The following is a 227,356-nucleotide window of genomic DNA, read 5'->3' on the forward strand; positions in this document are numbered from 1 at the left end:
TGATCGCTCAGATCGTTCAGGTGCAGCTGGCACAATTTCGATGGCATTCCAGGACCCTTGACCGTGCGCTTGATTCGCGCGGACCAGACATTGCAGGAGCTGGCATCAGTATGGAGTTACGAAGGAGGCGCAGCAGGCGACGCTTCTGGCAGAGAAACAAGAAACACGCGTGAAGGGGGGATGAGGCGGCTCGGGGGGCGCGGGCGCCGTCGAGGTCGAAGGAGTCAGCTGCGGAGCGTAGGCAGCAGCAATCGCACGCTGCTGGGACCGGGCAGAAGGGTCCGATGTTCGCGGGCAAGGCTGAGGATGTCTCGCGGCATTGGAGCAGCCGATAGCCGCGTGCCGCAGCAACAGGGGCGCGTCCGCACGCCTTCTGGCTCGGAGCCCGTTGCCAGATCCGAGCGCGCAAGTTGCCACGGACTTAGACGGGGGGTCGGCGCTGGAAGACGGGGCGGTCGGGATCCGAGGACGACAGGACGGCGTTTGCCAGGCCGGGCGAAGGGTGAGGTGTTCCTTGTGAATGCGGGGAAGAGGCAGAGCAGTGCGAAGAAGTGGACTGTTGCGGATCGCGCCCGCTCGCCTGGGCCACCGCTCAAACAACAGGGTCCTGCGCTGCCCCGGCCGTACTCGTACGCGATACATCTGGTCGTTGTGTATCAGCCTGCCTGCCTGACCGCTGCCTTCCAGAACAGTTCGCGGCGGGCGCATTCGTGTTCGGATCACGGCTAATGCGATCCCGAGCCCCAGCAGCCAGTCAGCTCGACATGGATGCGAGAACCTCACCCGCCAACGGTGGTGCCGAAAAGCTTGGATGGGGTGCGTGTGTCGACTGCTGTTGTTACGCGGTGGCTGCTGGACGAGACGGCGGCCCATGCGTCAAAGACACTAAGGTTCTTCACAAGTTGGATGGCCGAAAACGGAAACACGGTCTCGCCATGCCCATCGCAAATGCCAATACCCTCCTGCGAGGGCTGACGATGCGCTGGCTGCAGGGTCCACGCCCCTCCGATGCTGTGTTGCCGGGCGGCTGGCACTTGTGATTCACACTGTCAGCACGGTAAGCCCTAGCTAGATCTGGATCTAGCCAAGTCGCAGCACCTATAGAAGTCGCCCGCAGCCGCTCCTGGAGGCGCTGCCGTTGCTGCATCATCAGTCCACACAACACAACACCTGCCGTCCACGGGGCAGCCAGCATGCCACGGCGCCGCCAAGTGGGCGGAGGGCTATCGGCGACGGCCAAGAGGCACCAGCCACGGCGGCCGCGAGGACGCCCAGAGCCAAGGGCGCGTCAAGAGAGGCAGTTTGATGAGGAGCACCGCAGCGCGATCAGATTAGGCACGGAGGGCTGCAGCGGTGTTTGCGGACGAAGCTCGCGCGGGCTCTGGACAGGCTCTGGACTGGGCAGGCTGATTAAGCGCGGACGCGAAGTCAGGCGGTGCGCGCACGAATCGCGAGGTTTTATATCAACAGGGTGGCACTTGCCGTCCATCGGCCGACGGGGGCGGGCGTGGGCTAATCCATGTGCCCGCTGCGTCAGCCGGGGCGGGCCTTCGCTAAGCAGTTCCGTGGGCGGTGGTACGGAGTTAAGCCATCGCGGTGCTGACAGCCCCCTCTCTGGCGGGAGATCGGCCGCCCGCAATGCCCTCAATCCGGCGCGCTCGATACGGCTGACGGGCTGGCCTGTGGTTGCGGCCCCGAGCTGCTAGGCCGCCTCGGGCAGCGCTTGCGCGACTGCCTCAGGTTACGTCAGACGCAGCGCGAGGTGAGCCATTTTCACCAAGACCTTCGCTGCCCGCGGCCGAGGGTCGGCGTTCAGAGCTGCACGGCGACGTTGTTGTCGCTGCGCTGCCGCTGTCACTGCCACTGCCACTGCGCGCGACTGGGCGCCGAGATTTGACGCAGCCCGGCCGCGCTCCGCTGGCCGCGGGCTCCTGCCACGACTCGCCGACCGGCGTGCGTTCAGGTCGTGCGACGACGGGCACGAGTACTGCGGAGGTGGCAGCCTCAGTTTCGTCCGAACAGCGCCAGACTCGGACTCGTCTGAATCCGACCCGCGCAGGGGATCTGCCGCGCCCGTGCTTGCCGCCGTCCGAGTTATGCACAGCCGACGCTTCTCGAAGGCAGCGTGTGCATGACCGCAAACACGCCGGGATCTGCCACTTAGGCTTTTCCCCGTGCGCGCGCGCTGGGACGCCGTTTTCTGGCGACCGGGATCAGGCCTGCTGCAGCTGCCCCCCGGTCCCCAAGCAACAACCTTACCGCACCCCCCCTGTCGCTGCTCGACCGGCCGAATGTAATCCAAACGGTGTCGGACGCGATGATGCGGATGTACAGATTTACTGGCGGTACGTGCGTGCTGAGCACAATCCATAATCACGCTGCGCGAATGGCCAGCTGGGCGCGCTCTGGTCTTAAACTTTCCGGCCCAATACAAGCTCCTGCCCGCTGAATATATCTGCCTACCGTCCCACCTCCCACACAGGCCTGTTTCTCTCACGTCCACATCACACTGACCGCTCGAGTGCTAGCCCCATACTACTGGCTGCCACTCTGCATCATCATTGCTCACCCTCTGCTTATACCTGCCCTCGCCCAGCCACCACCCTGCTGCCTCGCTCTCGCGCCAGGCACACTTACAAATACACCCCGCCGTCTTACATGTCCTCCCATCTGGAGCGTTCGCCCTCAATGGAGTCCCCAACAGACAACAATATTCGCAAGCGCGTCTGCAAGGCCTGCGACCGCTGTCGCCTGAAGAAGTCCAAGGTCAGTTCTGCTCTGCTCCCCTGCCCCGCGCCCAAGCTGACCCAAACAGTGTGATGGCTCCAGCCCGTGCGGCCGCTGCAAGGCCGACAACGCCATTTGCGTTTTCGGCGAGCGCAAGAAGTCTCACGACAAGGTCTATCCCAAGGGGTCAGTAACACTGCTCGCTACCACCCAATGCTCCCGCTAACCCAATCCGTAGTTACGTCGAGATGCTCGAGCAACAGCAGTCGCAACTGGTCGCCGGTCTCCGCGAGCTGTACAGGAGACTGAATGCAGGAGAGGGGTGGCCCGGTGCACCATTGGCCGAGCAGCAAGGCGGCCACCCGCTTACCCACGACATCCTCGAGAGACTTGACCTGCTGCAATCGAAAGAGGGATCCTCTCAGTTCGAGCCATTCGAAGAAGACTTCACGCGCATGGAGAAGAGGCTGCGGGACGAGGAGGAGGCACAAGCAGGACCGGCTCTCAAGCGGAGAGGATCTATTGGCTCCGAGTCCGACCACGCCCACGCTTCTTCGCCTTCCTCTCACGGCAGCCCGCCCACACCACCCAAGATGCATTGGGAACCCAGCTTCCCGAGAGCACCTAGCACGCTTGGTACCTCGGCCTCGCCCGTTTCGATGAGCCAACCGCTCCAGCACGGCCTTCCCCTCAACGACCCCAGCATGAAGCCTCAACCCCAGTTCTGGGACGCAAGACACACCGCACCGCAGACCACCGCCGAACTCCTGCGCTCGCCATTCGCCATGGAAGACCCGATTTTGGAGACGATGATGGCCGGCAACCTCGCAACCTCATTCGACTTTGGAACATACGACGCACCGATGGACCCCTACTCGGGCCAGCCCATTATGAGCGACCCGTGGATCACATCGATAAACCCCAGCGCATTGCAGAACGATTTCTCAACACAGTTCGCATGAATGGTGAGATAGGGATTGGTACACTGTATTATTTGGGTTTGGCTTTCTGGCTTCACATGTGGGCATAGATCTCGTGCGTTCAAGCGGTGGGCTTCGAGGATTGGGTGTTTTTGGCGTTACCAGGGGGCTTGCGAGCGGCTACGCGTCACTACGTCGAGACGGACACTATCTGGACATTTCTTTTGTTGTACATGCATGGACTGTACTGGGCCACGGCAACGGACCCCAAAAGCACTCGCTAGAGCAGAGCTGCGTTGGATGAGATTACTGTCGAAAGCAAGGCAAGGTTTCCGAATCTTTGATTCATCATGACGCGAGACATATGACGAGTGACGCCGCCAGCCCCGATCCACAGCGCTCGCCAACCCCGCGAAGACTGGGGATGCAATTTCACCACACGAACAGGCTCACGCAAGAGCAGCCGTCTAGACCACCGATGGCCGTCTGACTCGGTGGTGCTTTGACTGTGCTTGGCATGGCAGGGGCGAGGCTAGGAAGAGAGTATATTGACTAAGCACGGGCTTTAACTTTGGGCCCAAAAATACAGCTAAACTCAGCCCAACGACGACCAGTGTCGCAGCGTCTGCAGCCTCGCCGGCAGTCGCCCCTGCTGCTGTCTCGGCATCTATTTTTGCGGCTCTTGACGCGGAGGGTACTCCCGCCGCTGCAGGGCGGGGACGGGGCGCTGCGAATAGCCAGAATAGGCTGAAGACACACCCACGCCCCGCCCTCGCGCCCACCGGAGGGGCCCCACGACGGACGTCACGGCACCTCACCCGACCAGCTGCGCGTTGAGGGCTATAAGGAGCCGCGCAAGCCAGCGCGAGCCTGCGCATGCACGCCCAGGCACCGCGCATAGAACAATAGAGTTGTCGCGACGCGAAGTTACGCTGGGATCGGCGGCGCATCACCACCACACCCAGCCTTTGGAGCCCCGCACACAGACCACCGACCCCGCCATCCCGCCCAGCTGCTACAGCGGTCGCCCTCGCTCCGCACCACCGCACGCCCGCACACGCACCACTCCACACGCTGCCGGACTCGAGGCTAGTTAGACGCATTGGAGCCGCCTTAGCCACCCCAGCCGTTGCGCCCGCGCTAATCCAGCTCGCGCCATCTCCGCCATCTCCGCCCGCCCGCCATGCCGCAGCCCGAGTCGAACGTCGCGTTCCTGCCGCTGGGCGCCATCATCCAGGAGTTTGCGGTCAACGGCAAGAACATCGTGCAGAACTTCGAGACGGCGGAGCAGTACCAGAAGTACAACTCGCCCTTCTTTGGCGAGACCATCGGCCGCGTCGCCAACCGCATCTCGGGCGCCAAGATCAACAGCCTCAACGGCAAGTCGTACGCATTGGCCGCCAACAACGGGCCCAACTCGCTGCACGGCGGCGACGGTGGCTGGGGCAAGCGGCAGTTCGAGGGCCCGACGCCGCTGAGCAAGAACGGCAAGGAGGCCGTGCTGTTCAAGTACCTGAGCCCGGACGGGGAGGGCGGCTACCCGGGTGCCGTCGAGCTTAAAGTGTGGTACACGGCGTACGAGGAGAATGTCGGCGGAGCGAAGCATACGGTGCTGGAGACGGAGTACGAGGCCGAGCTTGTCGGCAGCGACGACGTCCAGGAGACCATCGTTGGGCTGACGAACCACACGTAAGTCAAAATGAAGCAATTTCCCATCGAACCACATCGCTGGGAAATGGTGAGACTTTGTGGTTGGCGATGGGCTGACGGCTGTAGTTACTTCAATCTGGCCGGCGCACCCACGGCGACCACTATTGCGGGCACCGAGGTCACTCTGTCGACGGACCAGCACCTGCCGGTCGACGACACGGCCATCCCGACGGGCTCCATCGAGCCGTACCCCGGCGTGACGGCGAACAAGCCGTTCACGCTGGGCGAGAAGGAGCCGGCCATCGACCACTGCTTCATCCTGAACAAGGACGCGGGCAGCGTGCCCGTCGACACTCGCAGCCTGCCGCTGCAGAAGCTGGCGGCGTTCCACCAGCCCAGCTCGAAGATGCATCTCGAGGTGCACAGCACGGAGCCGGCGTTCCAGTTCTACTGCGGCGGCTTCATCAACGTGCCCGCGGTTGACGGGCTGCCGGCGCGCGGAGTGCGGTCGGGCTTCTGCGTGGAGCCGAGCCGGTACGTCAACGCGGCCAACGTCGAGCAGTGGAGGGGCCAGGTGCTGCTCAAGCGAGGCGCCAAGTACGGCAGCAAGATTGTCTACCGTGCGTGGGAGGCGTGATGATTTGCTAGGTTTATGTCTTGACAGCCTTGTATGTAGTTCTTGGATCTGATGCGTGCCTTTGATTGGACGCTTGTTCGGCACTTAGAATAGGCTCAAAAGCATGCAGCCTCAGCCGCCGGCTGGCCCGAGCCCTGTACCTGAGCGAGTGAGTGAGAGTGCATGGCACGAGGCACGCTGAGCAGAGCTAAGCACGAGGGAAGCGGGAAACCGCGAGGACGGGGGCGCCGGCTTGGCGCGAGTTTCACAACGGTTTTCTGGCACCTGCTTCAGGATACGGGCGGTTGCGCCATACTGCGGAGGAACTCGCAGCCGAGACGCCGGCAAGTGCATTGCGTGAGTCGGACACGGCGACAAGAAGCGGGAGGCGCAGGAGAGAGGTCCTTCCTCGTTCCAGCTGGTGAAGCTCCGCGCGACGGACGGACAGCGAGCTTTTTCCTCCGCCCCGGCCGTTGTTGAGGCTTTTTCCCCCCTCGCCGTCCCCAAATCTCCAGAATCCTTCACGATGCCCCGTTCGTTCGGACAAAGCTCTCGGCCGACGTTACCGAGAGAAAGCCATTTTCGTCCCCCGCCCTTTCTCCAGCCCTGCAGCGGCCTGAGCTTGTCATAAGCCTTGTCTGACTCGACCAGAGCAAAAGCCCGCAAAGCCGCCCTGGCCCTGGCCTTCCCCCGTCTTCGACGCGCGCACGCACATGCACACGCACACGCACACGCACACGCACCCTGGCGGCCACGCTGCTCGATCCCGTATCCCTTCTCTTCGAATCCTTCCCGCAGCAGGGCTCCCTGTCGTTGGCGCCTCGTTGTGGTGCAGGTGCTAGTTGATCGGCCGACATGCCCGATCCAAGCTCGGTGCAGCGCGATGATTCTCAAACCTCGCGGGGGGTCCTTTCGCTGGCTCTTCCAGAACGCCGACCTTTGTCAGGTTTTTCTTCCCTTGGTTGACCGCCAAAGGCAAGGCAAGGCAAGGTTGTTTTGTCTCAGATGCCCGTGGGAGACAGGAAGGACGTGGCCGGCCCACATGTCCCCTACCTACAACACACAGTACACACACCGATCAGATGGCAGGCAAAGGCGCTGTGCCGCACGTCCATTGTATCAAGCACGCATCATGCACACGCAATGGCCCATGTTCATGTTGGGAATCAGTAATCGGGAGACGGCGCCTTAGTCATCGCAACCTCGGGCGGGTTGCCGAGGGCCGCGTCCTCGGCATCGGCATCGGTATCGAAGCAAGAAGGTGGTTGGCGACAAATCACCCGTCCCAGCGATCATGTTCGTTCTGGTCCATGCATGCATGCATGCGTGCCCTCGCAGAATTTGGAAGACGATGGCTCATCAAGAATGGGCAGGGCAACGAAGGCCACGGCACGGCGCAGATAGGCGGAGATAGCAGCGGACGATGACGGCATCGATATCTGGCGCTGGTTGTGGCGCACGGCGGACGGCAACAGCTCGGTGCTAAGTGCTGCAGAGGAGCCTCACTTTGTGACTTCACCATCAGTCATTCTGACAAAGGTGGTGACTACGCCTCTCTTGGGTACGTGCCTCAAACTCTGTCCCACTAAAGGAGCGAAACAGGCCTTTCTGGACTCAGCGTCGTTCCCTCGCCGACGGGCTAGCAGACACCATTGTGCGCCGGCCGGGGAAGGAGGGAAAAAAGGAGGACGTCGACGAAACAATAGCAGGCCCTCGCTCTCGCAAAAGCCCGGCTATCGCCGTTTGAGCGAGAGCGCGGTCGCCGGCATGCTGGCTTCCCCACATGGTCTTTTTTCTTCCATGTTGTTTTCGGTGCCCTTTTCTTTCGCTTCTTGTTCCCTTGGTTGTGCTGTGCTTGTTTTGTGGGGCCATCTCTCGGGGTTGCCGTCGCTGGTGATTTGATTTCCATGGCGTCGTGCCTTTGCCAGATCGATCCATCGACGGGTGCTATGGCTGGTACTGCAACAAAAGGCCAACTCGAACGGTCGAGAACGCACAATGAATGCTAAGCAACGGTTTGGATTGATGTCACTGCGCGGTGTCCCCCATCTGGCAGGGTGGTGTGATGCCATCTACATACCTATGGTACACCGGGCTTCCTAATCCGGCTAGTAGCCCGCTCTGGCGATCGTTGCGGACAGCTGATCGAACAGAAAAAAAAAAAAAGAGGAGAGGAGAGGAGCAAGTAATGCCGGAGCTTTCTCCTCGCCAGCTTCCGGTCCGTCTCCTTCACGACTGCTGTTGTCCGCATCCACGCTACGTTCGGCAAGACGGGCCGAGGCCTCGTTGCTACTTACTTGACCGGTGGTGCGCTTCAGTCAGAGCTAACAGCGGGGGATGCGGGATCCCCTGACGGAGTGATTTTTAAGGCGCCCCGGCTCGATCACTTGTCGCCAAAGAGTCTTGGTGTCATCTGCTGGCACATGCGCCGATCGGGGGGGTCGGCTTGCGAGTCAGTCGGTCGTCGCGCTCGATTCATTGATAATAGCACAGCCCGGCATATTGAGGTCAAGGTGCCGCCACGATGAAGCAATCAAGCCTCGCCGATCGTTGCTCTCCCTCGTTTCACATGCCCGCTGTTTCATTGGCGTTGGGGAGATATTGCCACGACGACGATACGACGATGAATGATGACGATGGTGGTGTGGAGGAGCAACCTTGACCGCGGTAGCGAATCATGTCCACGCTTTTCTTTCGTCTTTCGCTTCTGCGATCGTCGCGTCTTCTTTAGCGCAGGAACGATGGCTTTCCACCGAGAGATAAATAGCAAGGAATGAAGAGCGAGAAATGAGCACCAGTCCAGGCGCAGCATGATCCGCGCGAAGCTTCGGCGAGAAACGACTCAGCATCATCGCGGACATGTTCGAAATAGACTGGCCTTCTCCCCTTTCCACTGCAGTCGAGCATACCTAGGTTTCTCGCCGTGTGGATGCTTTAGCGGGCTTTGCTGGCTACTCGAACCAGAGCATCGCAAACGCTCCTGATTGGTCAAAGAATGCAAGGCGATCATAGGATTGTATCTAACTACGTTTCTTGGTATATCACGAATCATTATTAAGGCCTCTCACCCATGACACAAAGCTATAAGCAGTAGTAGTCTAATCGGCAGGCCCATCCCAGACCTCAACCGGCATCGACACGTGCAAAACGGTCGAGCTCGTGGTCTTGTACATTGCCTCGACCTCGATCTTGTCTCCCACGGTCGGCAGGTTCGTGCTCAACCATAGCTTCCACTGTTCGATGAGAGCCGGGTTCGGCAACCCTTCTCCCCCGAGGTGTGCCTGAACCAGGACTCTGAAGCTGCTCTCTCGGAGCTCTTGGACGCCAGTTCCATCAGCCTCCACCGAAGCGGCAGGAGTCTTCTTCTCAAGAACGACGCTCCGCTTGCGCTTCTTGTTGCGCCTGAAATCCAAACCGTGTGCCGACAGCTGGGATCGCATCACGTCCCGGCAGATTTCCGAGTAAATCTGGCCCACGGTGCGAGTGCTTCCCGGGAGGTTTCCAACAGCGTCCTCGAATGTAGTTTTAAAGCCGCGCTTTGAAGACGGCGGTGTCGCGCTGCCATATACCGCCCAATGGCGTGTAAAACGTGAGTTGTCCGATCCCGATCCCGAAGCCGTGTTGAGTTGGAGTCCCTCGGGGTGATGATGGGGTCCTGCTGGATCCACATAGCACGAGTCAAATGCCAGCAAGGCTCGACCACGGGCGACGCTCGCAGTGGGAAGAACATGGCTCCACCTGGCCCTAGGAGACTGCGGAGTGGCTGTACCAAATAAATTCAGACCGTTAGCGTCTCTCTCGGAGCGGCCGCAATAAGTGAAAATTAGTATTGAGTCCTTGGAATGGTGCTTCTTTCTGAAATCCAGGAATGCATTCCGAACGCCTTGCTCGGGGGATCTGGCCTTGGCATCGATTGTATGGCTCTCGGTGTAGAAGTTGTAGTGCCTTTGGAGCATTTCGAACAGTTCGGCTTCGGCTCGTTTGCAGTTAAGATCGTCGTTTGACCACGTGCATCCTATAACGGCGACGTTGCTATGCTTAGTCCCGGCAGAGTCATGAATATCTTCGGCGAAGTCTTTCACGCTCTTAGCCCTACACGCGTAGGGTAGCTTCGTAGAGGCGTTGGCGTTGTCCATAATTAACATCTGGGAGGGTGAGTTGTAGAGACAGAGTCTTATGAAAACGAAGGAGAGTGGTTTAAATAACGTTGCTACTTGGTGGAGTTCTGGTTGAGGTTTCACGTCACTACGTCATACGACCACAGTGGTCGCAGAGGATACGTGGGCAGTAGAAGCAAATGTGCAGACGTAGATGAGCCCTCGTACGCAGGCAGTTGGAATAGATGTCTGGATGCAGATGTGAGTAGTGGATCTGTACATATGCTTGTATCTACTGTCGCACTCGACGAAGCAGCCAAGGAGCAGCACGTGGCAAGCGTTGATGCTAGTTACTGTGGCTACTAGCCAAAAGCCAGCAAGACTTGGCTTCCACAGCAAAGTAGTCGGCGAGGTGGCAAGTGCGGGAAGTTAAGCCGGCGAACGCTCCTTTGCCTGAACGCCGACCATGCCTTTTTTTAGTATCCATCTCTTCCTTGGGCTTTTTCTGACCCCTTTTCTCCACCTCGCGTTGGCTTCAAGCTCGGGTGCAAATATTGCCAATTGCTCTTGAATACAACGGCTAGACTTGGATGCACGGGGAGCGTGGCAAGCCCAACCGCGGCGCTACCAGGACCCTTGAGTTTCGACACGACTCTTTCGCTCGCCCTACTTCTTTTTCCAAGCCCACGCCCGTGCCCGCAACTCGTCCGGTTTTCGTCCGCCTACTCTAATTCCCACCGCGGCGATGAAACAAACTCGCGAGGCAAGAAGAGACAGCACTCGCATTGCAAGATAGGGCCTCGGATCGGATACGCAGCTCTTGGGCTGAGGTGATATGATTACCTATCCAGGGTCCAGGGCGCTTTGTCAGAAACGCCGAAAAGGCTTGAGGCTTCTGGAAGGAATGTGGGCGAGGATGGGCGAAGCAGGGCTCTCCCTGGCGCGCGGACCCGACGAAGCGGCACCGGGCTGGTCAGCACTTTCTTCTCGCTAGACAGGGCAGGGGCGCTGTTTTATGCACATGCACAACTCAACTCCTTGGGCAGCATTCGCGCAGCAGTATTAAGTGGCAGTGGTGCGACGAGCGACAAAAGCCACGGCCGCTGTTCAGTGATGCGTCTAGCGCGGCGTGCCTGACTTTGGTGCTTGGTAAGACGGCTCGTCTGCTGCGTCATCTGCGCAACCGTATCGTTGTTTCGCCCGTTTGAGCCGTGCGTGCACCAGAGGGGCAACGGAAACGCTGACACGGCCGATGACTACTTTCCTCATCTGCAATGCCCGGCAATTACTCACGCGTGCGCCACGTGCAGACGGCCGTTCGAAGCAGTGGGCCGCGCAGTGTGGCTATGCTGCAAAGCAAAGGGGGAAGCGACGCCAACCTCGCGCCAGCCTTCGCATTGGCATCGCATTGGCATCGCGGAACTCCGCTCCTCTTGCCCAGCGTCTTGGCCACCTGCTCGCCAAGAGCACGTGGCGGGACCGGAGATGGAGTCTGTCGCAGGAGCGGGCTGCAGCTCCACGAACGGAGGGCGGAGAGATAGCGAGGCCGATGATGCGCGGGCACCGAAACTCGCTCGGTGCTGATGAACCCCGAGCGCGTCTGGTTCGTAAGGATGCAGCTGACCACGATGATGACAATTCCTGTGCCTTGCTCTTTGGTAGCAAATTGCAGCCGGGCCACTCGCTTCTTCCCGTCAGCTAAGGCAGTCGTCGCGGTTCCGCGGACCACGACTGACGATACGACGCTACGAATACGCACGTCGGATCTGTGTATTTTGGAGCCCTTGCTTCCCTCTCCACTAGCTCTGACATGCACCACCAACCCGACCCCACCATCCATTGTCCAATCGCCCGCGCCCCTACCCGGCGAAGGGCCAATACGAAAAAAGACGATAGATTCGCCATCAACCTCCAAGCGAACCCCGCTTTCGCATAGATTACAGCAGCACGCGAAATATTGGCAGGCGAAAAAGAGAAATCCGTATCTCGCTTTTTGCAACATGCCACCCACAGCATCGGGATGTGTATGCATGATTGATTGTCGCAAGCCAGACTCTTTTCCCCCCCGCCCGCGTCGCTCATCCCGCCCTCCTTTGTCATGACTGGAGGCTCATCAGCTCAGACATGGCAACGTGACCACCGCAAAGCTTGATCATCGCTTGCTACTCTTATCTAAGAAAGGGAACCGCATGCACGTGGCTGTGGCTGTCGTCAAGCGGGGGTTGCTCGAGTCAGCCTTGCTTCACCGAATCCCACCATGACTCTTGTCATCACCTCCACCGCCTGTCTCTAGGGTGTATCATCGGGGATCGGTGCATGTGTAGCCTCGCGAAGGAGGAAACTCATCATACCAGTGACACATTAACCAACGGAGCAGTGAGAACAAGAATCTGAACCGTGTCAGACTTATCCTCTGTCTCTACACTCATTCCATGCAGAGCAAGAAGGGAGCGATGGCCAACCACTTGATGGAAGGACAAAAAAATGACACTACAGTGAAGAGAGGAAGCAATGGACTACAAGAGCAATGCCATCATCGACTCCGTTCAGAAAGCCATGCCCACGAGACTCAATACCTGGAAGTGAGAGAACAATACTCTTCCTACACGATACGGACAACACTTCTTCGGCCCCTACGCTCCTTCCTCCAAGGGCATCTACTCGCCACACTCTCTCCGCCTTTGACAACCTGTTACTTGGCCCTGGTACTTCCAAGTGAACACCAAAAGGTGCCTATCGACCCTCCCCGCCTCATTTCCTTTTCGAACCTCGTATGCCCCTGTCGAGCGGGCGCGACAAAAGGCCAAAACACGCAACGGCCTCTCCAACTCTTGACCAAGCCTCACATGCCCACACACGGGTAACGGTGGGGTTTCCATCTTGCTTCGCCACGACGGCGAGTCAAAACAACAACGAAAACACTGAGAGAAAGAGAAGACGGTGTAAAAACAGCATCATTTATGTGGAGACCAAAAAGACGCACGAGATCCCCAAAGACATGCCCGAAAGGAGACAGATTCGTGGGTCTCCCTCTCATCATGTGTTTCTTTTCTTGCACAGCCCAGGAGGCCGACCAGCTGTCCAGGCACCAGCCACCGGGGACAGAGAAAGGGCATGCAAAGCGGAGAAAAACGACGAAGGGCAGCATGCGAGAACGACGACCGCTCCAGCGGGACAGGGACATCCGACGATTGTGCTACTATGATGGGACGATCGGCTTCGCCTGCCTCGTCGTATTTCCCTCTCTTTCTCCTCCTCACCCCTACATACGCGTACCACACCACACCGCCTTGACTGCGCCTCCCCACGCCAGCCTCACTCCACGTCCTTCCATAAAAGGCCAAGCACGCGTACGAGACACAGCCCCCATTCTTTTCAGGTACGGCCGGGCACGGAGACGGAGCGACCAACAACAACAGCGACAACAACAACAACGCATGTGAAAATGACGCCACGTTTGGAGAGAAAGAAGTGGGGAGAGTGATGGTGGTAGCAGTGCACACAGCCATCATGAGCTCCGATGCCAGCCAGCAACAACACCACATTACCACCAGCCATGGAGGAAGTCCAAAAGGACTTCGTTGACCGGCAGAAAGAGAAATGGGGAAAGAAGAGATCGGAAGTGATCGAAAAAGCCAACAAACAACAAGATGCCCAGCCAACGCCAAGGCCCAGCGGAGCAGCCCCCGGCGATCAGTGGAGAGACCCCAGCAGGACTCTTGGCAGGTGGCGGTCATCAGGCATTGCGTATGCGCCGAGAAAACACAAGAAAATGTGAAAAGAAAAGATGTGGAAGGCAAGGGGAAAAAAGGTGGAGAGAGTGGTGGGGCGATGACCACGAAAATCATCGCGGAGGGTGCTGAGCGCTGAGCTCCTCTCCCCCTGGTCCTTCTTCCCCCAGTCGATGCAGAAGAGACTGGGAAGAAAATCCCGACGATGGTGGTGATGAGACAGGGGCGTGGAAGGGAAGGTCCGCAAGCCGGCGCAACCGACGTACTCGCCCGCGCTAACGAGATGGCCGGGCTCGCTCACATCCCATCGGCATATGTATGGAAAAGCCAAAAGGCAGATGATAATGTGCGGGGATGTCGAGAAAAGAAGGGTACACGCGGGCGTGCATTGCATTTCCAAGCGGGCAAGTATGCATTACCGTGGTGTGTGTTTTTTTGCGAGGTGCACCGCCGTTTCAAGAGATTGCCCCCGACGGGATGAACGGGGGTCCTACATGCAGAAATAGGCTTTCGCGCCTTGCCGCCTCCGGGCGGCCGCTGTACCACTTCCTGTCTCTCGACGACGACGAAGGAAGGAGGACGAGCATGTTCCCGATCGGATCGGGTCACAGGCTCAAACACATGGCCCCCCCAGCCATCGTTTGCCATCTCCCTCTTGCGCCTGCTGATGACCCTGCCGGCATCTGGACAAAAGAGCAATTCCGGGCCACGCAGCATGGCCAATCGTTCGAGCGGGAGGGGTAGAATGGGGCACTGAACTACCTGCTCGATGAAACGGAGTTGGCGCCCGAGCAGGGATGGCAAAGCGCCTCTCTCTCTCGCTTTCTCCTCCCAACATCATACCATATGGTCTCAGAAATCATGATTTCTCCGACCCGTTGGATAAGTGACGCGCACGCTATATGCGCACGTTCTTTGTTGTATTGTACCCTGACAGGGGTCTCTGTCTCTTCAGCTCGGAAGCTCATGCCTCCCCCGCATTAGTGTACGATCTTCATGATGGGGGCTGTGAATGGGGAAGCGGAAGATTCCATGGCAGTCAGTCGACCGCCCTTCTTTCCTCACGGGAACTGCAAGACAAAGCGTAGACGGAACCGATCGACCGTCGCTCTCGAATTATGGGTTCAAAGGAAAAGGAACCAACGAAGTATACCTGCCACCCACCTGCCCTCCCCAACAACGAGAAGAAGTCGAGACAGCCTACTGCAAGGTAGGTAGAGCTGGCGGGGGTCGAACGGGCCGACCAAGGAAGCCTACCTAGCTCCATCTCGATGGCGCGTCCCTTCTGATGACAATTCATCATCATTCCTGCTGCGGTTGAATCATGAACGTGCAGCGCAAGCTTGTTGCTGGTCCCGGCGCCGTGGTTGGCGGGGGCGGATCTTCCCCAGAACGAGGCAGGATAGTCTTCAACGTTGCGATTCGTCCGGCGAGAGCGAGAGCTATATCATGGCGCCGATGTGCATAAGAACAAAAGAAAGAAAAGACCTGCAGCTTCTGAGACGGCGAGGGCCGATTGAGTCGGGCTGCAACGGAGGTAGCGTTATTTGACACGACTGGGCCCATCAAAGGAGTGTCGTCTGAAGAGATGCTTTTTTCCATTTCTGCGGTAATGGTGCTAGCATGGTATCGAGGCCAGTAAAGTCAATCGGCCGGACGGCCGGCACTTGGGCTCTGCACAGCCCTTCAAACAGACTTTGAGACGCCAGGGAACCGACAGCGGTTGACAAGCCATCGGGTGCCGCCCTCGTTCTAGACCCTCGCGCTTTTGCTACCCGTCGATATTCATGATGCTTGAAAACCTCCTCCGCCTAATCTCCGTTTGAGGACTTACCTGTGGACTCGGCTCCCTGCCTCTGAAGGCGCCCGCCAGCCCATGTCCATTGCCCCAGGCGATATCCTCGTCAATTTCATCCTGCTGAACAATGTCATCCAGTATGCTCTTCGGTACATCCGTCTCAAAGCACGCCTGGATGTCTCCGTGCACGCTGAAGCGCGACCAGTTCCAGATGGTGAACTTCCGCCTCTTGTTCATTGCCCCGAGCATGCGCCGCTTGGACCTCCACAGGTTCCGGCGCTCGTAGAGCGTGATGGCGAGCAGTATGGGCGCATTGAGGATACGAACCGCTGCGACGTTGATCTTGTGGAACCACCTCGCCGACACGACGAATTTGAGCGGCACCAGGATAAGGAGCGCAAGCACGTTGAACGGCGGCCGGTAGGCGAATAGGGCGTCGCTCTTGACCCCCTCAAAAGTCAGCACTGCGCGCCTGAATTGGATCTCCGCGTTCGCGTCGTTGGCGACTTTGGAGAAAGTGTCGCTAAGAATGGCGACGAGGATGGTCAGGAAGAGCGTGTTTCCAAGGAAGGCGAAGGTGACCATCAGAGCGGGGCCCAGAATCAGGTGGAACGTTGGAGCTTCTTGGACTCCGGTGGCGTCGAGTCCGAACCAGATGTACAGCATCCACTTTGCTATGGTAATTGGGTCGGGCAAGTCAGCCGGGTCGCCGTCAGGGCCGACCTGTCCGAAGCTGAGCCACCTCAATGCCAAGAGGAAGCCAGCAAAGAGCCAGACTGCGATCAGTGTGAGCAACACAAAGTGGCCCATCATGGCTCGGAGCGAGATCATGAGCATGTTCTCCGGCATCATGTTGAAGGCCAGCCGTGGCAAGAGGATGGGTGCCGCCACCGAAAGTATGTCCAAAGCCTGCCGTCCGAGCTCTAGGTCATCGTTCCTCCAGCCATGCAGGCGGAGAGAGATGTAGGCCACGTAGATGATGACAAACGTGATGTCCAGGAAAGACCACAAGTTCTGCGAGTACACCTTCCAGCCGTGCTCTAGAATGGTTGCCGACTCATCGAGGCACCAGCCGGCTGCATAGACGGCGAATACCAGTTCGTACAAGGTCCATTGCGTGTGGTCCCGATTAGTCATGGTTACTGCGTAGAGGGCTATGAGGAGGAGAAACTGGCAGATGTCGATGACGTTTCTGGTGCGTGGGACTATCAAGCGGTAGTGGTTGAGAATCGGTGCCCGGCGCGGATTGTACAGCCTGACGGGCTTGTGCTTGTAATGGTCGGGAATAATGTCGATGAAGGCAATGGGCGTGTAAACAACGCGTCCTCGGTACACAGCGTCGACGACCTTGCTGCAGGCAGCGCCGCTCAAGAAATGCTTGCTCTCGGAGAGGATGGCGATTTCCAAGGCGGTGAACTTGCCCTCGTAGCCTCCACGCTCTTGCAGAAGCCAGTCAAAGACATTGCCACTCTCCTCCATGACCTCGTCGGGGGCATTTTGGAAAGGATCGAATCCAGCGACGAGGATGTTAGATAGCAACAAGAGGCCGGGGCGGCCAGGGTGCTCTTCATCAAAACGACGTAGGATCTTGCTGGCTACGATCTCGCAGAGAATAGCACGTGTTCCGTTGACGGTTTGATGAAGGTGTTTGTGATAGTTTTGTTCGTGAAGGAACTGCACCCGGTTGACGAGCAGACAATAAACTGCGAATCGGCATTAGTAGCGAGGAATGGAACGAAAGAAGAGATGAAATGCAGACGTACCAACAGAGCAGTCCTTGGGGTCGTAGAGGCGGTCAACGAGAGGTCGCACAATCAGGGCGTTCATGCGCGGGTCACGCAAGGCGGCGGAAGTGTAGGGATCATCTTATCGGGTATCAAAGTCAGCGGGGCGGTCGACCACGACCTCGACGCAACGGGAACGCACCTATGCTCGCGAGGATCAACCGGCGGATGCTGGACGGCAGCGGTCAGCCAGACGGCGTGCGGACACACGGTGATTGCCTGCATACCGGTGGATGGTGCGGTAGACGGGCAGGTCCTTGTGCGGGTCGGCGGCGAAAATCTCCTCGCTGCCCTCGGCGTCGGCGCGTTCCTGGGGCCCGTAGCGCTCCTCCTCGTCCTCGCCGCCCAGCAGGCTCTCCTGCTCCTCCTGCTGGCGCAGCGCGGCGAGGGCGGTGCTCAGGCGACTGGCGGTGCGCGGCTGCGGCTGCGGGCGCGAGACCGGCATGGTGAAGTGGCGGGTCAGAGGCATGGTTGCTTGCTGGCGACCCCGGCTCGTCAAGGTGAGATGGCGGACGCTAGCCCAAGGCGGCAGCACGACGTTGTACGGGCAAGAGTGCTGCTGGACAGGAGCGGGGTGCAGCAGCGCAGCGCAGCGGTGCAGATGCAGATGCAGACGCAGCGACGCAGCCGGCGGTGAAAGGGGCGATGCGGGAATCTGGAGAAACGGCGGCCGTTTCGCTGCCGTCTCTGCGCCTGCGCCCTTGATACCGCGCTGCCGTCCGCACCGCCGGCCAGATCGCCCTAGCACAGAATAATTGGCGTGTCCTCGACTCCAATCCGGCAAGATGGGCACGATCCGCCGCATGGGACCGCTCGCCTCATCGACCTTATCGCACCAGCCCGTCCACTGCTTCAAGCCCGTGTTTCACCATGCCAACAACGCACACTGTGGAGACGGTGGGTTGCGCGTACAACAGGACAACACCACACTCCCGATTCGGCCGCTGCAAGGCCGCTGCAGTCTTCTAGAGGGTTTTTCATTTTGTTTATTCATCTCTCTGCTGCTGCACAACGCGGAGACCGCCGTACTCCTTGGTATCCATTTTCTACCCATTGCCCCCCTGCCATTGTCCTTCCTGCAACCTGTCCTCCACACCATTGTCGTGCGAGGCATTTGAGAAGGGACATGGAGATGAAGAATCGCCTTCTTGCCCTTCCCAAGAAAGTTGCCCGACCATACGGTAAAGCCCAGAATCCAATCGTCTTTATACGCAATCTGAACCGACTCGCACCACATCGAAAGGAGACAACTTGTCGTAGCCGAAGAATGCAAACGGAGAGAAAGAAGTAATAGTAGGAATCGGCCCAGAGAACCGATGCCACTTCGCCAACCTCGCACAAGAATCAAAAGTTTTTGGAAGAGAGAGATGAGAAATGAAGGGGCAGTCTTGCTACCGGGGGAAAAAGACATCGCAGAGACTATTGGGCTTCCACCGTCTCTGTTCAGCCCGACATGGTCGCCGCGAATGCCTGAGGGAGAGCGGGTCTTCGCAGCCAGCCATATCGTTGAAGAGAAGAAATCGAGGGGCATTTTTCGGGGTGTACGCACTTTCTCTTGCAGCAAATGAAACGGGTCGTTGGAAATAAAAGCTGGGGCATGCATTGCACGCCGTCCCAGACTTGATAGAAGAGCATGGGGACAGAAAGGAACTAGTATTATCGAGGGAAAGAAGAAGAAAAGGAGAAGCCGGCCACGCTTGAGGAGAGGAAAACGCCGGGTATCAATAAAGCAGCAGAGAGGTGTAGCTAAGCATTGACGAGAACGTGAAAGAAGCCATCCAAGATACCGCCGAAGCCGATTGCCACCTTTTTCTGAACCACGATCAAGCAGCCTCGGGGGCAGAGATGGAAGAATGAAAGATCCCCGAATCCTTCTATGAAACCTTTCCTCTCCAAGCCTTGGCTCGTAACATCTCTCGCATCATAAGAAAAAGCATACCGACAAAGAGTCATAGAAACGTTAAGACCTTTCCTCCTTCAATCCAGCATGATGACTTCCGGATCGGGCTTGATGGCCGCCTGCTGATTCGACAGCTTTGCTTGACCCTGCGGCTGCGGCTTACCCTGCTGGGTAGGTCCGGGTGCTTGTTGCGCCGAGGCGACGCCGCCGACTGGCCTTTCCAGAACCGGCTTCTGGTGTTTCTTGACTACTTCATCCAATTTCTTCAGTGCATCTTCCACGCCGTCGATCTTTGCAACGATACCAGTCCTCACTCCTATCCACTTGTCGCCGCTTTGCTTGAGGAGGTCCTTCACCGCCGCAGCAAAGTCCGGAGAGCGCGGGTGAACTTGTTGGTTCGTCGAATCGTGAATGTGCCATTCCATTGTGTCATGTCGTGTTCGTAACCGGATATCAAAAGTTGTAAGGGGGTTCTCATAGCAGATTCGATACCAGTCCAAGCTGCGGGGGTTGATGTACGGTTGAGGCAGAGAGGCAGGAGCAGGCGCACTGCTCTCCATCGACTCAAATCCTCTAAGCAGCGGCAAGGTTTGTGAAAGGATCTTCATGAAGAAAGGGAATGACTTGCTGCTATCCCGGTCGTTTAGCACGTTCTTGAGAAACGCTGCAACTCGGCGATGGGGGTTGTCTGGGGAGATGCAAAGCTGAACGGGCGAGCCCTCGGGGAAGCGAATGTCGGCCTTGTAGTTGCCACAGTAGCGGAACACAACGCGCGACAAGCTGATTTGGGAGCAGTGCAGCTTCTGGTCTTTGGCAACATCGACGATCCTGCCAAGGCGCTCGATGCGTTTCAGACGGTTGATGATTTTTTCCAGGAAAGGCTCGCCAAAAGGCGTCCGTAACCTGACCTCAAAAGTACCGTCGCTGTTGAAGGAAACGTCTCCTGCCTGCGAAGACACCAAGTTGAAGTCCACGTGCCCTTGTGACATCTGCCCCCTGACCGCATGAACAATGCAACCGCTCTTTGTGTCCAGTCCCTTGTGATGGAGTCTGAGTATTTCGCCAGCCCAACTGTTGTGGCCCTCCTTCTCGCCAAGAAGAGGGCCGCTCTTGATGAAAAGCACTGGCGTAATCTGTGAGATAGGGCGATCTGTAGGACTTTTTTTCCTCTTATGATTCCGGAGGATGCGGAGTACATGCGGCACATGCATCCGTCTGAGCTCTTTGATGGCAATCGCAAATGTGAACTGAGCACTGGCAAACTCCTCGATGGCGCGGAGAAATTTGTGGGACAACGGCTGTTTCCTTTCAGAAGGTGAGGTTCCCATGAGCGGAATCACTTCCACGATACTGTTTCCGATGCTTTCGTTGGATCTGCGTCCTGAGTTAGTCATTGGGTTTTTCATCACGAGGGCTATACTCACAACTCTACCAGCCACCAGTTCTCTCCATCGAGATTCACGGTTAGTCCCAGCACCCATCTTGACTGCCAGTTTTGACAGCGGTAGAAGCTCTGAGCAACCACTTTCTGCTGCACCGACGCGCTTGTAACTTCGGGTCGAATGTTGATGTGAAGCGGTTTTATCCAGCCCACATTGTTAGCCTCCTTGTCAACGCGATTCCGGAGATCGTTGCAGATCAACGTCTCAATCTTTGAAGCGGCATCTGTAGCAATGTCTCTCACGTCCCTCTCCAAGTGCAACGACAATGGGGTTGCTGGCCGTAGAGATAGCCCACCTGAAACTGGGTCTATCCTCACTTCCGTCGCCTTGGACATGCGACCTGGTTGCAAGTGCAAGAAGCAGTCAGCCGGTTCGGCAGTAGAGGTGACGTTTTCCATCAGGAGGCCAGATCGCTTCTCCGACAAGGTGGATAATTGGTTGCGAATCGACTCCAAGATGAAGCTGATATGCAAGGCGACGATGGCTTTCAAGATGTTCTCCAAAGACAGCTCGGTCCAGTCGATCGTGATAGGGATATTTTCGACCGGAACACCTTTACGCGTCCACCGAAGAGAGAGCTGCGGCGGACTGGGCCCACGCCAGGATACTTTGCCGTCCTTGGATTTGCCGCTGGAGATGCCAATCTCGATCCAACTCTTTGCCCCAGAGGTACCGGTCCAGTATTGCACCGTCAACGAGCGATGAACTTGTTGCACATGGATGGAGTTGGCCCATGATGTCTGTGCAAGCTCATAGGCTTGCATCTTGAGCGTTGTGAGCTTGTGCGTTAGTACAAAGCCATGCAGCCAGTCATAGATCCCGCTCAGGCCCGAATTGGCTAGAACGATGTTCGCTTGAGGTTCCACCCACTCCCGAAACCACGCATCCGGAACTTCTGGCTTCGGTGTGAAGAGAAATCGCACGTCAACAATGAAGAACGAGGAGGTGGGGTCCTCATCCGCTATCGAGACGTCAAGCTCGAATTCAGATGGGACTCGGAAAGTGGCGCGGCCGCTCGCGATGGACCAGTCTTTCATATGCCGCGGAAGTTCCTCATGCAGATTGATGCGGATGGCCAGGATCGCATTCAAGTTGGTGACGGTTTTGAGCATTTGCTGTGGAGTCAGTGGTTCGGCGGGAATGTAGCCCAGCTGATCCCGTCAGTTTACGCATCACTTTTGCAGGAGAGCAAACATACATCTGGCATCCAAGGGGCCTTTCCGGTGCTGAGCACCTCGAGCGCAGTCTTGAGATCCGGGTTAGGAGCCTTTGCGGGGTCCATGTTGAGCTTCAATTGGCCGATCCATTTGGGCGCCTCTTCATAATGGTTCATTTGCTCCGTCAACCACGCGTTCAGGTCTATCATCTTGCTCACATCTTCACAGCTGCGACTCCACTTGGACAACACCAGAAGCTTGATGAACTTCTCCCTCTCTCCCCACGCCCAGTTCAGCATCAACGTCTTCTTCTCCTCGTTATCCCGGGACTGAGGCGTGGCGCCATTGGTAGCGTGTCCATTGATGCCATTCATCGTAGGAGCGGATGATATCTGCAGGTTGCTCATTTTATCCAGGAGCTCGCTGAGCGTCACGTTTGTCTCTTGTGCAACCCTCTCCACGAGCTTGCCAAAGGGCATGTAGAATTCGGTGAAGTGGGTCAGCTCCGGTGGCAGTTGCGAGAGGTCGGCAGCCGGAGATTGCGACAGCGAGGCTGCGCCGTTCGTGGCGGCTTTGCCATTCATGTCCGAAGGACGATCGACGTGCGGTAGAGGAACATCTCCATTGAGCTTGGAATGCGCTGCCGCGGACGCGGCCAGCGCTCTGTCGTCCAGCTTGCCCAAGCTGGCGCCCTGCGCGCCATTTCGATCCATCGAGACGATGCCGGGCATACTCCTCCCCTTCACTCCGTCGGCGCCGTCGCCGTAGCTCCCCTGCACCCCCTCAAGCCCGCCCTCCGCCTTGCGCTCGGCCAACGGTATTTTGGAAAATGGTGGGAGGTGCTGCGTGGAGGCTGCGATGGTCTGGGTGCGGGGACGCGGGGCCGGGGTGCTCGAGTGCGGCAGCCAGGCGGCGGAGGAAACGCGCAACGGCGCAGGCAGGTGCAATCCGTGGGGCGGCTTTGTTCCTCGGTCAGCGGGGTGGAGCGAGGCAGCAGGGGCGCGCTGTGCGTTGCCAGACGGTGGAGAGCGCGTCTGGGCGGTGGGTGACGAGGGGGTGGTGTGGTCGGCGTGCGCGCCTTGGGGTGGTGTTGAGGAAAAGAAGGCGAGCGATGATGCAGCAGGTGGTGAGCGCTCGCCGGAGGGCGCGCCAATCCGCCCAGCCTTCTCGCTCCCAGTCTTGGCCGCCGACGACCGTTCTTCACCACCGCGCGTTGTCCTGACAATCAAATTGCGCCCTGCGTGCCGCCGAGGGAGCACGCGAAATTGCTACTTCCACGTCGCGCGCCTGCACTTGCGCAACACGCGCCCTCGCAGCTGGCGGCGCGAACACATGGCCTGGCGGCCTTTGCTGCGGTCGAAATAGACGAGGCGCGGCCGTCACGCCCGCCGCGCGTGCCAGCGCTGCCCGTGTTCCGTGCAACAGCGCAAACCCGGCACAAGCATCGCTCTCCTGAGCACGCCTGCAGCCGCTCCTGAGCCCGCTGGCCACGGGACCGGGCTCGCACGCTCGCACCCATGCCGAACATTTGTGAAACACGGCCGAACAGCCCGACCAGAGCACCTCTGCGGAAGTTTCACCAGAGCCGCTGCGGAGCTGATGGCGGAGCGCTACTCCGGCTCCCGCTCCGCGTGAACGCCATGCACGATACTAGCCGAGATGTGTGGCAGCCAGGCAGATCGTCAGAGGGCAAGCAATCGAGGCGTCGGCGGGAGTCCCTGCCCGCGCAAGCAAGCGCCTTTTCCGCAGCCTGCGTCTATCCACCAATAATGCCCCGCCGCTGCTCCCGCCTGTGCCATTGTTTCTTAAAACATGGTGTGTCGCACAACGTGACTTTGGCACGCTGCTTTGTTCGCCGCCGAGGTACGAAGTAGTCAATGGCCCCCATTGCTTTCCAGAACGGCTCTTTCAAGGTACAGAGGCGCGTTTGGATAGTGAGGTTATTACTCGCAGAGCCGCATAACGCGCACAGAGAAGGTATTTCATTTAAATCAGCTAATATAATAACCAGACACCAATCGCCGAAGACCTGCAGAGCAAAAACAAACAGTCGGGCACTACTCAGGCCGGCTGTGAGGTCGTCTGCCGACAGCCAGTCTAGGTGCAGCCAGGGAGGTGCAGGCGGAGTGCAGCCCGTCCAGCGGGCTATTTCCGGCGGAAGGTGGGGTTGCAGCCTTGCAGGGTCGGTGCGACTTCGCTCGCCGAGGAACAGACTCGTTCACGTCCCTCATGTCGTCGTCGCGCAGTGGTGGTGCGCCTGTCGGCGATGGAACGAGTGCTCGCCCTCCGCTTATCTGCTCGGTAAACTGCACACCGCATCGGGGGCGGCGCGAGTAATGCGTGGGCGCGCCAGGCAGTCGAGGCTTCGGGCGGCGGGCTTGACGATGGGCAGGAGAAAGGGCGACCTATGTACTCTGCCGGCGTGATGTCCGTATAGCGGTCGCGTTCTCTGGTTGAGCCCGGCCGGCATGCGTTTCGCCATGTCTGCGGCGGCATGCACGTCTGGCACATCTGCTATCGCCGGCTGGGCTTTGGCGCTGGCTGGCTCGATCACGCGGGAAGATCGCATCACGGTCACGGAGATCCACAGCCTGTATCAGACAGTGTCCTCCTGGCTCTCCCCTCTCCCGCCGTCGCGACGACCCATGATGGACGCAGAGGGCCTTCAGCGAGCGTAATGCTCTGCAGCGCAGGCCGGTAGCACTGCTCGAATCACAGCGACGCCCCTCGCTCAGCTCCCACCAACCCTGTGCTCGCACGTACCCCAGGCGGTCCGACTCCCGAGTCGTAATGGTTCCGCGCCAACAGCACAACCCGCCTCCGCAAGTACCTCCACAACACTCGCCGCCCTTCCGCCCGGACCTCTTTCGCCAGTCGTCCGCCAACTCCAAGCGTTCCTTCCAGACCTCCTACAGCGCCGACGATGAACGCTCAATAGCCGCCGACACCATGGGCCCTGACCGCGAGCGCGACATCCCTGCCCGCCCTCCGCAGTATGACGGCGAAGACACCTCTCTGACCTCGCGCAGGGAGTTGTGGGGCTTTTACATTTACGGCTGGGCTGCCGAGGTAAACAGGATCGCCCGAGACACGGTGGAGAGCATGCGCGCTGACCAGTTCGCAGGTATTTGTTGTTTGCGGCGTTGGTAAGCTCCCTGTCTTTATACCCTGCCGCACCCTGCGTCGCAGCTGCCAGCCGCTCCCGCTTTGCCTGGTGGAGAGATCTGCGAGCCTCCGTGCTCTTTCCCGAGCCGCTCCCTACATCGTGTCCGCCCTCGTCCCAAGGGCTCTGGAACACCAGCATCGTGCCGGTTCAACTTACGCTGACCATGGCTCTCAAGGATCCTTCATACCAATTACCCTCGAACAGCTTGCACGAGAACGTGGCGTTCTGCAATCGGACGGCAAGACTCCGTGCACCACTGCCTTCGATAATCCACTGCCGCCAAACGCAACATCTAGCCATGTCCCAATATCGGATGCCGCGCAATGCGTGGTCTATATCCTGGGCGCTGAGGTCAACACCGCCAGCTTTGCGATGTACACCTTTTCTATCAGCGTTCTGGTTCAGGCTCTATTGATCATATCCATGTCTGGAGCGGCCGACCATGGCATGCATCGCAAGACGTTCCTTCTCAACTTCGCCTTTGCTGGGTCTCTTGCAACCATGTTCTTCCTTCCCATCACGCCTCAAGTGTTCGTACTTGGAGCTCTCCTCGCAATCATTGCAAACACCTGCTTTGGTGCCTCATTTGTCTTGCTCAACTCATTCCTTCCGTTGCTCGTCAGGAATCATCCACAGGTTGTAGAACACCATCTTGAACCTGACGACCCTTATGGCGAGGACGACGACGGCTACCATGAGCATGAAAGATCTGGAACTGAGGATGAGGAAGAACTGGAATACGATGAAGTGCCAAATCCAAGGTCTGCACTGTTGCGGAATTCCTCGTATGTGGACCATACGACACCATACCCTAAATCACCCGTTGTGAGTAACCTGCGTTCTGCAAATATTTCAAGGCGGGTTGTCTTTGCAAGTACTTCCAATTCAGACTAGGAGGGGCATTTCGATGTCTGGGGGTTCTTGCCGTTCCATGATCCTGCGTCGTTGCCCAGTCAAATGGTAGTGTACTCAATGCTGACTTTTACTCAGACTTCGTCACATGAGCTGGCTCTTTCCACACGAATCAGCTCGTATGGAATCGGCATTGGCTACTCAGCAGCCCTGCTCGTTCAGGCAATTGCCATCGGCATTGTCATGCAAGTTGCTACGGAGTCCACCAACTTCTCGCTCCGAATCGTGCTATTCTTCGTGGGAGCTTGGTGGTTCGTCTTCACCATACCCGCCGGCTTCTGGCTGAAGTCTCGACCTGGGCCTCAACTACACATCGGCGGAGGGGAAGGCAAAATGCAGACTGGCGTGGAATACTTTAAGTACTCCTGGAAGTCTCTTGGAAAGACTGTCATGCACGCGCGGAAATTGAAGGACGTCCTCCTCTTCCTCGGCGCATGGTTCCTCCTCAGCGACGCCATCGCGACAGTGAGCGGAACCGCGGTCCTTTTCGCAAAGACTTCGTTGGCAATGAAACCCGGAGATGTTGCCTTCATCAACGTGGTGGTTACAGTGACGGGCATCATCGGGGCGTTTTCGTGGAGTCGACTGTCCATGATGATGGGCCTCAAGCCCACTCAGACGATACTGTCTTGTATCTGTCTGTTTGAGCTGATTCCCATCTACGGGCTTCTTGGGTACATCCCAGCCATCCGCAAGTTAGGGGTGTTCGGGCTCCAACAGCCCTGGGAGATGTATCCCTTGGGGGCAGTCTACGGCTTTGTCATGGGCGGCCTATCTTCGTACTGCCGTAGTCTGTTTGGAGAGCTCATCCCCCCGGGGTTCGAGGCGGCTTTCTACGCGCTGTACGCCATCACGGACAAAGGTTCGAGCATTTTCGGGCCAGCAGTGGTTGGCGCGATCACGGATGCCACCGGGGAAATTCGCCCAGTAAGTTCACTAGGACACTACTTAACCACGCCATGACTCCTACTAACGTCTCCAGGCATTCTGGTTCCTTGCGGTCCTAGTCGGTCTGCCATTCCCGCTGATGGCAATGGTGAATGTGGACAGAGGAAGAGCGGACGGGGCTGCACTGGCCATGGCGCTGAGTGAAAGCAGAGGCAAGAGTCCTGAGCGGGGCAGTCCTCGTCTCGGCAGCCCGCTGTCGTTTCATGACGGAGAGGAGGAAACAGAAGGTCTGATGCGAGAGTCAGAGCGGTGACATAGCCTCGCCCGTAAGGCGACAGTGCTAAATTAGAATACGATAAGAACACGTGCATGGAGTGATAGCTTGGTGAGCGTGGCTGGTTGGTTGTTGGTTGGTGCGCGGGTTGGTGGAGCTTATTCAGGCTAAGCGGATGCAATACCGTGTCCTCTTCTGCCAGAAGCAGCTGGCCGGTTGTGCTACCACGGGGCGGCGATGCTGGGCTGAGCGGCCGGTAAGGGCAGGCGGAAGGCGAATTCGCCCCCGGGATGCGCGGCAGTGATAGTATTGATGTGCGCCAGCCAACCATGGCCGCTTGTCGGCAGCCGTGGAATTGTAGAGCTGAGGCGGAAAGCCAGGGCAAAGTGGACCCTTGGACCCGGCCCAAGCTCCCAGCGCCAAGGCAGCCGTGCAGGGCTCTCCGCGCGGGCGAAACTAAAGGCCAGCTTGCACGTCTTCCGCCCGGCACTTGCCTTATAAATCACAGCTGGCAAGCGGGCCCTTACAAGAGCTTCGAGCAGCCTCTCCAGCACCCTCCTTCACACACCCTCCGCCCGAGTCAATTGCACACCACTCCACCATGAGAACCTTCAGGAACGCTGTCTTCGGCCTTATGGGCGCCGCCGCCCTTGCCTCTGCCTCTGATGTCGAGGAGCTCACCAAGGACTCGTTCAACGACTTCGTGGGCGGCAACGACCTCGTCCTCGCCGAGTGTGCGTCCCACCTCCCAGTCGCCCTTCGCAGCTGAACCGAGACTGACCTATGCTACAGTCTTCGCTCCGTGGTGCGGCCACTGCAAGGCCCTCGCCCCCGAGTACGAGGAGGCCGCCACCCAGCTCAAGGAGAAGAACATCAAGCTCGCCAAGGTCGACTGCACTGCGCACCAGGAGCTGTGCCAGGAGTATGGCGTCGAGGGCTACCCCACCCTCAAGGTCTTCCGTGGCCTCGACTCCATTGCCCCCTACGCCGGCCAGAGGAAGGCGGATGCGTACGTTGCTGAACACAAAACCGCCCCGAGAAGCTAGCCACTTGTACTAACGGCGGCCGTAGTATCGTGTCGTACATGACCAAGCAGTCGCTTCCCGCCGTCTCTACCCTCGCCAAGGACAGCCTCGAGGAGTTCAAGACCGCCGACAAGGTTGTTCTGGTCGCCTACTTCGACAAGGACGACAAGACTACCAATGAGACTTTCACCGCTGTCGCTAAGGATCTCCGTGATGAGTACCTCTTCGGTGCTACCAACGACGCCACCGTCGCCGAGGCTGAGGGCGTCAAGCAGCCCGCCATCGTTCTGTACAAGTCGTTCGATGATGGCAAGGACATTTACACTGAGGCTGTCGAGAAGGAGGCCCTTGAGAAGTTCATCAAGACCGCTGCCACTCCTCTTGTTGGTGAGGTCGGCCCTGAGACCTACTCTGGCTACATGAGCGTAAGTTTCAGTGCAAAATGAAGCCGAAATTCCGAATCTGACATTTGCAGGCCGGCATTCCCCTTGCCTACATCTTCGCCGAGACCCCCGAGGAGCGCGAGCAGCTCGCCAAGGAGCTCAAGCCCATTGCTGAGAAGCAGAAGGGCAAGATCAACTTCGCCACCATTGATGCTAAGACTTTCGGTCAGCACGGTGCCAACCTGAACCTTGAGGTCGGCAAGTGGCCCGCCTTCGCCATCCAGGACACGGCCAAGAACCAGAAGTTCCCCTTCGACCAGGAGCAGAAGATCACCGAGAAGGCCATCGGCAAATACGTCGACGAGTACCTTGCCGGCAAGGTCGACCCCAGCATCAAGTCGGAGCCCGTTCCCGAGAAGCAGGAGGGCCCTGTCGTCACCGTCGTCGCCAACAACTACCAGCAGGAGGTCATTGACAGCGACAAGGACGTTCTCCTCGAGTTCTACGCTCCCTGGTGCGGTCACTGCAAGGCGTAGGTTTTTCCATGCTCCGCGATTTCAGTGCAAACATGCTAACAGCCCTTCAGTCTTGCCCCCAAGTACGACGAGCTCGCCACCCTCTACGCCAAGAACCCCGACTTCGCCTCCAAGGTTTCCATCGCCAAGGTCGACGCTACTGCCAACGACGTTCCCGATGAGATCCAGGGTTTCCCCACCATCAAGCTCTTCCGCGCTGGCAAGAAGGACGAGCCGCTTGAGTACAGCGGGTCCCGCTCGGTCGAGGACCTCGCCAAGTTCATCGCCGAGAACGGCAGCCACAACATTGACGCCTACAACGCGAAGCCCGCGGAGAAGGGCGACGAGGACAAGCCCAGCCAGGCTCCGGCCGCGACCGAGAAGGCCGAGGAGGCCAAGGAGGGCATCAAGGACAAGGTCAAGGACGCCGCCGAGGCCGTCAAGTCCGCCGTCGTCGACGAGGAGGACATTGAGGGTCACGATGAGTTGTAAATTACGATCGCAACTTGACTTTGCACTCGGTTTGGGTAGTTGCTTCACGCAACGCGAGAAAAGAGTTTTTGCGGGTTTTTGTTTTGCCACCTCGAATACCAACCAAAAGGAGGGGCTTCTGTAGCATGGTTTTCAGGACTTAGTCGGTTTTTTAAGGGTCACGGTTATGCCGCTCGATAGGAGCATGCACTTGGGGTTTTCATGGGTTATTCTTGCAACGAAATCAACATGTACAACTATCTTCAGTTCCGTGTGAGATGGGTTCGATGTGACCAGATGTCCTTTCATAAATTGCGTCGGGAAGGTAAAGCCAAAAGCCAAGGTCGGAACAGGGGCTCCGCAACACTGTCCTTTTCCAGATGACGCTGGTAAAGGGAAGGAAGGTGGTTCCAGGGATTAGTAGACATGACGACCAAGGGCCGAAGCGATCTGGTGAGGGTCGCGTGTCCTCCCCTCTTCAACTGCCGAACCACGGATGACGGGCCAATAGCATACATGGTTCTAACCTCTTTTTGCGTGTTTCCGTTTGTTTCCGGTTCGCCGGGCCGTGAATCGCGGGGGGATATGGAGAAAGGCAATTAATGGTTATCTTTTTCTTTCCCGGTTCGCCTGGCCTTTCTTTGTCGGTTCTTGAGGACACGTTGTCGGAAACAAAAAGTCTTGCTGAGCGATTCGGCGTGCGTGTTGGCTGAGATGGTTACGGTCATCATCATGCTTAGGGAGGCCTGGTGACCGCGTGTGTCTGCCTTTTTTTTTTTTTTTTTTACTTTCCACGTGTCGGCACGTGGGGTCATATGGTGTGTTTTTGAGCACTATGCAGGGCCTGGATTATTGCATGGATATAACAGCGGAGGGCTCATGGTTGAGCTGGTTGGTTCGACCGGCCTTGCTCTCTCTCTGCATGAGGCTGCTTCAAGCCACACTGACCAACAAAAGAGCAGCGACTGCGGAGTGCCAGTCTCTTAATTTGTCAATACTCTGGAAAGAATTATGAATTGCATCGGTAAGATATAATGCTGGAGACCGACGAGAAGTCTTGATGGAGAATCTCAGTGGACTGTGTTAGCGGGCATACGACTCGATCATGGTTTCTTTGCGAACCCAGACACAGTGAAGTTTTTCAGTTTGGCTGAGAATGTGGCAGTTGGTCAATTGTGAGATTGTCAACTGCGGGGACGATGCCTGGTAGCGAACGCGATCTATAAGTGGAACGCGGACTGTCGACCTTGGATGAGCACTACCTGTGCGGCAGCGAAGGATGGTTCATGCCCTAAACTGAACTTTGTATCTGACGCGGAGACATAGACACATCCAACGTCTGGAATCCCGTGTGTGTGACGTATGGTTAGTTTCGGTGTTGCTCAACACCATGGATCAAGACCAGGACTGAGGCCCATGGAACTATATCTTGAGACGGGAGAGCACGGTCGGAGCATCTATCGGTATAGATCAATTGGGGACTAATAGTCCAATGAATGTCAATGAAGATTTTGCGCGCTTTCCATTTCAAGCCAACCGTCGCTGCTGCTGTCGTGCATGCGTAATAGTTCTGGGCTCGGGGAATGCATTCTCTCCCAGGGGCATGCACCTCTACTTGCTCTTGTGAGCTCTATGCCCTCATTCTGGGTAGTCTCGCTTAGTTTAGTGCGGAGCCTTGTTGAGTGACTTCATCAACAGGTAATGCTGGAAGCAACGAACAAGCATCAGTGTTTCTGCTCTAAACCACCATACTGATCCAGGTGAGTAAGTGGATTGTGACTAAAAAATGGAGATGGCAACACGATGTTCTCAGTCGCACAGCTTCTCCGATGTCCGGGTTCAGGTCTTCTGACGAATCACATACTTGGAGGCTGAAGTGGTATCTGGCATGGAAAGCTAAAGCAACTCCAGCTTCCTCTCCAGTACATAATTATGCCGGTCGGCAATTTGAGATCATAAGAGTCATCATATTTGAGAATTGGAAGGCACAGGACTAATGCAAAATGATGATGGGTCAAAGCTGAGTATCTGTTATATCGGGTTTTCCAACCCCCCAAAGAAAAGTAAATAAGAAGCCGGGAAGAAAGCGCACGAGTAGGCAGTTCGCTTGCTTTTGGATCTAACAGGATACTCTCTTTGGCTTCTACGTAGAACTGCAAGAGTTGGAATCAAGATAGCTTCAAATACCACATGAAGAACTCAAGAAACGAACCTCATGACCTAAGATCTCTCCACTAATATCTCAGCATGCAGGTCACGCGAGATGAGAGCCAAGGTAATTACTTACTCGGCGTAATTTCGTCATGTGCGTCCAGCGTCATCGACATCTGTACAGGCCTTTCCGTTTTCGTTCGGAAGCCGTCATGATCCGTTTATTTACGATCATCACCCGGCAGCCTGTGTTACGATGTGACCCACAGTGACGCAACGGCGCTTGGGATTCTTAAAGATGTGGCTGGAATAAATCAGGAATGACATCTCTGCAAGAGAGCTCGGTCAAGTCGAGACTGAAGCTATGCCTTTGTGTACTGACCTGTACCATAGAGCACAGCGCTTGAACTTGGATTTGAAAACGTCAAGAGACCTTTTTGGAGCGCTGTATCATGCAAGGACAAGATCAGATGGGTTGAGCCTTTCCACTTTTCTGGATTAAGCGGATCCCACACTTGAATGATCCACTACTCATCATCGTCACTTAATCATGGTGATCCTTTGGATTTTGAGAAATTGATGACAATCGCAGAACAAGGGCCGGAGTTTCTCGGAATGGCAAAGTATTACCAATACAAGGCCGCAGCACGAGTCTTGCAGTAATTAAAGACTTCTTCCTCCATTTCTCCTCTAACTGACTTGTGTAAAGGAGACGGACCCAACGAAGAATTAAAGCGAAGATGAGGCACTTCCACTTTACTTATCCTCTCCGTAGCCTTCACCAGCAACCGCATGAAGTCAACTGAGCTCAGGCGGCTCCCCAACTCCTGTCGTCACGCGAGCTTCCACTGGGGAACACACATTGACTCTGCGAAACAAAAGAACAGCAAATCTTCACTGCTTCGATGATATGAAGTGTTCTCAACGAGAAAGACACTTTCGCACAAGTATCAAGTCGAACTTGCGTGGTGGCGGCGTCCGCCACCCACCGCTATAGCCACCTTCCGAACAGTTTCGGCGATATTCCCAAGGGGAGGTTGAGTTGCTTCGATAGCGGCAGACTAATGGACTTCTGCATGAACAATTTTTGATGCTTGTCAGTAACTTTTCATGGTTGATGATGATCACCAATTTGGTCCTGTGTTGAAATCCGGAAGTTGCACAACGGAAGTGATTCGACTTCATCTTCCACTTCGCTCACACAACTCACACAAGACCAAAGTGTATCTTCCCCCTCTGCCATGCTTCTGCATTGCAGCTTTTAGATATTGTAGAGAAGGAAAGGTTCGCGCCGCGGTCATAATCCTGTTGAGCAGCCCCGTCCTTATTCCAGACCCTGAGTCCACGCGCTTCAGCATCAACCCAATCACTCACACGACCATGTTGCACTCTAGACTCCAACAAAGGCAGAAAAACATAAAGCCATTACCACATCTACACATGCCTACATTAAGACAAAAAAAGCCCATCGACCACTCCCCCGTCATTCATCTTTTGTACAGCCGCCTCCCCCCGTCATCATGTCGCCCACCACATCCTCCCTTCCTTCTTCCTCGCGCTTCCATTAGCATTCCTACCATAGCTCTTCGCATACCCATTGACCCCACCATCCCCTCCCTTCCCCGCCTTCTTGCCATCCCTCTCCTCCTTCGGCGGCGTCGTCAGCCGCGCCCACAGCTCCAGGATCCCCGCGCGCCGTGCCGGCAGCATGCTGTACTGCAGCGAATACAGGTTCTTGCGGTGGATGGGCGGCACGAAGCGGCCCGTGACCAAGCACAGGAAGACGCCGGGCGAGATGTAGTGCTTGCGGATGCGGTTGCCGAGCTGGCAGTACTGGTTGAACATGTCCCAGAAGCCGAGGGGGACGGACTGTGCAGCGAAGGGCGATCAGCGCGAGAAGGTAATGGATCGCGGTTTGAGCTTGGCTTACCTTGAGGATGATGTAGGATGTCGGCGCAGAGAGCGGTAGTTGTTCCGGTAGGCGTGCGGAACGGGTATCTTGAAGATCGAAACGGATGCCACCTACGCAGCAGTCAGTGGCCGTCGGTATCGGTGTGGATTGGATGGAGCCATACCAGGCAAACGCCGGGAATCCTTGATTCGGAGCATTAGTGCAAAAATGGGGAAATGGTTCAACAACATTAGCAGGGTATCCAGAACGGCTTTGAGGACGATGATGGCCATCCTCGCCGATGCAAAAGTGAGGTAGAAAACGAAGACGGTGGGGAGCAGGAAGAAGAGCAGGGTGAATAGAATCGTCCCCAGCAACAGCTGATCTAGATCGTAGTCGCATGAATCTATCCGGTTGCGCAGCACGTTGCGCTTCTTGCCGCGGAAGAGGTGAAAGAGCGAGAGAATGATGCTGAGCTGCCAGTTGAAGATGCGCGCCGACGCGACGTAGAAGGAATAGATGTGCAGCGTCAACACGGAAACGAGATCGGAGAAGAGCGAGATGGGCATCGTGGCGCCCGCAAAGCTAGAGAAGCCGATGAACTGGATGACTTCTGGGAGGAGGGGTCTAAGAGTTTCAATGCATCCTACATCAATCAGCACATGCGATGTGAGAGATTCAGGCGTGCTGCTTACCGGCCCAATAGTCGATGACCCATAGGAAAAGGTCTCCAAGGAATTGCGCCAACTCATTGTTGAGCTTCAACCCGGCGGGCCAGTCCATGAGCCAAGATATCATGCCGCGCAATCCATCTATTGACCACTCGGTAAGGATCTTGTTCACCTGGACAGCCACGAAATCCGCATTCTCAATTATATATGAGCCAAGGGCAATGCCAATGATTACGTCGTTTGCAACAAGCCATAGGCTGTTGTAGAAACGGATATACTCCGGATGGCTGTTCGTGATGCTCTGCCAGTTGACCTTCCGCTCCTGCAGCGTAAGGAATTGAATTGGCCAATAGCAGAATTGTTGCAGTCGTATATCGACTTGCTGGAAGGTAGCCGAGACGTCCTTCAGGGCGGCCGAATGCGGTAAAAGGCGCCAATCCAGGACACGGAGTATCACCTCGCCAGCAATGCGATGTGCTATCAGTCCCAAGATGAAGAGCCTTGCGATGACAGGGTACACGTAACAGCTCAAGATGTGCCAGAGCAACACAAGGATCTGGTGCCAAGCTGTCGTGGCCGATTCAACGACCCTTTCGCCCATGGACAACGCCCGTCTCGAACGAGTGCCGACCAGACCGACATTTTTTTGACAGAGGGCGGCGATCTCGTACGAGCAGTTGACCTGGTTGATAATGTCTGATAGCGACTGTTCTTTCTGGCTGGGAGTGTGCCGAATAACGGTATGCAGCCTCAGCTTCTGGGCCAGCTTCTGTTTTCGCTCCTTCTCTTGCTCCTCTTCTGCATCTATCCCGTCCAATGGTGGTATTCCCTTGCCTGCCTGAACCTGTTTGTCTGATAATGCCAGGGAGATGGGCATGAGCGAAAGATATTGCATGCGTCCCGGGTCCGGTCGGTCGAAGAGGATGACTTGGACGTTGAACTCGTCGGGTGAGTAGATGCGTGGGTACTTGGAGGAGGGGTTCGTGTAGGCGACAAGGGACTTCGGGTCGAACGATGTCGGAGAGTCACGGGGATTCAGGGCACCGAGGACCTGCAGCGACGTGTGGCCGCATCGTTCGAGGATGTCGTTGATGGGGTAGGGCGCGTTGCGGAACAGGGTGCCGACGCGCAGGGCGTTATCGACAGCCCGGAGCTGCAAAAGAGTGAGCATGAGGCATCTCGCCGCCGGCGTGCTCCGCTCTTACCTCGACATCGCGCAGCACTGTCACGACGAAGATGTCCAGCTCGGAGTTCCTCCATCCCACAAGCACGCCAGCGCTGGGCTTGGTGGGCGTGTCTGACGGCCAGAAAATGCGCATCAACCCATTGTTCGTGACCATGACAACATGCCGCACTCGGGTCAAAAGGAACCTCTGCGCCTTAGTTGTTCGCGTGCGGAGATGCCGCCTCCACTGGTGCGCGGGTGCTGGTGGTCATGTCAGCCTGGGCAGGTGGTTGCCGGGCGGCGGGGGACTGACCTCGGCAGCCTCGTGCGCGGCGATGCGCTCAATGGGTACGATGATGAGGAAGAAGGCAATTGACAGAACGAGGAAGCCCTTGGCGGCGCGCGTCTGCAGAGAGAAGGTCAGGTGGGAAGGATAGCAGGCGTGCGGGCGGACTCACCACAACCCCGTGGTCCCAGGCGAAGATGGCAAGTTCATACAGACGTGTGACGAGGTCCCAGCGCGCGGTGATGTAACCAGCTACGAAAATGCCCGCAGTTAGGACCGAGAAAGGGTGCATGGAGCGGAGCAGGCTTCGTCGACGTCGCAGGGAGAGGGCCGCAAGCGCTAGCGGAGGCGCAGGGAGCTGGAGGCTCAGGAGGCGGAGTGCGGTGCAGCGAGGGCTGGGGAGGGCTTGGTGGTGGGCGCGCGAGTCGCCGGCAGCATGGCGAGCGCGATGCGACTTGAGAGCGTGGTCAGTGATCCGGAGGTCCTCGTGGCTGCGTGGGTCAAGCAACGCCCTCGTCCGCCAGTGCTCGCCTTGGCGCGCCGGGCCCTGGCCAGCGCGTCGCTGTCCGCGCGCATCCCGCACAGCTCCAGCTCCAGCTCCAGCTCCACCGATGCACCCGGCCTGATGCGCCCGCCGCCTCCACGCTGACGCCTCGCTCCTGCGGTGTGCTCGCCATGTTTTCCAGGTACGCTCCGGTCCCGCGCAGCACAGTGTCACGCAAACCCGATCCTGCATGCAGCGCGCGTCGTCAAAGTCGCGTCGCTCAGCCGCCGCCGCATTCTCCGTCTCGGGCCGCCAATCGTCTCGGCTCGCTGACAATGGACCTAACCCTTCACCTGCACGCCCCCAGCCAGCAACCCGACTCCCCGTGACCACCCGCTATTCTTATCGCTGCATGAAATACTGACCCCCGACACGAAGTCTCCGGTGACCGCTAGACTCCACGACGCTCCTCCGCGGCATGCCATGGCTGTGTGCAAGTTCTTTCTCCAGGGCAACTGCAAGTTCGGCGGTACTTCTACTCTGCCTGCCTGTTTCTCTGCACCCGCCCCAACACTGACCCAGTCCAGACAGGTGCAAATTCGACCATCCCGGCGCCCAGAACCAGCTCCGTGGCAATCAGCAGAATCAGAACCGCTACGCTCCCCTGAACAATGCCAACACCGGCGGTCAAGCTGCCAGAGGCCCCCAGCGAGGTGAGTTACGAATTTTCCTTTTGCACGCTTCTTTACTGTCAGCCTTTGTTCCACATGACACCCCACCTAGCGCTCCCGTCAGTAATTCTTTTCCTACCCTTTTTATTACTTTTCTTCTTTTCCTACGTCATGTTCTAGAATCTCGCTTCCTTCTAGATTTAGATGGTGATACTGATTCTCCAAATAGGTCCCAGACACGACTTCAAGTGAGTGTCGTCAGGAGAAACTACCTGCATTGTTTCATATCTGATGCGTACGCCCAGGTATAATCTGGACCCCGACATCGTTCATGTCGACCTGACGTCTGATCGCCCAATATGGCCATTCTCGGTTTATGCGCCCGGCAGAACTGCTCCTCGGCACCTGATTGAAGGGCCGGTCATGGAGCAGAGTCCAGAGGAAATGCGTCTGCGTTACTATGCTGCCATGCGAACAGGAACTCCCCAAGAAGCTGTGAGTTGAGCGTGATTGGTGCTGTGCGAACTTTCTGATTGTCAAAACAGGCCCATGAGGAGACTCAACTGCTGGGTGAAATGAACCAGCAAATCCAAAATATCTTAGGCGATCTGAATGGCGCCTGTAGATACGTTCAGGATGGCGAGAATGTTCATCCTAATCGACTGGACAATACCGGTGGGGCACCGGGTCAACAACAGCAACAGACCGGCACTTTCGCTCGTGGTAACACAGGTATGGGGCAACCATCGGCATTTGGCACAGCGCCAAAACCCGCCTTCGGACAGCCAAGTGCATTCGGTGGTGCTTCTGGTCAGCAGCAAAGCGCGTTCGGCGCCCCTTCTCAGCCGCAAGGCGCATTTGGGCGGCCATCGACGTTCGGCGCGTCAGCAAATCAACCGTCGGCATTCGGGGCCCCATCTGCTCTCGGTGGCGCTGCCGCAAACCCAGCTTTTGGCAAACCGGCGTTTGGCGCTCCCTCAGCATTTGGACAAGCTGCAAATGCGGGATCTACAGCAGGTGCAGCGCCGGCGTTCGGCCAACCATCGCAGCCTAGTGCGTTTGGACAACCTGGAGGTGGAGCGTTCGGGGCGAAACCAGGATTCGGCCAACCGGCAGGCGGTAGTGCTTTTGGCCAACCCTCACAGCCAGGCGGAACAGGTGCATTTGGAAAGCCAACAGGGGCACCAGGATTTGGACAATCAGGATTTGGTCAAGCAGCTCAGCAGACCGGAAATAGCGGTTTCGCTCAATTAGGTCAACAGCAACAGCAGCAGCCAGGAGGGTTTGGACAAGCGTCGAATCAGCAAGCCGGAGCCGGAGCATTCGGACAACAACAGCCTTCAGCTAATGCTTTCGGCCAACCAGCCGCGAAGCCTGCTGCCTTCGGCGCGCCAGCCCAAGCAGCACCTAGTGCGTTCGGAGCTCCCACACAGCAAGCAGCACCCTCCGCGTTTGGAGCACCAGCACAGCAAGCAGCGCCCTCCGCTTTTGGAGCACCAGCACAGCAAGCAGCACCCTCCGCGTTTGGTGCCCCCACACAGCAAGCAGCACCAAGTGCATTCGGCCAACCCGCCATGAACGGCCCTTCCGCACCGCAATCGAATGGCTTCGGTCAACAACAGCGGCAGCCCCAATCCAACCCCACGCCTGGTGTCGCTGCTGGAGCTGATGTGTCGACTTACACTACGCGCGGTAATAATAACCAGCTCACCAGTTGGAAGGGCCAGCCCGTCCAGTACATGAACGGCAATCCTTGCTATCGTCGACCGGACAATGGTGCATGGGAGCGCATCTGGCTGCCAGATGGCGCCCCGCCGGAGAACCCATACTGCTACGCAAAGCCGGAGGTATATGGGGAAGTGCTGAAGGAGGCATATGAGTATCTGAACAGGACAGGAACCTTTAAGGATGGGATCATGCCGGAGGAACCACCGATGCACACAGCTATTAGGTGGGACGTTTGAGTAAGAAACGGTTCAATTGGTTATGAGGCGCTCGAAGGAAGCCACTCGACGAGTTAGAAGCACACACGGTGCGGAAAAAGGTGGTGTTTTTCTTTTCAACTCGCTACGCCGCACTGGCGTTCTTGCGCAAACAGACGTTCGCGAAGAGCACATGGCTTACATCCAGGAAATTCTATTTTTTTTAAAAAAAAAATTATCTTATTCACCTGTTTCACTGTAGGAGTAGGTGAATAGCCCTAAGCAGCTGTCATCTGTCACTTCCCTTTTCACCAGGCAAAATGGAATTCGCTATCAGTTTCACTGAGCCCTCGTCCAAATCCTCATGCCTCCTGCAACTTGGTTAACCAATAGAACACACCTGTTTTTATTGGAAGATCCGCGAGTAGGGCATCCCATTCCTTACTCAGTCTTCTATATCAACTAAATCCCTCAAAAAACAAGAACACCGCCCTTTAATTCACAAACCGCCTCAACCGCCGCTTCTTCCCCATGGCGCCCGTCACCTCGCCATCCCCGCCGCCTCCACCTTCCATCTTCTGCACCCACGGCCTCTCCGCCACATCGACGTCGACATCAACGTCCACGTCCACATCCGCCGCCGCCACCATCTCATCATCCTCCTCCTCCCCTTCATCTCCACCACCACCACCACCACCACCACCACCATCGTTCGCCACCGCCGCAGCAGCAGCAGAAGCAGCAACAGAAGAAGAAGAACCCCCCCTCGCCCCCGCCCCCTTCCGGATCCGCCTCCTCGCCTCGGCCGCGTGCAGCTCCTCCAGATACGCCCACCCGGGCGTGTCCATGCCCGTCCCCAGCACCAGCAGCGTGCGCTCGGGCGCCAGCTGCTCCTCTTCTGCAACCAGGTGCGCGCACGCGGGCGGCACCAGCACGTGCAGCGCGCGCCGCGCGGCGTCGACGCCGCGCACGAGCGCGAGGCAGACGAGGTGGGACGTCTGCGGGGAGGGGGGCTCGAGGTGGGCGGCGGCGTGTCTCCCGGCGGCCCCCACCGCCGGGGCCGGGGCTAGGAAGGGGATGTTTTCGGCTGGGGTGCGGAGGATGGTGGTGGTGTTGAGATGGGTCGTGGATGATGTTGTTGTTGTTGTTGTTGTTGTTGTTGGGGAGAGCGCGACGATGCCGACGACGGCGCCGTTGAGGACGGCGGCGAGGGTGTCGGGGCCCAGGGCTTCGCCGAGCGGCATCACAGCGAGGAAGTCGCGGGAGGATGCCGTCTCCTCCTCCGCTCCGCCGTCGTCCTCCTTTCCTTTCGCTGCTGCCGTCGCCGCCGCCGCGTACGAGAGGACGTAGGGTTTGTGCGTGGTGAGCGGGCTGGCGTCCCAGGATTGCGTCGCCGAGCCCTGAGTCGGGGCGGCAAGGTGGAAGTACGACAGCGTTTGCATGTCGCGGAAGTCGGCGGCGGTGCGGGTGGGAACGGTGCCAGAGGGTTGCGGGGGGATGGCTTGGAAGCGCGGGGTGGGGGAGACGGCGGCGGCGGCGGCGCGGAGCGCGTCGTGACTGCGGCTAGGTTCGTCGGTGGTGTAGGTCACGTCGGTGAGCGAGAGGCGGTCGATGAGGGTGGTGAGGATTTGGAGGCCGGTTCCGATGATCCAGCCGGGAGAGTTGATGATGATGGGGCCGTGGGTGTTGCCGAAAGTAAGGTGTTTTTGGTAGTGGGTCATCAGGTCGGTGACACATTCGATGAAGTGCTCCGGGTTGTCCCTTGGGCTTTTGGCGCCGATGAAGTGTGAGCGGACGGTTCGTTGGTGAGATCCGGTGCTGGCGCTCGGGTGGGTGTAGGGGGGCCCGAATATGGGTTGGCGGAGCTCAATGAGGGATATCTGACCCGGAGGCGAGTACTCGGGTTGGCCGGGGTCGATGTCCAACAGGAATATCGAGTGTTCATCTCTCTTCATGGCTTCCCGGTCGATGGTGAACATTCTGTTTAGGAGCAGCCTGGCGAATGTGGATTTGCCGGTGTTCTTTGGACCGCAGACCAGTATTTTCTCATAGACGCCAGGTCCACTCTTTGACGCTGCTGAGCAGATCTTGTCAATTGCTTGATGCCATTTCTGGGGGATCTCCAAATGGTAGAGTGGCCTGCACAGAGCATCGTCAGATAATCTATGGATCTGGTGGAGTGTCAGTAACCGCGAATATGTCGTTAAAGGAAGTATTGTTTTTACGTTTTCAAAAGACCACCGCTTCTTGTGATTCTTGAGGAACGATGAATCTGCGGAGTTCTCGCTTTTCCATAGTCGAGCGTACAATGGCGACAGCCTCTCCAGTGGGCTTATCCCACAGTCCACAGACTTGAGCTCCACTTCTGCACCGTCCGGGGATAAGCAGTGAATGACCGGAAGGGCGTGGCTGGCTGGAGCGAAGACTCTGTAAGGCTGTGCGTTGGGTCCGGCTCTCAGAATGGCTCCGTAGATTGTCACAACACCCCTTTTCACAAAGACGTCATAGACACCAATATTCGCTAGCGTCTCTCCAGATTCCAATCGAGCTACCATGCCGCTTGCATTGTTTTTGACCACCGTACCACGCCGCGGAGTCCACGACGATAGTTCCACTATGGGAGGTGGATATAACGCATTCTGGACCGCACCGCTTGACTGCGCATCGGTGCTTGCTGGGAAATTGGAATCATCTACATCATCCGGCCTTGGAAGATAGTCGGGCTCAAAGTCGTCTAAGCTTTCATCGCTGACCTCAGTTGTTGGGTCAGAGATGGGTTGAGCTGTTGCTTCAAGAGCTCTCCTGCGAGCTTCTACAGCAGAGACGGGTTTTGCGCCCGCAGCAGAGGGTACGGAACCGTGCTGCTCAGGAGCCTTTCGTCGTGCTTCCACTGCAGAGTTCGAAGACGACTTGTCCGGTTCCGTTGATGGTTTTGCTCTGCTTCTTCTCTTTGGTCTGCTGGGAACCTCTAGATTGTTGTCTGCGCCAGGGGTGTTTCCTATAGAAGCTTCGCTCGCAGAGTTTGAATCATCTTTGCTCTGTTGCTGGCGTCTTGCTCTCAACGCTGCGGCCGCACTTTGCGGAGCTGTGTCGACACTTCTGTCAGGCGTATTAGGTCAAAAGAACTGGACCTTGCATGAGAACATACGCGCTGGTGGGGTGTCAGAGCCCGATTGGTGGTCGATTTTCCGCCTCTTCACCATCTTTGAGTCAGTTTGCAGGGTGTTGGAATGGTCGGGTGCGGCGACGGCGGAAGAATTGGTTTGCGGAGTGCGATAAGATTAGATCCAGTGGTCCTCACCGCCTTCGGCAACCCGAGCGCAAAAACGCCGGCCCTGTCGAAAAAGTTTCCCGGCGCATGGTGCATGCGACTCCAATGTAACGAGCTCCACCATGTCCGCTGTCAAGAGAACGCCAATCCCCTTGCCCGGAAGGGCCACCGTGGCCGCCGCGGCCGCCGATACCCCCTCGAAGGCTCCCAAGCCGACCAAGAAACCGGCTCCCAAGTCGACCAAGAAACCGGCTCCCAAGTCGACCAAGAAGCCGGCTCCCAAGGACGATTCATCCGACGAGGAGAGCTCCAGCAGTGACGAGAGCTCGAGCAGCGAAAGCGTTGCCGCCAAAGCCAATGACTCCAAGAAGGAGCCCGTGAAAAAGGCGCAGGAAGCAGAACCCAACAGCTCGTCCGAAGCAAGCGAGAGCAGCGAGGAGAGCGAAGAAGAAGAAGAAGAGGAGGAGGAGAGTAGTGAGGAGGGCGACAAGAACGCAGAAGCCGAGCAACCTAAGAAGGCAGAGGCGAGCAAGGCAGCAACTTCGAGCGGCAGCGCAAGCGCAAGCGGCAGCGAGGAGTCCGGGAGTGAGAGCGAGAGCGAGGAGGAGAGCGAGGAAGAAGCCACTCCTGCGCAGACGTAAGGGCTCCACTGCAACGGTTAATGCCACTGAAACTAACCGATCACCAGCTCAAGCTCTTCAAGGACACACACTACCCAGTTCCGCGCTGCCGCCGCATTCGAGCCCCCGCCAGGATTCAAGGCCGTGAAGTCCGGTCTCAACCCTTCCTCCAACCTCGCCAAGCTCCTACAATCCACGGATCTCTCGAAAAAGCAAATATGGTACATGACTGCGCCAGCCGACATCGATATCAAGCAAATCAAGCAGTTCGCGCGGGGTAAGGCAGCGCTCAAGGAGCCTGCGATTGAGCACAAGGGCGTCGGTTATGCGTTCCTTCCAGAAGAGAAGGGTACACAGACGGGGAAGAAGCTCCTTGTGCCGTCGGAGAAGGGTTTCGCAGCCGGTAAGATGATATGTGCCAATTCGTTGGAAACTTTCTTTGCTGACCCGCTATCCATATAGTCCCGGTCGAGATCACGGAGACACTGCATCTGCAACAGGCTGTGAATCTTCCGAAGCTGTCTGAGAAGGTGACTGGTCCCGCGCGGAACACCGGCACTGTTCAAAAGTTCGTTGAACGCCCAGAAAGGCCTGCAAAACCGCAGCCGGAGGGACTGCGCATGCGTTTCAAGCCCTATGGTCACAGCGGAGATGCATCAGGCAACGTTTCCGACGACGAAAGCAGTGCACCGGTGCCAAAGCGGAAGCACGGCGAAGCAGACGCGCCTGCAAGCTCCAAGAAGTCTAAGAAGGAGAAGAAGCCAAAGGAGAAGTCCCGCATACCGGAGGACGCGGCGGGAGAGGCTATGGAAGGCGTCGAGGCGACAGCGGACGCCGGCGAGGCGGAGAAGAAGAAGAAAAAGAAGGAGAAGAAGGATAAGAAGGACAAGAAAAGCAAGGCATAATACCCGGCGACGGCGTGCAGGATTGGCTAGGGGGACTGCCAGCAAAAAGCATGATTGCGAATTTCTTGCCAAAAAGGGATTATCAGGGTCCAGGAGTTTGTCAGGGATTGTGTGCTTTGTACAGAGCCAATGTTTCCGTAGACGCAGCGGCGCATCAGACGTCATGCGTACCTATGCAATGGACGTCTCCAGGCATAGCCGAGGCGAGCCACACTTGACTAGCGCGCCTCTATCTTAGGGCGGCCGTTGGACGCTGACGGGGCGACGTGATGATGATCAGCCTTGGCGTCTGGGGTGGGCGGGCAGTGGCGACCAGTCCCCTGTTGTTTTTGATGCGGCGCTGGCGCAGAGACAAGCTGCCGGCCGAGCAACGCGCTCCATGACATGGAAAACACCACGCCCGCCGCATTCGTCGTTGCGCGCCCGCCTCTAGCCCGGCCTGTCTCCCGCCATAACACACCAGCGTCGCCCCAGAAATCACCAGACCGCCCGCCCACCGCCGTCAACGCGACGCACCACTGCACACCATCCGCGCCCCCTTTGCGCTCCACGATTCTGCCGCAGTCGGTCACCGCTGATCGCGCTGCGCCCAGACCCCAGAGCCGAAACAAATCTGAACGGGGCAGCGGGAGATTATAGCGCGCCCCGACCGGCGCCTCATCGTCCGATTTCAACTGTGCCCAAGCAGCAACACCGCCGCAGACACCTCCCCGCCCACGCCTGCTGCCCGCCCGAACCCCCGCTTTATGGGCCCCAGATGGCTCGGAAATCCACCGACGACGAGGATGTGCGCTCCTTCGACCACTCAGACCCAGAGCTGCCGCCGCTGCCCTCGGACGACGACGACAGCTTCCTGCGCCCGCCCAGCGACAGCGCCGACAACAGCCACCTGGGCAGCGATGGAGGGAGCGCCATAATGGAGCGTGAAATGCAGCGCAAGCTGCTGGACATTGAATCGAGCTTCCTGCCGGACCGGGACGCCGACAACTCGGAGGCTGCCCAGGCCTCGACAGGAGCGGATGATACCTACGTGTACGGAGCTTCGTCTCTACGGCCGCCGCCGAGGAACGGTGCAAGAGGCAACGGCCGTTCGAGGGACTCCAGCGGCCGAAGGTCGGTGCATGCGGAGAATGTCGCGCTGCCTGAATCGCCTGCGCATCCCGACGACGCTCACGGAGCCCCGGCATCAGGCCAAGGGCATTACGACGAGGGAGATCGTTTTGAGGAAGGTGACAGCTCGTTTGACGAGCACGCGCCCTCGTCTCCAACCGCTGCCGCAGCGGAACGCTCCCAATCAAGACCAGAAGAACAGACCAGTAAACAGACCGAGCCAATTATCGAAGTTAGCCATGCCGAAAACCAGGGGCAACAACATGAGGAGGATGCCCAGTCGCAAAGGTCATTCCGGCCGACCTCGAGTACCTCTACAGTAAAAGCCGAGAGAGCCGAGCACGACTGGAACGGGGACGACGAACGGCGGTCAAGATTTCGTGACACGTTTTCCTCCACAATCACAGCACGCAATCCCTCGAATGCCTCCAGTGTTCGCAAGAGGCCCAGCTTCCTACGGGACCGTAGCAGGGGCCCCAGCCAGCGCTCTACAACGTCGTCTTTCGCCGGCAGGTCAGAGAGCTCGTTCGGCGACACTAGAGACAGCTCAGATTTTGCTCTCCAAACCGGTGGTGCCTTGCCTGGCACAGGCATGCGAGGTTCCGACCGCGACCTGTCTCGACTACCAAGTTTAGGGAGCATCGCCTCGTCAATCTCTGGAAACAGCGAGGGCAGGCCATCTCTCGACCGCGCAAGGAGTACACTGTCTCAGGCAGACAACAACCTGGAACGTCTGGACGAAGAACCCCGGCCGACGTCCGCTTCGCCGCCCGCTACACCGACTGCACGACCATTCAGCTCCGGGACAAATAACATGACGGATACAGTCATCACCAAGCACGTACAAAACATTCGTGTCCCCGACACGGTTGCGAGGGAGTACCGGGAAAAACACGCAAAATCCCCAGAAAGACCGTCCACGGCTAGTCAATTCGCTTTCAGCAGCCGCACAAAGCATAACCTTACGCTCAAGGAGCAGAATAGCAAGATTGACAAGCTGAGCAAGGAGAACTTCGACCTCAAGCTGAAGATTCATTTCCTTGATCAGGCGTTGCAGAACCGGTCCGATGAGGGTGTCAAGGACATGATCTCGAAAAATGTCCAGCTGCAAACCGACCTTGCCACCGAAAAGAAAGAGAACCAAAGCCTGAGGAGGAAGGTGCGCGAGCTGGAGAGGAAGCTGAAGGCGCAAGAGGAAGGCATGGCGGCGGCGAAAGAGAAAACAACCGGCTCGGACGATGAACGGGGTGAAGGCTTTAACGGCCAAGGTGAAATGGAGGAAGAGATCACATACTTGCGTGAATGCTTAACCCAATCCGAGACCGAAATTGACCGGCTTAAAGAGGAGGGTCTGGCTAAGGAAGTGGAGAAGAGGCGCATGGCCGAGTACGTCAAGTCCATGGGAGACCGCAAGAATTCCGAGCCTTCCGCCGGTGTCGAGGAAGCCATGGAGATGTGGAAGGACCTGCTGGAAGCCGAGACTGCACGTCGCGAACAAGCCGATGACGATGCGGAACGCCTGCGTGACGAGATCCGCCGCCTGAAGTCTGAGCGCGAGCAGCCTTCGCAGCAAGCGCCCAACATCCGTCATGGCCACAACATGAGTCGGGGGAGCCGGTTGTCATTCGGTCGATCACAATCGGGCTCCGATGGCACCACGGACAATCGCGCAGGCACGAGTGCCAGTAGCGTCACCCTCGTTGACCAGCTCAAGCATGAGAACGCCGAGCTGCGAAGAGACCTAGGCGCTCAAACCTCCATGCTCGTCTCTCGAAACCGCGAGAGGGAACGTTTGCAACAAGAGATCGAGGATCTCAAGCTATCGGTCCGCCGCGGTGCTGGCGGTTCAATAGTCGGCGACAGCATCTTCGAGCGGTCGATATCTCGTGCAAACAATCATAGGCCATCGTCCCGGAGTAGTGCAGTGACAAGAACCAACGACATGGACGATGCTGAGCGGGATGAATATGAGCAGAGGCAAGCGGAGCTCAGGGACCAAATCGCCGAACTGAAGATGACAAACCAGGAGTTGGAGAAACAGCTGAACAACACACTGGACGAGCTAGAGCGTACAGAAGAGAATATGCGTCAGCTGGATCGCGAGAACGCCAACCTGATTGAGGATGTGAGGAGCATCCAAAACGAGCGGGATGATATTCTCCGGTCATTGGAGCAGAAGGAAGGAGAGTTCGATTCGCTGCGGGAGGAGGCCGAGGACGAAATCGATGGGTACGAACAAGAACTTCATCAGAAGGAGCAGGACCTGGAGCGCTTGATCAACGACCTCGAAAACCGCAACGAGGACTTCGAGGCCCTGCAACAGGAGATGAGGAACGTCAGCGAGAGTTTGGTGATGCTTGAGGATGACAGGAACGCCAGTCAGCGCAGGATCCAGCAGCTGGAACAGGAACTCGAGGACGCCAATCAGGAGTTGGAGTCGCTCGACCAGAAGCTGCACGAAGCTCAGCAGAAGATCGAACGCTTCGAGGTCCAACAGGAGTCGAACCAGAGTGAAATCACTTTCTTGCGCGAGGAGCAGGAAGGCGACAAGATCCGGATCGGTGATCTTGAGGCTGCCCTGAATGCGGCACAGATGAACATTCAAGAGGAGAGGGAACGCTACAAGGACCTGGAGGATCGTGGCTCGGAAGAAATCAAGCAGCGCGAGGCGCTCGGCAGCCAAGAGAAGGAGCAGTGGCAGAAGGCTTTCGACGATCAGAACGCGCAGAACACCAAGGCTCGAGAGGAAATCCGTCGTCTTCGCAAGGAACTCGCTTTCAAGGAAGCCGAGGCTACCAACTGGAAGCAGAGGCTCGATGATCTTGAGACCAGTCTTCGCGACGCTCTTGGCAGCTTGGACGGCACCAAATCCAGCTTGCTCAAGGTAAGCTATACCCATCCACCACTGAGTTACTCTGTACTGACACTGGGACAGGACGTCGGCAAGCTTCAGAGAGACCTCGACGAAACCATGATGGATCTCGACCACGCGCGGTCCGAATTGGCGGACAAGGAGCGTACCCTGCGTAACCGGGACACGCTCCTTGAAAGTACCAGCTTGGAAAGCCGCAAGTTGGCTGACATGCTTGACAAGGAGCGGCAGCTTCGGATGCAGGAGAAGCGTCAATTCGAGCAGTCGCAGAGGAAGGACCAGAGCAATACGCGCACCATCCAGTCATACGAGACGCGCATCTCTGAGCTGGAAACTTCGCGCAGTCAAGACCGCCGGCGGATCAACCAGCTTGAGGCGCAGTATAAGGAACAGCTGCTCGAGCGCAACAACCTCTTGCTCGCGCTCTGGAACCGTCTTTCTACCCTTTGCGGAACTGATTGGGCTCAGCGCAACAGCATGGTGAACGGAGAGCTGCCAACGCTCGAGGTCATCGGCCGCAGCCTTCCCGGCTTCAGCAAGAACGTCCTCGCCGCCATCAAAATGGTCGAGGGCATCATCGGCGGGTTCAAGGTGCGAATTCGCGGCATCGAGAAGGATCTGTGGAAAGAATACCAGACAATAGAGCACAAGCTCGACGTGAAAGTCAAGCACCTCGACGGGCTCGAGAAGACGATCCGCTCGGGCAGCATGGGCATGATCCGCAACGAGACGCTCAACAACGAGATCTCGCGGCTGAAGAGCGAGAACAAGCACCTCAAGGCGGACCTCAACCTCTCGCGGCAGGGCACGCGCTCGTCGGGCGACTCGGGCGACCGCCATCACCACCACCCGCCACCGCAATCGTCCCGCGGGCCCCAGCACCGCAGCGTGTCGGGCCCGCAAGGCATCAGCAACGTCAACCGCCACTCGATAGCATCGACGCTGCTCCGCCACAACTCCAGCGCCGACCTGCTGCAGCACAACCACTCGTCGTCGTCCTCGTCGCCCTACGAGAACAACCCGCCCACGTCCAACCCGGCCCCCGCCACCCCCGCCGTCCAGCCCACGGAGCAGCGCTGGATCGGCCGGCTCAAGGAGCTCGAGCGCCGGCTGAAGGCGGAGCGCGAGGCGCGGCTGCTGGACCGCAAGGGCGCCCGGCAGCGGCTGCAGGAGGGGAAGGCGGAGAACGAAGAGCTGAAGAACATGTTGGAGCGCGAGAAGGATCGCGCCGAGAGTAATGGCGGGGGGAGCGGGCGGAGCAGTCCCAGCCACGCCGCATTTCCGACCATAGGGACGCGGTGATCAGGAAGGATGAGAGAGGAGTTAATTATCAGTCAGGATGGATAGAGAGCTTTTGGCTACGTTTTTTTCGTCTTCGCCGTTGTTGTTGTTGTTTCTTTTTCTTCCCCTTCCTTCGTCTCTCTCCTCCTTTCGATTCATGATTTGTTACGCTTCCTTCTGTTTCTGTCTCGTTTGTTTTTTGATTCGGGGAGCGATTGGAAAGCGTCGCTGTTTTTGGATGGTTTGGGTCATGGGTGTAAACACGCCTAATCCTTACTCATTCTTCGGTTTTTCTTGCGTGTATTATGCCTTTTGCGGCTACTTAAGGCTGGGCTTGTTCTTCTTGCTATAGGGAGATTTGCGGCGGGGGGCTGGCGCTTTGATGGAGTTGGTGTCTAAATTTTTATTTTTTTTGGTGGAAATCCCTGTACGATGTGGATAAAGGAGAAAAAGGGGCGATTTTTCTTTTTCGTTATTCTTTCTTCTGTCTCTTCTTCGCATGGTCTTATCGCTGTGCTGGTCGTTCCTATGTAAAAGGTTAGGAGAGGTAGAGAGAGGTATCTATGTCGTTTGATCTGGTGGCCTTCTGAAGCGGTCAGTGAGAATATAATCCTCGGGAGATGGACATGCTGCGGCTCCGAAAGCTGTCATTGCTGAGGCCGCGGTTGAACTTGAGTGATGCAGTTGATCCGCGCCGCACGGCTTGCTCGGAAACTTGCTTGGGGCTTTGAACTTCTCGGGATGGAATATATATCTTTTGAATACACTGAGGCTTTGTTCAAAGTGCACACAGTGTCGAGTAATGGGCTTCCTACTCATGGGTGCCTCGAGGAGTACGTGTCCATGTGTCCATGTTGCCTGCTTGACCCTCCTGGATATGTGCAATCTTCCGGACACCACGTCACCAAAGACTGCTGTCGGCATTTGCAGATCGATATCAGCCTGAAGCAACCTACCTAATACTATTGCGCAGTGCATCAACATCCAGTGAACTTTCCAACAGATGATGGCGAGTAGGAGGACCAAGGCACTGCCAGGCTATATAGCCATCTTCAAATGACAAGATCCGAGTCGAAAGCATTGTTTCCTGCATCGCCCAATCCCTTTCTTGCGGTTGGCTCCAGACTGGTACGATTGCCAGGTACTTTCCCGATGAACGCTGTCTCCTTTGCAACCCCGCCAGTTGTAGCTGTAATTTTGCAAAGACAAGAGTACCGATTTGGAACGGAAGATTGTAGGAATCCTTTGTGACAGTTGCACGATTTGCTGGCAGCAATGGTGACATATACGCACTTGAAGATCCTTCCCATCTGTGCGATCTGATATTGTATGTCGGAGTAATCATCTTGCGCAATACAGAAGCTGTCGATCTATAGGTATTCCGGTGCCATTTCGCGTGCGACTCGAATGGCATCCTGGATGGTCTGAGGAAGAGTGACTACAACTATGCCGAACGAGGCCCGAGAAAGCTTTTCCCTGGTTGTTTTGTGCGGTTGGTCTCCTCCCAAACAGTAGCTGAGGGTAGCGTAGCGGATAGGCGTTTTTGGAGGCTCCAAGAAGACGACATGGCAATCCTGATCGATGTAGATGAGCCGCTTTGGAATGAACTGTTCCTAATATTCACGACGGCATTGCTCATGATGCTCGTTGCAAGTCATCAACCATGAGCAGACTAACCGGAATACCTCATCTGAATCATTTTTGAGTGGTGGTTTGGAAAGGAACATTGTTTTGCATCTGCGGAGGTTACGCCCAAAGTGGCCATATACTGCTGGCCTTCCCCTTCATCCCATGCTTCAATCGCCGACTTTGACCGTGCGAGCCAAATATCAACGGACACTCTCTCACAGTGAGAGCAGCAAGTGTGTATTCCATGTTCATCAAAACCCTCAGGCCAATCACCGTTTGGATGGCGTAGAGGCAGTCTACACGAGAAAGGCAATGTTGCTTTGCATCTTCTTGAGACTTGAGTCGCCTCGTAGATGCATTGCCCATTTGACTTGTATGCTCCCATTTTGCATCGACCCCAGCTAGGTAATCAGAGCCTTGGCCGAGAGATGTGGTGGCCGCTCCGCCCGCTGCATCTCCCCAAGCTCTTTCGAGCCGAGAGAGATACGCGAGACTCCACTTCCCTGCAGATCCCTCGGTCTTGGGCCGTGCCGAACAGGAAGCACTTGGGGCCGGCACACTCAATATTTGTGCATCAATAACGATCCTGGCGGGGGAACGAGGCGTTCCGCATCTAGAACGCTTCACCGGCAACAAGCATTGGCCGCCACATCATCGCTTGCGGCCATCCATCAGTGTGAAACCTAGAAGCTTCTCCAATATTACGTCCACTTTCCACTTGACGATAGGTGTCATCTCCCTATCCCATCTCTCTCTACAGTAGTTGGTCCCTCATCAACATTGCGCCCCCCCCCCCTTCTCCCTATCCACCCCCCCAAACCACCCCCCGTAAGAACCCCAAAAAGACCCCGCCCCTAACCCCTTTCCTCCCCTCCCTACCAAACGCATGCGCAATCCCTATCTCCACCCGTGTCTCCGTCATTTCCAGAACCGCGGCCCGTGCCGTATAAACAAACCGGAACAATATAGAAAAAAAAAAAAAAAGAAAGCAAAGGCAAAAGAGGACTAGCACCTGGTATGTGTGTGTGCTCATCCGGCATTCAACCACAACGCAAAGCACCAAGAACGTGTCAAAAAGCTCAGCGGCACGACTCAAAGAAACGCACCAGGTGAGGCCGGCAGATAGTAGGTATAAAAAGAAAAACGAAAGGAAAAAAGGGGGGACGCAAAGGAGACGCACGTCTGTACTCGCTCGCTCAGCGGAGAAAGGCAAGAAAAGGAATTGAGGAAAGCGCGCACGAGAAGAAGAAGGGGAAAAAAAGGACAAAGAAAAAAAACTGGGACCGAAGAGTCGATATTTGCTATAGACAAATAAACATAGAGAAGAAAAGGACAAAGCACGCTTTCCTTGCCTTTGACGCCGCGCTGCTTCTGGGTATTTTTTGTTGGAAAAAACGAGCTTGCTTGCAACAAAATCCATGGAGAAGAAGTAGAAGAAGAAAAAGAAGAAAAAAGGATCGAAGCATGCCGCAAACAAACTCGGCCTAACGCAACAACAACAACAGCTCTCTCTCTCTTTCTCTCTCTCTAAAAACCTGTATAATATATGACCATCCACAAATCCGAGCATGAATATCCTGTTTTTTCTTTTCCAAAATAACGAGCATTCCTACCCTTTGCCCCTACTCCCAAAGTTCGCAACATCCTGTCCTCCCAATCCAACCGTAGATGGAAAATATTACTAAAAGAAACTATCCCGTAAAGACTGACTCGGCAGCGAAGAAGAATGGAAGGAGAAGAACATGTCAAGAAATCGACACGGGACCAGATGGCAGGCAAAAAGCAACCTTAACGATGGTCGAAAGCCCCTCTGATCTTCCCGTACAGCTCCGTGTCCAGGAAGTTGTAGTTGTGATCGAAGAAGCAGAAAGGCGCGCGCAGCAGCGTATCGGCCGTGGGGCGGTCCGACGGGTCGATGGTGAAGCAGTCGTACATGAAGGAGACGGCGGCGGGGCTGATGTTCTGCGACACGTCGTCGGGGATCGGCGGCGCCTGGTTGAGCGAGCCGAGCTTGTAGATGGCGCCGATGGCCTCCTCCTTGGACCACGGACGCCGGCCCGCGAACATCTCCAGCACCACGCAGCCCAGCGACCAGATGTCGACCTTGGCGCTGTAGCCCTGGCCCTGGCTGCGGATGACCTCGGGGGCCATCCAGAAGACGGATCCCTGCATGCTGTTGGTGATGTCGTTGCCGTAGATGTTGTCCGACTTCTTGGAGATGCCGAAGTCGGAGATCTTGCAGGTGCCGTCGAGGTCGAGCAGGATGTTGTCGGCCTTGAGATCGCGGTGGAGAATGCCCTCGCGGTGAAGATAAGCAAGACCGCTGAGCGTTTGGCGTGTGAGCGAAGAGACGACGGCCTCCTCGAACTTGCCGTGCTTGCGCAGACAGCTGCCAATACTGCCACCGGGAATATATTCCAGGAAGATGGAAATGGAGGAATCTTGGCGCTCGCAACCCAGGTACTGCACAATGTTCGGGTGATCCAGATGCTGCATCGTGTCGATCTCAACATCGAGAGCCTTCACCAGCTCCTTCATCCGCTCCTTGTCCTCATTGGGCTTCACCTCGACTTGTTTGACAGCAATCAGCTCTCCAGTCGTCATGTTCATACCGAGGTACACCTTGCCAAACGTTCCTTTGCCAATCAGTTGACCCTTCATCCATTTGAAGGTTGGCTGGCGCTGTGGATGGTTCGTGGGCTGGCTATCTTGAATGGTATCCAGTGTGATCATGCGGCTTCCACGAGGCGGCCGGACCTGCTCAATTCTGGCACCAAACATCTTGGTACTCTTTCTGCGGACGATGTCGCCAGACTTCAGCGTATTGACCCGCGAGGGTGCGGCTCTCTTCTCCATGGACTGGTATTGCGACTTGACCGTTTCACGGATAGACTTGGTGCGGCTGAGACCTCCAGCCTTCCTCATGTTCCTGTGTGCCATTGACATGACCGTGTCGCCGCGCTGCAAGCTTGAGACGTTCTCAGGGCGCAACGTGCCCTCGTCTTCGGGGGCAGCCATAGGGGTGGGCACACGACTCGGCTCTTGGGACGCCACAAGCCCCCTCTTCTCCTCTGTCGAGGGCGACGCTGGTGAACCAGGCGTCTCCTCATCCATAATCGGCTGATCCAGGTTGACGTTCGGGAAGAATTCGTCGAGGTGCTCCACGAGGGCCTCGGGGGGAGGACGGTTGGCCCAGATATCGCTGGCGAAGGATTCCCGCCTGTTGAAAGCTTTGCCCTCCTCGGGCGAGTCAAGAGACCACGGCCCTGAGCCCCCGGCGTGGGGGATGAATCGTTCAATACTCCGGCTTCTGTCCTTCATCTCCTCGTGATCGCTGTGCGTTCGTTCTGGCGATTGGATGCGTACTTTGGACGGCGTCCTGATGGCCATGGGAGGGCGCTCGATTGGTTCGTCGTTCAGGGTGGGTGAGCTACTTGCGGTGCGCGGCGGGGTCTTGTGGGTCAGCGGGATCGCGAAAAGGCCATCGTCCGAATCGTCATCTGAATCGTCAGCGGCAGCAGCAGGTGATTGAGAAAACTCGACAGGATCCTCCTTGAAATCCAAGTTCGGACCGTACGACCGCGTCGACATCATTCGGTGGAGGTCGGTTTCGTTCGGGCCGGCCGTGCTCGGGCTAACGTCTGGTGAGTTGTTCGACGCGTCTTCAAGCTGCTTGAGTTTCGAGATGGCGGCGTTCTGGGGCATTTCTAACGATAACGACGGCTTCTCCGGGGACGTGCGATCTTGAGCGGCTTGTACATAGTCAGGAATCACGAACGGAACTTTGCCTTTGCTCATTGTTATGTCGCCTGGACTGCGAGGGGACCCACCTGGACTTCCACTACGAGGCGCAGTATGACTGAAATCGACCATTGCCATAGATCTCGGAGGTTTACCATCTTTATCCGTGGGCGTGAGGAATGAAGGCGACGCGCCGAGGGTGGGGCTAGGCTTGGGGTGGCGGCGCGACGGGGCGCCAACCATACCGCCAATCTTGCCCACTCCCAGAAGCGCAGCACCAATGCCCATCGAAACAAGCGGCGTCTCCGGGATAGCTAAGCGGCGAGAGTGTTTTTCGGTGTCAGAGCCGGGGTGCTCGCCAGAGCCCCTCTTGCTTGATGATTCGTCTTCTGGCCACGAGTCTCGTCCCTTGCCCTCTCGCTTGCTGAGCGAGTTCGCCTTGATGAGCGTCTCCGTCTCAACCTTGGGTGCAGGAGGGGGCTCGCGGAGCGGCACAAGCTGCTTGGGTCTGCCGCGCTCGAAGCCGTCCGGTCTCCGGCCATCTTCGTATGGGGAATCGCGGCGCTCGTCAAAGTCGATCACTTCCTTCCGAATGTAACCCAACGCACTCGGCGGGTCGATGGGCGAGGCTTCCTTCGCAATCTGTCTTCTCCTCTTGTCGAGATACTCCTTCTGCTTCTTGGCCGTCTCGCGCCGATGAGCCTCGGCCGCGGCTTCGAGAATATCCCGTCGCTCTTGTTCTGAAAGATTGTTGTTTCCGGAATCCCACTGGGGATCCGATTTCGGCACCACTGCCGGAACCTCTTCGCTCTTCGAGATATGGGGAAGGTGCTTGTTGTCCCGCCATTGCGCAGGAACCAATGTTGAATCGCTGGACCTCGGAGACTCGACGTGGTGGTTTCCTGCCATACTGAGCCGTGCCAGGGTATCGGGATGAAGCGCGTTTCCAGTGATTGACATGCGGCCGTAAGGCGAGGTGCCACTCACTCCAAGCCCAATGGCCGAGGGACCAGCCGGCGGGAGTGGCACGTTGACGTAGACCTTGAGCGTTCCTGAACTGTCGGCAATCCGGCGGGCTTGCATGAGAAGAGCGTCGGAAAGCGCTTCGTCGTGCTCCGTCTGGCCAGGCGATGTTAGGTGAAGGGTGGCGTCCTTGCTATTTTGTATTGAGAGGTTCCAGCAGATGTGCTCCCGCAGTTTGGCGGCAGAGTCGATGCCAGTGACATCGACAAGCCTGTAGTTCCAGCCATCGGGTGTTACGAAAAAGAATCTTCTGGGCTCCACCATCCTAGGCTCCGACTCTCTCGTAGGAGCTCGAGGGCGCATGCCGTGGGTTGTGTCCGAGTCATTCTGTGCAGACCGTCTGGATGGCGGACGCTCGTTCAACGAGGTGTCGCTGGAATTTAAACTCGTTCCCCTGTAGGGCGCGTTCGGCGGTAGGTGACGCATGCCTGTGTTGGGGCTGGTAGGCGACTCAAGACTGAACTCGTCCGGCGATGGGTGGCTGTCGTCCTTCCTCTTCTTCCCAGGCAAGCGCAAGTTGGAGAGGAAGCTTTTATGCTCCTTAGCACTCCTTTCGGGATCCTGGCTGTAATGACGACCTGTGGCATCCACGGGACGGGCGCCTTCAATGCCGTTGCGCCTCCCTTCTAGTTTCCCCGAAAGTGGATTGGACACTGGATATGGACCATAGGCGGCAAGGCTCGAGACAGTTGACTCAGACGAGTTGGCGCGGTCATGGCCGCCGTAATATCTACTTTTCTGCTGCGCGGACTGACCCACAGCGAGACTTGCGGCGCCCAGCCCTGGACTGTGCTGTGGGCTCGCGGACCTTGGGCCGCCGTAATCACCAGATGCGTTCGGGCTGTGTCTTTTAGATGACGTGCCATCTCCCAGCTGTCTCAAGATCTTCTCCGTGTACACACTCCTATTCGACGTTTCTGACACGTGATCGGGCTGACTCAGTGACGGGACCGTGAAATTGCGCTGGGTCGAGATGCGTCTCGGATTGTTTGTCGCAGGAGAATGAAACCCACCTAACTGCCCGTGCTTTCCGGGACTCTCCACGTCGGCGCTGGCTGTCGGAGGGTTGGAACGGTCGAATTCAGCCGACTGGTTGAGGTTCGGAGAGTTCTCCATGGTGCCGTCTGTCCCAGCGGACACGGTGGTTGGCCCAAACGTCCTGGAGGCACGCCTGTTTGGAAGCCTTGCGCTCGATGGGTGCCCTCCGTTGTCCACGATGGTCTTGACCAGCCGGCGTAACCGTTTGCCTTCGTCACGGTCCCGAGACAGCTCCCAATTGGTTCCACTCGCCTTGCTAATTTCAGCCAGCTTCGGAAAAATTGTTTGATGCATCATAGCCACGTTTCCCTTGGGACCGTGCCCTCTGCCCAAGTCCAGAAATGCGGATCCGTGCAGATCCAGCTGCTTGAAAGTCTCCTGCCAGTCATTGGAGAAACCGTTTGTGGCAAGCCAGATGAGCACGCGGTCCAAAGGCCATTGCCACGCAGGGTCGGACGGAGAAAGAGGGACGTCGACCGGATTTCCTTCACCGTGCAGCGACTGGCGGTGGACGGGCGGTTGGTGGTACTGGCCATTTTGATAATTTGTAGTGCTGAGCTCTTCCGGTGGCGTAGGCAGCGCGGCGCTTGGGGTTCCTCTCGAGCCATTGTCCGTCGGTTGGCCCAGATCTTGCGCGTATGGATAGTAGTAATTGTTGGAGTAGTCGGACTGCGTGTGGAGCGGCGGGATCCCAACACCCGGACCAAAGGATTCACCAAAGGGAATGTACGTTGCCGACGTCAACGGCTGGCCTTCTGGAGGAAGCTGATTGCTTAAATAATTTTGCTGCTGCTGCTGTTGTTGTTGCTGCTGCTGCTGGTACGCATTGTAGGCATTCGGGTTGTATGTAGGATGTGGCGCCGCGTTATTTGGTGGCGGCGGATAATTCGACCTGTTCCAGTATGTGGTTGGCGGCCCTCCCGGCGGCGGGCCCGGCAGAGCGTATCCGCCGTGGGCACCGCTTGTCGCAGGGCGCGGCGGCGGCGGCGGTAATGTCATGCCATGGGAGGTGGAGGGCTGGCCAGGCGGTGGGGGAGGCGGTATGTATTGCTGCCGTGAGCTGTGCATGGCTGGAGGATTGGAGCGGGGGGGCCGCTTGAGCCGTCCGGAGCACTTGCGGCGAGGGTCAGAGTACAAACAGCTGTGCGCGCGCTGCAAGCGATGGGCGCTGCCAGCGTCTTCTCTTTGTGCGCGCGTCTCCGACAGGGCTGCGGCGGGGTCGGGGCTCGCGCAAGCTCTTTGGACCGGGAGCGCGTGCAATTGAAATCGTCTTTTATGTATCTGGTTGCGTCTAGCTCATGAACCGGTCATGAGAAAATCGTAAAGGCTCCTATAGGGGGGAGGAGCGCTTTTGCGGACAACGGCCACAGCATCGAGGTGCGTCGATCCAAGCGCCGTATTTCCGAGTCGCGGGCGACAGGGCAGCGCGCGTTGGTTGGGCGCGGAGAGGCGCAGGTGTTGACCTGGCGGCAGTGCGCGTAGGCAGCTCAGCGGGCGCGCATGTGACGTCGAGGGCGAGCGGCGCAATTGTGCGATGCGGTCGAGAGAGGCGCGGGGGGCTGCGGTCGTGGGCCTGGGGGTCTCGGGCGCGGTCGCGGGCTGGCGGGCTCACAGGCTCGGTGTCTGGGAGCTGTGGGCGCAGTCGGGGGTTTCGCTGATACGAGCCTCAGGCGGCGGGCGTGAGGGGCGGAGATGAGGGTCGCTTTAGCACAACAGCCGGCTCGAGGGGGCGGTCGCCGGCGAGAGGCGCGCGAGGAGAGGCTTGGAGCGGCGGCGAAGGTGCGCGAATTGTCGGGCTGGGGTGGTCAGACGTGGCAGCGCGCAGCTCGAGTGCACAATCGCTGCCCCCAGCTGAGGCAGAGACCAGCCCAGTCGCGCGCTGCCGAAGGTTGCCTTAGCGCATCGACTTTCCCGACGGGCCCCAGCCCAGCCTTACTCGCGCCCCGGCGTCGCTCACTGCCGACTCCTCTCCACGACCCCGACCGCGCACCGCAACGAGTCCTCGGCGCCTGCGCCCATGCCCGACCGACTGCCGCGCGCCGCTCGACGTCTCCAACCCGTCCATGGCTGAGCCGCAGCCCGCGGAGCCGCAGCCCGCGCCCGCAGAGCCCGACAGCGACAGCCCGCGTCCAAGCTCGAGCCACGGCGGAGACGGCGAGCCCGAGGCCACCACCGCCGCCAAAGACTTCGACCCCCGTGCTCCCGACGACCCTGTGCAGGACCAGGACGACGCACCGCAGGCCCCGTCGCGCGAGAGCACCCCGCCGCCGCTGCCCCCGCGCCCGCGCAACCTGGCCGCGAAGGCGTCGACCGACTCGTTCCGCTTCAGCGCCAGCGCCAACGGCTCGCCCCGCCCGCAGCTGCAGTCCAAGGCCACCACCGCCCTGTCCATCCATGATGTGCAGTCCTACAGCGACACGTTGCGTGATGTCATCGCCTCGCCCGCCTCGCGCCGCTTCAGCTTCAACAGCCCCCGCGTCGGCCCCAGCGCCAGCGCCAGCGAGGCCGGCGATGCCACGAGCGTGAAGAGCTATGTGCCGACGCTGGAGACGGGCGTCGATGTAGAGAGCATGCTCGGAGAGGTCATTCCCGAGCACGAAAGCTCGGTGTGGAGGTCGCTGGGGGGTGCTTTTCCCAATGTAGACAATGAGGCGGCCCTGTTTCCGGACGATGCGTCGTTCCGGATGGCCTTCGAACGCGAGTTTGACGAGCTGGAGGAGTTCAGGGCAGACGGTTCAAACGAAGGTCAGGCGGTCCTCCCGCTCCAGAAGAAGCTCGCTGATGGTCCTGCTGCGTGCAGAGGTTTTGACGTATCAATGGAGATCCAAATTGAAGCACTACCTAATTCTGTCGTCCGCCGGCAAGCCCATATACAGCCGACACGGTGACGACCAGCTCATCGCGAACACAATCGGCGTTGTCCAGACCATCATTTCCTTCTACCAAGATGCCGATAACGTGCTCAAGGGATTCACTGCGGGCGGCGTGCGTTTCGTCGTGCTGTCCAAGGGCCCGCTGAATCTGGTTGCCATCAGCAAGCTTGGTGAAAGTGACGGACAGCTGCGGACGCAGCTGGAGTCGTTGTACATGCAGATCCTCTCAACCCTCACGCTGCCAAGTATGGAACGCATGTTCCGTGCCAGGGCATCCACAGACCTGCGGAGACCGTTGCAAGGCACCGAGACGCTCCTGTCAGCCCTCGCCGACGGCTTCACGCGAGGCTCGCCATCCACCCTTCTCTCTGCGCTTGAATGCTTGCGGTTGAGAAAATCGCACCGCAAAGTAATTGACAGTACGCTCCTGCAAATGCGCTCCCCCAACCTCCTGTACGGGCTGCTCGTCGCAGCCGGGCGCCTCGTTAGCGTGGTGCGGCCGAAGAAGCATTCCCTTCATCCCGGTGATCTCCAGCTCATCTTCAACATGCTCTTCGAAGCCGGCAGCGTGAAGGCTGCGGGGGGAGAGAACTGGATCCCCCTTTGTCTGCCCGGCTTTAACAACACTGGCTACCTTTACATGTACGTCAGCTTTATAAACGTCAACGAGAACAACCTGGACCCCGCCGCCGAGCGGCCGTCGACCTCATCCGCACAGGAGAGCGAGGTCGCAATACTCCTAATTAGTGCGAACAAGGAGAGCTTCTTCGAAATGCGAGAGATGAGAGACCAGCTGGTCAACGTGCGTTCCTTGCCACCAGTCTAAGCATTCAGTCCAACTGACCTTGCATGCAGCAACTCGAGAAGAACGGCAGCCTCCAGGCCATCCGGACAGCCGTCAATCGAGGCCGTCTCTCGTGCACAGACATCGTGCCGGGCACTGTTCTCCGACACTTCATCTACAAGTCTCGTGGCAACGTGCAATTCACCATGCCGTCGTACGATCCACACTTTAAGACGGAGCTGGACCGTCGCCTGTAAGTGAGTGCGCTCGTATTTGACGACAGAGCCTGACGGACGACATCTAGACTCATAAGCCTCTATGCACAACTGCACTCGCACCTGCATACCCGGCCTACCCACCTCAAGATCCACCACAGCACAAGTACACATCACATCAGTCTCGCGTGGACGACACCACTCTTCGAACTGTACGCCATCGCACCGGGCACCACATCTCGCACGGCATTAGCACAGGCCGCCAATAAGGTCATCCAATGGGTGCGAAGAGAAGAAGAACGAGTCTTCATCATCGGAGGCGCCGTGTTTTGAAACCCAGACTAAGAACGTGTAATATACCAAGCAACAACGAGTGATTATTGATCCAGGTAACGGAAAGACTTCTTGTTTTTTGATGCTTTGCTGCTCGGTTACTTTTGAATGCAATCCACAACTTTTTCCACCGTCTGGCCCTACTACTACTACGGCATCCTCGCCTCGTTGAACGGCCCGTAGTCCGCCCATCTGTCGTCGACAAGCTCGGTCTGGATATCCTTGACGTAGTCGTTGTCCTGCGGGATCGGCGTGCCGGAAGACGTCGGCGGCGTCAAGGGCGAGGCGGGCGAGGTATCCGGCGCCGAGTACACCGACGAGCCCTGCGACGGGATCGTGCGGTCGTGCACCTTCCTCTTCCCCGGCTCCACGAGCGTCGCCCGGCCTCTGACCGCCAGCTCGTGGGCAGCGGCGATCTGCGCGGGGTTCGGTCGCGGAGTCAAGCTCCTCGCCGAAGGGGAGCGCAGGCTCGCGCCGAGCAGGCCGGCCGACAGCCTGTCTCCTCCGCTGCTACCACCACCACCATCTACATCCTTTGCACACGCCCCAGGCTCCACGTCCTTGGCCTCTTCTTCTCCTTCTCCTCCTCCTCCTCCTCCTCTCGCCGCCCCCCGATCCTTCTTCAGCTCCTCGACCCAAATCTCCGTCCTCTTCGCCTGATCACGCCCTGCACCATCATCCACCGACCGCTCCGGCCGCCGTGGCTGTGGCCGCTCCTCGCCCTCCTCCTCCTCCTTTCTATCCGCAACGCGATCACTCGCCACGACCAACAACCTCTTCCCCATCCGCCACTCCGACACCTCCCTCCTCGCCTCGTCCTCCTCGTCCTCGTCCTCGTCCTCGTCCTCCCTCTCCATCCCCTCCTCCTCGTCGCCGCGCGTCATCAGCACCCGCCCCGTCCCCCTGTCCACCCACTCCACCCGGCCGTCGGCGCCCTCGACCCGCTCGAAGTCGGGCATGGCGAAGTCGCCCAGCAGCTGGTAGTCGTCGCTCGGCGGCGGCAGCTCGGGCAGCATCGGGGGCGACGAGTCCCTCTTGTTGCTTCTGTCCCCGCCGCCGCCAACGACAGCAGCGGGAGACGGCGAGGGAGGAATAGGGGTATGCGCGGGCGTCGGCGCCGCCGCCTCGGCGCGTCGCTGCTGCTGCTGCCACCTCTCGTCGCTGTCGCTGCCGCCGCTGTTCGTCCTGTTGTTGACGTATGGCAGCGGCGGCAGCAGCAGTAGGTTCGGGCTGGACAGGCTCGTCAGGCCGGCCGGATACGACGAAGAGCCTTCATACGTCTCATGTCCATCCGGGTTGCGGGCGGCGCAGACGGGCGGCAGGCTGGCGCCCGACTCGGACGACGGCGTGCGCGAGGGCCCGCAGAGGGCGGTCGTCGAGGCGTTGGGGTTTTGGGTGGCGAACTTGTTGTTTCTTTTGTCTTTGCTGTTGTTGCTTTCGCCGCTGCCGCTGCTCGTCGTGGTTAGGAAGGACCGGTATCGCATGAGTTTGGCGGGCGTGGCGAGCAGGGTGCTGGCGCTGTCGGATTTCCTGCGGCCGAGGGTGGTGGTGGTGTTTCCCTTGGTGTTGGTGGTGGTGGTGGTGTCGAGGTGCATTGCGGCGTCGAGGGAGGAGCTGCGCTTGGGACCAGCACTGCTGCGGTGGATCTTCATCCGGCGAGCCAGGGCGTCGGCGGCGTTGGAGACGCTTCCTCTCCCGTTCTTCTTGCTGGCGGTAGCGGTGGTCGCGGCAGGGGCGGCGGCTGGAGCTTTTCCTTGGTCACTGTCGTTCTTCTTCGGCGCGGCCTGGGCCTGAAGGTTGTCAGCCGTGAGGCTGTTGGCGAAGACGCCGTCGAGCGTGTTTGGCTTCGTCTCGCCATCATCGTCGTCGTCGTCGTCGTTGCCCTCTGCCGCTGCTGCGCTGGGCGTCATGGCGAGCCCCGAGCCGCCCAGCCCGAGTCCCAGCCCCTTTCCGCCCACGAGCCCGGACAGCGACGACGACGTCTTGCGCCGCCGGCTCCCCCTGCCCGCCTCATCGACATTCGCAACCGCCCCGTCCGTCAGGTTCGTGCTGCTGGAGAACGAAATGTGGCCGCCGTTGCCGTTATTCGCACCGCCGCCGCCGGTCTTGCTCGCGCCGGCATCCGTCGACGGCGCAGCGGCAGTGATGCTCCCCCAACTGGTGGCCCTCCCCTTCCCATTGTTCTTCACCGCATTGCTCCTACCCAGCAGCAGCCCGCTCGCCGCGCTGCCCGGCCTGCTCGGCTGCTGCCCCCCAGCGTCCCCCTCTCCCCTCTCCTCCTCCTGCTGCCCGCCGGCCGTGGCGTCCACGGACGTGTTGGCAGTCGTAGCAGCACTAGCAGCACTGCCCGCGCTGAACCTCTTCCGCGCCTTCTGCCACGCCGCGCCCACCGTCGACGACGCCGACGACGACGCCGACCCCGACGGCTGATGACGGGCCGCGCCGCCGGTGGTGGCGTCGGCGACGGCGGCGGCGGCGTTGTCGTCACCACCACCGCTTCTCCCCTTCCCCTTGCTCGTCCCCGACGTCACGCTCAGCAGCCGGTCGCCCAGCAGCTTCCCCAGACTCCCCGCCGACGCCGTCCGCTTGATCGTTCGCGCGAAGCCGCCGCCACCACTGCTGCTGCTGCTCTCGGCACCGGCGGACACGTCCTCGGTCATCAACGGCAGATTCGTCGTCGACGCGTTGGTCGACGGCGAAGCGGTAGTGGTGGTAGTGGCGTTGCTGCCGACGGCAACGCTGCTGTCCTTCCTCGCCCAGGGTAGCTTGCTGCCGAGGCTGTTTCGGTCCCGCTTCTTGAGCGTCGCGGGTGCGTTGTTGTTGTTGTTGTTGTTGTTGATGTTGTTGCCGCCGCTCATCCTGAAGCCCGGATGGTCCGGGCTGGTGGCGTCGGGCATTTTGGTGCTGCTCTTGCGGCGGGAGTTGCCGTCGGTGGTGGCGGTGGCCGAGGAGGCGAAGGGGTTTGTGAGGCGGAAGCGGGAGAAGAGGTTGTGGTGGCTGTGATGGTGGTGGTGGTGATGGTTTTGGTGGTGCGATGATGATGATGATGATTGAGGAGGATGTGATGCGGGAGAATGGTCGGGGGAGGATCTGGTGGTGGGGCTGATGTCTGCCATTTTTGCTTCCTTTTTGCTTTCCACCCCTCCGTCTTTATGTGGTACAAGGTTCCCGTCGGTGGTGGGCTGCGTATGTATGTGCGATGGTATCCTTGCTCTCGTGTATCGCTGATCCCCGATGTCCGGACGGAGAATGCGCCTTTGTTTTTTTCCCTTTCCCTACCGGAGCTCGACCCGCGGCTGGCGCTGTCGATCCTGCAGAGGAGTAGAAGGAAGTAGACGATCCGATACGCAGGATCCGAGCGCGTGGCGTGGGATCAAGGTGAAGATGGCGTTCAGCCCTCCTTCAAGCTTCAATGCACGTCGCCCTTCTCTGCTGGCAACGCCTCCGAGCGGGGTACCGATGATTATACGCGTCTGCAGCCTGGCACGTCTTTCCAAATCCAGGGCGGCTCTTCCTCTTTTCCCCTCGCTAGCAGGCCGCTCCTTCCTGGCTCCGCCACGCCCACTCCACTCGACCACTCCACTCGTGTTGCGCGTTATGCGGGCAGCGTCGCGTCGACCCCTGTCAAACTCCTTCCCTCACGTCAGATCGTCAGACTTTGCGAACGGAGGGGGACCACGCCCGCCGCATCATCAATCATCGGTAATCGTCATCGCACGGGCGAATCCAAAGAGAATTGCAGTCACTCACCTCACGACCCCTGCAATCCCGAATGCGTCTGTCCAAGCCGAAACCTCCTGTCTCTCCGACAGGGCCCTCGCACAGCCAACCACGTGGTGGTCTGGTTCCCCGCTCTTTGCTTTGGTGCTTCTGCGACTGTCCTATCCTTTTCAACCGACGTTCATGGCAAAGAAGTGTAGACCGTGGCTCGACGACGTAATCAGTTACCACCAGCCAGTGGCAGTAGTCCGTGCTCTTTCCCACCGATGGGCGGAAACTCGGATGCCCCAGTGTGCGATCGAATGGGAATTGTCGAGAAAGTCGGTATTGCGCAAGGTAGGGCGTTCCTCGATGCCGTGTTTTCGTCGTCGTCGTCGTCGCGCAGCAATGAATGGGTGGTGATGATGATGAACAACAAGCACCTAAATGTCAAAATCTGTGGGGCAAATCCAATGTATAACCTTTTTTTTCCTTATCCTTTTCCTTTTGCCAGAGAAACAGTCGAAATGAAGCCGCGGGAAAAAAATGAGAAAATAATCCCAGAATGATGTGAAACAGGCCGGATCCGTACGTTGCGTTTGTATTTGATATATCTTTTAAGCTTTTTCTCCTGCACCGATCCGGTGGATTGGGATGCGATCTCACAGAGACCAACGAAAAAAGTCCAAGCTCCTCGCGGCAAAAAGTTAAGAAGAGACGGTAAAAAAAAAATGACAAGAAAGTTGTGGAACAGAAAGATCAGGCGACGGCGCTGATCAGAATGTAAAGATATAGAATGGACGGAAAGGCGTTGTTCGGCACGCGCAGCACATACATACATGCTCAAGAGCGAGACGAGTCCGAGAGCCCTTTAAGAGCGGCCGGCCTTGCGGTTGGCTCCATCACATGTCCTTATCGAGGGACCAAGAGCCTAGCGAAGCCGGTTGAAGCCGAGGGAGGAGGCGCAGCAGCAGGTAGGAAAAGCAGACGGCAAGCATTCAGCATACTGGGAGGAAGGCTACCATATCTTGACACGAAACGTTTTCATCAGGCCCTTCGAGCCTGGCAGTAGTACGAGATTCGGCGTGAGGAAAAGACCCGGAGCTAGAGAATGGGAAAAATGGAGCCCTGTGTAGGACGAAAAAGTGTGGTTGTCGCCAATCATGCCGTTGCGCGGAACCCGTCGCCGGAAACGGCTACGGCGCGAGCGACGGGACTGGTAAAAAGGTGAAACGGACGCGTTCCCGCAAGGTGCAGAAACCCAAGTCGGTGGAACGCAGGAAAGCAGTAGTCGAGAGTCATCCGCTCCAGGATCATGCGTCACGAACAACAAGCACAATCGGAGAACGATGTAAACAATCTTTCGATAATCTGCTGCTGCCATGATGCTAATATACACACCTATAAGGCCTGCTAAGCTCAAACATACTATACTACTGCATAAGCGGCGGGGACTTGCCCCTGATTGTCCCGCCCGCGCACTAGAGCTTCCTTGATCCTTCCCGCTGCTCGCAACCAAACATTCCTGCTGCATCCCCCGCACGCAGGAAAAAGAAAAGAAGAAAAAAGGGCCGCTACTACTGCTGTAAAACGTCTAGACCATGCGCCACATGCCAATAACTGCCCGTCCCTCCCGACGATTTCCCCGGAAAGGAAGACAGTGGTAGAATTAGCACACAACCAGCATGATCCATAAATAAAACCGTGTCGCATAGCCGGAAAGGGAAACCAGTCCCAGCCCAAAAACGTCTGGAATCAAGGCAAGGGGCGCTTGCGCTTGCGGAAGACGCCGGTCTTGTTTTGCCATGTGAAAATCCCTGATCTCTTCTTCCGGAAATGCTCGGATAGGCGGTAGTGGTGCTTAGCGAAATGGACGGCCGCAGGAAAACAAAAAGAGGGTGTGGCGAACAACCAGCAAGGTGCAGACCTTTCGCTGCCCGAGGACAGAAGCCGTTGTTGGGTGAGTCTCGTTGAACAGCTCAACCGACCAAACTTGACGGGAACACAGTCGGTGCAAGCCAATTATTGCAAGAGGTACGTCTAGGGAAGTGCTGGCTGGGTCATATTGACGTCCGAGTCTTGCAGCCACTCTCGGGCTTCATGTCTCTCCATCTTCTTCTTCGTCCCGAAGCTCTTGATGAACTCGCCACTGCGGAACCACATGCTCTTGATCCTATCGAAGAACCGCTTGGTCCGGAATTCAGACTTGGGCATGCCCGTTGCACCGTCGTAGGTCTGGAGGCTTCCGCCCGTAACCGTCGGCGAGTTCGCCGTGATGCCCGTTGTGCTTTCGGCCTCGGACGAGTTGCCTGCGGCGCGCTCAATGGTGCGAGGCTCCACGGCAGATTGTGCCCGAGACAAAGTCCCTGGAGGTCCGATCTTCGACCTCAGCCGAGTGAGACGCTTGCGGAAGGTGCCTCCGCGCCGCGTCTGCGAGCTGTCGTCCGAGAAGAAGCTCCGGACATCATCAAGGTTGAAGCGCGACGGTGGTGTTAGCCCACTCGTAGGGTAGCGGTCGCCCGGGTCGTGAGCAAATTCGTCCAAGGAGACGCTTGAGCGGATCGCCCCATCAAGCCCCATGGTGAGCCCCAGTTTCCGCGTGACGGAACCCATGACACTCCCACAGGGGCGGCTGCCTTTGCGGCTGTGCTTGAAAGTGTCATGAGTCTCGGTGCTATCCGGTGTGGTATTCTCCCTTTCGCCAGATGTCTTTTTGCGTTGGCCGTCCGTCGCTATCGAATACTCAGAAGAGGCTGGAGAGTGCTCCCTCAACCTCGAAGGCCGAGATCCAGTTGAGCGGCTCCGCACGTGTGCCTTCACTGGGAAGGTGATGTCGATCCCCGTGGTGCTCTCGTTCCAAGGGAACTTCATGTTCAAGTCCCACGGCTTCACTTCTTCGGGTGCTTTCGGAGCGTTCTGCTCATCCGCAGCGCCAGTCGTCGACTTTTCCCGGACATGAGCGGGTACCGGAGCCTCCAGCTCCGCCAAGGAAGGTTGGCTAACGCTGACATCAAGAGTCGTTGAGCTAGAGTCCTTTCTTTCCCTGGCACTCTTGAACGATTTGTTGCTGCTTTCTGTGTCCTTGATCTCTTCCACCCGTGGGCCTCGAATGTCCTTGTCGCTATGATTGCCATTGCACTGGTTCGTGAGTTCCTCGTAGACGTCATCATCGACAATCACCATAGTTGTCCTACCCGGCATTGCTCTCAAACGGCAAGAGGACCTCATGTTGTTCAAAAGACCAGGCCGATCTCCCAGATGGCGGATTTCCTGGACATCCGACTTGAGCTCCGGATCTTCGATTATCTTTTCCAGATCTTGTCCTTCTTTCACCTTTTCGTCCACTGCCTCAGAACTACTGTACCTCTTGAGTGACGGAAGAAGTTCAGAAAGACGCTGAGTCAAACCAGCTACCGATGGAATGGTTAGCCTGTCCACTTCGGTTATGAGTTCCTCGGGTGAGTAAGGTCTAGTCCTAGACAAAGTGGATGGCTTCGACATTATTGACATCGCATCGGATCGTGCTGGTTCCACAATGATGGGCGGATTGTCCTCAGTCCTCACAGTTCCCTTGAAACTTCCCTTCACACTTTCCTTTTCGGCCTTCATGTCGACAGCCTGCAATTCAACAGCAGCGGTTTCCGGCGTCTTCGGACGAAAGTCAGGACGATGACTGGTCTCGTCAAGACTGGCGAAGAAACTGCGGTACTTCTCCCTGATGGGACCGAGAGATACGTCTGGGTCAGGGTACTCAGGCTTCCATTCGACAGGTGCTCCATCCAGAGATAACGTGGAACGATCAACAAACACGTCGCCCAGATTGTCAACCAAGTCCATCTGACTAAAATGCATGGAAGGGATCAAACGAGTATCTGAAAGCGTTCCACGCTTTGGCGATTTGAAGACAGAGTTGTTCGAGGCTTTAAAAGATGACGCTCGTGCCAAGAAGAATGAATCGAGGGAAGTGCCTTGCGCAGACGCAGCAGAGCCTCGTGCCAGCGGGACCTTGAAGCTGGCCGATGCCCTCCTGTCAAGATCCGATGAGCTCGTGTCTTCGTCCAGAACACGCGAGAGCGGAACCCTGAAATTTGTCGAGAATCTGTTTGAAGACACCCGCGTAGAAGGCCGTTTGCTGAGATCCGAGCAGCTTTCCTCGCAGGATTCTTCCTTGACGTCGGACAACTGGCTTGGATATCTCGGAGTGCTGGACAGCCTCAAGTCCTGCACAATCGGGTTGCTGACGGCAGCACTCGGATGCTGAGGTGGATATTCCTCGTTCGGCTCGAATGACTGCGGCGCGGTCTTTTTAACGGGCCAGACCAGATGCGTGGTGGTGTTCGCGCTTTCGCGTGAACTATAGGATCGAGCTGGAACGGAGTGTGTACTTGTGGACTGCACTGTTGCGCTTCCCGGGGTAGAATCGTCCGTCGTGAAGGTGATAGGAGTAGCCGCCGGCGTTTGAAACACCGGTGCTAGTTCTTCTTGCTGAGCCTTGAGCTGCACCGGGGTTGTCACCATGGGTGGCTCTTTCGGAACTGAAAGGCGCGAGCTGGCTGCCAACGGCAGCAGAGTTGAATCAAAAGCTGCTTTGGGAAATCCGAGAAGGTCTGACCCAGGTGAACTTGTAGTGAGGATGGGAGCGGAGATTCTCGCCTTGATATCCACAGATGATTGCTTTGGTGTCAAAAACATAGACTTGGCCCTTGCTGACACAGATGCAGGGCTGAGGCTCTTTAACAGCGAACCGGGACTTCCAATGGACTTGTCTGATGATTGCGCCGTCTCGTGCGTAGGATCGCTTGGAATCTCCAACTTCACCTGCGGCTCCGTATCTGTCGCATCCTCGATAGAAAGAGTATCCGGGGATCCAGCCGAGCCTTGAGCAATCGAGACTGAGAACCGAGTTGGTATGCTGACCTTTGACCCCATGCCCGACTCTTCGTCACCCGTATCCGGGCCAACACTCTGGCGCGTATCATCTTGCGTATCGTCCTCCACCGATGCATCTGTTTCCGGTGCCTCTTGAGCTGAGGACATAGAGCCAGTAGATGAAGACGACTTGCTCCGCATTGGACTTGGTGTAGGACTTGGAGATCTGCTCATCTTTCTTTCAACCTTGGCGTCCATTTCCATCGGGACCTTTCTCTCCAAGGTCAGATCGGTAGACTCGTTTGCCGTAGACGAAGGTTCGATGACAGAAAGAATCATCTCTCGGGTAATCCTCCTAGGAATTGGAGACGGCATTGCAGATGCCGGCAGCTCCACAGGTTCTGGCTCAGGAAACGCAACAGGGGAACCTTCGAGCTCGGCTACATCTGGGAGATGATCGGGGCTAGGGGTATGTGGATCGTAAGACATCTGCGGAGGCTGACCAGCATCCCCATTTTCTCCAAGAATAGACCTCATGTGGTTCACGAAACCACCAGGAGAATCTTTGGCCCTTGGAGCGACCGGTGGCTCTTTCTGAATGCTTTCAAAATGCTCACTATAGTCGTAGTACTCCAAAGCCTGCTCAGTCTCAACTTCACCGGTGCTGTTGAGAACGTCTGCCTCAGTGAGAGGCGAAGCAGCCTGATGGAACATGACTTCGGTAGAGTGGCTAACTCTTGGGGTTTGGGGCCCCAAGGAGGGCGGCCCTGACGATGGAGCATCGGAGTCGGTGCCATTCGTCAGCGAAGTCATGGACCTTCTGGGCACCGGCCTCAGCATCGGGGTGGATCCATTCAGGCCCGTCGGGCGACGCATTGCCATTTCGGACGTCATGTAGGGGTTCTGTGAGAAATTCGACGTCGATCTGTTGAGCTGGCTGTAGTAGAGAAGTTGCTCCATCTCGTGCGGAGGCAAAGACGAGACGGTATATGCTGAGCTCTGGGCAGATCTGTGGAAGCCTGGCGGGAACGGTGGAGCAGCCATCTCGTGAGGCAGCATGGGCGACACGGGCGATGTTCTGATTCTTGTCATGGACGATTGGCCATGATATCTCCTCGGCGGACCGCTAGTGACATCGCTCATCGCAGGAGAGGGAGAGCGATAGCCCGGACGCTTGAGGCGAGTGGGATATCGATATGGGGAACGAGGTCTCTGAACAGGCTCCGGGTGCCTGAGGCTGGCAAACGACCGCGGCGCGGACAGCTTCTGGGGTGGGACATAGTGGTTTGTCAGGGAGTATGAACGCACTTCCTTGGAGAGGCGGGCCGGAGGGACAAGAGGCGAGGTGCCCGGCAGGTTCATCATCGTGGGCGATACTGTATCTGGCACGAACTGAGGAACGTTAAGGCTGCTGGTAATGGACCTGCGAGGGACCGAAGAGGTCGAGGGGCGAGATCGATGCTTGCTGGAAATGCCGTTCGTAGTCTGCGTCTGGTTGGAGCCGATGGACATGTGCGAGCTGTGGTGGTAGTTGCTGCGTCGGCGATGGGCGGGCCGCGAGACCTGGGACGCCCTCGCAGCCTTCTTGAACGACGAGCCGCTCGGAACCCCGCTAGACAGGCTGCCGATGTCCCCGAGCTCAGTCGAGGTTCGTAGCATGTTCATGACGCCGGAGGAGAGCATGTCGGACTGTGGCTGGGTCGACCTCCGCGTGCCTCTCGAGCCAGACGACATGTTGGAGGCACGGCTCAGCCGGCCGCTGACATTGGGGTCCAGCTCCGTGAGCGGCATTGTGGCCAAGGAAGCCGAGGTATCCAAACCGATGCCAAAGAAGCCTCGACGACGCGAGGCGGGAACGCGATGCAACGAGAGAGAGAGAGATGAGGGGTGGAGTGACAGGAAGACGAAGGAAACCAAGCAGGACGCAACAGCGCGCTGAAGCAGACGCTGGGTGCAAAGAGCAAGTGCCATGCGTGGCCTCTTCACGTTGCGGGCCGGCAGGGACGATTAAACGGGAAGGCTCAGCACGGAGCGAACAAGGCAAGAGGGAACGGCAACAACCTCTCCTCGCGCGCGGGAAGCACATGGAATTACAGAAACCCAATTTCGACGCATTCGAACTTATGATGCGTTCCAGTCCCTTTTCAGACCCAAGCTGATGCAATGCAATGCTCTCGCGGACGGTGTGCCCTCCCAATGCTATGCATGCTCCCGAACAAAGACCCGAGATGGAGGCTACCAGAAGCACTCAGACACCCTTTTTCTGGAAATGTACTATCCAATCGACAATTAAAACCATTTCAAAAATGATCGTCCGCGAAAAAATATGTTCATAGACATTCGTTACCAATACGGCTTCGAAACGCTGACAATGGGGACAATGGACACCGGTGTGGAAGCCCCGGTATGAGAATGGGTATCGAAATAAACACAGCGAAGGTAAAAAAAAACAATAAACGCCTCCAAGTATGGATGGAGTGCATCCCCCTCGTGACCGCATTATTCTGCTTCAGACTCCATGGTCGGCCCGAGTTTGTTTGTCGAGTGCTTTCGACGGAAGATGTTGCGGAGCCCTCTCAGACTCGACCTTCGCTTCATGCCTGAAGCGGTGCTGGTGCTGTAATTAGAGGCAGACGTGCTGGGCCGGGTGACAGCAGTGCTCGGCCGTGAGTCGTTTGTGTTGAGGGTAGTCGTTTTGGAAAGAGTGCTTCCCGTAACGCCGGATCTAATGGACAAAGCAGGCGTGGTGGGCGAAGAGGGCGGGAAGAGCCCAAACTTGTGTCCGGACGGGTTGCGGCTTTGGCTCGTGCCCGGCCTGGACGATGGATTTTTGTTAGGGGTTGGGGAAAGCGTCGTGGCTTTCCTCTCGTTGTCAGAGGACCTTGAGGATGGTGAGCCAGAAGAGTACGCTGAATCTACCATAGGTGAACTTGGCTTCTCTCGGCTACCGCGGATCGACAGTCGCTTACGAAGATTGCTGGGAGTCTTCACATGTGACGACGTGTTGGGAGGTCGCGCAGAAGCAGGCGCGGGTGATGGGGGTACAGCGCTTTGGTAATGATGTTCAGGCTGTGCTGGTGAACGCGTGGGTGATCGCGCAGGTGACCGCGCAGGCGAGCGCGCAGGAGATCGCGCAGGCGATCTGGAATTGGGCGTGGTCGCCCGAGAACCGTCGGGCGTGGTGCCCCGGCTTGCCCATTCCGGTGGGATTGGTGTCTCCAGGCGTGGCTCCGGAGTCCTCTGTCTCCTCCTCTCCCTTTGCTGGATAGTGGGGCTCAGCATGGAATTACTCGAACCCGCCGGGCTTCGGGGTGGCGGCCTAGGGTGCTCGAATCTCTGCTCCAAAGGAACGGTGTGGTGTTTCTGCGGAGGCCGGGACTGTGACCTGTGGAGAGCGCCGGTCACTGCAGGACTCAGCGAGTCGGGCGCGCGGGGAAGAGGCTTGTCGCCCGGCAAGGGCGTGCCTCGGGGCGACGCCCAAGCAGAATCCGGCGGGCTGACAAGTCGCGGCCTTGAGCTCTGTCTAGAGACAGTCCGCGGCGTCGACCTCGACGTTGATCGCGAGCCAGGCCGTGAATCAGCATCTGGCGTCCGATGGGCAATCTGAAGATCTCAATTAGTCAACTGGTGCACAACCGCCCTTCCTTCACCGCGACTTACGATGCTTCTCCTGCTTGCAACACCCGCCCTCTTCGTCATCTCATTAAGAATGCTGCCCAGCTGCGCTAGTGCAAGCCCCAACTCACTTCCCTTTGTCTGAAGATTCCTCAGACACTCGAGCCAGCCCTCCGAGTTTCCGCACATGGCCATGTATATGTCCATCAGTTCGTCGTCGCCCTCCGCCCAGTGGGCTCCAATGCGGACCAAGTAGCGCGAGAGCTCGTCGGTCGCCTCCGCTCCCTTCTCCACGTCGACCAGAGAATCGTTCATGGCCCGGGCGGTGCGCTCCACGATCTTCTCGATCTTCTCGTTGCCCTCGATGATGGAGGTGCGGAACTGCCTGTCGTCCAGCATCATGTCGAAGATGTTGACGTGCTCCAGCGGCAGCTTGAGGTGGTTGATGCGCTCCTGGATATCGGCAAGCGCCAGTTCGAAGTCCTCGGTCGTCTTCTCCAGGAACTGGTCGACCTCTTGCACATGCGTCTTGAGGATGCGCGACACCTCCTCGTCGCTCTTGGCCAGCTGCTGGTTGAGCAGATGCACGCCGAAGGAGATCTGGGCGACCAGCTTCCACAGCGGGTGGTACTTGGCGGTCGGGTTCTTGGTCCTCCACTGCGCGTTGTACGACTCGTTGTAGTCGTCCTGCTCCAGCATGCGCTGGCGGCGGGCCTGCGCGCCACCGGCCCGCTTGGACTTCACTTTTTCCTGCTCCGAATCCTCGGCCTCTATGATCGACTCCTCGAAGGCGCCCTGCATGCAGGCAATGGGATGGACCGGGGCGCTGTCGAAGGCGGGCGCCTCGTCGAACTCGTCGTCGCCCTCATGGCCCAGGGTGGAGGCGTCTTCGTCTTCCCACGGCCGGCGCGGCGCTGGCGCTGGGGAGGGAGCCATGGCGAAACAGGCCGCGGCTCAGGTGTGCTCGGGGTGTGGGATGGGGGAGAGCGGGACTCAATGCTGCGGGCGCGCGAGGTGCACTCGAAGCACGGCTTATGTCACGGTGGAGCTGCAGGCGTGCGGATTGGTGAAACAGCGTAGCGTAATGGGCCAGCGATCCAGGGTGTGCTACCACGCGGTTGCAACCTCGCGGGCTCGGAGACGTCGGGCGCGGATCAGGCACAGGTGGGGAGCGCGCGGTGGACGGCGCCCGTGGGCATGCTGACGGCTGGTCGTGCTCGTGCGGTCGCGGGACTGAGGGCGGCGGGCAGTGGGCAGCGGCGGGCTGGGATTCTGACTGCAGCTCTCGTGAGTCGCGCGCAGTGGTCGACGACGGAGGGAGCGCGGCAGCGGCAACACCTGGCTTAGCGTCGGACGCGAGCTGCGCAGTGACCAGGGGCTAGCTCTACCTATCTTGAACCGCGCCCACCGCCGCAGCAGGCTCGTCTCAGCTTCGTCGCCGGCCGCGAAGCGTCACGTCAGGCGCGGGCGGTCTGTAGATCCAGGCCCCCAGCGGCCAACCGTAGCCGTCTCCGCAAACCACCCATGGAGTACAGTAGTGTGCGGCTTTGGCCGCCGTCCACTGCCGGCCCGCGCCTCCCTGGCCATCCGCTGGCCAGCCCGCGAGACACGTAGCGAGCGTAAGCCCACGCCGTGTGAAACGCGAAACAAATCTATCTGCCGTCCGCGCATCCACACCGTGCAAATAGAGTTAAGAGCTGCCCCGCACGTGCATGGCAAAACCGGTGCTTCATTTCTTCCAGTCTCAAGTCGCGCAATCCGTGTAGCAGAAACCCCCCATCGCCGTCGGCCAGTGCCCGCCAGCCCGCAGTCCCCCCGCCCCAATCCGTGTGTACGTTTCAAATATGCCTGCCCCCCGCTGAAGATATCATTCCCTTTTCCCAGCCGCCTAAACAGACTTCCTGCCGCTGCAAACAACGCCTCGCCAAATGAAAACAAACCACCCCGCCCTGTTAGCAAAGTATGTATAACGAAGTATGGTGCAGCGTCGTTGCATGTCCCTTCTAAAACATGGGTATCGAGGAGACCGTGCAAAGGCCTCATTAGACACAAGATCGTAAACCTGACAGACCGAAATGAAAGGCGGCGCAATTATGTCGCAGAAGGGCACATCGAGTCCTGCGCGATGGTCGTAAATCATGGAGGGAAACAAAGGAAATATCAGCCCCCGAGCGAGAGACCGGAGCCATGCTCAGAGGGCGCTTCACGTGGTCGCCATGGACCTTCTCGAAGTAGCGAAAAGACTCAATCGGGCTCGTCGGCTGCCTCGTCGATCTTCGGGGGTATGTTGGCACCCGCACCCGCAGGACCAAGGCCCTGCGAAGCCGCCGATTCCGTTTTGGCCACCTTGTTGGGGTTTCCGTTCGACATGCCCGAAGTGTGTTCGGTGATGCCGCCGTCGGTGTTGTTGACCGTCTGCGAATGGGCAAGCGGCGATGCGCTGGTCTTACTGGCCTTGTCACTGCCCGCCGAATGCACCGAGTGCTGCGAGGTTGTTCGTGGTGAAACACGGCCGTTCTGCGCTGCGTTAGTTGCTATGCAGCATAGGATGGACGACTCGACTCACCTGCTTAGCCCAGCGAAGCCCACAGCTGTTGCACAGATCCCTGTTGCCGCTAGGTCCTCTCCGCCATTCTGGTGTCACTCTTGTGTGGCAGTTGGCGCAGTCCTTCTGCATCTGGCCCGCCCCCTTTCTTCTCTTCCTCTTCTTTTTGGCAGCCAGTAGGCTTTGGACCTCTTCCGCCAAAAGTCGATTCCGCTTTTCCATTTGTCGCAGCTCATATTGCCAACTGGTACTCCTGGTCGTCTTGAGCTCCTCAAAAACATTGTCTTCGGACGCCAGGCTTGCGTCCTGATGACCAAGTTTCAGACCGTGCTGGCCAGCTGTGGTGATTGCAGAGCCATCCGTGTTGATGAACTGGCTGGGAGGCAAACCATGGGCCAGACTGCCAGGTGTCTGCATCGATCCGGTGTTTTGTGTGCCTTGTGTGGGAGTGGAACCGATCGAGCTTCCAGAATCATGCTTGGGGTAGATGCTCGGTCGAGTATTTGCGCTAGCTGAGCCGCGAGCAAATTTCAACAATCTCGTCTGCGCTATTACAAACGTTGGCTTTTGGCCTTCCACGGCATCTCCGGGGTAGATTGTGGTGAACGCTTGGAGAACCTGTCCTCGCTTGTTCATCATCTCGTGCTTGACTGAAGCTTTCTTGCCAGTTCGCGCTATCTCCAGGATCCGGTGGAAGTCTTGCCTGGACTCCTGGCGCATGAGAGCTTGGATGCTCGTACCGACCAGATCGTCAGGTTGACGATCGAGGAGCGACCTGACATGGGACGAAACAAACAAAAACATTCCGGATGTCGACATCTTGGTCCACAGTTCGTTGTCTCCGATTCCACCATTGGATTCGATGTCATGCTTACTCAGTGCATACACTGGCCTCTCACGGCCCACGAGTATGATGCACTTACGTCCCTTCCCTTGTTCTGTATGGAGTGATCCGTGGCCTTCGAACCACATGTAACCGTTATGCTTGCGTCTGATGCGGAAGACCACGTTTACCGAAGATCCGGATGACGTATCCTTGAGTTCTCTGGTGACCGGTACGATATCGGACGGATGGCACACGGACGACAGTGCTGTGCCAACAAGTTCGGAGGCCTCGTATTCCAAGACTCGTGCAGCAGATGGGGAGAGGTAAAGGAAAAGTCCCTTGAGCGAAAGAACATGAATGACGTCGTCGGTGTTTTCCAGGAGAGCCTTGTCCCATAGACGCTTTGAGGCCTCGTTTTCTCCGTTGACGAGAGTATCAAGAAGAGCGGAAACGTCATCGCGCGGAATTGTTTGACCCAGCTCCGTTGATGATCCTGTTTCAGGGGTATTGAGTACGTACCTCGGCATGCCGACCGAGCGCTGGTAATTGATGCTGTAAGTGCCATCTGGAGAATGTCAGCAGGACACTTAGAAATGTCGCACGTCAAGTGCGGAAACGTACCAGGATTTTTGTTCGTCACCGAATTAGGCTGCTCGACCAAGTCGACCTGAAACCCGACAAAGAACTTCACAACTTCACTATCGTCCCACGTGATTGGAATCATGGTAAGCAGGTTCATGAACGGCTGGCCTCCGCGTCGATAATTGATCAAGCTGATCTGAGCTTCTCTGCGAGTGTTGATCATGTTCTTGAGGTAGAGCACGGAATCGTCGTCGACATATTTTCTTTTCGTTCCAGCCTCAACCTGGCCGTCCGGGGATTGTAAGAATCGACAATTTCTCCCGAGGATCATGTGCCGCGTATATCCAGTCAAGCGTTCGAAATTTTCAGAGCAGTAGACAATAGGGCTGTCATCTTTTTCCGCGTCGCAAACGACGAACGCGCAAGAGAGGTCGACAGATCCAATGTTGATCTCGGGTTTCGGTCTGGTTGCGACTCGCATGAGAACGCCGAGCATATCGAATCCACTTGAAGAATAGGCGTTGTGGAACTGAGTTTCAATGTGAGGCCTGTTTGCCATGGTAGACGGGAATCCCCCTGTTGGAACGGTCAGTCACGATTAGCACCTTATGAGTTGACTTTCTGTATTACCTGGCGGAGTTGACCAGGGTAATGGCCGTCCTACGGAACCCCCAGAGTGTGTCATAGGCTGCTGCTGCCGCTCATGTCCGTAGGACGTAGTGCCCGGGCTGTGGGCAGGGACCGACTGTGGCTGTGGCATATTGCCATTCGGGGGCCGGCTCGAATGAGCGCTCGGAGTAGCGCTATTATCTTGGCTGTTGCGACGAACTGGGGTAGGATTTTCAGAGGTGACATTGAGGTCCATACTCCCCGGGCCTCCGCTTCCGCCGGGATCGGGCATAGATTGCATGGAATCGGTGAAATCTTGACCAATGGGTGACCCCATCATCGGCGATGCGAATTGTGCCTGCGAGAACATGCTCATTGGTGTGCCGTCTCCTGTGTTCATCATGCTGAGTGACGGGTCTGTCATGTTCATGCTCATAGGCAGTCCAGAAGACACGTAAGGGCTGGTCATGCCCATGTCCAGGCCAGACGTCGGGGCAAGCGGCGATGCGTAGGAACCAGGCGGCGCCATGTTGCCGTAGCCGGATTGGGAGTTGTGGAGTCGCGTGTCCATGCCGATATCGCCGGAGGATGGTCGCCGGCGCTGGTAGCCGTGGTCGCGGCGTGCGAAGGCATCCCCGACCATGCTGTCCATGTTCGGGGCAGCGGTGGCGGGATCGAACTGGAATTGGTCCAACTGGCCTGGCGAAGCACCGCTGAACTCCATCATGGACACGCGCCGCATGTCGCCTTCCAGGCCCGAGGGTTGAGCGGAGTTGTAGTGCATGGGGACGCTTTGACGCCGCATGGTCTTGGAGTTCTGGTTGACTATGTCGTCCAGTGACTGGCCACCGACCATGTCGGCGCCCATGCCATCCTGGGTCATCACGCCCATCATGCTGTCCCCGGAGCCGGACTGTTCGATCGGGTAGTAGCCATTCATCGTGGCGGAGGATGTTCAGATCGAAGAGCTGGGATGCGAACGACCGAGGATCGATGGAGATCACCCGCTACTCGTAAGGTTGGCGCGGGCTGCCCGGCGGCATGAAGGATCGGTGCGGCCCAAGAGGGCTCTGAGGATAGCTGTTGTGGCGGGTAGGCGGTCGCCGGGGCGCCTGCGTCGGTGCGAGGGAGGGTTTCTGCGTCGGCGGGGCGGAGGGTTGCAGAGTTATCTCATCAGCGTGCAGCGCGGAGGTCGGGCGCAGCACGGAGACAGGATCGGTTGGGTATGGCACGTGCGGCCATCACGTGGGCCGAGAGCAGCTGTATTTCGAGCCTCACGACTCGACCGATGCACAACATCATCTCCGTCTCCCGGATGAGCCTCCACCGGGCGGGACGCTCCAGCCTTGGCATCACCGCAGCGCACACAAGCTTGTCCATTGCGCCCACGCGAGAACCACTCTTCCGGGCGTGAGTTTTGCCAGCACGAGCTATGACGACATGGCCGGGCGCCTGCCGCAGTCCACGGTGTCCACAGCCTGCCAAGCCTTTTGATGGACATGCCGTTCTATGAGAGTTCGAGAAGGATGCAATGCCAATATCCCCCACGTTGCGCAAAAGTGGATTCTCGGCCAGGCTGTTGAACGCTTATTCGCCGCTAGGCATACTTATTCGAGAAGGCGTGCTTGTTCGTCACGAATAGGACGCGTTTGTTGTCCGAGGAGGTCTAGTCGAGCTTTATTGCCTGCTGAATGTTTTGTGAGTGGTAAGGACTACCGGCTACAGCTTTGATTTCGCCTCATCCACACGTCTTTAAATTCCTCGACCCGCTTAACTATTTTCAAAGACGGATCCACCCGTTTGCTTAGACCAATATCGTGGGTCGTCAATCTACCGATATCCCGGCAATCCATCCATTGCATGGTTTTACGAGGGAAATCCCACCACTAACCACAGCTATTCACGCGCAATGGATGGCTTCAGTGACATGAGATCGCTCGTCAGTATACGTCATAGGGACCGTGAAGGAGTTGGATTCCAATTCCTCGGAGATGGTTCCGGTCTGCAAGATGTCACAGATTTCCGGGCTGCCCCCGGCCACAAATTCCAAGCGAGAGCACTGATAGCAAGTTGATGCTCCACATACAAAATGCGTGTTATCCAGCACCAAACCGAAGCAAAGGTTGTTATGCTCTCACCTGGACAAGCATAAGTCGAGTAAGGCCACCTTCCATAAACTGCCAAGCTTAAGCATGAGCAAATCTAGAATCGGCTGTTATAAAAAGGCAAATTTTTTTTAGGAGTGACTTCCAATCGTGGAAAGCTCAATTCAATGCGGTAATCGAAAGGAACAGCTCTGGTGCTGCTTAGGTGGTTGCCCAGGTCAGTAATAGACAACCGCACGTGAACGGGGAATCGCTTCTTGCCATTGCTCATCCATGGCCTGACATCTTGTGAGCAGTGACATATAAACCAGACCGAGTCTACTACTTAATTTGCGTTGGATTTGTCTCCCTATTTTTGCGGCGGATTTCCAGAGTTTTGTACAGCCCTTCTCCCGGTCGTGTCAAATCGTGATGGCCGTTCTGAGTAAAGCGTGCACGGGCCCTTCCGTTGCGAAGAGCAGTGAATCCGCCTGCGCGAGACACCGCAGAACCCACCATCACCGCAATGATTGTCCGGCGACTAGCTGCGCGCACAGGTAAGCCGCCCTCCGCATCCAGCGTGCGCCCTCTGCACAATTGTCGCATACTGACCGCTCACGTCACCCCAGGCCGCAGTGCTTTTGCACAAGCCAACGCAGCAGCGGCGCCTGCACGGCAATGGCGCCGCTCGTTCGCGTCCGACGTTGATTTGCTCGAGCACAGCGCCGACAACTCGCTGAAGGAGACGCGCTCCATCGAGACGGCGCTTAACAGCTCCATGCCGCAGCCCGTGCCTTCGTACAACCCGAACGCCGCTCGCCAGGCTGCTCTCACGGATCCCACTGTCGCCGTGAATTGGTACAACAAGAAGGAACTGGGTACGTCGAGCCTACTTCCCACCCCCCGAGAAGTCACAATTGACAGCGGACCTGTGCAGAACGTATCCTGAAACCCGTTGGCACCGCGCCCGAACCACACTACCAGCCGCATACGCTGATCACGAACCCGCCCCGGCCGGAGGATGTCACGCTTGAGCTGCTTCTCGCCTCGCAGGCCCATCTCGGCCACGCCACATCTGTCTGGAACCCCTCGAACGCCCGCTACATATTTGGCATCAGAGATGGGATCCACATCATCTCGCTGGATCAGACGGCGGCGTACTTGAGACGGGCGGCGAAGGTCGTGACAGAAGTCTGCAGAAGAGGCGGCCTCGTCCTGTTTGTGGGAACGAGAAACGGGCAGGATAGGAGCGTTGTCAAGGCGGCTAAGTTGGCCAGAGGCTGCCATCTCTTCGATCGGTGGATCCCGGGCAGCGTCACCAACGGGCAGCAGATTCTGGGCAACTGCAAGTTGAAGGTGGTGGATGAGTTGGACCGAGATATGCCGGATTTTGAGGACCAGTTGACGGATCAGCCGGTGCTGAAGCCCGACCTGGTCGTGTGCCTGAACCCGCTCGAGAACTATGTGCTTCTGCACGAGTGCGGGCTCAACCACATTCCCACCATCGGCATCATCGACACGGATGCTGATTCCACCTGGGTCACGTACCCGATCCCCGCGAACGATGACAGGTAAGCTCTACTAGCGACGGGACGGTTCATGTTTTCAATACTGACTTGGGTTTTCACAGTCTGCGGTGCACCAACGTTATTGCCGGAGTGCTGGGCAGAGCAGGCGAGGAGGGCCAGAAACTTCGGTTGGAGGCGGCCCGCCAGGGCATTGTCACGTACAAGGGCCGGGCGAAGCTCGAGGAGCCTGATACGTTTGCCTCCAAGCAGAAGCAGCAGGAAGGAGGGCAGGCTGGTGAGAAGCCCACAGTAAGGCCGGGAGATGGGTCGTCTCTGCAGGGTCTTGAAGGGCGGGAGGCCATCTAAAATAAAGTTCTGTGTATATGTGTACGATAACGAGCTTGGCACATGCGGGCAAGACGGCAGGCCTCAAGGAAAGCACGCCGACAGCTAAGAAGCAATGCCGCGTGACGATTGACGTGCATGCAGGTGTGAAGGCGCTGGTGGGGCACGCGTCGGATGGATGAGTAAGCCCCGTCGCCGGCAACATCAGCCACCTCCGAAGGGTCGGCGGTATTGGCGGGCTCCAGCAGCCCCGACAGCTCCGTAGCGCGGGGCCAAGCGAGTCAAGCACGCCATCCCAAAACATCAAACCGCCGATCACGGAAGTGCTTGCACACCGTGCTCCAGGAACCCACTCAAACCTTGATCTTACCACCCGCATAAATCAGCAGCCCTCCACTGGACCATCAATCGCGGTCCCTGAGCGCCGCATTTCCCATCCCCCTCGCTTCCAGCTTTTGGGTACTGTTGCTGCTGCTGCTGCATCGTTTCTGACTCACCCGCGCGCAAAATGGGTGTCGAGGCAGAGCTTGAGGAGACGGGTGGCCTTGCCAGGACCGTGAAGGACCTGTTCGCTGGTGCCGCCGGTGGCATTGCTCAGGTGCTACTTGGTGAGTATAGTGGGATGCATTTCTGCCTCTTCAATCTTTTCGTTGCCCTGCAATGTGCCACGCCTCCTGCGCGATTCTTTTTATCTTCCGCCGCACCATCTTCCTCTCCTTACTCTCTATGTAACATGCATGCGGACGATGAACCAATGCTAATTCTGCCTCTTGACAGGTCAACCATTCGGTATGTGGAAAAGCAGGATTTCTTGTATCCCCCCTGGATTCAAACTAACTCAGCCCGCAAGATATTGTCAAGGTCCGTCTGCAGACGTCCGAGCAGTATTCCGGCGCTGTGGACGCCGGTACCAAGATCTGGAAGAATGAGGGTCCTCTTGCCTTCTACAAGGGCACCCTGACGCCTCTCATTGGAATCGGCGCATGTGTAAGTCAACTTTTACTGCATCCTTCTCTCCCCGTCAAACACCACATCTCCAGGACCCAAATCCTCCCAAGCCGCCCAAAGCCCCCGCTCACACCCGTCCAGGTCTCCGTCCAATTCGGCGCCTTCCACTACGCGCGCCGCCAATTCGAAGCGCGCAACATCGCACGCGGCGGGCCGCTCGGCTCGCACGACCTCTCGTACGGCCAGTACTACGCGGCGGGCGCCTTCGCGGGCATCGCCAACGCGGGCATCTCGGGGCCGATCGAGCACGTGCGCATCCGGCTGCAGACGCAGCCGCACGGCGCGGGCCGGCTGTACTCGGGCCCGCTCGACTGCGTGCGCAAGCTGGCGGCGCACGAGGGCGTGCTGCGCGGCCTGTACCGCGGCGAGGCGGTCACGATCCTGCGCGAGGCGCAGGCGTACGGCGTGTGGTTCCTGTCGTTCGAGTACCTGATGAACGCGGACGCGAAAAGGAACAAGATCGACCGCCGCGAGATTTCCACCCCGAAGGTGGCCCTGTACGGCGGCCTGGCCGGCGAGGCGCTGTGGTTGGGTAGTTATCCGTTCGACGTCGTCAAGAGCAAGATGCAGAGCGATGGCTTCGGCAAGGAGCAGCGCTACAAGAGCATGACGGACTGCTTCAAGAAGACGTGGGCGCACGAGGGCTTGGGCGGTTTCTGGAAGGGCATCCTCCCGACGCTTTTCAGGGCGATGCCGGTTAGCGCGGGCACTTTTGCTGTGTAAGTCTCTCTCTCTTCTACTCTGCGGCGCTTTGTGCCAGCGTAGGTCGCCATGTGGGCGTTTGCTAACATACGCGTGTAGGGTCGAGTTGACCATGCGCATGCTCACCTAGGTGGCACAGCGTGCGACGGAAGATTTGAGCCCTCTAAGCCCTTGCCGGAGACGCTACTCTTCCTACGTTGTCAGTTGCACTCCCCGGACGAATCTGTCTGCGTTAAAGACTCGCATCTACGTCCGGGCATTGGATCCAACTGCCCACGTAAGTATGCTGCAGTGATTCTGCGAAGCAGATCCGGATGGGCTCGGTTGTTTTGTGACCTGCCGTGGTGGTTTGGATTGTATTGAACCACGTCTGCTATGATAGAGTAATACCCAAGTTCTGTGCATCGGTTTCAGGTGCTCTCTCTCTCTCTCTCTTTCACCCGCGTGATGGAATAGCCCAATGAGACCTTATTTCTCATATGTACACCAGACAGTCCGCCCGAAGACCTATGTGGAAGGAACTGTCGCACAAACTAGTGTTGTTAGGGCCTTATCACGCAATAAGGAGACGGCTATCAACGAACTTCGGCGATGGAAGCTAAGGACCGGCCAGATTGAGAAGAAAGAAGACGCACCACACCTTGCGTTTTGCTTGAAGCTGCCGAATAGCTCTATTTTAGCGCCGGAGCAAATCGCCGTCTTACAGGAATTATTGAACTTCACCTACGCAGGCGGGTGAATCAAATATCTGGACGCGATTATCTGCATTCGAAACTCATATTAACATCCGGAACATTGGTTTCAACTACCTTACTCACCCACATGGGAAGAGTATAGCATCCTCAGTTGGCCTTGAAAGAGCTCAAATCTTCTGCAACCCTGTTGTGTTCGTGGGAGAGAAGACGTGGATGATAGGGTAGAGGGGTTATGTGTTGCGTTCACGGAGACTTCACGCATGCGTTCAGGCGTGAAAGTGGAAGCGGGGGCATACGATAGCCACATGCACTTGCGGTCACTTGCACTCTGCAGGAAGGAGGGGGGGAGAGGCATCGGAACCTCAGGGATGGTAAAGAGAAGACAAAAGATCTATCAAATTTGAGCTCTCCTAACTAAACAGGACAGAACTCCAGATACACGTGAAAGAGCGGGATACGTGAAGACGAAAGGCCCGTCGTAGATCACATTCTTGCCATCGTCCCGTTCGTCCTGATGTCTGAAAGGTGCCTCCTTTCCTGTCAAGCATTCGGGAGTCTCGAAATGCGTTCGTATGAGCATGTTCCGATACCAAAATAAGCACAAGGAACAACATCAGCGCTTTGATTCCGTGGTCGCCGCCGCAGCTGTTTTGGCGCTGGAAGGCCATAGCGATGGCGACAATTACATTGCCACGAAAGGAAGAGCGCATCAAATACCGGGGCCACAGGGAGTACGAAGGTATGTTGGCGAGCGACGAAAGCTGCAAGTGCCGTGTGCGATTACACGGATACCGGAATCTGTTCGGTCCTGGAGATCTGACTTGATCGTGCTTCGGACTACACAACAACGGACGCTTTGAGCTTCAACGAAACAAAAGGGTTTCCGTTCGCGCACACTTCAAGTGCAAAGACATATTTTATCTGTGCAGACCTCCGAAGGGGTTTACACCTAGAGGATTTCCGGTGGCTCTCAAGGTTTCGCTCTCACAAGCGATCATCAGCCTTTGACCAGCCACGCCGGAGGACAACCGCAGCAATCTAGACCGTGAAGTCAACGCTCGACGCCGCTCTCCGCCTAAATTCTGGTCCACACCGGAAAGAGGAGATAAGAAATTTGGAGCACTGTGCGAGTCACTTTCGCGGACAGGAGGAAGAGGCAAGCCCGCCTCGGTGACGAGCTGAGGAGTTCCTCCCCAACGCTTTGCTTCACGAGATACGGGAGGGGCATGCCAGTACGAAATATTGACGAGTGGCCACGTACAACCTCGACTATGACCGCCGATTAGAAGTGTCCGACAGTGACAGATGACCCTCTCGGCGTTGGCTGGGTTGTCTGGATTTTGGTTCAGCGGGTAATCATAGGCAGTGAGTGAGACCACTAACGCTGGAGGATACGGAATGGGGTTTGATGCGTCTGTCCCCCCACCCTTTATTTCTGACGCTAAAAAGGCGGTCTATTCCACGTGGAGGCTGTAGTTGCTTATACTACCACAGTTTCGAGCAAGCCAAAGTTAAATGCATGGGGGCATCGCAGTTTCCTCTTTGCAACGCATGTACTGTGGAGAAAGGGAGCAAAAGAAGAAGGTCAAAACATAGCATGTAATCATGGAGAGCTCGAGGGAGGAAGGAAAAACCAAGGAAGACGCAACGGTGTCACAAGATCTTGAGGCCACGGAATGCGCCAACTTTCTTGCTCCAGCCTGGGAGAGTTTCCTGTCACACGACGCATCCCCGGAGAAAAAAAAACTCAGCTCGCACAGCTCCAGGTCAACTTCTTGGGCAGAAGGTCCATGAAGTTGTCGGAAAAGGCTCCGTAGTGTGCACATCGGCGCGTGCCGTGACAGCTTCCAGGTTTGTTGGGCTGGCCAAGAATCCCCAAGGCTGTCCGGAAAAGACTCCGCTATACGCGTCCGTTCGTGCCGCAACAGCACAGCACAGCCCAGCCCAGATCGTTTGCCCTGCGTATACTTTTCCCTGAAGAAGTAAGGCGGCATCTTCGTCCCAACGTTTCTCCCCGCAAAATATAGGCACATCACCATGCATGCGCCACACATACTCGCACAGGGCAAGGGGCGAGATGGACATGGAAATCCAAAAAGTGAAGATAGCAAAAAGTGAAAAAAAAGAAATCTCGCGTGCAGAAAGCGGGGAAGAGGTGGAAAAGTGGTTTCCTTACCACTAGTTGCGGAGTGACTCCCGACCAATGATTGAAGCTGTATTTAGGACGGCAGTAGTGAATAGTTGACGTACAAAAACCCGTCGTTCTCTCTTCAGCACGCTGATCTTTTCGAATTGTGCAGACGCAGATAGATGGCCGGTTGGCTTCCCCTCCGTCACGTGGCCATGTATTCATGGCCGAGTCTCTTTCGACCGCCTGCTGTGGTTGGCAGAGATTCCACTATCTTCGCTACTGCATGATGAACATTAGCCAGATCTCGGTAGCGGTCCCAAGGATTGGGTGTGGCTCAACAGCGCACCTGCAGCAGCGGTTGACGACTCTGCCCGCCAAGCCGGCGATCGAGTGGCTTGAACTAACAGGGAGGGAGCGTAGGAGAGGATAGGGGACGGGAAGAGATAAGAGGAACGCATAGTAACAGGGGCGTTCGGGAGAGCGGCTCACATTTGCCGCGCGATTTGTAATATTTGGGAAAGGTCGTTTCCAAGCGGTGCAGAAGCGAAATGCTCGTGGATGCGAGCGGTGTTGGAGGCCAATCACTGTAGCTTCCATGTCAACGTGCTTTGACGCAGAGAGAAGTAGGAATAGTGCTGTAAGTTGCAACGCTCTCACCGTTGGGCTGAGCTAGTAGACTTGGCATCGACACCTTTTTGCCACCTCCACCCATCCACAACCAGGTCCGCAGCAACGAGGAATGCGTCGGTAGTCTTTAACGGCAGGGCTGGCTCGGAGTCGGAGATGGGGAAGCGAAGTCATTTAGAGATCTGGCTCATCTGTGCAGCCACAAAGTCAAATCTTGGGGCGGGGCAGGGCCATCCCGCATTTCCCGCTTCACGCTGCAAGCTTTTACATGCAGGGAGTGGTTCGAGGTTCGACGGAGTGGACGAAAAGCGTGGGAATTCCATCCAGGGTTTCGGAACGCAAGGAAAGAAAAAAGCAAAAATAGACACAGATTTGTGTCCGTACAGTTGTCGCGCCCATTGGCCCGGGACAGGTGGGGATGCGCCAACGGCGACCTGTAGAAGTCAAAGACCAAATTTAACCATGCGGGAGCACGAAACTCGCGTATCTCGAGTTCATGCGCCTTCAGGGTCTCGGGTCCTGTCGCGGCTTCTCCGCGGGTTGCCACTCCGCACGTAAAACAATCGACGATTGCTCCGTTTCTAGCTTCGTCGCATGGAATTTTCGACAAGCGCATGTGAGGTGCGATCGGAATGTGGATGGAATTGGCGGACCCAAGGGGCTGGTCGCAAAAGAAACGTCCCATCTTGCATGCACAATGCGCGGCAGTTGACTGACAGCGGCGGGCCGTTCGTATTGCGACCAGTCTCAGGCGCGGCAGAATGTGCAACCTTTGGCGAAACACGACTCACGTTGATTGGCGTCGGACGGCTTCGTGCAGATTCTCGCAGTGCTTACTTGTTCCGGAAAATGGAGAGTTGCAGGCAGGCAGGAACGGCTTTCCAGGGATCGCAGAAGCCCAGGCAAGGAGGAGGCCCAAAGAGCGAGCAATCCCTGGCTGCCGCGTGTGAGCGCGCGCTCACGCCTCCCTTGCTGTGGAGCCTGCGAGGTTGCTGGGTCTGGAGGATCAGCGCCGGCCGCCGCCGTTCTTCACCTCGGTAGCAGGAGTCCTATGCGAAGCCAGGCAAGGGTGGCGAAGGCGTTGGCGCAGAGCACCGGCGCATGCGTCTGCGGATACACGCCTGACAAGCAGGATCTGTTTCAGCCGGGATTCTGGGAGAAATGTGAGTCTGGCAGGCCAATGATGGAACCAAGCCGAGGGCGGAGCAGCGATAGCGCCGCGTAGCCGGACGAGCGGGCAGCAAGCGTGGGCCCGGCGCCTGCTAGCAACGGCGTTGCCCGCCCTGCTGGTTCGCAGCGCGGTCGAGTGACGGAGGAGGTTGTGACAGCGCTGGAGCATGCTGCTGGAGCGCTGGCGAGGGCGAAGGCGAAGGCGGGAATTACGTCTTGTCGCAGGGCAGCCTGGGGCTGACCCAGCTGGCGGGTCCGGCACGCGCGGGTGCATCGGCGAGGCGTGCACGGGTGCCCTCGGCGTATTGGGGATGCGAACTGTGGTATTTCGACGATCGGGCAGAGGGCTCAGATCTGAGAGCGCGGCGATGGCTGTGCAGCCGCGGGCAAGACGGTGCGCTCTTCGCTCCTGCCCGGCTGGTTCTAGCGGCCGCAGGTGGCCTCAGCGGCTTTAGCAGCGGGATTAGTGACGAGGGCGCTCCCGTCAACAGCAGGTACGCAGCAGGTACGTCACTGCGACGCAAAGCCACGTGAGACGCCGCAGCGGCAGAGGAGAACAATTCAAATAGTCGTCGCGCCACGGGCGTGCTGATGCTCCGTTCCGCGCTGGTTAAATACGGACGCAGCAGCGCACCCAATGGCCCCGGCGCACGGCATGCGGGGAATTGGCCCAGTCTGACGGGTGACGTCTCGCCGTCCCCTCCAGCTCTAGGTTTTAGCCTTCTCACAGGGCGGCGCGAGCTTAATCAGACCTGTTGTCGCGCTGCCGGTGCTGACACAGGTCGCTTCCCCGCTCACAGCCCCGCTCCCAGCGGTCCAGACTGCACGCAGAGCCTCAGCAGCAAGCCAGGGCTCGAAATGCCTCGGGCGGCGCCAGAGTGGTAGGCTGCCGGCAGGGCTAAAGAAAGGGGCCCCCGGCTTGACAGAATAGGCGTACCAGCACCCATGCGGCCGACTCGGCGATGCGCAGGGCAAATCGGACGGTGGGTGTGCTTGCTTAGGGGGCCCAGATCGAGATCGCAGCGCAGATAGAGTTCTCGCGTATCTGGTGTCCACCGCGTGCTCGCCGATCGAGGCATGGGGCTGCCAATTTACGCGCTACAAACCAATGGCCGCGCACTTTCTACGCTACGGCGCTGTCCGTGTCTCGCCGTACGGAGCCTGTGCGCGGAGCCAGGCGGCCGGGCAGCCAGTGCCTGGCGCCGACATCCACGCTGCTGGGACGAAAGGGCGTCGCGAGCGCTGCCACGTCCGCACCTGGCTCCGACAGGAGCTGCGCACAAGGAACCGTCAGGGTCTGCCTCAGGCGCAGCACCGTCTGGGAACCGAGGACTGGCGCGCCGAGCAGCGCCAGCAACCCGGGCGGCGGGCTGCGGGCTGCGGGCTGCGGGCTGCGGCATGCGCTACTCGTGCAGTCCGCCTGCGCGCGCGGTGGGCTGCTGCGGCGCCGGCGAGACGCCAGTTGGCCGGGCGCGCTCGCAGATCTGGCGGGCGCTGGCAGCGCAGCATGACGCAGCGGAGGAGAAGCAGCAGTCGCGGGCAGGCTCGCGAATCGAGCATCCCAGCGGCGCACGGAGCACAAGATCTTAGCGCGGGAGGGCGGCCTCGATCGCGCGGCGTGCGGCTGGCGCAAGGGCAGCCGAGGGGGAGCGCGCCGGCGCCCAGTCCGGCACAGTCCATCAGCCTGGCACCCTCACGCACGCCGCCGCCGCCTGCTTCCCGTCCGACGTTGGCAGCTAGCGGGCTCGCTCTCGACGCGTTCCGACACGCTGTGCGCCGGCACTCAGCTCCCGCCTGGTTGACCAGCCGCCCCGCGCTGCCATGCCCTGCTCGCCAGCTCTCGTTGCCCTGTGCAGCAGCTCCGCACGCACTTAGCTCGTCCCGCCGGACAGCGCCACTCACTTAACTCCGCCCGCCCCGATTGCCAGCGCCTCCGCGTCCATCGTACAAGAGAGTGTGCTGCGCTCGATCGCTGCCCCCCAGGCGCCGACTATTGCCTGCCCCCATCGAATTTCCAAAATCACCCGCGCTCCGTCCTCGTCCAATTAGTGCGAGGCCTGCGTCGACCAGCTCCGCTACGTAGCTCAGGCCACTCAGTTCCGCTTTTTGCTTTTGGCCCGTTTGATTTGGCTCGGCCCAACTGCAGCCAGCCCTCACCTTTCAAAACTTAACTGGGGTGTCGCCCCGCTCCCGCCTTGCCACACCACCTTTTCTCCGCGTGGGAGCACCTGGGTTCGATATCAGTCGTTCCTGGACGCTCAATTCTTCCATTTCTTCCCCTCCGTCCGCCGATTCTTCCTTGCACCACCCGCCTACTTCCGGCCTCGTGGTCTCTTGTCACACCTGAGCTCGTTGGAACACACAAGCTCCCCTACATTGCCGCCGCCATGCCGCCCGTCCGCACCATTTCCACGGCGAAGCCCGTAAAGACGGAGCGCACGCACGAAGAGAACCAAGAGAGGTCAGTTGCTCTCACCCGCGGTCCCTATCTGAATACTGACGTGTCGCAGAGCGTATATTGCTGCTTCAAGACGCAGCGACCGCAGCCTGGAGGCTCGCATCGAGTCTGCCCGAAGGGCTTCAGAGATCCACAAGAAGCGGACAGGCCGCGCACTACGTGTCACCGAGCAAGATGTGGTCAACGAGGAGATGTACGAGGAGGAGGACGATGACCTGCCGGCGCAGTACCGCAGACTCACTGCGCACCTGCAGACCAACTCAGCAGATTTCAACCGCAAGCTGCACGCATACCTTGCAACGCATCAGGCAGGGCGCCAGGCCCTGTTCGACCAGTCGTTCATGGGCGGCTTCGGCCATACGTACCCGAACGCTCCTCATTTCGCGCCCCAGATGATGATGCACCAGCCGCCCTACCAGCAGCAGATGCTGCCTCCACAGATGATTCACCGATCGCCCCAGTCGTTCCGCCAGGCTCCGTATCCATCTCCGCAGCAGCAATCCAAGTCTATTCCACACCAGAGATCGCAGTCGTTCGCCGCACCGCAGGACTTCCATTACCCACAGTCTAGCGGCCCTGCCGCTCCGAGTCGAGCTGACTCGCTCACGTCCGAGCAGCAGCAGCAGCAGCAGCAGCAGCGACGGATGTCCATGCCAGCACAGCCTGTCCGCGATCCCTCCTTGTCGCCGACAGCTACCAGGCCATCGAATTCTCACGGAAGCATGACACCCACGGACGGATCGAAAGAGCAATCGGGGTCGCCACCGGCGGGCTATGACAACACTCAATCGCCATACACTGCGGCGTCGACACCTCAGTCTGCACACATGCCGTTCACATTCAACCCCAGTTTCACGTTCAACCATCTCGACTCCAGCGCGGCCCACATGAGCTACAGCCCCTTCTCCATGGCTCTTCCTACAGAGACGCAGCAGATGCTCGGATCCACCTTGGATCCGAACGACCCGTACACTTCCTTGTACATGCAAAACAGCGAGACTGTCCCGCAGCCCTTCTACAGCTACAACCCCAACTTGCCCGCAAAGGCTCGTGTCCAGCAAAACAGCCAAGGCATGAACCAGACACTCGCACCGTCGAGCGGCCCGTTAACGGACATCAACCCTCAAAACTTGAGTTACAACACTGCGGTGTCGTACCCGACAGCTTCTGATGGAATGTTCAATCCATCCTTTGGATCTGACGCGAATTTCCAGGACTTCAAACCAAGCAGCATGTCCCGGCAGACTAGCCAGCAGGGCAGCTCCGGGCTCATTACTCCTGGCGCCGAATGGTCCAAGTTCATTGATGGCACGCTTTTTGAAGAGATGCCAGCATCTCAATAACAAAAGCCATCTCATTTTCTGTCACCTTTACATAATACTCTATTTCGCGATTGATTCAGTTTGTTCAACTTTCCGAGGCTTCGATCCGGCATCCTTCTGGCCGCGTTGCCCTCCCCGGAGTTCTGGCGATAGAAGCAGCGTTGTATCCTGACCAATGAGAGACGGCTTACGGACGATGTGTTTCTCGGTCTTTCGACGTTATCCTTCTGCTTTGGTCTTCTTCCTGGGCCTGCAGTTGAAAGCCCGCCGGGGCCTTTGGAGCCCCGTTACCGGCGTAGCTGTGGAAATTTGCTTGCAGGAGTTTGAGATGATCTCACCTCTTGATTCACTTTGTTATATACGATGGGATATTGGTATTGTGGTCGAGGGAACAGGCAGCATAAGGCTGCGGAGTTGGTTGGGTCCGGAAGATGCAGCAATGGCAAATGAGAAGCCAGCAAATACCCGGGCTTTCCATACACAGGGAATAAACGAAAACCATACTTTCTTACTTGGTGGCAGAGTGAAGGAATCGCATGTGAAGCCGGAGGGCGGTGGGGCGCGCAGGAGGCGGGTTGCGCAAAAAGCCTATCTGTTCGCGCTGGCGTTGCAGTCCGCTTTCGTTGCACCCACTCTGGACGATGCAACGGCACCGCAAGCCTAGCGCTCTCTTCCCCTTTCCCACTCTCCCCGAGAAGCGCCGTGCTCAGGGGCAGCAGCTTCGCAACACGGGAGAGCTCGAGCAGCTGTCTCTCGCCTGCGGACGTGCCATGCCCAAGCCGGACGGATCCGCGATTCCTGCAGCAGGAGCAGCAGTAGCGGACGGCCGCCGGGCGAATCAGGAGCGGGCCGGAAGTCGGCGCCAGCATCCGGGGCGGAAGGGGCAGACCGGGACCATGACAATCATCACCCGCAACCGCAACCGCGACACCGCCCAACGCTACCCCTTGACGCTAACAACCACCAGTCCCAAGTGCCTGAAACCTGAGATCGATATACACCTCAGCAGCGGCTACACAGCAAAGGCCCTGCCGCTCGCCCGCCGCTTCCGGTCTGCGCGCTCGTCCCGCGCCTCCATCCATCTTGCGCTACGGCTTCCGGCACCTGCATGCTCCTGCTCCTGCTCCTGCGGACGGGCGCGTGCGCGTTTCGCATTTTGTTTTTGCGCCGCGCCGTCGAGCCCGCTTTCTTTTTTTTTTCCCCAGCGTGTCTTTGTGATGGGTAGCACGGCGACGAGCGTGAGACGGGCCGCGCCTGTGTCACCTACCGCTTCGGCTTTGGCCAACGCTCCTCGCCACGGCCAGCCTGTCCAACCACCCCGTGTCACGGCCTTGTGTCGCCGCCCGCAGTCAGCTGCTCACGCCGCCCGCTTCATCGCCGTCTCCGCCAGCTTCGCCAAGAGGGCAGATAATGCCGTGTTGCGGCTGGCTCGTCGCAGCTGGCCATCGACCTGCACCAGGCCTCAGCCGGGGGCGTCGAGTCACTCGACTTCCAGCCGGCGGTGGCGATCGTCACGCCGGGTCCATGTCGTGCTCGGCCGCTATCCGAGCAATGTGGGGAGCATTGCAACGTCCTCCCACGTTGCAGCCGCGGTACCTCAACGTCCTGCATGTCTTAGCGAATTGGCGTGAGATTCTGCTCACCACCGACCCAGCCACAGTGGTATCTTCCTCGCAATCTTCATGCCAACAGCATTCGTGAACACCGCTATACCCTCGTCCTCCATGTCGCCCTCGTGAGTCCTTGTATTCCGAGCTGGAGACTTCTCGCTCCGACGCGCGTGTCCTGGTGTCTTGTGCTTGACACGTTCAAACGCGTGGCCTCCATCCTCTGTCATTTCACGTCATCCTGTGGCCTATCGAGTCTCTACCTCCCCAGGCGTGGGTACACGGTCACGAGTCCAGGAAGTGGACATGACGCAAGATCGTTCGGTGTGTCCCGATGCCCGTCCCCAGCGATTGTCTCTTGATTTTCTGCAGTCATCGTACGAGCTTTACCCAGCCGGGTGGACCAGTCGCGGCCGAAAATTGGGTCTTGCTGCGGGGAAATCGGAAATCTGCATGGCGGGAACACGCATATGCATTTCATATACATGAGGTGGGTCCCTCGCCTTGCGGCTTTCCACGGTCGGCAAAATTCCGATGCACGTCCGAGGTCTGCAGCTTGTCCTGGCGAGAGACATGGCGGACCGCACGGCTTTGGCCCGTGGCTGTCTCTGATACAGCGAGGCTGCTGTCAATCTGTCAGGCGTTGATCGTAATGAGTGTTCCTGCATAACTTGCCCCATTCGTCGTTGCACCACAGACGGGTACCTGGACCTGTGTCTTCCGGACTCCAACAACCTTCTTCGCATCAATTACAGCTTGTCCTCCTTGAAAAAGGTCGTTTGGGAATTAACAAATGGCAAATTGCTCCACTCGATGGTCACTGACCACCTCGGCGATGGAATTCCGGCCTTTGTGCTGGTTGCCGCTCCCCTGCCGCAACAATCCGGACCTTACCAGTGCAACAATGAGACGGCTGTGTGCAACCGTCGACGGCCCCACCGTCCACCTGTTGCGCCTTCGTGGACTTGTTTTACGCCTTCGAGATATATCGAATAGTTGTTAAGCAATCTTGAAAACAGGTTCGCGCGTACTAGCCCCGCACCGGCCATCTTGAACGATGAAACATTCTGAAGCAAAACATACATGTACATCATATGTTGCCCTCATAAGACCACATACTGAGATCACCCAGGTGAAGATTGGGACAGCTTGGTACGATGGTTTTCCTCACAGCAACGACGATACACGAGGCGAACGGGAGCCAGCAGACGGTATGTGAGGCCGAAAGCACGCAACGGGTTCTGGGTACGTGGTCGACCGCATTACCCGTCCGATGTGGCGACAGATCCACGGAAGCTGCACTACATAACCTCTATCGAATATGGAATTTCATTCTTCAGCGTGAATCAGACCTGTCCGCAAGGGGAGAATAAAAGGGCATTGTCCTGCTGCTTCCCTTTGCATCGGCTTCTTGTGCTCGTCTCCTTCCTATTCCACACTTCGGGCTGTTCTGCTCACCCCGGTGCTGGCAACTGTGTCTGGACAAACTGATTGATCAGGTTCCGGCAACATGTGGTTTCTCGGGCTTATGGTTTTGGCTGCGGGGTTCGGAATTGGGGCTGCAAAGTCTGACTGTAAGTCGATACCGCTGCGTGTTTGGCTTTTTCTGCTATTTCCAGAGTCCACATCCTGTTCGTTTGGAATTCAGAGCTCTGCTGCTTCTCTTCACCTCCTGGCTTCTATTGAGCCCTAACCTTCAAAAATCCTTGGTGGGAAAACCATCCGCTAACACTGCTCAGTCAAGATTCCTGGTCAGAAATACCCACGTGGGCCCGCCGACACCACTTTCCCGGCCATCTACCCTCCTTTCAATCCTTCCACTTGCATTGCTACATCCACCTCGATCACTGTCTCGACCATTCTGGTCACACAAACTGTCACTTCCGCCCCTGAAACGGAGACCACATCCTTGCCACTTGTCAGCGGTACACCCGTGACTCCACCAACAGTCTACACGACAGACTACACCGTCTTTCCCATCAGCACAGGCTCACGTTGTTTCTCTCTTCAAAATGGAGATTCGTCCTGCTTCACGTGGACAGATCATTCCTCCATCTACACCGGAACTGCGTCCACGGTCACTCCGAGCACGCTCTCCGCAATCACTACCTCGGAATCTACCATCACTCCCTCTGTGCCAGTGTCTCCGACTTACGAAACGCCTCCGTCTTATTCACCTTCGACTCCGTATTCTTCCTACACTTACACTCTCTCGCAACCTGAAAGCAGCAGCGAGTCTAACTACGGACCGACTCCGCCTTACTCGACGTACGTTTACCATTTGATCCTTCTATCCTCGTTTAAGAAGATAGCAAAGTGTGACTTTCACTTGCCACGTGGGCTAACAGTTTCGTCAGCTCATCCACGTACACCCTCCTGCCACCCTCGCCAACTTCTCCATACACGATACTTACAACGTTGACCCCATCTCCGCCCGAAGTATCCTCCATTTCCGCAAGCACAACACAGCTCTCCTTGGTATCAATCATCACGACTGTTTACACCACCTCTGGAACCGTCCGGACTGCTACCGTTCCGGAGACGCTCTACAGCACACTCACCTACCCCACACTTACCCACCCATATCCTTCCGAATCGTTGACTCCCATCGTAAAGACAACAACATACGGCTCGTCAGCCATCACCTACACCGAGAGCGTGCCGCCGTACACACCTTCGACATGGGAATCAACGTACAACCCCTACGAGACTACCTCCGTGTATACGATCTCGAACTCGGAAGTGACGTACACGGGGACTGTGACGTATCCCTACCCGGAGACCACCGAGTCTTCCTACACCCCGTCAACGTACACGTGGACACCGATTGAGTCTTACACCCCGTCAACGTATACGTACACACCTACGTACTCTTACACGCCGAGCTACACCTATACCCCGACCTACACTTACACTCCGACCTACACTTACACACCGACCTACACCCCTACCTACACCTACACCGAGTCATACACTCCTACATACACCTACTCCGAGACAACATACACTCCAACGACTTACCCCACGTCATACCACTTCACCTACACTCCTTCGACTTACATCGGAACGACCACGTTCGTTCCTACATACACGGAGACTGAGGTATCTGGCACATCAACTTACGAGACGACCTACTCCGGCTTTCCGACTATCTCGACGTACACCTCAGTCATCTCCATTGCAACATTGGAAACGACTAGTCTCCCGACCCCAGTCACATGGACGCCCAGCACAGTCACAATATCCTTGACGGACACGACGCTCACGACCGTCGTTCCAGTGCCGGCCACTGACACCAACTTCCTACCAACGACCACTGAGACCACGTCGTCGTTGCCGGAAACGGTTTCCCCTGTATTGACGGGATACACGCCGTCAATAGTGTCTGGTCCGTCAGCCACCTACACCACAGGACACCCCATCACAACATACTACACGACATACACGGTATACCCCACTACCTCCACCGACACCTGGTATTCCATCTCCGCGGCCACCATATCTCGTCCAGACACCACGTACACGACATACTATCCAGTCCCAGTCACAGACACGTACACACACTCGACGCCTTCTATACCTTCATACGGCCCGACAACCATCTATCCAACATCCCTGACCCCCTTAGCAACCATTACCCTCACACCACACCCATCCCCTTCAACCACTCTTGGAGGCACCATTCCATCCGGCTATACGTGGAGCTATTCCATCTTCACCAACACCATCTCGTCCTCCATCTCCCACACCTACACTGAATCCTTCCTCGTCCCCTCCGTTGTGACTACCACGGTGTACTACACGCCGCCGGGATACACGCCGTCCCATCCGACATCCTACCCCACTTCGTCCTACACTCCATCATACACTCCATCATACTCTCCCTCCTGGACCCCGTCCTGGAGCCCATCGTACTCCCCATCGTACACGTATTCCACGTACACCCCATCCTGGAGTCCGTCATACAGCCCGTCCTATTCTCCGTCCTACACGTACTCCACATACACTCCCTCCACCTACACATACACTCCTTCCACCTACACATACACCCCCTCCACCTCCCCCTACACCCCCATCACATACACATACACCCCTTCCACCTACACATACACCCCATCCTCCTACACCCCATCCTTCTACACCCCCTCCACCACCTACCCATACACCCCATCCTTCCCAACCACAAAAACCGTCGGCGCAACAACAACCGTCTACGCCGGCGGCACCGCGACTACTACTCCTTCTACCTTCCTCACCCTCATCACCACGACGCTGCTGACGACGACCGAGTGCTCGACGCTCACGGACGCCACCGGCGGCGTTATTATTGTTTCTGGCACACCCGTCTACACGATCAAGACGGTGGCGGCGGTCGCGACGGCGGGGGTGTATGGTAGTGTGCGGGAGGAGGAGGATGAGGAGGGAGAGAGGGGGTTAGGGCGAGGGGGAGGGGGTTGAGGAGGGGGTTGAGGGAGAAGAGGGAGAAGAGGGGGGTGGGGTGTGGGGTGGTGTGACGTGATTTGATGTGATGATGGTGGTCGGGACGGGGGATGGGGACTGGGAGGGTTCCCGCCTGCAGAGAGGTACGGGCGGGCGGGCGATGGAGTGGAGATTGAGCTTTTCTCCTTCCATTTGTTGCGCCTCTTGCTCGTTTCGGTTCGTTTGTTGTTTGCTTTCTTTTCTCTTTTCTTCTCCTCTTCTTGTACCCACCTACCCACCTACCCATATACCCACTCCGGCTCGACTTCTCCTCTCCTTCGGAGTGTAGTGCTGGATGGTGGTGGTGGTGGTGGTGGAAGGTGTCTCTCTCGGTGGAGCACGATTTTCTTGGTGTGTGTGTGTTTTGACTCTCTTCCTCCTCGTTGGTGGAAGGGCGGTTTGTGGAGATGATGACGCTGTATTTACTCTTCTTGACGTTCTTTGATGGCGGGCCGGGGCCTTTTTCCCGTCCATGACCATCCCCCTTTTGTAGTCACTTTTCAGTCGGGCTTGTTTCTCTTCTTCTTCCCACCTACAAGGCGGTGGGTGGCTCTTGGTTCGCTCTCTCGTAGTAAGTCGCTAATGGATGTCACTGGCTGATGCTGCTTGTGTCGATTTCGTAAAGATGTGGTGGTGACTTGTACGCGGTGCAGGCTCTTGTCGGCGAACAGGATGCAAGATGGACGCCGTCTTCTGCTATGTACATCCCGTGGGAAGGCTGTGACTGCTCTCATCGGCGAAACACACCTCATGGTTGGAGGATTTGTCGCACTCGCCAGCGCGTGCTGTAGTTCTGTCACTGAAAGAGCAAGTAGGACACCGAGCGGCCGGGAGTTGAGACTTCTTCTTTCACCTATTGGAAAAAACGCTCGGCGGTCACGGAGGCTTGATGATGTATCATGTACATGTTATATTGTTCATCAAGTTTCATGCGAAGGAGAATTTAAGGTGTTGGCTGGAGTACGGCACACAATAAGGCTTGGACTGTAAGCTGATTGTCTGCGGTCGCCAGGCTGTAACTCCCACCACAACTTAGGCACTATATGAGAATTGCTGTTTTGACTATCCATGTCAGCGGTCACGGGGCGATAAAGGCAGACCTGCACCGATAAGAGATTCAGCCGCTGCACCTCAATTGAGCCTTGTGCGCCATGAAACCCTGTCGCCATTTCCCGCCCGGTCATATATAAGCTGCTTTTCCGTAATCCCCTCATGAAACGCACCTGCCTAGCCGAGTATTGTCCTTAGTCGACTTGCGCAACCACATCGCAATGGTCAGTGACTTAGTCAGCAACACACCTCAGCCTTACCCGCTTGACTCTAACATCCAGTCTTCTGGATGGTCTAAAGAGGCTCTTCTCGCTTTGTTTACTCTCATCGCCTCTATTATTCTTCCCTGCATCGGGTATATCCTTCGAAAACAGCTCCGCATCCGCAATTTCTTTCGACCACAGGGTCGCGGTCAGTATTTCCGTCTCTGATCTGCAAGGTAGAACTGACTGGGTGAAGAGCAGGACCCCGAAACAAACTTCATGACCACTGTAGCCCATCACGACAACGAGCGAACTGGTTTCAACCACTCTCACAACCATCACTCCACCCCCTGTCATCACTGTCGTGCCGACTCGGAGCTGGACCAACGATTCCTGGAAGTGACCGAACATCGCGTATATACAGCATCACTTCGTACTATGAGAACCTCGTCTTCTTCCACGTCATTGCGCACATCGCCATTCAATACCGCGACCGGCTGACCTCAACATCCGAAGGAGGAGGGACATCAGCACCTTCCTGCAAGTCACCCACCTGCTTTATCTCACAACATACAGCGCGTTATCCTGGCTGACACCGGTCGTCATCCCGTTATGTACCACCTAGAAATAGAATGATTTTCATTCCCTGCTGAGACTAAGACAATGATCACCACGCTATGCAGAAGAAACGGGGAAGGGAAACCCCAGACATCATCTCCAGCACACACACACACAACCTCAAACAACACCCCCACCGACCGCCCTCCCCCTCTCCCCCACAACCGCCCTCAACCCCTCCACCACCTCCCTACCCAGCCACCTACACGCAGCCGCCGACGACCCACCACCACCACCACCACCCTGCAGCACCTCCTCCTCATCCTGCGCCCTCTCCGCCCACCTGAACAGCAGCCTCAAATTCCTCAACCCATCCGCATCCCACCCCCTCAACGCCGCCGTCCGCAGCACCAACCGCTCATCCACCGGACTCGTCTTACCATCCGTCAGCAACTCGATACCGCCACCACCACCACCACCACCAGCACCAGCGCCATAACCGCCCACAGCATTCGACGACCCCGCCCCCGCAACCGCCGACCACCCAGGCACCCCCCCAGCATCCCCCGCCGCCGCCATCGGCATGACCAGCGCCGACACGTCCGCCTTGCTGACGACGGGCAGCGGGAACGTCGCCGACGTCGCCGTGAACGACGACGAGTTGGTCGAGTCACCGCCCGCTTGCTGCTGATTCTGCTGCTGCTGTTGTTGCCCCTGCTTGGGCTCGCCGCCGCGGAGAGCCGGCAGCGAGAAGATCCAGTCCCAGAGGATGCTGCTGCCGGCGCCGGTTACGCCGGCGCGGGCCGAGGACGCGGCGACGGCGGCGGAGGCGAGGTGGGCGTCGTTGAGGGCGGCGAGGGTGGCGTTGAAGGTGGGGGCGATGGCAACAGCGGCGGAGTGGTGCTGCAACGACGACGACGAGTGGTGCGACGACGACGAGTGCGCGTGCGCGTAGGGGCGGCGACGGGCGTGGATCGTCTGGGTGCGCTTGAAGGCGGCGAGGTGGGCGGGGTTGGCGACGAAGTCGAGGGTGACCTGCCAGTGCTCGGGGGACGCCGTCGCTATGGTGGCGACGGTGTCGAGCTCGGGCAGCAGGCAGGGCGCCGCGTACTCCCTCCTGCCGCCGTCCCTGAACGTCACGGCGAGCGGCATGGCGATGGCGCGCCCCGTCTCGACGTCGCGCGTGACGGCGCAGCGCGGCTCCGCCGCGAGCACCCAGAAGTGCCGGAACGCCTGCAGGTGCGCCTTGTTGTCGAGCACGTCGGTCGGGAAGAGCGGGTAGAAGGCGCACACGAGCGCGGCGACGGCCAGCTTGGACGTGCTGAACGTGTAGCTGCCGCCCGCGACGAAGAGCGCGCCCAGCGCCATGTGCGCCGCGAAGTGCGAGCCGTACGGCACGTCCGGGCTGACGCGGCCGTGGAGCAGGCGGAGGCGGCGGAAGACGACGATGTCGCCGGTGCCGGCCATGACGGTTGCGGCGGAGAGGGCCACCAAGTCCTGGCAGTTTCGTACCGTGTTGCGGGTGAGGCGGGCGTCGTAGCGAATGGCTGGCAGGTGGCATAGTCTGATGAATTGATCGAGGTAAGTGACCAGGAAGTCCCGAGCTTTGGTGTTGCCGGTTCCCGCGTGCTTGAGGCCAATGCTCCAAAGCAAACCGGCCATGATGTTGTAGAAGGGCATATGCTCGCTGCGAAGTGTCTTGATCTCGGTGAGTGTATGGTTGACTCCATATTCTGGTGGAAGATTCGCGACAATCCACGTGTAGTCGGCCTGGATATCGTCCCACATGATCAGATGCTTGGCAAGCGTGCGCAGCAGGAAGATGTCTGGACGGACGTAATCGAACTGCGGGAGAGTGTCGGGGATGTTGATTTTGCGTGCGACGGAGGCGTTTTGGGTTTTCATGAACACCAAAGCGATGGCGATGACAGCACCAGCAGTTGCTTGGTCCAGAACGTGAACGATGTCAACGGGCTTGGGTCCGACAGCAACCGCAAGAAGCCGCTCCACCAGCCGCATGTCGTGAAGGCCGCGGAGGTCATTCCCGTTGCCCAGGTTGATTAAACCGAGAGCAAATCCAGCAGCGAGTCTGTAACCTTCATCCCGGATGTTGTCTGACGGCGCAGATGGATCCTCAAGCTCGACATGCTCAATTTCCGAAAGCATGATCTCGCTCATTCGTCGGTGCTGGCTGTTCAGGTAGAGCAACCCGATACCCATCAGTCCAGTCGTCTGCGCCAGAGGAGGCAGATTAAGGTCGGCCGCACCGGGTGGCAGCATACGCGTGACGTGCACTGAGAGTAAGCGCGTGACCAAAGTATCCATGGTTCCCATATATGAGACAGACAGGCCAAGCAGAAGGCCAATCGAAGTCATGCTATGCTTTGGGGTAAGGTATTTGAAAGACAGCCATTTGGCAATGTTCTTGAGGTGGCCGTTCAAGCCAAGTCCGAACAGCAATCCCGCGTGCTTGTTGCTTAGCTCTGCGGGCTTGTTGTACGCTATCCACGATGTATCAATCCCCTTGGCGCGGCGTGAGATGCTGAGACCGGCTGAGACCCCGGCATGGAAGAAGGCCCATGCAAACTTCTCTTCGGTGTATGTGCTCCGGTCGGCACTGACGGTATTGTTGAGGGGCTTCATGGTGCATAGCGTCGTGAACCCGTGCAGTGGGTACTTCTCTGTGACAAGAGGCCTTTTGCTATCGAATTGAAGCATAGAATGTCCCGACGGCAATGCAAACGTTCGTAGCATAACCCATTGCATGATGCTCTTCTGCGCATCTAGGTGTTCGGCCTCGGTCCACGATGGATCAGGAATACATTCGGCAACGGCAGGGCGAAGTGGCTCGAGCAGACGAAGAGCCTCAATATAGCGCCGGTCTTCGCTGAAAATGAGCCGCGTGATCATGTGCCTGTCGGCTTCGGACGAGCTCTGGGAAGAGTCGTTGGCCTCTGCAGACTGGCAAATAGTGTGCACATCGCGACTTGCAACGCTAGGAGCAGCCTGTCTCTGTCAGCAATGAAAATGCGATTCGGGAAGGATGAATCACTTACGACCAAGGAAGTCGGGCTTGGAGACCATTCAGCATCTGGCCTGAGCAACGTGGTGAGATCCTCTCTACCGACAATCTCAAGGAGCCTTTCATTCCATGTGGTTGGTGGGCTTGATTGACATTCAACGATTGCTTCCCGGATCCCAGCAACGACAGATGAGGGAAACGTTTCCAGCATTTGAGTGTCAATGCCGCTGTCAACCATAGTCTCAACCTGCAGGCTAGCTGTTTGCTCGCCCCTGCGTATTTTCGCAAGATACTTGCAAAGTGCCACTGTACGTGGGGTCAAAGCAGTGACTGCTCCAGCAAGGGATTGCGAGTCGTGCGACGTTTGAGGCTTCTCTGGCTGCCCAATAAGCATGTCAAGAGTTGGGAAGCCTTGATACCTGCGCGGGTCAAGCATCCTTTCCAGCCAGTCGAAAATTGAAGGAGGTTTCTCCCAAGGAGGAGTGGGAAGTGAGACAGTAGCGATGGTAGCTAAAGGCAGTCAGCTCTTGTTGCTCGTTTTGCCCAGACTCTACAGTCGAGCCGCAGGAACTTACCATCTTCAAAAACCCACTGATCTAGACTTGCGCCATCCAGACCATAAGGGCTGGTGTTCTTCCAATCCCAGAATTCCCAGTCAAGCCAACGCCCAAGCTGCGCGAGGACAGGGGCAAGGTTACCGGTCTCAGAGGACCGAGTGTCTCTGTTGAGGATATTCAATTTTTCCTCCTCACGAAGTAGATGCAAGGCCACGAGTATGGATGGAAGGTAAGTGGCATGAGAGTCTTGGTGCTTAGCACGAGTCGACCTTCCAGCTGTCTCTGGGAGGATCTTCTTCGCCAAAGGCTCTTGGAGAAAGTCGCGAGCAGCCTTGGCACAGAACGGGATGAAATCGCTTTTCCTCTTGATGCCGTAGTTGGTCGAGGGAGAAAGCAGAGAGTGTCTGGTGGATGTACGAGGCTTGGCTTTCTCCGCCAGAGTCTGTTCCACCCAAGACCACGCGGCTCCGTCCCAGCTCTTGGCGGCAGGATCCTGACTCTGGTAGCGCCACAGCAGCTCGAAGGGATCGTCCGCAGTCGCTCGTCTAAGTGACCGCCTGCTCGGCGTGCTCTCAACGGAGCGCGTGAAATCAGTGAGTCGAACTGACTTCGAGTCTATTCCGCCAACGCCGAAAGCGAAGATTGAGGCGACTAAAGCTGCCCACTCCACATCAAAACGCATTTCGTTGCGCAGATTGCGGGAAATGCTCCACCAAATCGCCAGCAAATGGTCGCCCTGAGGCGGAGGTAGGACCAAGCGGCAGGCTGAAAGGACTCTGGATACGGCGGCATTCTGTGGCCAGAGTTTGACCTGCAAGCGGTGGTGTCGGCCGTTGCCTTCTTTTACGTCAATGCTACCGTTCCCTGCCGCGTGCGCCAAGGCAGTCGGATCTTGAGGGGTCGCGATTGTCCGATTGGGGTCATCAGTCACTTCTTGATTGGACCCGATAGAGTAAGGGTTGAACAGCTTGAATCTCCTTGGGAGTACGAGAGTGTACCGCGCCTGTGGGCACCAGCCTGCTGATAGCGAATCTCCCGCATCATCTCGAGCCAGGCACAGTACTCGTTGTATGCCGTTGTCGCAAATCTTTACTGCATCAATGAAATCGCGTTGGCGCCGAGTGTTAACCGCAGTCGGGATCAGAATGTTATGGGGCTCTTTCGGTTTTGAGCTACTCAAACAAGACGCAGGAGTTGGGGTAAGCCGCCTTCGTTGAACTGTGAACTCATGCTCAACAAGTTCCCCTTTCGATTTTTGCATCATGTAGAGGAAGAAGTGCCCGTCATTGAGCGAGGAGTCAGTGAATGACCTGGGAGCTTTGAGGGTGAAAATCTTAGGCGGTTCCTGCTAGGGCGTCAGTAGATGCACTCGCGATAACTGTATGGTGCGACTTACCATTGGGTTCCCATGCACGGAAGAATGGAAGATGCTTTCAGATGTACCGAACGGGAATTCGGAGAACTTGACCAACAAGAGTTCTCGGCGCAGCCCCTCGATTGGCTCTTGGAGACCAGATACATCCTCTCCGTCGCCAAGGAGCTCGTCGGGAATTTCTGAATCATCAATCGTATTATCCAGATCTAGATCATCGTCCAAAGTGTCTTCCAGAGAAACAGCGCTCAGACTGATTTGTGAAACATCACCTGGAGTAGATGCTCTCATTTTTCGAGATGCCGGCCGAGAACTGGGACCAAGACTGGTGCGCAGTCCATGACCGCCAATCGACGGACCTCTTCGGCTGTGGCCAAAGCTGCTTCCTAAGCTACTCCGATGTGTAGCTTGCTCAAAGGCTGATTTGTCGAAACTTCTCGAGAGATCCGCCCGAGAAAGTAGAGAGCTTACGCGCCGGGACTCTCTGGTAGGCTGTCTAGCAAGGTCCGTCTCGGGATCAAGCTGAGACGCGAATGCTTCTTCTGCTGTTTGATGTTCGCTGCTGGTCTCACGTGTCTGGCTCGCAGTGAATGAAGCGTTTCCGTAGCCCCGACCAGGACCACCGAAGCTGTCTCTTGTGCCTTCTCTTGTCCTGAGAGCGGGTGTTGTAGTCCCGGTCCCCGGGTGCAGAGAGCTTCGGCGACGAGAACGACCGACAGACAGGGTTGTGGAGCTGCGACGGCTTTTCTTTGCTGAAGCTGGCTTGGGCTCGATGTAAGACGCGTACCAGACAGAGTAGTACCGCTTCTCATAATTGACAGTTACAACCAAAATCAATGGCTTGTCTGCAGGGCTGGCGGAATCCGACATTTCATTCTGTTTGGTGACGTAAAGCACCTCTTCGGCTCTGTCTACAGGGTCAAGAGACTTTGACCCGGATTGTTTTACAGACCACGAGGTCTTAGCAGCCTGGGGCTGGGCCGCAACCACCAGACCCATCTCAGAAAACGGGTCGGTAAAGGAGAAGAGACGAGGTAGGCCGTCTGCCGACGGGCTGGTGCCAGCTTTGAGGAGGTCGGCAAGAGAGGCAGGATAGGCGGCGCCTTGGCCCGACCTAGCACGCCGGGGGGTCATGAAAGAAGTGTTGGTCATTGGCGTAAACAAGTTCGAGTTCTGAGAAAAAGACTGGGTTGGAAGCTGAGAGTAAAAGGAATTGGGCGGAACCCTGGGTACTGCTGGGCTGGCTGGGACGAAATCCGGCATTGACAGCTTTCTCTGGATGAGCAAACCTCGAGGTGCCGGGAAGACACGTTCGACCTCGAATGGCAGATTGACTACATGGCTGGACCCTGCAAGAAAAAAGACATGGGCCTGGGTCTTGAGGAAGACAACCAGAGCGCGGGAAAGCTTCTCGGGCGGTGCGTCTGTCCCAGAGCGCCTGCCAGGCCCGGCTTCCTCATGCGCAGGATAGCCTGGTTCGCGAACCCTGTCTTTGGCGAACAATGTTCCCGGCCCATGATCCTGCCTCAAGTCTTGGGTGGTGTTGCGCAAGGCGTTGGCCTCGCCGGAGGGAAACCAGGTGAGGACGGCCTGCAACACTCTCTCTCCCTCAACCTCGAAATTGAACGTCTTGCGAATAATGCCTCCGCGCGACCAGACCACGCAGTACTCGGTCGCGGTGACCTCCTCTTCTCCGTCATCATCGTTGTATGTGGACCAGGTGTAGGCATTGGGCGGGGCATCTGCGGGCAGGATTCCCTCGTGGATCAAGTATGGCAAGGCGGCGGGGGTGCGGACACCCAGGGATCGAATGGAGGCCATGGAGAGGCTGCCGGGCTCATGGAGGCCTTCGTGGGGGGCGGGGCATGGTCTGGCGCGGCGGCTTTGTTTTGTTGTCGGGCTGGCGTGGAGCGCGCGGCGGGGAGACGCGACGCGGGAAAGTTCAAAGCTTCAGGACGAAGCTGCCGCCTCCACACAACCACCGCCAGCACCACTCCATCCTTCCCTCTCCACCATGGCTACCGACATGAAGCCGCGCGTGTCGCGCAAGGGCAAGCAGCTGCAGCTCTGGTACGCTTCGCCTTCCCGCAACGCTGCTGGCGTGCCGCTAATGCGCATCGCAGCTATGACCTTCCGCACCGCGTCAACGCCGCAAAAATCTATCCCAAGACCGCCCCCAACGGCTCCACCGTCGTCGTCTATGGCCACAGCAACGGACTGCGCGTGATATGGAGGGGTGGTCGCTCGCTGAAGCGCAAGACTGCCTCCAGCGGCGACGGCCAGCCCAAGGTCAATGGCACCTCAAATGACGCCGTCATGATCGACCTCACCGACGACGAGCCCTCGCAAGCCCCGCCCACCGTTGTTGACGATGACGTCGAGTTTGAGTCCGAAGAAGAGGAGGAGGACGAGTCGGAGCCATACCCGCCCGTCGTCCAGCAACTCGACCTCCCGCTGGGTACCGAGGTGCTGTACATGTCGTTTCCCCAGGTCCCGACTATATCGCCTTATCGGCCAGCCGACCTCATTCCGCCGATATTCAATGAGAGAATAGTGCTCTCCGTCGTCTGCGCAGACTCCAGCGTGCGCGTCGTTACTCTGCCGCTGACGCCTCCGTCTCATGCCCGCAAGGCAGCTGATCGCAGCAAGAGCAAAGCACCCTATGGCGAACAAGTACTCCGTATCGAAGGCCAGCACGGACATCAGTCAATACCCCGTGGCATTACCATGACGTGGAGCTCACGCACCTCTGATACGTTCCCGGATGGCATGGAGATGGATGCGGATGCTTCCGATGACGACGACACCGATAGCTTTCGCTCACGGAGATTGATCCAGAGTGACGAGCCGCTGGAGTGGGATTTGATCGTGGCCTCTCACTCTGTTGAGGTCACCGGACTGCTCCACATTTTCCGCATCCCGCTAGTTCTGAAGGACAATCAGTTCTCTTTCACGGCCGAGCCCGTTTTCCCGTACCAGACACAATACCTTTCTTCTCCTGCTACTCGCGTCTACTTCAGTTCTTCTCAATTCCCCAGCCCTCGCCATCTGCAACTACTTGTTGCCGACTCCAAGGGTTCGGTCAAGGTGTATGACCCATTGGCACCCCCGCGAGCACGACCGCGGTCTGCTGGCAGAGACGTCATCATTGAGCCCAAGCCTGGAGCATGGATCGCGTCGTTTTCCACCAGCTTCGAGATTCCGAAGCACATCAAAGCCTCGAATCCTTCCCTGGCTCGGAGAAAAGGTATTCTCGATGCCAAGTGGGCCTCCGACGGCAAGAGCATCGTCGCACTGTTGTCCGACGGAGAATGGGGTGTCTGGGCAATGGATGGCGCCAGCACCGCTCGCAACGCATCCACTAAGCCCGTGTCGACCTTCGCGCTTCGCGGCTACGTGAGTGGCGCTGAACACAAGGCCTCCACGTCTGCGGGTCCCGCCCAGGTCAAGCCCAGCAGCAAGTCCCTAACTCTCGCGCCCATGACCCCTAACACGCGCCGCACGCGCGAAGAGTCACTATTCCACGGCCCCGTCACTACCCCAACGACCGACTCGTCCCACGGCGGCGTGTCGATCTCCAGTTCGTTTACCGCTGTGGGCGGCGGCCAGGTCGAGGACTCGATCGTCATCTTCTACGGCGACGACCTGTACCGCATTCCTAACCTGCAGCAGTTCTGGTCGCGCAGCACGCACAGCACCAGCAGCGGTTCGCTCTATGGGCCCGGCCTCACGCGCGTCGACGGCGCCTCGCTTTACGGCGAGCCTGTGACGGACGTCGAGCAGTTCGGCAAGCCCAAGGGCGCCGCCGCCCGCATGGGCGTGCCACGCGACCTGCTCGTCGTCGGCGAGCGCCGCATCGTCGTCCTCGCCACCGTCAGCCCCGAGGCCAAGGCCGGCGGCAACCTGTTCGCCCGCGAACTCGAGGCCACGGATCGCACCGACCGCGTCGATCAGGACTTGCTCAGGCGCGGGGAGCTCGACATCGGCGGCATGGATCGCATGCTCGACAACTTGGCATCGGGTGGTGCTGGTACCCCAGGCGCCGGCGGGCCTCAGGGAGCGCTGCGTCTCGGCAACGGTCCCGCTGCGCAGAACGTGAGGCGCGTCGGTTTCGCCGGTCTGAGCAGCCTTGGATCGTCGAGGTGAGATTGAGGTTATTCCGAGGTGTGCCCACTGCGGGGCACGGTAAGTGACAAGCGTATCTGATCATTCAGCTGGCCGAGGCTACGGAGTACGGAGCATGAGGGATGGATGGCCCTCCCCACCACCCCAGCGTGGGCGTCGAAAATTTTACTTGGGAATCCCCGGCTGAAAGGGAAACCCCATCAAAAAGGAGACAGACTAATATACCCCCGACTACACGTTCATCGTCCTCTGTTTCTCTCTCCGTTTTGTTCTCACTGCTTCCTCCTACTGTCATGTCGCCCTCGTCTCCCCTCTCACGATAGCTAAAGCTTAGGGCCACCCTCACGGTTCTGCTTCCCACAACAGCCAACCGGTCCGTCCACACCGCCCGCCCCCCTTTCCCCCGAATCCAATTCCTATCTCTCTTCTTCTTTTTCCTTCAAAAACCTTTCGCGATGTCAGGTGGAGCACTAGGCCTAGAAACGTCCTCGTCAGCTCAGTATTCTTCGCGATACATCAAACACCAGTCAGTGGTGCAGCATACAACCCACGGATCAACCCCGCACCCCTCATCAATCATGGGTGTTTGGAGGTCAAAAGATCCGACCGGAACAGTGTTTTTCCCACCTCCTCGCATATCCCTTCTACTCAGTAGGAGTCTTTATGGAGGAGCGCACGGGCGCTGGGCGCATGGAATCCCCACACGGTCTTTCTGTCTTCTGGACGGGTGGATCGTTCTGCAATGGATTCGGTGCGCTGGTCTGGGTGGCGCTGCTACATTCATTCTTTGTCCGTTGGTTTCGTCATTTTGTGCTCGAATAGTGGGTGATGTGAAGATGATGACGATGGTGAGGTAAAGCCGGTCGGTAATAGCACGAATGGATGGAAAAAAAAATTGCTCCTAATCAGGAGGCACACTTGTATCCTTGTGAAGGCTCGGTTTGATTTCTTTTGGGTTTTCTTTGTTTGTACTATTCTGTCTGCCCCATCTTCATCTCCCCATATCCCATCATCATCCATGGTGCTCAGGCCCAATCCAACCCGATCTTCTTTTTTTTATCCATTCATCCACGAGTGAGAGAGAGAAAAAGGAAGATATCGTTCCCTTTTCATTCATACAGTCTTTTTGTCATCTGCCCTCTTTTCTACCTTCCCCATATCCACTCATTTCGATCCGTATACCCCTAGGTACAGCAGTGTCGGGGAAATGGCGTATCTCTTACCCGGTCAAGCTCGTCCACAACGAAGTGAGAAATAGACCCTCGGAATCCAATAGTAGACTCAGAGTAGGGGTGAAGTCGAGGGAGGGGAAAAAAAAAGGAAAGAAAATGAAAAGCAAGGCGCCTGAACGCACTAGCAAGAGAAAAGCAAAACCGACTGAATGACCACTCGTAGAACGCTTCCGGAAAGAACTCCATCCACACCGAGTGTCCAAAAACCGAATAGGAAGCAAGTTCAAAGCCGAAGCAGAAGATGAAGAGACCGGAAGACTGCTTGCTCATGTTGTCTCAAATGACGGTGCTGTCTTACTCGTGGAAACCGAGTCCGTCCAACTCCTTCTTGATCGAGCCTTCAGTGTTGATCTTCTTGACCTGCGTATCCTCCAGCTTCTCGCCGTTCGCCTGGCGCATCTTCAGGTCGTCGATGGCGCGGAGCTTCTTCATCAGCGAGCGAATCTTCTTGTCCTGGGGAGAAGTGCCGACGGGCGAGGTGACGGTGAGCTCCGGAGCTTCGACCTGGGGAGCAACTGGCTGCGCAGGCTGCTGGGTCTGAATCTGAGCAACGTTGCGCTGGCCGTTCTGTCCGGGAGCCTGGCCGTTGCGATTCTGCTGGTTGTTACCGCGGCGACCCTGGGAAGCAGCGCGGCCATCGGGGCCGTTGCGGGAACGGTTGCGCGAGTGGCTGCGGCCCTTACGGTCAGGGCTAGTTCCGTTGGCCTGCTGCTGTCCAGCATTGAGGCCAGCTGCCTTCTCAGCAGCCTCCTTCGCCTTCTTGGCCTCACGCTTCTTCTTGTTCTTCAAGGCAGCCTTGGACAGACCATCATCGGCACCTTCGCCCGTACCCGCAAGGCTGACACCTCCACCAGGGGCAGCACCCGGCGGGACATGCTCCTCGGCGCCTGGAACGGCGCGGCGGGAACGACCAAAAGAGGGGCCGTTCATGTTGCCGCTAGTAGAGGAGATGCCGGTGTTGACGTACGCAGCACCGCCCTCGTCCTCACGCTTGAAGTGAAGAGGAGTGCTGGTGCCACGAGCACCCGGAGGCCTGTACGCACCGGCAGGCTTGGTAGGGGCCTTGACAGTAGCGAGGAACTTGGCAGCAGACTCGTGAGGGGTGGGAAGAGAGCCAAGCGGGTTGTCCAACGGGTGCTGGGCGATAGACTGGGGACGCCAAGTTACGTGGTACAGCTCGTTGAACTCGGTGAAATACTGAAGGCCACCAGTCACGTGGTAGACCCTGATACCGTTGTCCACACGGAGGCGCGGGCTGGTGGTGGCAGTCATGATATGCTTGCCATCCGGGCTCCACTCGCAGATCGAAGAGTTGGCGGCTTCGATGGTGCACACCTTGGCGTAATCCTTCTCAAGATCGTAGATGTCCATCTGACCGGCCAAGTTTCCAAAGCCGGCGACAAGGACGAAGCGACCGTGAGGAGAGAAGAGGATGGTGTTACGCGGTCCAAGAGGGAAGTTGTGTGTGGCAACCGCACGCTGGTTGAAGATGGTAGTCTTGGCCGGCATGTAACCATAGACAACGCCGAACTCTTTCGAGTTGGGCGACCAGGTCACGTCGTGAATGGGACCCTCCTTGTCTTCATTTAAGTTAGCCTCTTCAATTGGAAGCTTGTCATGATTGACTTACCGAGCGTGATACGCGCATCAAATCCACCGTTAGCGCTGAGAATGTACATGTTCGTCTCGCCATAGTAGCTCTTGTTGGTCTTATCAACATCGGTCTGAGCAAGCACAATGACACTGGTGCCGAGGTCGTTCCACTTCATCTGGACCTTGTCGCCCTTGAAGAAAGTCTTCTGTGAAACAGGCGACTGGAACTGCGGCACGAGGAAGACCTTGACGCTGGCGGGTTGACCCTACATTTAAGTTAGGAAGAAACGAGAGCGGGAGTGCGGCAAATGGGCATACCTTGCGCTCGGGGACAAAAACAGCAAGCGAATGGTTCTTGCCCGGAGAGAGGGCGAAGTCGGTGACGCCCTCGATCCTAAGCTTGTTCCAGACAGTGCCCAAGTCGCCGCTCTGGTAGAATTGCACCTCATTGGTGACGCAGCGCGCGCAGAACTCCTCGTCACTAGTGTATTGCAAGTTCCAGCCGGTTTGGTTCTTCTGGACAAACTGGCCAACAACGCTCCTCTGTCCCTCAGCTCCGGCGCCATCGTCGATGGTCCTCCAGACCTTCAAGTTCTTGACAGCATTGCCGGTCTCGTCCTTCGTGGCACGCTGCCAGGTGATGATGTAGGTGCCCAAAGGCGAAAATCCAAGCTCGAAGACGTTCTCGGCGGGCAGCGTGGTGACGATATGGCCGGTCGCGGCGTCAATGACGGACACCCTGGCGCATTGTCAGCATGGCGTGGACGCTTTCCTGGAGCATGGGACTTACTGTTCCGGCGAGGCCCAGGCAAAGTACTTGCCGTCAGGAGAATAGCAGCAGCAACGAAGGTTGCCCTCGGGCCTATCAACAAGGGTCAGCGTGGTCGATTGGTTGGGTGCGGAGGCCAAAGACACTCACTTCTCGAGGCCCGGGAGGTCTTCGTAAGCCGGGGCGGCGTTCAGGACACCAATGCCCTTCAAAGTGCGGTCTGCGAGGGCGGGCTACGTCAGCGCGGTGGTCGCAGTGTTGGCAGGGGAGAGCGGCTCACAAGCCAGCTGCGTCGGTTCAGCCATGACTAGCGAAAGCCACAGGTCGCGGAGCAAGAGCGGGCGGGGGCAGGTTGTCGGAGCAGTGCGGTCGCAAAGCGTAGAGGAGATTCCTTTGTTCTGGAATCGGCGAGCGGCGCGCTGGGCAGGGCTTCGGAGAAGGGCCGGCACTGGGGGGTTGTGGCGCGCAGACGGTCGCTGAGAGGAGCGCGAGATAGTCAAATCCGCGCGGGCACTGCTCGATGGGCTTGAGGACGAGTCGTCGGGCTGACGGCGGACACGGAGGTTGATGTCTGGGGGCGGAGTGCAGCGTGGACGGTCAAAACAGAAATGTGAAGCCGCGCCAAGATTTCCAGCCGCAGCCAGGGCTTAGGCTTCCCCAGCTCGCCAAACAACCCTCGTCCGCCTCCGCCACCCGCGTGCCGCGCTCGCCAGCCCGCTGCGCCTGCTCTGACGCGTGAAGAAGCCGGCGCGCCCTCGTGGTCAAGCCTCGCGAGCCGGCACAATCGCTTTTTTCACGTGACCGCACTTCTAGTTCCGCACCGCCGCTGACGCCGAAGTCCGCCCCACGCTCTCCCGGAGCCGCCGCCGCGCCGTGGGAGATCGGCGCAAGTCCCTGGAGCTCAACACCACAGGGCTGGCCTGCGCGTTGCGTGTTCACGTGGTGTTTCTCGGCATTTCGCACGAACCCACCCTTATCACATTGTGCCACATCACCTCTACGAAAGCCCTTCGCAAAGTCCTCGGTCGACGACCACCGCTGGACCTCCCCTCTGATGAGGCCGACCAGCTCTGTCCTGCTGTAAGCTCTAGGACTGCAACGGCTCCAGAATTCCTGAAACTCCAGCGTCACAGCCCGGCTCTTGATCCACACAGCCGTCCTTGTTGGTCGCTGCTTTGCGCTCATTGGCCAATGCTGGATACAGATATGCGATATGCTTGTCACCTCTGCGCTTCTCCGGTCGCCCGTCGTCCATGTTGCCAGTCCCCTGGAAGATCGCGTGCATACCAACCACTCTCACAACTCTCCTAAGGATGGATCAGCGGTAACGATGTGAAGCACGTGCTCTTCACAACACTTGCTTCGGCGTCCAACACGTCACTCACCCGCCATCTCTCTCGTGCAGCGGGTCAGGGCGAACAGCATTAGAGTACTCGACCTTTCAGCCGAACATGGCATCTAATACAAGTTTCAGCGTAAGTCGCCAATGTTGGTTTTCCATGATGGAGGTGGTGGCGCAGCGCCGTCCAACAAGACAGCACCCTAGAGTGCGCTGTTCTTGGCAAAAAAGCACCCCTCCGCATCGCATCCGCGAAGGGGAAGTTCGAAGCCCGTTAAGGAGCCGTCAGTCCAGGAGCCGCGCTAGAGAGGCATGCCGCTAACCGCGTCGAGAAGCCGGCATAGATCTGCCGCTGTAACCAGCGCTGCCGGCCAGCACTCCGAAACAACCGCCCGCCAGTCGTCGTGGCTCAGCCCATATCGCACACCAAAACAAGGGCATCGGGCCCACTTCCTTTGCGCAAAGCCTGCCGTCAGCTGACTTAGCGCAGCCTCTGGCCTTACAACTTCGAACGTAGTAAGGAGACTGCTCCGAGTAGAGGTGCTCAAGGCGGCCCGCGCTCCTGTCCGTAGTGGCTAGGCTACGTATCCTATGGCCTGATGTGCGCAGCAGTGATTGGACGCGAGATACCAGCGGAGCCCAGTCCTAGGCGGAAACGACTCGAGGTTGTGCTGATGGTCGACCGTCAGTGGTCGATTTGCTTCTCTCGGGAGTCTTGGGTCGGCGGTGCTGGACTCAACTCCGTCGGAGCTGCGGCCGACGATGATTCCAGCTTAATGTCACACAGCAGCAGCCCAGCACATGCATGAAAGTCTGCTTCTGGCAGTTTACAGCCGCCAGTCCGCTGGGTTCGATGCTGACTGGCTGCTTCCCCGACAGATCTTCGTGCTTCGGAAGAGAAGTTAACACCAGATGTCGTGGCCGGCCTGGTGCATTACTCTGCAAACCCGATATATCCGGCCATGGTCCCATCTTATCCAATGACGTGCCACGACGGGCCACTAACGTGGACTACATGATCACTCATCATCTTCTCTGCTTGCATATCTTTCCAAGGAGAGCTGTAGTATTCGACGAAAGTCGGATTGCGCAATGCGACTTCCTCGAGCGGCATACCCTTCAGCTGGCTTTAGTCAGAACAAGCAGCTCCGAACTTTGTCCTATTTATTACGTCCCATCGTCGACTTACTTCCATACGCCAAGTCCTTATCGGCAATGATCTGTACAATCTGGCAAGTACTGTATGCCATTCACGTGCGCAAAGTCAAGATATGCTTACAATTGTCGTCAGCGACAGAATATCATGAAAAACCTGCACGAGATTCCGCTCCTTTAGCAACAAAGTTGCAAGCCTGGGCTTCCTCATGTCTTATTGTGTCGAATAATGCAGCAATCTTCGTTCATACGTGGATGACGCGTCGCACAGGGCACAGGTGAATGCGTAGGAGACTGTAGCCTTCGCTGTTACCGTACCGAGACTGGGCATTCAAGCCTTCTCTAAAGATATGTTAGCCTCTCAAAAGCGCTGCAGAGAGGCATTTCGGTTCTTGGAATAGGATGGTCCAGGGATGTGGATGGACTAAGCAGGTATCAAAGTTGCATCAAATCCCAAGACTAACCGGACGAACAACGGACGAACCACAACGCACTTAAAGGCTCAAACGACTCACAGACCACAACTAAACCAGCAGAACCCCACCCAGAGATCAAGATGGTTGCAATCTCAAGATGGTCTGAATCGTGGACATTCGATTTATCGCTCGGCTGAAATGAGGCGTCCGGACTAGGCATCCCACAACTCATGTCTCTCGAGATAGCTGTCTGCCTGAACCCGAACGCTAGGAACTAGCAAGATAGCTCACGGGCACCCCCATAGTGTCGACTCGCACCAAAGGATTGTCCGGGAGCTAGGGGACTCCCGTGTGAATCCAGACGCCTTTCGGGAGATCGCTGCGCTTCACTTCATCAAGCTTTCGAACCTAGACGCACCTTGACTCGTGGGTATCTTACATACCCCCCATATCAGGTTAGTCGCATCGTCGCCGACGGGCACGCAACCACGGACGGACGGACAACTCTCGTAGTTAGCCAACTCGTACGCGTCCGTACCGAAAACCGCGTGGACGGCGAGTGGTTGCCAATAAGCAAGTCATGAGTCGACTAAAGCTATTGGGTGCAAGTATTTCCACGCGCGAGGTCCTTGAACATGGCGGCCGCTGAACTCTATCAGGCAAGTCTGTTCTGCAGCAAAGGAACGTATACAACTCCGTCTTTCACTTTGTTTGACGTCGATCACCACATTTCATAACTTTGCAGAAGGCCTACAAGGCCGATAATCTGTCGATTCTCCTGAACTAAGAGGTATTCTATTTTGGACATCTCTCTTTTATGCATATTGACATCGCTAAAACAGAGCGCATGAGAGGGCGAAGAAAGGAAACAATTGCCTGCAATATTTACAACCAAAAGAACGGAGAAAAAGGAACTCCGGTGCTCGAGCGCGCCTGCATTCCATTCCGGAGCCGACAGAAATCCGGTCGTTCAGGGATCCGAAGCGCTTAGACGTCTGCCCATCGCATTCAAGGGCAGTACAGGTCGGAGGTGTTGTCGTCGAACCAGCACTTGCTGTCGTCGTGGTAGATGGCGAGGTTGACGTAGCCGCCATCGCCCTGGGTCCAGAAGTGGTTGTCTGGCGCACCATGTCCACATCAGCGACACACGCTTCGAACACGCGGAAAAAAAAGGAGAAGAAGAACAAGAAAAGAAAAACTTACCGGGGCCGTTCATGTAGAAGCAGTCGTAGTCGGTGTGCAGCAGCTGGAGCTCGAGCTTGACGGACGTCTTCTCGTACATCAGGTCGGTGTTGGAGACCTCGTAGCCCATGTTGTAGCACACGGCCGCGCCGTACTCGGACGACTTGTTGTCCCACATGGCCTTGACCGTCTGCTGGGTGAAGGCCTCGCGCGCCTCGTCCCACTTGCCCAGGTTGGCGATGGTGGGCGCCACCTGGTTGACGGCGGCGGTGATGACGGCGGAGGCGGCTCCGGTGAGGATGGTGATGGCGACGGCGGAGGCCATTTTTGTTTTTTGTTGCTGGTTGGTTGTTGTTGGGGAAAAAGGAGTGTTTGGTGAAGAGGTTGGAAACGAATGGGAGTGTTGTGTTTGAGGAGAGACCGGCTGCTTAGAGAGGGGAAACGGTGCTGATGTCCGCAGCCGGGCTTTATAGGAGGCAGAGGTTTGGGTGTTTGACGAACGACTCAGTGGCCGCGCACTCTCACGCGTGAGGACCGCTCGCTTCTGCCGTCTTGGCTCTCTACTCACTACTGCAGGCACTGGAATGCGAGTCAAGAAAACTACTACTACGCACACCGGTAGGGAAGTCTGGTGCGGCTGGAAGGTGCCGGGTGTCGGCAAGCATGGCAGCTAACAGGGATGCTGCGCCGCGGCCGCAGCCTTATGGGTATTTGGGGAGGGTCGCTTTGTGGCTGTGATGGCGGGCAAGGTGGAAGGGGAGCAGTCGCAAGGGTATGTAAGAGCTCGAGTCGCGGCGCGGCGCGGCACCAGTTCCCAGTTCTCCACCCTTTTGGCCCGATCAGCAATCCTCCACTCGCCAAGCGCCACCGTTCTCCGGCTCGGAGTCTAGCGCAACGGCAGCGCGAGGCCTGCGGTGGAGTCTCTCGTCCTTGAAGGGGAGACCATCTCGCCTGCCGTTTCAACTACGTACTCGCCCAAGCAAAGCAACCGAACTGATCGACTTGCAACATCCGGTCCAGTCCGTCAGCAGAACAGAGAGTTTGAGCCGCGCCGAAAATAAAAGCGAAGAGGGCTGGTTAGAGTGTAAGACACGACCGAGCTGCATAAACATTCAATCTCGTCCCGCATGCTTGCTCGCTACCGAACCCTGTTGCATTCGTCGCCCAGATCCACCTCTCACCCTTGCCCAGCCGGTTGCTATTCCAGGGACATCCGTCTCGGTGGGACCATTGCCTCGGACGCCCTATAGGAAGAACCGGCAGGTGGGTAAGGCGAGGGGAGAGAGACACACAGGTACAGTGGGACGACGAGGCTATTTCGAGACCGGGCTCTTCGGAAGAAGCACCCACATGAACGGAGAATCCGCAGGGTGGATCTGAAACGAATCGCCGGTTCCTGCAGACAGCTCTAATTTCTCTACGCATGCGTGCCGCGGGGTTTTGGGACCGTTGGGCCAAAGAGCGGCGGAGGTCCCAAGAGTTCAACACCATCACGAGAGTCGACAAAAGGAAGCCCATCACGGCTCACGACGGCAATTCCGAGTCAACGCAGACTCGGTTACTTTGTTGCCAAGACGATGGGATCGCGCTGGCTGGGCGCCTTTCCTGCGGGAGATGAGCGGATGAGCCGAACGTCACAACGTGGTGTGTTGGTGCATGCAGGCCCAAGAAGCCTATCATCTTCAGGCGCACCGCCCCCTTGCGAGAGGGAAAAAAACACGAGGTTGCATACTCTTTTCTCGCCTGCCCTCTCCCCTTCAGGGAGCAAGGAGATGCTCGCCTTCCCTTTACCACGACTCATGTATCGCCGAACAATGCCCGTTCGTCGTCGGATGGATGTGATGTGCATCCGTTCAACGGGGTCATTGGCGAACGCCGTCACCTCTTCGACTGGAGATGCAGGAAACCGGAATGCGGAGGCTGGCGGGAGAAGCTCATGGTGTTTTGCTGATGCTTCCTCAGCCCTTCAGCCCTTCAGCCCTGCACTGGCTTCGCAGCCTGCCCCGGGCAACGACCCCGTTGGACGGCTGTCATAGCGCCCGCCCTCCACGCTCGGCTTGGTCTGTGTGGCGCTGGTCTTGCGCACGTACGTCGACCCCGTTTGAGTGACAGGAACGGGTATAGCCCGTTTCAAGACGCGGGGAGTGGGTAATGCAAGCCATCATGATGACCGGCCGCTTGCGCTTCCGCATCCGCATCACGAGTCTTTCTGGCTCTTTCTTTGTTCTTTGTTCCCAGTCCGCAACACACACACACACTTCTTCGTTGTGCCTGTCGATCGTGTACCGGTCTCACTATGGCTCGTGGTACGTAAACCATTTTGCTTGATTTGGATAATTAAGAAGCGACGCGGTAGGTTTTCACTTCCTCCTTTTCTCGGGCCATCTCTGCCCGAAGTAGGACCACAGAGCCGGGGCCGATGGAGGGAGGAAGGGTGATGCCGGCTGCCGGGCCGGCCGAACGGCTTTCGTGCGAGCTCCGCAGTGGAGATGCAGGAAGTTCATCATCATCATCATCGGCCCTCCAGCGCAATGTCAATTGGGATCGAAGTATGGGTCCCCACTACGTCATCCAACAGAGAGCCCTTCGCAAGTCTCGCGCTCGCTCGCTCGCTCACCTATCGAATGAGAGCATGCGTGAGCAGCCAAACCCGACTGGCCCATTCGACTTTCGGAAGCTCGCACTACACGTCCTCGGAACTTTCCCTGCGCTGAAGGAACCAACATCGGACACTTGTCAGTCAAGCATCAGCGGACCTGAGTACCACATGAGATTTCCTAAAGGAGTAGTGGACCCTATTGATATCGTCGGTCGGGGAAACGGGATACTCCATTGAAGGTACCAGTCAAGACGACGTCAAACGGGCCGAACCTTTCAACGCCGTCTTGTGGGGCTGTTGAAGACAGAGAGGGCCGTCAATCAGGCAAACCAGAGAGGCTCCGCGTCGGCCTTGCTCGTGAATAGCTGCGGAAGGTTCCTTTGATGTACCGTGATGGCTGGCAAAATGGTCAAGGTGGCCCCCACAGAACGCTTGAGGTGTGGCGGTGATTCCCGTTCGATGGCCGCAGAGACGGATCCTACAGCCCAAGACTTCTGCATGTGCCGTAGCAGCATCCGGCGATCATTTCGGCCAATTCACCTTGGGTTACTCGGTGGTTCTTTCATCTCCTCTGGACAAGCGCTCGGCGGCCACGGAAGGAGGTCCTCTACTTACGCCATACGGAGGTCAATCAAAGCCCAATTCCCTCTTTCAGTGAAAAAGACTTGGGCGCACACCGCCGAGGTTGTCAACTCCTCCAACCATGACGTGTTTGCCCGGTTGTACAGAGCAGAGGACGGCGCCGGTCTCGCATCTCATCCAGTACTACACCGTAAAAGCCACCACCACATTCACGAAATCAACAGAAGCAAAATGCCCCACAAGGGCTTCTTTTTCCTTTCCTGGTACTGCATAGTGTGGTAAACGTTGTCTTGGTTTCATGGGGAACCAGAAAAATCACTCCATTTCTATGCTCTCGGGTCGCGGTGCTGCATAATAGGATGACGACCGATGCCGAGATAAACTGTCAAACCAACTTCGTAATGCACAAGGCGCTGTATTTGTGAGAACCCCCGGTCCCAAACCAGGTGAATGACTTGCAGGACGGTGTCGGTGTCTTTCGCTACCGAGGATGTTCGCAGTCAGCTGGCCGTGTTGGTGAATGAGGATGCGCGTGACGGCATTGAGGACGAGACTCTCATGGTCCGGAGCGACGTGGTATAGACGCGCTGTTCAGTCATCTCCAGGAATCGTTGGTCCAAGTCGGCACCACAGTGAGGAGAGGCGGCGGGGCGGTGGTCGTGGAAGTGGTTGCAACCATTACCGTCTCCAGAACGAGAGAATTGCGCACGCGGACAAGGTTCGCTGGGCTGGAGTCTTTCGATTGCGCCAGTGTTTGTTTCAAGATCCTGCTCTTTAAGATGTTAGTTCTGTTCCTGTAAGGATGAGAAGGAGAATGACCTCGACTGTGGGATCCGAAAAGAGCAAGCACGTTGCGGAAGCGTTTATGGAGGATACAACTAATGAGTGAAACACTGATGGAGATGACAAGAGTGAACAAGGCGAGAATAGCCTCTTTGGACCAACCAGAAGATTGGGTGTTGGTGTCGTGGGCACAAGGCTGAGGCGTGTTGCTAAATAAAGTACCGGCGTCCATCGCGGTGTGATTGCGTCAGTTGAAAGATGTACGGCAGTAAGAGTAAGTTATCGGAGTGAGGATAGTGGGTAATTATGGGCTAGCCCTCGGGCTGGTTCAGTGCGTTGCGGAGGGGATATATATTCATAACGAGGCAGAGCCAAGACCAGCCACAAGTTCCATGCTCTGGCGATCGCTACCCGCGACGGGTGCATGGAGTGAGACCGGAACAGCCCTTTAGCAGACGACCAAATTGAATGACTGGAGCTACGTCGTTGCTGACGGCTGGGAGGCCTGGTGCTCAGGTGGGCTCACGCGCAGAAATTCGCACGTACCCATGGCACAGCAGGGGTCGATTAAAGCGGCGGGGGCACTCCTCAGCCTCCGGGCGTATCCATACAGGCGGGTTAGTTTGGGTTAAAGCGGCGGGGACCTCCTCAGCTTCCGGGCGTATCGACACACGCGAGAAATGTTGACTTAAAGCGGCGGGAGCACTCCTCAGGCTCCAGGCACATCCACACATGCGGGAGAGGTTGGTTTAAATCGGCGGCAGTCTATGATTGGAGGTATCGGCATCAAGGATAACGCCCCGCACGTAGCCTGGCACAGCAAGGATAAAACAGTGCCGCTCTTCGGGCTTCGCTTAAGATACCACTTAGGAACGACAGGCGTCAAGCGAGGAGGGACAGGCGTTAAGCGAAAGGCGACAGGAGTCAAGAGAGGAGCAACAGGCATAAGGCGAGGAGGGATCGTCGATAGGCGAGGAGGGATCGGCGCAAGGCGAGGCAGGACAGGCGTAAGCTGGGCACCAAAGGCTGCCGCCGCTTTAAACAAAGCATAACCTGGTAAGTATCTTAAGTGAAGCCCTAAGATTGACGGGTGATAGGAGCCTGACACCAAAGCGTGCCACCACAATCACCATTCACCACCAGCAGCCCCAGGAGAAGACCCGTACGGAAGAAAACCATACCCAGAACGTGGTAGAGAGACTACTAAACCGGGGCATTCGGATGGAGCAAGGAATACCCTTCCGATGGTACCTGATGAAGTGGGAAGGCTGGGAGCCACCCCACAATGTCTGGATGCCCGAAACGATGATGGACGGCGCCCAAGAAATGATTCAAGAATACGACCAACTTCACCACTATAACCAACGCCCGTCACTTTCGTGCACTCTTCGGCTGGCACGTCAAGAAATCCGCTATCATAGGATTAGCAGTTTGCGACGATAGCTAGGTGCAGCTTAGGTTAAGGTTTACTGTGGTTTTACAACAAGCAATGAGTCGGGGGCTATTACATTGCTGCAAGCTGCTCTCCGTCACCGAGCACCGCGCCATGACATCAGTTGTCGCCAACAAATCTCGGAACAGCACCCTAACGCGAGTGACTATTCCTGAGTAAAATACTATTATGGTATGTTCTCCTATGGCCACGCTGTTGCTGTGCAAGAAATGATTTTAGATAATGGAGCTATAGAGCTATAGCTTACTGCAAGCCACTCAGCCGTGCGAGCACTTGAATGAATCCGCCGGCTAAGGGTGACAACGAAGTACTTTTCATAGTGGAAAAAGGTTATTCGACGACTTCAGTTACGCTCCATCGCGTCAGACATACAGCTGAAGGTATAACAGTGAAACAGTATTCCTTTATGAAACACTTGTATTTCTGGGATTGCTGAGCTCATGTACGGCGCCGCGGTTTCCCGACACACATCCCCGGCCAAGTCCAACATTTGAGGATCAGCCAGCCTGCAGTATATAAACAGTGGCAGCAACGCCCTTATTCAATACGGACGGTTAGTGCGGTGAGCAAGCTCCAGCTCTATACATCGCTCCCGGCACCTTGGGTATGAAACTCGCCGGTTGTGATCCGTTGAGTAACCCAATCGGGGAGGTAAATATTCGGTGACAGTTTACGGGCTCGATCCTGGCTCGGCGTCATACTACGGTTCCCACGCCATTCCGGAGGCTGACATTGTATAAAGGGCTGTGGATACTTGTGGGATCCGACTCCAGACGACGCCGGCCCACCCTTACCACCCCCGACGAATGTGCCTCCTCGGAGGCTGTACTTGCTGCAGCCCTTAATGATCTCCAATGGGGTGGCGCGTCGCCATCCCGAAGCTCTGGCACCTTACAGGCTTTCACCACAGCGAATGTCGCTCGGCCTGCTTTCAGCCTTGGTTCTACCACAGGTCAAACCGTCAGCGCCTCTACACATGGCCCACAATAATAGCTACCTATAGGACTGCCTCGGCCGCCACTCCTACTCTTGCTCTTGCTGCTTCTTGCACCGCCGCAGGGCGAGGCGGCATCGTTGTTGGCGTTGGAAGAAACGGAGCGGCGGTTACAAAGGACGAAGCAGCGTAACATCATAATACTCCCGCAGATTCTCGCCGGAAGACGATGCCGTTCAAGGCCAGACAAATTCGTCATCGTGGCCACCCGCATTTGCCCCGTCTCTAAGGTGTACAAGCTGTCCATTGCAAATCCAGCCACCCATCTTCCCTTCTTTAAATACCGTGTGAGATCAACAACTATGTTAACAGCTACATCACCCAATAACCATCGTCTTCTGGGCCCATTTCCTCCCGCAGTTCCGGCCTTAGTGGCAGAAGCACCCGTTGCTGCCCATCTTCCAGGATGATACAAGGCTCTCGCTGCTTCTCTTGCCACCGGTAGTTTCTGGTGTGGTTCCGTACCAGTTCTAGGTTAGTATAAAGTATCGCGTTGAATGGGACTGTAGGGTGATGTGGATATTACTCTCTGATCGGCAGGGCCTCCTCATGAGGTTACGGCGGGTTGTTTGCTTCATAGATCGATTAGGACTAGCGTAGTTTGCTACCAGGTGGTAGTATAAAGCACCACTAGCAGCCTTCACTAATCGATCATCCTGCTTTACCATCACTCACAAGCCCTCCACCTTAATCACCACCAGTCGCGCCCACGTCTACCAGTCCCACCCACGCCCACCAGTCCCGCCCACGCCCATCAGTCCCGCCCGCGCCGCGCCCTGTCGACACGCTGTTGGCAGGTGCGATCGACCAGGGGGGTATTACTGCCTCTTCGCCTCAGCGATACGACCTCCTCACCACCTCACCACCGATCGGACCCGCGCATCAACGCTGCCCACTATGGAGATACCAACGGAGATTGCGACGTCCCTGTGGTCGAAGATGGTGGGCGTGGGGACCGGTTTTTCTGTAACGTGGATAGGCATGGCGTGAAGTGTTCGAAATGAAGGTGCGACAAGATGTGGGACCCCTCCCACTATTGACCGGATCTTTTCTGATCTGATAACTGGTGGTCAACTGGGCGTTCCCGCCGAGGGAACGGGACTAGAACCTTCGCGAAGAGGGGGGGGGGGGGGGGGGGGGGGGGGGGGGGGACCGGAGTCGTCATCTTCGATGTCGTCGATGTCGAGGAAGATGCGGTGGCTGACTAAGGCGGGAGAGCCGTACGGCGTGCAGACGACGAGGCAGCAGTTCGTCGAGGAGCGTCTGGAAGAGGCCGCGGCGGGACGAGGGCATATTGCCGGGGTGGGAGGGGGCGGGGGCGGGGGCGAGGACGGTGAGGTTCTTGGACATGGGAAAGTGCCTGCACAGGAAGGCGAGCAGCGGGGCGAGGTCGGGCGTGAGCGTGTAGTCGGCGAGGTAGAAGGTCGAGAGGCGGGATAGGTGGTCGTCGTCCGCAGCGCTGAGGATCTTGCAGATCCAGCCCGCGAAGGGGTCCGTCCTTCTTATTGCAAAAAAAAGGTTGCGCTCCTGAGTCTAAGGTGTTTCGAAGCTATTCGTGCCTCGATAGAAGTGCTAGAATTAATGCTGCTTGTTGGAACGTTAGCAACCTTCCTGGTCCATTGTTCGACTAATGAGGTTAATGCGTGGGACAAATCCAAATCTTGCTCCACCAGGAACTCTCGTTCGTGTTCCGTGGCGGAGAACCAAGTTAGAAGACAAAGGAGTGTATGTTCTTGAAGGGAAGTCCAGAGTAGCGCTTAAACCTACCTCTTTCCCAGAGGCCCAACGGCCCGGCACATGCCACTCCTCTCACACGGAACCAATGGCATCGCCAGTACATACAACATGAATACTAGGAGAGTTTCAAAGGAAAAAAAAAATCAATATGCTAAAGTCTACAGTATCGCACAAAGCAAACGAGCGCTATAGGGGTCCAATATCATTTTGCGTACATGAACCCACCTCTCAGGACCCCCAGACAAACAGCCGCGAGTCCAACAGCGACGCCTACCTATCCCGCGTACGGGACTCAGTAAGGCCTCACAATCGGGGCACCCTGCACAACCGGCACCTCCTCCTCTTGCTCCTCCCCACCCTCACTGAACCGCCTCCTCCGCCGCGTCGGCCTCAGGTCGCCACCTCCCAGCCTGGACGCCTCATCCTCACTAAACCGCCTCTTCCCCGGCCGCGCCGCCACCGGCACCATAACCCCCAACAGCAACACCCTCCCAAACACCTCACACGCATGCTCCACAACCACCTTCGGCAGCACATCGTCGCGCCTTACCGCCGTCGCGACGCCAGCAGCGTTGCCGCCGTACGCAAACGTCTCCCGCAAACCGCAGCGCACCGCATACCGCAAACCCCCACGCACCTCGTGCACGAGGGCGCCGGGGGTGCCGACGTCGGGCTCGCGCGCCATGGCCATGGCATCGTGGCGGAAACGGCGGCGGTGCCACTTGCCGTCGGCGTCGAAGGCGCCGGCGCCGGCTTCGCGCTGGCGCATTTCGTGGACGCGGCGGCCGAGGACGGGGTGGGTGGATGCGGTGCCGGTGTACTGGTGGTGGGCAGTGCCGGCGAGGTTGAGGAGGCGGAGGCGGCGCTGGTAGAAGAAGAGCTTGTCGGCGAAGTCGGGGTGCAGCTCCCACAGCTGCTCGATGTGGACGGTGTGGAGGACCGAGGCGGGGGCGGTGTGTGTCTCCAGCATGCGGAAGACGGGGGTCCATGACTCGTCGGTGAGGAAGCAGCGGGTGAGGCCGAGGGAGGCGAGGGCGCGGCGGTGCGAGGAGAGGAAGCGGCAGAGCGCGGGGACGCTGGTGAGGGCGTTGTAGAGGTGCAGGTCGGAGAGGGTGGCGGGCAGGGCGTCGAGGACGCGGGCGGTGAGGGGCTCCGGGAAGACGTTGTCGCCCGAGGCGGCGAGGTGGAAGGACTCGAGCTGCGGGGCGGCGTTGATGAGCTGGACGAGCATCTGGAGGCTCGCGTGCTCGGTGTGGCTGGCCGGTGGCGTGTGGCCGGCCGGGAGGGCGCTGGGCGCCAGTTTGTACTTGTCCTGGCCCAGGGATATGGTCAGGTGGATGCTCTTGAGGGTTTGGAGGCACGGTCCCAGACTCACCTGCGTGAGGGCGTCGAAACCCCAGATGCCGGCCTCCTCGCGGTTCGGGCTAAGGGAGCCGCTGTGGATGACCAGCTTCTTGATGGGCTTCTGGGTCAGAGCAAGAGCTGTCAATACGCTCCTGATGGCGCTGGCCCTCAGCTCGCGGCCCGCGCCCCACAACTCGGCGTTGTAGGCCGGGTCGGGGCCGTAGTGGCCCTTCCAGCGTCTGGTCTGATCGCCCTCGTACCACTCAGGCTCGCCATCCAGGATACGCGGCGCCTTCCACTTACCGACGTAGATCGCCTCGAGGTTGGGCAGACGCGTCAGAGCATCGCACAGGAGCCGGAGGCCGTCGCCGACCGAGAAGAAGTCCCGGTAGTTCTTGACATCCTCGGCCCATGTAAGCGGCTCCATCGTCGGCCTGTTCGGGTCTAAGGTGGTGAAGCGGCCCACGTTGACGTGCAGCGACTTGATGGCATGGGCGACGATCCAGCTGGTGCTCGAGGCGTGGAAGTAGCGCATGTCAGCGGCGACCACCGACATCTCGGCATGGCCCGTCCTGTGCACGCGGCTCTTTGGGAATTCAAACTCGTACCATCTCTCCAGGGACCGGGCGACGCGCTTGCAGGTGAGCCGCAGGTTAAGGATGTCCCCGAGTGACATGGTTTCTTTGGTGTAGAGGGCGCCGTAGCAGTCCCTCACGGTGGTGCGGGTGCGAGTGGGACGACCTCTGCCAATCACCAAGACGTCGCTCCTGACGCAACTGTCGTTGCATACGTGATCTTCCGGATCCCGCTGTTCCTCTGCCTCCTTGGGTTCGCCATGGTCGTACACATCTTCGCGGCAGGCGATTTCGATGATGTGGCGGATGATCTCCCCAGGCAGGCGATCGAGGGACGGGCCAGCGGGGAGCAGCTGGGAGTGATCAGCCATCTTCGCTGTGAATTGGGAGCTTCAGTAATACCTGATTTGATGTCCGAGTTGCGGATGCTTTCCGTGAAGAAAGGTAGTGCGTTTGGACTCCAATTCAGAGGTCGAACTTGGGGGGAAGAGTTGCCGAAAGAACATAGTAAGTGTCTTAAGTATCTTCCCTAAGGTGTTGTTGTTTATATACTACGCAACAGCCGTGCCGCGGTTGCACACATTTTCGCCCTGAACAATGACTGTGAAGCATGAGGATTGAGCATTAACCTTAACAAAACAAAAGTATTTGAACAAAGGACAATGAGTGTTACGCAGTGCGTGGGGCAAGTTGGACGATCACACATACTTTACTTAGCCATAACTTGGTCAGCACCCCTCCGCGTACGGTGGCCACAAAACACCGCTGGACAGGAATCCTAAATGACTGTCTCAAAGTACCGCAGACCATGCTTCAGGGTGCTCATTCCACTGTCCCCGCTAGTGACATAATCCGCAAATGAGTGCCAAACTCGAGCCATTTGCCCATACTCACCACGATGACATTGTGTGAAGAATGCTCGCGTTGAGCGATGCAACCAAAAGCACACTGCCGTGCGAGGGGACTCAGTCCAATACGCCCAGTTCGGCAAAGCTGTCCGTCTGCTACGTATCTGCCCGTCAGCTAAAGCTCTGCCCTACCTGCTCGGCATTCAGCATGTGCAGCAAATCTTTCGAAAGGCATTCAGATATCGTTCAAAGCAAGCGTTGATCCGGATGCGCCATGCCCTTCCCGAAAAACAGTCTCGTCATCCAAATTGTTGAGAGAGAAGGAATAGGAGGACTACACTGGCGTTCGTGGAGCAGACGTGGAGGCCATGGAGTGCGAAAGTGGAGGGGAAGGAGGGGTGGGGTGGTCGAAGGCTTTGAGACGGGTTTTGCTTGGTGAATGTCTCGTGTAACGGTGGTTTCCTTTCTTCCATTCTTCCACGTGCCTCGAGAAACTACTCGAAATTGTCCCGTGCGCCGACCCTGCTCTTCCAAGTTCCGCTGTGTGCTTTGCTCGCCTGGCTAAGCTTCATGTGCTACCTGTGCGAGTTCTTGCGTGCGTGATATCCTTTTTCCCTCTTACCTTCGTTGTTGGTGCGATAGGAAGGGTTAAGACACCAACATCTCTTTCCTGCGCTCGAACAATTGACAGCTTGAAATACCTCCGGTTCCGTTCAAGGTCGAACTCTTCAGCTATCCGCATCGTCCGCTGAAAGACAGTGAAAATGATCAACACCGCCGATCTTGCACGGGACAAAAAGCGGGGTAAAATCCGCACATCTTGGTGGGATATCTCCTTTGTGACACCCGGAGGATGTGCGAGGCCGGGCACGGTTTAAAGGACGTCGGGATCCATCAGAGAGCTATAGGGAAAAGAAAAAACAGAGAAGTGACATGGAGCGAGCTGCAGAATTCCGCCACCATTGCTGACTGTCGTGGCATTCAGTGGTACATAGTTGTTCTTTGATGGTGGCCACCGTGATGATGGTAGTGGCGGCGGTGGTGGATGAACAGTAGCTCGTCTGTATTTTCGGATTCCATGTTGCGCCGTATCCTGCCCGATGAGCTCTATTGTTGTCATTGTGAAGACGGCAAAGAAGAGGCCTCGCTTAAACTGCTGAATAATCCGGTCTGTCCCTTAAATGCTTACATTCCATTGGCCTTCTCGACTGTAAGCGGCCTCGATCTCGCCTTAGGACTTTGGGCCATGGTGCTGCTTGATTCCTATGCGGACATCATATTCACGGACATCTTCCACGACCGGGATGACAGAGCAACCTACATATCGACAGCCGATCGAATGTCTTGCTCCGGAGAGCTTGTAACGAAAAGCAGCGCCGTCAGCACAAATGCCAACGTCACGTCATCTCCCCGTTGACCGGAAGTGCCCCATGGGGAGAAAACCTGACGACATATCGGCTGATCGTGAGCGGGCGGCCCCGTAAAGCGCAACACGAACAGCCTGCTCCCACACCTACCTACCCCACGGGCACCCCTCAGTCCACTGTCTCCAGACCGACGCGTTACTCCAGGTTTCGTCCCCCTCAATCAACCTACCTACATCCCTTCCCCTTCGGCCGACAAAAGCCGCAGTCCCCGTGCTTCTTACCTCATCACTCGCTCGCTCACTCACTCACATGGCCATGGCCTATGCGCGGTGCTGCGGCAGCAAACGTTCCGCCGCCACGCCAGAACGACCAGACCAGCAAGTGTAGTGTGTCGGCCCAACGCCAATACAATAGCCGAGATGAAGGCGATGGTGCCTGTGCTCGCGATGCGCGACAGTCATCAACCCCCCCTTCCCCCGATATTCCGCAAAATCCGGAGACTTTGCTCCATGGCTCAAGCGCAAAAGGTCGTGTGATCGATGACATCGTCCTTTTGCGTCGCTCGTAATTGTTGGGAGAGGGGAGGCGCGGTCCACGCTTTTGGATCTGCATAGCTAAGAACGAGAAAAAAAAAGAGAATAATTGTTTAGTTTAGCCTGGCGAAACGCGGTGTGTGTATAGAGCGTTGGCAAGAGGCAGGAGAGCACGAATGTGCGGAGTTCAGAAAAAGCCACAGGCAACGGCGGGAACAATAGTGGAGGCACAGCGGAAATAGAAACCATGCGTGGATGCCCACGGTTGTGGATCTGAATCGCTGCTTATGGGGCATAGCATCTGGAAGAAGTCGCCGCATTGCCGGGTCGGGCTGTTGCTGGGGGTTTCTGTTGATCGTGTGACCATTGTTTTGCCCCGTCGGCTTTGGGTTCGGCGGATCTTGCCATACGTGGTCCAGTGAGCTCTCATCCAGACGAATTCGTGGGACAATCCGAGTGCGAAAAAGAAAAGAAAAAATAAGCTTGCACACCAGCGGTGTGTCATAGAAAGCGCAGCAAGGCTGTACAGAGAGTTCGAATCGGTGAGTCGTGGTCGTTGGCAGGCTAGAGAGAGCTCTGAGCTTCCAATCTGTTTGTGGAAGTTTGTAGCGCTGACGGGTTGCCAGAGCCTTCTGTCAGCGACCGGGCGTACGACGGAATACCATTCGCGCATTGCGATAACGATATGGTGTTGAGTCGTCCGTTGACCCGGTACGCCGGGTCTGCATTGCGACGCGTCAGAGGCTGGCATGTGGTGGTTTCGACGAGAATGGAGTAGAGGTAGCCTGATCGCAGGCTCACGGCCCGGTCTGGGCCTCTGCTGGCACTGGCAGCGGCATGGCGAACGACGGGGCCGACGGAGAAAAGCGCGGAAATGAGTGGAACAGCGCCCAATGAGGCACCGGGCGCGGCAGGGAGCTAACTGCACGCAACAAGCGAGCTGGAAAGGGGCGGAAGCTGGTGTTGTCGAGTCTTCTCCTAATTCCGAGCGTTTCTCGCGGGCAAAATTGGCACGTAGAGGACGTTGGTGGTGAGAATCTGAGCTTCGGCGCAGCGATTGCCCCATGGAAGCTTCGAAATCTGGGGCAGATTAGGCGGCGGGCGGCAAGGCAGCCGGGTGGAGCTATGATCTCCTGCGACACGTTCTAGCCCGCCGGGCCGTCCCAAAACGGAAGCTCACGATAGCCGACTCCGGGGAGAACCAAATTATGTGGAGATGACACTGGCGCCCCGCGGGACATGCAAGCTCCCGAGAGCTGTGACCAGCGGCGCCCTATGGGAGGAGCTATGTCCACGTCCCGCTCTCTGGAACTTTCGACACATGCACATATTCTCTGCTCATCGTCGCATGATGGACACGTTGCCCGGGGTCAGATGACTGCAGCCGCGCGAGCGAGGCGGAGTAGCGGAGCGCGTAAGCTGGGGAGAAGTTGGGGAGGTGGCGAGACCGGCGACCTTGCTTTCGTATCGCACCCGCCGGCGACGGCAGGTCGCTCCGGCAAGGCAGGCAGCCTCGGACTCGCGTCGCCTGCCTCAGCAGGAGGTGCGGTGAAAGCAGCTCGCGCATGTTGCCGCCTGGCGCAGCCGACGTTGATTGGGATGTCTGGCGGCGTGTTTGACGCGGCTGTCGATCACGTCAACAGTGCCTGGATACGGCTACGATCAGGGTCTGGGATGAGCAGCAGCTGCAGGCAGCGCAGTGGAGCGACAACGGCGGTCAGAACGGGGGCAGGCGCTGCATAGGCGAACGCCACGCGCTGCAGCGCTGGAGGGCGTTGATTCGACCAGCCGCTCGCACGAGACAAGCCCGATCCCCGGCCGGCCATTTTTATTTCTGGGCCCCGCCTAGGCGGAAGGAATTCCTTCTGGAATCTTGGCGTGCAGATCCCTCCTGCATGCGAGATGCATGCCCTGCTGCACGCTGCATGGAGAGCTCTGTCGGCAGTGCTATTGGGATGTGCCGGTGTCGGCCGCTGCCTGGCACCTGGCCACTGCTGACGAATTGCGGCTCCGAGCTTCGGACGGCGCCGTGCCCGAGGCCAAGAGTCGCGCGCCTCCGCGAAAAACCGTCGGCGGCCGGCAGTGGCGAGTTGCGGGAGCGGGCGGCCGCAGCTGGAGAGTGCAGGTGGTGAAGCAGCGGCGGAGAGCGTTGGAGGCGCTCTGCTCGGGATGTGCGCGGCGATGGATCTCCGGCGGGCCAAAAGCGGAGAGAGTGGAGCCCGACTCCACCGCGGTGCATCTGCCTTGGAAGCTTCTCCTCGCGCGCCAGGATGCGACTCAGACGTGTCGGACCGCCTCTAGCAGGCAGGCAGGCAGGACGCGGCAGCACGCGAGCGTGGGATGGCGGCAGCTGGGCGGCGGATCATGTCGCGACGTGGGCTGGCGTGCGGCGCGGCGTGGGCGAGGCGACCGGGAGTTGCAGCTGCAGCTTGCGCACGCCAGCCCGGAACGGCGACCCGTCAGCAGGTCCCTGCGGCTGATCGCACGCCACGCTCCAAATTTCGCAGGGCCGGACAGCGACGGCGCAGCCGCTGATGACCACGCGCTTGGACCCTTGACAGGGGCTCCGCCAGCTCCATCCAGTTGCCAATCCATGCTCGGCCACTCTCCACAGAAAATCTCTGTCCGGCGGATTCTGGGCCAGCCGAGCTTCTGCCACACACCTTCACCAGCCTCCGCGCGAGCTGTTTTCTCCGGCGGATTCCTAATTAGCTGCAAGCTTTGGCCGCTCTTATCGCCGCCAGCTCCGTATATATTTGGAGCCCCGAGAGCCCTCTTCCTCCTCATCTCAACATCAATCACATCCAATCTCTCTTGCAATCAACCAATCTCCTCCACACTCTACACATCCACCACAATGTCTGCCAAGAGCTTCGACACCGCCGCCTTCGAGGCCGAGAAGGCCGCCATCACCTCCTACGAGGAGAACTGGGACTCCTGGGACGGTCCCGTCTGGGACTGGCGCTCCACCAACAAGCCCGAGGTCGTCGCCAACAAGGCCCTCGAGACCCTCAAGCGCCCTACCCTCATGCGCAACACCACCTCTTGCTCCTCCATCAAGACCATCTCGTCTGAGACCTCCGATGCCGACTGGCACGCCTCTGCCACTCCTGGCTGCTCCAAGTGCGGTCACGGCAACGCCACCATCCACGTCTAAATCCGTGGCTACGAATCTACTACAACAATGATACCCTGAGAGACTCGGGAATCACGGCTACCGGTCCTGGGTCACGGCTCTGAAGTTGAAAGACACCTAATCTTTCGGATCGGCAACAAGCACTTGAGTTTCATCTGCTTTGTACAGTTTTACGCATCCTAGACTATGATTGCGAGTTTTGGATCACACATGGCTACGGCCTAATGGGCTTTGGGGAGTTATTACTACTGGGACACTTTATCAAGCGAGACATTCTGGAAAACATCTGGAAAAAAATCAATTCATTCATCATCGGTCATTGGACCGGATCAACATCTTAATGTTTGCCATATGCATCTGTGAACTCACTTCCTTGACAACTACACCAGTGAATTGCTGTGTGCTTTCTGAAAAGCTGATGCTATGAAACTACTACCTACCACTTGGCCAGAGAACTTCGCATCTGGCAGCCCAAAAAAGGTCCGGTCTTTAGACTGGCGTAGAACAATGTCGCTAGAGCTAAGAGCTTCTATTTGAGGTGGCTTGCGTTGGTGGCTTGCCATGGAAAGAGCCGAGTGATGTGGCGTTCCGGTCAAGATAGGTTGCAGTGGGTTCAGATTACTAGTTTGCCACAGTTGAGATCCTACCGACACTAACCTGGTCTGTTGGCTTTTGAGATGCGCAGGGTCATGTGGCATCCAATAGGAAGTGATCTGGCGTTGTGTTTGTCATATCAAAATTATCTTGCACGCCAATCAGCCACGACTGCTGCGCCGATCATACCTCATCAAACCAGAAAGGGGCGGGTTTTTCGCTGACAAACTACATTAGCCGAGAGACTGTTAAGCCGTTCACAACACTGTAGCTCAATCCAGTGGACCACGATAATACGGGAGGTGCAACACCGGAACATCCCACATCTGTTCGCGATGGGGCGGTTTACAGGTTTATTTTAAGCCCAGGTCTGGACTTCGTCGGTGCAATCCTTGCTATCGACCCCAGAATCTGTCAGATTGGGTAGCGTGAGTCTGGAGTAGCTGTGAGATTTGCCCCCAATCGCTCCTCGACTGCGTGGTCGCACAATGCTCTGATTGGATTGAAGGGTGAGAATCGATTTCCTTTTCCGTCTCGCGCCTATTCCGAAAAGTTGAGATCTTTGTATCTACCAGATAGCCCAAGGTCGATCTTTCGCCTGAGTTCTTTCTACCATCGCGAATCCCGCCAATGACAGTTCATCAGAAAGCCAAGAGTGTTCCTCTCGTCCAACTCGATCCTTAAGACCAAGGAAAATCCCCTGCACCAAACGCCTCCGAAACTCCAACAAGGCCGTGGCCTCAAAGTCATGATGCCGAAAAATACACATTCCCGAAGATGGAAATGGAAAAACTCCCGTGCTATGCTCTCTCCGCCTCATCACTCGCTCGCCCACACTCGCAGCAAACAACAAAACCACTCAAAGATGGCTCGTCGCGCCACCGTGCCCGCACCTGTTGCACGTGTGGGCGGCGGTGTTTGTCCAGAGGCTGGCGGTGCTCGTGGAACTCGTGATGGAGTTCGTGCTCGAGCTGCGGCTCAGTTCAGGCCTCTGGGGAGCAGCCAGGTTTGAATTGACGTTGTGGTTCTTGTTCTGTTGAGACATGGGCTTGTTGGTTTCCCGCCAGGGCCAGATGGGGCCGTCCCAGCGGTCCTGCGCCCATGAATAGTTAGTAACTGCTTTGCATTGGAGGCGCGAGGTTGTTGCCAGCTTACCCATCCGTCCTCGTACGAGACAATGGCGGCCTTTTCGGCTTCCCAGGCAACGCGGGCGTTCAGGGCGTCCATTTCGAAGCGCTGGGCGCGGCAGTGGCCTTCGGCAGTGCAGCAGTGGGTGGTCATTGTTGCGGCGGTGGTGTGTGTTGTTGTGGTTTGGTTGGTGGTTGTCAAGGTGTCGGCAGCTCGCAGGCTGTGTTGATTGATGTTGGTTGGTTGATTGACGAGTTCTTGAATAGTGCTTGGTGGTGATGGATGGGAAGGGAGCTGGCTGTGCTCGACGGCTGCGACTTATATACGGCGATGGCCTCAGCTTCGAGCAGCGTAAAAAAAGCGTGCGATCATCTGCGCGTGGTTGAGCAGTCTGGCGTTGCGCCCGATTGCACCCGGCAGCAGTGAGCTGAGCATCATGGGTTGTCTGAGGATCACCCAACCCGTTGTCGAGTGCGCGGCCGACCCCTGCGACGGCGCCTGGCCTGCGCCACCATCCCGGCGCCCGGGAGCTCGCGATCGTCGACACAGTGGCGAGCGACACGAACAGACAATTCTCAACACCACGCCCAGCGCCGTCCAGCCATCCGATCCGCCCGAATCTGCGACGGCCGCACGCGTGCCGCCCGCCGCTACACGCTCCAAGCGGTTCCAGCGCAAAACACCCGCCTTTGGCTCTGCTTGCCGGCGCGCTGCACGCCGCCCTTGACCGGCCAGCGCCCGTAAGCATCAGGGCACTGTCGCGCGCTCGCTGCATACCTAGCCCAACGTCTCCATGCAAGCCCACTCGCTATCAGCAGCCCAGGCCGCCGACCCTGCCTGCTCCCCTGCAATCTCGTCCCCTTCGCCACTACGCATGTACGCCAGCACCAAAGGCAAGCTTTCCTTATCGCTGCCCACGCCGCCTGCAGCCCATCTGTCCCATGTGCAAGCGCAGCGCACTCCCGCATCCCCGCCATGCGCCCTGCAGACCGGCTGCATCCAGAACGTTAATTTGTGTGCAGCATGTAGCGATAAGTGACGGGAGGCGGCGATGCGCCTGGCCTGCAATGTTTCTATTCCCGGGCGCGCACGTATCTGCTGAGGGAAAAATCGAAGAGCCGCGACAGTGCCTGGCAGCGAAGCGGCGAGGCCGTGTGGCTCCTTCCAACCCCACCCAGCAGGGGCTATCGGCTGCCGAGCCGCACCGTAAATGCGCCCCTCGGTGCAGGGATCGGTCCGCCTGTCGCCATCGGCCTCAGGTCATCCGTTTTCGCACTCTTGGCTCCATCACTTGCGCCCAGAGTCGAGCGAAGCAGGTCGTCGGCACAGCGAAGCAAGCAGGCAGCCGGCAGCGGTGCGGCCTTGTCGAGCTTCGTTCGCGCTCGGCGGCCTGACATTGATGCAATCGCAGGCATTGCTGTCTCACCTCGCCGAAGCAGGACGTGGACACAGCAACAGCTCGTACCGCCGGCTCGCCATAGCTCCCAGATCCCGCTCCTTGATTTCTGCTGTTCACTCGGCGAGTCAGAGACATCCCCAGTTATTCCCTTCTCCCTTCCGCTCTGTGTAGCGGGCCGTCGGGTGCTACCGGAGAGGGACAGGTCAACGGCCAGACCGACAGAGACGCCAGACACTCCCCCTCATCAAGTCCGCCCCTTGGTCTGGCGCCTCTCGGTTCCCACAGCAGAAGTGGTTGTTGTAGCTAAGCCCTGCCTTAGCTCGCAGCTGCCCGTGACAGTGGCATGCTCGCGGCATGCAGGAGGCAAAAGGGAAGCAAGACGGAAGGCGCACAGAAGGGAACGCAGCCAGTGGACAGGCAGTCGATGCCCAGAAACGCAGGCCTACGTACGCAGTCGGGCAGGGCTGAAGAGCAGACCGCCTATGCGACCTCGTGGCTTCGCCTCATCCCGGGTGGATGGGCATTGGTGTTGCGGACGAAGCCTCGCGAGACGAAAAACAAGAACCAACAACAACAACCACCTTTCGCTACCACCTCTGATCACCTGCTCCGCGAGTCACGTAATGCGGCGTCTAATGGCTGTCGCACCGCGTCTTGTAGCTGCACAAGCTTTTTCGATTCGCTCCGCGTCCCCCGCGCAACATTCGATCCGCTTACCACGTCTGCCCTCCTCTTTCCCTCTCTCCACACGTAAGGCTACGTAGCGGATGGAAGCGCTGTAGACGCCTGATAGCCAGCCACTCCAGGAGAGACACAAACCACGGAACCCGCAACTGCGTCTGCCCGCCCACGCAACGACAGGACCCGTAACGGCTCGAACGAGACTCGAACCACCAAGCCTCCACGGCTCCGAAACACGCACACTGGAAACAACGCAGCGAGAAAAAAAAAATTCCGAAGGCCCGCAAAACGCCACCACCTGCTTGCCAGGCTCCATACGTTTTGCCTGAAACTTGATTGATCTGCGAAAAATTTCCTGGATTGTCGGCCCCATCCTCTCATCCTCCTTCTCTCACGCTTCTCTCCCTTCCAATCAATTGCCACCTTAACACGTCAGTTTGAGGCCGCGGCGACGCCGACACCGGAATGCCCAGCGCTACTACCGCTGCTCGTCTTTGCCGCGTCGGTGTCTGCTTCTGCGGCAGCTGAGGAAGAAGACGATTGCGCGTTACCGTAATGCTGCTTGAAATCGTACTGGATCGCATGGAGGCCCTGGTGTCACAGAGAGGGAAGGACCCGCTCTTTCCGTCAGCCATCTCATCCTCTCTTGCTTCCGATTTCTCCCGTAAAGAAGCAAGGAAAAGAGTGGGAAGGTGCGCAGTAAAGCGGGAGTCATCATCATCAAAGGAAATCATCATGATAGAAGGAGGAAAGGACCGAGCGCCGAGTGCAAGCACATCGGGTGGGTACCGTGTGGGTAGCGGCAGTTGAGCAGAGCCGCACCCGCCTCCCTCTTTCTTCCCGTCCTCTTCTCTTTGTCTCCTTCTCACCTATGCGTCATCGCCCACGTCGCGCGGCGCCTTTCTCCACCGCCACGCAAGCAAGACTCATCGGCCGAAACGCGAGAAGTGATCGAACCTAGGGAACAAAGAAAAGACATAAGATAGCACTTACCGCCCTCAGCTCATCCCTCACCCTCTCATCCTTTTCGGCGACGTTGATCAGCTTGATGAAGTCGTCAGTCTCGGCCGCGCGATCCGGGTCCTGGCCGAACAGGCGGCGGATGTTGTCGCTCGACACGGGGTCGACAATGTCGGTCCACATGCGCCGCCGCACGTCGCTGTAAATGTCGAGAATCGACTCATCCGCCAGCCCGTCGTGGATGCCGGCAAGACAGTCATACAGCCCGCCAACGTCGACAATGCCGCCGGTAAGACCGAGGCCGCCGCTGTTGGAACGTGGTCGTCAGCTTGTTGGTTCATGTCTTTCTATTGCACGATGCAGAACGCCGTTGTGGCATGCAAAGCCCAATCAGGTAAGGACTTCAGGGGCACCTGCGGGATGCGGGAAAACGAAGATGAGTGAGTGGATGGGGCTAGGAACGTACAACGGGTTGCACAGGTGCGCGGCGTCAGCGGCCAGCATGATCCTGCCGACGCGCATGCTGGGCGCCAGGCGCTGGTGCACGCGGTAGGGGCTGAAGCCGGCGAGCTCGTAGTCGCCCGGCTGCGGATTGCCCGGTAGCATGGCCGCGAACTTGGCCGGCAGCCGCTCGAGCAGCTCGTCGTGGCTGAGCCCGGACCGCTCGCCGTACGAGACGCGCCAGTATTCCTTCGGCGGGCCGGCCAGGCGCGCGACCATGTGCCAGTGTTCGGGGTGGATGAAGAACTGGATATCCGTGTAGCCCCAGCGCGTGAAGTCGTAGTAGACCTGTGAAGAGAAGAGAGAGTCGGTCAGCAACTACTACGTGCGCGTGGTGAGCTCTGCTCTGCATGGGGTTCTCTCCAACTCTCCTCCCTCCCTCCCTCCCTCATCACCCATAGAGGATATGGGCCCCCTCCCCTACAGAGCAATCCAAGAAACTCACATTCGCCGCAACAATCTGCTCGTCCCACGTCCGCCCCGGGAACTCCTTCTCCCCAAACAACTTCCTCCGCACCGCGCTGCTCGCCCCATCGCACCCAACCACATAATCCGCATACCTCCTCTCCACCCTCTTCTCCCCCTCGTCGCCAACCACCTCCACATCCACCCACGCCCTCCCCTTTTCCCCCTCTTCCTCCCCCACCCCCACAACCCTCGCCCCCCACACCACCGACACATTCCCGCCGCCGCAGCACCCCTCCAACGCCTCCACCAGCACCGCCCCCAGCTCATCCAACGCCAAACACGCCGTCCGATCGCCCTCGCCGCTATCCAGATCGATCCTCCCCAAGAGCGCGGCCCCGCCGTTGCCGTCGCTGCCGGTCGCTGTCGCTTCGGTCGGTGGGTAAGTCGAGTGTCGGGACGCGTCCCAGAGCTTCTTCCACGTCATCCACTTGGGCGAGAAGCCCCGGCTGCGTATGGTGGGTAGGATGCCGGCGTGCGCGAGGACGCGGATGGCGGCGGGGCCGTAGTATGCTGCGCGGCTGTTTTAATTTTTTTTGGGGTTAGGGGTTTTTTTGGTTGGTTGGTTGGGGGGTTGGTGGGGGAAGGGAGGGAGGAAGGTGGAGGGGAGCTTACGGACGCGGGTCGAGGCCGGAGGCGGCGTCGAAGAGGGTGATGGTGATGGGGTCCTTCTGCGGCGAGGTGGGGTGGCGGGCGAGGAGGAGGGCGAGCAGGAGGCCCGAGGGGCCGGCGCCGGAGATGATGATGTTTGTGGGTGGCATTGTTTTTTTTTTTCCCTTCTCGTTTCTCCTTTTCTCGACGGTCTGCGGTCTTTTGGCTGAGCGGTGGGCGGCCTTTTTGGGCTGGGGTTGCGTGGGTGGTGTTGGTGTAGAGCTGGCTCTGAAGAGGGTCGGTCCCCGTAGGCAGGAACTCGTGGTGGTGAGTAAAAAGGTTTCAATGAGGGGCGCAGAATGGGCGGCTCAACCGGCTTGTTTTATTTGCTGGGTATTGACGTCTCAATCGCTCGTGCGAAGGTACGGGGCTGCGGTGTCGGAGCCTGGAGGCGAAGATGAATTGTTTCAGTGTCCCTTGGCGGCTCGGGGCGATGTAGCAATGGGGCAATCTGGCAGTGGGGCATTGAACGTGAAGTCATGAGAATGTGGGGAAATAAGCTTCTTCAATGGCGCAAGAGTCGTAGCCAACCGCCGTCGGATCGGATATAGAGCCAGCATGCAGCAGTTGCCGATTCGACCACGAGAGCGCCATCCGGCTGTTGATTTAGCAGCCGGCAACGAATCGGCTGCCGCACCCCTCAGTCTTTTCGCTTGGCAGCAGTCTTTTGGTGATGACGATTGAGGTAGTCAACTCGAGGCGGGCGGGGTAGGTAGTGCGGGGCTCGGATGTGCTACAAAGGCAGGTGGCACGACCCTTTATGTTTTTGAAACACTTCCGAGATCGGTTTGGCTATTCTGGGCTGTGACGGGTGGGCTTGCGGCTATTTTTTTGTGGGGGCATGCGGACAGTGTTGTTTGATAAGCCACGATGTTGCTTTTATGGGGTGCTTTCTGTGGGCTCATTCTCTTCGTCGAGTCAGTCGATAGGCCCGATTGGGAATGTGAAGTCGAGAATGTATTGAGTAGACCGAAGTTTCATCTCGCTAGGTTGGATAATCCGGCTCTCGAGGATGTTCGTGCGGACAGAACCCCAAAGCCTAGCTCTAACCATCTTTCTACCTACCATATCTTCAGAGAAGCCAGCTTCCTACGCAACACCTATCCGTACCTCAATCGACATCATCAAAGTCCTTCTTCCAATCATCCCGCCCACCCAGATACCGATACACGACTCTGGAATCCAGATCCCAAAACCGCGGATCCTTCATCGTCGCCGTATACGTCTCCAGCCCGGCTTCGCCCAGCGCCAGCCTGACGCCCAACCTCCGCGCGGCATCGACGGCCAGCCCGAAATCCTTGCGCATCAGCTGGACCTTGAAGCCGCCGCGATAGCCGTCGCTGGACGGGACGCCGGGGACGACGCCGGGCACGGGGCACCACTTGTCGAGGATGGCGCTCTGGGCGGTGCTCGCGTGGAAGACGTCCCTGAGCACGCGCGGGTCCATGCCGGCCGCGATGCCGATGTTCATGGCCTCGGACGTCGCGATGGCGATCAGGCCGCTGCAGTAGTTGTTGCACAGCTTGGCCGTCAGCCCGAGCGAGGGGCCGCCGCACGCGAAGACGGCGGCGCCCATGGTGGCGAGTAGGGAGTGGATGCGCGCGCGGTTGGCGTCGTCGCCGCGCGCCGCGCAGCCGAGCATGAAGGTGAGCGTCGCCTTCTGCGCGCCCAGCTGCCCGCCCGACACGGGCGCGTCGTAGAAGTGCGCGGGCGGCGAGAGGGCCTGCGCCGCGGCGCGCACTTCGAGCGACGTCGCCGTGTCGATGGTCGAGCAGTCGATGAGCAGCTTGTTGCCGATGTTGGCCGAGAGCACGCCCGTGTCCGGGGTGAGGTATACGGCGCGGACGTGCGAGCCTTCGGGCACCATGGAGAGGATCACGCTCTGTTGAAGGCCCCGGTCAGTTTGATGGTGTGCATGCGAGGTTCGCGGATGAGGGACGCTACCGACTTGTCCGCGACTTCTCGGGAATTGGCGCATGCGTGGACTTTTTCCGGATACTGTGCGCACAGCGTGTCCATTGCAGATGTTGAGACGTCGTACACATAGTAATTGGTGCCATCTGGCAGTTTTTTGATGAGATTTTCGAGCATGGGCAGGCCCATGACGCCCAGGCCAATGAAGCCGATGGAGTCGAACGAGGATGCCATGCTGAGCCGCAAAAGAGTACAGAAAGTGGCTCGAGACGAAAGAAATCAGCTGGGATGGGACGAGGCTGAAAAGCAGCACATAAAGTGCCAGTGGGCAGTCATTTTGTCGGCGAGGAGGATGGCGTAGCGTGAGGGGTTGATGCAAGTTGGAGAACAAGCCGGCCACGACTTCACTGGGGTTCGATGCGGGGAAACAGCACGCGTCCTGTCACGTCGCGCTTCCCGTTTCCATCTCTTCCATCTCGCACATACCGATTTTCCGTCGCTCCGATGGTGCCCCTAGACTTAGGCAAGGACTTGCGGCGCAGAACCCTGCTTCAGCGGGCAAGAAGATGGGCAATGCTTGGTCTTACGATGTGTGACTCAGTCATCTCGTTGCGCGCTCTCCCGGCTTTCTCACCAGCGTTACGAGGCATCTAGCATTGATCCGCCGAGTCTAAAGATGCGCGGGAAACATTCTAGCTTTGTTCTGCTCGTACCAGCCATCGTCATGGGCCGCGATCAGCTCCACATGGTCATTTTCAGCCAGCTTCCTTAGCCGCTCGATGGACCGGCTCGCCGCATCTTTGTCCAGATGGATGCATAACGTCTCGCCGGATTCGTCAGCCCAGCAACCAATCTCCTTTTCGCCGGTAAGCAGGCGGCGATCATGGTACGCGTCGCCCGCCAGACACACCCAAGACTGCGGTCCGGTGCGGCACAGCAGGTTCACGTGCCCCGGCAGATGCCCCGGCGTATCGATCGCATAGATGCTTCCGTCGCCAAGCAAGTCCAGCGCCGCGGGAAATGGCCCAACCTCTGTCCATTGCCAGCCTGTACGACTCTTTGAGGCTTCTCCGCCTGTCGCAGGGAGCTCCTCCGCCCTGCCTTGTGGCAACAGGTTCGGATCGAAATGCTGGTGAGATCCTTTGCCGGAAAGCCCATGCTCGAGGATGTTCAACGCTCCATGGCCTACCAGGAAGACGGCGTTTGGGAAATCGTCCGGGTCGCCGTGATGATCGTAGTGCACATGGCTCAACATGACTGCATCAATGTCTTCCGGCGCAACACCGCCGGCTCTCAACTGCTCCGCCGCGCCTTGGAGTTGATATGGTTCGCGCCCGCGGAGATGCTTTTGCTGAACGTCAATGTACCGCTCCTTTTTCGAGCGTAGCCCGAGGTCAAACATCAGCCGGAGGGGCTTGTTACTGTTGCCAAAGACGTCGGACCCTGGGTGGGTGATGAGGAAAGCCAATGAGGGGACTGTCCGCTTGGCGTCGGAATCGGCTGGATGGACGAAGAACTTGTCGGGGAGAGTAATGAATCCTGCAGCAATAGGAGACACAGTAACGAAAGTCTGGCCAGGTTGACTCGAGAGTAACGCCATGGTCTGAGCAACGAGATAATTCTCCACTTGTCGGATATAGGGTCTCGGCAATAAACACTGCCGTATCGGGCAGCCAACGGCTCTGGTGGGTGATGCCACTAATCGGAACAAATTCTGGAAGACGTAGCTATTCAGCGACAACGGGGTTGAGAGAAGCGGTGCAATTGCCAGCGGCGACGATACGGAAGGCACGGATTGCTAAAGGGTTCGCTCGAAGGGGGAAGCTCCTCGTACCCCACATCCTGCAGTTCCCCGCTGCGGGTCCCCGTCGTCTGTAACACGAACAACCTCGACTTCCGACGTGCAACTGCCGATCAACAACAGCAAGCTTGGATAAAATGCAGGAGCTTGCACACGCCGTTCCAACCCGCATTTCCCTCCCCTCCTGCCCAGCCAGACACCATGTCGACCAAACTCAGCGACCCGAAAGAGTACCAGAACATCTTCCACTGGGCTGAGACCCAGAAGAACGGCGAGATACCATCTTTCGGCAGTAGGAAAAACGACCCGTACGAGTACCAGCCCGGGTTCGGCAACCATTTCGAATCCGAGGCAGTCCCAGGCACCATTCCCCAGGGCCAGAACAGCCCTCGCCATGTGCGCTTTGGGCTGTATGCAGAACAGATGACGGGCACGGCCTTTGTCGCCCCCAGACATGCGAACAAGCGCTCCTGGCTCTATCGAGCGCGCCCGGCTGTTGCCCATCAAGGCTTCGTAAGTAGTGTAAGCGGCGCCGCAGTCCAAAGTACTGATGATGCATGTCAGACCGATCTGCCAGACCTCAAAGATACCGAGACAAACTTCCTGACCATCAACCCGCGGGTGCACATCTCGCCGACGCAGCTAGCCTGGCTGCCCTTCGACATCCCCAAGGACGAGCCCACCGACTTCGTGACGGGCCTCAAAACGGTGGCGGGCAGCGGCGACCCCACTCTGCGCGAGGGGCTGGCGACGCACGTGTACCTGGCCAACAAGAGCATGGAGAAGAAGGCCTTCGTCAACAGCGACGGCGAGATGCTCATCGTGCCGCAGCAGGGCGCGCTCGACATCCAGACGGAATTCGGCCACCTCTTCGTGCAGCCGGGCGAGATCTGCGTCATCCAGCGCGGCCAGCGCTTCAAGGTCGCCATCCCCGACGGGCCCTCGCGCGGCTACATCCTCGAGGTCTGGGGCTCGTCCTGGGAGCTCCCGGCGCTGGGCCCGCTTGGCGCCAACGGGCTGGCCAACCCGCGCGACTTCCAGCACCCCGTCGCCGCGTACGAGGTCACGCGCGACGACCCGTGGGAGGTGGTGTACAAGCTGGGCGGGAGATACTTCCGCAGCACGCAGAACCACGGGCCCTTCGACGTCGTCGCGTGGCACGGCAACTACGTGCCGTTCAAGTACGACCTGACCAAGTTCGTCAACGTGGGCAGCATATCCGTCGACCACATCGACCCGTCCGTCTTTTGCGTGCTGACGGCGCCGTCGCGCGACCCGCACGCGCCGCTCGCCGACTTCCTCATCTTCTCGCCCCGCTGGGACGTCGCCAGCCACACGTACCGCCCGCCGTACTACCACCGCAACGTCGCGTCGGAGCTGATGGGCCTGATCTACGGCGACTACGGCGGCCGCTCGGACGCGTTTCAACCCGGTAGCATCTCGTTCGAGTGCGGCATGGTCCCGCACGGCGTCGCGTACGAGCAGTTCAAGGCCGCGTCCGAGAACGAGCAGCCCCAGGTCCAGATCTCGCTCGCCAGCATCGCGTTCATGTTCGAGAGCAGCCGCCCCTTTACCATTACTGACTATGCGTGGAACAGCGAGAAGAAGCACGAGCACGAGCCGAAGATGTGGGATGACCTGGTCGATAACTTCTCGAACCACAAGGCCGAGGTCGATGAGATCCTGGCGAAGGCGGCGAAGGGGCTGAAGATTCGTTGAGGAGGTGGGAGCGATCTGTTGATAATTTGTTCAGGCTTCACATTCCGCTAGGCTCTCGAACGAACATGAGTTCAATACAAATGAAGTAACATCCTCGAAGGTCAATGTCTTTCAGTGAGCACTTGCCTTCGATGTGAGAAGCGAAAAGAGGATGGGAAGGCGATGTAGAAGAAAAGGATAAGAGGTGCAAAACAGAGATTCCCTGGCCATGAGGCGGAATACGATTCAAGCCACCCCGTCCCTCCTCTCCAGAAGAACTCAGTGGTGTCCCCTTCGAAACGCAAGTTGCGGTGTCCACCATCCCCCGAATGCCAATGAAACAGTACGGTACGTCAAAAGCCCAGCGATCCGCTGTTGGAATATAAGGGAGGTTACCGAGTTCTGCATTAAGTGCAGTCGGCTGTGCTTTTTGCTCCAACATCCGCCAATCCAGATCAAAGGGGAGCTCATCCAAGCATCGCGCATAGTCCCCACACAACACTCACAAAGGCGGCGCCAGCGGGATCAACCGCCCCTGACCCTCATCCACATCCCTGCTCAACCGCTCTCCCAGCCAGATGGGCTGCGCCTCATGCGTCTTGTCCTCGACCTCGACAATCTCGTTGCCAGCAACATAAAACGACTTCCCATTGACCTCGGGCCTCACGACCGGCAGCAGCAAAGCGCGAGCGGGGCCCTCGGGCGTATTCCGCGGCAGCCCGGCCCAGACGTCGTAAAACTCGCGTAGCAGCATGGGCGTTTCTGCGCAAAAGGGGAAAAGAAAAGCCGAGTGATCAGCTCCCGCATATATATATCCCTCGAGTATATGGTTCGAAAAAGCTCAACGTACCAGTCATCCACGGCGCGACCATATTCACCGACACGCCCCTAGCTTCGACCTGCGAGCGCAAGCCGCGCAGCAGGCCCAACACGCCCGTCTTGCTCGCGCAGTACAGATGCAATGGCGGGCAGTCGACGAAGCTCGCGGCCGACCCCGTCATCACGATCTGCCGCCGCCGCCGCCGCCGCCTCTTCCCCTCCTCCTCCCCGTCGAGCTGCTGCTGCTGCTGCTGGCGCCCGAAATAGTGCAACGCGGCCTTGACGACGTAGATCTGGCCGACCAGGTTGACGTTCACGGTCGACAGGTCGGGCGGCAGCAGCGCGCCGGTGGAGGGGTCGGTGGCGTCGATGGTGGCGGCGAAGTCTTCGGTGTTGACGCCGGCGTTGGAGAGGACGGCGTCGAGGGAGCGGCCGGGGAAGTGGCCGGCGGTGGCGTCGAAGAGGGAGAGGACGGAGGGCCAGGAGGAGACGTCGGTGCGGTGGAAGAGGATGTGCTCGGGGCTTTTGTTTTTGCGTCAGTGATGGGTGATGGAGGAGGGGGTTGTGAACGGCGCAACTCGTTGAGTTCGGTTTGAAGCGCTTGGCCTGCTGCTTCGTTCCAGTCGGCGATGGCGACGTTGGCGCCGTGTTCTGCGGGCGTGGTTGGTTTAGTGTGGGCGGTTTTCTTTACTTAGGGGGGAGAGCGGTTCACTGTGTGCGATCTGGACGGCGGCGCGGCCGATGCCGGATGCTGCGCCGGTGATGATGATGGTCTTTCCCTTCAGCGCCTGGAACTCGGAATCGTCGAGGTGGTAAGTCGTCATTTCTGTATCAGTGGATGCAGGAGTCTACAGTCAACAGGACGTAAGGACGACCCTCTCAGTCCATTGTACCCCTCTTGGAACGTGAGAGGGTTCTGCTCGAGCCGCGAAGCCCTGGCAAAGGAACCCCATACCGTCTTGGCTCGGGACTGGTGATTGATCGGTGGAAGTAAATCCGATGAAGAAGTGGCGCGGGAGTGGGGCTCGTCACACAATGAGGGGATTGGTGCCCCGCGATGCCCCGCACTGTGGCCCCGAGCTACCCCTCATGGCCCGAGCTCCCAACACTTTGAACTCTCGGGTCAAGCACACAAGATCAAGGCCAAGCAGTCTCTGGCGTTTGGCGAGAGCAGTGGTGCGGGCGATGCCATTGAGGAATGCGCATTGCCGAACGCATGAGAGTAGCAAGCACTACTTCCCACCAGAACCGCATTCCTTCTGGCGCCAAACACCCTTTCGCCCTTGACAACGACCTCGGCTCTCCAGCTAGCAGGCAGGTAAGCTCAGATTCCTCAAGTACATCACCATCATCTCCACAACCCCCCTCCCCATCATCCAGAAAACACCCACAACCGACCACCACCACCACCATGTCCTCCTCCTCCGACGACCCGACCCCCTCCCAAATCGCCGCCGCCCACGCGACCCTCCACGCCGCCGGCACGGCGATGCGGCGGGCGGTCGCAGGCTCCGCGCACGTGGACCGGACGCTCTCCACAACGACATCGTTCGGGCAGCCGATGCAGAACCTGGCGACGGAGGCGGCGTGGGGATCCGTGTGGACGCGGCCGGGGCTGTCGCCGCGGCAGCGGTCGCTGCTCAACGTCGCCATGCTGTGCGCGCTGAACCGCGGCCCCGAGCTGGCCGTCCACGTCCGCGGCGCCTTCCGCAACGGCTGCTCCGAGGTCGAGGTGCGCGAGACCGTGCTGCATGCTAGTGTGTATGCGGGTATGCCCGCGGGTATGGAGGTGAGTTTTTCTTTTCTTTCGCCTTTGTGGAGGGATGGACGGGGGGCTGATGTGGAGGTCTTGTCGGGGGTAGGGTACGAGGATTGCGGAGAGGGTGTTGAATGAGGTGCGTGCGGAGGGGATGGTGGTGGAGAAGGGGGAGTGATGGGGATGGGGTTTGGTATACAGACAGAGCCGCTTCATGAGGTAAGACAGGCGCAGCAGAGCCGGAGAGATCGTATTTCTGTGCGCCTTGGTCGAAATACCATTGGGGAGGAAGGCATAAGAATCTCCTACGTATGGAGAGTCTTGTCTTTCGATAATCACAATCAATCCACGGCTGTCTACCTCATCCTCAGATATGCTTGATCTCAAGATGCTGAGCCATGGGTTTTTGACGTAGTACCGTACTGTTTCATTGGCATTCGGAAGATGGCGGACACCGCAACTTGCGCTTCGACGGAGACACCACGCGGTTTATACAGTGATAATGTCCTTGGGCTTCATTCAGCTGCTCTCGTTGAATCGAGACGTCCATATGGCCAAAAGAAGCTATCATCGCTTTGGTTGGCTTGATGACATCAAGTTTGATTTCGCTGCTTGTGTTCTGGTTACGCCACAAGATCAGAATCCGATCAAGCGTCCGCGGAGACAACCAATTGACATCGTGTGAGTACGCCCCGTCCTGGACCACTTCCGGAACTTCTTCTCTGCCGGGGGCTTTCGAACACAAGTCGAGGATGCTGGAGCGACGGCGGGAAATTAACCCGCGAGTAGCTCTATGCTTGATTTTCCACCCTACGAATCTCCCTTTGACGTGGCGCGAGCCGAGACGTCTGACTGGGAGGAGCTTTGCAGGCTGCAAGCTTAAGAAGGTTCAATATGAGAGGCTTTGGTAGTAACAGGGATAGGCTGTCTTTGGCTTACATGTATCTCGCAGGGCACGCAAGAAAACAAATCAAAAATTTCGACGTATCGATGCCCAACACTGCCCAGCAGGATTGTTTGCAAGCGCCAGCCTTACACGTATTTGTCTCTTGATACCCAGAAGGCGGTTTTACCGAAAATTCATTGCTGTACTGTGCACGCAAACGAGTGCAAATCAGTTTGCTTTTGACATGAGATATAAAAGAGACGAAGGAGCTGCTCTGAGCTTATGTCCGCCCTACAGCTGTAAATATGTGTTTCAACATTACATCTGAAGGGGACAAAGTCGGGAGAAGCACCTCGCCATGGGAACTCTACGCCGAAAGATGACCTCCGACCAGTTGGCAGGGTTCTGGTACCTTGCCTCCGCGCGGCCTTATGTCCTCAGAGCTATGCAATGGCGACGAAGAAGTAGAGAGTCCGGCGCTGCTTCGACTTTTGACCCACAAGATTGGGTGAACAGGATGGGCTTGGTGGGGCAAATGTGTTAACGGCCACTTGATGGATACGTCATTTCCGACACCCATTCACAATCGCTCCACCACCTTTTGCCCTCTTCTCTAAGACACTTGGGACCTTCTCCCCTCCACCTTCTTTTTTTCAGCGCAGAATTGCCTCGAGGTAGTCACCCCCACTGACATTCTGATCTTGATCTTCACTCGACCTCGTTCCGCACACTCTTTACATCTACGTTACTATACCGCAGGTCTGTATCCGCGTCTGGTCACCTATTATTTCATCCCTTCTGATCATTCTCACAGACTCTTCAATCGACCCAACTTATACGCCCCCAAGTGACCTACTTTCAACACTACCATCCCGCCATGGCTAGCCCCCTGGAAAGTCTTTGCGAGGATGTTCTCGACATCGTCAGGGAGAACTTTTGTCTTGAAGATGTATTGATTCTCAGAGGAACCAGCAAAGAGATGCTCGAGAAGCTATCTGAAGCTTTTCGCCGCATATTCGACGGCAGCAAGCTCGGGCGGATCGGCATCGCTCCACTTTCGACATCGTACCACGGCCTTCTAGAGTTACATGCGGTGACAACCAGCGAGGTGATCGCGCGAAGCATCATCTCTCTCCACATCAACCTCGGACGTATCACCATAACCGCAGTGAAGAGTGCCCTTGCCGACTGTCGGCTCGCTGATGTTGGTGATGTTGATGATCCCATGAGCTGGGACAGGACCGAATCCGGCCTCTCACCGGAAGAGCTCGTATATATGGAAACATTTGACAAGTTTCTGGAGCAGGAATGGGCGACAGTGATAGGAGAGGACCTCGTACTCCTCAAAGGAGTCCTTGCACGACTTAAGAGCCTCCGCAAGATATACATTGGAAAGTGCGAACTTCCAGCGGACATCTATGCTCATCGCTCTTTCTTTCCCCTGTACGGGCCAGGGGAGGGATGCCAGCTACATTCGGAGGCCTTGACCCTGCTGTTCAAGGCTCTGGCGGCGCATCCGGCGGCGCAATTGGAAGAACTCTCTATTCACCGCGAGGCAGGAGATTGGCCGACATCTGACGAAGCCGGCATCTGGGCACTGGACATTCCTCAGCCAATCTTCGCAAAGCTCAGCAGCTCCCTGAGCACAATCCGGCGCCTTCACCTGACGCTGTCCCTCGGCGAGTTCCTACACCACGGCCCCAACACGACCTTCAAGCGCAACGTCGCGCCGGCCACCTTCAAGAAAGAGCACGGCCCCAAGATCCTCCTCCGCTTCATCGCCGCCATGCCGCAGCTGTCCTCCCTCCACCTCGTCGCCGCCGCAGACAACGAGTTCTCGCTCAGCTTCGTCCGAAAGGTCCTCCGCGGCCTCCCTTGCACCCTCGAAGAAGTGCACCTCGCCAACATGCTGATCAGCGTGCCGATCTTGGCCCACTTCTTCAACGCACATCGCCACCAGCTGCGGGACGTCGGGCTCACCCGCCTCTACCTAGCTGACGAGGCCTGGACCCCGGTCTTCCGGATGTTGGACACCTTCCTCCCGCGCCTCTGCCGTGTCCATCTCGAGCAGCTCTGGGAACTCCACCCCGAGTTCTCCGACAGGGTCTTCTTTTACCGCCCCCCGCCGCATGATGGCGGTTGCATCGCGACCGAGGGCGAGTTCGGCCGGAGGGTCTACGCTGTGCCGCGCGGTTCTCCGCCTCCCGGCGCTTTCGTGGTTGGTGAGTGGCGGCCCGAGGAGGAGCGGTACGATGTCCTTGAGATGAATGATGATGATGCAGACGAGGACGAGGATGCTTGGTCGGTGAGGGAGGGCTTGGAGCGGGCGGTGGGGTTTGCCGTGAGGGAGACGGCGAGGTATGGGAGCACGACAATGGATGCGCCGCCGTTGTCGAGGAGGGTTATCGAGCTTGCGGCGGAGATGTTTGGGAAGGATGTGGAGGAGCTTAAGGGAGAGGGAGGGGTGGCGGGATGGTAATTGAGGGGATGATCGGGTGGTGGTGGCTGTTTCTTTGGTTGGGGAGCGGTGCGAGAGATGCACTTTTGATTCTCTGTGAGCTGGTTTGGTGTATGTTGGATGATCCACATGATAGTAATAAACTGTGATGCTTGAAGGAGAAGGACGTGTGCTTGTGACTCAAGGCGGCCAACGAACAAAGACGGACAAAGATGAATATGACCCTCAGTTGTGAGCTTTGCCAACTATCTACGTCGATTATCATCACTTTTGTATGCATAGCAAGTAGCCATATGAAACTTGGCTGCTTGTTGGGCCCTGTTGTGACTACTGATTTTGCAACACTTGAAATCCAGGGGGGCATTTGTTACGCGCGCTGCTCTAAAGATTGAGTTACTTTCGGGAAGAACTACTGACACGACCGTTGAGCAAAGCCCGCATTGAGAGCATGTTGCGGGCTTTGTTCACTTGTTACGTATGCAGGTGTTAGCAAACACACAACAACATTGTTTATATACAGCATAGACAAGTTGGCATGATGGTTCATGAGCATTTTTTGATCACTGTACGTTGTCAAAGTTAACAGTGTCACCCACGGACCGCTATATATATTCTCTCAACAAAGCCCACTGGCATTCCAAACTCGCACAACGCTTTGCTACTCGCAAAACGAACGCTGCTTTCCTCAAAACCAGAGATCGAAGACGAAGAGGCGCAGTCATGCAGTCCTCCTACCCGCCTACCCTGGAGGATATGCCCGCAGAAGTTCTCGACATCATCAGCGACAAAGGCCGTCTTTCACTGAAAGACAACCTGAACTTGCGCATGGTGTCAAAAGCGATGCACAATCGCACGTGGGAATGGTTCCGCCGTAAGACGGTCCAGATGCCGCGTGGCTCGGATGATAGCCCCAATACGCTGCACGTCCAGATGACGCCCTCCGGCCTCGACAGTTTTGCGTGGGGAACCATGCATCCGGGAAACACCACGCAGATCAAGAATGTCCACATCAATGTGGCGCAGTTCAACTTGAGTGGTCTTGCGAAGCTCTCCGAGGACTATGGCAATATCTTGGCGTATGACGAACTCGCTGCTCCTCTCGTCTCCTTGCCCCCGGCTCTCACGGGGAAGCTCCGCCGTAAGCCATCGAAGTTCTTCGAAAAGACGGCTGGAAGGGTTGCAAAGAATGCAGCACTTTCTTCTTATGACCGCGTTAGTGGAACCATCAAAGACATGCTACAGCTGCGGTACCTGAAATATCGCATGGAGCACGCCGAACAACAGCGAATGCGGGCTGCTGGTGAGGAGACCAAGGTATTCAATGAAGCATTTGACCGCCTTGACAAGCTCGAAGACTTGTTTCTCGGAAGCTGGTATATTCCACTACTCGAAGATGATAAGCAGATGACGGAGTGGGTACCAAGGGATCATTTTCTTGATTACATGTTCCGCTCAGACACGCCTACCCATAAGAGGCTGGTCGTATGCAACAAGAAGTCCCAGCTGCCACATAAGCAGGGACACGGCTGCAGGATGAGAACGGAGCTCCTGGAAAGGGTCTTCAAGTTGCTGGCAAAAAAGCCCAGACAATTGAAGACGCTGGTCGTGCAAAACAATGCGGCAGATTTGGATCCCACCAACGCATTCGAGCACCCCTCCAATGAGGAAGCTGGGCTCTGGGCCTTTTGCTTGCCGCAGGCAACCTTTGAAAGCCTGAAGCCATCGCTGGCGCACCTACGAAAGGTCCATCTCACCCTTTCCAGTGGTGAGTACACCGAGGAAGGCACCGATGACACGACGCACGTCGGACCAGCCGGATACACCGCAAAGCAAGGTACAGAAGCCTTGGTTCGATTCTTGTCCGCAATGCCAATGCTCGAGACATTCCAGCTTGCTGCTGCATCCGAGACGCTCTTCACTGACGATTTCATCTCTGCAGCGCTCGAAGCTTTGCCGCCGACCATCACGAAGGTCCATTTGTACGACTTCGTTGCCTCGGTCTCAACGTTGTGCATCTTCATGGCCAATCACAGCGATTCCGTCAGGGAAATCAACTTCTCACGCGCGTACTTGGTCGAGGAGTCCTGGGACCCGGTGTTCAAGATGATGGATGCGCTCCCAGCTCTCGAGCGTCTCTTTTTCGAGAAGCTGTGGGAGCTGCACCCCGAATTTGCTGACAAGCTCGTCTTCCAGCCTGGCGAGTGGCCGGCTCGCATTGACGTGTTTGGGGAACGCATCTACTACCGCCGACGCCACTGCAGTTGGCCCGTGTCAGACGGGAATTTCGACCAGATGGCGCGCTGGGTGTTCCACATCGAGATGTATGATTCCCTAATTTGTGAGAACACACACAGTTTGTTCGACGTGGACGCGCGACGCACTCTGGCGGCCGCCCTCAGAGCTGAGAGGGAGACGTGGCCGAACACGTTTTTGCCGAAGAAGATGATTGCCCATGTTTGCGAGGTGTTTGGCATAGAGGAGGCTGATTTCCAGGTGCCGCAACCATCCCCATGATCTTCTACACGCTTGGACGGGTTTGTTTGATTGCGCGGCTTGCCTTTTGTTTGCTTCCGGTAAATGTTTTCAGGGTACTGCCCTATTTAGCTCTCGTTCTGTCTCGTTCATGCAGATTTTGTGGTCTGTATTGACCCTCTTTCAATATTGCCAATATAGAAATCCTTTTTTTTTTTTTTTTGAACGACCTTATCCAATCGATACTTGACCAAAGAGTAACACAGTGATTTTATATATACAGAGCTTCCTCCAGATGTATATGCCCACCACAACTTCTTCCCACTATATAAGCCTAGGGCTGGATGCGAGTTACATTTGGCGGCCCTAACTCTCCTACTAAACGCTCTGGTAGAGCGTCCCCTAGGGTACCAAGGGATCCGGAAGAGCATCCGGCGGAATTGGAGGAACTCGCCATCCACAGAGGAGGGACCGTGGCTCAACCAAGCCTAGCCTCAAGGCCATTGAGCAGAGCAACAACGTCTTTGACAACAGCGAGGACCCATCCTCCACCAGCGAACAGCACCACGCTTTCCCTATCAATCACCATATAAACCACGACCAGATCAGCCTTTGGACCGACGCTCCAATGGGATTACGCGAAGATGGGAAGCCCCACCCATGGACAGTCTCACGCGAACGTCTTCCGGAATGACGTCAAGAAGGAGCCGTTCCGTGTGGACCTGCAAAAGTTCTCCAAGGACCAGACGGGCTATGACCCTAACGACCCCTACCTCCAGCTTGCTGTTCAGTCGAACAATGAAGGTTCACAGAATGACTAGTGAGGCGATTTCGAACGTCGGTCCAATGGGATTACGCGAAGATGGGCAACCCCACCCTCCCCGAGCATTTTGAGAAGTACGAAAGAGCGTCGGTCAAAAGTCTCCAGATCCATTACCGAAGACTAACAGGGTGATTTTATGTATACAGAGCTGCTCACGATCTCATGATGGTTTTCCAGCCATGTTCTGAGAATGACTACGCGGCTGAATGTTGCGACTACCTGTTTCCAGCCTTCTTGTTGGCCTCGATGAAAATGGACTCCGGGTAGGCTTCTCCGGTTTCCTCATCAACCCAGGAACGGTCCTCCAAGAACACGACGCTGTGAACATCGCAGTTATAATGGCCGTTGGTGTTGAAAATGTTGTCGGCGTTCTTGCAGGAGTGGTGCATAGCGGCCTTGAACGCAAGAGCCAGAGGGGCCTTGTCGCGGAGCTTCTCGTTGATGAACACGACACCGTAAGTGACGCCAACCGCTGGCCTGAACAAGGGCGCTGGACTTGCTCTTTCGCTTCGCGGCTGACAACGAGGCTGACGAAGAGCGCTACGAAGAGACGAACGAAAAGACCCACGAATCAGAGAACGACGAAGAGGGCCACTACGAGAACGGCGAAGAGAGCCACAAAGTAACACAGTAATTTTATATCTACAGAGCTTCTCACGCAAAGGTTGTGATGCTACGCTGCCCCCGTCCCCCAGGTGGCACTCAGCACTCCCCCTGAGCCGCCCCCACGCCTCCGACGAGACCTTCCCCGACATCTCAGGCATCTGCAGAGGTACCGTACGCCTACCCCAAGTTTTCGGCGCCGCCTTCCCCGCGTCCTGGCTGCACCGCGGCGCGTCCAACCCCTGCCCGATCTGTCTTGCCGGAGAACGAGCAATGCCATGACCGGGACCTGGAGTCGAACCGGCTATTGCACAAGCGGCGTCATGAGATCTTTGAATAATGGCAGGCGCCAAGCTAGAAAGCGATCTGGCGGAGCGCAACGAAGTCAGCCACTTTTGGCCACCGCCGCACAAGCGGGTGACTGGACTCCCGGTCACCCCAGATGGCCTTAACACCCGGGTTCGGCCTTGCGGCTCTTTGTGTTTACACTCTTGGCGGCGATGCCGCCGATGTCGCCGACATAAATACGCCCAACTTCTCGGAGGCCACCCTCCCCGCTACACTTTACCATTTTTCCGCGGGCAACCCAAACTTTGCACTTGACTTTGGTTTACTGAGCACTGGCAGCCTTTTGGTAAGTACTCGCAGCCATTGAATGTCCTCGTAATACTAATGAGCCATCGCCATATGATAGAGACCGCGCATTCTATCGCATATACCAATATGAACAACCCCCCGACCCAGAACGGAAACGGTCAGCAACCTAGGAGGGGGCCGCCGAACCTTAACACGCTTCCTTATGATGTGATATACGAGATCGTGAGAGCGCCCTTCGGGAAAGTCAAAGACATAAAGGGGAACATTGAGGAACCCCTGTACGACTGGGAGGCAGAAAAGGAAAGGCGCGCGTCAGGGGCCAAGTGCAACATTTGCGAGCGTCTTTCAGACACTCCATGTGACTGTCAGAGCCTGAACCGATGTGGCTTCTGCCGCAAACCATACCTGGAGTGCGTTCTCCGCGTAGAGAGAACCTTTCACCAAGTCGATTACCGATGGTATACGACTGTCTTCCGTTGCGCTGGCGTGGTCCAGTACGAAGAGCTCGACTATCGCGACATCCTCAACATGCGTCTCACCTGCAAGGGATTGTCACGGAACCTCAGGCAGTGGTTCAAGAAGGCGACCCCTCGATTGCACAACGGCACGCCCCAGCAGTTGCGGGCACGGCTGTCCTCCTTTCCCGAGATGGACAGCTTCAGCAAGTTCACCAAAACCAAGCTCATTACGAGACATATCAAGCAATTCCGCATCAACGTCGCGGAATTCAACTCGGGAGGCCTCGCGAACCTGATGCAGCACAGCGCCGCCGCGGGCCGCTACGGGAAAATGTTCCTTCAGGACATCAGGGACACCCGGATTCGCCTGCACGAGAATGGAGACTTCAGCGCCGACCTCCACGAAGACCGTCATCTCCGCTACCAGCAGGCCTATATCGAGGAGCAGTGGATGCAGACCGGCGGGGATCGCAAAAAGCTCTTCAGCGAGGGCTTCAGCCGGCTCTACAAGCTCAAGGAGCTGATCATCGGCGGCTGGAGCCTTCCGCACTGGGACAAGAGCGGCTCCCGCATCGGCGACTATATGCTACCGCACGACGAGACCTTCGGCTGCGCGACACGCTCCGCCGCCGTCGCCGCCGTCCTCCAGGACCTCGCATACTCCCACCCGCCCAAGGCGCTGGAAAAGCTCGTGATCCAGCAGAACGGCGACCCCAGCTTCGACCTCAGCAACGAGGAGGCCGGCATCTGGGCCTTCGACATGCCCTCGCCCGCCTTCGCCTCCCTGCCCGCGTCGACCCGCCACCTGACGACCGTCCACCTCACCCTCAGCGACGGCACGTTCGCCCGCGGCAACAACATCGCGCCAGGCGGCCATGATGCAGCAGCGGGAGCAGGCCTGCTCCGCTTCCTCGCCGCGGCGCCGGCCATCCAGTCCTTCAGCCTCGCCACCGCGCGGGACACGCTCTTCCCCACGTCTTTCATCGCCGCGCTCCTCGCCGCCCTGCCCCCGCGCCTCGCCGCCCTCCACCTGCACCACCTCCTGCTCGACACCGCCGCGGATCTGAGCGCCTTCTTCTTCGCCCGCCGCGCCTGGCTGCGCCGCGTCGGCCTGTCGCGCGTCTACCTCGTCGCCGGCCGGGAGCGCCGCGCACGCGAACCCTGGACGGCCGTCTTCAAGCTGATGAAGGACCACCTCCTGGCGCTGGAGGAAGTGCACCTGGAGCAGCTGTGGGAGCTGGGGGGAGGAGGAAAGGCGGCGTCGAACAAGAAGCTGCATTTCGCGCCCGCGGCGCCGGCGGGGATCAGCTTCGGGCATCCCGGTGCCGGTGGCTTGGTCGAGGGGAGCTTCGTGCCCAAGCAGAGGTACGATGCCGTCACGTCGAAGGGGTTTGGTGGGATGAGCGAGGATTGGATGGTCGAGGATGTGCAGAGGGCCTTGGCGATGGCGATTTGGGACGCCGGCAGGGAGGATGAGAGCGGTGTTTGGGATGTGCCGCTGCCGGAGAGGATCGTTGGGTACGTTCGGGAGATGTTTAGAGAGAAGGAGGAGGAGGGGTTGGAGGAGGATTGGGCATCTGATTGGGGCTATGAGGAGGGCAGCGTGGGCGTTGTGGGGTCGTGGGATACTTGATCGTGAGTATCAAAAGAGGTTCGTCAGTGGTGAATACTTTGGGGGATCACTGTTGCGTTTGTCCATTAGACGTATCTGTACTTGCGGGGCAAGCTCGTAGCGCTCCTCTAGGATATCAGAGACGCTGCTGTACCTCTCATAGAGCAAGTCAACTTCACCAACGACCTTTTTAAGGACCGCCACCTGCGATATATATATACCAACAGGCCTACATCGAAGAGGAATGGATAAAGGCGAACGAAGATCCCCCCCCGGCTCTTCACACAGGCATTCAGCAGGCTCCCCGCCCTGAAGGAGATCATCATCGGAGACTGGAGTCTGGGGCACCACGACACACACGGTTCCCGCCCATCGGGGTACATGCTTCCCCACGCGGAGACCTTCGGCTGCAGCGTACGGACCGCCGCACTGCGAAACCTGCTCGAGAACCTCGCACAGCACCCCAAGGCGGCATTGGGGAAGCTCGTGGTCCAGCAGGACTTCCCGGACCACCGGTCGGGCTTCGACCTCAGCGACGAGGAAGCCGGCATCTGGGCCCTCGACCTCCCTTCGCCCGTCCTCTCCGCCCTGGCCCTCTCAACGACGAACCTGACGACGCTGCACCTCGCCCTCAGCGACGGCACCTTCATCCACGGCTGCGGCGGCGCCGACTATTGCCGTACTACTACTACTACCAGCATTGCGCCCGCCGCCTCCGCACCGGACGCCGCGCAGCGCGCCCTCGCCGCCTTCATCTCCGCATGCCCTCACGTCCAAATTTTCAGCCTCGCAGCAGCCAAGAACACGTTCTTCCCGCCTCCCTTCCTCGGCGCCCTCCTCGCGGCCCTGCCGGCGGGGCTAACCGGGATCCATCTACACAACGTGCTAGCCGCATCCATGGACCTGAGTAAGTTCTTCTGGGAGCGCCGGGGCAGCCTCCGCGCCGTCGGCCTCTCCCGCGTCTACCTCGACGTCGTCGGCGAGGAGTCGCGATCGGACTCGTGGACGCCGCTCTTCAAGCTCATCAAGGACCACCTCCTCGGCCTTGAGGAGGTCTACTTAGAGCAACTTTGGGAGCTAGGTGCCGCCGAGTCGTCCTGCAAGAAGCTGTGTTTCGCCGCGGTGCCGGATGGTGTTGTTGGCCGCGCCGGAACGTTTGTGGAGGGCCGGTTCGTGCCGGGCGGAAGGTACGATTCGTTGACGTCGTACTCTGGGGAAGCTGAGCCCTTCGATGATGGACTGGGGCGGGATCAGGGCTGGGAGGCGGAGAGCGTGCAGGAGTGCCTCGCGAAGGCGATCTGGGGCGCGGAGAGTGAGGAGGGGGGCCGGGTTTGGGATGTGCCGCTGCCGGAACGGATTGTTGAGTATCTCCGCGACTTGGCTGGGGAGAAGGATGAGGGGGAGTGTGAGGAGGGCTGTGTCGTGGCTGACTGGTGCACGTCTGAGAGCGTTGGCGTTGTGGGGTCGTGGGATGATTGAAGTCGGAGCTGTCAAGCTGGGCTGATCGAATATACGAATTAGAAGAGGTTTCTTAGTGGTTGAAGTCTCGGGCTCTACGGGTTCTTTGGTCCACTAGAAGTATTTTTACTTTGTTTGGTTTGAACTCGTGGTCAGATCTGGATAGTTTCTTCAATTTTCTTGGGAAACAAAGTATCTGTAACTTGCTGTGACGTTGCAAAGTGAAAACGAGGTTTCAAAAGGCCATGTAGGTCACCGACGGATCGAACGGGTTTCCCGAGAACCGATGCCGCTTCCTCCCCAGCTTACGCCTGCGGGCTCAGTGATATCGCCGATCTGGAGATCTGGTGCAATGCTCGCAATGTTCTTCAACACTGATTGGCAGCCTGTTGCTCCCCCCACAAAGGCCACGATCTAGAACACATTCGTAACACACGGGCATCCGAGACACTGTGCCGCCGTTTGCGGTGGCGCTGCGATGTACCCTGCCGTCCTTCCGTGTCCGGTTAGACTGCTTCGGCCTTGAACATGATTGCCTGAAGCCACAAAAGCCTTGACTGACCCGACGGCTGCGAGGCGTCTTGTGCAATCCACCGCACGTCCGGGATCGCCTTCTCAGGTTACGCAATACGGTGCATGATTTTTAGGGCAAGTCAGCACCACTTACTCCGAATCGGGCTGAACGATCGAGCGGCGAAACAGGGGTAGGTGTCCAAAGAAACTGACACGGCTGCTCTTCCATTGCGATCTATTGGCTTACCGTCATCTGCTCTCAGCTTTTGGGCGTCGTATTGGCAGCACGACGGATTGTTGCTGAGTCATCCCTCGTGCTCAGCAGTTCGTTTGCCACTGGCAGGCATTTGGATCTGCTCACTAGTCTCTTCGCCCAACCGGCGCCGTCCCTTTAGCTTCAAGATACATCGTCACCATGGCATTCGGCCGTCCTCTGTTACCTGCGGGCCCAGCCCCATTGGATCCGCGCTCAGGCAGTGCGCGCGAGCCGCCTCCGCCTTCGAGGAAACTCCCCAAAGCAAACGGCCGCCGGTCATTGGTATGGGCCGCCTGCGCTGCCTGTCGAAGACGCAAGACAAAGGTGCGTCTGCCGCACACCTCAAGACTTCATCTGCCGACTCGCATTGCAGTGCGATGGCGAACGACCGGCATGCGCAGTTTGCAAGGCCGGCGGCAAAGACTGCGTGTACGACACGGAGCAGGGCGAGACCAGAACCGCCGCCCTGAAGAACATGAACACGGCCCTTGAGCGCAACCTCAGTTCCGCCATGCACGCGCTTCGCATGCTGCAGACATGGCCCGAAGACGAAGCCGAACACCTTTTCCAATGTCTTCGCTTCGCTGCCGACCTGCCCGCTTTCCTGTCTACTCTGCAGACTCCATTGCCGGCTGAGCCTCCGCCCCATTGTCGCTCCCAATGGGTCGATATTCCGGACGTGCTCCGCTATATTCGCGATAACCTCGACGACATAAAGCACGCATTCTCCATCTATATCGAGCGCACGACCATGTTGTTTCACGTCTACACCGAAGCCGACGTCTCCCGCATCCTGGCTCTTGTTGACGAGCCCTCTGTCCTCGACATCCCCGGCCCCGTGCTGTGCGAGGTGTGCAGCATCGTGGCCATAGCCTCGCACTTCGACCGCCAACGGGTGCCCCCAGACAAAAGCGACCTCATGTACAGTGTTGCGAAGCACTTCCTCGACGACCTGGTTCTGCAGAATCCTCTCCGCGCCATCAAGGTGTGCGCCCTCTTGGTGCTGTACAATGTCGTCGTCAAAGCCACAGTCGCTTTGACATATGTGGGCAAGTTTTTCTGCACGTCTTTCACCTGCACACCGGCTGACTTGAGCGCAGACATGGGGCTTGGAATAGCCGACAACATGGGATTGTACGGCCAGCAACGCCCCCGTACCGTCGACCAGCACAGCTGGCTCGACGCGAAGAAGGTCTGGCGCTCGCTGGTACTCTGCAAAGGCTGGCTGCAGGCCACCCTCGGATACCTCCCCTCCAAGCCCACCACGTTCGTCCCCGACCTCTGCCTGATCGGCACCGCCGACGTGCAAGACGCGGCCGAGTTCTTCCGCACAGAGTTCACCAAGATCTCGATCCTAAAGGCAAAGATCCTCAACACCGCCGCCACGCCCGACCTCTCGCAGCGCACCATCGACGACATCCGGCACGACCTGCAGCGCTGGTACGACTCGCTGCCGCCGCAGTGGGGGCTCGCCCGGAACCTGCAGACCGACACCGACCACTCCCCGACGCGCATCACGACGTCCTACCTGCATCTCCTCCACCTCGGCGCTATCATGCTGCTCCACCGCCGCATCGTGTCCAACCACCGCCGCCTCATGCGCACGCAGGAGGCCGACGACCCCGGCCGCGCCCCCCTCGAAGCCAATATCCAGGGCTCCGCCGCCGAGCTGTTGGCCGTCCGCGACGGCGTCACGGCCGCGCGGCTCTCGGCGCGCCTGCTGGCGCTGATCATGGCCGAGGGCGGCATCACGCGGCACTGCTGGATCTGCATCTTCCAGTCGTACATGTCGTGCTGCACGCTGCTGTACACCAGTCTGCACAAGCGCCTCATGCTCCGCCGCCGTCGCAGCCCGCCGCGGAAAGAAGAAGAAGAAGAAGAAGCAAACGGCGGAAGCGGCGACGAAGACGATGCGGTGCTTGCGGGCCGCGCGCTGGCCATCCTGAGCCACTGCGCGAAGCTGGACCCCGGCGCGCTCGCGCTCGAGAGGACGCTGCTGCCGTATTCGGCGATGCTGCTCGGGAAGGCTGATGGCGATGGGAGTGCTGACGTCGTGATGCGGGAGGAGGGGGAGGGGGAGGGGGAGGAAGATGATGCATCTGCCGCTCCTCCCCTATCGTCTGCTCCCACATATCTTCTCCCCCCACCCGGCACGACACCAGCGCACCGGGCCTGCACCGAGCTCTTCGAGCTGCTCAGCAAGCCCTTTGGCACTTTCGCACCGCCGGCGGAGGCGGACGGCGGCGACGAGAGGCTGCAAGCGGCGCCGTTGCTGCAGTATACTATGACTAATGTTGATGAGCTGGGGCTCGGTATGCATCTGGATTGGAGCGGAGGGATGGGGTCGGGGTGTTTTGCTGAGGGGGTGCGAGGGCAGCCGTTCGGGTGGACGGAGGTGAGGAGCAGTGTCGAGCATGCCGAGGGAGCGGAGACGCTGGAGATTAGTTGATCGGGTTGACGGCGGGGGAAATGGCAGCTTTGTGGTGGTGGTGGTGGTGGTGAAAATAACGTTTCTCTGGATCGTCCGACAAATCGAGGCTTTGCATCGCTTCAGTGGTAGATGCCAACGACGTACGGAAGTTTCTTCAGCAAGTACCGTCCGTATGTATCCCCAACGCCCAAACCACAGTTCAACACCCCCTTCACGCCCCTCCCCCTCCCCTCATAAACGCCTCCCAAGCCTCGACCACCACATCCACCCCCACGCCCTCCTCCGCCAACACTCCCGCCAACCGATCCCCCCTCACCTCCTCCCGCCACGCCACCTTCTCCAGCCCCTCGCTCCCAAACACGCCCACCTCCCGGGCGCCAGCCCGCCACCCGGGCCCCTTGCCCGCGACGAACCGCAGCACGCCCTCCGCCCATTCCTTGGCGGCGTCCCTGTACGCCGGCGACGGCAGCGCCTCGTCGAAGTTCTGGAACAGCAGCGCCACGTCCATGATGTGCGAGGGCGCGCCGTGCCAGCGGCCGGGCCAGGGGTTGGGCAGGGCGAAGCGGTAGAGCCACGACCTGCCGGAGGAGTCTTCCGCGCCACCAGCCTCGGACGACGACGCCGCCGCCCCCGCCGACCACTCGCGCACATACGCCCTCGCGCCCGCGCGGAACAGCTGATCCGTCGCCAACGCGACAATCGCCCTCACCTGCCTTTCATCCCCCTCCTCCCCCTCCCCATCACACGATATCCCATACACCTCGCACACCCTCCCCGCGACCTCCGGTGCCCTCTGCTCCAACACCTCCCTTAACCGCCTCGCCGCCTCCTTCCCCCCGCCCTCCCGCAACGCCGGCACCATCGTCGCTAAGATACTCGCATCCGCTTCGTCCGCATACCCCGCCAGCAACTCCCCGCACCACGTCCCGCATCCCGGGCCCATCGACGCACCCCCCGCCAACCCCTCGTGCGTGATCTCGTCCGCGAAAACGACATCGCCGTCCCGCACGAACGTCGCCGGCGGCGCTGCGATCGCGAGGAGCTGGGCGGCGGGCATGTCGCGCAGCGCCGCTACGCGGGCGTCCGGGTCGAGGTCGGCTAGGTTGGCGATGGTGGTGGTGGTGGTGGTGTACGTGCGCTCGGCGGCGGCGGGGGATACCGGGCGCATGAGGAGGGGCGTGCCGGACATGCTGATGACGCGGGTGAAGAGCGGGGTGGGGGAGTGGAGGTGGAGGAGGGCGGATGCTGTTGTGAGGGGTTTCTGTTAGCTTGGGGGGTCGGTTTTGGATATACGGGGAGGGGAGAATGGATGGGAGATGGGAAGGGAGATGGGGAGATGGGAAGGGAAGCAGGACTTACTACCGCCGGCGCTCTCGCCCATGGCCGTGACGTTGGCCGGGTCGCCGCCGAAGCCGGCGATGTGGGCGCGCACCCAGCGCAGGGCGGCGGCTTGGTCGCGCAGGCCGTTGTTGGCGAGGTATCCGTGCTGGCGCAGCTCGGCGGAGGTGAGGAAGCCGGGGATGCCGAGGCGGTAGCTGGCGGTGGTGTTGTTAGTCTTGTTGTTCTCTGGATCGTACGTCGTCGTGCCCTCCTGTCTCTTCCCCTTCTTCCACTCCCTAGACATTCGGAAACAAAGGAGGAAGGAGAAGGGGAAGGACGAGAAGATGAAGAAGTAGAGCACCACTCACCCAACATTCACCCCCACGAACGGCAGCCCCCTCTCCACGCCCAGCTTCACCAGCCTCTTGAAATCGTACTGCGGCCACCAGTTCGCGCCGATGAACAACCCGCCCCCGTGGATGAAGACCAGCACCGGAAAGCCTGCGGGCGTGGGCTTCGGCGTCCCCGCCGGCGGGACGGTGATGTTCAGGTTCAGGCCGTCGACGTCGGATGTCGGCGGCGGTGGAGGCGGTGGGGACGGCAGTTTTTGTTGGATGAAGCCGAGCTCCATGTCGAGGGCGTTGGGGAGGCTGATGACGCACGGGCTGTGTTTTGGAACGGGGGCGTTAGTGTGGGCGTGGCGAGAGGGACTGTTGTTGTGCGGTTGGAGGAGGCGGGTGGGCATGTAGTTGTAGCTGTACAAGCCACATGGGGAGCCTTTCGTCGCGGGCGATATGTCTCCTTGTGCTCCAAAGCAAATGTCCAAGCAGGAAAAGGCATTGACATTCGCAAATGAACGTGAAATCACCACCTCCTCCCCCCCATCAGAGAACGAAATCAAAGATACGACCGCCCAGAATTACTCGCAACACATAGGAAAACACACAAAACTCACCCGAACTCCCTAGCCTCCACCGTCCCCTCCGGATCCCCCTCCACCAGCTCCGGCGGCGCGAAGCGATCCTTCAGCGACGCATACTTGATGCCCAGGAACTGCGTGATGCCGCTGCCATCTTCGGCGGCCTTGCCTCGCACAGTTCCCAGTTTCGGATGCTGGATCGTCGCCGCGGCTGCGGTTGCGGTATCCATCATCCAGAAGTTGCGTTTTTTTTTTTTTCGATTATCGTCGATCTGGGCGGGGGCGCGGAAGGCGGAGCGTGTCGTTTATCAACGAGTCCGATGGATGATACGGAGGGGGCTTCGAAACGAGGGATAAGTTATTCTTTGACGTCGATCCAGAAAAGTAAAGGACCGAGACAGGTAGCACGAATCTTGTCCAGACGGGTGCGGAGCAGCTACACAAGTATATATATCCCACCTTCTTGTACCACCCTCCCGCGAACCATGACCCCACTCGGCGCAGATCCGGCAAGCCGTCTGACAGGATCGCTCGCCGATCGGAGCGTCCGGAAGTGAGCGACTGCTGTTTCCGGGGGGCGGAGACATCAACGATCGCGTTGTGACTGGCGGCAAAGCATTGGGGACAAGAATGTGTGCGGGGTAGTTACTTACTTACTCGTGGTGGGGCACAAACATTCCAACCGCAACCCACCAAGATTTCGTTCAGTTCCCCGCTCGTCGTTCGCGGGGTCTTGTTGGTGATGATGATTTCACCGACAAAAACAAAACAAGTAAGAACAGGCAGCAACTTTCCCCGCATAAAAAGGAGTTCCACTCCATCCCACTTCCCTCTTCATCTCGACTTGCTCAAACATTTCTCAACCACATCAAAAGTTGCACAGCATGATAGTCAACAAGAAAAGGCCGTGAGAGACAATCGACCGCCAGTACGGACCTCTAGACTGACCTATCTACCTTGACTGTACGGACTATAGGAACACACAAACCGTACGGCACCAACTCCAAAGCGCCCGTCTCTTTTCACATCTTATTCTTTCCTTCGTCTTTAGTTCCGCCACGGCCTACCCACCAGCTCGATGCTGGATCAGTCTTCTTCTTCTCTTCTTCTCTTTCATCTCATCCTCTTCCCTCCGTCCGATCGAGTGAAGAAACCCATCCCTCAGCTTCTCACCACCTCGAAATCCTTCTCGTACGCATCCGCCAATTTCATCAGCACCGATCCCATTCTCGGCGTCACTGTGCAACAGCCATCATTAGCCTCCAAGCCGCACAGACGATAAACCCAACCGGTGAGGGGGAGAGGAAGTAAAGAAAGAGAGAGAAAAAGAAAAAAAAGAAAAGGGGGGGGACATCAAAACTCACCACCCCAAACCCACGTATCCGACAAAAACCCCGCGCAAGCCCTCGCCACGGCCGCCGCCAAACTGCTCCTGCCCTCCTCCAAACCACCACCACCACCATCAAACTCCACCTCCATCTCCCCCAAACAAGCCTCCACCTCCTTCAAAATCGCCTTAACCTCCCCATCACCCGACGACGACGACGACGACTGCTGTTGTCGCTTCATCGTCGTCGTCGTCGTCGTCGTCGTCGTCGTCTGCTTCTGCTTCTGCATCTTCTGCACCCCATGCACCCACTTTGTCAGGAACAGGCCGGCATCCCACCACGCCACCGCGTGCTCGACGCTCCACCCAAACGCCGCCGTCTTGCGCACCAGCAGCGGCGGGCAGCCGACCTTGGACGGCAGCGTGAAGCCGTCGCACGCCTGTCTGGCGCCTTGCGTCGCGAACGATGGTGATGATGATGATGATGATGATGATGCGTTGTTACTGCTGCTGCTGCTGCTGCGGGTACCATGGCTACTGGCGGCTGTGCTGGTGGTGCTGCTGGTCGTCGTCGAGGTTGTGGCGAGTTCCAGCGGCGCACGCAGGTACGCCTCCACGGCCGCAGACACGACGGCGTCGCTGTCCGACGCCAGCACCGCGCGGTCGAACGCGGGCGCGGCGGCGCCGGCGGCCGAGAGGCGGGTGCCGGCGATGCGGAGGAGCGCGTTGGTGTTGGAGACGAGGGAGGAGGCGGGGGAAGAGCCGCTGGGTTGCTGCTGCGTGCTGCTGCTGTCGTGGTGGTGGTGGTGCGGGTGTCGGTAATCCTCACCGTCGTCGCTGTTGCTGCTGTTGCGGGCGCCGCCGCCATGTTTGAGGCCGTGCTGGTACTTTTGGATCGAGGATGCGGCGTCTGCGAGCAAGAGGGCGTGAGGGCTACCTGAGACCATGGGTGATGTGCCACCGCCGCCGCCGAGGCATTGGGAGATTTGCGAGAGGTGCCAGACGTGGATGTTTGCGGCGTGCGCGACGACGAGGCCTGCGAAGCCGCCTGAAGCTGCTGGGTGCTCTTCCTCTTCCGATGGGGTTTGGGAAAGCGCATTACACATTGCTTCCCGCACTGTATTGAGGGGCCCTTCTTGTATTTCCTTCTTGGTGTCCGCCCACTGGCCAGCTGCTTTCGCGTCCCAGAGATCGTCTCTCGCCGGAAGCTCCACCTGCAAGTCCTCGCCAACCGAGAACCAAGGGCTTGTACCGTAAGCCACGGAGATGAGGTTGCTCAGGATGAGAATGCCGCAGAGGACTCGTTTGCTGGACTCTTTGTTGACCCAATCCTCCCAAGTGGCGCTCCTCCTGTCAGGATCTGCTGCCGAATGTGTTCGCCTGATGCGATACTCTGCAACGAAGATGCCACTCCTTTCTATGCTGGAGTGGACGAGAGCGGTCCTTCCACTGAACACCGAATACATGGCGAGGAGCAAGTTTCCCTGCACTGCCCACAAAGGCGCTGGTGAAGAAGAGTTCACTTTGCGACACGTGGATATAGCAGAATGCAGCAACGGACCGGCAAGCTCATGTAGGATGGCTGCGCGTCGTCTGTCTAAGCGGTACAACGCCCCAATGCAGCAGATTGCCAAGAGTAAGGGGCTTGGTGTTGACTCCAACTTCATCGAGGGGAAGTGGATGATTGGGAAATGCCGATGAAAGCAGTTGATATAGCCCTCGATGAACTTTTGCATTTCTTTGGCGTTTGGAGGTTTGCTTCCATCCCAGTCCTCCTTTTTCGTTCGTGCCTGAAGGTCTGCGCAGATGCTCAAGTAAACGCTGTGATCTATCACCAGCTTTGGTGATTCAGGGATGCTCTCGTTGGATCCTCCAGGAAAAGCCTTCTTGTTGACGGCGCCACAACTCGGTGATGGATCTTTGAAAGAAAAGGTCGAGTCGAACAAAGACCCGCTCTGATCCTGACTGCTTGTCAGAAAGGGATCAATGGGAATCGAGAATTCCAGGCTGTCCGGAGTGATCAGAGAGTCCATGTTATTTTGTGCCATATCGGATGGCGGCTCCGGAGGTGACCAGAAGTCCCGAAATATGTCAATGGACGTTGAATCGAGTTCATGATGCCAGTCCCGCTGCGAAGCTCGATGAGTGTCGATGGTGTGGCCTCCGTGGATTGTTTTTCTCCGGCGCTTGTTTGGTGGACTCATCGTTTCATGCGTGGCATCCATCGAGTCGTTTCGGGACTCGATGCTTGGTACCGCAGCCTGGAAGCTCCGGCTACGCTTTGGGCTCATCATATCGAGCTGCGGATCACACAGCTGCGGATCGATTGGCATGAAAGGGGGTTGCATTTGTACGTCCTGAAGCGTCATGATTGGCTCGCTCCATGGCTGTAGGCTGCCTGGTGCTTGCTCGGGGCAGCTCTGCGGGCTCGGGTAGAGAGCTTCGACCGCGTTACCAAAGGCAAACGATGGCGACATGACGTCCGTGGGAACAAAGATTTGCGAGCTCCGCCGGGCGTCTGTGACGGCCAATTGATGCGGAGAGAGCTCTGCCGAGGTTGGAACAGGCGCGAAATTGTCGGGTAGGACAACCTGTTGCCGGGCCTCGTTCTCAGGCTCGAAATGCTGCGTGAGATCGGGTTGGGGGGACGGGTTGCTTGGAATTGATACATTGATGGTTTCAGTCGACTCCGAGGACCGCTGAGAAGCGGGAGAATCGGGAACGGCGGTTGCAATGGATTGTCTCCTCTTTTCGGAGTGCAGCGTCTTTTCGTGGCGGGTGACCAAGTCTTTGCGGGCGTACTTCTTGTGGCAGTACTGGCAGGCAAAGGGCCGCTCCCGGGTGTGGATGCGTTCGTGGCGCGAGCAGTGCTCGCTCCTCTTGAACACCCTGGCGCAGGTGGTACACTTGTAGACTCGCCGCTGCTTGCCGGACATGGTCGCTGTGCTCAATGGAATCCTGCATTGGGGTGTCAGCAGGTTTGACGGCCGGAAGTGACAATGCAGAGGCAGCGGAGTGACAGGCAGTCGGCAGCGACGTCGCGCGGGCGTCCGGAGCGGGCCCTGTCAACTCCGGCGCGGCAGGCGTGCACAAGGGACGGCATACCGTGTCTCAGAGGGCGCTAGCGACGGATCTTATTCGAGTCAGAGATTGCGGACGCGGTGAGGTTGGAGAAGAGAGCGAGGGCAAGGCTACGACGTAGTCCGTCGCCGCGCCATTAGTCCCAACCGGCGGCAAGCCAGCTGCCAAGTTGGTTGTGCGGGACCCCGGAAGCATCGCAAAAAGGCGGGGAAAGCTTCAGGCTTCTCCGCGAAGGAGAACGGGGATCGGCCGCGCACTGATGAGGCGGCACGCATGCAGCGCCTGTGGCCCTCTGCAGGGCCCGCCCAAGTCCAAGCTCGGCAGTGGAGCTGCCCCGAATTGCCGCGTTTGCGCAGTTCCTGGGCCGGACGGGCACATGACTGCGTCACCGATGAATTGCCCAAGCCCTCACTGGCCGCCAGCTCCGTTGCCGATGACTCGCGCCACAGCCTCTTTAGCCGCGAGCCGAGCCCTTTACTCAGCCGTTAGGAATCATCCCGCACTCGTGCTCATCATCGCCCAGATAAAATTGGGTCGCAGTCGTATCACTAGGGGCAGCGCGTGCAGGGTCATGAATTCAATTGTCTACCTCATTATCTCGTTACATGGACAACCCGCTTCCGTGCGCCGTTGCCCCAATGAGTGCTCGTCGGCATCCCCTGCTGTGGTCTAGCCTTCATAACCAACCTTTTCCCGACGGGTCCTGGAACCTTTACGGCTTCGGGACCCTCAGCGTCTTGCTGACCATGAGGCATCCGTGCAGCAAGAACATGCCGACGACGGGGTGGAACTCAAACGAGGTGCCAGTCAGCGCCGTGCCAAGCGGCACGTCGTCCAGAATCCAGCCGTTGTACACCCAGTATGCCATGATGCTGTCGAGACCGAGCGACATGGGGATGGGTGTGCCCTCAAAGTACTGTGCCTTGCCCGTCGCGTCCTTGGGAACGAGCTGGGTCGTGACGTTGAAGCGCGCGAGACGCGTGAGGCCGCAAAGGACGTAGAAAGTCAGGAGCAGGTGGTCCACGGGCGTGCGAAGGCCGATAGCCATGGCGCAACAGACGGGGGCGACGCCGAAGGAGATCTGGACTGGGCATCAGCAGCAGTAGAGAACAGCGGGTCCTTCACACGTACCAGGTCTGCCAAGGAGTCGAGCTCCTGGCCCATCATCGACGCCTTCTTCCTCCACCTAGCAACCTTGCCGTCCATGAAGTCGAAGAACAGGCCGAACGGCATGAAGGCCAGAGCTGCCCACAGGTTGCCAAAGTCGCTCGGGTCGCCGAGGCAGTAACGCATCGAGGAGAACACGGACATGACACCGCAAAATCCTGTTACAGCCCGTCAGTCCAAGTGAGCGCGCCGTCAATAGGCTATGGCTTTACCGTTCAGCTCCGTGATCACATCCGCGAGGTGCAAGGCCCTGCGCTGGTTAGCTCATGGTCGCCCTTGCCATTGCGCAGCGGAGACCTACTTGATCAGCGAGAAATGGCCAGAGTCGGCAGAGAGGAGCCTCTTCTGCTTTTCCAAGCCTGTAGAACAGTAAGCGCCAATCTCCCAGAGCCCGCGACGCGTGCAAACGCACTTGGGTTCTCAGCAACCGACGTGGAGCTGCCGTCCTTGTCGGCGCTGTTTCCGGTACCGCTCCTTCGCGACATGATGGCACCTAGTGATGCGGGAAAAGAGATAAGAGGTTGCGTGAAGGTCTGAGCCGGCGGCGCTCGTTAGGGACGGTAGGGTGAGTTGTGAGGGTGAAGGTGGTGGATGCAAGAGGCTGTGCAGCGACACTTTGTTTTCCAGCCAGCAAGATCTCGGGCCAGACCGAAACGTCATCGCTTGTCGCTCCTCCGCCGGCCGCGCTAAACCATCAGGTTCCCAAACAAGTTACACACAGGTTTCTCCGTCACACAGGGCTGTACGCACAGCAGGGGACAAAATGATTGGGCCTACCCGAATCCTTCTCTCAAACATATTACACTATACTTCAGGTAGTTGAATCCAAGATCCGGACCTTGATGCGAGTCTTGTATACTTGCAAATGCGTCCGGATCTTGGATCAAACTACCTATGTAGGAAAGGTAGTAGCGTCGTCGAAGGAGCTTAATTCTTTTGTCACCTGCTGTGTTCGTAGCATTTTGGCTTGTGAATCACTCGGATGAACTTTTGCATTGTTGCTGGAGCTTCTCGCTCCATTAGACCCAAAACCCCTCAGACAGTCACCGTCTGGAAAATTCGTACAGAGAAAAGAGCCACTCCCAATCCGCGAACGCCGTCCCATGAGCCGTAAAGCACAAGCAAAGGCCGTCATCGACTAGTAGCGGCCCCTGCCCCTGCCACCTCCTCTAGGAGCCCCACGGCCACCGCCGAAACCACCGCTGCTGAAACCTCCCCTCGAGCCTCCGCGGCCTCCGAAGCTGGGTCCGCCTCTACCGCGCGGAGCACCGCCACGGCCTCCACGTCCACCAAAGCTGCCAAAGCCACCGCGACCGCCACGGGCTGGCCCGCCACGACCGGATCCACCAGCACGCTTGGGCTTGGGCATTCCTAAGATTCCGTTAGATGTTTGTTGGTACGACAGCGAATCTGAATCCTTACCAGGCGGGGGCTTGGGCTTGGGAAGGAACCTGCAGACAAAATCCATCAGCAATCTTTGTCCCACCGCGACCTGTTCAGGACCGTTCTCACCTGTCCAACGGCAGGAGCTTGTCGCCGCCGATGTAGAACTTGTCGCCCTGCTTGAAGGAGGTGGCCTGAATACCCTCCTGGGGCTTGATGGTGAAGTAGACCTGGTTCAGAGGACCGAGGATCTCATCGACCTTGCCGATCGGGCTCTGCAACCCAGTCAATTTTCCTGATCACCCCATATCTCCTGCGTGCGTGCTTGCCTTGTTCTCGAGGTAGATGGGAGCGTTGAAGTAGGGGATCTTGGTGTTGATCGATTCGCACACAATTTCGCCCTCGCAAGCGTGCATGAAGGAGCCCATCTCTGCTCGTTGTCAGCGTGCGTCCGGCCATTGAGTGGCAGCATGCTCACCGTAGACCTGGTCAGGCGGGCCCATGGGCTGCGAGAAACCACCACGACCTGCAACGCCCCGAAGTTAGCATCGCTGCGACTTTTTCCCCAGCGCGCAGGCCCACAAACCTCCGCCACGGCCGCCGCGAAATCCGCCGCCGCGGGCGCCAAAGCTTCCACCGCCGCGACCACCGCCGCGGGAGCCTCCTCGGAATGACATGTTGTGCAGTTGGTGGGTATCGGAAGCGGGAGAGGGTTGTCGCAGGTGAAGCAGCTCCAGCGCGGGCGCGGTGTTCGCGTCCACGGAATTTTTGCAGGCGGCGGCCGGCTGTCGGTTAATCCCCGGCTTCGGCGCGGTGAGTCACGCTAGTGACTCAAGTGGACAAGTCGACTTTTATTTGACAGACGTGGATTCTGCCCCTCCCCCAATTGATCGCAAACCCCCCGCCTACTTCACCATGGACGCTGTCAAGGATGCCGTAGAGGGCGTCAAGAACCTGGCCGTCGGCGAGAAGCAGCAGCCCAAGAAGGAGAAGCAGCCCAAGAAGGACAAGAAGAAGGGCGGTGAAGAGGGCGACGCCCGCCCGCTGGAACTCGCTCCCCCACCTGAGTATCTGGACCACCGGATTAAGATCTTCGAGGAACTCAAGGCCAAGTACGATGCCGATGTGGCCGCCAAGCCCCGCGAGCCCATCAACGTCACCCTGCCCGACGGCAAGGTCCATGTTGGCGAGTCCTGGGTCACCTCGCCGGCCGACATTGCACGTGGCATCAGCAAGTCCCTGTTTGAGCGCACTGTGATCACCCGCGTGGATGGCGAGCTGTGGGATCTCGAGCGCCCGCTCGAGAAGAGCTGCAGCCTCGAGCTCCTTGACTTCGAGCACCCCGAGGGCAAGAAGGTCTTCTGGCACTCCAGTGCCCACATCCTCGGAGAGGCCGCCGAGAGGAGATTTGGTTGCGACCTGTGCATTGGCCCGCCCGTTGAGGATGGTTTCTACTACGAAATGGCCCTTCCCGGCGGCGAGCCCGTCCAATTGACTGACTACAAGCCTCTGGAGAAGATTGCCGATAGGGCCATCAAGGAAAAGCAGAAGTTTGAGCGTCTTACCCTTACCAAGGAGGACCTGCTTGAGATGTTCAAGACCAACAAGTACAAGCAGCACATTATCCAGGACAAGATCCCGGATGGCACCAGCACCACTGTCTACCGCTGCGGTCCTCTCATCGATCTCTGCCGTGGACCCCACGTCCCGCACACCGGCAGGGTCAAGTTCTTCAAGATCATGAAGGTATGACATGCTGCAGCTAACATTGAGATGAAAGTACTGAAGAAATATGTTAGAACTCTGCCTCCTACTTCCTCGGAGACGCCAAGAACGACTCTCTCCAGCGTATCTACGGTGTCTCCTTCCCTGAGAAGAAGATGATGGAGGAGCACCTGAAGTACCTTGAGGAGGCTGCTAAGCGTGACCACCGCAAGATTGGCAAGGAACAGGAGCTGTTCTTCTTCCACGAGTGGTCTCCGGGTTCTCCCTTCTTCCTGCCCCATGGTACGATCATCCTCAACACTCTGCAGTCCTTCCTCCGTGATGAGTACTGGAAACGTGGTTACCAGGAAGTCCAGTCTCCCAACATGTACAATGCCGAGCTTTGGAAGCGCTCCGGTCACTGGCAGCACTACAGGGACGACATGTTTACTTTTGAGGTCGAGAAGGATCCGTGGGCGTTGAAGCCCATGAATTGCCCGGGCCACTGCCTGCTCTTCGGCCACAGGGAACGTAGCTACAGGGAACTGCCCATGAGGATTGCCGATTTCGGTGTTCTTCACCGTAACGAGGCCTCCGGTGCGCTCACCGGCCTGACCCGTGTGCGTCGTTTCCAGCAGGATGATACCCACATTTTCTGTACCGAGGAACAGATTGAACAGGAAATCTACGGCCTTTTCGACTTCCTTCAGACCGTCTACGGCAAGTTTGGTTTCACCTTTAAGATGAAGCTTTCCACCCGTCCCGAGGGTCATCTTGGTGATATCGAGACCTGGGACATCGCCGAGGCCAAACTGACGGCTGCTTTGGATAAGTTCACGGCGCAAGGCGGTGAGAAGTGGGAGCTCAACCCCGGTGATGGTGCTTTCTACGGCCCGAAGATCGACATCACCATCTCGGATGCGCTCAAGCGTGACCACCAGTGCGCTACCATCCAGCTTGATTTCCAGCTTCCCCAGCAGTTCAACCTGGAGTACATGAGCGCCGAAAAGGTCGAGAAGCCCAAGGACGCCCCCAAGGCCGAGGCTCCCAAGACTGAGGCTCCGAAGGAGGGCGAACCGAAGAAGGAAGTCATGGAGGCTGCTAGGAAGCCGGTCACTCCCGGATGCGCCCGGCCCGTCATGATCCACCGTGCCATCTACGGGAGCTACGAGCGTTTCATCGCCATCCTCACCGAGCACTTCGCGGGCAAGTGGCCGTTCTGGCTCAGCCCGCGCCAGATCCTGGTGGTGCCGGTGATGCCGGCGGTCAACGACTACGTGCACGAGCTGCAGGCCATCTTCCGCGCCAAGGGCATGCACGTCGACGTCGACGTGAGCGGCAACACGATGCAGAAGAAGATCCGCACGGGCCAGCTGCAGCAGTACAACTTCATCTTCGTCGTGGGCGCCGAGGAGAAGGAGCAGCGCAAGGTCAACATCCGCAACCGCGACGACCAGGCCACCCAGCAGAGAGGTGAGCTCGTCGATCTGGATGCGGCCATTGAGAAGCTGGTGGCTCTCAAGGAGAACAGGGCTCTGGCCTCCGCCCTCTAGATGCTGTCATGTGGATTCAAAATATTATTTTTTTTTTCATCAGAGGGGGGGAGCTGGAGTTACGCAGTGCGTGCTTAGATAACGAAGAAAAGATGTTAGCACAGAGGAATGTCAATTGCATGAAGTAAATGGTTTGTTGGACAATTTGTTGGTTCTTGATCAACGTGCTCTCTAACGCAACATGTCTGCTATGACTGTTCTCTCAATAAGACAATCCCGTACTGCTGTAAACAGCGTCAGGCAGTTCTCAAGTTCTTCATGCACGTAGCGTAGTTTGCGATAGAAGCGAGGGTAAGACGTGCTATATTTTCCGTGGTACACGTGGGAAGAAACTTTCCGCGGTTTACTCGGGCGTATGACTGTCTCCCATAAGAATTTGACAAGAAAGTAGTGTAGTGTCTATGTACAAAGGGTCCGTAGATATTACGAACGCAAAGTAAGTATATATCAGTCGAACGGATGCTAAGGAAACGATCGCCAATACCCGCTCAGCGATCAACGGTTTCGGGGTTACCCACTGCACTCGCAGCGTTTACGGCGAGCAGTCACTCTGGTCGACGCCGTAGTAGAAGAGGTCCTTGTTGATGTCGATCGAGTCCACGTGCCAAGTCTTGCCGTCGTCAGAAGTGGTCAGGCCGGTGGAGGTGGCGTTCGTGAGGATCAAGCTCTCCCCGAAGGCCTTGTCGGCCGCGCTGAGAACGATGGTGAGGTTGCTCCAAGCTGTGGATGTTGTCAGACTCCGAAGCTTCGTGTGAGTTCATTAGGGACTTACAGTAGCTGGCCAGGGTTCCGCAGGTACCCTTGTAGCATTCGTTGCCGGAGTAGAGACACAGGGGTGCGACGCTGTTGGCTGTGACAGGGTTAGATGATGTCTAATTACTCAAGGTGGCGAGAGAAGACGTACTGTCGGACTGCTCGGAGACGAGCTTTCCGTTGGTCCACACCTTTTGCGACACCTTCTTGGAGCTGTCGACGTCGACTACAACACAGGTCAATTTCGTTGCTGATAGGCTGTTTCCGAGCGTGGGAGCATACCTTCAAAATCCAGCTGTGCCTTGGAAGGCACGGCCTGATATTCCTGTTGAACCTGACCGGCTGGACTGTCGTCAGTAAGGGAGGTTGCTTAGATACGTGGAGAAACAACTTACCAGGCGTGTAGGTGCTAGCAGCGACACACCATTCTTTCACTGTTCCTGGGCAAGCACTGTACGAGCAGACTCCGTAAGCCACTCCGAACATCACGACATATGGACAGCTCGATTGCACTTACGCTGATTCCTGGTCCGGAGACCAGTTCAGGAGCGGCTGGAACAGATCGGTGCCATCGTCGGTGAGTGATTGCGCCAGTCCGATCCAGATGGACATCCAGGGGTCGTCGTTGGAGTTCTCAGTGACGCTGCCGCAGGGGACGTTCGGCGGGACCAGCGAGTACGTCGCCTTCGTGATGTAGGCGTCGCCAGTCGCAGGGCCGACGCTGAACATGTTTCCAAAGTGCCAATCGTCCAGGCCGCCGGCTGCAGCTCGCATAGCGAGAGCAAGCGCGGTAAGAGTGTAGGATGAGGAGTGCATTTCGGTAGTGGAATGCTGAGCGCGGGCGGTAATCGGTAAGGAAAGAAGGTGAAAGCAGTATACGGGCAAACAAGTCTATTAAAGGCGTGATACAGTCTCAGGATGTCCACGGGAGTTCGTGTCAGGTCACCCCGCGTTGGTGGAGAAAGCCATTTGGCCGTCAGTGGTAAGATCAGCAAAGCAACGCCGCTCCACAGCTAAGCATAACCTGTGACCAATCGATTTGGGATGGACGGAGTTCTGAAAGCGTAAATGATCTCACTGGCGGAGAAATCGGGTCGATCATGGTAAACGAAATGAAAGCGAGAACTGGAAACAAGATGAAACAGGCGCCCACATCCACCGAAACACTAAGTATAGATGCGCCAGAGTCATATCCAAGCCTTTGGAGAAATATCTTGGTTTAGCTTAATCTCCATATCCGAGCATTGCAATTTGTAACTTTTCTTTTTTTACGCGAATAGTTGTTTGTCAACCTTCAAATAGCATTGCGGCATTCGTTGTCGTATTTTCTTCTTCAACACCATGCATCTACCCAGATACAAGGTTTTGGGAACCGCAGTCGGAATGATTACTGCACATGCTCGTAAGTATAATTCGAATTTCCCATGAAGCTCCCTCAGAAGAAAAAGATACAAGACTTGTAAACAGGTGTCGGAAACTCGAGTCAATGCCTTGAATGAGTTGGAATATTTCAGAGTACTTGTTTCTCCAATCATAGGATTAAAAAATTCCGCGAGTGTTCATGCTATACTCTATAACATGGCGCAGGGTTTGTCCATCTGGAACCCGAGGCTCGACCACCCGCAATAGTATTCAACCACAACATTAAATCATTGTCGTTGACTTTGAGCTCCATGAGGGAATCTCTTGCTGGTGTCAAGTCTTCATTGACGCAGCCGTGAGCTGGGACCACAGCTAGGGTAAGACGTGGCCAGCTTTTGCCGCAATCATTGCCGTTGCTGCTCGGCCACGACATAGTCGCAGTCGGCCATGACTTAGCCTCGTATTTCAAACCCTAACCCTGCCGCCTAGCTGCCGTGTCCTCGCGCCTCATCCCAGCACGCGTTCTACCGTCCGCATCTCACCTTCAGCCTGCCAACAAGCTCGCCGCAACACTCTCTTCGGTCGCGCGACATCTCAAGAGGCCATCTGAATTTTCGCGCACGCTTTCTCTCACCCAGTCCCCGTTTTATTCGCGCGACTCTGCGCACCACGCTCGACGGTGTCGGAGAGTCGGCACAATCGCTTTCTCTCATATGCAACATGCCGCGTTTGCAGTAATCCCTCGACTGTCTCCGCTCTCGCGATTGCTACTTTGGGCCCTCTGCTTCATATCCGGGGCTCTTCTCAGATCCCAGAGGGCATCCCCATTCTCGCCACCCGCCGTTAAGCGGAGGGTTTCCAAGAAGGCGCCGGCCCCGCTTGCGTCACCGTCATGGACATCCTCGTCCGAGGCATTCCCGTCCAGACCACCGAATCTGCACTGCGCGACTTCTTCAAACCCGTGCTGGAGGAGTTCGCCATCGTCGTCTTCAACTGCAAAAAGACCAAGAACAAACCAATCGCCATCCTCACCGTCGCCGATTCGGCAAAAGCCGAGCTATTCTTAAAAAAGTACAGCCCGACCCAATCGCTTGTTGACTTTGAGCCTTTGTTGTTCATCAACAAACCTCTGAAATGCAGCGCGGGTACATACAAGCCCGACGACATCATTCTCAAGGCTTTGCGCTATGAAGAGGAGGAACTACTGCGCAAAGCCAATCGCAAAGCCAGACGGCTCCCAAACCCCGACAACCCACCTGATCAGCCTCTGATCGTGCTGAAACGGCCCCGGTTGCAGAGGGCCTTTGACTTCTCATGTCTTTGGTGTGGTGTCTGGGACTACAATGGATCCCAGGCAGCATTTGCCCCTCATTTCCAGGACATGAGGCGGGGTACTCTCATGTTCGGTAAAAGAACTTTGGCCATGGTACTACGCGCAGACGGCTGGGTCACCTCCACCTGTCGAGTTGACATACCGTACTGGAGCATCGATACCGCCGTCACCTGCTCACAGCTGAACAAAGTGACCTTCACCCTGAAGTTCGCCCCGCGCGTCTATCATCTTCAAGACGGCCTTGAAGGCCTGATGAGCGGCCTAGGCATCAGCGCTCCAAACAGCCGTCGGAATCAAAGGTACGATCGGACTCGAGTTTCGGCCATTGACGAGTCGCACGAGTTAGTCATAAGTAGCTGCTTCGTCTACCAGGTCACGCTTTCGAACCCTTCCGATGTGTCCAGGCTCGACTTCCTGCTCCGCAAAAGCCCAGGAATGCCTCCGGCACTTAGCCTTCCGACGTCGTATACGCAAGCTCATGTTACATTCAAGCAGGACTTTGAACGTCTCAAGGAACTTATCTACGCACAAGGCCAGTTCGGCAACCTGAAATACTCCGTCAAATTCCAGGTTGAACGGCTAGCAAGGAATGCATATCTGCCTCCCGCAAAGGTTGTCTCTCTACTTCCAACAATCAAGCGGCTCTCAAGCCGGTACGGGCCTTTACGAACCGCCATGGCCATTCGTATGCTCGCGCGACAAATCCAGTTTCCTGGGCCTCATCTGGACCCGGAGAACTTCGACGTCAACTTCTTGGCCAGAGCATTGGATAAAAACGCGAAAGATTTCAAAATCGAAGGCTCCATCTACGACGTCAAAACGCGGCACAACCATATCGCACTGATACATCGGGTGGTCATCACGCCTGCTGGAACTTACCTGGAAGGACCTGAACCTGAAGTAAGCAACCGCGTTCTTCGCAAGTATCCGGAACATACGGACCACTTCATACGAGTGCAATTTGGAGATGAAGACGGAGACGCCATTCGTTACGAACCGAAAACCAGTCTTTACGAGATCTTCCATACCCGTTTCAAGTCGGTTCTTGACGGCGAGATTAACATCGGAGGACACGGCTTCCAGTTTCTAGGCTTCTCCCACTCTTCCCTGCGCTCCCAAACCTGCTGGTTCATGTCGCCGTTTGTGCAGGTACTTAGTTTGATCGCCGCTCCTGAAGTCATCAAAGGCCTGGGAGACTTCTCAAAGATCAGGTCTCCGGCAAAGTGTGCAGCACGTATCGGCCAAGCCTTTTCAGATACATCTGGTACCGTCACAGTCAATGAGAAAATCATCCAGATGGTCAACGATGTGTACAACGATCAGAAGTGCATCTTCAGTGACGGAGTCGGCAAGATTTCCTACAAATTGCTGAAGAGAGTGTGGAAGGAATACCAGCAAGCACGTGGGCAGAGACCGACTTGTCTTCAAATACGTTTCGGAGGTAGGACTTGCGTTTCCGTCCCCTGCTCAGAGAAGCTAACCATCACCAGGTGCCAAAGGTGTTGTCTCATTGGACTCCAGACTGCCGGGAGAGCAATTGGTCCTTCGGCCATCCATGGTCAAGTTCCACGGCGCCGGCACATGGAATATTGAGATCTGTGGTGCAAATTTCAAACCTCTGCCGATGTATCTGAATCGCCAGTTTATCAAGATACTCGAAGATCTCGGTGTTCCTGACCACGTTTTCTTGGAACTTCAAAGCAACATGGTTGAACAGCTACGCCGAATTACCAAATCTCCCGTCAATGCCGCTTCTTTCTTGGAGCACGTTCGAGTTGGCCAAGCCACGAAGATGCCTTATCTGGTCCGGATGCTTGACGATCTGGACTTTTCTTTCAACGAGGACGATTTCTTGTCTCATGTTGTCGAAATCGCTGCGCTGTCACAGCTGCGTGATATCAAACATCGCGCTCGAATTCTCGTTGATAGAGGTGTGACACTCTATGGTATCATGGACGAGACCGGATTCTTGGGCGAAGACGAGATCTACTGCGTGATTGAGCGAATGGGGGACAACGGGAAACCCAAGCGCACAGTCATTTGTGGAGGCGAGGTTATCGTCACACGTTCTCCCGCCATGCACCCCGGGGATGTACAAAAGGCCCGCGCAGTCGATGTACCTGATGACTCGCCTCTGCAAGCCCTTTCGAATGTTGTTGTCTTCAGTTCTAGAGGGCAGCGAGACCTCCCGTCCCAGCTCAGCGGCGGTGATCTCGATGGCGACCTTTACAACGTAATCTTCGACAAGCGTTTGATGCCTAGGATTACGTACATGCCAGCGGATTACAAGAAGGTTCCTCCTCTTGATATTGGGAGACATGTCGAGAAACAGGACATTACGGAATTCTTCATCAAGTTCATGGAGACGGATCAGCTTGGGCGCATTTCCAACATTCACATGCAGCTGGCTGACCGGCGGCCAAACGGCACGCGAGATCCTGATTGCCTCAAGCTGGCAGAGTTGGCCTCAACCGCGGTGGACTTTTCCAAAACTGGTATTCCAGTAAGAAAACCATAAGAAACGACCTCCCTTGTAACATGATGACTGACCTGTTCTACAGGTCGACATGAGCCAAATTCCTCGTAACGACATGATCCGCCCTGACTTTATGGCTAGTGGGCCGCGTGTCATCGTTGAGAAGAGAGGTGCCGTTTTCCAAGAAGACGAGGAGGATGACCTGGATGAGGATGACGCTGTCGGCGCGCTCGACCCGGATTACAAGACGTTCCGCTACTACGAAAGCGAGCGCGTGCTCGGCCAACTGTATCGCTCGATCGACGAGAAGAAGATCTTCCAAGAGATGCAAAGGCATGCGACGGGGACAAAAAGCCATCTGGGAGGCATGAATCTCATGGACCAAGTATGGGCTTACGTGCAGCGCGAGACAGCGCTCATCCAATGGGAAGAGTACAAGCCGCTGGCCAGGAACATCAAAGAGACGTAAGTTCCTTCCCGTCCAATCTCCAGGCCCGCAAGGCAATGGGCGACCGCTGACGATCCACCCACCCTCCTCCAGTTACGAATCCAACCTCCTGGACATCATGTCCGACTACTCGACGCACCCGCAGTACCCGCTCTCGGAGCTCGAGGTCTTCGGCGGCAACATCATCGGCAAGAGCACGGGGGCGCAGAACCGCCGCACTAAGGAACGCACCATGGAGATGAACGCGCGCTTCGAGCGCGACGTCACCTTCACCGCCGAGCGCATCACGCAGGGCGACGACGGCGACCGCGACGAGGCCCTCGCCCGCGCCATCGCCTGCCTGGCCGTCGGCATGACCGAGGCGCGCAAGGTCAACAAGAGGGTCGGCGAGCTGCGCAGCTGGAAGTACGTCGCCGCCGCCGTGTGCTTGAGGGAGATTGAGCTGTTCAAGATCAGGTTTGATCCGTTGAACAGGATCTGAGGGGACGCGATACAAAGGAAAAAACTGAAAGAGCTGGTCGATGAGGGAGCGGGGTCTCTCAGGTCCTTGCCATCTGGTGCTGCACGAATAATGGTTTATGTCTAGGCGTTCTTTCTCTACTTCTTTTTTTCTTCTAGCTCCTTTGTCCCTTTGCTGCACGGATTCACGTGGACTCGTCGATTTGCTTTCTTCCTCCCTCGAAAGCAGGCTAGGCGCTCCGGTTGTACTTCTCGGACATCAGATCGAAATCTTTCGCGGCCGTGCCTTTTTGCTTCTTTGCTCTCTCTTAGTATAGTCTGGTAGCATACTTCTGCCAAAAACAAAAAAAAAAAAAACGAAATTGCCTCCCTCAGCAGAGCCACGGCCACGTGCCGCACGGAAGCGTGGGGAAGGAACTTTTCCCCTCTCTACACCGTATCGATGACATAATCCTGCAACTGCATCAACGCATGATGCACGCCGATGGTCGTGCTCCTCTCGCCCCTCAGCACGACGGCGGCCTCGCCCTCCCACGCCGTGCCCGCGACCAGCTCGCGCAGCCTCTCCTCCCCCAACAGCTCCGCCAAATCGTACACCGGCACCTCCCTTTCCTCTCCCTCCTCCTCTTCTCGTCCTACGCGACGATACCGCACCCCCGCGTACCCCAACGGCGCGTACAGCACCCCCGGCTGCACCCGCGGCCCGCCCACCTCCCACCCGCCCTGCACCCGCGGCGGCTTCTTCTCCTGCCTTCCGCGCTGCGCCGCCTCCCGCACCTTGACCAGCTGCTCCACCAGCCCGTCGCCGTGCTCCAGCGTCTCGCGCACGCGGCGCGCGGCGTCGCGCACGGCGGGCGACGTGAGCGGGTGCAGGAAGAGGACGGCGCCGACGGCGGTGTCGTCGGGGAGCGTCGCGAGGCGCGCGGGGAGGGACAGGGACGACGCGGTGGGGTCGGTTGCGGTGGTTGCGGTGGGGATGCGCGCGAGGACGCCGCCGCCGCGCGGCCGGCTGAAGGCGTGGTCGAGGCGGCGGTAGGCGACGCGCTGGAGGAGGGCGTGCACGACGCCGTCGAGGTCTTCGCGCCAGATCATCGTTTGCTGCGCGACGCGGTGCCCGTGTTGGCGCATGTTGGGCTGGTCTTTGCGGCGGCGGCGGCGGGTGCTAGCACCACCACCACCACCATCGCCGTCGCCGTCGCCGTCGTCGTTGCCGCCGCTGTCATCGTTGTCGTCGTTGTCGTTGTTGTTGGCGTTCTTGTCGGCGGCGGCGATCCTGCCGGCCTCGGCGGCGGCTCGCATCTTGACTTGGACGCGCGTGTTGACGACTTGTTGCCATTGGTCCTTTTTGCGGACGTGGCGGATGTTGTGGAGGTGTTGGCGGCGGAGGGCTACGTAGGCGGTTGGGGAGTTGGAAGGGTTGTTTCGCTGCCGTTGGGACTCGGTGTCGTTGGGCGTGGACTTGGATTTGCGCGGGGGGTCGGCTGCGGCGGAGAGCTCGAGAGGGAGGATCCAGGACTCGGAGGTCTCGGGGTGCGGCGTCGGGTGCAGGGCGAGGTAGAAGAAGGTGGGGAGGGCGGTTGAGGTGCGGTCGGCGCGGACGGGCGTGGAGAGGGCGTGGGCTGGTGCGGTTTGGCGGGCTTGAGTCAGCTTTGTCCTTTCTCCAGGTCTGCGCATGGGTGGAGTATAAGGGGAGGTTTACCGTATGGATTGGCGTAGAGCTTGCGCTGGAAGGGTGTTAGGTCCTCCGGCCGCGATGCTGTCTTCTTGGGCTCGGTCCAGCGCTCGCGCGCGGCGAGCGCGACAGGGTCCATGACGGGTGGGAGGGGCAGGGAGCGCTTGCTGCTGCCATTGTCAAGGCGCTTGCGGTAGGTTGTGTTGCCATCGTTCGTGTATCTGTCACGCTCTTCGCTGGCGTCGTCGCGTGGAGAGCTTTGCGGATTTTGTCGAGATGCGGAGGTGGTGGCGGAGGTCTGCGAGGTTGCAAGGGCCCTCAATGGCCGCAGAGATGGTCTTTTCAGTGTATGACGCTGGAATTTGGGGGTTGAAAGGCGCCGTGGAATCGGTTGCGCCTGCATAAGCATGGGAGGTCGAATTCTTCGGGAGTTGTTGCGGTGGTAGTGTGGCAGCACAATCCAGTCCGCGCCGAGCCCGCTTGCATCATTCCATGCGCCGTGACGCTACAGGTCCGGCAATTCTCCGCACATTCAATCGATTTCGCAATATAATTCTCCAAACAATCATAATTATTTCATGATTTCTTTGGCATACTTTACTCAGTCTCAAGACCCTGCCTTTGCCCTCGGCCTGCGTGGTTCGCTGCCGCAGCTTTACTCCTCCTTCTTCTTCTCTTCGTTATCCCGCTTGTCTAGAATCTTGTCTACTAGTCCTAGCTCCTTGGCCTCCTCCGCAGACATGAAGTAATCCCGCTCCATGAGCTTCTCGATCTGCTCCAACGTATGCGACTTGGTCAAGTGCGTCTGGTATATCTTGTTGAGCTGCGTCCGGATCCGCAAGATTTCCTTGGCATGTATCGCAATGTCCGACGCTTGTCCAAAGTAGCCGCCACTAGGCTGGTGGATCATGATCGAGCTGTGCGGGAGACAGAATCGGTGGCCCGGTGCTCCGCCACAGAGAAGCAGTGAGCCCATACTTGCTGCCTGGCCAACACATATGGTTGTAACGGGAGATCGGATGTAGGTCATCGTATCGTAGATGGCCAACCCTACTTTGAATGAGCATTTCTTTTGCAGCTTATGGTTACTCCAAACCTCAACCCGTACCTGCCGTGACGGAGCCTCCGGGGGAGTTGATGTAGAGGTTGATGGGCTTTTCGGGGTTATCGGCCTCGAGAAAGAGGAGCTGCGCGACGATGGATGCGGATGCTATCTCGTTCACTTCGCCATTGAGACAGACAATGCGCTCCTGTTGGAGCAGTCAGTATGGAGCTCTTGCCATTTTCAGAGGGACCTGGCACTTGCCTTGAGAAGGCGAGAGAAAATGTCGTCTTCCAAACATCAGCCCAAGCTCTTTCGTTTTCAAGAGTTTCTTGACTCACAGGTGTGCCAGCCGCCGCCCTACTCAGTCAGCTTCCATCCACGCACTCTGAAGCCGAACACATACGACCGTCTCTGTCACAAAGGGAGTCGGCGTCCATCCTCGAGGTGCGCCCGATTGGGGGAGACCTGAGAAGGCGCGCAGGCCAATTCTGGTTGACTGTTGAAGGGCCGGCGACCGCAGCGCCCGGGGAAGTAGCAACGACATTGTTGGGCAAGCGGAGGTGAGGGATGGCGAGGTCGGAGGAGCTCCGAGCTGGAAGGCGGGATGGGTGGAGCTGACGCGAGTTCTTGGCGCAGATCGTGGCGTCGCGTCACCCACACCCGACGCGTCTTCCTTCTCCAAACGCGCCCGCTTCCGTTTACAACCACCCATCCTCCCGCCCCTGCGGCCACCATGGCGCCTTTACCTGCGAAGCGCCACCGGGCGCCTACTGACCTCGATAGCTATGACTACGAGTCAGCTGACGAAGGCCATAGCAATCGCCGCGACTCTGTAAGTTGGCTGCGAGCCTGAACGCGAGCTCCATCCTTGCAATGTCCTAATACCCGCACAGAGGAAACGGCAGAGACTGTCTGGGGTATCTGACGCTCCGGAGGATGACGAACGCGATAGCATGCTCCCGGACACTCAGCAGCATGATGTGGAGGCGCTGCTCGATGGCAACGGCGACACTTCTTTCCTTGACGGATCAATGATCGACCAGGAGACGGGAGAGTTCGACGTCGAGCTTCTCCTAGGAAACGAAGAGGCCCGCTTTTCGGGTCTCAAACGCATCGTCGAGAAGCGATTCAAGCGTCGGACGGATAACATGCCCGCGGAAAATGCCATCATCGAAGAGGTCAAATGCATCAACTTCATGTGCCACGCACATCTCACCGTTCCTCTTGGACCTCTCATCAACTTCGTCATCGGGCACAACGGAAGTGGCAAAAGCGCCGTCATGACTGCTTTGACCCTTTGCCTTGGTGCCAAGGCCACATCGACCAATCGTGGCCAAAGCCTCAAAAGTTTCATCAAGGAAGGAGAAGATTTCGCCCAGCTAGCTGTGAAGATCAAGAACCATGGATCGTCTGCCTTCAAGCCTGAGTTATATGGCAACTCCATCATCGTCGAACGCCATTTCAACAGGAATGGCGCGAGCGGGTTCAAGATCAAGAACGTGAAAGAGAAGGTCGTTTCGACCAAGAAATCCGACCTTGAGGATATTATCGACGCCTTCCAGCTGCAAATGGACAATCCCATGAATGTGCTCTCGCAGGACATGGCCCGCCAGTTTCTCAACAACTCAACACCGCCTGACAAGTACAGGTTCTTCATCGAGGGTACGCAGCTCGCTGTCTTGGACCGAGACTACCGCATGCTGGAGGAGTATCTGAATGAAATTGAGGCAAAGCACGCTATCAAACACCAAGACGTGGAAGTCCTAAGGAAGAAAAGGCAGGAAGCCCAGGAAAGATTGCGTGCGGCTGGCAAGCAAAACCAGATGCGCCAGAAAGCTGCACTCGTGCAACGGCAGTACGCTTGGAAGCAAGTCGAGGTCGAAGAGGACAAAATGGAAGACGTGGATAGATATATCGCCGATGCTGAAGCGGAGATCGCTCAGAAGACTGCGGAAGTCGAAGATGCTTCCAACAGATTTGTTCAAGCTGAGGACAACCTTGCAGAAGCTGTGCGAAAAGTGGAGGAGTGCGACGAAGATAGGCGACCGATTCAAGAAAGACTTGACATTGCCAAAGGGAAATTCAACAAGGGCAAGGAGGAGCTGCAGGAGCTTCTTGCTCAACACCGACAGATCAAGTCCTCCCTCAAAGGTGACAATGCCATCATCGGAAAGATCCAAAGTGACATAGAGGAAGAAAGACGACGTCAAGATGATGCAGACGGAGGAGAGCATGGGATAAGACTCCAGGAAATCGAGGAAGCCAAGGCCGTAGCCCAGGAAAAAAAGGCAATAGTCGAGGAGCTTCATAACGGATTTCCAATCTTGGAGCAAGCCCGGGATGGAGCGAAGACCCACTTAGACGCATTCCGGCCTATATTGCAACAGAAGAAGAATGATGTTAGCCAACAACAACGGCACATTGACGAGATCCGGAAAAACCGGGGTAGCTGGATGGCAGGATTCGACCAAAATCTTCCGGCCCTGTTGCGTGCTATCGACAACGAGACCCGGTTCCACAACAAGCCTGTTGGGCCTATGGGCCGTCACATACGCCTTCTGAAGCCCGAGTGGTCCGGCATCCTGGAGAAGTCGGCCGGCATGCAGCTCAACGCCTTTGTCGTTACCAGCAAGCACGATGAGAGTATCTTGCGGGAACTCATGCACCGACAGCATTAGTGAGTTGATTCTTGTTCTTACAGGTGCAATTTCTAACAGACACAGTCCTCGTGACCAGTCCAATACCACTCCAATTGTCATTGGCAACCCTAGGCCTCTCGATACTTCACGAAATGAGCCCGACCCTCAGTTGCTGACGTGGATGCGGGCTTTAAAGGTCAGTAGGCTTCCCCGTTGTACTGATTGGTCCTAAACAATACTACAGTTCGATAACGATCTTGTTCGCAACCAAATGGTTATCAACAACTTGATCGAACAAACTGTCCTCATTGAGGATTTCGATGAAGCATACAATTTCGCTTTGGGCCCAGGCACAGGTGAAAATCATCCAAGACCCAATAATGTCAAGCAGGTGTACACAATGGCCAAAAACAAGCGAGGCGGTGTCAGGTTCGGTTGGGCCCTCTCAGGTGGTGGCACACAGGCGCCCATCGGAACTCAGAACAACAGATTGCCGCGGATGCAGACAGAGGTTGAGTCACGACTCAAGTAAGTGTTCCGTGACCCGAGATATGATATCTCTAACAATAGCAGTGTGGCCACGGAGGAACTGCGTCGCTACAAGCTTGACTTGCAACAGGCAGAGAACGAGTACCGAGAGAGAGAATCGGCTTTCACGCGTGCGAGTCAGATGCTCACGAGACGCGAACGAGACCACAAAAATGCAAGGATTGCGGCGCAAACGGCACAGGAGCGTTATGAGGGTTTGGTGGATGCTCTTGACCAAGAAAGACCGCAAGCTGGCAGACTTGAGGATCTGGAGGGCCAGCTGGAGGCGGCTATGGCCAATAAGGACACGAATCTCGCCATGGTCCAGGATGCCACTGAAGCGCGTGAGAGGCTCAATACACAGCAGCGTGAGCGGAGAGATGCGCAAACCGCAATCGAAGAGGAGCTTTCTGAGGCCAACGCGAAACTCAGCAAAGCCCAAATCCGTGTCAACAGGCTCCAAACGAATCGAGAAGCTGCCTTGCACACGAAGAACGAAGCTTACGAGGTCATGGAGCTCGCCCGTGAGAAGCTGGCATCTTACCAGCAGCAGCGCGAGGTTCTGCAGTCAGATATCGCTCAAATGTCAGAACAAGCAAGCGTAGTTGGCGAACGGCCACACATCGCCCAGGGAGAGACCGTTGACAGCCTCGGTAAGAAATACGAACGACTACAACAAGAGATCCAACAACAAGACCAGAGGTATGTGCTGCAGAGACCTCATAAAGGAAACAACTAAAATATGACAGACTCGGAGGATCGGAGGAAGACCTGAGAGAGGAGCACTTTTCCGCCATTGCCGCGCACAAGACGGCCGTGAAAGATATCAACGATATGGAGACCGCGCAGAGGGTAAGTTGTCTTTGTCATTCAACAGCGCAGGCCTTTGGCGCTAACCTTAAAATTGTAGATGTTGAAGACCACTTTGGATAGTCGTCGGGCTAGACTCGCCATCTTCAAACGAACCATTGCCGACCGGTCGAGGATCACATTCACCTATCTCCTTGCGGCACGAAAGTTCCGAGGCGACCTGAGAATCAACCATAAAGCCAAGGAGCTTGATCTCGCCGTCGAGCCTGACATCACAAAGGCTGGCGCTGAAGGCCGGCAGACGAGAACATTGTCTGGCGGCGAGAAGTCGTTCTCGACGGTCTGTCTTCTTCTGTCACTCTGGGACGCAATGGGAGCGCCCACGCGTTGCTTGGACGAATTCGACGTGTTCATGGACAGCGTCAACCGCGAAATCTCCATGAAGATGATCATCGATGCTTGCCGCAGTTCTGCCATGCGGCAGTTCCTGTTCATCACTCCGCAGGCGATGGGCAACGTGTCGCTAGGCCAGGACGTCAAGATCATCAAGATGAGCGACCCGGAACGCGGCCAGACGACTCTGCCGTTCTAGGCCGGCAGTACACTACCAAAGGTCTCGGGTGACGCGGAGACATACGAGGGACACGGAAAAGCGGGTGATTGGAAGGCGTTCAAGGGCTATAATAGCGCGGACGTTCAAGGCGTCCATAGGGCGGCTACGTCTTGCTGCTTCGGGGGACAAGGCAAGGGTGAGGGTCTGCAAAGGGTCGTTCGTGTACAGGAGCAACGGTTGGCGTGCATGATCTTCTAGGCAGGCAATACCCAGCGAACGATGAATTAGCTGCATGCTGCATGGCCGTGACAAACGTCGACCAAATGAATACGAACGGACGGCGACGAGATGCCCAACGCGTCCGGGCCCGTTCGGCGGCAGTGTTGCAACAGAGTCGGTGAGTTGAAGCCCTTGTACGTTGTATGTCGGTATCCGTGGTTCTGCTTGCCCGTCTGCTGGCCATGCCACGCTGCAGTGCGAAGCGGAGCGGGCGCATACGGCACCAGCCACGCACTGCAGCGCCGGTTTGTACATTCAGCGGCAATTATGCTTATCTGACGGGCGCACCGAGCCAACAGGGCTGGGGTGCGCGGTGACGGGCGGTGCTGGCGGCCAGGCGTTGCTTCGTGGTGCGTGCCGGTCCCCGGCCAACCGCACCTGAGCAGGCCAGCTGGAGTGGACCTCCGCATCCCCAGCCAGCATCGACGCTCCAGCCTCACCCAGCACACAGACCCTCCCACGCCCGCCCGCCCACTGCCCTCACCGCGCGACGGACGCCGTGCGACGTGATCGCGCGCCCCCAACCCGGCTCCTGCGCTCGCATCCCACGCACATGCGCCACGCCCATGCGTGAGCACTCCTCGCTCGCCGAGCACACGCCTACGAGGAGCCCCGACCTTTGAAACGACGCCGCCATGGACTCCTCGTCCCCGCCCAGTCCAACCATGTCCGAGGGCACCCTGACGCCCATCACCCAGGACGACTCTGTCGCAAGCCGCCCTGCGCTCTCGTCTGCGAAACTGGCTGCCCCCGCCGCCCACGCGCTCGACCACGAAGCCACGCCTGGCGGTCAGGCCAGCGCCGAGCCCATGGCCGCCGACCCGCAACGCCCCCAGGAAGCTCTCACCAAGCTGCTGAACGGCAAGGCCAAGGAATGGACCGCCATCGCGGAGAAGAAGGGCCCCATTCAGTTGCTGGACCTGCCCGTCGACATCCTCAAGGCCATCATCGACCATGTGAGAGCGCATCCCTGCGCTGCTGCTGTGACGAGCATTGCTGACCGGCCATAGCTCCCGCACACCAACGACCTGACCTCGCTCGCCCTGTGCCATTCCGCCTTGCACGCAATCACCATACCCCACATCTACGCGCGCTTTGATATCGTATGGCCTGACAACACCGTTAACGCCGAGCAGCGCTCTGGCGTCGATGCGCTGACCTACGGCCTCGCAACCCTGGTCATGGGCAACGAGCTCTTCGGCGAATCCACAGCCCAGGTCCAGTATGCCGAGCAGAAACGGGCTGAGCGGATGCGCCTCGCACCGGCAAGAAGCCAGCCCGTCGAGCCCTTCCCAATTCCTCGCCGTCGACATGGAAATCACTTCGCCGAGTATACAAAGAAGTTTTCGCTTGGGAATGGGCCGCCGGAATGGGTTCACGAGTATCTCATCTCCAAAGAAAGCGGCAAGATGCTCGGGACCCTCGTTGCTACTGCCGTCGCGCGCATGCGCAACCTCGAGACCTTTGTTTGGGACATGCCCACCGGCGTGCTGAGAGACGTCTGGCTCGCCCTATCGTCCCTGGCTACCCGCGACGATGGACACGACTGTAGGCTGGAACGCCTGTGGATCCGATGGCATGACAACACCGCCGCCGACCTTACCACGCCCATCGTCCCTCCTCCGTTGCCTGTGGGCCACATCCCGCCGCCGCCTCCACACGCCCATCACGTCAGCGGGGTGGCAGCAGCTCCGGCGCCCATGGTGGTATCGGTCATGCAATCTTCTGCGGGAATGTCGGCCATTGACCGCGTCGAGCATCCTACCTTCTCCGTTATTCCTGCGTTGAAGAGCCTTAGCGTTCTTGACATCGATGAGCTTCCCTACCTCGACGAAATGGCGATTTTGATTGGACGCTCCCAAAAGAAGCTGCGAGAGTTGCGCGTTGGCATTGCAAAGCATGCACATGATCAAGAGAGAGACTGGACAACAGCGTGGGAAGGTGATGGCGTTCAGCAGGTAGATCACCGCACGCTTTGGACTGCAGCAAGTAAGATTGGCGAGAAGAGGCTCGGAGGCGTTCTCGGAATCCTGGTGGGACGGGTGTACAACATGCGGCGGAATTCCCCACTAGCAGAACAAGCCGAGGCTGGCAGCGGCGTAGATGGCGCCCTTGCGACCGGTGCGCTGTCTGCAAAGAGTGAGATCAACCTGGCAGAACCCCCCGCAGCGTCAGAGCGCGAGCAAGACCTTAGCCCTGTCAGTGAAGACGGACCGCCTAGTGTTTTCGGAACCCCGCCTACGACGTCACCAATATCAAATGCCCACCAAACATCACCTGCCCATACGAACAGCTCTTCATCCGCCTCGAGTGAACCTCGGAGACCTCTCAGGAGTCGGCCCAACGCTGATCTTGAACGCCAAGAGCGGAAGAACAACATTGGCCCCATGCTAAACACCAAGCTTCAACTTGAGACCCTCGAGCTGGAGCGTGTGCCGCTCTCCGTCTCGGTGATGCTGCAAGCATTTGATTGGCCCCGACTCACGTCTTTGACCCTCCTCAACTGCAGCAATCACGAGCAGCTCTGGAAGGCATTGCGCCGGCAGTTCACGCCTCGGAATCCGCCTCAAGCTTACAATTCCGGATCTCCCTCTAAGAGCCATGCGAGCCATAACCGATTGGAGTATCACCTGAACCTGAAAAAGATCCACACGAACACCGTCTCCCCATCTCTCATCGCTTTCCTTAGGGAAACCTTGGCGCCGAACAGTCTCGAAGTTCTTTTCCTGCAGGAAGACCGCACCTATCACTCCTCCGTACCCATCGACTCCATCTTCCGTGGCCCTCTTAAGCGGCATCGCGCAAGCTTGAAGAAACTCATGATTGACAGTAGCGAAAAGGGCTCTTTGGATCATGTGCCTGGCAACACCAGATGGAAGCGATGGATGCTCAATCGGGAAATCATCACCTTCATGACTAGTGGCCGCATGCCCAGCCTCCGTGAACTTGCTTTCACAATTGATTACCATGACTGGGTAAGTTGCGTGAGCTTAAGGATATGTCAAAACAGCCAACTTACTGAGTGACAGCACTACTTCCTCCAACGTCTACCGAACATTCCGACTGTCCGCTCGCTGTACATTCCGCACATAGCGGAACATGCACACGGCAATAACATCGATCCCCGCGAACTTGCGCTGCAAATCGTCGATATTATCACTCTACGGCCAGAAATCGAAATCTGCTACATGGGCATTGCGAACAAGTGCTTCGAAGTGCTTGAGAACAAGGTCTCGCATAGCCATACAGGCGGCGCGCATCCTTACGATCCAACGGCAGCAAATCCCTCTGCTGCCGCAGCAATTCCTGGCGTCGTAGACCCGTTGGGCTTCACGGATGACGAAGACGAAGACGACGAAGACGATGGTCACGACGAGGACGATTCGGGTCCCCTTGTAGACGACGACAGTGAGGAGGAAGATGAAGATGAGGACGATGATGATTTCGACGACGATGACGACGACGACTCGTTCATACACAGCGAAGACGGCGCTGGAGGTCCTCGCCTGAGACTTCGGGAAATCTTGTTCTACGATGACAAGGTGGCGATCTTCAAAGCCAGGCATGGAAAACTTTGACCCCACAAATACCCCCCCTTGTCTTCATGTATTGCAGGAGCTTACATACCATTCAGCCAGTTTCTTCAGGTTCCTTTTTGATCGGGGCATGTTTTCTTGCATTTGGGGTTTTCAATCGGGGTTTTCATCAGCAAAAAGACGAAGAAATGGGAATGGTTTACATACGTGTGGGTTCTGGGACGGGACGGGTGGACTTTTAAGTTGCTTTTGCTCTCATTTTTTGACTGGTTGTCCATAATTCCGGCTTTTCGGTTCACGGGAACAAAACGCTCCCGTCGGCCATGGAGATGGACTACTACTATTGCTGACCTCTTCTTTTTCAAACACTTCGATCGCTTGTCCTTCTACGCGAGAAGACACTTCGTGGATTGGGACTACCGGGCGTTCTTTCTCTCTTCTTTTCTTTCTACCAGATGGGAAAGGCAAGGGTACATACTCTACTCTCCGCCGCTACTTTAGTTTGACCGGTTTCTCGTTGTTGTCGTCGTTATTGGTCTTTTTACCGCGCGCGCTAAAGGCGTCAAAGTCAGGCGTTTTCGATTTGGGGGAGAACAAATGGAACGGGATGGACGGACGCGAACTTGGGTTTTTCTTCACGAGATGAAACGGGGAACGGATGGCAATTGAAGTACGTCGCTTTTAACAACAAATAAAGAGACTGAGACTGAGAGGTGCGAAGGGTAGTCACTGGGTTTGCGAAACTTCGTTAGTAGTGGCGAATGGACGAATAATTACAATGTCTTTTTTGGCCTGTCTGTCTGTATGTGTTTTTCGTGAGGGGAGCAGCGCTGAGCTCTACATGCATCTGTCTTGAAGAGGTTTTGTTGCACCGTGCGTACGCCGGTTGTAGTGGGATCTTGTGCCTGGATGTATTGGTCGAGGTTCAGAAACGCATCTATGTCCGGATGTCTGTCTACTTTAACTATCCCCCATATACAGCGTCCTGCGCGAGAGCACGAAAAGGGTCAAATATTCTACAACCCGCTGTAGCGGGAGGAATACAACTAGCTATGATGAGTGACATGGAATATCATCGTTGCGCACGTATGCAACTTGGAGTGGTTTGGAAGAGTGCGCTGCGAAAGATGACCAGTTTTAAATCACTAAAAACAGTCCTATAGGAACTTTCGGATTTGAACGACTCGCGCTTCTTTACTGATTCTCGTTGTTGCCTATCATGAATAGGAAAATATGCATTCGTGAGGTCGTGACTAGTAACGTTTCCCTCAAAGCCCGTCATGAACACATCCCAAAAGAGGAAAACTTGGAAAATGGGGAGGACAGAAAGGGACCTCAACAGAACCATGACGTATCCTGTTGAAGCTATCCAAAACCGTTCCTCGGACGAGAAGTAGAACGCGTCCGTCGGGGTACCGCTTTCGGACATGAGACGGAGGTTTTCAGTTTCAGTCCGCGATGCCCGGCGAACTTTGATATGGTTGCCGAAGAGAAATGCCGTATGCCCTCTTGCGAGTAGAAATAGCCGTCCGCAGACGGCAGCTCAAGACATGCTTCCTTTTCCATTCCCACCGACGCCGAACGTAAGCCAACAGCCGCCTTTCGTACGGCGATCAGCTCAGCCAGCTTGATATGCAAACGAGAAAACCGGGGAGTCAGCCTTTCATGCATCCCGCCGTAGCGAAGCCCAAGCGCAACCCAAAAAGAACGTCCGCACGTCCGTTCCTTTTTCCCCCCATCCATCCCCTTCCCGATCCAACAAAGAAAAAGAAAAAAAAACATTTAGATGTCATCGATATCCACCTCCTTGAGGTTGCCGCCGTCGGCGTCGTCGTCGTCGCTGCGGTCGTCGTCGAACTCGAAGCCGATGCCGCCCTCGTCGCCCTCGCCGCCGTAGGTGTCGGTCTCGTTGATCTTGGCCGTCTCGGGCAGCTCGCCGTAGGCCTTGAGCGAGCGGGCCTCGTCGCTGTTGTACTTGAGGATGACGTCGCCCTTTTCGTCCTGGTAGTCGCGCAGCGACAGCAGGATGATGTCGCCCTGGTTGATCCACACCTTCTTGCGCATCTTGCCGCGGATGTGCGCGAGCCGCTTCTCGCCGTCGAAGCATTGCGCCTCCAGCCGGCCGTTGCCGAGCATCTTGACGACTTGGGCGTATTCTGTGTTGGGAGACAAGGTGTTGTTAGTTGGTTGAGTTGCATACTGAGGCTGCGGGTGACGGCCAGCGGATTTGCTGAAGGCGACGGGGAGGAGGAGACGTACCTTGGCCTTCCTCCTTGAAGACCAGCTCGCGCTTGAGGTTGTCGTTCTCGTTCTTTCCTCTTCTGCGGTTCTTACCGCCCTTTCCCTTGTTCTTGGGCATGGCGGCGTGTGTCGACCAGTGTGTGGCGGGTGTGGCGGGTGTGGGCGAGGATGATGTTCTTGCGCGGCGGGGCTGAAAGCGGCGGGGGAGGAGTCGGTGCGCTACGACGACGTCGATGTGGAGGGGAACGCAAGAGCGGTGTGGGCTGGCTTGATATTTAGTAGCCGCTGGCTAGGCTACAGTACCTCTGACTGGACCGCAGTCAACCCCGGCTTCGAGTGTGGCGCCATAATCGCCGGGTGGCGGGGCAGTTTTTTGCGCTTTGGCTCAGCGCAGCGGACGTCGGGTCCCGTGACTGCGCGCTGCTGGTCGAGCCGTCCCTTCGCGGATGGGACGCGCAGCCAGGCCAGAGCTTCTCCGGCAACAACAATTATTTACTGTATACAAACACGCATCCACCACCGCGAAGGCGCCCCCATGCGACCAGCGCCACCGCAATCGCCATGGCCGCCGCCCTGCAGAACCAGCGCAACCTGATCTTCGCCTCCGTCTTCCCCTTCGCCGCCCAGTCCCACGGCTCCTACCACTCGTCCTCGGCCCATCCCACCCCGCTCTCCGCCGCCGTCGCACCGCCCGACACCACCATCCACCAACAATACCACTCGCGCAGCAGCCACCACCACCACCACCATGACCGAACCGCCGCCGCCCAAAACAACCCCAAACTCGTCCAGCGCAACGTCGCCTGGAACACGGCGACCCGCTTCCTAAAGCTCCCCGAATGGCACCCTCCGCCCTCCAGCATCAGCGACAACAACACCACCACCACCACCACCAGCCCCCGCAAACACCACCACCACCGCCTCAACGCCGACGTCGAAGAAGCCCTCCGCTACCTCCTCATCGGCGACGGCCGGCCCGACAACAGCGACCACGACATCACCAACCCCAGCGGCGGTGCCGGCGGCGGCGGCGGCCTCTTCCCCGACCTCCTCGAATGGTACACCAATGAGGCGCGCGAGCACTTCGTCGCGTACGTGCGGCCGGCGGCGCTGGCGGCGTGGCGCGGCCCCGTGCCGACGGCGCACGGCGCGCCGTGGAAGGCGCTCGAGCGCACCGCCGCGACGCTGCGCGCCGCGCAGGCGTTTTACTTGTCGCATCTGGACGAGTGCGTGTTGCCCGTCGTGCGCGAGGTGGATGATGGCGCGTGGTGTTATGGCGATGATGCCTTTGCGCGTGTTGCGAGGGCGGACCGCGTGGCGAGGAAGTTTCGGAGGGATTTGCATGCGATTGTTATGCATGCGTTGCCGCAGCAGAGGTTTGCGAAGACGCTGGCGTGGGTGCTGTTTGATGCTGGGTGCGGGCTGTTTGGGCTGGAGGGCGGGGGCGGGGGCGGGTGGGGTGGTGGTGGTGGTGGGGGCGAGGAGGAGGGCCGGGTGGTGAGGGAGAGGGTGGCGGCGCTGTTGAGGGAGCTGAGGGATGTGGGGTTGGGAGGCGATCAGGCGCAGAGGGCGGCGGCGCAGGCGATGGATTGCTTGATGGATGCGTTTATTGGGAGTCATCATATGAAGGTGGATTGGTACGGGAGGAAGCCTATGACAAGGGTTCTGCGGGAGTGGATTAAGGACGGCTATAGTCCTTTCATCAGGGAGATCCTGTCATGCTTGACGGGGGATGAGGAGATGTTTGAGGCCAACGAGGTTCAACAATGGACGAACATGGCAATTGGGAGGTTGGGGAGGGCGAGAGTGGAGAATCTCTTTGACTACATTGTCAATTGGGATCGGTCCCTGGGCGCTATCCTGGATTTGAAGGTAGGATGGTGCCCGTTGCGAATTCTTGAGGACGTACCCGACTGACAGACACAGGAATACATTACGTCGCCAGCAGCAAGAAATCATCTCACGAATAGCTTCTTGCAGCAGGTTGCTCGCAGACTCCTTCATGCCGGCGCCACGACAACCCACATCCTCGATACTTACATCTACGTCATCCGAGCCTTTATTGAGCTAGATCCGAAAGGGATCCTACTCGAGAAGGTGGCCAGACCCATTCGCCGTTACTTGAGAGATCGTGAGGATACGGCTCGCATCATCGTTTCCAGTTTGCTGGCGGACGTGGAAGACGAGTACGGCAATCGCGTCGAACTGAGCTCAGACATCAGTGCTGAGATTGCCGAAGAGATGCTCAACCCTGTTGCTGCAAATGTTCAGGATGAAGATCAGGAGCTGAACTGGGCAGATATGAATTGGATGCCTGATCCCGTTGATGCTTCTCCAGAGTACAGGAAAGCGAAGTCGGAGAACGTTTTGGCGTATCTGCTGAGCTTGTACGATCGAGAGGACTTTATCAACGAGTTGAAGAACATTCTTGGAGAGCATCTCCTCAAAAACGAGGACTCTGACTTTGAGAAGGAGGTCAGTAGCGACTTTCCCGTCTTCGCATGATTTGCTCGCTGACCAGTCTTCCAGATACGACTTCTTGAACTGTTCAAGTTACGCCTTGGAGACAGTAACCTCCAAGCTTGCGAGGTCATGCTCAAGGACGTGCTCGAGTCCAAACGGATGAACAAGCAAATTCACGACATCCTGGAACAGCAGTCAGACGTGTACCAAGAGATCCCCACCGAGCTCAACTCGCAAATTCTTTCGTCTTTCTTCTGGCCCTCGTTACGCGAAGACGATTTCCATCTCCCCGAACCCATCCAACAGCTCATGAAGGAATACGAAGCCGGGTTCGAAGGCATCAAGGACATGCGCAAACTCCACTGGCTGCCAGCCCTCGGCCGCGTCGCCGTGTCCCTCGACTTCGACGACCGGTCTCTCGAGCTCGAGGTCCTCCCCTGGCAAGCCGCAGTCATCTACGCTTTCCAAGAAACCGACGACAACCCGGACGCCGACGACGAAGACGAGACGCCCATGACCGAAGAAGAAGAGCGCCAGCACCAACGTCGCGCCCGCCTCCGCGCCGTCGGCGCCCCCGACGTCGCCCCCACGCCGGAAAAGCCCAAGCGGAAGAAACCGCCCGTGACCAGGACCGTCGAACAGCTCTGCGCCGCGCTCGAAATGGACGAGGCCCTCGTCCGCTCCGCCCTCACCTTCTGGGTCGGCCACCGCGTGCTTCTCGAGCAACAGCAGCAGAAAGGCGGCAACGACGACAACAACACGTCCTTCGCCGTCATCGACTCGCTCGCCGAGCTCGACGCGGACGACGCGTCGGCGGCGGCGGCAGCGCTCGCGGCCGAGGAGCAGGAGGCGGCAGGGAGCGGCGCGGTCAAGAGCGCGGAGGATGTGCTGGTCGAGAACATGCAGACGTACCGCCAGTTCGTCGTGGGCATGCTGACGGCTAATGGTCGTATGGGGGCGGAGCGCGTCTGCGGCATGCTGAAGATGGCCCTGATGGGCGGGTTCCCGTTCGGGGTCGAGGAGGTGGGTGTCCTGCTGGGGCGGATGGTGGAGGAGGGCGTGTTGGTGCAGGCGGGGGATGGGTTTGCGGTTAAGAAGTAGTGGGTCCGCCGTTTCTTGGGGGGGTTTTTTTTTCTTACAGTTCCCTACCCGTACATACTTGCTGCATCACTGCACCGCGGAGTAACGGGAAGTCCAAGTGGTACTCTACAATTCGTCAATATGACCAAAAGACACTTTCATAACCGGACAAGCGAATAAGTGGAGGAGATGCAACAGCAGAAAGACTATGCTCTCAGGTCTAGCCAGTGGTAGACTCCTAACGACGTGCAATTGAAGAACCAAACGGCCATGTACCGCTCGGAGCACCTCGCCGGCTTCGTGGCCGACGCGAGTCTATCTTCCTTCTCACCATCCATAGTAAATATAATACATCAGAAACCAGCCATCCGTCTCCCCAACGGCAATCAGAGGGACGGTGCCGGATCACAGTGGGATTCGTCAGGGCATGGCTGCGACGGCTAGTCCGCCTGGTAGCGGAAGCAGGTTCAGAAGATGGTAAGATGCATGTCATTTTGAAGAGTTGAGTGGGGTTAGCAACCATGAACGAAGAGTGGGGCAGTAAACTGTATACATCCTTTCCCCAGTATATGCGGCCGACCTGACCGAACTCGATATATCCCCTAACAGAAGATTTGAACACAACTCACACAATCCGTTGCGAGCATACGCCAACCGCCCCCCCCCCCCCCCCCCCCCCCCCCCCACCCCTCGTTCCGCGGCCCCGCTGCTGCTGGCTCGCTCGTTCGCTCGTGCCCGGAACCCGTCCACCACCTCGCACTCGCGCGCGACGAAGATGATGGCGCAGTCTTTCCTGGCTTTCGCTGTATCACGTTTTCCTCGTACGGCTAACTGCCGCTGCCGCTGTCGCTGTCGCTGCTGCTGCTGCCGCCGGTGGGGAGGGCCGTGTCGATGGCTAGACGGCGGAGCGGGGGGAGATAAGGGCGGGGTTTGGCGTAGGGCGTGGAGGGGGTGGGGGGAGGGGGTCGTGGGTGCAGAGCGCGTGGGCGGCGGTGGTGGTGATGAGGGAGAGGAGGGTGTGGGGTTGTGGCGTTTTGGAGGGAGGGCATTTGGAGTGATGTTGTCGAGGAGCCAGAGGTGGTGTCGTATTCATCGCTGGGCTATTATTCTTCTTCTTTGTAGAAACCGAGTTTTTCTCAGTGTGGAGCCACTGTACTATATATGATGGACGAGTTCCGGGTCTTCTTTGTGCCATTGGCATCCTCCTGGGCTTGGATTTGATGAAGTGGCCGTTCGTGGTGTCCCCTGACGAAAACCACTGTGCTTGACGGGAAGAGCCTCGTCGAGGGCGGTTTCCGTAGTGTGTGATCCGAACCTCCACGGTTACGAAAGGGCCGGAAACTCTTTTGATGGACCTGTCAGCGTATCACGTCCGAGTTTCATTGTGTATGAACGTGTTCTCGCCTCGAGTCTGAAATATCCATCTTCGGGTAACAATGCCACGGAGGATTCTGGTGTTTGATACTGCAACAGCAACTTTCAGGAATGTGGTTGATAAAGAATGGCTCCTATGGAATTATTTCTCTGTATTGAAATTGAGATTATTCAAAGGGGTACAGGGAATGATTCATGGGCCCGGCGCCCGGGGTTGTTGGTGTAGAGGCTCAAAGCCCTTGAATTGAATATAGTAGGAAAACTTACACTTGGGAGCATGAATAGTATGCCGTGATCCTAGTCATAAGACTTCGATGACACGTGAATGATTAAACGCACCTCTTCCGGCTGGCGAGGTTCACTTTTGGAAATCGCAAGCCACACTCCGCAGTGTACCTAATAGGCTTAGTCGAGATTGAGGTCAATTGTGAGCTACAACATGACTTGCGAAAGTAGAAAAAAGGAGTAGGCTGTAAGATCTCCCCTATCTTTATCAGCATTCCTCCATGATAGATTAGTGGAGAGTAAGCGTGCATAGACAGGCGTGCCCAAAGGTATCGGAAAGCGTGAAGGGCCTGTAGTCGTAGATAGTGATGAAAGGGATGTTGGAGAGTTACATGTACCCATCCCGTACTATAACCTTTTGAACATCAGCTTGGCTAATATCCACAGGTTTCCAAGTCTCAAGTATTGGTTCAGCTGAAAGTGGTGTCCCTTGGGCTTGAATTTCTACTAAGCGATGAGTTGCTCCTCAAGGTTTAGATGACTTTAAGGTTGGAGTTCTGAGGTTTTGACGGCGGCACTTCAGAGAGCATGTGATTCCCAGCCACCGCCAGGCTGCCTCAGCCCAGACTTCAGTCTACGTCAAAGTAGCTACGTCACGAGTAACAAGCGACGCGGCGACTGCAGCACACTCTTCCGCGCAGTTGATCCTGCAAACACGTTGAGCCAGCCACCGAAAAGGCAGCGGATCCACGAAGCTTTGAAGCCTCCTCTCGAGACGCAACTGCGGATTGGCGAAATAGGGGAGGCTGGGAGCGGGATCGCACATGCGAGCAACTGAAGGAAGACGTGTTCAGGGCGTCCACTGAGACGAAGGCTTCGGCATTGGGCTGCTCTGTCGGCCTGGCAAATGGGGGAGTCTGCCAGGCGGCATGAGGACGTGAGTGGCCGGGCACGATGCTGACGGAGCGTGCGTGCATGCAGTTGCAGCGGATGGCGCACTGCGGGAGGCGACGTCGAGCCGTTTCCGGCCTCAGGCACAGATTCGGTGCGAGGACTAGCCGGAAAGAGCGAAGATCTGGCAGGCGTGACGCTGCAACACCGCGACGCGAACGCGCGACGCGACATGGATGATTCGACAAAGTCTGTTTTAGCTCGCCAAACGCTCAAGGCCCGTTTCAGCTCGTTCCACGGACGGCCGCCAGCCGCCGCATCTGCACGCCGGCCGCGGGCCAGGCCAGTCAGGCTCGAGGGGCCGCGTGCACGGCGTGTTGTCAGGGTTGAGACGGGGCTGGGAGCTAATGCACGCGGAGCCGTGCTCCCCGGACGAGCGATAGGCTGGCGGCGCGCGATACGGCGGCTAGACTTGCTATTGCCCCCGCTACCCAGGCCCGCTCAGGGCACCAGTCAACAAACATGTGCCAAATAAACCCGCCGAATCCCCCTCCCGCCCAAGGCCTGCTCCCCATTCGGCCCCCTAGGTCGTCGTTCCCATTGCCGCTGCGACCGCTGGAGCGACCGCCTGAGTGCGAGCATGGCGCACCGCGAGCAGCGCGACACCCCGGTCGGCGACTCTGTTCTGGCCATCGTTGGCGCCTTCACCAACGGCCTCGACGTCTTCAAGCGCCTGCGCGAGAGACGTCGCCGCCGGAAGTCGACCAAGAAGCCCCACCGCGCGACGCCTGCTCAGATCGAGCCCTCCGGCGACGAGCTGCAGCTCAGCAACTCACTCAGGCAGAATCCCGTCGACATCCAGCGCCACTACGAGACCAACTATGCGGCCGTTGGCGAGAAGTTCGCACAAGGCGATGGTACGATGCTTGTCCAACCCTAGCCTCGACGCTGTACTGACCACCCCACAGCAATTGCCCACGCATCCCTCACTGAAGTCCTGCTCAAGCTCAACAGCGGCCTCGTAGCCATCATTGGAGCCTTCTTGACTCCTGGGAAGAACGACCATCATCCCGACTACAAGTCGCTCACTAGCCTGTCCGACACGTCGAGGGCCGAGGCCGTTGACGCCTTGGGCCAGCTTTACCAGCGTCTCTCCCAGTCACAGCTTGTCCTGGATCGCGTTCGACACAAATGCCCGAGCTGCGGCAGCCATCACCATCCTGACTGTGCATCATCGACGAATCTAAGACAGCGTGGTGGTTGCGGTAACGCCAAGCGGATACCCGGCGCCAAGCCCAAGCATAGGCGGTCCCAGACGGAGCTTGTCATGGTAGTTCGAAGACCTCGCAATGCCGCCAAGTACCCTCCTTTGAAGAACAGCTCCTCCACAGCCCTGTCCTCAAAATCACAACGGCAAAACAACAACGCCTCCTCTGGCTCCTCCGCTTCGACCCCCGTCAACTCGTTCTTCCCCACGGACCTTCCCCCCAGGCCTCAGCTTCCTCGTTCGCAATCAACCTCTACCAGCAGGTCAGACCCTCCGCCGAGCTACAGCAAAGCCACTGCCACCTCTCAGCCCCCTTCGCGCGAGAAATCCCTCACCAGGAAGCCCGTCAAACTTCCCACCAAGCCTCCCGCGGCCGCTCCAATGACGGCAAAAGCCCAGTCGCCTGCCCTCACGAGCGCCCCTCCCCTCCAACGCCCAGAGACTTGGCCCCACGGACCTCGACCGTTGCGTGAAACTACCAATCTCCCCGTCATCCCGCCTCAGCAGCAACATCACCAGCCAGCTCCTCTCGCCATCCCTCAACGTCACGCTCACCAGCCAGCTCCCTTAGCCATCCCTCAACGCCAGGCCCACCAACCAGCTCCGCTCGCTATCCCGCAACGTCAAGCCCACCATCAGCCCACCGCCGCCACCGCCACCGCCTCCGTCGCCCCTCTATTTTCCCAACCAGCCCGTCCGCCCAAATTCCCCGTCTCGACCGCCGCCCTCGCCGAGCTCCCAGGAAGCAGCGACACGCCGCCCCCGGCTCCCCCGCCAAACCCCAACGTCCTCCACCGCCGCCAACCCCCCGCGCCACCGCCAAAGAAGCAGCACCTCCAAGCGCTACCACCGCGCCCACGCCCGCCCAACCCCGCTCAGCAACAGCAACAGCAACAGCAACAGCTTCAGCCCCGCACCAGCACCAGCTCCAACTGCAGCAATTCCTCCGCCGTCAACCTCCACCTCCTCCACCCCTCGGCCCAGCTCTCCCGCCACGGCATGATGCTCAACGCACCCACGGCGTCGCCGTCGACGTACAGCTTCTCGTCCGACAGCACCAAGCTCGGCGAGATACCCATGCGCAAGTGGACGGTGCCGTGGGACTACGCCGCCATGGAGCGGGCGAACGTCGAGGCCGCGGCCATGGGCAGGGGCGGGTTGCCGGCCGTGGGCGGCATGCCGGTCGTGGATGGAGGAGGAGGTTCGAGGAGGAGGGGTGGGTTGTTGAGGTTTTTGAGGAGGGGGGGAGAGTGATTTGTTTTTTTCTTTTTTGCTGAGGTGGTGGATGGGGATGGGGAAGAGGAGAGAGAGGGGAGGGGTTTGTTGGTGTTGGTGGTGGTGTTGGGGGTAGGAGGGGCGGGGCGGTTGGTAAGGAGAGAGAGAGGGGCGATGCGCGCGCTCTCTTTACCGGGGATCGTTTATGTCTTCTTCTTTCTTGCCGTTTTTTTCTTTCTTTTTTCCTTTCTCGGCTGATGTGCGGGATTCTGGAATCCTGCGTGTCGTCCATCCACTCGTTTTCATTCATGCTTCGGTTTTGATGTCTTTTTTCGGGGTCGGAGCGGTGGGGAAAGCTTGGGATTTTAACGCGAGGTGGTTCACGACAACATGCACACACACGAGGCACACGACCCTTTACGAATGACGAGAACAAGAGACCACGACCGCCACGACGTTTGTTCTTGTAAGATGAGGTACAAAACACAAGAAAAAGAGAAGAGAAATGGCAGAGTCTGTTTTCTAATGGGGTTTCCTTGTTTTAGGGCTTTTTTGTAGCTACTTACATACCATCAAGCGGTGCAGCTGGTGCTGTGCCTTTTCTTGTGGCTGTTCGGTGTTGTGTTCTGGAACATTCAGGATATCGTTTTGGAATTTGGGTTCGATGCTGCCATTGGAGTGAAATCGGAGACTGAAGAGGAAGTGGGCAAGTGATTTGGTGAGCAAGTCTCGGCTTGGCAGGCCAGACGCACTAGGTGTATGACTTGCGCTCCCGCGGAGGCCTGTTTGCTTATGGAATTGTTATAGGAGGTCTTAGACGAAATAACCTACACGTGGTGCTTAAAGTAAATGCTCGTGCTAGGTGCAGTTCGAGCGTTCGAGCCTACCATGAGATATGTTTATGGTGTGACACAATAAGCGGTGCACTCATCCTAGATTCTACCGAGACTAAATCCGTTAGCCGCGGACAGCAACACAAGAGGCGTGGGCTGCTCAATTTCAACCACCCCACAAGACCACCCACGCACCTCAGCCATTAAGACAAAAAACAACATAACCCCGTAACACCTAACCCTCTAATTCCAGCCATGCAAGGCCACAGAAACCAAAAAAAAAAAAAAAAAAGGCAAAGGAAACTAAACCCGCGCATCCTCTCCCATTCATCCCCCGTATCCACCGGAACACTCATACTCAAACCCCCAACCACACTCTCCAAGAAACCTCGATCAAAGCCAACAGGGGCACCGGAGCCGCAATTCCCGAGCACTCCATAATCAGTCTCCCCTAAACCGGACAACCTACGATCCAAACATACCTCCTCGTACCCACGAAACACCTCCAAAAAAAAAAGGAGGATAAAAACACATCCGTCTACCGCTGCAGTCTGCCCATCTCCCTCCCCCATACTCTTCTCATCCTCAGAAAAATACCCCTCGTGACCAGTCAAACCCACCGCTCCACAGAGCTCAAGAAGACCACTCCATATAGACCACCCATCCGAACATAAACACGACAACTGACAACAATCTTTAAACTCCGCCCAACTTTCATAAAACGGCAAAACTAAGACGGTTAGACAATGTACACAAAGACACACGAAATACAAACTCCGTCTCTAGACTCCCTCAACCTCACACGCCCACTAGGGCTAACAACACTCATCAACAAGTCCTTCAGAAACAACACATCCCGAGCCGTAACCCTCAGAAGATCCCCCAGCTTCACAAGCACCTCCACAGGTGCCATCTTCCCGCCTCAACCGAGAAAACGACAACGGTATCCAACCGTCCAAACAGAAACGAAGAGCCGCCGCAAAGACAGCCGGCGACAGAAGGCAAGAAAACACCAAAAGTCGCAACAAACGCGACCGCTTCATCTATTCAATCAGAGACAGCAGAGGGCTACCCAAAACGCCCTCGCACCCGTCGCATCTATACCCAACCGCTAAACTTAGACCTCTGCCCTCTTTCCCTTTCTCCCAAGCTCACGCAATCAATGCGCTGTCCAGCGGCAAATCCGCCTCAGTCCTCATCGAATCGGACAACACAGACACCAACGGTGACGGGGGGCTTCGCAGCCCCATTTCCCTGCTCCCATGCCGGTCGCTGTGCCCCATTCCCTAATCGGGGTTGGTCTCGCTTACGCTCGGTCGCGGGGTTCCAGGTGGGTGCGAAGGTCGAAAAGCACCCATTACCCACCACGGGGTCACTTGACCAATCACACACCACTATCCAGTGGGTGCAGGCACTCACTTAAGCAGTACCCACCCCAAACACGGCTTAGTCCAAGACTCCCCCCCCCCCCCCCCCCCCCCCCCCCCCCCCCACGGATCCTCGTAGGATATCAAAGGTTTCATTCCCTCTTCTACCACGCATAGGCCTCGCAAATCAACTGAGCACGATAGAAGCCATTGCCTCAACCAAAGTACTGGTGAGCAGTAAAACTAAAGCAAGAAAAAGAAGAGAGAAAAACTAACAGTAGCCTATTCAAGTCGTAAGATATCAAGATTCATAACGCCCGGCCACGACATCCGACATGCCTTCTACCGCGATCCACCCACGCGCTCAATCAACAGATGGCAGTAGCCCAGGATGGTCCATAGAGGCTAAACTGGGGCTGCTTAGCTTTCTCGCCATGTTCATAATTCCCGCACTCGCTTATCTCGTTAAGCGCAACCTCCCGCGCATCCTCGACTTCTGGAAGAGTACATTTCCTGCCCGGATACACGTTGGTACGCGTTACTTGGAGGTGCATACAGGCGCGATATGGTCTGACATATCATTAGGTTCTGAAGACGTCGAGCTCTACATTCTAGTGTAGTTGAGGTCATAGCCTACTTTTTGCGCTGTTGGCAGCTAAGAGGGTTCGTTCGCCCTCAGACATGTCGAATGTCCGGGCTAATCCTAATCAGGTAATCCGCAATCGAGAGGAAGCTTTGGAGTTACCCAATATGCACCATCTTCATTCATTTCTCCCTTCTGTTGGATATTCGCGTTACATGTAGGAGTTATAGAGCAATGCAGTCACGAGTTATGAAATCCCGATTTGGCAGGTTATCTTTGGTATTTTTTCGATAAAGCTGGTTAAGCAGCTTCTGCCCATCTCCCGGAATCCTTTGGATCCCCTCCGCGTAAATGTTAAAGAAAAACGCCGAACCCAAGCCTTTTGTCCGTCGTAAATACTCCATGAAACGGTCGTTGAAGCCTCCAATACCACTTTTTCCGTCTGTTGAACCCGTCGTAGTTTGCTTTTTTACCCAAACGCTCTCTATGCGTGCAAGTTGGAAAAAAAAAAGCTTGAATCAAAAACATTGCAAGAAAGTAACACATCCATGCCGCCTGCGAGTACATTTACACGGGCAGAGGGAAGGTGCCGGCCCAGGCGGCGATCTCCTTCTTGAGGCTGTTGATCTCATCGACGGTGCCGGAGGCGACCTTGGCCTTGAAGTCCTTGAGCTTGTTGGCCTCCTTGGGCAGCTCGCCCTGGACCTTCTTGCAGAGCTTGATGCAGGTGTCGATGTAGTTGGCAATCTTGTTGAAGTCCTGCTCGCCGAGACCACGCGAGGTCATGGCGGGGGCACCGATGCGGATGCCCATGGGGGTGAGGGCGGACTTGTCGCCGGGGGTGGTGTTCTTGTTGCAGGCAATATTGACCTGCTCGAGGACGGCCTCGACGCGGGCGCCGTCGAGAGCGACGGGCTTCAGGTCGAGCAGGACCATGTGGTTGTCGGTGCCGCCGGTGACGAGGGTGTAGCCGAGCTCCTTGAAGGCAACCTCGAGCGCCTTGGCGTTCTTGATGACCTGCTGCTGGTACTGCTTGAAGTCGTCGGTCTGGGCCTGCTTGAGAGCGACGGCCAGAGCGGTGATGGTGTGGTTGTGGGGACCACCCTGGTGACCGGGGAAGACGGAGAAGTTGATGGGACCCTCAAGGTCGTAGAGAACCTCCTTGCCAGTCTTGGTGTCGGTCTTGCGGACGCCCTTGCGGAAGAAGATCATGGCACCGCGAGGACCACGGAGGGACTTGTGGGTGGTAGTGGTGACGATGTCGGCGTAGGCGAAGGGAGAGGCGTTGACACCAGCGGCGATGAGACCGGAGATGTGGGCCATATCCATCATCAGGTAGCAGCCAACCTTGTCGGCGATCTCGCGCATGCGCTTGTAGTCGATCTCACGGCAGTAGGCAGAGGTACCGGCGACGAGGACCTTGGGGCGGTACATGAGAGCGTTCTGCTCAAGCTGGTCGTAGTCGATCAGGCCAGTGTCAATGTTGACGCGGTAAGGGAAGGTCTCGAAGTAGGTGGAGACGGCAGAGATCCTGGTGGTCAAATCAGCATGGTTGTACTTTGCTCGTAAACGGCGAGTTGACTTACTTCCTCTGGGGAGTCTGGTAACCGTGGGACAAGTGACCACCGTGGGGAAGGTCAAGGCCCATCAGCCTGTCGTGAGGCCTCATGATGGCCTGGTAGACCTGCAGGTTGGCAGGGCTGCCGGACAAGCACTGGACGTTGACGCCCCATTTCTCGGAGTCAAGACCAAAGGTCTGGAGAGCGCGCCTCTGGCAGGTGAGCTCGATCTCGTCGATGTGCTCGTTGCCACCGTAGTAGCGGGCGCCAGGGTAGCCCTCAGAGTACTTGTTGGACATGGGCGAGCCAAGGGCGTCGAAGACAGCGCGGGAGGTAACATTCTCGGAGGCGATGAGGAGGATGGACTCGCGCTGGCGCTGGATCTCCTTTTTCTGCGGGCTGTTAGGAAATTGCGCCGAAGCATTGAGGGAGGCAGGCGTACCATGATCTCAGCGATCTCAGGGTCAGTCTCGATCAGAGACTTCTCCATGAGCTGTACATTGTGAGTCAGCGAATGCGTGGCGGCGACATCGGCGAGTTCACACTCACGTCCTGGTGGGACTTGGGGAGGGCGTAGGAAGACATGGCGAGGTAGTCCGATGTGGTGGGTCGGCGAATAGGGGGTGTGAAGATTGGGGGTGGTGGAAAGAAGAGTGATGGAGAGGAATTGAAGGAAGGGCGTTGGAGAATTTGAAGCTTTGGCGCGGTGTTCAATCTTTCGCGTTGCCCCGCGCAAAAAATCGAGCAGGGACCAACGCGGCCGCCCGCCGATCACGGGCCAAAGCGGAGCTTTCGCGGAGCGCCTCGGGGGCAATTGCTGCTTGCAGACATCTTCTTTCAACCTCTTCAAGCAGTTGTTTCTTCTATTCGCTCCATGTTGCCCGCGGGTCTCGGGTTCCTGGGTCGATCTGGTTGGAGCTGCTCGTCTTCCCCGCAGTGAGATGGCTAGTTCTCGCGAAGAGAGCCTGGCTCCGCTCCATCCAACAGCGATCCCACCCGTCTCAAGATCGCAGCGAAGAGTTTCCTCTCGCAATCCTGCCGAATTCGCCGCTGTTCGGCTTCCAGCGGTACTTTGGCGGGATCATGAGGATTTAAGTTCCGGCGCTTGGGGGGTTAAGCAGTTAGCCCGTACTCCGACAGCAAATGCACCGAAAGGCGCCGACGGTCTGTTCTGCAAGTCAGCACGATGGAAATTTTGCGCGCCAGAAAGAAGGGTCCGAATAGGGCCTTCTTGAACTCGAAACAATGATTCAGTGGTGCCTGCCGCGGCGCGGTGCTAGCGGGCGTCAGCCACACTCGTCCAGCTGGCCTCCTCCCAACGAGGCGATGCAAAGACTCGCATCAGGGCACCAGGCGACAAAAGCGGTACCCATCACAGCTGGACTACTGATAATGCAGAGCTTGTTGTCGGCCGAAGATTGGTCGCGAGCGCCACAGGGCGCTGCCCTGAGTTCAGCTCGCTTTGCACAACGCACCCTTGCCGCACTGGCACCCATCTCCGCACAACCGCATGAGTGAAGGGCTCGGACTTGCCGCTCGCTTGCAAGAGAGGCGCCTGCGGAGCGGTGAATCTGGGGCACAGAGTGCATGTGGGTGCCGTCAGGCTGGACCGTCGGGCTGGCGGCAGGCTCTTGATCAGTGAGCATGCGCACGTCAGATGCGGGTGATGGGCAGGTCACGACCGCTGGAGCGGCGCTGGCGAGCAGCCGACGGGGGCGCGGGCTGGGGTGTTCGCGCTGATTGCGGGCGTTGAAGCCAACGGCAGCGAGGGCTGGGCACTGGGCACTGGGCAGCAGCACCAACGCAGCTGGACGCGGCAGGAAAATGCGGGCCTCGTCGCGTCATCCCCTTACCCTGCAGCGTCTCGCACCGTAGCACAGGCCTAGAAAATAAAGGATAATAATAAACAGTGCGCCGTGGCGAGTGCGCGTGGTGCTTGCATCATTGTACCTACTTCAGGTTGTTGCAACCTCGCGGAAATCGGCTCAGCCGGCAGATCTGTCCCGGATCCTCGTCGTCAGCGCCCTCAGCCCTACCTACCATCTCCCGACGCGGCGGGGTGTTCACAAGCCTCCGCCTCCTCTCTCCAGGCCTCACCTTCTCACCCTCTCCAACCTTCGTCGTCGCTCCGCACCGCCCCGCACCGCCGCGCGACTCGACCCGCCCAGCCCAGCCCAGCGAGCCCAGCACTACGCGCTTCTTCGCGACAGCTCCACCACCGCCGCCGGCACCCAGCCCTCAGATGTCGTACTATCCTGGTCAAGGATACCAGGGCGGAGGTTACGGTGGACCTCCTCCGCCCCAGAACTACGGACAGGGCTATCCTCCGCCTCAGCAGTACGGAGCGTATGTACCGCCCCCACCCGCTGTTTGTACCCAAGCTCACAGCAGACAGCCCTCAAGGCCAGTACGGCTACCCGCCTCCAGCGCACTCTCCGCAGCCGCCCTACGGCTATGGCACGCCGCCGCCCGGCCAGTATGGCGGCTATCAGCAGGTATATCGAGTCGCGAGCAGTTGTGTGGACCTGTGCTTACGCCCAATATAGACCCCTCCGCCGCAGCAGGGCTATGGCTATGGCGCGCCTAACGGAGCGCCGCCGCAGCACCAGCAATATGGAAACCGTGCGTTCAACGGTTATGCAGTATGTTCTCAGAAACACACGCTGATTCGCTCCAGCCACTGTTAACAACAGCACCCACGCGCAGGGCGGCCATTCAGCACCACATGCTCCTCCGCAGCAAGCCCAGGCTTTCGGCCATGGTGCGCCTTCCGGCTATTCTTTCCAATACTCGAACTGCACTGGCCAACGCAAAGCGCTGCTCATCGGAATCAACTACTTCGGCCAGCGAGGCCAATTGCGCGGCTGTATCAACGATGTGAAGAACATGAGCGCCTACCTCAACCAGCACTTTGGCTACAAGCGCGAAGACATGGTTCTTCTCACCGATGACCAGCAAAACCCCATGAGTCAGCCGACGAAGGCAAATATATTGAGGGCAATGCACTGGTTGGTCAAGGATGCGCGCCCCAACGATTCGCTCTTCTTCCACTACTCGGGTACGCTATACCCCGCACTCACGTGTTGAAACACATGCTCACACCCGTACAGGTCACGGTGGCCAGACAAAGGATCTCGATGGCGATGAGGATGATGGATACGACGAGGTCATCTACCCCCTTGATTTCCGCCAAGCCGGCCACATTGTGGACGACGAAATGCACCGCATCATGGTGCAGGGACTGCAGCCAGGTGTCCGTCTAACCGCCATTTTCGACTCTTGTCACTCTGGTTCCGCCCTGGATCTTCCGTACCTCTACTCCACCTCGGGTGTTCTCAAGGAGCCCAACCTTGCCAAGGAAGCCGGCCAAGGCCTTCTTGGCATTGTGTCGTCGTACGCACGTGGAGACTTGGGTGGCATGGCAAGCACTGCCATGGGCTTATTCAAGAAGGCTACGACTGGCGATGAGACGTACAAGAGGAACCTCAGGACAAAGACGAGTCCAGCAGACGTCATCATGTGGAGTGGCAGCAAGGACACGCAGACCTCGTACGTGGCGACTACCCCGTGCTTTTGGTGCAAGCTAACAACTATTTTAGGTCTGACGCAACCATTGGTGGCCAAGCTACCGGTGCGATGAGCTGGGCCTTCATCAATGCCCTCAAGAAGAACCCCCAGCAGAGCTACGTTCAACTTCTCAACAGCATTCGTGATGAGCTTGAAGGCAAATACTCGCAGAAGCCCCAACTCAGCTGCAGCCACCCGTTGGGTAAGTGGACATGGTCATTATTGCTACTAAACGGTTTTGCTAACATGTTGACAGACACGAATTTGCTGTACGTGATGTAAATAGGGTTCGTTACGATAACGGACTAATTGCATGGTTTCCTTAGGTTCGTCATGTGATTACGAGGCAATCCTGAACGAGTGATTTGTACATAACGAAAGGCCATTGGTATACCAGAGGATGCGGTGGGCTGGCGTCAAAACTTCGTTTGGTTTTCTTTCGTGTTGTCTGTTTTCTCGCATGACTAATTGGAGTTCGGTACGTATGATCTGTTGGTGGCATTTTCTTGTGTTTTTTGCTGACGCTCAGGTAGATACTCTTTGTTTTACCCTGTGGATGAATTGATGATACCTTTTGGAGCTTGTTCAGTTTTTGTGATTTGCTTTCTTGAACAATCACACAGGATATCAGATAAAGCTTGCTTCATCAACGTCTGTAGTCGAAAGAATGCTCGTTCAGACGAACCCTCATCAACCAAGACACATTCGAAAATACAGGCTCCTCTGGTTTCGCATTTCCATATTTATCATGGGGGGAATCCAATGTAAGCAGATGAGGGATTTACTTATGGACGAAACACCCTTGTCTACCAAGTTTCGAACATGCTGAGTGTACTTGAGCCGACAAGACAGTCCACCGAATCGGCACATGTTCCCAAAACGAACAGCACTGTACACCGGGAACCTGCACACGCGCAGTGATTGGCTACAGGCAAGATAACGCGAGAGACACGTGCATCCAGGCAAACCCCGCCCCAGGCTGTAGCACTCCCTGTCTTTACGGGTCGCTAACCGCTCCTCACACTCCAAAAGCCGAAGAACCTCTCTCTCTCCCACTCTTGATGTCGACATGTCGGATTTTTGCGTCGACAGAAAAAAAAGCGGTCCGGTCGCTCAAGATCCCATTCCATCATTGCGTCATCCCGCCCAGGCTTTTGCGTGCTCAGCGCCGCGGCGATAGGCCCGCCTCACCCAAATGCCGCGCGCGCGCCTCGGGGGCGTCGTCGCATAAGAAGAACGGACGGCCAGCGTCGTCGTCGTCAAGAATAGCTCTCAAGACATTGTTCAAACCGGTCAAGGCTTACCTCACCCACCCCCTGTCCTCCCTCCCTCCTTCCCCAACATACGTCGCCATCACGAACGACCATGACTTCCACCACCACCACCCCACCCCCGGAAAAAAACCCTCACGCGGACGACAAAAAACTCCACGTCGCCATCGCCGGCGCCGGCATCGCGGGCCTGACGGCGGCCATCGCGCTGAAGAAACGTCTCGGCGGCGATCGTGTCGACGTGCAGTTGTACGACAAGGCGTCGGCGCTGCGCGAGATCGGCGCCTCCATCGCGCTGGGGCCGAACGGGCTGCGGTCGCTGGAGCGGCTGGGCGTGGGCAACGCGCTGGACGATGATGTTGCGTTTAGGGGCCCGAGTGGGCTGCCGATGATATATCGGTGGGTTTTTTCTTCTTCTTCTTCTTCTTTTTCTTTTTCTTTTTTTTTCTTTTTGGTTTTGGCCGCCTGGACTGGGCGAGGTTGAGCCGTTTTGGGAGGGTGGGGGGAGGGGAAGGGAGGGACTGGGAGAGCTGAGCTGTTGTTGTTGTAGCTGGACTTTTGTTGTTTTCTCCTTTCACTCCGTCCTTTTCTTTCTCTCTTTTTTCGTGCATATGCACCGCAAGAGGGCTTGAGTGTTATGGGTCGAGCCGAGACTGATGTTCATCCCCCAGACACTGGAAGACCAACGAGATCGTCTCTTTCGACGAGTTTGTGAATGTGCCGGAGCGTCGCCACCAGACGGCCCGGTTCGCGCGTGCGCACCTGCATCAGAGCTTGCTGCAGCATGTCGATCCGGCGCGGATCCATCTGGGGAAGAAGATCGTTGCTGTTGTTGAAGAGGAGGCTGGTGACAAGGATGCGCCGTTGGTCTTGAAGTTTGCGGACGGGTCGGAGGCGAAGGCGGACTTGGTGATTGGGGCAGATGGGATTAATTCTGTGAGTTTGGATTTTCATTTTGATGGATTGTTGTGAACGGGGGATCGTTCTGGGCGATGGGGGAGGGAGACTGACGGCTGGTGCGATGGGAGACGTGGTTGCTGCCAGAGACTCTGGAGATTGCGGCAATGCTGACCAGTGAGGACAGGGCGTGAGGAAGTTCTTCGTTCCGGAGCAGAAGCTGGGCTGGACCACTCAGGTCGCGTACAGAGCCGTGTTCGATGCATCGTTGGTGGAAGGGACGCCGGATCTGCCTGACGACTCGACGCACTGGGTATCTCCGTCCCCTCTCGGCATGCTGGATGCTGGCTGACTTCGGTGGCAGTGGGGCCCGACCGCTTCCTTCTTCGCGTCAAGGCTTGGTATGAAGCTCTCCCACATCACGGATTAACACATGTTTCTGACACGATACCGGCTTCCCCAGGCAAGAACCAATTCACAACCGTCGCCATGCTCTCCCTCGACCCCTCGGACCCCGCCAACGCCGCTATCGTCGCAAACGCCCACTGGGACTCCCCAGCCGACATCACCCTCGTCCGGGAACTGTACAAGGTAAACCCATCACTCCCCCATCCTCCCCCCAAAACGAACAAAAACACCTTTCTCCCAACCAGAAGTAAAAGAGAAAAGCAAAAGAAAAACATATAGAACCCACCAACCTCAACCCCACTAACCCTCGCAAAAAACGACATACAGGACTGGCACCCCCTCATCACCACCCTCCTCGCCCGCACGCCGCCCGCCGCGCTCCGCATCTACCCCAACCTCGCCATCACCGCGCCGCTCCCCGCCCACACGTTCCTCGGCGGCCGCGTCGCCCTCGTCGGCGACGCCGCGCACCCCCACGGCGGCGCCTTCGCCACCGGCGGCTCGCTGGCCATCGACGACGCGTACGCCCTCGCCGCCGCCCTCGAGGCGGCGACGCAATATCACCAAAAACAGCAACAACGACCACCGTCGTCGAAGAAGCGTTTTGGAGGGACGGTGCTGGCGCTGGCGACGGGTATATACGAGGGGGCGAGGAAACCGCATACGACGCGGTTGTTGGAGTTGGTGCATGCGGGGAATGAGAAGAGTAGGGAGAGGTTGAGGGGGGGCGCCGGGGAGGAGACGGATGAGGAGTTGAGGGGGAGGATGAGGGCGAGGGCAGGGACGGCGTGGTTGCATGAGCATGATGTGGAGGCGGCGGTGGGGAGGGCGGTGGTGGAGGTGTTGGGGGAGGAGGGGGGCGCCGGCGCCGGCGCCGGGAGGGGTGTGGTGGAGGCGAGGTTGTAGGGAGGGAGCGCGCCGCGCCGCCGCCGCTGCTGCTGGATCTGGTGCTGGAGTCTTGTAGGTAGGTAGGTGGTTGTTTGCCAAACTTGTATGTTGGTGGATGGCGGTTCTGGATGCCGTCGCTTACGAGGACGCCGGAGAGCTGGGCCGACTGACGGCGCGAGTAAGCGTGTTCCAAGTACGATTTACGAGATTCGCTCGCATACATACGTCACAGGTACAGCGGGGGAATTGTGAAACCTGGGGACGTGATCAAACGCCGGTGCAAATCAGAATACGAGAAACACTTGTCTCGGCAGGCGCTCAGCCTAAACATGTTCTTACCACTGCTGAGCGAGAGAGTCGGAAACAGGCAAGGATATGCCAGAGCGCTATATTAACCCTATTGATCTCACGCTCAATCTCTGTCTCCGGATGCGTTTCCCCGGCCTACTTACAAATACATGCGGTGGGATGAGAAGTACTTCGAGTCTTGGCCCGGCGGGCTCCCAAGCCACGACATGACGGCAATGCCAAGACTATACGCCTGAGCGGAGTCATGCAGCCAGAACAGGGGATTCCGTCTACGTAGGGAAGGCAGGTAGTTCACCACGCCTTGTCAGGCGATCCGAGGCTCGAATCAAGGAGTGCTCATACCGCTTGACTCGCCCTCCACATATAAAGACCGATTCCTCTCCTACCTCCATCTCTCCCCACAAACTGCACCCCCTCCATACCCTCCGCCGATCTCCCGCCCCCTCCAAATTCCGCAAAAGATGAAGACCACCGCCGCCGCTCTGCTCCTCGCTGCGAGCACCGCCCACGCCGCCATCACCTTCGAAAACTTCCCCGCCACCGGCGTCGCCTGCCCCAACAGCGACGCCAGCGCCGACCTGACCAGCGACACGGCCAGCCTGCAATCCGCCGCCGAGGCCGCCCGCAACGACGAGCCGTACGAGCAGTCGGCCGCGAACATTGCGTCCGGCCAGTGCGCGTCGCTGAAGCTGCCGTATCTGATCGTGAGTAATTGCGTCGTTTGTACCTGTTGTGAGGGGGGGCTGGATGGAATGCTGATGGTTTGTGGAATAGACTACGACCGATCAGGCCAATGGCGAGCCGGCGGGTAGCTTGAGCTTTGCGTGGGATGAGAAGAGCCAGACGGTTTATTATTGTGGTGTGCAGGGGCTGTACAGCACGAATGGGAGCGGGTATCCGGATAGCTGCGAGCAGCTCTGAGGGGTGGGGGCGAGGGCTGGATTGTATCAGTGAGGAGATATATATGTGTTTTACAGTAGCTTGGAAGAGGGGTTTCGGGTTTTCGCAGTGTGGTCGTAGAAACAAATCTCACTGTTTCTTTGTGCCACCTATCGCATCCTCGGTTTCCGTAGAACAATACCTATTGTTTGACTTTGACACGGTTCAGGACAAACATTTCAGTTTTAGGTCTCGCTTACTGGAGGATGTGGATAATTTGCATGACAAAGGATCACATGGTACGTAAGTGGCACATATCGATCATCAAGACTGTACCCATGATGAGGCAGCAAACACGGCATAGCTGCGGAAGAGATTTTGGGTTGGATAGTTTTTGTCTGATTTTGGTGTCTATATTACTCGCCATGGCATGTGCCAATCAATCCATGAGTTGCAGAAAAAGACATTTGTGCCGCATGTGGCACATCCGAGGTATCTCAAACCAAGCCGCCAAGCGCATATCCCATCCAAATCCAGAAGCAGCCAGGATCCCGTCCCAATTAGTACACGCATACCAAACCGAACAGAAAGAAACCATCAAGAAACCAACAAGTGTCCCAAGCGCCGCCCACCATCAGAACCATCGCGAATCACGCCGCAGCAGCCCATAACTTGGTTGTTGCTCTGGCTCGGAGAGCCGTACGCGAAGACCTTAACGGTCATTTTCCCCCCCCCGGAGGAGGCAGCCGTCCTCGAGCTTGTTGCTGTCCATGTCCTCGATGGCCTAGTTCCCTTTCTCAAAACACCGACGACCGGCTACCTACTCCCGATGACAGTGCAACCACCCCACCACCATCCTCGCGAAGCACTCCACATCCCCAAAAAAGGAGTCTCCATCATTAACCTCCCTGCCCATCAACACATCCCTCACCCTACTCCGATACTCCGCCCGCCGCGCGCCGACGCCCCCACCAGCGGCGCTCTCATACGCCGCCGCGTACCTTCCGAGCAGCATCGACACCAGCGCGCGCCACACGGCGTCCACACTACCCACGCCGGTTCCGGTATCGCGGTGATCCAACACCCGCACGACGCCTTCCGCGAAATCGGGCAGCGCCGCGGCGGCGCCGAGGAAGTGCGGCGCCGTGAGGGCCGGCCGGGCGAAGCCGTGCACGTCGTCGTCGTCCGCACCGTTGGCGATGGCAATGGCGGGAACGGGATCGACGGCGTCGGCGGCGGGGCGCGAGGCCAGCAGCGCGGTGATGGCGGCGCCCGCGCGGATGAGGTGGGCGGTTGTGGCGCGGATGGGGGTGAGGCTGCGGACTGCGTGGTCGAAGGAGGAGGCGTAGAAGGCGAGCTGGGCCGAGGGGAAAGCGTCGGCGGCAAGGGGCGTGGGGGCGGCCGGGGCGGGGGTGAGGAGGAGGTCAGCGCGGAAGGTTGCTGTTGCTTCTGCGGTTGTTGCTGCCGAGGCCCGTTGCTGTTGCTGTTGTAGGTGTTCGGGGGTGAGGGTGGAGTGCCGGCAGAGGGCGCAGGAGGAGGAGTAGAAGAAGGGCCTGCCGCCGGCTTCGGCTTGCAACCAGGTCAGCTGGCAAGAGGCGCAGATGACGTGGTTGCACGCGGTCATGGTGACTAGGTCGCTGCGGGAGAGATGGGTGTCGGTGTCGGAATTGGCCTCGTCGTCATCTGTGGCGGGGATGCGGGAGGAGGAGGGCTCGTTTGTGTTGGGGGTGGTGGGCTCAGGGGCGCCAGTGCTGGCCGGTGGCGGGATGGTTGCGGCGGAAATGGAGGAGGTCTCGTCCTCGGCGTGGGTGAGGGTCGTGGTCTCAGGGGTACCAATAGTGCTGGCGACCGATGGTGGAACGGTCGCGGCGGCGTTGGCGTTGCTGGTCTCGGGCGTGTTGATGGTGCTGGGGCGGCGGTGCTGGGGCGGCGGCGATGCAACGGTCGCGGCGCTGTCCTTGTCACTCTCCTCTGCCGCGCGGGTGGTGCTGCGGCGGCGATGCTGAGGCCGCGGCGACGACGCTTCCTGGTTGTGGAGTACCCAGCTACTGTCATCCTCCGACGTGATGGCGATGCTTTCTTTATATTGAGGCTGTGGCAAAACCTGGTGGCCCAGTTCGGAGAAGTCAATGTCTCTGAAGCAGACTGGGCAGCGAACGTCGTTGTTGTCCCTCAGAGCTTGGAGTCTGTCAGCCGTGGTGGGCTCCACAGCGGCGTGAGGGAACTGTTCGCGGATTGCATCCATGCTGCCGGTTATACTGAGAAAGAAGATTTTGAGGGTTGAAGCAGAGATTTTTGGGTGTAGTGTGGTGGTTGTTCGTTCAACCGTGAGATTGGGGGGGAGTCATTATATAGCGGTGGCGAAAGCGAACGCGGAGAAATATAGGGTACACTTCGTACCAAGAAAAAGTGTGCACACGCTAAGATAGCAGAGCCCGCAAAGATGGGCAACAGTCATATTGGTATAGTAAAGAGATTTCGGTCGTAAACAAGATTTCATCAGCGCAGGTATCAAGCGTTTCGTTGGTCGGTCGGCAAGTCATGATGCATCTCCAGTTCTCCAAACCAAAGCCGCAAAACGCGCATCCGCCATGATCCAAGGGCACCAGAACTCCATCGCTGATATAATTCAAATGCCGAATAAGAACAAATTCGCAGTTATCTCAAGCCTTGATGAGGAAGGCGGTCCACAATGGCGCAAGCTGCATGCTGCAACCTCACAGAGCATGATATCCGGGGGCCCGCCGATGGACCAGAGAGAACCAAAAAAGAACCCAAGACGCGTCAGGCGAATCCGTGAAGGTAGTGGGTATGGGCTCATGGATGTGGCGGCGGATGGATGGGCGGCTCTTCACTGCTGTCGCGGCGGGCACGCAGCGGGATGCGCGGCATATGCGTCATATCCATCGCATCGACAAGCAGCCGACCGAGCAGCATGCGCACGAAGCGCTCCAGGTCCTCGAAGGCATCGTTGCCGGGCAGCCGCGGCGCCATCGCCGCCATCCTCCGCTCGGGGCCCATGACGCTGCGGACCCGCCTCCCGTACTCGGCGATGGCGGCGGCGCGTGGCCCGTCGGCGGCATGGTCCCGCACGTACTGCTGCTCGTACTTGGCGAAGACGTTCGCTAGCAGCACGAGCCACAGGTCCTTGATGTCCATGGCGACCTCGGTGCGGGCGTCCGCCTGCCGCTGCAAGCCGCGGACGACGTCCATGGCGGCGGCGGGGAGGAGGGCGGCCAGCGGGCCGAAGGGCCTGGCGGTGAAGCCCAGCGGCGGGACGTCGTGGACGTGGACGTTGGGATCGTAGTTGCGGGCGCGGTCGACCAGCATGTTGATCAGCGCCTCGCCGGCGGACCCGATGCGCAGCGCGGTGAAGGAGAGGCGCTGGCGGTGCTGCGCCGCGAACTCGAACGTGTACTCGTACACGTGCATCTGGTCCTCGATCGCCGCGAAGACGTCTTCCGGGACGTGTTCACTGATGGGCCCGCGGCACATCGGGCACACTTTGGCGATCCCCTCGGTGCGCAGGAAGCGGAGGAAGCACGCCGCGCCGAACGAGTGCCCGCAGAAGGGGATTGTGAGGATCGGCGCCCGGCAGAAGTACATTGTGGGCTCAACGGTGGGTTCGTGCACGTGGATCCGTGGAGTGCTTTCGACGTCGGAGTCGTGCACATGGATCATGGGCGGGAGCGGAGCCATGCTGTATATCGGCGGTACCTGGGCGGGAGTGGTATCGACTGCGTTGGTGCCGGTGTTGCTGATGCTGGGCTGGGGTGCTTCTGACGGCGCTGATGCTCTCTGGGGATGGAGCTCGGCGAAGGCGTCATGGCAGAGGGGGCAATCGAACCTGTCCTTATCCCGCAGGGACTGTCTATCGGCGGGCTCGATGGCGGCGGACGGGCAAACCTCGTAGATGGCCTCGATGATCTCCAAGCCGTTCATGGCGTCTATAGCATCCATGGCTACGAAATTTCTCGAAGCGGTGCTTGGGGAATCTGAAAAGATGTTGGTCGAATGCGTAGGGGTTGGTGGCTCGGCCAGTCGTAAGGTCGGAAAAGGTCGACTCCGTAGAGATGTTGGGCAGCTTGGTGGCAGAAGAAGTGCGAAGGGGCGTCCAGGAAGATTTTGTACGAGTGAAACACCCAAGACAATGTTTTTGTTTGCATACTAAGTGTCAGTCGACGTCGGTTGTGTTAAGCAGGTGGAAGTGACTTCATGGGTGGTGGAGCGCCTCCAAACGGGAACTTCGGTCAGCGAAAGCTCCGATCCCACAACAACAACATAACCCAGTCTCTACCTGCGCGATTGGGAAACTTACAGAGCTGTTCCACGTCTAAGACGACATTATTTCCCATGAGAGTCAGGTCTTCCGGTCTTCACTCCGCCCTTCGCCCGGTTCTTTGTGCTTCGTTGTCTACGAACACCATTTCCGTTGTCGTTCGAAGCCCCGCCACCCGACAGTTTCGCTATTCCAGGGGTAAGCTCCAACGGCGTGCAATAGTAGGGCGCAACTTCTGGCAGGTCGGAAAGGGATTGGCTTACCTCTCCACAGATCACTGTACCGTCAGGCGATTCCCAGCGGATCCTCCACGACCCGGTCACCCCCTCGCCCTCTGCGCCTCTATGCAAGATCCAGGCATAGACTCACGACCGTGTTCACCAGAATGACGAAGTTCCGCCACTCCTCCTTCTCCGGACAGAACCCGACCCACGTCCTTATACTCCGCCATCTGCCCCAGCTCGACCAGAATCTCCGGAATACTCCCCATGTCAGGGGACTCACGGAACAAGAAACAGCCACGCGGTACAAGATGATCCGCTTCACGATATCCATGACAACGTGCCGGGGCACCTCAAAGTCCCACAACTACGGTGTGGTGAACATTGATTTCAATCAAGGATGAGAAGAAGAAGCGAAGGGGATACTGACTGAATTGAGCTACCTGACGACCTTTTATACACCCTACTCCCTGTTTGCCGCAGCTTTGCCTATTTGCGCTCGGCGTGATTTCCCCCCGTCATCGGGCCCCATAGCAGCCGCCCGCCCCAAACAGCACACCGTCCGCACCGCCCGCACCACGCCTCCCAGCCAGACCGCCAGGGCCTCCTTCACGCAATACCCCTCTTCCACCTCCGCCACGCAGATCGGACACCGCAGCACGTCGCTCCGGTCCAGAGCGTCGCGGAACCACTCCTTGACGCAGGACAAGCAGAAGCTGTGGCCGCAGCCGGCGATCGTGATGACCGGTCGGCGCTCGTCGGCGTCGTCTCCCTCCGCTGGCTCGGAAGTTGTTACGGCGCTCAGGATTGTCTCGGCGCAAACAGGACACTGGAGCTCGTTGCTGGATTCGCGTCTGAGCCTGGCGAAGTCCGAGCGTTTGGCGTGGCGGAGGGGCTGGGAGAAGGAGGGGAGCTTCATGGTTGCTTGCTATGTTGTTGTTGTTGTTGTTGTTTGTGGGGGATGGTTGTGAGGGGAAAGACAAGCTTTTGATGGCGAGGAGTGGCTCAAGCAGCGGTGGATTCAAGACCCTGTTTGTTAGCGAGACTCCCATAAATGTACTCAGCGGCTAAGGGCGGTGGACTTTTTGGCTGGCCGAGTGGTTGAAACTCGAAAGCGCTTTAGAGTTTCGTGAGTGCGTCAGCAGTCCTTCTACGCAAATCGGGGCTGCAAGGGCGGCTTACGCCCGTTATACCCCGTGCGAGATCTATTCGTTCTGGTTGTTCTGGTTGATGTCCGTGCGTACATTCTTGCAAGAGCAATGGCACGAACGAAGGCACAGATGGAGGTAGGAACGAAGGTAGGAGCGAAGGAACGAACGAAAGTCTTCGCATCTGCAGATTTCCCCAATGTCAGGGGCTTGATCGTTTATTCAATCAGGCGTGGGAAGAATGAAAAATTGGGATAGTGATAACACTGGCGGTTAATTTTGAAGATGAAATACAAAACGCGAAAAAAAAGGCAAGGGAAACAAGAAGATTTGTTTCGCTAATGGATTCCTTTTTTTTTTAGCTACCTTTTGTAGTTGCATACGTGCTCGGTAGCACGGCGGGTGGCGAAAGTATTTGCCCACTCGCATCTACCTCACATAGATGCCGCTTTGAAATATTTATGCTGCGCATCATTGCTACACAGGCTATGCATCTGAGTACATCACCGGTGAAGATGTCGACAGTGCTGATAATATCCGACCCAAAGGCTATGCAGCACTCTTCTTGGAAATGGTAGTCAGCACGTCTTTGAGCTTCCGGTGCAGGACGTCGGCTGCAGGTTCTGGGGTCCAGGGAAAGCCACCAGCGTGTTCCTGATGTGGTAGTCTCTTGATTATGGGCTAGTGTTTGATGGTACGCCTGGAGGCAGTCGTAGACTTTAATGCGGGATTCGAAAAGGTTTTTCGGGATGAGTTCGGCGCGGCAGAGGGGGCAAGTTATGGGGAGGTCGCTGGCGTGGCGGTTGAGTAGCCAGGCGACTACGCAACTCCTCCCATAGGTATGGGCGCATAGAGTAGTGTGGGGTTCGTTGCACCAGAGACTTTCGTCATTTCCCCCTCCTGCATCCTCTTCTTGACTACGCAGATGGATCTCCTCAATCAGTTGACGGCAAATGGGGCAGATCGTGTAATTTTCCATAGCCATGTTCTCCATCACTTCTCCGGAAGTAGGTCAGATGACTTCACCCAGGGGACGTTTCAACCAGGGCTCGCGATTGACCTGATTGACAAGCACAATCGGAGTCCCGGGGTCCGATTGCAATCAAAGAGGTGTCTTCAGGTTAATCAATCGCCGGTGCTGCTGCTGATATTCGCTCGCCGCCGGTGCTGCTGGTGGTATTCGCTCGCCGCCGCCACCGCCGGTATTCGCCGCTAGAGGTACTCGTCGCCGAAGAGTTAGGAAGGTACGCAAACGCGTCGACTCGAGAACGAGAGATCACGTAATTTTCAAAATAGATTCGGCTAACAGAAGAGCGAAAACCTTGCTAAGCTCTTATTTATACGACTAGTAGAAGCGAGAAGCGCTCTCGAGATTCTATCGCTAATCCTACAGAAGCCTGACCCGGGAGGGGCAAGTTTGATTCGACCATTCACGTGACAGATGCAGGATTGAGATTGGGCTGCTATAGAAAGTGTGAGAGACAATTTCAATTTGCATCCGCCTAGTCGATGGCCGGCCAGCTGCTTATACTTTTAAAAAAACAGCAGGTCACAGCGACCGGTCATCAAAGCAGACATCTACATAGACTACCACGCTCAAACAAAAAACAGACGTTGGGTATATCGTGAAGTCCAAACCAAACCGCAGACCAACAGACAAACAGCCTATTCCATGGCGGCGTCAATGCCCGCCTCCAGCGCGGCCTCCCACCCCGCCTCTCCTCTCAACCCATCAACATCCATCAGATCCCCCTCCTCCTCCTCCTCCTCCTCCCTCACAAACGCCTCCCACATATCCGCCCCCGCCGCGACCTCCGCCCCCTCCTCCTCCCCCCCCATCACCACCCCCATATCCACATCCAAATCCCCCGCCATCGCCCCCAACGCCCTCTCAATCTCCCTCCTCACCATCCGGTTAATCACCGCCTCCAGCATATCCTCGACACACACATCATCATCATCATCATCATCCTCCCTCGCCACCCCACCACCACCAACCACCTGCTCCCCGCCCTTGGCGACCGGCACCGCCCGGCACATGGGACAGACAGGCGGCGGCCGGCACCAGTCCAGGCCGTCGGCGTGCAGGTGGCGCGTGATGCAGGCCTGGCAGAAGATGTGGTTGCAGGGGTGGAGTTTGGCGGGGGGCGAGGCGGTGGTGTCGTCGTCTTCCTCGGAAAGGGACGAGGAGGAGGCGGAGGGGGAAGAGGTGGTGGAGGGGAAGGCGAGCAGGCAGATGCTGCAGCCGTCGATTGGGTTGTTGTTGTTGAAGAGGTCGGTCGGGGTGGCGGGCGTGAGGTAGGCGGCTTGCAGGCGGGTGGCGGCCGTGGCTGGGACGGTGGTGGACGTGGTGGCGGCCATTGTGTTGTCGGCTGGTTTGACTGGAGTTTGTGTGTGTGTTTGTTTGTATGTGTGTGTTGGTTGATATATGGTCGACGTGATCGTGGCTTGTTGTTAGCTGCGATGCGGGTGTGTGTGGTGAGATACGTCGTAGATGAGTTGTGAGTTGTCGAGTGTGGGTCAATGGCAAGAGAGCTGGGAGACGAAAAGGAAAAAAAAAAAAAAAAACTTTCAACTAGGTACGTGCGATATCAGGGTCTTCTACCACGGTTTGACTTTTCAACTGAGCCATGGAATCGATAGAACAGAATAGTCATTCGAATGTCTTGGAAAGGCATGGCATGCGGTAATAGCTAAGAATAATAACTAGGTAGCGTTCTATAGGTCATTCCTCTTTCCCAGAGCTGCTCGTCGATGACGCGGCCGATGACTACCTTTATGAAGCTCTCGTAGCGTCTCTGCTCGTTCAAGCAAGTGCCTTGGAGCTTCTTATGGCTGTATGCCTTGGCCAATCGTCTAAACGCGACCTCGGGATGGACGAAGTCACGAGGTTTATCGGGGGTGTGGCCGGTGATCTGTCTGCGAGCCTTGTATGCGAGGACTTCGGGGGAATCGTAGCTTCCCACAGTCTCGGAAAGATGACTGATCGGCTGGTCCAGGCTCGTGGCCATAATCAAAGCCTCGACGAGTACGGCAGTGAAAGGGACGGCCAAGATGAAGAAGCGTTTCTCGCTTATTAGCATGTGCCGGATTGCGACTTTGTAGAGTGCCCTGTAGCCTGGGAAAATCTCTCTGTTGAACTTGATCGTTTGTTGACAGTATGGACACAGGTCTCGCCTGATCACCTGATTTTCGTCGGAATCTTGAAAAAAACACTTTGCACCGAAGATGTGGCCGCACGCCAGCATCAGCGGTAGTCCTGGACACATCGGCTCCGACTCAGCGTACAGTTTCTTCAGTTGTTCAAAGGAATAGACTGTCTCTTCCTTGTTCGTAGAATTATCCGTGTTCGTAGAGTTCTTTTTCTGCAGACCCAGAAGTCTCCTCAGAAGGCTCATAAACCTCGCCCGCCGTGTAGGAACGCTCCCGGGGCACTTTCCCTGCGTGTTGGACGTGGCCGAGACGGTGGCGGCGCAGACGGTGGCGGCGCCGACGGCCGGGACGGAGAGGGGGTTGATGTTACTGTTGATGGGCACGGGCATCATAATTTTGCTCATCATGCAGTGCCGGTCCAGCACGCTCTTGCCGAAGGCCTTGTCAATCTCGTCCAGGTCATAGCGCCCGCGACAGATGGCGCAAGTGTCGTCATTCCGCCGTTCAAGGTCCTGGCGAGAAGCGAGGACAAAGAAGGTCCTGTGCTCGTAGCAGTGGACGGGACACGAAGAATGGGCGGCTACACGTTCAGCCGGGTCAGGTGATATCTTTCTTTTTTGGCTCATAAAGGGCGCATACCTGGCGGCGGCAAGCTTGTAGCCATGACAGGCTCCATCTGCGCGAAATGGCAGTTGAGGCGGGGTTGGGCAGAGGAGGCCAAAAGGCTCACCTCTAGGAAAACCGGAGGGACGGCGGGATATAAATATGAAGAGAGCGCTGCGACGTGTCATGTTGTGACGAGAATTTCTTGTGCCTTTGTGGATGGTGGTGAGCTCGCCGCTACCATGGTTCGGCCTCCGCAACCAGGGGCCACCACCCAAAAACTCTGTGACTGACATGGAAAGAAGCCATTACTTGAGTGTCTGAGTAGGCCTTCGTTGCCGAAAGGGTCATCTTGATGCTTTACCAATCAGTTGTGAAGTCAATTCTTTGATGGCTGTTTCTTTCCGATACGTCTCACGAATCTTTCGAGGTAGAGGTGGAATGGCCGCATCGCTCGGCACGCTAACATCCAAGAAAAATCTAAAAGCGGTGAGCACAGTCTGTGGGATTTGTGTTCCTTACTCGTCTACCCCTGGTAAGGTCGCGGCCTAGGGCGGAGGAACCGCGTACGATGACGCTAGCGCAAGAATCCGGGGGAGACTCTGGCTAAGCTTCCCTTCGATGCTTGTCGAGAATTGGCAGCGGCACGGGGTGGCTGTGTATGCCGCGGATATGGAGGCTGACGTGGGGGCTGACATGAAAGCAACCCGCTTAGGAAGGAGGTTGTCAGCATCGTGAAGGATCTCTGCAACAGCTTCATCGTCGAGTCGATGCGGAACCACGATCAAGCCTGGATGGGAGAAGAGAGCGATTTGAAGCTGCGTTCCCGCTGCGGCCAGCTGTTGCACAGAGTCTGAAGCGGAAGGAGAGCCGGGAGGCTGGAATAGGTAGCCGCGTTACGTCATCCGTCTCCGTGGGGGCCGCCTTTTTCCCACCAACACCCGTCAGCTGAACCTCGCTACCATGCGGGACATATATAGCACACCACCAATTCAGCACGAACGAGCATATATGCGCACACCGCGTCGCCCAACTCTCTGCCTGCTATGCCCGAGCTTGACCTCCATCCAGTCGTTTGCACCGCCGAGATTCCCACCTCCGTGAGCACCCCCACCCCTCTTTCACACGCAGGCAGCATCGCTAACCAGCAACAGAAAAAGGTCGTGGAAAGCCTCCTGAGCGAAGCCTACGCCGCTGGTACCCGGAAGCGCCCCTAGCCTCGCCCTCATCACCACCACCACCGCTTCCACCACCCTCCCGCTCAACGCATCCCACCCCCTTCGCCTTGCCCTGACCCATCTCAACAATCGCCACCCACAAAACCAACGACGACACCTGAGCCGCCCCAAAAGCACCTAGCCCCGCATCACCTCCGACTTGGTGCGCGATACCGCCGAGGAGGCGTCGTCCGGCGGTGGTCATGGGGCTTTTCTTGCGAGTGCGCAGAAGGGCGGGCCGGCTCCTGCGAAGGGGCTGGGGAGGAGGAGGAGGAAGGAAGAAATGTGATTGGGGGAAGGTGTGTGCGGCCGGTTTTGGGGTGTATTGAGCAGTGGGGTTGGGGTTCTTTTGGGCTTTCCATTTCTTTCTCCCTTTTTTTTTTTTTTGTACCAGGCGTTGGGTGTGCTGGGATGGAGTTTCATGGACTTGGAGGCGTTTTGGAGGGAGGGAGGGAGGAAGCTTGGGATGGGTGCGTCGGTGAATGGATGGATCATGGGGGGAAAGACGGGTGTTGGATCCCTTTCGCCGTTGGGGATTCTCGTGCGGAGTTATTGTATATACGATTGTTTTTTGCGTAGGGAGAGGGACGGGTGGGCACCACGCACGAGTTTCTGATGATCTGGAAGCATGATCGTTACAGTTCTGCGGTTCAAGACATAACGAGAGAGAAAGAGAGAGCCGGGTTTTGATCAATGAAAATGCGAGTCCTCTGTTTGTCAATTCATTCGGAGATGATACAGGAGGAAATTGCGGCGGCCCCATCAAGTAATTCTCGGAACTCACTACTACATGTCTTTTGAGTCAGCGCGATTCACCGACATGTCCACCGGAAGTTCGGCTGATCAGACTGAACAGCAATCGTGCCACCTCCGGAGCTTCCTGGATCTCAGGGAGATCAAACCCTGCATCTACCCCTGGATATTCGCCCCAACTCTCCGCCTTCTCTCCGAGCCTCAGACGGCTTCAACGCCCGTACAGCTAGCCGTGGCGATGGCGCAGATGCCGCTAGACGTGTCAGTCAATCGCGTCGAACAAGAAAACACAACCACACTGCAGTTTCTGAAACTGGAGAAAAATCCCATCCCGATTCCCAAAAGGGCCCATCATCGAGGCCCTCCGCACTCACACTCCCTCTTTCCAGACACCATATCCAAAAACACCGTGCACAATCCGAGCTGTAAGCGATCAGGCTCGCGAGCTACCGACCGTCACGGCAAAGGCCCGCCCCCACCTATCAATGGTGTGTGTGCGCACCTGCGCCGGACGCCCGCCGCCCCGGTCAGCTTACGCGGGGGCCGGAAATCATCAATCCCGAAACAGCAAACGATCTGACGAAGACCACCCCGGACTGAATCTTTTCTGCGCTTCTCACAGGCGAAGTCATGCGCAAAGGGCTAGCCGTGGTGTTCTTCGTGGTAGGATTGCCCACGAGTTTTGCTGGGGGGGGGGGGGGGGGGGGGTTTTTTTTTGTGCGGGAAAATTAGGTAGGTGCCGACTGTCAGCCGCGCTTCATCGGAAGTGCTTTCATCGGCCGCATACATACCCGTTAGATGGGTGATTGTCCGGATCAGGCTGCGTTTGTACCCTTCCGCACGGGTAGATAGTGAGGTACTTGCTGAGGAGCGTACACGGGTGCATTGTTCCAGAACATCCCCCGTAGAGCTTCCGGGACCCATGGGGTGGGTCAACCAATTAGGTGGAGCTAGAGTTCAAGAGATTTGGGCGTGTAAATGCAGTGACTAAACTGCCTTTGCTGGCCAAGACAGGTAGAATAGTGGCAGGAAGCAGCATTTATACAACAGCGTTGATCACGGACAAATTCTTTTTGTAATCAATTGCATTCGCTCCACGTTCTGCATTCTCATTTCTATGCTATTGGTGAACCCTCCATCGCAAGATTGAACACCCGAGCTTATGTCTGAAATCTGGACGGTCTACATTCCCGCTTTCACTTGCCGCTGTAGTCATTCCACAGTGAGATGCAACGAAACAATTGAGGGTCCGCTTCTTCTTTGGCTGTTGCGTCGGAACCGAATGCGATGCGCCGGCCTGAGTGACGCTTCCAGACTGGTTATGGATGACCTGAGCATCCGAATTCATGGATGTTGTATAATTATGGCGTGAGAAACGCAACATGAAGGAGTAAACATTGCCGCAGCTGTCGGGATGGGGTACACCGTCAAGCTTAGCGGCTGAGAAGGCTTTGTTTTTGTCGTTGTTGTTTTTGCTGTTATTGTTGCTTTCGTCGTTGCTGTTGATGCTGCTGTTGCTGCTGCTGTTGGTGTTTTCGATGCCATTTACCGAGCCCATTATTTTGATATTATTGAATTATTGGTCGT

The 227,356-nt window shown here is 57.6% G+C and overlaps 55 protein-coding genes across 55 annotated transcripts; 26 read left to right on the plus strand and 29 right to left on the minus strand.

Annotated features, from left to right (window-relative positions):
- Positions 1–2,688: 2,688 nt before the first annotated feature.
- FCR1 (Fluconazole resistance protein 1) lies at positions 2,689–3,689 on the plus strand (the record flags this gene model as incomplete). Its single annotated transcript, XM_066777232.1, has 3 exons — positions 2,689–2,766; positions 2,816–2,913; positions 2,966–3,689. 3 exons carry the CDS (start codon positions 2,689–2,691, stop codon positions 3,687–3,689), a joined length of 900 nt encoding a protein of 299 aa, XP_066633074.1.
- Positions 3,690–4,830: 1,141 nt separating this feature from the next.
- SLS55_005791 (uncharacterized protein) lies at positions 4,831–5,934 on the plus strand (the record flags this gene model as incomplete). Its single annotated transcript, XM_066777233.1, has 2 exons — positions 4,831–5,336; positions 5,424–5,934. 2 exons carry the CDS (start codon positions 4,831–4,833, stop codon positions 5,932–5,934), a joined length of 1,017 nt encoding a protein of 338 aa, XP_066633075.1.
- Positions 5,935–15,512: 9,578 nt separating this feature from the next.
- On the minus strand, positions 15,513–17,768 carry SLS55_005792 (uncharacterized protein; the record flags this gene model as incomplete). The annotated part of the gene is made up of 4 exons (XM_066777234.1): positions 15,513–17,134; positions 17,303–17,404; positions 17,466–17,494; positions 17,551–17,768. 4 exons carry the CDS (start codon positions 17,766–17,768, stop codon positions 15,513–15,515), a joined length of 1,971 nt encoding a protein of 656 aa, XP_066633076.1.
- Positions 17,769–19,300: 1,532 nt separating this feature from the next.
- On the minus strand, positions 19,301–22,535 carry RGR1 (mediator complex subunit; the record flags this gene model as incomplete). The annotated part of the gene is made up of 3 exons (XM_066777235.1): positions 19,301–20,597; positions 20,648–21,816; positions 21,864–22,535. The coding sequence occupies 3 exons, from the start codon at positions 22,533–22,535 to the stop codon at positions 19,301–19,303; spliced, it is 3,138 nt and encodes a 1,045-aa protein (XP_066633077.1).
- Positions 22,536–24,771: 2,236 nt separating this feature from the next.
- ATG22 (Autophagy protein 22) lies at positions 24,772–27,013 on the plus strand (the record flags this gene model as incomplete). The annotated part of the gene is made up of 5 exons (XM_066777236.1): positions 24,772–24,938; positions 25,381–25,735; positions 25,979–26,827; positions 26,883–26,936; positions 26,999–27,013. The coding sequence occupies 5 exons, from the start codon at positions 24,772–24,774 to the stop codon at positions 27,011–27,013; spliced, it is 1,440 nt and encodes a 479-aa protein (XP_066633078.1).
- Positions 27,014–27,663: 650 nt separating this feature from the next.
- Positions 27,664–29,477, plus strand: PDI1 (protein disulfide-isomerase precursor; the record flags this gene model as incomplete). Its single annotated transcript, XM_066777237.1, has 5 exons — positions 27,664–27,796; positions 27,855–28,071; positions 28,134–28,512; positions 28,563–29,002; positions 29,057–29,477. 5 exons carry the CDS (start codon positions 27,664–27,666, stop codon positions 29,475–29,477), a joined length of 1,590 nt encoding a protein of 529 aa, XP_066633079.1.
- Positions 29,478–33,125: 3,648 nt separating this feature from the next.
- gpi1 (pig-Q) lies at positions 33,126–35,912 on the minus strand (the record flags this gene model as incomplete). Its single annotated transcript, XM_066777238.1, has 7 exons — positions 33,126–33,476; positions 33,538–33,629; positions 33,683–34,144; positions 34,194–35,322; positions 35,375–35,581; positions 35,648–35,740; positions 35,793–35,912. The coding sequence occupies 7 exons, from the start codon at positions 35,910–35,912 to the stop codon at positions 33,126–33,128; spliced, it is 2,454 nt and encodes an 817-aa protein (XP_066633080.1).
- An 863-nt stretch (positions 35,913–36,775) lies between these two features.
- On the plus strand, positions 36,776–38,739 carry SLS55_005797 (uncharacterized protein; the record flags this gene model as incomplete). Its single annotated transcript, XM_066777239.1, has 4 exons — positions 36,776–36,817; positions 37,321–37,507; positions 37,561–37,573; positions 38,490–38,739. The coding sequence occupies 4 exons, from the start codon at positions 36,776–36,778 to the stop codon at positions 38,737–38,739; spliced, it is 492 nt and encodes a 163-aa protein (XP_066633081.1).
- Positions 38,740–39,191: 452 nt separating this feature from the next.
- GRC3 (Polynucleotide 5'-hydroxyl-kinase grc3) lies at positions 39,192–41,203 on the minus strand (the record flags this gene model as incomplete). The annotated part of the gene is made up of 2 exons (XM_066777240.1): positions 39,192–40,836; positions 41,199–41,203. 2 exons carry the CDS (start codon positions 41,201–41,203, stop codon positions 39,192–39,194), a joined length of 1,650 nt encoding a protein of 549 aa, XP_066633082.1.
- An 887-nt stretch (positions 41,204–42,090) lies between these two features.
- Positions 42,091–43,493, plus strand: SLS55_005799 (uncharacterized protein; the record flags this gene model as incomplete). The annotated part of the gene is made up of 3 exons (XM_066777241.1): positions 42,091–42,605; positions 42,657–42,991; positions 43,051–43,493. The coding sequence occupies 3 exons, from the start codon at positions 42,091–42,093 to the stop codon at positions 43,491–43,493; spliced, it is 1,293 nt and encodes a 430-aa protein (XP_066633083.1).
- A 757-nt stretch (positions 43,494–44,250) lies between these two features.
- Positions 44,251–48,777, plus strand: SLS55_005800 (uncharacterized protein; the record flags this gene model as incomplete). The annotated part of the gene is made up of 2 exons (XM_066777242.1): positions 44,251–47,487; positions 47,539–48,777. The coding sequence occupies 2 exons, from the start codon at positions 44,251–44,253 to the stop codon at positions 48,775–48,777; spliced, it is 4,476 nt and encodes a 1,491-aa protein (XP_066633084.1).
- Positions 48,778–52,173: 3,396 nt separating this feature from the next.
- Positions 52,174–57,014, minus strand: BCK1 (mitogen-activated protein kinase kinase kinase; the record flags this gene model as incomplete). The annotated part of the gene is made up of 2 exons (XM_066777243.1): positions 52,174–56,942; positions 57,011–57,014. 2 exons carry the CDS (start codon positions 57,012–57,014, stop codon positions 52,174–52,176), a joined length of 4,773 nt encoding a protein of 1,590 aa, XP_066633085.1.
- A 1,236-nt stretch (positions 57,015–58,250) lies between these two features.
- Positions 58,251–60,392, plus strand: MON1 (Vacuolar fusion protein mon1; the record flags this gene model as incomplete). The annotated part of the gene is given in 4 exon segments (XM_066777244.1): positions 58,251–58,971; positions 58,988–59,862; positions 59,916–60,097; positions 60,149–60,392. 4 exon segments carry the CDS (start codon positions 58,251–58,253, stop codon positions 60,390–60,392), a joined length of 2,022 nt encoding a protein of 673 aa, XP_066633086.1.
- Positions 60,393–60,541: 149 nt separating this feature from the next.
- SLS55_005803 (uncharacterized protein) lies at positions 60,542–63,250 on the minus strand (the record flags this gene model as incomplete). Its single annotated transcript, XM_066777245.1, has 1 exon — positions 60,542–63,250. The coding sequence occupies one exon, from the start codon at positions 63,248–63,250 to the stop codon at positions 60,542–60,544; it is 2,709 nt and encodes a 902-aa protein (XP_066633087.1).
- A 2,881-nt stretch (positions 63,251–66,131) lies between these two features.
- On the minus strand, positions 66,132–70,751 carry SLS55_005804 (uncharacterized protein; the record flags this gene model as incomplete). Its single annotated transcript, XM_066777246.1, has 1 exon — positions 66,132–70,751. One exon carries the CDS (start codon positions 70,749–70,751, stop codon positions 66,132–66,134), a length of 4,620 nt encoding a protein of 1,539 aa, XP_066633088.1.
- A 1,786-nt stretch (positions 70,752–72,537) lies between these two features.
- On the minus strand, positions 72,538–73,511 carry SLS55_005805 (uncharacterized protein; the record flags this gene model as incomplete). The annotated part of the gene is made up of 2 exons (XM_066777247.1): positions 72,538–72,563; positions 72,707–73,511. The coding sequence occupies 2 exons, from the start codon at positions 73,509–73,511 to the stop codon at positions 72,538–72,540; spliced, it is 831 nt and encodes a 276-aa protein (XP_066633089.1).
- Positions 73,512–74,819: 1,308 nt separating this feature from the next.
- Positions 74,820–78,077, minus strand: SLS55_005806 (uncharacterized protein; the record flags this gene model as incomplete). Its single annotated transcript, XM_066777248.1, has 4 exons — positions 74,820–75,092; positions 75,142–76,511; positions 76,568–77,104; positions 77,396–78,077. 4 exons carry the CDS (start codon positions 78,075–78,077, stop codon positions 74,820–74,822), a joined length of 2,862 nt encoding a protein of 953 aa, XP_066633090.1.
- A 1,670-nt stretch (positions 78,078–79,747) lies between these two features.
- Positions 79,748–81,095, plus strand: MRP4 (mitochondrial 37S ribosomal protein uS2m; the record flags this gene model as incomplete). The annotated part of the gene is made up of 4 exons (XM_066777249.1): positions 79,748–79,778; positions 79,851–80,099; positions 80,159–80,792; positions 80,852–81,095. 4 exons carry the CDS (start codon positions 79,748–79,750, stop codon positions 81,093–81,095), a joined length of 1,158 nt encoding a protein of 385 aa, XP_066633091.1.
- A 487-nt stretch (positions 81,096–81,582) lies between these two features.
- YMC1 (carrier protein ymc1) lies at positions 81,583–82,805 on the plus strand (the record flags this gene model as incomplete). Its single annotated transcript, XM_066777250.1, has 4 exons — positions 81,583–81,682; positions 81,852–81,863; positions 81,925–82,061; positions 82,164–82,805. The coding sequence occupies 4 exons, from the start codon at positions 81,583–81,585 to the stop codon at positions 82,803–82,805; spliced, it is 891 nt and encodes a 296-aa protein (XP_066633092.1).
- A 6,989-nt stretch (positions 82,806–89,794) lies between these two features.
- SLS55_005809 (uncharacterized protein) lies at positions 89,795–91,208 on the plus strand (the record flags this gene model as incomplete). Its single annotated transcript, XM_066777251.1, has 2 exons — positions 89,795–89,868; positions 89,918–91,208. The coding sequence occupies 2 exons, from the start codon at positions 89,795–89,797 to the stop codon at positions 91,206–91,208; spliced, it is 1,365 nt and encodes a 454-aa protein (XP_066633093.1).
- A 3,096-nt stretch (positions 91,209–94,304) lies between these two features.
- On the plus strand, positions 94,305–97,252 carry SLS55_005810 (uncharacterized protein; the record flags this gene model as incomplete). Its single annotated transcript, XM_066777252.1, has 3 exons — positions 94,305–94,309; positions 94,362–94,368; positions 95,264–97,252. The coding sequence occupies 3 exons, from the start codon at positions 94,305–94,307 to the stop codon at positions 97,250–97,252; spliced, it is 2,001 nt and encodes a 666-aa protein (XP_066633094.1).
- Positions 97,253–99,264: 2,012 nt separating this feature from the next.
- Positions 99,265–105,856, minus strand: APC1 (Anaphase-promoting complex subunit 1; the record flags this gene model as incomplete). The annotated part of the gene is made up of 6 exons (XM_066777253.1): positions 99,265–102,090; positions 102,141–102,616; positions 102,682–104,008; positions 104,060–104,288; positions 104,823–105,138; positions 105,325–105,856. 6 exons carry the CDS (start codon positions 105,854–105,856, stop codon positions 99,265–99,267), a joined length of 5,706 nt encoding a protein of 1,901 aa, XP_066633095.1.
- A 193-nt stretch (positions 105,857–106,049) lies between these two features.
- Positions 106,050–108,181, plus strand: SLS55_005812 (uncharacterized protein; the record flags this gene model as incomplete). The annotated part of the gene is made up of 2 exons (XM_066777254.1): positions 106,050–106,105; positions 106,159–108,181. 2 exons carry the CDS (start codon positions 106,050–106,052, stop codon positions 108,179–108,181), a joined length of 2,079 nt encoding a protein of 692 aa, XP_066633096.1.
- A 1,505-nt stretch (positions 108,182–109,686) lies between these two features.
- SLS55_005813 (uncharacterized protein) lies at positions 109,687–112,059 on the minus strand (the record flags this gene model as incomplete). The annotated part of the gene is made up of 6 exons (XM_066777255.1): positions 109,687–110,972; positions 111,023–111,251; positions 111,304–111,724; positions 111,776–111,847; positions 111,905–111,974; positions 112,035–112,059. The coding sequence occupies 6 exons, from the start codon at positions 112,057–112,059 to the stop codon at positions 109,687–109,689; spliced, it is 2,103 nt and encodes a 700-aa protein (XP_066633097.1).
- Positions 112,060–115,672: 3,613 nt separating this feature from the next.
- SLS55_005814 (uncharacterized protein) lies at positions 115,673–116,171 on the minus strand (the record flags this gene model as incomplete). Its single annotated transcript, XM_066777256.1, has 2 exons — positions 115,673–115,782; positions 115,868–116,171. 2 exons carry the CDS (start codon positions 116,169–116,171, stop codon positions 115,673–115,675), a joined length of 414 nt encoding a protein of 137 aa, XP_066633098.1.
- An 8,115-nt stretch (positions 116,172–124,286) lies between these two features.
- On the minus strand, positions 124,287–126,634 carry SLS55_005815 (uncharacterized protein; the record flags this gene model as incomplete). Its single annotated transcript, XM_066777257.1, has 2 exons — positions 124,287–126,303; positions 126,627–126,634. The coding sequence occupies 2 exons, from the start codon at positions 126,632–126,634 to the stop codon at positions 124,287–124,289; spliced, it is 2,025 nt and encodes a 674-aa protein (XP_066633099.1).
- A 4,884-nt stretch (positions 126,635–131,518) lies between these two features.
- On the plus strand, positions 131,519–131,818 carry SLS55_005816 (uncharacterized protein; the record flags this gene model as incomplete). The annotated part of the gene is made up of 1 exon (XM_066777258.1): positions 131,519–131,818. The coding sequence occupies one exon, from the start codon at positions 131,519–131,521 to the stop codon at positions 131,816–131,818; it is 300 nt and encodes a 99-aa protein (XP_066633100.1).
- Positions 131,819–136,556: 4,738 nt separating this feature from the next.
- SLS55_005817 (uncharacterized protein) lies at positions 136,557–138,286 on the minus strand (the record flags this gene model as incomplete). Its single annotated transcript, XM_066777259.1, has 4 exons — positions 136,557–136,866; positions 137,026–137,348; positions 137,506–138,038; positions 138,145–138,286. 4 exons carry the CDS (start codon positions 138,284–138,286, stop codon positions 136,557–136,559), a joined length of 1,308 nt encoding a protein of 435 aa, XP_066633101.1.
- Positions 138,287–139,287: 1,001 nt separating this feature from the next.
- SLS55_005818 (uncharacterized protein) lies at positions 139,288–140,324 on the minus strand (the record flags this gene model as incomplete). The annotated part of the gene is made up of 2 exons (XM_066777260.1): positions 139,288–140,058; positions 140,121–140,324. 2 exons carry the CDS (start codon positions 140,322–140,324, stop codon positions 139,288–139,290), a joined length of 975 nt encoding a protein of 324 aa, XP_066633102.1.
- Positions 140,325–140,760: 436 nt separating this feature from the next.
- SLS55_005819 (uncharacterized protein) lies at positions 140,761–141,690 on the minus strand (the record flags this gene model as incomplete). Its single annotated transcript, XM_066777261.1, has 1 exon — positions 140,761–141,690. The coding sequence occupies one exon, from the start codon at positions 141,688–141,690 to the stop codon at positions 140,761–140,763; it is 930 nt and encodes a 309-aa protein (XP_066633103.1).
- Positions 141,691–142,092: 402 nt separating this feature from the next.
- Positions 142,093–143,610, plus strand: SLS55_005820 (uncharacterized protein; the record flags this gene model as incomplete). The annotated part of the gene is made up of 2 exons (XM_066777262.1): positions 142,093–142,404; positions 142,456–143,610. The coding sequence occupies 2 exons, from the start codon at positions 142,093–142,095 to the stop codon at positions 143,608–143,610; spliced, it is 1,467 nt and encodes a 488-aa protein (XP_066633104.1).
- Positions 143,611–144,091: 481 nt separating this feature from the next.
- On the minus strand, positions 144,092–144,446 carry SLS55_005821 (uncharacterized protein; the record flags this gene model as incomplete). The annotated part of the gene is made up of 2 exons (XM_066777263.1): positions 144,092–144,351; positions 144,440–144,446. 2 exons carry the CDS (start codon positions 144,444–144,446, stop codon positions 144,092–144,094), a joined length of 267 nt encoding a protein of 88 aa, XP_066633105.1.
- Positions 144,447–147,927: 3,481 nt separating this feature from the next.
- Positions 147,928–152,801, plus strand: SLS55_005822 (uncharacterized protein; the record flags this gene model as incomplete). Its single annotated transcript, XM_066777264.1, has 3 exons — positions 147,928–149,514; positions 150,088–152,001; positions 152,649–152,801. 3 exons carry the CDS (start codon positions 147,928–147,930, stop codon positions 152,799–152,801), a joined length of 3,654 nt encoding a protein of 1,217 aa, XP_066633106.1.
- A 217-nt stretch (positions 152,802–153,018) lies between these two features.
- Positions 153,019–153,686, minus strand: SLS55_005823 (uncharacterized protein; the record flags this gene model as incomplete). Its single annotated transcript, XM_066777265.1, has 2 exons — positions 153,019–153,275; positions 153,647–153,686. The coding sequence occupies 2 exons, from the start codon at positions 153,684–153,686 to the stop codon at positions 153,019–153,021; spliced, it is 297 nt and encodes a 98-aa protein (XP_066633107.1).
- A 443-nt stretch (positions 153,687–154,129) lies between these two features.
- SLS55_005824 (uncharacterized protein) lies at positions 154,130–160,749 on the plus strand (the record flags this gene model as incomplete). The annotated part of the gene is made up of 3 exons (XM_066777266.1): positions 154,130–156,064; positions 156,338–157,478; positions 158,702–160,749. The coding sequence occupies 3 exons, from the start codon at positions 154,130–154,132 to the stop codon at positions 160,747–160,749; spliced, it is 5,124 nt and encodes a 1,707-aa protein (XP_066633108.1).
- A 3,574-nt stretch (positions 160,750–164,323) lies between these two features.
- On the minus strand, positions 164,324–167,400 carry SLS55_005825 (uncharacterized protein; the record flags this gene model as incomplete). The annotated part of the gene is made up of 2 exons (XM_066777267.1): positions 164,324–167,255; positions 167,396–167,400. 2 exons carry the CDS (start codon positions 167,398–167,400, stop codon positions 164,324–164,326), a joined length of 2,937 nt encoding a protein of 978 aa, XP_066633109.1.
- Positions 167,401–168,090: 690 nt separating this feature from the next.
- On the minus strand, positions 168,091–169,030 carry CHO1 (CDP-diacylglycerol-serine O-phosphatidyltransferase; the record flags this gene model as incomplete). Its single annotated transcript, XM_066777268.1, has 5 exons — positions 168,091–168,459; positions 168,510–168,703; positions 168,758–168,795; positions 168,847–168,904; positions 168,958–169,030. The coding sequence occupies 5 exons, from the start codon at positions 169,028–169,030 to the stop codon at positions 168,091–168,093; spliced, it is 732 nt and encodes a 243-aa protein (XP_066633110.1).
- Positions 169,031–169,683: 653 nt separating this feature from the next.
- On the minus strand, positions 169,684–170,356 carry GAR1 (H/ACA snoRNP pseudouridylase subunit; the record flags this gene model as incomplete). Its single annotated transcript, XM_066777269.1, has 3 exons — positions 169,684–169,996; positions 170,058–170,201; positions 170,232–170,356. The coding sequence occupies 3 exons, from the start codon at positions 170,354–170,356 to the stop codon at positions 169,684–169,686; spliced, it is 582 nt and encodes a 193-aa protein (XP_066633111.1).
- A 487-nt stretch (positions 170,357–170,843) lies between these two features.
- Positions 170,844–173,185, plus strand: THS1 (threonyl-tRNA synthetase; the record flags this gene model as incomplete). The annotated part of the gene is made up of 2 exons (XM_066777270.1): positions 170,844–171,674; positions 171,728–173,185. The coding sequence occupies 2 exons, from the start codon at positions 170,844–170,846 to the stop codon at positions 173,183–173,185; spliced, it is 2,289 nt and encodes a 762-aa protein (XP_066633112.1).
- A 532-nt stretch (positions 173,186–173,717) lies between these two features.
- SLS55_005829 (uncharacterized protein) lies at positions 173,718–174,754 on the minus strand (the record flags this gene model as incomplete). The annotated part of the gene is made up of 6 exons (XM_066777271.1): positions 173,718–173,905; positions 173,958–174,035; positions 174,090–174,164; positions 174,221–174,280; positions 174,334–174,389; positions 174,456–174,754. The coding sequence occupies 6 exons, from the start codon at positions 174,752–174,754 to the stop codon at positions 173,718–173,720; spliced, it is 756 nt and encodes a 251-aa protein (XP_066633113.1).
- Positions 174,755–176,192: 1,438 nt separating this feature from the next.
- On the plus strand, positions 176,193–180,038 carry SLS55_005830 (uncharacterized protein; the record flags this gene model as incomplete). Its single annotated transcript, XM_066777272.1, has 4 exons — positions 176,193–178,074; positions 178,124–179,136; positions 179,195–179,574; positions 179,651–180,038. The coding sequence occupies 4 exons, from the start codon at positions 176,193–176,195 to the stop codon at positions 180,036–180,038; spliced, it is 3,663 nt and encodes a 1,220-aa protein (XP_066633114.1).
- A 407-nt stretch (positions 180,039–180,445) lies between these two features.
- Positions 180,446–181,827, minus strand: SLS55_005831 (uncharacterized protein; the record flags this gene model as incomplete). Its single annotated transcript, XM_066777273.1, has 2 exons — positions 180,446–181,635; positions 181,716–181,827. 2 exons carry the CDS (start codon positions 181,825–181,827, stop codon positions 180,446–180,448), a joined length of 1,302 nt encoding a protein of 433 aa, XP_066633115.1.
- Positions 181,828–182,343: 516 nt separating this feature from the next.
- SLS55_005832 (uncharacterized protein) lies at positions 182,344–183,277 on the minus strand (the record flags this gene model as incomplete). The annotated part of the gene is made up of 3 exons (XM_066777274.1): positions 182,344–182,738; positions 182,797–182,938; positions 183,137–183,277. The coding sequence occupies 3 exons, from the start codon at positions 183,275–183,277 to the stop codon at positions 182,344–182,346; spliced, it is 678 nt and encodes a 225-aa protein (XP_066633116.1).
- Positions 183,278–183,466: 189 nt separating this feature from the next.
- On the plus strand, positions 183,467–187,302 carry smc6 (Structural maintenance of chromosomes protein 6; the record flags this gene model as incomplete). The annotated part of the gene is made up of 7 exons (XM_066777275.1): positions 183,467–183,565; positions 183,627–185,410; positions 185,457–185,568; positions 185,617–185,900; positions 185,946–186,602; positions 186,650–186,752; positions 186,811–187,302. The coding sequence occupies 7 exons, from the start codon at positions 183,467–183,469 to the stop codon at positions 187,300–187,302; spliced, it is 3,531 nt and encodes a 1,176-aa protein (XP_066633117.1).
- A 905-nt stretch (positions 187,303–188,207) lies between these two features.
- SLS55_005834 (uncharacterized protein) lies at positions 188,208–191,120 on the plus strand (the record flags this gene model as incomplete). The annotated part of the gene is made up of 3 exons (XM_066777276.1): positions 188,208–188,498; positions 188,553–190,517; positions 190,572–191,120. The coding sequence occupies 3 exons, from the start codon at positions 188,208–188,210 to the stop codon at positions 191,118–191,120; spliced, it is 2,805 nt and encodes a 934-aa protein (XP_066633118.1).
- Positions 191,121–192,860: 1,740 nt separating this feature from the next.
- On the minus strand, positions 192,861–193,437 carry TIF11_1 (Translation initiation factor 1A; the record flags this gene model as incomplete). The annotated part of the gene is made up of 2 exons (XM_066777277.1): positions 192,861–193,234; positions 193,338–193,437. 2 exons carry the CDS (start codon positions 193,435–193,437, stop codon positions 192,861–192,863), a joined length of 474 nt encoding a protein of 157 aa, XP_066633119.1.
- A 1,505-nt stretch (positions 193,438–194,942) lies between these two features.
- SLS55_005836 (uncharacterized protein) lies at positions 194,943–196,883 on the plus strand (the record flags this gene model as incomplete). Its single annotated transcript, XM_066777278.1, has 3 exons — positions 194,943–195,191; positions 195,246–195,794; positions 195,849–196,883. The coding sequence occupies 3 exons, from the start codon at positions 194,943–194,945 to the stop codon at positions 196,881–196,883; spliced, it is 1,833 nt and encodes a 610-aa protein (XP_066633120.1).
- A 3,109-nt stretch (positions 196,884–199,992) lies between these two features.
- On the plus strand, positions 199,993–200,857 carry SLS55_005837 (uncharacterized protein; the record flags this gene model as incomplete). Its single annotated transcript, XM_066777279.1, has 2 exons — positions 199,993–200,269; positions 200,321–200,857. Coding segments are annotated over 2 exons (814 nt in total), but the record flags the coding sequence as incomplete, so codon positions are not given.
- Positions 200,858–205,184: 4,327 nt separating this feature from the next.
- SHM2 (Serine hydroxymethyltransferase, cytosolic) lies at positions 205,185–206,761 on the minus strand (the record flags this gene model as incomplete). The annotated part of the gene is made up of 4 exons (XM_066777280.1): positions 205,185–206,148; positions 206,204–206,568; positions 206,619–206,669; positions 206,726–206,761. 4 exons carry the CDS (start codon positions 206,759–206,761, stop codon positions 205,185–205,187), a joined length of 1,416 nt encoding a protein of 471 aa, XP_066633122.1.
- A 1,657-nt stretch (positions 206,762–208,418) lies between these two features.
- MCA1 (Ca(2+)-dependent cysteine protease) lies at positions 208,419–210,025 on the plus strand (the record flags this gene model as incomplete). Its single annotated transcript, XM_066777281.1, has 7 exons — positions 208,419–208,522; positions 208,572–208,671; positions 208,723–208,798; positions 208,854–209,234; positions 209,287–209,725; positions 209,776–209,945; positions 210,000–210,025. 7 exons carry the CDS (start codon positions 208,419–208,421, stop codon positions 210,023–210,025), a joined length of 1,296 nt encoding a protein of 431 aa, XP_066633123.1.
- Positions 210,026–211,108: 1,083 nt separating this feature from the next.
- On the plus strand, positions 211,109–212,263 carry SLS55_005840 (uncharacterized protein; the record flags this gene model as incomplete). Its single annotated transcript, XM_066777282.1, has 3 exons — positions 211,109–211,413; positions 211,686–211,950; positions 212,099–212,263. 3 exons carry the CDS (start codon positions 211,109–211,111, stop codon positions 212,261–212,263), a joined length of 735 nt encoding a protein of 244 aa, XP_066633124.1.
- Positions 212,264–213,977: 1,714 nt separating this feature from the next.
- On the plus strand, positions 213,978–214,437 carry SLS55_005841 (uncharacterized protein; the record flags this gene model as incomplete). The annotated part of the gene is made up of 2 exons (XM_066777283.1): positions 213,978–214,220; positions 214,291–214,437. 2 exons carry the CDS (start codon positions 213,978–213,980, stop codon positions 214,435–214,437), a joined length of 390 nt encoding a protein of 129 aa, XP_066633125.1.
- A 778-nt stretch (positions 214,438–215,215) lies between these two features.
- On the minus strand, positions 215,216–216,853 carry SLS55_005842 (uncharacterized protein; the record flags this gene model as incomplete). The annotated part of the gene is made up of 2 exons (XM_066777284.1): positions 215,216–216,619; positions 216,848–216,853. The coding sequence occupies 2 exons, from the start codon at positions 216,851–216,853 to the stop codon at positions 215,216–215,218; spliced, it is 1,410 nt and encodes a 469-aa protein (XP_066633126.1).
- A 359-nt stretch (positions 216,854–217,212) lies between these two features.
- On the minus strand, positions 217,213–218,612 carry SLS55_005843 (uncharacterized protein; the record flags this gene model as incomplete). Its single annotated transcript, XM_066777285.1, has 2 exons — positions 217,213–218,380; positions 218,608–218,612. 2 exons carry the CDS (start codon positions 218,610–218,612, stop codon positions 217,213–217,215), a joined length of 1,173 nt encoding a protein of 390 aa, XP_066633127.1.
- A 4,124-nt stretch (positions 218,613–222,736) lies between these two features.
- Positions 222,737–223,872, minus strand: SLS55_005844 (uncharacterized protein; the record flags this gene model as incomplete). The annotated part of the gene is made up of 2 exons (XM_066777286.1): positions 222,737–223,776; positions 223,836–223,872. The coding sequence occupies 2 exons, from the start codon at positions 223,870–223,872 to the stop codon at positions 222,737–222,739; spliced, it is 1,077 nt and encodes a 358-aa protein (XP_066633128.1).
- Positions 223,873–227,356: the final 3,484 nt, after the last annotated feature.

Source organism: Diplodia seriata (genome assembly GCF_021436955.1).
Source record: "Diplodia seriata strain FDS-637 chromosome Unknown scaffold_5, whole genome shotgun sequence".
Lineage (NCBI taxonomy): Eukaryota > Fungi > Ascomycota > Dothideomycetes > Botryosphaeriales > Botryosphaeriaceae > Diplodia > Diplodia seriata.